The sequence below is a fragment of the Ictidomys tridecemlineatus genome, chromosome 1 (genome assembly GCF_052094955.1).
Source record: "Ictidomys tridecemlineatus isolate mIctTri1 chromosome 1, mIctTri1.hap1, whole genome shotgun sequence".
In the NCBI taxonomy this organism is placed as follows: Eukaryota; Metazoa; Chordata; class Mammalia; order Rodentia; family Sciuridae; genus Ictidomys; species Ictidomys tridecemlineatus.
This window is the reverse complement of record NC_135477.1, coordinates 74113662-74402019: the sequence shown is the minus strand read 5'-3', so window position 1 is coordinate 74402019 and position 288358 is coordinate 74113662. Positions and strand designations below refer to the sequence as shown.

The window sequence follows — 288358 nt, the reverse complement described above, 5'->3', positions numbered from 1 at the left end:
AATAATAGCCATGATGAATTTTTCTCACCTTTTTCTCTGACATAGTGGGCTCTAGGCTCGGTGCCCAGAATACTTGTATAATTTAACATAAGTGAAAGCTTCAGTTGATGGCAGTTTTTACTTGCCTTATAAGGCAAGTACTACAGCTTTTGTAGGCTTTTTTTTTTTTTCTATTTTCAGTAGAGGACAGGGAACCTGAAGTGAAGGGAGTTAGAAAAAAGAAGATGGTACTACACATAATGTATATGAGAATTTGTGCAGTAAGTTTGTCAGTACAGACCTGGGGTATTTCATATGTGGGTTTGCAGTAGTTTTAATCCTGTGCTCATTACCCCTTAAATATATCTTATATGTAATTTCTTGGTTTTTCCCATTTAGCCAGGATGTACTTAAGGAATGCATATTAAATATTTAAAACAGAACGATATCAGAATAAACAAATGTCACATGAATTATGACTCTTTGATCCAAAATCTGATTCTCTGTGACCACAGAAGCAGCTATAATTAGTCATCTTTGACGATTATTTTAAGTACATATGGCCCACATAAAACTTAGAAAGTTTAAGGTAATGGTTTGCCTTTTCTATATACATTTTTAAACTGCACAAATTTTATGAGCTACTTTTGAGTTTACAGATTCTGATACTATTTATAACTCCATGTTGTCTTTATTCCCAAAGAACTATCTCTTAAGTTTGTTGCCAAATTGGCCATCTGCTTTTGTTTCTTAGTAGTCACTAGTTTTTCATTATGTACAAACCAAGGCATTTCTTTTGTTTATTCTTATTTTGAGGAGTTTCACGTCAGGTCACTGTACAGAAGCTGATTTAATATCTTGGTGGTAGTTACTCTCAGCATACATTTCTTATGTACTGTTTGCTTACCAAGATCTCGTTGATAAATTTGCTAGCTAGCCTCATGTGCTGAACAGTTAATCTTTTTTTTTTCTGAACAATTATCTTGATGAATTTAAATTCAATATATATTTTAAAGATATCTTCTGAATAAGACAGCATGTTAAATACTTTGGAAAACTTTAAAATATCAGAATTTTTCTACTTTCCATATGCCCATAGTCCATAGGGAGATGGCTTATATGTAAACATGCCAATATCATATAGTTATAATTACTGTGAGACAAGAAAAGTAAAATTGCTTATAAGTTCAGGGATTCTAAGATTTTGATGTGATTATGGATGTCTCTCATTCTGTGTTTCTCTCTGCCTTCTAAAATCAGGATGGTGTCAAAATAAAATCTAAAAATTGATACAGAAAATTTAAAAGTTTTTTCTTTAATTTGCAAATGCTTGAAAGAAGAAATGTTGTGAAATGAGATAGGAATCCAAGAATTATGTTATGAATAAGATGTGGAAAATTCAAGGTTCAAAACAGAACAAACAGAATTTTTTTAGTTGACATTGTGGGACACTTAACATACTTGTTTCTGAAAATAAAGTACACAAAGAATAAGCAAGAGCATAAGAAATATAAGAGACCTAGATAAACTTATTTGTAATTCTTAGTTTTATGGCTTGGTTCAATATTTTTGTGAACTGCAAACAGTTGACCCTTTCACTTAACTACTGGGTGCCTTCTCACTTTGGCTGTTCAGACAACTAGTATACAGTTCTTGGGTTATCTTTTTTTAATTAAAAAGTCAATCCTAAGTATTTTGTGAAATAAATAAAATTGCCAAGTACTTGTAGAGTCATAGGAGGCAAATGAATGAAATGAATTAGGAACATGTCTTTGAGTCCAAATCTGATTCTTTTAAAACACACACTTACACATGCACACAAACACCTCTCCCTACCAAACTTAACCATAAAGAAAATAAAAGTGAACTTAAAAGTGATGTAGTATAGATTTAATGTCCACTTTTTTTTTTTTTCCTGTTTGTGTTAAATACAACTAAAAACACTTGACATTGTGGGACACTTAACATACGTATCTCAAACAAACATGAGAAGACTGAAAGGAAAAAGAGAGAGAAAAAGGTGCATCAGCTCAGGACTTCTAGATCCAGATAATCTGACTCTAAAAATCCTGGATATTTTTATTGCTTTAGATATTCCAGAATGGATGTAGAGAGGATGGCAACCAGAAATGTTGGGCTTAGAGAAAAACAACAACAACCAAAAAACCCCAAATCGGAAAATCTGTTCCCCTTAGCCAAGGACCAGGAAAGGAGTAGCTTAGTAAGACAGAGTTTCTAGAAAATAACCACTCCACTCCAGGCAAACAATACACACAGAAATCATCAGGATTAGTAAAAGCCAAGTGGGGACTTACACTTTTAACTGTTTTCAGGTTGTAATGAGGCAACCTCTTCTTCCATTATATCAATGGACACAACATGGAGAGCATGGAGTACACATTGTCAGGGATTTCCCACTTTTGTGCATTATGAGTAGCTTTTTCCCTTTTCTCTCCCCCACTATGGTCACAAAAGCCCAGTGAGGAAACTGATTCTACCCTGCTAGGCAATTGTTCACCAGAATGTACACTAGAGCAGTGTTAGGGGAATCCTGCTGTTATACAACAGAACATTTAAATATGATCCAGAATTTCCTACATAATATTCCATATATCCATATTTCAATAAAACTCTGTCATACCAAGAACTAGAAAGCTTTAACTTGAATTTAAAAGGATAATGGATAGCCATAGGATTATAGGTGGCGCAAGCCTATAATCCTAGCTTCCTGGGAGGCTGAGGCAAGAGGATCACAAGTTTGAAGGCAACGTGGACAACTTAGCAAGACTGTCTTAAATGAAAATAAAATTGGACTAGGGCTATAGCTCAGTGGTAGAGGACTTGCCTAGCATAAGTGAGGCCTAGGATTCAATCCTCAGTACCATAAAAATGAAAAAACAATACATGCTGACACTGAGATAGCATGATGTTATATTTATCTAAAAGGAGCCATCAAGGCAGTGTTTCAACAGTTATGAATATACTTGAAATAAATTTTAAAAAGTGGAAAATTTCAACAAATTGTAAATCCTCATAAGAAAAAATTATCATAATTCACATTAAAAAAAAACTCAGTGGACAAAACTTTGACCAAACTGATAAAGGAAAGAAATTACCAGTACCAGGAGTGTAAAAAGATACAGACCCTACAAACATCAAAAGGATAACAAGGGAGTAAATATTATAAACAGCTCTACACAAATATGTTTGATGACTTTGATGAAATGAACTAATTTCTCAGCTGCAAGTACTGCAGCTCACCCAATATGATATAGATAATTTGAATAGTACTATAAACATTAGGTAAGTTTAATTTGTAATTTAAAATAAAATCAAGCCAAGATGGTTCATTGGAGAATTCTGCCAAATGCTTAAAGAAGATTTTGCAGTGTTTTGAGAGTCTGTACCAGGAAATACAAGATAAGGGAATAATTCCTAATTCATTTTATGAAACCAGCATTGTCTTGATACCAAAGTCAGACAAAGACAATACAAAAAGAGAAAACTGCAAACCAGTATTCTTCACAAGTATACATGTAAAAAAAAAAAAATCCTTAACAAAATATCAATAAATGTAATTCAATAATATGTAAATATAATTATACTCTATGAAAAATGGACTCATTCCAGTTATTCTGAGTTGGCTGAATATTTGTAAGTTCATCTTTGTAGTGTGTCAAAGTAACCACATTAACAGGATGATGAAGAAAAATTGCATGATTGTATCAGTTGCAGAAACATTTGACAATGTTCAGTACCATTTTTGATTAAAACTTGGAAGAAGCTAGCAATAAAAGGAAGCTTCCTTGACTGGATAAAGAAAATAAAGAGTTAGCATCCTACTTGATGAAGAATGATCAGAGAACATGTTACTTTTTCCCTATAATAGGAAAAAAAAGTGGCCTGGATGTCCACTCTCACCACTCTTTATCATAGTGTTAGCAGCACAAAAAAGACAGCTGGTGATAAGGACATGCAGATTAGAAAAGGAGAAATCAAACTCTTCTTTCTGTCTTATGATATATGATCATCTAGGTAGAAAATCCCATGTAATGTACAAAAGAACTTGTAGAACCAATAAGTGAATTTAGCAGGATCACAGGATACAAGATCAGTATACAAAAATCAGTTGTATTTTTCTAGCCTAGCAATGAACTTGTGTAAATAAAATTAAAAATAGAGCAGTACTTGAAATTGCTAAAAAATAAAAACAAAAAAGACTTGATATAAATCCAATAAAACATGAATAAGACTTGCATCCTGAAAACTATACCGTGTTGATGAAAGAAATCAAAGACCTAAATAAATTATCAAGACATAGTGTGTTCATAGATTGGAAAATTCAGTATAATGTGAATGTCTGTTTTCTCCAAATCGATATATTAAGTTTAACAAAACTCTTTTCAAAATCCTAGCAAGTTTTTGTTTGTTTGTTTGTTTGTTTTTGTAGGTTTAGACAGAATTATCCTGAAATTTATAGGGAAAGGCAAAGGAACTTGAGTAGCTAAAGCAGTCTGGGGTGGGAAAGAAAAGAAAGAAGTCTCACTATTTAATATCAAGACCTATATAGGCAGAATAGTCAAGGTAGTGTGGCATTGGTGGACAGGTGATAAACCACTAGGTCAATAAAAACGACCAGAAACCCAGGCATAGCTCCAAATAAGAAAGGTCAGTTTATTTTTGACAAAGGTACAAAAGAGGAGGTACACGATAGAGGTTGGATGGTTTTTTTAACAAATGGCGAGTTGGATATTTATAGAACACAAAATGAATATTTAACTTAAACTTTACACTTTATTAAAAAGTTATCTAAAATGGACCACATATCTAAATGTGTATCCTACAACCATAAGACTTCCTTTGCTTGCTTCCATAATCTATCCCTAGACCCTGGCAAGAACTAATTGATTATTTGTTCTCTATTTCTGTAACTTTGTCATTTCAAGAGTGTTATATAAATCCAGTCATACACTATATGGACTTTTTGAGATTTACTTCTTAATATTTTATTTAATATCTTTAAGATGCTGCATATATCACATTTCTCTTTATTGCTGAGTAGAATCCCATGGAATGGACACACAGTGGATGTCTCAGAGACATAACTGTTGGGGAAACCTCTCTTAACTTCCTTTGCACTTTTACTTATGTCAGAAAGCAAAACAAAACAACAACAAAAAGGTTTTGTAAAAATCCTAGCTAAAATTCTCAAAAAAGGAAACTAAATGAAGGCACAGGATCTCTGGGAAGTTAAATCTGCGAATGTAAGCTGTCTTATCCAGATTACATTTTTCTAAAGCCTGGAAAACTTGTTCTCTCCTCAGCTTCAGGGAACATTGAGGAATTAGAAGAAATAATAGAATCTTTCTGAAAGGTATTTCTGAGGTGATGAATCAGAGAAGTCTTCTATTCTACTTGAAGCTGAGTTTCAGAAGGCTGAATTGAAAACCACCATCAACAACGCCATCCTTCAAGACTGCAAGACAGTTTTGATTTTCTCCATGTTTCTCAGTTTTTATGTTTGCATCCAAGTCACTTGGATGGCTTGTTAAAACAAAAATGACTGGAGTTTAAGGTTCAAAGGTGTGAAATAAGGCCTAAAAATATGAATTTCTAATAAGTTTCCAGGTAATATTGATTTTGTTGTTTGGGGACCACATTTTGAAAACTTTTAGTCTAGATAAAACCTTCTTGGAGTGACTATGGAAGACAAGATCACTGCTACAAATTTTGAGCAACCTGACCCTCCTGTAGTTTGCAATTCACTTTTAACCTCATCTAAATGATCTTCCACCTCACCAAAAAAATAAAAAATTTGATTTGGATTTATCTCCATAAAAGTTATAATTGTAGATTGGCAATGAGTATCCTTAGACTTGTAAAAGCACATATAGTAGGTCTCTTTGGAGAAAATGATCTTCACCCTAGAGCTGAAAGTTTTCCCAGAAGTAAAATTCTAAGTAGAGTTAAAACAAAAACAGAAAAACTAAACACTCTGAGTAGAATGAATACAATTAAATAATAAATCTACCAGAGGTTTAAAATAATCAGAATATAAGTTACATGTTAAATATATTAATATGTTTAAGCAAAAGACCAGTTGAAAATATGTTGTAGGGTTCAGAAATTATAAAAGTGTCCAAAAACATTTTTTTAAAAAAAAAATAGCTAGAACTTGTACAGTTAAATTATACTAATTGAGCCTTTAAAAACATCTTTAATGAGTGACTTTATATACATTTGAAGAAGGAAACAGCTGAAATATTGTCTAGCTTATATTCAAAAGAAACGTGAAAACTATAAAAGAGAAGTCATTACATATGTTTATCTTTAAATTAACCTGAATGGCCTTTCATAAAATGGTGAAAAGTCAACATTATTGAAGATAATAAATAAGAATTTTCTTCAGCTCATGAACAACACTAACTTACACATTTAAGATAAGCACAGGAACCCAAACTGATTAAATAACAGGAAATCCTCATCTAGTCTTGTTACAGTTACAGGCCAGAACACCAAAGACAAAAGGTCTTTGTCATAACCAGAGGAGGAAGGTAGATTTACCTTCCATGATGTCATAAGCAGAAGGTATTTTATCTTAGAAGAAATGTTATTTTAATTAAAAGGGAACAATGTCTATAAATTATACACTAAAGGGAGGGGGAACTCATACAGATTAAAAACTAAGAATTTGCAATTTGAAAGTCTCACTAAAGGAAATTCTGAAGAATGTACTTTAGGCAGGAGGAAATTCTTAGGTAGAAGGCCTGGTATATAAAAAGGAATAAAAAGCACAAAAAGTAGAAAATATCTTAATATGTTTAAACAAACGGTGATTTTATAATATAGAAATCATGTTTCATAGGTTTTTTTTAAAGAGATAATTTTTAATATTTATTTTTTAGTTTTCAGTGGACACAACATCTTTGTTTTATTTTTATGTGGTGCTGAGGATCGAACCCAGAGCCTCATGCATGCCATACCGCTTGAGCCACATCACCAGCCTCAACCCTGTGCCTAATAGAAGAAGAAGTAGGACCATATCTCCACTATTGTCCGCTTAGGAACTGACTTCCTTATCCAGACTCCTAAAGAACAAGAAGTAAAATCAAGAATCAGTAAATGGGATAGATTCAAACTAAAATGCTGCTTCTCAGTGAAGGAAACAATCACAAGAAGAGAGAGCCTATAGAATGGGAGAAAATCTTTACCACATGCACCTCAGATAGAGCACTAATCTCCAAGATATAGAAAGAACTCAAAAAACATAACATCAAAAAAAAAAAAAAAACAAAAACCCCAAAAAACAATAAATGAGCTAAGGAACTGAACACTTTATAGAAGAAAAAATAAAATCAGTCAGTAAACATGAAAAAGTGTTCATCATCTCTAGCGATTAGAGAAATGCAAATCAAAAAAGATTTCATCTCACTCCAGTCAGAATGCCAGTCATCAAGAATACAAGGCAGTAATAAATGTTGGCAAGGATGTGGGGAAAAATACATTGCTGGTAGGACTGCAAATTGGTGCAAGCACTCTGGAAAGCACTATGGAGTTTCCTCAGAAAACTTGGGATGGAATCACCATTTGACTCAGTTATCCTATTCCTTGGTTTATACCCAAAGGACTTAAAATCAGCACGCTACAGTGATGCAACCACATCAGTATTGATACCAGCTCGATTTACAATAGCTAAACTATGGAACCAAACTAGATGCCCTTCAACAGATGAATGGATAAAGAAAATTTGGTGCATATACACAATAGAATATTACTCAGCCTTAAAGAAGAATGAAGCTTTGGCATTTGCAGGTAAATGGATGGAGCTAGAGAAAATCATGCGAAATGAAATAAGCCAAATCCCAGAAAACCAAAGGCTAAGCGTTGTTATCTCATAAGCAGATGTAATCCATGATGTGGAATGGGGGAGAGGAAGAATAAAGGAATTTTGGATTGTGCAGAGGGGAGTGAGGGGATGGAAGGAAGTGTGGGGATGGGAAGGATGGTGTAATGAGGAGGACATTATTATCCTATACACATGTATGATTGCACTACCAGTGTGACTCTGTTCAGCCAGAGGAAGGAGAATTTGTGCTCCTTTTGTGTACAGTGTACCTAAATGCATATTAATAAGAACAAATTTAAAAATAAGAAGTGAAGGGTGGAAAAATGACATGTCATTCAAACACTAATATATATTTTTCTTTGGGGGTTGGTTTCTAGGGATTGAATCCAAGGCCTCACAATTGCTAAACATAGTCTCTACCATGGAGTTACACTACCCACCCCCAATATAGATAGGGTTAAGGCAAAAGTCTTTACTAGAGGTAAATTGGGTTGTTTCTGACTGATAAAAGCTACACTTCAACAGAGAAATAAAATAATTCTAAATTTTACAGACTTAAAACTCTGATTCCCATATATATAAAGCAATAAAAAGTAAAATACAAGAAGGAAAAGACATTTATAATCATAGTTAGTTTTCATACTTACTCGCTGATAGAATAAGTCAACAAAACAGTGACATAAAACTTGTTACAGTATTTTATCAGTTTCACATCTGCAGCATCTGAGGTCATGTTCTCTTTCTCTCCACTCTGTGTGTGTGCCATCTTTTACTTTGCAGTCATAAAACCTGAGTCCTCCATCCTTAACCTTTTTAAAACCCAACTTTTAGTTTTGTTGATCCTCTCATTTTTGTTTCATTAATTTATTCTTTCATGTCATCTTCATCATTTCTTTTATTATACTTCTTAGGTTTATTTATTACTCTTTTTCTAACTTCTTCACATTGACATTTAACCTATTAATAACTTTTACCACCCTGCCCGCCCCCAATAGATGTACATGATGGTGAGATTCACTGTGGTATATTCATATATGTACATAGAATTCAGTCCAGTGTCTTTGCCTATCCCAGCACTCCTCACTTCATTTCATTCCCCTTTGTCTACTCCCCTGATTTTCTTTTCCTTTTTTTGCCCCCCCCCCTTTATTTTGAATTATTGTCCACATAGCAGAAAAGACATTTGACCTTTGACTTTTGGGAATTGGCTTATTTCACTTAGCATGATAGTTTCCTTAACATCCATTTTCTAGCAAATTCCATAAAGTCATTCTCCATTGTGTGTATATACAATATAATAATATAATAGTCTTCAGATTCATGCTTTTTCTAGCAAATGTCATAAAGTCATTCTTTTATGGCTGAGTAATATTCCATTGTGTATATTATACCCCCCCCCCTTTTTTTAACCCATTTATCTGTTGGGGAAACCTAGGTTGGCTTCATAGCCTACCTATTGTGAATTGTGCTGCTATAAACATTGATGTGACAGCATCACTGTAGTATGTTGATTTTAAATCCTTTGGATTTATATTGAGGAGTGGGGTACCTGGATAATATGTTGATTCCATTCCACATTTTTTTAGGACTCTCCATACTACTTTCCAGAATGGTTACACTAATTTACCGTCCCACCAAAAATGTTTTATGAGTGTACCCTTTTCCTCCATCCTCACCAGCATTCAGTGTTACTTATGTTCTTGATACTTGTCTTTCAGACTTGAGAGAGATGAAATCTCAGTGTAGTTTTAATTTGAATTTTTCTTATTCCTAGGGATGTTGAACAGTTTTTCATATATCTCTTGATAATATTTCTTCTTTTGAGAAGTGTTTGTTTAGTGCCAATTTATTGATTGGGTCTTTTTGTTGTTGTTGTTAATTTTTTTTAAACATTTTCAATTGCATTCTTCCTTCCAGGGTTACTAAATTCATCCAAACCATCCACCTGCAAACCTTTCTTTTTCTTTTTTTGAGGGCCTACCCAACTATTTATGGACACTGAAATTTGAATTTCATATATGATTTTCACATATCATATAACATTGTATTTTTAAATTTTTTCCCAACTTTTTAAAAAATTCTTAGTTATATATAATAGTAGAATATAATGTGACTTATTTATACAAGCATGGGGTACATCTTATTCTAATTAGGGTCTTAGTCTTGTGATTTTTAGAGGATGTGGAGATTCACTGTGGTGTATTCATAAATGTACATAAGAGAATTATGTGAGAATCATTCTACTGTCTTTCTTATCCTCACTCCCTTCCTTCCATTCCCTTTTGTCTAATTTACTGAACTTCTCCTCATACCCCACCCTTGTTGTATGTTAACATGCACCTATCAGAACATTCAACTTTTGGTTTTGGGGGATTGGCATATTTCACTTAGTATAATAATGTCCAGATTCATTCTTTTTCTGGTAAATGTCATAAAGTCATTCTTTTTTCGGCTGAGTAATATTCCATTGTGTATATATACCATATTTTCTTTATCCATTCATCTGTTGAAGGGCACTGAGGTTGGTTGCATAGCTTTGCTTTTGTGAACTGAGCTGCTATAAACATTTCTGTGGCTGGGTCACTGTTGTATGCTGATGTTAACTCCTTTGGATATAACGGAGGAATTGGATAACTGGATCAAATGGTGTTCCATTCCAGCTATTTTGAGGACTCTCCATACTGCTTTCTAGAGTGGCTGTACCAGTTGCAGCCCATTAGCAATGTATGAATGTAAATTTTCCCCCACATCCTCACCAACGTGTATTGTTATTGGTATTCTTGATTGTTGCCATTCTTGACTGGAGTGAGATGAACTCTCTGAGTGTAATTTTAATATGAACTTTTTTAATTGCCAGAGATGTTGAACATTTTTTCATACATTTGCTGACCAATGCTATTTATTGTGTGAAGTGTTTTTTAGTTCCTCTGCTCATTTATTAATTGGGTTTTTTTTTGGGGGGGGGTGTTATGTGTTACATTTTTGAGCTCTTTGTATGTCCTGGATATTAATGCCCTATTTGCAGAGCAGGTAGCAAAGAGTTTCTCCCATTCTGTAGGTTTTCTCTTCACGCTTTCAATTGTTTCCTTTGCTGTGAGGGAGCTTTTTAATTTTATGGCATTTCATTTATTGATTTTTAGTTTTACTTCTTGTGCTTTAGGAGTCTTATTAAGGAAGTCAGTTGCTGAGCCAACATGTTTGAGTGTTGGGCCTGCATTTTCTTCTAGCAGGTGAAGGGTTTCTGGTCTAATGCCTAGGTTTTTGATCCACTTTGAGTTGAGTTTTGTGCAATTTTATTATACTACATAGGGATTTCCAGTTTTCCCAGCATGATTTATTAAAGAGGCTATCTTTTTTATAACATGTGTTTTTGGAACCTTTGTTTAGTATGAGATAACTGTATTTATGTGGGCTTATATCTCTGTGTCTTCTGTTTCCTTGGTCTTCCTGCCCATTTTATTGCTAGTACCAGGCTGTTTTTGTTACTATATCTCTGTAGTATAATTTAAGTCTGGTTTCGTGATTCCTCCTGCTTTGCTTTGCACTCCAGCAATTTCTTTGACTATTCTGTTTCTTATTTTTCTAAATGAATTCAATGACTGCTTTTTATATTTCTGTGAAGAACACCATTGGAATTTTGATGGGAATTGCATTGGATCTATATAGCACTTTTGGTAGTATGGCCATTTTTATGTTAATATTTTGATAATATTAATCCTGTTTATCCAAGAACATGGGAGGTCATTATATCTTCTGAGGTCTTCTTCTGTTTCTTTTTTAGTGTTCTTATTTTTCATTGTAGAGGTCCTTTGCTGCTTTATTAGATTGATTCCCAAGTGTGGTTTTTTTCGTTGTTGTTGTTATGGCCATTGTGAATGGGATTGTTTTCTTAATTTTTCTTTCAGCTGATTAATCATTGGAGTATAGGAACATGATTGATTTATGGGTATTGATTTTGTATCCTGCTACTTTGCTGAATTCATTTATGAGCTCTAGAAGTCTTCTAATGGAGTTTTTTTGGGTCTTCTAATTATAGGGTCATGCCATCAGCAAATACATGTAATTTGAGTTCTTCTTATTTGTATCCCTTTAATTAATTTCCTTCTCTTGTCTAAATGCTCTGGCAGAGTTTTAAGAACTGTATTGAATAGGAGCGGTGAAAGTGGGCATCCTTGTCCTGTTCCTGTTTTTAGAGGAAGTACTTTGTTTTTCTCAATTCAGAATAATGTTGGCCTTCACTTTCCACATATGACCTTTACAATGTTGAAGTAAGTTCCTTCTATCCCTAGTTTTTCTAGTGTTTTAAACATGAATGGGTATTCTACTTCATCAAATGTTTATGTGATTCTTATCTTGAAGTCTAGTCATGTGGTGATTACATTTATTGATCTCCTTATGTTGAACCAACCTTGCATTCCTGGGATGAATCCCAATTGATCGTGGTGCACTTTTTTAAAAAATGTGTTTTTGTATGCAGTTTGCCAGTATTTTATGAAGAATTTTTGCATCTACACTCATCAAGAATATTGATCTGAAGTTTTTTCTCCTCGATGTGTCTTTGTCTGATTTTGGTATCAGGGTGATACTGCCTTTGTATAATGTGTTGACAGAGTTCCCTCATTTTCTATTTCATGGAATAACTTGAAGAAAATTAATATTAGTTCCTTGAAGATCCGGTAGAACTCAGCTAAGAAACCATTTAGTCGTGGGCTTTTTGTTGTTGGAAGGTTTTTGATAGCTGCTTCAATTTCATTAATAGAAATTGATCTGTTTAAATTTTCTATGTCCTCCTGGTTCTACTTGGGTAGGTTCTATGTTTAGGAGAATTTGTCTATATCATTAAGCTTTTCTAGCTCATTGGAATATAGATTTTCAAAATAATTTCATGTTGCCCTTTTGATTTCAGTAGTGTGTTCGATGATATTTCCTTTTGCATCTTGGATTTTGATAATTTGAGTTTTTCTCTCTTATAGTTAGTTTGGCTAAGGGCTTATCAATTTTGTTTATCCTTTCAAAAAAAACAACAACTCCGTTTCATTAATCTTTTGTGTTGCTTTTTTAAATCTCAGTTTCGTTGATTTTGGCTCTTATTTTAATAAGTTCCTCTCTTCTTCCTGATTTTGGTGTTGGTTTGTTCTTTTTCTAAGCCCTTGAAATGTAATGTTAGTTTATTTATTTGGTATCTTTCCATTCTTTTAATGTATGAGTTCAGTGCTGTGAACTTTCCTCTTAGAACTGTTTTCATAATGTCCCACAGATTTTGATACATTGTATTATTATAGTTCTCATTTACCTCAGTATTTTTTAAAATTTCTTCCCTGATTTTTTCTGCTCTCCATTCATCATTCAAAAATATACTCTTTAACTCCAGGTGTTAAAGTGGTTTCTATTTTTTATCTTATTGTTGATTTCTAATTTCATTCCATTATGATCTGATAGAATGCAAGGTATTCTCTCTCTCTCTCTCTCTCTCTCTCTCTCTTTTCTCTTTGTATTTGCTTAGATTTGCTTTGTGTCTAAAATATAGTCTATTTTGGAAAATGCTGCATGTGCTGCTGAGAAGAAAGTGAATTCAGTTGTTGTGATGGATGAAATACTCTAAATGTCTGTTGATGTCTATTAGGTCAGAATTATTTATTTTATTTTTTAGTTCTAAAGAATCTTTACTTTGTTTTTGTTTAGATCATCTATTCAGTGATGAGAGAGGGGTGTTAAAGTCACCCACTATTATTGTACTGTAGTCTGTTTGATTCTTAATTTTGAGAATGGTTTGATGTATGTAGATACTCCATTGTTTGGGGCATAAGTATTTATGACATTTATATCTTGTTGTTGTATGGTTCCCTTAATCAGCATGAAATGATCTTTTCTCTTCTGATTAATTTTAGCTTGAAGTCTACTTTATCTGATATGAGAATGGTAACCTCTACTTGTTTTCGAGATCCAGGTGAGTGGTATGTTTTTTCCCATCCTTTCACCTTCAATCTGTATATGTCTTTGCCTAGAGATGAGTGTCTTGCAGAGAGCATATTTTGGGGGCTTATTTTTAAATCCAGTCTTTCAGCCTATGCCTTTTGATTGAAAGTTTAGACCATTTACATTCAGTGTTATTATTGAGAGATGATTTTTAATTCCTGCCAATTTGATTTATTTCTAGTATTTAAATTGGATTTGATTCTCCTTTGGCTACTATTCTAGTATAATGCCTTTATGCATGTTTTCATTTTTATTTTTCATTTTTTATTCATGAAATATTATTGAGTGTTTTATAGTGTAGGCTTTCTAGTTATGAAATCTTTTAGCTTTTGTTTATCATGGAAGGTTCTTATTTCACCTTTTAAGCTTAATTTTCTTAGTATTCTTGGTTGGCATCCACTGTCTTCCAGAGTTTGGTATATATTATTCCAAGCCCACTTCACTATTAGTGTCTGGATTGAGAAAGCAGTTGAAATCCAGATTGGTTTACTTGTAAAATATGCCCAGTTTCAGATCTTAAAATTCTTACCTTATGAGTTAGGCGTTTGCATAACAATGTCTTGGAGTGGATCTGATTTTTGCGTAATTGAAGTCCTATATTTAAATTTCCATTTCATTATTAAGGTTTGGGAAATTTTATAATATTATTTCATTGAAAAGATTATGCTTTCCTTTAGAATGTGTTTTCAGAGCCTTTATCTATCCCAATGAATCTTAAATTTGGCCTTTTAATATTATCCCAGATTTCTTGAATATTCTGTTTATGGTCTCTTAACATCTTTTCTCTATGTTCAACTATATTTTCAAGATTATATACTGTGTCTTCAAGGCCAGAAAAGTCTGTCTTCAAAGTGGTCTAATCTATTAGTGATGCTTGCCATTGAATTTTTAATTTGATATATTGATTCCTTCATTTCAAGGATTTTGTTTGATTCTTTTTTAGAATCTCTCTTTACTGAAGTGATCTTGCACTTCCTATATTTTCTTTCTGGTTTCACTTATATCATCTTTTAGCTCATAGAACAATTTATGAGTTTTCTAAATTCCTTTTCTGATACTCCCTTCACTGTGGTGTCAGTGGAATCTGTTGTTGAGGTATTCTTTGTTGTTTGGGATGGTTTGTTCCTTTGCTTTTTCATATTGTTTGTATGTCTGCCCACCTACCAGTATAGTTCTGACTTTTTAAGTGATAGACTACTAAGTGAATTTCTTTTTCTTAAGAGCCTTGGGGTGGGTGGATCTAGATAATGGTATTTTAATTCAATTTGTGACCTCTTCTCATCCCAGTATCAGCTCCACTATAAGAAATACCATTGGAGCCCTATTTACTATAATCACTTCTGAGCCAGACCTTGTACTATTCAATATTGTAAGAACAAAAACTTGTTTTGGTTGTTTTCTTTGGGTCCTCAAATTCAGGTATAATCCTACAATAAGAGTTCTGGGACAAGACAAACAATCTAGTAGTTAAATTTAGTAAACTTACTAAACCTTAAGTGAGTATTAAAGGTGGGGAGGAAAAATGTTTTGGCAAATGGGGAAGGGAAAAAGAAGGAAAGAAAGAGAGCGTGCGTGAAAGAGAAAGGAGAGAGAAGAAATAGATGAATGGGTGGTATTTGAGGCCCTAGTGGATAGTGTAAGAGGATGAGTAGGGGTTAAGAAAAGCAGGTATAAACTAGAGCTAGGAAAACAAAAATAGGGAGATTGTTTCCAGTTAATGCTTTAAACCACTAGATGAAATACTTTCAGGTGGATTGGAGGTACAACGTTGGCTATTGAGTTACAATTACCATTCAAGTTAAGGAGTTATTTATATGATCTAAGTTGACGTTAGAGTTGTTTATAATCTTGGAGGATGCAATGTTATGAGTTAGCTGATTCTATTGTAGCCTATTACAGAATTCAAGATTCAAGATGCCCCTTGTCACTGGTGTACCTGTTCCCCTCTGCTAGATTCTTTTCATGGTAGGGAAGATCCTGGCAGCTGTCTGTGTGTGCGGGAACACTGGTTGTTGGTTTTCCACAGGTGTTCTGTAGTTCAGTAGTATTTCCCTGGCTGCCTCCACTCTAAGGTGCTGTAGTGCAGGGTCTCTGATGATTCAACTGGATTCTATAGTTTCCACTGTCCCAGGTTGTGAATGGTGGGTGTTAATTCCCTTTGCTTAATAAGTCTGGTGCATTGTCCTACAAAAATCCAAATAATGCCATGTCACTTGCCAGTTGCACTGTTTAGGCTGTACACTTACTAAGGCTGGCGTCCAGCCCTTTCTGCTGAGAAGCTTCTAGCAATTTCCTGTTGTCTGTATGTCACTGGATATTCAGGCAGTTTGCCTCCTGGTATGGTGCTGCAGTCCTGAGTACTGTCTCTAGGCTTCCTGCAGTGTCTTCGCCCAGTGCCAGTGCCTGGCCTGGTGAATCAGCTTTCCTTTGGGGCCAAAGTTGCTTCTATTGTAACCTGTTTGAGTCAAGCAAGCCTGTGTAGAGCTTTTCACCCTTGCCTGGGTGGCAGAGGCTAAGCAGAGCTAGATGTGCTCTTTCCAGGCCAAGGTCCCCATCAGCCCACTCTGTCCCTATGTTCACAGTGAGAGAGACAGGGAGGTCTTTCTAGCCATATTCTTAAGAGGGCCCACTGCAGGGGGCTTCCCTTGGGTTTAATTTGCAGCTCTGGGTGTGGGAAGAGCCCCTGCCAATTTAAGAGGGTGACTGGTTACCTGTGGGTTCCACAAGATTGTTGCTTCCCCTCCCCTTTGTTTTTGTGGTTCATGCTGTTTTAAGTCACCTTCTTGTAATTTAAATTTTGTCTGTCTTTTCAACAGTTTTCCAATAGTTTTTAAATGGGTGTTGAAGGACCAGATGAGGTCAGACACCAAAGAATTAGCAAGAAGCAGATTTATTTGGCTGCAGCCGTATTCAGAGGGGAAAATTTTCACTGTATCAATCAATGCCCCTGAACCCAGAATTCAGGCAGTTTCAGAACTTTATATCCAGTGTGTAGGGGGAGGGACTCAGAAGTTCACAGTCTGCAAAGTTCACACAAAAACAAGCTTTTTCTTTTACTGTTCTGGGCAAGTTAACTCTTCAAGGACAGCTCTGAGAAGGGGAGAGTCGTCCCCCTCCCCCTGCCAGTTATCATGGAGCCTAATTAGTAACATCTTCTCTTTGAAATGTAAACATTTCTGTGAAGCTCCAGCCCAAGGTCAGAGGCTTCCTTAAAGATTAATCTCTCTTTCTTCTCACACTTTGCATTGGCAAACACACTTCCCACTTGAAAACTTCTACAAACTATTCTATATTGTTACAACACCAGTAGTCTATAAATGTGAAAAACTAGTAAAAGAGTGTTCAGCACCTGGAGTGCTGATCTCTTCTAGGCAGGTGGCCAAGTAAGATAGAGCAATGGGAAATAGGAAGCTTAACTTCCTTAAACTCTTTTGTAGAGATTCTTTTGCTGATGGTCCTAAGATAATTGTGTGGATTTCTGGAAAGGCTTAATTAAGATTTTTTGTGGAGGAGGGGATGCTACTATATGAGCTTGAGAAAATGTCCCCTTTCCCTTCTATCTGATGTCCCCTGTCCCCAAGTTTGAGTTAGAGCACTTTTAAGTTTTATTTTCTCCTCTGGTAACCTATCTTCTAGTCTCTCCAGGTGTCAGACTATGTAGTGTTAAGTCTTAGAGCATTTATTTTGTCTCCCCGTTCTCAATTCTGCTTTTATTCACTGCCTCTTTTCCATGTTATGAAGAGATCGGACGTGTTATCTGTTTCACATCCACGTCTTCCCTGTTTCTCTTCTGTGTACCCCACAAATTTTAATGTGTGTGTGGTTTTTTTCCCCCATTAATTTAATCCCAGCTGTCACCTTTAGTCATTTTCTGTTCATAATTTATGGTTCCAGTTCAGATATATTTAGTTTTGTCACTTTTAAAAGCTTGTAACACATAGCTTCTTTAACCTTTAATTTTTATTTTCTGTATCTTTTGGTGCTGGTGATCAAATGTTTTATAAACTTTGGTTGTTCTGGTGGTTTAAGTTCTTTGCGTTATTTATTTTTCTTGTCTGTATCCACAGTTTTCTTATCAGATATCAAGACATAAAATGCAAATAATTAAAACACTTTGACATTGAAATTGGGTTGAAAATAGACAATGGGAAGAATAAAATGCCTGGAACCATCCATCCTCTACATATATAAATACTCACGAATGATACAATACCACTGCAGACCACTAAGGGTAGGACTGAGCTTCAGTTAATTGTACCCAGGTAATCAGATTTACATATGAAAAAAATTATATTAGGCCTTCTTCAAACTGAACAAAAATCAATTCCAGGATAAATAAAGTCCTTTGTGTAAAAGGTAACACTTACAAAGTATGAAATAAGAGCATATTTTCCATGATTTGGAAAAGAGAAAGATTAAGACATAGTACTGAGCATGAAGAAAGGGACCAATCAGTTCTGCTACATTGTTTGAGAAATTGACACAAGAAGCCTGGAACTAGGTGAAGTTATTTCAAGCATATAACTGAGAAAGGCCTTTTATCAAGAATGTGTAAAGAACAAATCAACTAGAAAAAAAAACTTTAAAAAAAAAACGGAAAACTGGCTGGTCATGGTGGCCCTCGCCTTTAATCCCAGTGGCTGCTGAGGCTGTGCAGGAGGATCACAAGTTTAGAGCTAGCCTCTACAAAGAAGGATGGGGCGATGATTGAGAGGTGGAGAAGTAAACAGGAAAGAGGCCCAAGAAGCTCATTACTATTTAGAGGAAGTACTAATTAAAACAGGGATATTATTGTACTACTTCTTAAAGTCTCTCAGTTCCAAGAGTTGGTGTTACCATTGGAAACTAATTTTGTATCACCTAATAAAATGAAATGTGTGCTTATCTTGGAACCAGAAGTCAACTCTTCAGTTTTCTAGAAAATTGTTAAAAACCCTAAAGTGTAAGCAAGTGTCTATAGGATATGTCTGCCAGGATGTTCAGAGGCACTTTTCATCAGAGCCCCAAATTGGAAACAGCCTAAATCCTGCAACAGTATATTATATTTATAAAAAACTGTGGTATAGAGGCTGAGGTTGTGGCTCAGCAGTTGAGTGCTCACCTAGTATGTTCGAGGACCTGGGTTCTATCCTTAGCAACACATAAAAATAAATAAAATAAAGGTATTGTGTCCAACTGCAAGTAAATATTAAAAAGAAACTGGTATAATCATTTACAGGAATACTATTCCACAAGAATAATTCATGAACTACAGTCACAGACAAATGCACATGCAATCATAAAAATCAAATGAAAGAAGCAAACCATTGGAAGGATATGTGTGCTGTGTTTTTGTTGTTGTTGTTGTTTTGTTTTGTTTTGTATGAAGTTCATTAAGAGGCAAGACCAAAAACTATCACTGGAATCATTACCTAGATTGTGAAGCTATAAAGAAAAGAAAGGCAGTGGTTTTCAAAAATGTTAGGCTAACGAAGCTACCTTGCATGTGTGATATGAGATGATGTTTGGGGATGTTATGTTATGTTTGGAAATGTGTTATCCCCCAAAAGCTCATGTGTGAGGCAATGTGAGAATGTTCAGAGGTAAAATGATTAAATTATGAGAGCTGTACCCTAATCAGTGAATTAATCCACTTGAATGGATTAACTGGGTGGTGACTATAAGTAGGTAGGATGTAGCTGGAGGAATAGATCACTGGGAGCATGCCTTTGTGGTTTATATTTTGTCCCTGGTGCATAGAGCTCTTCCTGCTTCCTGGATGTCATGTCCTGAGATGCTTTCCTCTGCCCTGTACTTATACTATTATGTTCTGCCTCATTTGGGGCCCAAACCTATGGAGTTGACCAACCATGGACTGAACCTCTGAAACTGTGAGCCAAAACAGACTTTTCCCCTCTAATTTGTACTTGTTGAGTATATTGTTCACAGCAACACAAAGCTCACTAAAACAGGGAGGAATTTTAAGGCACTCTCAATTAGTAATGATTGCACTGATGTTCATTCTTTTTCAAAGTGTATGTATATACTTAATATTGCATGATAAATTCCACAAAATGAATTCTTTTTACATTTCTACACCAGATAATCTATAATTTTGATAAAGTGATTGCTTAAAAAAAAGATAAAATAACCAAAATGAGATCAAAAGGAAAGGCCTGAATTGATCACTATGGAAATGATGTCAGCTAACTCCTTTTATAGGTGATTTCTATCAAGGAATCTGGACTTTTTTTTTCTTCTTCAGTATTTGCAAAACTGTTGGAAGCCACCATCTGATCATTGCTAGAATCTCAAAATTAGCATGTTGGAAACCACTATTTTAATCTTTCTATTTTTCCTGTGTTGCTGGGTAGTTGACTTATGATCACCATTGAACTTTATTTTATCATGTTTTCATTTCCCTCAGGTTCCCAGGCTCTTCATTCCCGACTCCCCAGTCTCTTATCCATAGGACCTTCTGCCCTTTTCCAGTGTAAAACAGAAGCTGCTGAACACGAATTCTTAAATGCTTTTTCCATTGCATATAGAATATTGCTTCTACTTTTAAAAAAGAAAATGTGTTATAAATATCAACACTTTTATCACCCTTTCGGCTTTCAAGCCAATATGGTTTTTATCACTGTGCACTACAAACTTCATACTCTTATAATATACTTTTCCAAATTTTCCTTCTTTCCCTAATGGCTGTTGCTATGCATTTCTTTCGCCCTCCCTCATTTGTTTATTCCTTCTTTTCCCTTTGAGAATAAAAGCAAGCTTAAATGTAGGTCATCCCTAAGGTACCTTCTCCTTAGCCTGCATCTTTCATCTTACCAATTCATATGTAAAATGATAATGTACATGACATGGTAAGTATGTTTTCTCCTTGAGTTAATAACTAGTCTTCCTGGCATATACATAATTTCTTTAATTTTAGCTTCTTTTTTATTGCTAGTATTCAGTTGGTTTAACAACTCCTATTGATTGTTTTCAATACTTCTCAAGTCTTTCTTCATTTCCATTGACCTGGCCAGTTTCACTTGCCTTTTGTATTCCTCAGATGGTTCTCCACAACAGAAAATAAATTTATCCTACCATTTTAACCTTATTTCCAGCAGAATTTTTTGTGAAACCTTGTTTGCCCAGCAAAATAGACTGGTAACTTTTTTTTATAATTGCTGGTTTTGCCTCTATACCTTCTACTTTTTATACCTTCATTCCCTTCTCCTCTTCCCTCTTACTCTTCTACATAATGAATCTCACAAAGAATGATAATAAGCTAAAGTTATGTTTTTCAGACTAAATTCTTAGCCTCATAGAATTTTGAGAATTGCATATTTTGAGCATTTTACTAAACTTTGTTTTTTCCATGCCTTAAAATAAACTGCCTACTTTTTGTGTTCTTTGGGGTTAGGATCTTACTTCCTCTTTAGAGCTGCAACACTATATATATGAATTAATGGAAAACATCGAACACAACACATGTTTTCTTTTTATTGACTCCTCTGGCTTTGTGGGGGGCGTCTAAAACCTATAAGTTTTAGAGATTTCACTCATAACTTTACATTCCAAGACCATAGTTTTATGCATGAGAAAAATGTGCTCCAGAATTTGAGTGAATTTTATCACACTATTCAAGTAATTTGTGGCTTGTAAAATTTTCAAACTTCACTTTCTGACTTTTAAAAGCAACAAGGTTGATTTGAGTACTTTGTAGAATTTTAATCCTCTTTAGAGGATTTAAGAGTTGAATTTAAGTCTTCTGTATTTCCTCAGGACCTCTAGCTTCTTCAGTTTGCCATCATCCCTACAGGGAGCAAGGTTCTAGGTAATCTGGGGTTTCCACAACCCTTACTGTACTGGCTGTGAGTCCCCACTCTGTAAACTCACTCTGCTAGTCCCATTTCCCTTTTCTCCCACTAGCAACTGACTTCTTGTTTTGTTTTACATTCTGCAGCCTTCTTCAGACCTTTTTGTTGGTGGGGAATCTTATTTCCTATAATGTCTTTTACAAACTTAAATGTAGTCTAATGGTTGCATTGTTTTAAGAGAAATATAAGTTGGAATCAGTTATCCATAATATCTGAATTCTTCTCAAATTTGTCATCATTTTATCCTCATCTCTCACCAACACCCTCTTAGTTCTTTACTGTCTTTTATGGATTATAATTCATATTCCCAAAAACATATTTCTTATTATTGTTTTCACAGAGGAAATTGGGACAATAAGGATATTTTTCTTAAAGAATTTAAACTCATTCACTTCTCTTACCCACTAGATGGCTCAAGTGCACCACTTTAGCAACTCAGATTGACATTTGCCTGTTATACCTGTGGTTTCTGCTGAGTGCTGCTTCCTTTTAAATTGTCCAATAAGCTCTTCTGTGAACCATTATTCCAGTGCTTTACATATATGCAGTGGAAAATTTTCTCACATTTCTGACCATTTATAACTTCTGAAAAGCAAGTGAAATGTTCTTCATATCAAAAGTTAAGACAGTAATTAGCATACTGTGAAGTAGTTTTTTTTTGGGGGGGGGTACTAGGGATTGAACTCAGGGCTTGGCACTGCTAGGTAAGCACTCTGGTAAGCACTCTAGGTAAGCCACTGAGCTACATCCCCAACCCAGAATTCTTAAAAGATTTTCTTTCAAAGACTGTTTTGGACTTAAATTCAGCTGCCAGTAATAGAGTCCCTCATAGTAAGCATACAATTAATAACTCATGCTTTTCTTACTGACTCAGTCATTTTGAGCCATGTTCTAGGATATGGTATTATTCTAGGAGTTTTGAGGCACCGTGGACTGTTTCCTTTTGTTCAGCAATAGTATTTATTGTGTTTATATACTTGGCACTGAACTAGTCAGTGGGAGGAAATACCTGAATGAGTAAACAAGACATGTTTAGAGTAGAAACCCCACTGCATTAATTTTTTCCTTGTGTTTGAGGCCATAGTATTGAGTAGGATGAAGTGACTAATGCAGGTTGTGCTTGTAACCATCCTTGAGGAGTGTTGACATTGTCCCTGTTGATTTTGTCTGTAAATAAAAACTTTTAAACTATATTCTTTGTTTGGGGAAATAATGGGGATTAAACTTAGGGGCAGTCAACCACTGAGCCACATCCCCAGCCCTGTTTTTATTTAGAGACAGGGTCTCACTGGGTTGCTTAGCACCTCACTTTTGCTGAGGCTGGCTTTGAACTTGTGATCCTCCTGTCTCAGCCTCCCAAGCTGCTGGGATTACAGGCATGCACCACTGCACCCAGCCTTAAATTGTATTCCTCAGAAATATTTTATACTTATGGCTGGTTGTTTCGAGGTACAAAGTAAAAAGGAAGGGAAGCTAGGATTGGTTAAGTGCTTATCATTTGCCAGTTTCTTGCTTAATATACATTGTTTGATTTGATTCTCCCATTAACCAGGGAGACAAGTGAAATATTGCCATTTCGTGTATGAAGAAACTTGAGCAATCAAATGGGTTAAATAAGTTGCTGAGGATCAATTGACTAATAAATGGGAAGGCAATGTGTTTGCATTCATCCATATCAGAACTACTTTAAAATCCTAATCCTTTCCAGGTGTCTTTGTAGTCTCTTGGGAAAATGATGCTTGTGTATCCAGAAAGGGAACCTGGACCACTTTGGGTTATAAAGGGTTGGTTTTTGTTGTTGTTGTTTTGATCAAGAGAAGACAGTTATTTCCACAAAAGGCAGAATCATTTTTAATTTTTATGTCAACTGGTTGAATATTTCCATTTCCTAAAGGCAGAAAATTCCAAATGACTTATTCCCTTTGACAATTTTTTTTAAAGGTATAAGATAAAGAAGTATTCTTGCCAAATTAGAGCAACTATACATACTATCTCTTTGACAGCCTGAGAATAATAGCAAACTCTGTAAAAATTGATTTACCCAGAAAAACTGTAACCTAATGTTATTTTTAGGTAATAATAGATATGTTAATATATGTTTAGGTATATTAACCTATGTTTTAGTAACTGTGGTAATAATTATGAATTATTTCAATCACTTTGAAAATATAGATGATTTAAAGGAAGATGGCAAGTAATTTAAAAGTTACACAAGTTATTAATTGTATTATAACTAGATAGCATTGTATTTTTCTTCATTAAACTCCCTTGATTTCTCTTTGTTGTATAAGGGTCTGTTTATTGCTAAGCTATAAAACAAGAAATATGGTTGTCTTCCAGTTTTCTTAAGGAATCAAGTTAAACAATTTATAAAATGGTATTTAAAAGGTAAGTAATTTTTCTATGTCTGTGCTATTATTTTTTTGGCTGTGCAGTCTTTGTCCCTTTTCAATGTATCAGAAAATAGTTATTAGGTACATGTTTTTCATCATCTTCAAAGTTGAGGTTGTACTGTCACAATTAAAACAGAAATCATCAGAACTTCTGACTAAACCTTGATGTCATTTTGTGTCATCAAATTTAAAATAATGTCATCTTCTCATGATTCTGAGTAAATTTGTACCAGTTAAGCCACTTTACAAATTATCCTATACATTGACTAGATAATACTGACATTTTTATTCCTTTTTATGTATCATCATGTGTTGACAATTTTATTACCATATTTATACAGTGTTACTTGTGGGAATTCCAAAGCCTTGGCAATTCTTAATAACCAAGGAGATTCTAATTCTACCTTTTGAGGGAAATGCAAGATTATTCATGTCTATAAAGAATCTGTGAAAAGGGTGTTTTTAAAAAGTAATAGAATTCCTTGTCATTTTTTATTATAACCTGAGTGATATATTAACTACAAGGAGGTGACTTTCATTTGTAAAGGAATGAGCATATGTAATGAGTTAAAATTGTGGCATGACAATTAGAGTACAATTATCTTTGCTGAGTCAACTTCATTTAAACCTTAACTGCATACTGTGTTGTTCAGTCACTTCCTGATTTAATCATGAGAAGTAACAATACGTAATCATTTAATAGGTAGCATGTTATACTTTGTAGACTTCAGAATGTCTTTGCTGAATTAAAGTCCACAAAGGAAGATGAAAGGAAATTCTTTTAGAATTCAACTTATATAGATTTTTTTTTCTTTTTGGATTTGAAGTGACATGAATGTCCTTTGTAATAAGAAGAGAACTCTAGATGAATTTAAATATTTAATCTGCAAATTTTTTTGTTAGTTGGAAATGAGGCACATTTTTAGAAAATAAGTTATTTACATACGTATGCACACGTATTGTGTAAATATCATTGGTTTGCTATTTTGACGTTTTTGACTATGCTTCATGGGGAAAAAACTTTCATTGTGATCCAGAACACATTCTTGTGTATAGAAGCATAAATTTCACAATATTTATCATTACCACGTGATCTGCATCTGATAATTCCTTTTCTATTTTATTTAAAAAAATCTAATTCACCAAATAGATTTCATGAACCATCAATGGATTGGGACTTATAGTTTGGAAAAAAACTATCGTTTAGAATTGGAAAGTAAATTTTTACTCTGAATATTATCTATAGACTATTGTGAAGCTGTTTGGATATTTGAAGTGCTTTATTGCAGTTTAGTAGCAGGCTTAAAAACAAACGTCACCACAAAAATTCATGCTTTCTTGAATTCTCTCTGTTACATTATCACCAAATATTATATATATTATACACACACACACACACACACACACACACACACACACACTGAAAATTTAACTGAAGAATTAGAAGATGTTGGACCAAGAACCAAACTGACAAAGGAAAATTTAATATTGATTGCAATACTAAAATTAGACCATTTTAGTTAAATGAAAATAAATTTCAAGTCAGTTGTTTTTAAAGAACATCATTAACCAGAATACAGCATCAATTCTTGGTAGTCTAAGCATTCTAATATGAAGTCTACATGATAGAATTTTATTAAAGTACCCACAATTATTACAAAAATATATTTGTGATCATTAATTTATTTGCTTCACTTATGTTGAATTACTTTACATGTCTTATCTTTTATAAATTGGAAACTTAACATTTCTTGGCTGGCTGACAAAAAAAATTTACCTAGATATATAGGTTACTTTTAGTATAATATGAAAGATACTAAGTGTCATGAGAAGCATAGAAAAGTTCAATGAAAAGTACTATTTTCTGGCCTTAGGTAATCATCATCATGGAGATGATGGAGGATGGCATTTCAAAGAAGGGCAACAGAAGTGTAAAGGCAGAAAAGTTTGATATGTTCAAGAAATATACTGAGCAGAGGAGAACACATCTCTTGCAGTTAGTACATACTTGCTGCAGCAAATATAATGAGGTTCAATTTGATGGGGGTAAACTAAGCAGGAAGAGTAGTGGAAAAAGATCTTTGAAATGGTTTAGAGAACAAATGAGCTTGAAGCAGGCAGTATTAGGAAAGGCATTTTGCCAAGACATTAAGACTAAAACCAAAATGATTTGACAGTTGATTAATTTGTGAAAAATTAACACAAATGTGAAGAACACAAATGTGAAGAAAACACTTACGCTTTGTCCTTGCAGAGGTTTTACTCTAATGGGGAACTTGGGCATTTTCATTTCTGGGTAGTGCATATGCTTCAATGGAGGAAAGCCAAGAGTGCCCTGACCAGGGAAAGTGAGTGGGGAGAAGTATGTTGCAGATAAAAGAAAATGAGATAAAACTAAAACAAGCTATATCGGCTTGGAGGTGAGAGATAGTGACATGTATCAGTCCTTTGTGGTTTACATTCTAGAATTGGAGAGGGAGGAGGTTCTAGTAAGAGAAGAAGCCAGGGCCAAATCAATCAGGCCTTTGGAATCCCTAATGAGGGCTTGAGCAGAAGGAACCATGGTATGATTTAAGCAAAAGAAACTTAGAAATTAATTTGCATATTAGAAGGATTACTTTAGTTAAGATGGTGTTGGTTATAAATAAAAGCAGAAGACAGAACATGATCCAGAAAAGTTCTCAGAAAGAATGAACTGTGGAAGATTATTCTGACTGGAAAATAAATTGAAATCAGAGGGATTAGAGGGGGCCCCGGCCCCTTTTGTAGAATATAGTAATCAAGGTGATAATGTTGGCCTCAGAGTGGAGAATAAAAAGATAACAGATTTGTGATAGAGAAGGGTTGAATCTCTAGAATGGCATGGCAGGTTGAATGTGAAAGAATGTCAGTGTTGGGGCTGGGGATGTGGCTCAAGCGGTAGCGCGCTCGCCTGGCACGCGTGCGGCCTGGGTTCGATTCTCAGCACCACATACAAACAAAAGATGTTGTGTCTGCCGAAAACTAAAAAATAAATATTAAAGAAAAAAAAAGAATGTCAGTGTTTCTGACTTGAATAACTAATTGGATGATGATTGCAATTCCTGAGATGGAAGAATACAGAAGAAGATTTGGTGGGACTTGAGAGAGAAGAAGGAATTACTTTTGTATATGTAGTTTGAGGTTAGCTTTTAGATATCTAAATGGAGATGTATAGTAAACCTTGATTATATATATCTAGGGTAGACATAAAAGCTCAGTAGAAGACAAATGTTTAAAGTTCTTTAGTGATAACTGAAGCCATGCAGAATGCATTTCCCTGGGAATATATAATAAGAAGAGGGCCAAGATAGCTCTGAAGAGAATCATATTTTAGGGCTGATGAGAAAGGAGCCTGCCTACAAAGGGCAGTCACCAAAGGGATGAGAAAAACAGTAGTATGCACCATTTTTAAGGATACAAAGAAAGAGTGTTTCAGGTAGGAGAATGTGATGAACAGTATCAGTTGTTGCTGAACATCATAAGACAAAGTAAAGTTCTTGATGACTGTGGTGAATGAGATTCATGAAAATAGGATTGAGGATTCTGGAAGGTGAAGAGATTCAAGTTAGCAGATATTAACAGTGTTTAAGCATTCTTGTTTCAGGGGAAGTAGAAAAGAGCCAGGGGCTAGAGATTGTGATGATAGCCAAGTAAGATTTTTTAAGTGTGTACTTTTTAAATAGCAGAAGAAAGAGTGATAATAAGTTTAGCCAGCCCTGTTATATTGTAATGGTGAAAAATAAAGCAAAAATTAGTTTGTAGAAACTGGATTACTGAATGGAAGCTCAGTATAATGATTTGGATGTGAGGTGTTCCCCCAGAGCACACATGTGAGACAATGCAAGAAGGTTCTGAGGAGAAATGATTGGGTTTTAAGAGTCTTAACCCAATCCGTGATTTAATCCCCTGATTGGGATTGACTGAGTGGTAACTAAAGTGATAGGGTGTGGCTGGGGGAGGTGGGAATCAGGTCATGGCTTTGGGTATATATTTGTTTCTGGCTAATGGAGTCTCTCTCTGCTTCCTGATGACCATAATGTGAGCTGCTTCCCTAAGCCACACTTTGCCGCCATGATGTTCAGCCTCACCTCCAGTCCTGAGGAATTGAGCTGGCCTTCTGTGGACTAAGACCTCTGAAATCTTGAGCCCTCAAATAAACGTTTCTTCCTCAGTAGTTGTTCTGGTCAGATCCTTTAGTCCCAGCAGCAAAAAGCTGACTAAAACATGAGGTATTTCCTGACTTATCTTCTCCAGAATTCTCAGTAAGGTAGGGTTGAAGATAAGAACCAGGGGGTCAATTGGAAATAGATATTGTAGAAATTAGAGAAGATAGCTGAGTAGGAAATTTAAGATGCTTTGCCTGGCTTTGATTGGAAGCCATAATTTTTTTTTTTAAGAGAGAGAATTTTTTTAATATTTATTTCTTTTTTAGTTTTCGGCGGGCACAACATCTTTGTTTGTATGTGGTGCTGAGGACCGAACCTGGGCTGCACGCATGCTAGGTGAGCGCACTACCACTTGAGCCACATCCCCAACCCCTGGAAGCCATAAATTTAAAAAGCAGCACCAGTATTTGTTTCATTCAACAGCCTTGTTATAGTCTCAAAAGGAAGAGACATCTTGTTTAGTCCATTCTGTGCAATTCAGGTTGGTGTTTCAGGGAAGAGCAAGGATATTGACATAGTGATGGCAGTCTAACTAATAGACGATGAAATAGAAACTGAGGAAGTGAGAATTTAGAAAAGGGGAGATGACTAATAGGAAAATGAGTCATTAAAGGCCTGTGGTCTTTATGAGCATATTGAGAATTACTCAGTTGTGGCTCGTTCTAAAGTGGGTGTAATACTAAAGGAGAATAAACCAATAGCTTTTTTGGGGATTTCTGACCTGCATTACTAGAATAATGATGTTGTGGCCATTAAAAGATATAGAAGGGAGGAGAGCAAGTTAGTTTTGGAAGGAGGAAAACTTGGATTTTCATTATTTCAAGTTTTATTACCCATGGAACATTTATACTGAGATGAGCAAGAAACAGTTGAGGTTTGAAAGATGGCAGAATAGAAGAGGTCACTTTTCCAGGCTGTTCCATGGCATGGAACCAAGAAAGAGGGTAGGCAGCTTCTCAGTGAGGTGGGTTAAAACGGGGGGAGGTGTGGGGACTTTATTGGGAATTAATTCTCAGACATTCAAAGCAGATCGAGTACACAGGAGATTATATAATGAAATAAGAAGCAATCCCTTCACTGGCAAAGTGGAGGGATATCAGAATAAAGGAAACCTGCATTTTTAGGAGGCCTGTGCCATGTCTTCATATGGAAAGATGAGAGATAAAAGACACTGCCAGACCTAGAAGGTGTGCTCTTTTGTGGGAAAGAAACCAATTCTCTCTACGGTGTCTGCTGGGCAGGGGCCAGTGGCTGTGGATGCCCAGTCCTGGCAAACCTGAGCTGCATCCCACGTCCCACATTATTGAACATGCCTAAGAGGCCAGGAGAAAATAAGACAAGGAGAGGGTTTTACAGACCCAGCTCCTCCCTCACCCTGTGTCCGGAGGCTCACAGGTTTGCCTGGGAGGGCCAGGCCTGGCCAGAAATTCGAAAGGGAAGGGGTGAAAGTGACTGAGTTTGGGGACTGAACCCCCAGAGTCCAGAAAAGATGGGGTCTGTGGGTGACAACGGTAGAAAAGGACTCCTCTTCTGCACAAGTGTAATCTTCCCGGGGTGTAGTCTCCCAGCATGGACTGGCAGCTGCTGGGCCTTGGAGGTGCACTAATTTAAAATCTTCAGACTAATACCCATTTAAGGAAGAACCTGGAGTCTACCTCAGACTAACCCCTCCCCCTTCATAAGCTCTTCCTATGAGAGCTGCTCTCAAAGAACACTACAGCAACCCTACTGTGAGGGTTGGAGCAGACATCACACTCTAGCCCACTCCAAGAAGGGAAGCTGAGAATTTCTGAATGCCACCTGGCAATTTGACAAGCAACTCAAAAAAAGGAAAGATTTGATAGCTAGCAGCCAATATTCCTCTTCTCAAGAAGAAACAAAGACATTTGGAATAGACAATGAACATTTATTCTCACTGACAACTTTTGACCACTGCAACAGAAAAAAATTCCTTAACTTTTCACTGAGAACTTTATTTTTGTTTAATTGTGAGCTGAATGGTTCATGGACACTTCATATATATTTGTGTCTTTTTTCTCATTTCTAACATTGTTCTAAAGGCAGTTATTTTTCATGACTCAGTCTTTTGAGGGCTAGGATATTTGATAAGCATATTTTAATTTTGTTCTGTTTTTTCTCTTACCTAGCTGTTTCTCTTGATTCTATTTATCTCATTTCTTCTTCTAACAAACTTTATTATTCTCCCTTTCACTCTTCCTTTAACTTTTTACTCCTATTTTTTTCTCTTCTTCCCTCATAATCATCATATCCTACATCTCTTCTGTGTTCTCTCTTTTCATCTTTTCAAATTTTAAACCCTTCTGTAAAGTTACTGTTTATTCCTGTTGGCAGTTACTTATTATACCATTGTTAATTGTGCCAGTTAACATTGTAGATGTCATAGTAGGAAGTAAGTTTTTAGTTTAATGCTATATATTGTTTGCATTTGTTGTTATTATTTGTCTCCCTCCAAACTGTGAGTACTAGAAACCTTAGGGACACTGTAAGTTAATAGGGTAGAAACTGATGCCTCAGATTCATGCTGATAGATGGCCAAACACACAAACAAAACAAAAAAGCAAGGAAACAAACCAGAATACCTCAACAACAGATTTGCTGACACCAAAGTGGAAGAAATATTAGAGAGGAAATTTAGAAAGTACTGCTTTTTACTGCTCTGCAAGGTAAAAGACCTTATCTCTGCAAGGTAAAAGACCTTATTTCTGCAAGATAAGGAGTGAAATCAGAGAGAAAATACAGGAGGTAGAAGTTACTTCAATAAAGAGATTTGGAAATATAGTCAAATGAAATCCTCTAAATGAAGGAATCAATAAGCCAAATTAAAAATTCAGTGGAGCCAGACACCGTGGCACATGCATGTAATCCCAGCAGCTTGGGAGGCTGGGGTAGAGGATCCTGAGTTCACAGCCAGCCTCAGCAAAAGTGAGGCACTAAGCAACTCAGATCTTAAGCAACTCAGACCCTGTCTCTAAATAAAATTCAAAATAGGGCTGGGGATGGTTAAGAGATGATGAACAGAACTTTCAAGAAATATGGGATAACATGAAAAGACCAAATTTAAGATTTATTGGGTTAGATGATGGCTTGGAACTATAAACCAAAGGAATGAACAATATTTTCAATGAAATAATATCAGATAATTTACCAAATCTTAAGAATGAAATGGAAAATCAAATACAGGAAGCTTACAGGACTTTAAATATATAAAACTACAACAGACCCACACCAAGGCACATTATAGAATTATAGGCTGCTAGAGAAAAATGACAAGCCACATTTAGAGTTAAACCAATATGGATTTCATTGAGTTTTAACCCAAACCTAAAAGCTAGGAGGTCTTGGAATAACATACCAAGCTTTAAAAGAAAATGGATGCCAACCAAAAATATTATACCCAGCAAAATTAAGCTTCAGATTTGATGATGAAATAAAAACCTTCATGATAACAGTTAAAAGAATTCACAACTGGAAAGCCTATACTACAAAACATATTCAGTAAAATATTTCATAAAGCAATGAAAGATAAGTTTGAAAACCAGCAAAGAGAAGAACTATACTAGAAGAACAGTCAATCAAAGGAGACACTATTACAAATTAAAACCAGAAATAAAATGATAGGGAATTAAAATCATTTTTCAATAGTAACATTGAATGTAAATGGCCTAAACTCATCAATCGAAAGACATAGACTGGCAGATTAGATTAAAAATACAACCCAACAATATGCTGTCTCTAAGACTCACCTTATAGGCAAAGCCATCCACAGACTGTAGGATAGAAAAAAAATGTCATTCACATAGATCTTGTAAACAAACAGAGGTTTTTATCCTCCTGTCAGATAAAGTGAACTCAAGCCAAAGATAATCAGAATGGTTAAAGAAGGACATTTTATGCTGCCTTAGGGAATTATGCATGAACAAGACATAACACTCATTTATGCCCCAAACAATGGAGCACCTACATACATCAAACAAACCCTTCTCAATTTCAAGAATCAAGTAGACCACAACACCATAATACTGGGTGACTTAAACAAGCATCTTTCATTACTTGATATATCTTTCATACAAAAATTAAACAAATCAGTATGATTGATAATGCCATCAAATGTCTACCAACAAAGAATACCCAGGACTGGAGGGATTCTTAGCCTAGTTGTACCACATCTTCAAATGAGAAATAATACCAATCCTTCTCAAATTATTACATGAAACAAAAAAAAAAGAAGAAACCCTTCCAGATTCATTGAGGCTAGTATTACCCTGATATCAAAACAAGACAAAGTCACATCAAGGGAAAAAAACTCAAAACTAATATCCCTGGTGAACATAGATACAAAAATTCTTAATAAAATACTGGCAAGTTGCATATTTAAAAGATTGTACCAAGATTGCACCATGCTAATGAGTTAACTGATGGCTAGGAGCTCCTACCTACCCTCTAGATGAGTGATTGACAGAAGAACCAACCCATGATTGGTTGGGACTTCTGGTTCTGCCACATCCAGTTTCTTCTCAGCAAAAGAAACAATCCATGAGGTGAATAGACAACCTACGTCTTGGGAGCAAATTTTTACCCCTCACACATCAGATAGAGCACCAATATCTAGCATATATAAAGAACTCAAAAAGCTAAGCACCAAAAATAAAACAAATAATCCAATCAATAAATGGACCTGAACAGACAGTTCTCAGAAGAGGATATAGGATCAATTAACAAATATATGAAAAAAAATGTTCATTTTTGCAATTAGAGAAATGTAAATCAAAACTACTGTAAGATATCATCTTACTCCAGTTAGAATGGCAGGTATTATGAAGACAACAATAAGTGTTGGCAAGGATGTGGGGACTCATACATTGCTGGTACACTCATACATTGCTAGTGGACTACAAATTGGTGCACCCAATATGGAAAGCAGTCTGGAGATTCCTTGGAAATCTGGAAATTGAACCACCATTTGACCCAGCTATCCCTCTCCTCGGTCTGTACCCAAAAGACTTAAAATCAGCATACTACAGGGACACAGCCACATCAATGTTTATAGCAGCTTAATTCACAATAGCTAAACTGTGGAATCAACCTAGATGCCCTTCAGTAGATGAATGGATAAAAACAATATGGCATATATACACAATGGAATTTTACTCAGCAATAATAGAGAATAAAATCATGGCATTGGCAGGTAAATGGATGGCATTGGAGAAGATAAGGCTAAGTTAAGTTAGCCAATCTTCCCCCAAATGCCAAATGTTTTCTCTGATATAAGGAGGCTGATTCATAATGGAGTAGGGAGGGGGAGCATGGGAGGAATAGACAAACTCTAGATAGGGCAGAAGGGTGGGAGGGTAAGAGAGGGGGCAAGGGATTAGCAATGTTGGTGGAATGTGATGGATATCATTATCCAAAGTACATGTATGAAGACACTAATTGGTGTGAACATACTTTATATACAACTAGAGATATGAAAAATTGTGCTGTAGTTGTCTAATAAGAATTGTAATGAAAATTTTTTTTCTTATGAGCCTTGAGAATCCTATTAGCAAAAGATATTATTGGAAAATGTTAGGCATAAGAATCTATTGCCAGAAATGAGGTATTTTGTGTGACCAATTTTTTGGATATGTGAAGGTTTAACCCCAGTTGTTCCATTGTACAAAAGTGCCTTTAAAGCTAGGCATTCTGTCCCATGTAAAAACTCATACAGTTTTAATGAAATTATAAGTGTGAATTTTTTGTGAATTTAAAATTAAAATTCTTTTTGAGTACATTGTGAAATAAAGTGTTCTTAGATATTAGTTTACATATTTTTATTCAATTGAATGTTATTGAGAAAATTAGCACTGCTTTTTAAACATATAACAGTAATCTAGTTTGAGTTGAGCAGCCTGGATCCAATTGTCTAATATTTTGAGATTTTTGCATTTTGAGTACAAAGCAGTTTTAGAATCTTAAATACCAGCTAACTTAAGTGTTGTGGTAATATCACTCCCACATTGTGTTCTATTCTTACCAACAATTTGGTTTCCTCATTAAATAGGGAGAGATTCCCTCAAAGTAGGATCTTTTCCCACTATGAAACCAAAACTGAGTGCAAATCAACTTTTCAACCTGTAAGGCATTGGGAGTCATAGACAAAGGATAAAATAAATAAAGATGAGAGATAGGCCAACCAAAGGGAAGAATATTCATGTGTTTTCTGGGGATAGGCAAAGATTTTCTAATAATTCAGCAACTCCTCTTTTTGCTCTTTTTATGGTTCTTACAGTTCCATGTCATGGCAGTTGTCAGCTGTCATGGTGCTGGTATGAGGGTTGTCATTTAACATACAGATAAAATCAAAATGGGGTTTGGGATCTACTAGAAGTTGTTCAGGTTGGTCATCTTGGATGTCATCATTCCAGCTGGTCTGGTGACAGGATTCTTAAGCCAGTAAATATTCTGTCCTTAGGAGAGTTCAGCCAGGCTATATAATTATTATACTGGTAAAAGTTCATTATTGTTGTTTAAAAAGTAGCCAGAAACATGTCCATACTTATCCACTGAGAACACAGCTACAGAGTCCTGAGATCTTTAGTAAATAACATGAATGTCTGAATAAAGTCTTAAAAATTAGTTCTGAGGCTTAGTGATTTCATGTGGCTTCCACCATATAGTTAAAGGCATTCTCCTCAAAGGAGTTGTGAAGGGACACCTATCTAAACTTAATTTGTGGGTGTAATGTAATCAACCTACTCCAGTAAATGTAATTAGAATTTTATCTATTTAAAATATATATATATATAAGTTTGTAGGTGGACACAATACTTTTATTTTAATTTATTTTATTTTATTTTTATGGGATGCTGAGGATCAAACCCAGTGCTTTATGGCATTCTAGGCAAGCACTCTACCACTGAGCCATAACCCCAGCCCCAGAATTTCATCTGTTTTATGAACAGATTTTACAAAACCCAACTTAATTTGTCTGCAAGATATGTATAGCCAGGCAGACTAGATATGATCAATGTGCCTGGTAGAAAGAACCTGTGATGGCCAGAGCACCAAGATTGTCTCTTGGCTGTGGTAATTTCTTCTGCACTTGAAAACAACACAAGAAACATTCATTCTTGAAAGATTTGCCCTTGTTCTCTTAAAGGATTTATGGGAGTAGATAAGTAGAGAAAGTAGAGAGTAGTGTGGAAAAAGGAAAATGAGAAGGCAGAATCTCAAATAGAAGGCATTGTTTGAAAAGAGCTCATTCTAAAAATTCTAACCTCTTCCTGAAATTATATTATTTTAATGTTTATGGTAATAACACCTTGTCTTACATGAATTTAACTTTTTGAGTATTCAGCTATATGTATCTTGCAGACAAATAAAAGGACAGCTTGATAATTCAGATAATTCTCTCTATCCCAGGTAGCTTTAAGCCCTTGCAGATGGGAATCTGTTACTCTCTCTTAGTCCTACATGATCATCTCCTATTTAGATTGCTTCTAGTTCATTGTTTCTGTATTTGTGATTTGAGGAATTTTCAGGGGTAATTTGGCTATTCGAGTTTTTGTAGATTATTTGGAAAGCTGGAATCTTGTGTACACTGGGGTTAAAATCTAGAGATAGTGTGTAAGGCCACAGTCAGAATCACTCTTGAAAATTGTGTGTAAAATCATGAAAATCAATGTAAAATCTTTTGTGTATATGCACACTCCTGAGCATTAATTTTCATGCATATTTAGAGAATCATCAAGGTAGACTAAAAGGCAAAAGGAAAATGTACAGGTACATTGTACATTGATTCAGCTTTTAAACATGATAGATAAGTAGAGAATTCTAAAATGTTTCTTTTTGCCTTAGTTTAACATCATTTTGTTTTAATAATAAGCTTCAGAAATCTTAATACAAGAGTTCACTGAGCCTCACCTTTCTGTAAGATAGGTGAAGTGAGATGATTAAACTTTAAGGTTAACTGAGAAATAGATTTGTGATGCAACTTTCTTTATTGTAATTTTCATTATGTTTCTTTTGTTTTGCTTGGATATTTTTATCACTTTTAAGGAGGAGATTTGGCATTGACTTCTTTGAACTAGAGTGAGAAGAAAGGAAGTAGTCTTCCCCTTTAGGTTTGTGGTTGCAGTTGGCAATGTGAAGACCCCATTAGAGAGTAAAAATGGGAGGAAAATAACTGGGAACCTACCAGTTCTATTTCTAGAGCTCTTTGCTATTCTCACATATTCCCCTTTCTAGAGCTCTTTCTAGAGCTCTTTGCTGTTCTCACACATTCTCCCTGGTTTTAAGAAAATAACTCACACTCTTATGATTGTCTTAGGTTGCTTGGATAACTAATCTATGAGATAATAAAATCACTTTCTTGTAATAATATGCCTGTGGCAAAAATAGGAATAAAATTCTGATTTTCTTATTTTGGGATTTTGGTTTCTTAGTTCTTAGAGGATGGAAGTAAGATTCTACTATCTCAGTGACAGAAATAACTGAAGCATTCTGAAGTAGAATCACTCTGAGCCCTCCCTCCAGTATGTTTAGAACCTGGGCTGGCTGTTTTATGGTTGTCCACCTTGCTATAGAGAATGAGCCATAAAGCCCAAGATTGGGCACTATTTTTACACTATCTAGTAGTCAGCCTTCTAGGGAAAGAAGAAAAACATATCTTGTAAGAGACAAAAATGGCTACTCAACCATACCTTGCATTTTGGAAAGGAGGAAGAAGAAAATTCCCTAGAATAAATATATCCCATATTTTAAATATAATTGAAAAAAAAGAGAACTGAAAAAAGATGCATTTATCAAGTAGTAGCTGAGATCTGATCTGGAGGCCTTATTGAGGTAAGCATAGGAATAATGTTGAATATAAGCTTATTACACTTTCACTGAAACCATGTCTTGGTTTAGGTATGAGGCCAAGAAACTTAGTATGTTTTAAGACTAGTTAAACTACATCAGTTAGACCTAATTTCATAGTGTCTCCTTCTTTAGTCAACTTTTTATTGCTGTCGCCAAAATGCCTGACAAGAACAATTTAGAGGAGGAAAAGTTTATTTTTGCTCACTTTTAGAGGTTCAGTCCGTTGTCAGCTGACTCCATAGTTCTGGCCCAAGGTGAGGCAGAACATCATGATGGAAGGGTATGACAGGAAAGCAGATCAATACATGGAGACCAGGAAGCAGAGAGAGTTCCTCTCACCAGGGACAAAATATAACCCCCAAAGGTACACTTCCCCCAACTACAGCCTATCTATTGCCCAGTTAATCCATATTAGGGTACCAATCCACTGATTAGGTTATAGCTCTTGTAATCCAATCATTTTACCTCTGAAAATTTTTGCATTTTCTCATATATGAGCTCTTGGGGGATAACTCATATCTAAACCGTAGCACCACTATATGCAGGGCTATGCTTTTAAAGATTGTTATCCACCTGCTGAGGAAACAGTCGTAGCCGTTTCTTAGCACATATGTGTTTGGTAGCATGTAGTTCTTGCCATAATTTGTTAGACTAGGGCAGGCCTCTGGCCCAAAGCCACAACATATGAAATACCTGGTATGGAAACTGCATCAACAGCAGTAGTAGAGATTAAGCATAAGAATCCGTCCTGTAAAATACTCTGAGAGGAGAATGACAGACTCTTCACAGGGGAAACTTCAAGCTACAATTTGTTCATTTGTTCTTTCATTCAGACACCTATTTGAATGGTCACTGTTTGCCAGGTACTGTTTAACTCTGGTGATTTATTCTTGAATAGAATGAAGTTCATTTTTCATGGAACTTAATGTTTCAGTGTGGCAAACAAGTATATAATTAAATGTAAGTAGTGATAAATGCCATGAAATAAAATAGGAGTAGGGTAAGAAGAAAGAGTGTAATTAAAGGGTACCATTTTAGATAAGCTAGTCTGTTGGGGACCGCAAATCAAGTCAAGATGGCGCCTGGCAGTTTGCCAGGAGGAGTGGTCTGTGAAGCAACACCAGGGAGCCATTAAGATGGTGAGGATTCCTTATTGGCTGACTGCTGTATCTAGATGATGTTAATTGAGTCAAGCTGTGTGTAGTCAGTTAGGTATATATACCTCTGCTGTCCTGCAATAAAGTGGCTCCTGCTACCTTGGGTTCCTGCTACCTTGAGTTCCCGCTCAGTTCCCTCGCAATAAAGCAGTTCCCGCTTCAACCTTCAAGTTGCTTGTCACCTCCGGGTTATTTTGCCCAGCCAGACGGCGGCACTAGTCATGTAGCTCTAGAAGTGAGGAGCCCTGAAAAGACTTAAAATAATTGGCCCACACCACTATAGAGGCTGACAAGTTCCCATATCTGCACTTGGCAACCTGGAGATCCAGGAGAACCTGATGATATAGTTTCAGTCTGAGTCCAAAGGTCTGAGATCCCGAAGACTTTAATGGTGTAGTTATAGTCCAAAGACCAGTAGGCTTGAGACCCAGAAAAAGCCAGTGATTCAGTCCGAGTCTAAAAGGAAGGAAAACCAGTTTCCAAGCTCTGGTCTGGCAGGAGGAGTTTCCTCTTTCTTCCTGGAGGATTAGCATTTTTGTTTTTTTCAGACCTTCAACCAATTGGGTGAAGCCTCTAACCACATATAGATAACTTGCTGCTTGACTTCAGTCCATCAACTTAAATGTTTAAGTCATCCAAAAACACATTTATAGAAACACTGAGAATAATATCTAACCAAATATCCAGATATCTGTGTTTGAGGTAAATTGATGTTTAAGTTTAACATTCATAAATAGGGTTAGTTGGTCACCACAGAAGCATGATAACTGAAGATAAATAAACTCAAAGTCACCTCAGTGACTTCCTGTCAGGGTTATCTGATGATTGGAGCTGTCTTGAATTTTGAATCTCATCATGTTGACTAAGTTATTTTTTAGTGTCTGTTGGACTGAGCTATATGGCTGCATTGAACCATGTTCTTTTGATCCTAAATGTGCTTTAAATGAAACTGTTGAGTTTCACTTGCTTTTGCCTACATTGAGTCCTGCCAGACTGACCATTTTAATGGGTGGACTAGCTTGATAGCAGTAGAGTCTTGTTCTTTACATATGTGCTTTTTTTGTTTTAAGTCTAAGAAGAAGCCTTTCTGAGTAGGAAAATGAGTCATCAGAATCTGTAAAATTTCTTCACACATGTACTCTCGATATTCTGACTTAATGATGAAGAGAATAGCATATCAAAGACATCCTCCATAAATCTCACCAGTATCCTGAATGCCTTAACTTGGAAATTGTTCCTCCTTTTTTTTCCCCTTATGTTATTTTCTGATGGCATTGCCACACCAGTAAACCATTTATATGCTCTGGGTCCCATTTCTTTCTATCTTTTTAGAAATACTAAGGCTATCTGCAAAAATTCAATTTTCTTCCTCCTCTGTTCTCCCATTTCCCCTTTATTGAATCATTTCCACATGAAAATATGTTCAGTTTATATCTTTATTGTATATTATATGCTCTGAATACTATTATGTATCATATGTAAACTCATCATTCTCTATTTACCTTTACATTGTCCTCTTTCATCTTTTTTGCCAAACTTTTCTAAATAACCAGCCATACCAACTTTCCCTGTTTCTAAAATCATTTCTCACTTACACTTTAGTTTATTTCAGTCTAACTTTTGTTCCTATCACTCTACCCAAAGGGATTATTTGACATTTCTGTAACATTCAGTTTTATCGACTACTGTTCCTTAAATCATTTTTTCCTTTGGCTTCTCCAGCATATTCTCCTTTTTTTTTTTTTTCTATCTGGGTTTCTGGCTTCTTTGTTATCTTGATCTTTCCCTGATTGTTCATTAAATATAGATGTTCATAAATGTTATTTGCACTTCAGTAGGTCTTTTTTTTTTTCATTACCACTGCATTTCTCTTGATTTAGTTCTCTCTCACTAAACAGTGACAACTCTCAAATTTTCTTTCTCTCAAACCTTTCCTCTAAGGTCTAATTCTGTATCTAGTTACCAACTTGATATTTCCAATTTAATGTTTTGGACAGATCCCAGATACATGTTTAAGACTTATAACTTCTCTTCCTCCATATCCTCTTTACCACTAAGCTCTATTAGATTTTGGACTCAATATAGTGTAATTATGAAGGACTCAAATCCTCATTCCACCCCTACAAACTGTGTAACCATAGACAATTTACGTAATATTTAATTTCATCATCTGTAAGATGGAAAAACTGTATGTCTGTCTTAATATAAGAAAACATCAGACAAAAGGAGAATGTGGGACCTATTCTTCCAGTAAAGATGGAATAACAGGGACTAGATTTACCCTCTAGCCATAAAGAACTAGAAACTATTATGAGCTGTTGTAAGGATTAAAAAGTTAGTATTTATAAAGCACTTGAAAAGGGACCCTTCATAAAGGAAATTCTCTATAAATACTTGCTTTTATTCTTAGAAATACAGATATGATTTTTAAATAACTTATGGATGATCTTGTAAGATGAAGCTATAGAGGTGGTGAAAGGTAAATTATAGTATTAAATGCTTATATTATAAAATATGGCTCTCAAATCAGTACTCTGAAACTTAACATTTAAGAAATTAGAATCCCAAAACAAGCAAAAAGAAGGAAATAAAGATTAGAAACCAATGAAATAAAGTAGTGCAATACAATAAAAGAAAATCGGATGCAGCAAGATCAATAATAATGATAAAATTCTAGCCCAATTGATTAGAAAAATAAGATGTAATTACGTTTTATAGTAATAGTAATGAAATAGGAATATGACCACAGATTCTTTAGACAACTTATGTAAGATAATTTCTTTGAAAATTCTCAAAGTTCATTTAGGAAGAAATAGGTAACCTGAATAACACTATTACTATAAAAGAATTTAAATATGTAATTAAAACCCTCCCTCCAAAAAAAACCTATCCTAAATCAGGCGTGGTGGCAGACAGCTATAATTCTAGCTGTTCTGGAGGCCAAAGCAGGAAGATCACAAGTCTGAGCCAGCCTGGGCAATTTTGCAAGACCTTGACTCAAAATAAAAAATAAAAAGGCTCCTGGGTTTAATACCCATACTGGAGGTCATGGAGACACATCCTAGAAGACTTTACTGAAGTATTTTGTGAAACATTTAAGGATGAACTAATATCAATTCAGTACAGTTTGAGGGGGAAAAAACAGGAAAATTCTGACTTAGTTTTTTTTACCCTGCTATAAAGAAAAACTAGTATCTAACATCTCCCATAAAAATAGATGGAAAATCCTTCATTGGAATTTTAGCCAGCTGAATCAGTATATAAAAAGGAAAATACTTAATGACCAAGTGGAATGCAAGATTGATTTAATGTTTGAAAATCAGTCAGTGATGATCATCAGTCACATGATCCAACTAAGAAAAACTATATATAAGAAAAATTTTTCGACAGAGTTCAACACCCATTAGTGATAAAAATTTTTAGTAAACTAGAACTTGAAGGGAACTTGCTCAAACTGTTAAAGTACAATTAGTATACTCCTATAGCACATATCTTGCTTAGCAGTGAAAGACTATATGTTTTCTCCCTAAGATCAGGAACAATGGAACCATGGCTTGCTTTCACCTCTTAAATATTTGTCATTGTATTGAAATGATATCTAATTTAGTGGGATAAGAAAAATATATTATGTTATAAAATATGGCTCTCAAATCAGTGGTTCAGTGGCAGAACAACCCCTGGGCTCAATCTCCAGTACCAAAAATAAATGAATAAATCAAATTTTTTAAAATGACACTTAAAAAATATGAAACTTAACATTTTAAGAAACTAGTTATGAATGTAGAAACTACTTATGAATGTAGAAAAATTTCAAAAGAATCCATAGAGGCTGGGGCAACTAAGATGAATAACCGAGCTTGGTACAAAGTAGTGATAGAAAAGTATTTCTGTATACTCACATTATAAATATAAATAAAGTAAACATGTTTATATTAACATACAATATTCAAATACTTTGAGAGAAATTGAACAAAATTTTGCAAAGCCTCTGTGTCTTGGAAATTATAGAATGTTGCTGAGAAAACTTAAAGAACCAAGTAAGCAGAAACAAGCACCATGTTCATGAATCAGAAAACTCAAAATTGTTGTTATACAGGTTGAGCATACCTAATCCAGATGCCTCAAAATTCATAACTTTTAAGAAAATTTTGGATTTTAGATTTTCAGATCTGGGATGATCAACCTGTAAAGAATGTCAAATACTGGGTACTCCTGTGAACGGTACTCAGGAACTCTACTATTTTTACAACTTATGTGTGGATCTAAAATTCTTTCAAGATAAAGTTTAAAAATGTGCCAGGTGTGGTGGCACACACCTGTAATCTCAGCAACTCAGTAGGCTAAGGCAAGAGGATTGCAAATTCAAGGCCAACCTCAGCAATTGAGTGAGGCCCTAAGCAACTTAGTGAGATAGTGTCTGAAACCAAAAAACTTGAGTTGGGGATGTGGTTCAGTGGCAGAACACCCCTGGGCTCAATCTCCAGTACCAAAAATAAATAAATAAATCAAATTTTTTAAAATGACACTTAAAAACTATAAGGTAAGTAACAGACTGGGGGAAAATATTTATAACATCTGATAAAAGATTATATCCAGAACATAAGAATAAATATTACAACTCAAACAAGAAAACAATAGTAAATTTATAATGGGAAAAAGAACTGTGAAGAACTACTAAAACAGCAAAGATATATGAATGCCTATGAACATATGCTCAGCATTATTACTTCTTAGCAAATGTGAATGTAGGCTGGGCATAGTGGCAAACACCTGCGAACCCAGTGATCTGAGAGTCTGAGGCAGTAGAATCACAAATTTAAAGGCAGCCTCAGCAACTTAGCAAGGGTCTGAGCAACTTAGTGCAAGACCGTGTCTCAAAAAAATAAGATGAACTATTGATGTGGATCAGTGATAAGTATCCCTGGGTTCAGAAAGAAAAGAAAATGTGAATGTAAATCATAATGAAATACCACTATACACTAATACAGATAAAATTATATGATAATTACAATGTAGAACAGCTAGAACTCTCATACATTGCTGGTGAAAATGAAAAACTGGTATCACCACTTTGGAAGACAGTTTGGCAGTTTATAAGTTAAACATAGAACTCAACAGTCCCACTCCATATTCTCCCAAGATAAATTTTTTTAAAAACTGCAGGTGTTAGTATTAGTATCATTTATCATAACCCCCAAACTAGAAGCAGTATAATCGGCCCCATAGTGCACCCACACAATAGAATACTACTTAGTAGTAAAAAGGATGAAGCATGGATGAATCTCAAAAACATGGCAAGTGGAAAAAGCAAAACACCAGTTGCATGTCATATAATTTCATTTATGTGAAAATCTAGAAAAAGCACAACTAAGGAGTTAAGTGGTGACAGGGGGGCAAGGACAGTGGGGTGGGGCAGAAATTGACCATATAGAGAATATTTAAGATGATGGGAATGTTCTATATCATGATTTTGGTGGTTACAATGTTGTATACAGTTATCACAACTTATTAAATTGTACAGTTAGAGTTGGTGAATTTTTTAGAGCCTTTTTATGTGTTATTTCTTCTGCCTAGAAAGCTCCCTTTTCTCATAGTCATTGTTCAGATCTCACTTAAATATCATTACATATCAGAGGGATTCATTTGTCCAGAGCCTATACTAGCACAGGTTTCTGTGGAATCCTGCCCTTAGGTTGCCATTATCACAACTTTAGTTATGATTAAGTAATAATCAGCTTAAGTTCTCTTTTATTGTTATATCTGCAAATCCTAGGAGGAGCTAGATGCTGATTACTAGTGTTGTTAGTGCTTGAGTTAGGTACTCTAGTAAGGACTGAGTATAAAATGAATAAAGAGTTCTCTGTCTGTTTTTCTTAGGAGGAGCATTCTTAGCTTCTGCCAAGGGCACTGCTGGCTGAGGCTTTCTACTTAGCTTTGCTGCATTATTCTGGAAGTTGATGACTATAAATGTTCAGCTGTGATTTTGTTCAGACTTCATGTGGGCACTGCCGCAGATAAATGGGGAGCTGGCACCATGGATCGACATCCTGTTGTTGTGTCATCCCATTCTGGGAATAAAGAGAAACCCTTCCTTGCTGTTATTCTTTAGCAGAAAGGGAAAACTGCTCTGGGGTGGGCTCCTTGATTTCCAGCCAGTTGAGAAACTCCAAAATACAGCCTTTTATTGTCTGCTTTATAACAGTAAGTCAGCTCCCATGAAGCATCACAGAATACCCCTTCCTCTCCTGATCCTAATGTTCAAGAGAGGAATAACACTCTACTCCATCCAGCAACTAGGCTTAAGAAATCTAAGCTGCAGCCAATTTGAGTGCTCGGGTAGAGGCCTATTTAACCTTCTTCTGGGATGTGAAAACAGTATTGATGCTGTGTCATTTAATCATGTTTTTGTGTTAGCATTGTCTTATAACCATACACATACACGGAAATAATTGTTTAGACCTAACTGGTTTCATGATTTATCGGGATGGTGGATAGTAGGTAAAAATTGTCTTACCTGCATTTTGCTTCCCCCCTCCCCTTCCTGGATGGCCAACCCTCACCCTAGCCTTCTCAGTTCTATGACTGCAGGTGTGTGCCACCATATCCAGCATGCACATTTTGGAATAAACTAATGTTATCTAGTAGTGAAGAGATGCTAGTTTGTCAATCTCCAGTTTATACAATCGAGTAGAAAAAGATACCCTGACTTAATTTGATAGATGGTAAAGAACTGTTGTCAGAACTTATATAGTACTTTTGATCCTCCAAACAAGTTAGAACAGAATTGTTTTGTCTTGTATACTAATGCATCCCTCTTCTCTACCCTGCTTTTCATCTTTTCAACATTATAGCCTCAGCATATGAATTATACCAGGATGTAGCTCTTGGGAGTCAGAAGATCTGACATAGTGAAAGCAACTTGTTTGTTAGGCAGGTACCACATGTGCTAAACAACTTTAGCTTGGATTTCCACTTTGCACTAAAAATGATATGGTTAATTATTTTTTTTAATGAAAGTTTAGTGATTTCTCAAAAAAATGATTTCAGTACTCTAATATGTAAACACATTAAATTTTTAGTTATGAAGGTGTTATTTGTTTGTTTGTTTGTTTATACATACCAGGGATTGAGCCAAGGGGTACTTAACCAGTGAGCCACATCTCCAGCCCTTTTATTTTTTTATTTTGAGCACAGGGCCTTGCTAAGTTACTTATGGCCTCATTGTATTATTAAGGCTACCTTTGAACTTGAGATCCTTCTTCCTCAGCCTACCAGGTCGCTAGAATTACAGGCATGGATCACCTTGCCCAGCTTGAAAATGACTTTTAGAGCAAGTTTAATTATAACCATTTACTTTGTTTAGTCTTCTGTAACTTAAGTATGTATTTATACCAGTGACTTCTAGAGAAATCGTTTATGCTCATAAAAGTTTTTTTTAAAAAAAAGCTATAAGTCGTTTTTCAGTATGGCATATGCTAACCAAGACCCTGTGGTATTTTTTCTTAGTTTTTTAATGAAGCAGTTCTTCAAACAAGACATAGCAGTCTGTGTTAATACCAGTCAATATAAAGAAAAGTTGGAATTTTAAGATTAAACAGGTTCATTTTGTTAAGATCATGTTTTGTTTCATTTTGTAGCCTCTTGGTGAATTTTTGGATGAAGCCATTAAATTAATTTCTTGCCATCATGAGCAGAAGCAAGCGGGACAACAATTTTTATAGTGTAGAAATTGGAGATTCTACATTCACAGTCCTGAAACGGTATCAGAATTTAAAACCTATAGGCTCCGGAGCTCAAGGAATAGTTTGGTAAGTCTTACTTCCAAAAATGAATCAAAGAATCAACTTGCCTCATATGAGTTGCTATCTTTAAATATAAACTCTGGTTAAATACTTGTTTATAAGCCATGCAGAAACAGCTAGCTATATCAGAAAAGGATAAGTGGCATGTTTGTTAATTCCATGTGTACATCTATTTCCATAGCTAATTATTTAATTATGAAACCTCACTTAATCATCACTCACACACCAAAATGAAACTCCGGAATTTCAGAAATCTTATTTTAAAACTGGGGAATGGAAGTCATCTGATACCCAGTGTACACATTTCAAAACTCATATATCTTTAAAACTGATTTACAAGCTAATTTCTACAAAATACCCAGGCTTTACAGATCAGCATAATTTCTTATAATCTGAAACGCAAAACATTCTTTGGGGTAGTTTTGCTGATGATTCAAAATCACTGTTAGCATAATAAGCTCGTGTTATTGGGAATTCTAACACACACTCCAGTATATCTTTATTATCTCTTCATGAACCAAATTTGTTTTGAAATCCATTTTAAAAATCAGGAGTTTTTAAGATTCGGCACTTCTGTCAGGTTCTTAGAAAAACTCTTGCACATGTATATAGAGACATACATAGATCTGTTGTTTGCAGCATCATTTATAATAGCAGAAATTGAAAACAGCATCAAGTCTGTCAAAAGGAGAATTAAAAATTGTGATATAATCATAGAATGTAATACTATACAACATTTAAAGTGAACCGGAGCTCTATGTATAAACAAAGATAATATAAGAAATATAGAGTTGATTTTAAAAGCAAGATGTAGAATATACATAGTTTTGCACCATTTACCTATACTTTAAAATATTCAAAACAATGCCATGTATTTTGGGTGCATGCTATATGTAGAAAAGGTAAAATCATGCATAAACATCAAGGATTTTATTTACCTCTCAGAAGAGGAAGGTTGGTTTACCTATAAATCATTTCTTTAAAACAAAAAAAATCCAGGGTAATTCTGGTAAAAACTTAAATCTAACTAATTTGTGTAATGAAAGACATTCTCTTTATTGAAGTAATTTATGATATCAAAAATTATAGAAATTGGGGTCATTTTATAAACTATTAACTGGCTAACATTTTTTAATTTTTTGTACTTGTAGATGGACATTATAGTGCCTTTATTTATTCTTTTTAAATATATATATATATTTTTAGTTGTAGATGGACACAATATCTTCATTTTTATGTGGTGCTGAGGATCGAACCCAGTGCCTCACGCATGCTAGGCAAGCGCTGTGCCACTGAGCTACAGCCCCAGTCCTAGCTGGCTGACATTTTAATCAACTGACATTGACCTATTTAACCAGCCACAAATTAAATTTAAAAAAATGTTTACAGTCAGTATTTAGAATTTAGAAAGTCAGCTGTTGGTTCAGATTCAAGGTCTTTGATTTACTTTGGTTTTGTGTCTCTTGGCAAATTAACAGTTTTAAGCCTTTTTTCTCAATTAATTTATAGAGCTATTTTTGAGCATTATCCTATATAATTTAGAAAAATTATTAAATAATGTTTAGTGTTATGTTCCTTCACTTATCCTCAGGTAAGTGCACTTTGAAATTTGTGTATCAGAATTAAAAATGCTTTGGAAAGGACCTTAAGTCCCTTTAGCCACTTTATCCTAAGGAATGAATGTCTTAAAATTGTCACTTAAAGTAATTATTTTATAAAATATTATTATGAAATAGATTAAATACAAAAATTTCAAAACTCATTGTGTTACTGTCAGGATCAACTGAAGAACCTAATTTGATAAAACATTAATAGTAAGGTTTATGGGTATGGATTGGGGCCAGGTGTTTTCTGATTTGTGCACACTGAAGAATCAACAATTAAAAATCTAATTTCCTTGGTTATAAAATAGTGGAATTAATTAAGATACTTTCAAACTTTAATAGTTTGAAATATTCCTTTGCTTTAGCAGATAGTAAATTAATAGGAATGAATTTAAAATAAAATCTTTATTAGGAAGGATAGTAGAATGAAACAGACATTATTACTGTGTGTATATATGTAACTGCATGACCAATGTGATTCTGCAATCTGTATACTCAGAAAAATGAGAAATTATATCCCATCTGATTCAAATGTATGATATGTCAACATCACTGTACTGACATGTGTAACTAAGTAAAACAAATAAAAAAAAATAAGTTCTTTAAAATAAATAAATAATAAAATCTTTATTATCTAAAGATACATTTCTAACAATTTTTCATGACCCTTGATATTTTTTTTTTAATTTGGGCAGCTCATATCTATAAATATAGTACTTGTAAAGTAAGGGTTATATTTATGTTTATTTTGATATGTATATGATATGCAATCATTATGTGCAATATATATTCATTATAATCATTATATGCAATTGTTATAGTATATACAGAATGTAGAGATATAAATGTAGTACAATATCATAATCTATATAGTTCTATAACAAATACCAAATAGATATGAAGAGAGAGTTACAAAGTGTTTAATCAGGTGAAAACCATCAGTAATGAACTGGCTTTCCAAATACATTTAAATAGAAGTAGACTTTTATAATATGTTAAGTCAGTATGAAATGCACAGCCTCATGTCTTTTTTTTAAATTTTTTTTAGTTGTAGATGGACACAATACCTTTTATTTTATATATTTATTTTTATGTAGTGCTGAGTATTGAACCCAGTGCTTCACATATATCAGACAAGTGCTTTTTCACTGAGCCACAACCCAGACCTTCATGTCTTTATCTTCTAGCCTCAGCTTTATTTTTAACTTTTTGACTAACCTTGAACCAGTTACTTAACTGCTGATCCTCCTTAGGTAGAGATGAATCCACATTTTTAAAGAACTTAAATTCATAAAATTCAATAACATAGACAGATTACCTTATTTGTGTTTCCTATTCTCAAACCTTTCATAAACCAATAGATGTCATAAGGACAGCATCAAGGGGTAAAGGAAGAAATGAAGAGTAATGTATATGTTGCGATGTGTATGTCCCAGTTATGAAGCAGCTTCTGATGTTTTCAAATTTAGCATTCATATTTATAAACACCTTGATTTTTTAGATTCTCTAAAATAAATTGTTAAGTCTTTTTCAAAACAAATTTTGATATTTTATATACACACTTCTATATTTATTAATTGTCCTGTGACTGAAAGGATGGAAGTAATGGGTTTATGTAGAATTCTTCAGCAAACATTTTGAGTAGAATTCATGTTTATCCTGACTTTCTTTGATCTGGTTGGAGAGTGAATGATTCCTTTAGGCTTTAAGCTATCTTAGCAGACTTAAATATCTATAAAGCATTTATGTATTCATAGTGCCAACCCTGGGCTAAGTGTATCAGCAGACAACGAACCAGCAGGGTGTCTGTCTTTTCAATCCATTGCCTCCTTGGATACATTATTATTTTAAAAATTGATTGTTATTTGCTGTGGAATATATTGTCATAAGTATAGAAGACACATGTTGAGCATTACAGACTGAAGAGTGATCCAGTTCCACCTATTTTTGGAGGAATTGAGGAATCTGCATGAGTGTTTCATAAATTCAGTTTTACAGATTTTTACTTTTTTGTTTTTGAATTTCTTGTTACAGTGCAGCTTATGATGCCATTCTTGAAAGAAATGTTGCAATCAAGAAGCTAAGCCGGCCATTTCAGAATCAAACTCATGCTAAGCGGGCCTACAGAGAACTAGTTCTTATGAAATGTGTTAATCATAAAAATGTAAGTGAATAATTTAGATTTCTTAAATATAGATGAAATCAAGATTTATTTATGAATACACGAATATGAAAGACTTTATAGAGACTTTAAATTATTCTGAATTGAAACATTGTTTAAAGGGAATATATATTCACAGGATGATTTTTTTTTAATATTTAAGTTGTAGATGGACATGCTACCTCTAATTAATTAATTAATTATTTTAATATGGTGCTGAAGATCAAACCCAGTGCTTCACACATGCAAGGCGAGTGCTCTACCACTGAGCCGAAACCCCAGCCCCACAGGGTGAATTTTTTACCCAACTTTATTAAGTGATATCAAAAGAAAATGACTTCTGAAATTTAGAATATTATTATTTAAGTTTTATTTCTTATTTTGCTGCTTATTCTCTATAAAGCTGACATTTCAAAAATAGTAGCCTTAGTACAGAGATGAAATTATTCAAATTTTATTTTGATACTGGATCTTCCCTTAATTGTACAGGATAGAAGTGCAAATCATTTCTCACCACATCACTCACACCTCTTTAGTGATGTAGTATTTACTGATCATTTTATGTTGAGGGTAGCCAGTGGTTACAAAGCACTGTAGCAGAAATTTTTTGAAAATATTTAAAGGGAATTAGAAAATGATTTCTAATTATACTTCCTAATGATGTAACTTTTACTCATTTTGAGGACAGTTGTACTTTTTTGAATTACTTTACACACTCTGATATTTTTATAGTTCTTTTGTGGAATGAACACTCGAAACTGAGAGGAAATAACTAAGAGGAAATTGTGCAAGGGACAGTTTTATGAAGCACTAAACTGAGAGCACTTCACTGGAGACATTTTGTGGTGATTGTCCAAAGGAGCTGATGTGATATAATAAGTATGATACTTTCTAATGGCAAATAATACAATTCACCACATTATATTGGAGTTAAAAGTTTATCTCCAAGTTGGGGAATGCGTGGACATTAAGCCTTCTTATTTGAGAAACGTGTTTGAAGGCAAAACAAATAATGTAAAGTTAAATATCAAATATCACAAAGCATGAGTATTTTAACTGTCATTTGATATAGATGGTCAATAAGTTCTAAAATCTCAATAAAGAAATATGTGAGCCTTAATTAATGGGAAGGCTTTCAGAAAGAGTAAACTTAGGTAAAAGATGGAATGAAAATTGGATTGTTGTAGGAAAGGGTCCCCCCAAGAAAGGAGAAGTGGCATAAAAAGGGCTGGATAGTTAAAGTTAGTCATGGACAGGAAGGTAATTGTGGTAGCCATTCTATTTCCAGGTATGAGCCAGACGTGTTGGTCATCAGAGTTTTGCTAGTGGCCTCCTAACCTTGGATAATGCTTCTTGTACCTCTTGTAGCCTGTGGACTCAGTTTCACAATGAGGGCTGTGGGAGCATCTTAGTTTTTCCTATGGAGAGGAGTCCAGTTTCTCCTTTCTCCCAAGCCTGGGTGACTGCAAGGAAAGATATTTCCTTCTACTAAATAGCACATGTGTCTCAAAATTAGCCCTCTAGCAGGAGAGGCACACAGTGTTCAACACTTATTTTGTTCAGTGAAGGAATTTAAAACTAAATATAGTCAGCCAGGAATGCTGACTGTTCTTTTCTACTCCCTGATAGATGGATGTTTTGGGAATGTCATGTCTCAAACACTTTTATGTTCTACACAGATGTTCTCTTCATTATTCTCTAAGTATCTCTGGGTTTTTCTGCCCTTTTCAAGAGGGTTTTGAGTTTCTTTTTTAACTTGATTACTTACCTAAAAACACACTTTGATAAGTCGTCTAGCACACACAGTCTAGATTTTTGATAGAATCCTCTGATAGGAGCTGAGGCAAGTTATCTCCCCTTTACTACAGACATTATATCCTGTTTGAAAAGCATGTCACCATTGGCTAATAAGTCAAAGGCCCGTTAGTGGGTCTCATCCATCCCCTTTTATTTTTATTTTTCTCTTTTTGATTTTGGCAAATTTAAATAGAGTTTGCTTTTTTTCTTTGTTTTGGCTTTATCATTTATTGGCTTTACTTCCCAGTTTTGCTCAGGATATCTTCATAGGTACCTTGGGGTATATTGCAAAAATTACGTTTTCCAGAAACAGCCAACTCTAATTCTTCATCTTATTTACATAGATATTGTTCTTAGAGACATTTTCATGTATACCTTTTTGAAGTCTTCACATACTGTATTTAGTTGCACTTCTCTCATTTATTGCTATTGTTCTTTGTTCTCTCTCCCATCTCCCCCCCAGAAGGAAACAGTGCTTCTAGATGAATTGTTATTTGTTCCTTGTAATTACTACTTCTTTCAGTTAGTCCTTTATAACCCATTAATCAATCCTAGACTTTTGTTTGGCCAGTCTATGATTGATATAATTTCCTTTATTTCCCCATCTCGAAAAATAGGACAGTTGTTTTATAAAATCTCATTTATGATAGCTTAATTGAGATATAATTTACATACCATATAATTAGCCCATTTCAAGTATACAGTTTAATATATATACCCACTGATATGAGTGATATCACCACAGTTAGTTCCAGACTAGTTCCCCTGTAGGGCTGGGGTTGTGGCTCAGCGGTAGAGCACTTGCCTAATATATGCAAAGCCCTGGTTTCGATCCTCAGCACCACATAAAATAAAGATATTGTGTCCAATTACAACTAAAAAATGAATATTAAAAAAAATTTAAAAAGAAACACTGTATCCTTTAGCTGTTGATCCCCTATCTTCCATGTCCCCCAGCTCTAAGCAACCACTGATTTCATTTATGCCTCTGTATGCCTTAAATCTTTTAACATCTCTCTTTTACCCTCAGATTTCCCAAATATTAGTGAGAACAGTTTAACTAAAGTCCAGATGCAATTCAGCTGGTTGTGAGACTTGAATTTATTTAGAGTATCTGATATTTTATTATTATGGCTTCCCTCATCTTAAAAAAAAAAAAACTGTACTTTGTTTGGATTTTGTTTTTCTGAATTGATCCACTGAACAGATGCTTTCTATAGGCAGAGCTTAATGCAGAGATGAATAACAGATTCTGCCCTCATATCTAAAGAAACTTTCCTGTCCCTAAATTGTTACAAACATTTTTAAATGTGTCAGGTACATTGCTATGTACAAGGCAATAAAAGTAAATAAGCCACAAATCTTTCTAACAAGGATCCTGTGTGGTCTGGATGAAGCTGTTGTAAAAATGAAATTACAGTACTGTATGTTGGATGCCATGACAGCATAGAGGATAACTAGAGACAGAGTAGAGAGAACAGTCAACTCTGATAGGGATTAGCGGTTGCCAGACTCTATCAAAGAAATACATCTTGAAGACAATTAAGTTCAGTTGGTAAATGACAAGTGTAGTTTAGAATAGTATGCTTAAAAATATTAAAGGCTTTTTAAAATGACATTCTTGAAATGAATTTAGTTTGGGTAAATTATCAAGTTTAATACTACTGAATGAGATGATACTCTAGCATGGGTTTTGGGAATTTATTTGTTGGCTTAAAGTTTTTGAGGAGGTAAGTAATATGATCAGATCTTTCTTTTACCATATTACAGGAAATAAAGTGAATAAAGTGGTAGCTGGGTTTGCAGAAAACCATTGTTAACTCAGGCTTCCATAACAAAGTACCATAGACGAGAGGGCTCAAACAACAGATTTAGTTCTCACAATTCCAGAGGCTGGGAAGTCCAAGATCAAGGTGCTGGCTTACTTGGTTCCTTGTGAAGGTGCTCTTCCTGGCTTGCAATTGGCCAATTTCTCACTGTATCTTCATATGACCTTTCCTTAATGCATGGGTGTGGAGAAAGACAAATTTTATTCTGTTCATCTTTTTTTTTCTTTTTTAAATTTTTTCTTTTTTTAATAGAGAACTCAGGGGTGCTCTATCACCAAGCTACATCCCTAGCCTTTTGTAAAAATGTATTTTGAGACAGGGTCTCACTAAGTTGCTCAGGCAGGACTTAAACTTGTGATTCTCTTTTCTCTACCTCCCAAGTAGCTGGGATTACAGGTACGCACCACCATGCCAGATTTTGTTCTTCTTACGTGACCTATTCTCATTATGAGTGCCACACCTTTGTGACCTAATATAAACCTAATTAACTCAAATTCCCTATCTTCATGTAACATCATATTGGGAGTGAGGGCTCTATCTATGAATTTCAGGGGGACACACACAGATTCAGCCTGTAATACTAGTATTAGACATAAGATTTTAAACTCTTTAACCTGTATAATAGTACAGGGAATGTAGAAAAAGAGATTGAGGGTATAGAATGATGTACAACAGACAACATTCTTTCAGATATGTGCTATGGTACAGATAAAGAATCAGAATCACTCTGAATTTTCTCTTGTAAAAGGGAGGGCATCCTGGAAAATTAAGGAGTTTGGTAGGAATAAAATGAATTCAATTTTATATTATTTGTGAGAAATCCACATAAAGGACTATGTGTATATGAAACTCATGATGCTAAGCAAAGACTTTTCATGCTTATTTGGGAATTATCCACATAGAAGTTTGGAAAAGTTACATAGATAATAATATCATTTAGGGAAAGGGTAGACAGAAACAAGAGGGCTTGAAGACAGTAGTGGAAAGGAGAGTATACCTTTGAATGAACCATTGGATTTGACTGGAAATGAAGAAAACTGGGAAAATATGATACTGTTAAAATCAGGCTGGGGCAGTGATGCATGCCTGTAATCTTAAACAACTTGAAAGACTAAGGCAGAAACATCTCAAGTTCAAGGCCAGCATGGGCAACTTGGCTAGACTCTGTCTCAAAATATAAAAGGAGTTCAGTTGTGGAGCACTCTAGCTTCAACCCTCAGTATTGAAAAGAAAAAAATAAGAAATGGTCTAAGGAAACCCTTCTGAGATTATACAGATATATTGAGTTGAATAAAAAGCTAGAAGGTGTTTAAGATTTGGTAACAAATTATGTAGAAGCTTGTATAACATAAGAACTTGTTACGAGTGTTCATAAATGGAATGAGTGATGTGAAACTCTTCTATTTGTAAAGTTTTTGTTTTTTTTAAAGACTGTTTTAGAACACTTTTAAGTGTACAATAAAATTGAGAGGAAAATACAGAGAGGTCTCATTTATAACCTGCCCCTCCACATGATAGCATTCCCCTAAATCAGCATCCCCCACTGAACTGGTACTTTTGTTTAATTGATGAACCTACATTAATACATTATTTATTACCCAGGTCTGTAGTTTACATTAGGGTTTTCACTTTGGTTTTTTGTTTGTTTTTTGTGGTCCTGGGAATAAACCCAAGGCCTCATGCTAGCTAGGAAAGCACATACCACTGAGCTACATCCCTAACCCCTAGGGTTCACTCTTGGTGTAGTATAGTTATGGGTTTGAATAAATGTATAATATATATATATATATATACTTTTTTAGTATCATACAGATATTTTCAGTGTCCTAAATATCTTCTGTGCTGTCTGTTAATCATTGCCTCCTGGCCATAAAAACTTTAATATATAAATGAGATTTCTTGAACTTAAAACACAAAACTTGAAAGATTTTAAACTGATGTTGTATTTTTTTTAACCCAGGTATTTGTAGTTCCCAAATGAAATAGAAAGTAGTTTCTAATTTTTTCTCTCTTTGTTTTTACCACAGATAATTGGACTTTTGAATGTTTTCACACCACAGAAATCCCTAGAAGAATTTCAAGATGTGTAAGTGTGACAATTAAAACTTTAGTTAGTTCAAAACTTTATTAGTACATTATTCTTAGATTGTTGCTATACACTTTAGCTGTCATCTTTTTCCACCCATGAAGTTACATAGTCATGGAGCTCATGGATGCAAATCTTTGCCAAGTGATTCAGATGGAACTAGATCATGAAAGAATGTCCTACCTTCTCTATCAGATGCTGTGTGGAATCAAGCACCTTCATTCTGCTGGAATTATTCATCGGGTTAGTAGAAAAAATTATCACCATATTTCTTTTTTAAATCATTGAGCTGAAATTTACATAACCAAAATGAACCATTTTAAAGTGTACAGTTCAGTGATATTTAAGCCATTTACAATATTGTGCAAACACCACCTATATCAAAACTAAAATATTTTTATCACTCCAAAAGAAAAATCCCTGTGTCCCGTAAGTAGTCATTTGACATTACTGTCTCTCTAGCACCCACAATCATTCTGATTCACTTTCTGTGTCTGTAGATTTACTTGTTCTATTTCATATGAATGGAATCATATGATATATGATCTTCTGTGTGTGGCTTCTTTCATTTAGCATAATATTTTCAAGATTTGTCCATGTTGTAACATGTATCAGTACTTCAATCCTTTTTATGACTGAATAATATTTTATATATACTACATTTCACTTATCTATTCATCAATTGGTGGAGATTTGGGTTATTTCTACCATTGAGCTATTACAGGTAGTTCTGCTGTGACTGTTGATGTGTAAGTATTTGTTTGAATATCTGACTACAGTTCTTCTGGGTATATATGCTTTAGAAAATGGAATTGCTGGGTCATATGGAATTCTGTGGTTGATTTTTTTTTTTTTTTTTTTTGAGGAACCATCAAACTGTTTTCCAAAACAGTTATACTGTTTTACATTTCCAGCAGCAGTATACAAAGATTCCAACTTTTTTACAACCTTGCCAATACTTGTTATCTAACTTTTTGCATCTAGTCTCCATAGTGGATACGAAGTAATTTTTTTTTGTGATTTTGGTTTGCATTTCCTTAGTGATTAATGATGTTGTAGTTAGTCAGCTTTTTGTAATTGTGAATGAAATACTGCGCAAGAACGACTTAGAGAAGGAAAGGTTTATTTTTGGCTTCACAGTTTCAGAAGATTCAGTCTATGGTTTGTCGTCCTCATTGCTCTGGATCTGAGATGAGGTAGAACATTATGGCAGAAGGGTATGACAGAGAAAATCTGTTCAGTTCATGGCAGCAGGAAGCAGAGAGGGCAAGGAAGGTACTGGGGAGAAAATAAACCCTTCCAGGATATGCCTCCAGTGACCTAGTTCCTCTGACTAGACTCCATCTCCCGGTAATCCATTCAGCTCTCAGTTGATTAGTCAAAGTTAATGAGGTCTAAGCCTCATGACCTAATCATTACCTCAAAGCCCCACCTCTGAACCTCACTGCATTGGGGACCATGCTTTCAACAGATGAGCCTTTGGGGGGACATTCTGGATTCAAGCCATAACAGATTTCAAGCATCTTTTCATATGTTTGTTGGCAGTTTTTATATCTTCTTTAGAGAAATGTGTGTTTAAGCCCTTTTGCTTGTATTTTAATTGAGATATTTGTCTTTTTGTTATTGTTTTAGAAGTTCTTTATGTACTTGATATAGTAAGCCTTTATGAGACATACAATTTGTAAATATTTTCTCCCATTCCATGGCTGGCTTTTCATTTTGATGGTATTCATTACTGTGTTAAAGTTTTTCATTTCCAACAGTTTTTGTTGTTGTTTTGTATGTATTTTTGGTGCAATATATAAGACTCCATTTATAAAGATTCAGCCTTATGTCTATAAAACTTTTCTACTTAGCTCTTTCATAGGCCTTTGATCATTTTGAGTTCATTGTTATATGTGGTATAAGATAAAGGACCAACATCATTTTTCCACATGTGAGAGTCCAGTTGTCCCAGCTCCATTTGTTAAAGAAACTTTTCTTTCCCCCAATGAATGGTCTTGGCACCCTTGGTAAAAACCAGTTGACCACAAGATACATAGTTTGATTTCTGGACTTAACAGTTCCATTTCATTGGTCTTTGTGTCTGACCATAACACCAGCACATTATTTGGATCACTATAACTTTGTAGTTTTGAATTGGGAAAATATGAATCCTCCAACTTTGTTCTGATATTTTCATATGTTTGTTGGCAATAATGTTTTGAATGTTTAGGGCTCCTTATGATTGAATATGAATTTGAGGATCAACTTTTCCATTTCTGCAGAAAAGGTCATTGGAATTTAAGTAAGGATTTTTTTTAATATGCAGATTGTTTCAGAAGTTTTGTCATCATCATACTAATTTGTCATCATAATAATACTTAGTATTCTAATAGATGAACATGGGATGTCCTTTCATTTTCTTATGTTGTTTCAAAGCCTGCTTGTGTTGTCATAATAAAATACTATAGATTGAATATCTTTAACAGTGGAAATTTGTTTTTTCACATTTATGAAGTTCATAATCAGATTGACAAAATATTTGGTTTTTGATAAGGTCTCTTTTTTGCTTTCAGATAGCCATTTCTCTTTCTTTGTCCTCATATGGCTTTTTCTCTGAGCATATGTGGCTAAAAAATGCTTTGGTATCTCTCTTGTAAAGACACCAGTTCATTTGGATTGAGGCTTTACACCTATGACTTATTTTAAAATACCTTAAGTACATATAATATCCTATCTCCAAATAGAGTAAGCATTGGAGCTTAGGACTTCATAAGAATTTGGAAGGGAACAAGGTTTAGTCTATGACATAAATTTCCTTTAGTTTCATTTAGTATTGTCTTGTAGTTTTCAGTGTGTATAAGTCTTTCTCCTTAGTTTATTCCTTGGCATTTTATTCTTTAGGATGCTATTACAAATGGAATTATGTTCTTATTTTCCTTTTCAGGTTATCAATTGCTAGTATATAAAAACACAACTGATTTTTGTGTGCTGTTTTTTTTTTTATTTTGTCCAGACGTTGCTGTTTGCAACTTTGCAGAATTTGTTTATTAGCTTTAATTGTTTTAATGGATTTTTTAAATGATTTTCTATATATAAGATCATATATCATCTGCATCCTAGTTTTACTTCATCCCAATTTGAATGTTTTTTTAACTGCTCTGGCTAGAACAGATATAGTGAAAGTGGACAACCTTGTCTTCTGATCTTAAGAGAAAAGTTTTCAGTGTTTTTGACCATTGTATTCATCTATTTTCCATTGCTATGTCAGAATACCTGAATCTTATTAATAGAAAAGTGTAACTCACTCTTTTGGAGACTGGAAATCCAAGATTGGGTGGCTTCATCTATTCGGCTTCTGCATAGGCCCCCCTTGACTGGATCACAGCATGGCAGAGAAATAAAAAGGGAACCAACTGTGTGCACTCAGGGATCTCCAGGACCATCCTCACTTCAGACCAACTGGCTACAAATTCACTGTTTCCCTACAACCTACCCAAGCCTGGAGAATTTACTGGAATGACCCATAGGACTTCCAAAAGCGCTAAACTTAAGTTAATTTTATTATAGGAAAAGGGTACAAATTAGTGATGTTTTAGACTAGCTTTGGTATCAAAATGATGTTGGCCTCAAAATGAGTTAGGAAGTATTTCCTCCTGTTCTTTGGAAGACATTTAGGAAAACAAAAGTATAGAAAAAAAATTTTTTTTTCTTTTGTTTTGGTACTAGGGATTGAACTCAGGGGCACTTGACCACTGAGCCACATCCCAAGTCCTATTTTGTATTTTATTTAGAGACAGGGTCTCCTTGGCTTGGCACCTCGCCGTTGCGGAGGCTGGCTTTCTTAATGTAATAAAGTTGAGCTAAGAAGAGACACATTAGGATCTGTTACCTATGATGACCATATTTATCTTAGATTAGGTAGTGTGGGAAACTCTAGGATAGAGATATTCATGAAGAAGTTTATTGGGGAGTTTCTTTAGAATCAAAATCCCAGGGGGGAATAAAGCAGTAAAAATGGATAGAGGGAGAAATTGAATTGAATGCAACCACTTCAAAGACCTCAGCTGGTAACCCAACCAGCCCATTACGCTGGGAACAGCATGATCTCTGTGGTTGAGAACAGTGCCTGGAGAGATTTTCTTGAAGTCTGTCAACAGCTGTCATGCCTAGAAATTGAGAGAATAAGTACTTCAAACTGGTACCAAGAATCTGAGCAGGCATCACAGAATCTACTGCAGACTACCCCTTGAGCTGCTATTTTCCTTTAAAATAATAAATAAATAAATAAACAAACGAACGAACAAACAAACAAACAAACAAACAAGCAAGCAAGCAAGCAAGCAAGCAAGCAAGCAAGCAAGCTAGCTGTGGAAACTGCTATTTTCCTTTAAAATAATAAATAAATGAACGAACGAACAAACAAACAAACAAACAAGCAAGCAAGCAAGCAAGCAAGCAAGCAAGCAAGCAAGCAAGCTGTGGAAACTGCTTGTACCAGATTTTTGTTTGGCCCCTTTTCCTGGAGCAACTTCCAAGAAGTTTAATGTAATTAAACTAATTGCAGCTAATCTTGAAGGCAGAACTGGTACTTATCTCTCGATTGTACTGCTCATTCTAGATTCACCTGTTCTCTGCTGTTCTGTGATTAGTTGCTTGATAAAATAAACTGATCTTCCATCCTTTAAGAGTTCAGTGCAAATCAGGGTTGGGAGTGGATTTTCACATAGCCACTCAAAGACCCAAGCTGAGTAATAATACTTCACCATCTAGACAGCAGAAGAGAAAGCTGGGTTATATGCATTAGCTTTTCTATGTTGGGACCTGAAATGGTACATATACTTCTGCGCAGAGCCTATTGGAGGAACTGCCCATAATTGTAAGGGGCAATTATGAGGGGAACAGACTTTAGAACAGCAGTGGGCACCAGTCTCTGCCACAGTCTACTCTATTGGTTATTAGACATTCCTTTGTTCTCTTTTTTTCCATACCTCTCTAATGGAGATAACCCAAAGTCCTATTCTATCAAAATGTTTAGTATCTACATCAGTCCAGACATTGCTTCCTTTGGTTCAGGAATACAGGAACTGGAATGGCCAAATTATCTATCCATCTCCCATGTCCTCCCTGCAAATACCTCAAAATGGTCAAACCACAATAAGCAACCTCATTTGGAAACTAAAAAAATTAGTCAGTTGCATTTGAAATTCTGGGCATTGTGAGGGTTTCTTGCTCTGGGGTGGTGAATAGTCTGTGGTTAAGCCCTAAATCTGATATCTGTGAGGAACAACCTATCTGCTGTTCTCTGTGATACCTGACTGTACCTGGTAGGAGAGTTTTCCTTTTGTTATCCTCCTTGAATGTATCTGAAGTGAGTAATGAAGGATTGTTCTCCTTGGGGGCTGCTCAGCTTTCTCAGCCTATTTCACGCTAGTAACTCTTCCCACTTCTGCCAATCAAAAATGTTTCCTGACATTGCCACATGTTCCTTGGGGCAAAATTGCTTTGAATCCAGAGCCACTGTCACAGTCAAAATGGTCACAGACTTAGGGAGTTTTTGACCTACAGTGAACTCTCTCAGAAATATAAAAGGAATCATATGTTTTTGATAGATGTTTTCAAAGCATATTTGTCAGCTCATAGGTCCTATATTGGACTTATAGGTTAGCCTGAGTCTTCCTTTAAATTTTCAGACTTCTGTTGGCAGAATGAAGCAATTTCTTCAGTTAAAAGATTTTTACATGGACTGGCAATGTGGTAGAACACTTGCCTAGCATGCACAGGCCTTGGGTTCAGTTTTTAGTGCTGTGAGAAAAAGAAAAAGATTTTGCAGTCTTTTTCCTTTGACAGCTTTCAGAATTATGTGAAAATGATACATAGAAACAAACCCAAGATACCACTGTTTAAAACAACATTTATTGTTTGCTCAGGCATTTGCAGGGTTGACTGTGTGTCACTGCCCAAACCATGGGTCAGCGTTAGGTTTGTTCTACTTTCAGGTCTCAGCATCTAGGTGAAGGATTGTTTTCAAGGGACATCCTTTTCCCATGATGGTAGATGAGTAAGAGCCACACTAAATCACATTTAAACTTGTCTTCAGATCTCATGAACATCACATTCTCTCTACATTCCATTGAATAAAATAAGTCTCGTGGTTGAACTCATCAAAAGCATGAGGAAACCAACTCAGGCAGGCAGGAATATTTGCTTAACTATCTGCCGTCTAGTAGTTTATAGTTTTTTCCAAAGTGGTGAAACCCTAAAAGTCTAAACCCAGTTCCCTTTCATTTCTATTTTCAAAATGGCCAGTTCTTTCAAAAGTAACCAAGAGTCACCAACACAAACAATTGAAGTATTATGTTCCAGTCTCAAACAGGTCAGCAAACTTTTGCTATAAAGTCCAGGTAGTATTTCAGACTCGGTAGATAATAGTGTCTTTCACAGCTAAAGGATTCCACCATTGTATCATAAAAGCATCCACAAACGATATGGAATTGAGTAAGTGTGGTTGTGTTCCAATAAAACTTTCTTTATATAAGCAGGCAAGCCTCAATTTGCCACCTGTCCTAAATCTTCAGGTATGTTATGCAAGTGTTGTGCAGGTGACAGTTTCATAAATTGTTTTGCTATTGGATGTTTTGGATCATTTTTCTACCTTTGATATTAGTTTCTCTGGTGTTTAATGACTAAACCACAATTGTATATTTTTATACAGTTTGCATAGAATACAATTCATAGAATTTACCAGTTGAGCATTCTTTTTTTTTTTAAATTATTTTGAGCATTCTTAATCTATAATCTGAAATACTTCAGAATCCAAAACTTCTTGGGCATCATGACAGCATTCAAAAAATTTTAGATTATGGGGCATTTCAGATTTCCGATTTTCAGATTAGGAATGCTTTACAGGCAAAGTAACACCCCATTTCTGACATCACTTTCGGTGTCAGTCAGAATAGACTAAATTTTGATGAAAGATAACAAATTTTGAACTCTCAGTGACTTAAAACAACTAAAGTTTATATTTTCTTACTATGTGTCCAATGCAGATTATAGTAGGGGAGGGACTCTGCTTTACAAAGATGCTCATCAACACATGCTGCCAGCAAGTCCACTATCTGGAATGTTCCTAATTGCCAAAGCAAAGGAAATCACCATAAGTATTGTGCACTGACCCTTCTTTTTGCTTCCATTAAATCCCACTGACCAGACCTACTCATATGGTCTTGTCTAACTAAGGAGGTTGAAAAAACGTGGGCAAAAGATGGAATATTGGGTTAGTTCAACTGCTTCTTCCACAAATTCACGTAAATTCCAAATTACTCTTCTCATACATAGTTAAGAATGTTACATCTATAGAAAAATACTGATATACAAGGATGAATTTCAGTTAATGCTCTTTGAACTGTTTTTGACCAATTATTTTTTCTTAATAAAAATCTATTTTAAAAGAGCATATTTGCTCTGGAATCTTATTTCTAGACTAGAATGCACTAGTGAAAAGAGCCAGTAATCTCCAACCATCATAAATAGATATCAAAATAGTATGAAAGCTTATGTTTATTCTTGAATATGCAATATTACTTTCCTGAGATATTATATTTTAGAAATATTAGCAGTCTTACAATTGTAGAAGAGAAATAATGAAATTTTTATACTCTGTTTTACCAGGCCTTGTTGAAATCTTTGTATATTTAATTTCATAAAGTGATTAGTTTATATATCTTCTAAACCCACCTATAATTACCCTTCAAAATATGTTAAGGACATCAGACATGTTTTTCTGGATGTATACATTACAAAATTAATCTTTCAAACTAATTTTTTTTCCCTTTGGTGTTAATAATTGGTATTTAATATACATATTGTTCATTAATACAGGTAATGCAGTGTATTTGTGTTATAGATACATGCTTTTGTTTTATTTTCATAGTAGAATTCATCAGCGTTAACAGGCACAGTGTATTGAATGTGAAATGATGGGTGTTTATGCCACTGCCTTCTTTTAATGGGCATAGCACAGATTTTCTCCAGTTGAGGTCATGTGGGTAATTCTTTATAGACATTATTTAGTAGTATCAACAACAAATAATTTTGTGGACTAGAGGCATCAAGACAATGTGTCCTGTCTCTCCAGGCAGATAAAAATTTTATGAGCAAATTTTTGTGATTTCATGTGGAAAGTCAGATGGGAAGTCTGATAAGTGGCTATTGGGTCCTTTAAGACTGAATATCATGCCAGTTCAAAAGGTCAAATTATATATGCCAGCATTGGCAGAATGGCCCATTGTTGATCTGTATACGTATATAAAGCTTATTGTGAGATTTTTTAGCCCATTAAATTCCACGTTTTCAATTCTATTAATATTTCAGCAACACAGGTCATTATAATAGGTTAGAAATTATAATCATAATCTGCATCTTATATATCTTTTATTATTAAGAGTGAGAACAGAAATATAGTCATTTGAATAGAATACTGGGACAATATACTATCTCCCCTCTTCTCTTTTGCAGTATTAATATTAAACCCAGGGGCCCTGTACCACTGAGCTACCTAACCCTCTTTATTTTTATTCATTCATTCATTCATTTTGAGGCAGGGTCTCACTGCTGGAATTACAGGCCTGCACCACCATTCCCATCTAGTATCTCATATAATACATTTATGTGTGTGTGTGTGTGTGTGTGTGTGTGTGTGTGTGTGCGTGCGCGCGCGTGCGCGCCATCATGCAAATAGGACATTGGACACTTGTTATGTAATATAAAAGAAATGATTTTTTAATTTGTTCTAATTAGTTATACAGACAATAGAATGTATTTTGAAACATCATACATAAATGGAGTGAGTATTAACTTCTCATTCTTCTGATTGTGTATGTTATAGAGGTACACCAATTGTATAATCATATATGCACATTGGTTAATAATGACATTCATTCTACTATTCTTCCTACCCCCTTACCTCCTCCCCTCCTTTCACTCCCTTCTGTCTAATTCAGAGTTCCTCTATTCTTCACTAGCCCTCCCCTTTATTGTGAATTATCATCTACATATCAGAGAAAATGTTCAGCCTTTAGTTCTTAGGGATTAGCTTATTTCACTTGGCATAAAATTCTGCAGCTTCATCCATTTACTGACAAATGCCATAATTTCATTCTTCTCTATGGCTGAGTAATATTCCAGTGTGTGTGTGTGTGTGTGTGTGTGTGTACACACACACCACATTTTCTTTACCCATTTATTTATGCCATTCATTAAAGGGCACTGAGGTTGGTTTATAGTTTAGCTATCGTGAATTGAGCTGCTATAAACATGGATGTGGCTGTGTCAATGCAGTATGCTGATTTTAAATCCTTTGGATATATAATGAGTAGGATAATTGGGTCAAATGGTGGTTGTATTTCACGTTTTCTAAGGAGTCGCCATACTGCTTTCCATAGTGGTTATACCAATTTACAGTCCCACAGCAATGTTTGTGTGTACGTTTTTCCCCCCACATCCTTGCCAGTACTTACTGTTGCTTTTATTCTTGATAATTGCCCTTTTGACTGGAGTGAGATGAAATCTTGGAATAGTTTTGATTTGAATTTCTCTAATCTCTAGGGATGATGAACATTTTTTCTTATTTTTGTTGATAGATTTTATTTCTTCTGTGAAGTCTGTTCAGTTCCTTAGTCCATTTATTGATTAGTTTTTTTTTCTTTTTGGTGTTAAGTTTTCGAGTTTTTTAAATATATCTTGGAGATTAGTGCTCTATCTGAAGTGTGTGTTTTAAAGATTTTCTCCCATTCTGTAGGCTGTCTCTTCACATTATTGATTCTTTCCTTCGCTGAGAAGAAGCTTTTTAGTTTGAATCCCATCCTATTTATTGATTCTTTATTTTACTTTTTGTGCTTTAGGGGCCTTGTTAAGAAAATCAGTTCCTAAGCTGACATTATGAATATCTGGGCCTAGTATTTTTTCTTTTAAATGCAGGGTCTGTGTTCTAGTGTCTTAAGTCCTTAATCCACTTTGAGTTTTGTGCAAGATGAGAGACAGGGATCTAATTTTATTTTGCTAATATGAATTTCTAGTTTTCACAGCACTATTTGTTGAAGAAGCTATCCAATGTATGTTTTTGGTACCCTTGTCTAGGATGAGACAACTGTACTTATGTGGATCTGTCTCTGTGTCCTCTATTCTGTACTATTGATCTACATGTCTGATTTTGGTGCCAATACCATCCCATTTTTGTTACTATTCTTCTGTAGTATAATTTAAAGTCTGGTATTGTGATTCTTGCTTCACTTTTTTTGCTAAGGATTGCTTTGGCTATTCTGGGTCTCAGTTTTCCAAATAAATTTTATGATTGCTTTTACTGTTTCTATGAAGAATGTCATTGGGATTTGAATAGGGATTTTATTAAGTTTGTGTAACACTTTTGGTATTATGTCCATTTTGACAATCTTAATTCTGCCAATCCAAGAGCATGGGAGAGTTTTCCACCTTCTAAGGTTAATTCAATTTCTTTTTTTAGTGTTCTGTAGTTTTCATTATATAGGTCTTTTACCTCTTTTGTTAGATTGATTTCCAAATATTTTAGTTTTTTGAGACTATTATGAATGAGATGGTTTTCCTGTGTTCTCTTTCAGTGGATTCACCACTGATGTATTTCATTTATGGGTTTTAATTTTATATCCTGCTACTTTGCTGAATTCATTTATTAGTTCTAAAATTTTCTGGTGGAAAATTTTGGATCTTCTAAATATAGAATTATGTCCTCAGCCAATAGTGATAATTTGAGCTCCTGTTTTCCTATTTATATCCCTTTAATTTCTTTGTTCTGTTTAATTGCTCTGGATGGAGTTTTCAAGGATGATGTTGAATAGAAGTGGTAAAAGAGGGCATCCTTGTCTTGTTCAAGTTCTTAGAGGGAGTGCTTTCTATTTTTCTTCATTTAGAATGATATTGGCCTTAGGTTTAGCATATATAGCTTTTACAATATTGAAGTTTGTTTCTACTATTCCTAGTTTTTCTAGTGTTTTGAGCATGAATGGATGCTGTATTTTGTCAAATTCTTTTTCTCTAGACTACATCCCCAGACTCCCCCCCCCCCCACCTTTTAAATGTTTTATTTTGAGATAGAGCCTCACTGCCCAGGCTGGCCTCAAACTTGTGATCCTCTGGCCTCAGCCTCTCAAGTCTCTGGAATAATAGGGTGTGTCCCTGCAGTTTTCATTTTTGTCAAGTTGCCAATTTCCTCCAACATGGCTCCCCACCCCTTGCTGTTTGGAAATGGTATGGCTTCTCACAAAATCTGATATCTTGGACAATAATTCTGGGAACATCAGGCTTTTTTCTTCCTGGTGGGTTCTCATTCATTAAGGTATGCTAAGCAGATGTCTTGTTTGAAATCCAACAAATTGATGAGATCTTTTCCTGTCTTTAATTTGTGAATAATTTGTGCATTTACAATACGTATTATTCAAGTCAACAAATACCCATTTTTGTTTAACCTCAAGTATATTATTGGAAACTAGACGATCATGTTTATCCACGCCATCACTGAAATTGTTAAAGGTACCAGCTACTGTTCACGTAAGGCACATTGGCTGTACTCTTTTTTCCATCCAACTTTGCCAAGTGGTTTAGTTCATTCCAACAAAGACACATTTATTATCTAACCATTTTATGGTGAGAATTTATATCAAATCTGTAATAATGTGACCCTTTAACTTGTGTTCATATCAACATTGTTGATTTCCAAGGACACTTGTGTAGTCTGTTTTCCTTCATGATACCTGTAGCTTAGAATCCAATATTTCAAAGGTGTACCAACAAGTTATAACAACAAAGAGATTGTGGGAAAAATAGCATAATTGTGGATTCTCTACCACTTCAAGCATTTGTAGAACTATCTGACTGCCAAGGAACAAAGGATTTTGAGTAAATAACTAAAAATATCCAACTATATATTATTTGTACTCTGCATTAGGTGTAAAATATTGTTTACATGTATATAAAATATTATATGTATGTACATACATGTGTGTGTTTGTAGTCCGTGTGTGTGTATGTGTGTATATGTATATAAATGCACACCTATATATATGGCTTGCTATGAGACTATTTCTCAATGGCAATATATTAGACAGGGCCTCAGCAGAAAAAAACGTGGCATATTAAAGATGTATTTGAAGGGAGTGTAAAGAAGGATCTTTTTAAGATGAAGGGATAGACGAAATTATGGGAACTAACCAAATAAGGTAAAACACCCAAGAATGGCCAACAGAAGGTTAGTTACTGACCCCCTCATTATTTTCAGCTGCTAGCAAAACCAGCAAGTCATGAAGCAGCAGAAGTATGGCTCTGGGTGGGTATTTTGTCTTAGCCAGTTTGTAGCTTATGCCATAAGGATCACAGAGAATAAATACCTTGACCTCTCTTCTCATTTCTTTTCTTTTTTTTTTTAATATTTTTTAGTTGCCAGTGGATTTTTAACTTTGTTTATTTATATGTGGTGCTGAGGATCAAACCCAGGATCTCACACATGTTAGGCAAGTGCTCTACCACTGAGCCACAACCCCTGCCCCCTCTCTTCACATTTCTGACGATGCATTGGACAGATCCAGCAGAAAACAAGGAAGGAAAACATAACCCTATTGATATGGTCCTTAGGGGTCTGCCTGCTAGAGCTTAAGGCAGGGTAGCAAGGGGAAAAGATGAGTTTTCATGTTCAGAGAGCACGTATTACCTTTTCTGTGGCCAGGCTGCACATTACTATGCAATATACATTGTCCCAGTACCCTATTTATTAGACAGTTATTTTCCAACATTGATAATTTGAAATATAGTGCATCCCTCAAAATAAAGTGACAACCTAGTTCTAGAAAATACTTTCATGAATGCATTTCTTATAACACACATCAGTTATATGTGTAATATTTTGTTCAGTTGAACATTGAGAAGTAACTTTCCAACAAAGTTTATGCCGTTTTCACAGTGAATTTAAAAGTAGTTTCAGACTGTCTAATCACTCACTTGTTGCTTTTGTCAAAAGAATTGGCTTCAAAAAATGTAAAAATTATTTCAAAGTTACCATGAGTGGTATATTTGTTACTCATTTCAAAATGGGTCAAAAACCTGGTAACTTAGTATGCAAAATGAATGTAAGTACTGATATGACTTTGTTTTACCATAGTAGTTCTTGTTTGAGCTTTAAGATGCCTTTCCAGATTTCTTAATCTTATTTGATTAAAAATTTCTAGCTAATAATAATTAAAAATAATTTCTAGAAATTATAAAATTATAAACTAGCTTCTTCTAATGACTAATAATTATTAATTTTTCTAAAAACTATAAATTTTTAAATTTACAAGTAAATTTTAAAATGCAATAAAGTTGACTTCTCAGGTTTGCTTTTTTATGATGAAACTGTGCAGTAATATTATAATTAAGAAGAATGAACCGTTAACATGAATTGAAAGCTTAGTTGTGAACTGCAGAATCTTTGTATTTATCTTAGCAATCATTTCTTATTTTTATATTTTGAAGGATTTAAAGCCCAGTAATATAGTAGTAAAATCAGATTGCACTTTGAAGATTCTTGACTTTGGACTGGCTAGAACTGCAGGAACAAGTTTTATGATGACTCCTTATGTAGTGACTCGATACTACAGAGCACCTGAGGTCATCCTAGGCATGGGCTACAAGGAAAACGGTCAGCACACACTTTTTATTTGAAATACTCTTCAAATTTGTTTTGTTGTTATTGATGTTTATTAGGTTTTTTAGGTAAATATTTAAGTTAAATTGCATAGAATTAAATGTGTATCACTGTTTGAAATGTGTATCAAGTTTGAAAGTAACTATAAGTTTTATCATAAATGGGAAAACATGGGGGCCTTGTTTGTCTAAAATGCTAATACTTAAATCATCAGCACTCCCACTGGATAAAGAATTGTCTAAGCCTCTGAAAAAAGAACTATGTGTATGCTTTTTGCTTATCCATAGCTTGAAAATGAGCAAATACTTCTATATACAAGGAAGTATATAGTGTACCTCAGAATTCAATCTTACTAGTAATTTCAGTGCCCATTAGTAAGGTTTGTTCTTATTTCCAACTCCAGGAAATCAAAATTAATAGCAGAGCATTTAGTGTAAACTTTGAGAACTACAATAATGCCATTGTGCAAAACTGATGAATAATTAAGAATCTCTTGGAGGACACAATAATGTTTCATCAAAGCCTTGTGTCTAATCTTAAGGAAAAGGCATATAGTATTTTGTGTATGTATAGTGAATTAAACTATAACTTTCTAAGTGTGGTAATTTCATCCAAAAAACTCCTGTGAAAAAACTGGAACAGTAGTTCACTTTGATTCAGGCAGCTATTAATCAACTTTCAAGATTATTATTATTATTTATTTATAAAAGATACCTACGAAATTAGAATTTTAAGCCAGGTTTGGTGGCACTTGCCTATAATTGCAGTAATTCGGGAGGCTGAGGCAGGAGGATTGCAAGTTTGAGGCAAGCCTCAACAATTTGACAAGAACTGGTCTCAAAAAATGAAAAGGACTGGGAAAGCAGGCCAGTTGTAAAGCACCCCTGGGTTCAATCCCAGTACCAAAAAAAAAATTTTTTTAAAGACAGAAATTAGGATTTTAGCTTAATTTCCTATTTGATGTATGTGTGCTCAGAGTAAATATTTTAAACAGTGAATGTTAATCTTTTATTCTGAAGTAAGCATGCTATGTTGTTTTCTTACTGTCTACCTAAAAGTTGAAGTTTTGTTTGGATATTGATAACTTCAGTACCAGCATGACCAGCATGAAGATTGCTTCTGCATTTGCAGTGAAATTATTGGTTATCATAGATATTGTGTAATATGTCAGTAAGGGTCCTGGGGCAGCTCCCAACCAGAAATTATCATGAAGAGAAAAGAGTTGAAATAGTCTTCTCTCATAAGAATTATGTAGATCATCTTATTGCATCCCCACCCTTCCCCAGAAAACTGAGTCAAGTGTAATACTTCCTTATGGTAACTACAATAGCCTGCAAAGATTAACATAAATATTTCTTTCTTTTAATGACTACCCCTCCCCAGTTTAACAACTTTGTTTTATCTGTATTTTATTGCAGGCTACTTCAGACTATTTTGGAAAAAACTGTAGGATAATCAAGTATATTTTAAACTGCCTAATAGTAAGCAGTTAGACACTTACAGCTCAGTTTTATGTAAACTTAAGTCTTAGTTTCTTCACTGACTCAATATCTTCTCTGATACTAGTAGCTTTTAAGATCTTTGTGTTTAAAACTGTGTTTCTGAAGGTTTTCCACATCAGTTTCATCCTGGTTATTTAGCTACTTTCTTCTTTTCTATAAAGTCTATGGAGAAGATTTATTCTTACAGATTTGGGGCAAAAATGAAAACCCTTGAAAAAAATTGTTCTCTGATCAATTGATTTATCAATGTTAACTTTTCCTGTAAAAAAAATTTTTTTTGGTACTGGGGATTAAACTCAGGGATACTTGGCCACCGAGTCACATCCCCAGCCCTACTTTGCATTTTATTTAAAGACAGGATCTTACTGAGTTGCTTAGAGCCTCACTTTTGCTGAGGCTGGCTTTGAACTCGAGATCTTCCTTGCTCAGCCTCCTGAGCTGCTGGGATTACAGGTGTTCCTCTAAAATTTTATCCTCAAAAGTTGAGTCATACTAGAAATCTAAAAGGGGTTGCATACATTAATGTGAAATTTTAGAGAAACTTTAGTACCAAAAATTATTCCCTGTTTATTTCCTAACATACTTTCGTGAATTGATGGTCTCCTTATAAGAATGTACTTGAAAGTATAGACTTAAATTTCCTAAATCCTGCAACATGGATGAAGAACACATCTCTCTAAATCTAGTCCTGCCTGTTTCTTCTTCTGCTCTTAAAGAATGTGGGCCTTCAAACTTCAAGACCCAAATCTAAATTTCTAAGTCTTTTCCTTTTAAATTGCGTATTCTTTCCCTCTTCTATTAAACTTCCAAGTACCTACTCTTTCTCCTTTTATCTGATATTCAGACCCAAAGGTATAAAATGTTAGGGTATGCGGTTAGTTTTAATAAACGGGTGGAAATCCCAAAATTGCCTCTTTCTGTCTAGCAGATTGTTTGCAGCATCTTGATTAGGGCTCCCTTTTCAAGTTGGCAAGGGTAAGTGCTAGGAAACTCTGCAATAAGAACTTTCATACTATATTCTACCAAAACTAATTTCTTAAACCCAAGCAGTTTGGTTTTATGAATTTGAAAAACCTTATGTAGAAAACATAAGAAGTACGCTTTTCTTTACTCTGTTTTCTTCATTCTCTATGTACTTGTTCTTTTAGGGGTAATAGAGTAAATGTAGAATGATGTTGCCAAGAAAATAATTGACTTTTAATTCAGAGTAAACATACCGACCACTTATTAAATAAATAAATTTATGAACTCTGGTTTGAAATTTTCTGTAGAGCTTTACATTAATTTTTTATAATTATTCAGAGACATTTTTCTATTAAATATTTTAATAAGATAAATTACGCTGCTCATGCTTTTTCTTTTAACTTTTAAAGAAAGAGTGTAATGCACAGTTGAGCTTCAAAATAATGTATAATATCATAATTTTGCTATTTTATGTACATTTTTAGCCTTATTTATAGTTTGTGTTTGATTCTCTTATATTTTATAAACAAATTTGCAGTTATGAAATATACAGGTTTTATACTATTTCTGTGCATAGCTCTCACTTTAAAATTAGATATGTAGTTAAAATGCCACAATTTGTTTTCTTTTGTGAACCAAGCTTTTCACAAAGTATTTTGTTTTTTAAATTATTTCATTAGCTGAAATTAAAATCACTTTTTCTTTTTTGTAATATTTTGCAGTTTTTATATAATGCAATCATATTCTGCTTCTTTGATTTTAATGACCTTTTGCTTTGCTTTTCCTTCTTTTGTGCTGCAAACATAGTGGATTTATGGTCTGTGGGGTGCATTATGGGAGAAATGGTTTGCCACAAAATCCTCTTTCCAGGAAGGGACTGTATCCTTGTGCTGCTGCAGCAAATTATTAGTTAGGTGATGAACTTCCTTATGTTCTTTAATGAAAATGAATATGCTGCATTCATACATACAGGTTTTTTTTAAAACAGACATAAACTTTGTGACTGTTATAGTTCAAAAAATTGTTCAGATAAGAAGCTGAAATATTTGTAGGCTGCATTTGGCAGTAGGACATACAGTCTCTGCTGGTAGTCAGAGCACATTCATTGTCACTCATTTTTATTTTATATGCTTTTTATGATTTTAAAGTATACATGGTGTGCGTGATTTTTTTTTTTTTACTGTTTATATATTTCTTTTTATTTTAACCAAAATCTTTATGTTAATGTCATTGCATTTTGTTTTCAGTTGACATTTGGTCAGTTGGGTGCATCATGGGAGAAATGATCAAAGGTGGTGTTTTGTTCCCAGGTACAGATCGTATCCTTATCTTTGGCCTAAAATATAGTTTCTAAAGGTCAAAATGTATGACAGTACTTCAGCTCCTTCAGGTATAATGTATTTTGTCTCTCCCTAATATCAAGTATTGCTAAATTACTCTTTCAAAATACCACCTGCTATTGACATAGACTTTCTTTTCCCTCATTTATTGTTTTCATATGTTAATTCTGAAAAGTACTCAAGTGTAATTATCCATAGTTACTTGCTGGCTTTGAGTTGATTTATTTAACCTACATTTAAAAAATCATGGCTTGCATTAAAATTTATAATAATTTATACACTTGAGTAAGTCTAGAAATACTTAAGAATTACTTTGAGCTTTGAAATTTTCTGTTGCTGCTGGCCATCCTTTTGTTTTGTCCCCTCACTGCCTTTTTGTTAATGTTTTGTGTGTTTTGTGTCTTGATTGTTCTCATTACTCAACATAACATACTGATTCTTTCATGTGAGAATTTGAGCAATAGTAGTTTTATGTGGTGATTATAAGGTTTGCATTCATGCTTTTTTTTTCCCATCTGACTACTTTTAGGATTTACATCAATAGGGATGTATTTATCAACAAGTAATTGTTTCAAGAAAAGGAATGGAAATATTCACCAGGTTACAGTAAAGAGTTTTAGGCTTAGAGTATAAACACTAGGAGGAATAAGATCAGGGAATTCTAATCTTAAAACTTACTGAAATACTGAATCTTTTTTATACACTTCAGAGCATTAAAAAAATATTAATGTAAGCTAAACAAAAAATAGCAAAATAAAATGCACTTTTATAAAAAGTCATTTTTATTTCTGTTTATTTTCTGTTAATTTAGAAAACTCAAAAAAAAAAAAAAAACCAGAACAGATTATCCTTCAGGAAATACATTCACATTTTCTGATAAGCTGGAAGAAAAGGCAGATTTTGTATATTAGTATTATGTACAGTTTGCATTTAGAGAGTCTATGAGTAGTAATGATAATACTGTACATTTATATTTATTTGTAACTTAGAATTTGTGAGTTTAAACTTTCATTTTTGGGGTAAAATTAGTATTCATATAGACATACATGTGCGCACACACACAATAAATAAGGTTAACAACTTATTTATTGCTCATTTCTGTCCACCTATAATCATTGCCCTTTGCAAGGTGGCTGTGAGATATATGAAATTTATAACTGCCACATTCTTTTTATGATTTTTTAAATTTCCATTTTGTATTTTAATATGAATATTGACTAATGTGTTGAATATTAGAAGCAGTATTTTTCTTAGCTACTTGATATTAGATATTGATCAGTGGAATAAAGTTATTGAACAGCTTGGAACACCGTGTCCTGAATTTATGAAGAAACTACAACCAACAGTAAGGACTTATGTTGAAAACAGACCTAAATATGCTGGATATAGCTTTGAGAAACTCTTCCCTGATGTACTTTTCCCAGCTGACTCAGAACACAACAAACTTAAAGGTAATTTTTATAAACATATACATCAAATTCCATTTGTGTGTGCATTTGTGTATTCATATTCTTATGGGATACAATCAAAGATTATCTCTGAGTGGAGAAACAAAATGAAATTTTAGTTATTTTTACCTTTAATCTTGTTTATTATATGTATGATCTGGTTTTAAAGTTAAAAATTATACTTTTAAAAACTTGCTTCTTAAATGATACTCTCAAGTTTGTGGAATCAGTGATAATTTAGCAATCTTTACAAATAGGTACACATTAACATCATTATTTTTACAGCCAGTCAGGCAAGGGATTTGTTATCCAAAATGCTGGTCATAGATGCATCTAAAAGGATCTCTGTAGATGAAGCTCTTCAGCATCCATACATCAATGTCTGGTATGATCCTTCTGAAGCAGAAGCTGTAAGTTTTTTTTCTCCATGTATGAAGAACAGAGTGCATTCTTAGAGTCAGAATTAGTTAGGTTTGGAGGAAACTTTTGAAAATGAATTGAAAATATAGACAGATAATGATAGTGCTTTTTTGTGTTTGCATGAAGATTACCTTAAGCTAATGGGCATTCCCCAGGCATCTCCTACACAAAAGTAAAGTTGCCTCCCTCTGTGTGTCTCACTTTCTGGCCTTGCCACCTGATCAGAGGAGCTAGGATGGGGAGTGCTCTGTGGAACATCCTAACTTAGTATCATATCCCAGTTCTATGATATAAATAAAATGTGAAAATTTCAGAAGCTAGAAGAGAAAGATAAATATTTCTTCCTGCATTGCAGGAGTCTTCCAGAACTAGTTTACATGAGAAGTTTGTTGATGATCAATCAGTCTTATATTTTTCAAGTCTTCTGTTTGACTAATGTTTCAAGTAATTATAAAGAAGCATATACTTCCAATAAACTGACTCAGTTATTAATTATCACTTTTTATTTTTCAGCCACCACCAAAGATCCCTGATAAGCAGTTAGATGAAAGAGAACACACAATAGAAGAGTGGAAAGGTAAAGTTCATTAGATTCTTAGAAAAATAAGAAAGTATCTGGCATTTTGTAGTGATTTATTTTTTATCCTAAAGAAATTAATGATATTTTTCATTTTCATAACTTATATTTGATAATTTGATTATTCTTTTTACAAAAGTGTAAAGTAAATCTCCTTCCCACCCCAAACACATTAGTGTTTTCTTCTGTAGTCTGTTTATACAAATGTGTTCAGTGTCTCCACCCTGATAAGCTTTTTTGTTTGTTAGTTTGTTTGTTATTTTTGGTACCAGGATTGAACACAGGTACATTTTACCACTAAGTTACATCCCCCAGCCCTTTTTATTTTTATTTTTTTATTTTGAGACAGAGTCTTGCTAATTTGCTGAGGCTGGCTTTGAATTTGCTATCCTCCTGCCTAAGCCTTCTGAGCCAATGGGATTATAGGTGTTTAAAATCATTTGTACATTAGTACATATTTGTATCATTTTTTAATCACAAATGATTTTAAACTGCACATTTGCTTTGCTGATATGATTATACCTCTTAAAGATGACTCTTGGTCCACATAACTGTTTCATTTGGTTTAATAGCTGGTAAATGTTGTTCAGTAATCATGTGTCACAATCTCTGTGTCCAACTTCCTCTTGAAGAGCATTTAAAGTAGTTCTTGTCTGTTACTCTTACAAACAGCTCGCTCTGTTGTATTCATATGCACAGTATTCATGAAAACATGCCTGTAAGAACAGTTCTAAATGTGCTGAGCCAAAGGCTGTTTTCAATTACTTGCAAATTCCTTTCCAAAGAAATTAAAGGTAGTGTCTTTGCACATCTAATGTAGTAGTTTTAGTCTACCTTATTAATGCAATTGAACATTAATGCTTCAATAGTTGTGGAAATGTTAAAATATGTTTTTTAAAGCTCTCTTGGGACATTTGGGCTAGGTAACTTTTAGATCGTGTTTACCTCTATCTGTGTTGTTGTCATTTAGTGTTTGACCATTTTTGTAGCTGTGTGACTTTGGGGCAAATCTCTTGACACCCCCTTTTTTATTTACCTTAAAATGGAGGCAGAAGATCTGTTACAAAGAGCTAACTAAGTATCTTGGGCAAAAGAAAATAGGGAGGTATGACCCTATCTGTAAATTTATTTTGGAAAGATTGGATTTGATACTTATTTTCTCTGAGTTGAGCTTGGGAGGCTCATGGTTAACAGAGCACAACAGAATGATAGACTTAGTACAGCCTAGTGCATCTGAATATGTACTAAGTAATATACAAGTATATAACTCTGGACCCAAATAGTTAAAATATTCACCTGATATTTTTATATCCCATTAATTTATAATAGACATTTATGGTATTTCATAGAATTATGTCAGGAAACACTTCCAGTTGTACTATACCACTGATTTTAAGATGTAACCAATTTCAGAGATGTTAAATTGGAAAAGAAACACATCTTAAAGGCATGGAATAAAGAATTTTCATTTACAGTGTAATTGATATATTGTGATCTTTCCATTATGCTAAAATGTTTAACTTTATTCTGAGTCTTTTTCTCTAGCCCCACATACACTTCTGTAGTTATGTACAAACTGCCCTTTTCAATGTCTGCATTAGAGTTTAAGCTGTCAAAGCAGATAGAAAATTTCCACTGCCAAAGACATTTATTATAGATAGCTTTGCCTTATTATTACTTCTTATTGGCTTTGGTTCTTCTGTCTGAATCCCTTTTCACAAACAAGTGCTTTTTCTCTTTAAAGAAAGAAAGAGAGATGTTTATTATTCCTTTTGTTTCTTAAAACAAACAAACAACAACAAAAAAAGTCTATCAAGACTTTGTATTTTTCTTCTTCAAAGTCCAAGGTTACCATAGCAAGCAAACATAGATGTCTCTAGCTTCATTCCACTTACTTTATCTTTTGCCAACATAAATATTGTCATATCCTGTAGTCAGAGATTCTTTATAAGAAATTTAAACTTCAGTATATAGACTTGTTGAATTTCCGTGCATCATTTTGTCTTGTACATTTTTCTCAGAAGAAGTTTCATTGCTTTTAAATAATTCTCAAGATTCTATGAATCAAGGATAATGACTAATGGTGGTATAGCATTTACCAGAGGTTAGTCTTAAGTAGATGTTCAGACTCAAACCACACTCAGCATCACATAGAAGAAAATGGGGTGCAAGGAACATACACTATCAGATAGCACCTTGTGTCTCTTCAGCTAGAGCCATTCTCACAGTGGTCTACATCTTATCCCCATGCCTAGAAAAAGAACAAGATTCCTATGGAGGAATGTTCTTGGCAGTGATAGCATGTCATGCTGGCACTACACATAAGAAGTTGAAGTGTACCTGCTTTTTGTTTTTAAATAAAATTTTGTTTATATATAAAGAAATGTCTATAGATTCTTTATAGTGAGTATATGGTTGAGTACCTCCATTGTACCACACACTATTCCAGAGCTCATGAAGTAGAATTTAACAAGAGAAACACTTAATTCAAGCACTCACTGAGACAGAAGTAAATAAGTATCTTTAGTGCAGAATGCTGGGTGATGTGGTAACAGTGTAGTATTAGGTGTTGGCAGAGTAAAAAGATAAAACTTCTGACCTCAGCTCTGTCCTTAAACCAACTTGCAAAACATTAATTACAGGTTACTGCAGAGGTTTTTACTTTCTTTGAATATAATTTGTGGTTGAAAATCAAGAACCCGTTATTAACACCCATGAATCTCAGGCTGACATGGACGGTCACTTTAAAGATAATATTTGAAATATTGTTAAATATATTTTTACACTTAATGTGTGTAAAAATTTTGAATTAAAACATACTGTATATTATGAGATTGGCTCTCGGACTTTGAAGTTTATTTTTTCCATCTCTTTTTCAGAATTGATATACAAAGAAGTGATGGACTTGGAGGAGAGAACCAAGAATGGAGTTATACGAGGGCAGCCCTCTCCTTTAGGTTGGTTACAATATAAACATGGTTGAGGGTCATTTTACTTCTTGCATTGTAATCTTCAGTGGCCTGAAACCTGCAGTTCTTTCCATACTTACTGCCTTATTCAAATTACAATTGGGTGCTTAAATTTGAAATATTGATATACTGTTGTCCTGATACAATGTACTGATATAATCAGTAACTGACTTCATAAAGTGCTTATCTTTTTCTCTGATACTGACATTCTATTGAAGAACTTAAGGCCTTTTTTGTTGGCATTGTTGCCTTGTATTTAAAGGAGAAATTTTTCAAAATTCAATATGCTTACCTTTATATAGTTTTAACAGTCTTTACTTTGGATAAATTGATTTGTTGAACTAAAGCAATACCATTAAGACCACCACTAGAAAGCATTCACTCTATGAAGAAAACTAGTTTATATTAAAATTAAAACATTTTCTTTTATTGTAAGTTAGTCTTAATTTAATTTTGGTTTATGTAAAAGTATAAAGAAATGAAGGAAAAGGTTAAATGTCAGGAAACGTACATGTTAAGCACACAACATAATAACTAGACACTGGTGGTTCATGTTCTTTATTTCATTCATCCCTCAGACTCTGAGAGATTATTATGCACATTCTATAGATGAGGAAGCTAATATTTTAGGGGAAAAAAGATTCAAAATCTATTAGGTAGAAGATAGTGAAATAATTTCTGAATGTATTGCCCCTCACAGCAGAGGTTAGGACAGTTATATGGAAGAGGTAAAATTTGATCTGAGCTTCAAAGGCTGAGTAGTATTTCTTTAGATAGGTTTGATTTTGAGTAAAACTATGCCATTTTAATTCTTCTAAGGATTAAATAAATGGTCTAAGGATTTAATGTTCTAAGGAAAAAGTGTATATCATATCTAGCACTTTATTTATAGGTAAGATTTTATCTGTATTTTCAGAAGCCTGTTTTGTTGTACTATAAACAAAATTGTTTAAATAATTTTGGTAGCCTCCTTTGACATTTTTGGTTATATTTTATTAGAACTGTATTTTAGGTCCTTTATCAGGAATTCAGTCTTCCTATAGATCCTGTTGAAAGTATAAATTGGAAAAAAAAAGTATAAATTGGTTCTGACAGCTTTTATCTGTTTGGGTAAAATTTACTCATAACAAATTAAAAGCTTGGATGGTATGGTTTTTATTTAGTTTTGTATTGCTAACATAGTGGTAGTGAAGTGAATTATTTGTGATGGAGGCTTTGTGGAATTTGGAAAGTCTTTTACTTGGCTCAGTTTTATACTTTGGAATACCATCATGGTAAGTGGCACATCTTAAATGTCATGTATTCTATCTCATGAGATAGAAAAATTTTTTTCTTCTTAATTAATAAGTGAATAGTTTGAATCTTAGATATCATTTGCTTATGGTCACAAAATAAGTAGAAAAGATAGAACTTGAGGCTTCTAGACATTTTCTGGATTCTCATCTCATGGCTTGCAATGAAGAATTTCAGTAAATTAGGCTATAATAAAAATATTCAGGTCTTGATTATGTACAAAAACAGAAAGTGTCAGATAATTACAAAACCATTTCCACTTGTTCTTTAAAATGAATAATATTATTTTTCCTAGTGTATTGCCTACCTATAAATGTTTCAATTTGGTTGATAATGAAAATGAGTTTGCCTGTCTTGAGTGTATAGAGACTCATCTGAGAAGGAAGTCACTCAATTATCTGAGATTGAAGAGTTTCCATAATATTGCCACACAGATATTTGAGAATTTGTTGTATGGCTTTAAATTTCAGAGAAAACAAGTCTTTTTTCTTAGGTACTTGATTTTCAGATTAACAAGTTAGTTAAGTGATACACTTAAAAGTTTATGTTTATCGGGTTCAGAAATTTGGTTAAAATGAAGGGGATCCTGAACTCTAGAGGCCTATATAAAAAGTATATATGCTGAGATTCTTTTTTATGATTTGAACGTTTTAATAAAAGTCTTAGAATTAGCTGTGTAAGACATAAGAGTATATACTATATTGTTCTGTCAGAAGAGGCACATTTTGTAATGTTGTAATTGATTGAACTATAAAGAGTATACAATCTCAGTTCTGCTTTGGCTGGGAACCCTGTGGGCCTTTCTGGAACCCAGGAGGTTATCATCCTGTTCTTTCCTCTCATCTGTCAAGCCTCACATCCTCACATCTTGCTTGCCATTCACATTTCAGCTCAGACCACCTGTGCTGCCCCTGTGGTTCCATTCCTTCCATCTCTCACTTCCTTCTCCACTGCCATAAAGACTTGTCTTTTTCTATTACCTGCCTGTTTCCTTGTTAAATTTGAAGACAAACTTTCAGAAGAACTTCTGTATTTAAGTGTTTGTTGCTCATCATTAGACATAATCAAACCCTGAAATATGCTGGGCCAAAGAGTAGAGGTTTTTAATCTGCTTGGTTTCTGCACTTTTGGTACCTGATCCTCACCCTCATAAATTCTGCTCAGTGTTTGGTCTGATACCATTGTTTTGTGATACTTCAGATTGAACCCAGAGTGCTTTACGACTGGGCTTGATTGCCAGCCCGTTTTGTTTTTATTTTGAGACAGTCTTCCTAAGTTTCCCGGACTGGCCTCAAACTTGTGATCCTCCTGCTTTAGCCTCCTGAGCAGCTGGGATTACAGGCATGCACCACTGTATTCAACTGGTAGCATTACTTTTATACAAATGTGTTCTTAATAATATTTCTGTAACTTAATTTATTCCGATTTGGAATGACCCTTATTTAGTTGATCCTTTGGTTCAAAATTATTTACCTAGTGTATGAGTTGCCATTAACACATCCCCCACCCCTGGTGTCAGACCTGCCACCTTTCCAGCCCAAACATCTTCAGAAGATTTCTCTCTCTAGGTCAAGTATTCCTATTACTTTTTAAAATCCAGGAAATACTTGTTAGGTACTATTTGGGAGTAATGAAACAGTTTGCACCAATCTTTATCTGGTTTGTAAATGCATATTTTATTTATCAAGTATTTATTAGAATTGAAATAAGACTGAATTTACTAACTAGACCACTTGAGTTACCCTGTCAAGTCACATAATCTCATGCAAACTGGATCAGTTGAACTAAGGTCCTTCCCAATTAAAATTATTTTATTCTTTTTGTTGGGTTTTGCTTTACCACAAAATGTATCAAAAGTATTATTTGGACTGTCTTTTTAGTGACAAGATATCATAAATAATTTTCTATAGGACAGTAGTTTTTTAACTTTTTTTAGTCACTCAGGTCTTTGAGATTCTCTCTCCATCGAAATGTAATATAGAGAGTTTTACCTATATTTTCAGTATTATTTACACACAACCCTGAAGCCCTCCTTGATGGATCTTGCTACAGAACTGTTTCTAAATGTGACCTGGTCTCTAAGTTCTTGTATTAAACTGAGAAACAAGTTAGTAAAAAGGGCAGGACTCCAGGTTTCTAGACATTTTCAGAATTTCCACCTCATAGTTTGCATGTAACAACATTTGTAAGTTAGTGTTATATTTAATATCATTTGTGATTGTCTTTATTGAGCCTTCTAATCCTAAGAGAAAAATTATATCAACCACTGGAGGTAGTACAATGCAAGTAGCTCGGTCTGCAACTCTGTCTGCAACTGATTTGCTGTTTTGTTTCTCATAGCACAGGTGCAGCAATGATCAATGGCTCTCAGCATCCATCGTCATCGTCGTCTGTCAATGATGTGTCTTCAATGTCAACAGATCCGACTTTGGCCTCAGATACAGACAGCAGTCTAGAAGCATCAGCTGGACCTCTGGGCTGCTGTAGATGACTACTTGGGCCTTGGGGGGGTGGGAGGGATGGGGAGTCGGTTAGTCATTGATAGAACTACTTTGAAAACAATTCAGTGGTCTTATTTTTGAGTGATTTTTCAAAAAATGTAGAATTCATTTTGTAGTAAAGTAGTTTATTTTTTTTATTTTCAAGTGATGTAATTTAAAATCTAAGTTGTGTTTTAAAACAGCAACAAAACTGTATTGTATTTTTTGCTGTAATTAACTGTATAATGTAAACCTAATTATTTTATCATGTTTTAAATTTTTTGCATATTTGCTTTATCTATGCTGCTGATTTTTTTTTACTGAATTTGTAAGATTTTGTTTATCAAAGCAACTATTATGTGGTGACTTGCCTATATCATGAATTATTTAAGATTTTTATAGTTTTTTTATTAGAATTTATTTCAGATGTTTTGTTCATGATACTATCCTTCAGGGTTATATGCTTATCAATGAAATAACCCCAGAGGAGTGAGGGAAAATCACCTGTAGCCAGTTATATTCAGGAATAACTACTGTAAATGATGAACGTGGCAAGAGACCTCCATTGTTTGCTACCAGCCAATCCTAATTTAGATACAGCAATGGGTAGGCAATCCTACCTGAATTTTGGCAAAAGCCCCATCATCTAAATGGCAGAATAACAGAGCGTGTCTTTCAAGTGCCAGGAATGTACCACCACCTTCTTTTCTCCCCACCTAACCAACAAAAAGTCAAGGAATATAGTGTATTCTGCAAATTTGTGGCATGCTCAAAGCTATGATCACATAAAGTCAAGAGGATACTTCATGAATAATACATTTCAATGCAAATAAACAGATGGTTCACTTATACTAGCTATGAGCCTGTTTTTGTACATACTGAGTTAGTCTTAGGCTGTAGGTCCTAGCAGTGGTCTAAAGTCTGGCTCCACATTTTCTGCAGCCTTGTCCCTTAGACCTTTCTGGTTTCAAAACTATTGGAGGGTTAGTCAGTTGAGCACCAGTTCTCATGGTGTTTCTGGCCATTTGATTCTGCCTGTAGTATAATCATTTATATCAGCTGTCAGGAGGTTTCAAAGCCTACTTAGATTTGTGTAGGTGACGTATCAAATGAGCAATATACCGTTCATCTGAAAATAGTAGCACACAGCCATATATAGGATATCATTTTCTAAGGACTGTTTCTTCACATCGAGCAGAGCAGGCATAAATGGTGGTTACTTAGTCTGAGTCTTTCATTTTTTATACCTTATTTCCAATATAACACGCAATGTGGACGTCGAGTAGTGTAAGAATGGTGCTGCTCCTGACAGGTGTGTGTTAACTGTTTACATTTTATATCTGCAGAATTATTTCTCTATAACTGAATTTTTTCTAGGTAAAATGTCATTGAGGTCTCATTATTTCTGAACTACATTATCTGTAATGACCCCACGCACCTTATGTTATGCCTAAAACAAGAGGGATTTCATGTAATGAACTGGGAAATGCTTACTTACATAAATGGCAAGGTTCTGGGCGGAAAGCCTATCGGGATTCATGACCAACAGGAGCAAGAATAGGTGCAGCTCAGCAAATGTCTGAAAGTTCGCTTGGCATTTTATTCATATATTTAGTGCAAAATTCCTTTTGAGTTAGATATTTTAGGTCATTGTTAATGTGCAATATTTAAGATTAAAATACATTAGCCTTTTTATATACTTTGAAATAGCAAGCTTGTTTTTGATGGGTTCAAGTCATGATTTCTTGCCTCCCACACTTGGTAATGATCCCTTTTCTAGTCATACAACATGGTGCATTAATTTTATTAGGAAAATTAGAGTTTTGAGACTGTAACCCTCTTGAGTTATATAGGATTGGATTCACAATTCTAGAAATTTGAGCATGAGTGTATTCTCAGTTCATATTAGTTTTATAGTTAATTAGATTTATTTTCTCTAGGGTAGATTATATCACTATTGCACTTTAACAGCTGACATGCCTTTAAAAGGCTCCCATATTTTATATTTCATTGCTGATATGCCATCTCTATTGATTCGGATGTTGGTTAAGCAAGGAATACCAGGTGTTCTGACTATATCATTTGTTGTAAATGCCAGCTCCCACTTGCCAACCATCATATTTCAGTTGAATTGAAAGAAAAAAAAAAAGCCTATTGCTTAATGTAAACCAAACTGCTAACCAGTTATAGCCTAAAACCAAGGTCTGGTTGTTAAATCTTGAGTGCCCTAGGTCTGAAAAATATATTGTCTAAATACAGCTTCCCCTTTTTGCTTAAATTTATTAAACTAACTATGTACTGGTACTTTTTCTTTTAGAGTCTTAACGTGTCTTACATCTTTTTTTGAAGAAATTACAAATATCTGTCAAGCAGTACTTGTATTAAGCCACTTTCTTATAATTTTGTTTTTCAATTTTATACACTTAATATACCCATCATCTTACTGTCAGAAAATTATTTTAGCTGAGACTTATGACTTGACTTTGTAAGTTTGAAAAGATACTGATTCTTTATTCACGTCTTCCTAGTTACAGTTCTCTTACTCTCTAATATATAGTAATCATTTGTAAACTGATCATGTCATTGAGATTGCTAAATTATGATATACATAGAGCATCTAAGCTCTTTCATACTATTTGCTGAACAATTTTCATTGTGTCATGCACCTTCGGCTGCTGATTGCTCCTGGTGTGCGCTCTTCCAAGTTGGTAAAGACGCAGTGTGCTTACACCAGACTTTCTAGGAAAGACCAGCCTCTCAGAGGAGAAAGCAGCAGACTTTCCTATAAGCTTTTTTGTTATTCTGTTCTGGGCTAGTCTTGCCGGGTTGTCCAAAAAGATAAGATGAAGAGTATATCAATGTCTGGTAGTGAAATCAGCAGCAGGCAAGTGAAGCTGTTTCCTGGGTTACAAATACTATTGGCCAGTATCTGCTACATGTATGAAGACTATTCAGTGTTGCCTAGGCACTAGCCTGCACAACATTTTGAGGTTAAAACATAGTATATTTTCAAGAATACTGTTGTAGTTTGTGAGTGTTGTTCATTAGTCACACATTAGCTGTAGAGTGGATGCATGACACCCTGTGACCCCAGTAAACCTCTCTTACCAGTGAAGTAGAAAACCAAGCACCACCTTCTGTCATTAGCAGCCCTCTTAAATGTTGCCTCTCCATATAGCCTGTTGCATTTTAGCGTGCATCGTGTTTCTACTGATCTCTTTTAGGATTTTCCTGACTCACAGGAAACTAATTTGTCCTTAATAAAATAGCAAGAAAGATGAAGAGGTAAAGGGCATTGAAGCAGAAATGTATAGTTTGGGGTAAGATTGGAAAACTCATAAGGAAAACAAAAGTCCTAGTCAATTTCAAAGTAACTGCTCTTAGTAAAGTGCTCTTAAGGAGAGTATAGTAAGAGTAACACTTTCTGGCCATTTCTGATTTAGATTCTCTTCATTACTGAAACTTCTGAGAAATATTACCTGTGGATTAGTTTTGCACAATATTCTATTCTCACAATGACTTAAAATGAAACTAGGTTTTTATTGAACTACCTCACACTAATTTTCTATGCTTTCCCAAGTAAGCTGTTGCCCTGTTAGACCTTTACTGAGTGTGAATTATAAATGTGCTTTGAATACTTTATAGCCAATGTTGAAAAAATACCAGTAAGTATGTAAAATATATACCTTGCATCAGTAAGAGACACTCACGTGTAAAATCTTTCACTGTATATCTTGAAAATTGTGTTAGATGTGCTTGTTGACATTATTACTGTCTGTTTTTGTAAGTAGAAACCTGCTCGTGGTATCAGTCCATTCTTTACATTTTACAAAAGGAGTAAATCTTAGTAAATTTTACGAAGAAATAAATTACTTTTGTAGGCCCAATATTTGGTATATTTTTGAGAAGCTGTTAATCTTTTAGCCGAATGATGAAGTTAAACTGAAGTAGCTGTCTACCTGGACTGTGACATCTATTTTCTCATTACAGTTTATCCTGTTCAACAGGTTTTTGAACCTGGAAACCTAAGTATAGTTACTGACTTTTTTTTTTTTCCTCCCTATACATGTCATTTTCTTCTTCACCACCCCTCCCTCATGTCCAATTCCCTCTCCTCTCCTCACCTCGCCTCTCCTCTCCTTTCCTTGCCTCTTTAGATGAAACAAAATGGGGCACTTTGTAGGGAATGCTGAGATCATTATTGTGGTTTTTAATCATTCATGCCCTAGTCATTAAACATGCACCACTGGAATGTAAACATTGTTATCTAGTATGTCAATTGGTTATAATATTTTAAATAAAAAACAAAAAAGTGGTATGAAAATTATGAACTTAAGAGTTTTTTCATTGAAAACAAAACAAATCTGTAGTAAGTTTTTCTTGATTACTCTAGGAATTCCAGTGGCTTGGGATAAAAGGGTTTTTACCAGGGCAGGTTTCTTAGATTTGAATTTTATACACATTATAAAGAGTGAATTTTCACTCCAGTTTTCTGCTTCATTTATACTTGCTTTCTTGTTTTTCTGGTGCTTGAAATCACCAGAGAAACTCTATCTAAAAAAGATACTTCCTTGACCTCAACTTAATTCTTCATAGCTGTACAAGAGGGCAGCCATCATGGCCCCTTGGCCAAAGTAAGTATATAGAACAGGTATGTTTCAAAACAGATTTCAGCTTGGAACATGTTCTATGCGCCTTTCTTGGGTGGGCTGTATGAGGGTATGCAGGATGTGTCTCTGTGTGCCTGCTCAGCTTCTGTGTGATGGCATTTTTATACCTTGCTGGGCTCTGTTGGGCTCTGGCTCCAGATAACCCTTGCATCCACACTGTCCCTCCCTTCACCTGCATTCCTGTGTCCCTTTCCCAAGAGAGTGAACCAGGCACACCTGACTGCTGCCACTTCATCAACCATGTGGTGGCAGGCCTGATGCATTGTCATCACCATCATTTGAGAGGCCTCTGGTGACATGTTGAGTGGCAAAGGCAGACATGAGAGTGTTGTTTAAACTTGGTTTTGAGTGATAAATTTTAAGATTCCCTACCTAGTCTTAAAGGAGTAATTCTTACTTGTCAATTTAGGTGCTACATTTTTTAAAAAGTATTGTTCCTAAAAAGACCCATTAACTTTATGTAGTGAAGATTGATTTGTACTGATTTTGTGGTTTTAAAAAAGATTTTTTTTTTTTTTAGCTGTTGCCAGTTAAATACTTCAACTAAGCTTTTTAAAGGTTAGGTTTTGTCTAGCAGGCATTTCACTTGATTTTACCAATTAATAAAAGCATATATAACAAAGACTCTTTGCTGGAAGCTAAGAATGAAAAAAGACAAAAATGACCTTCAGGGTAGTCCTGATAGCAGTAGTGCTATGTGGAGGAACAGTACCATGCTGAAGGGACAAGAGCAACAGAGTGATGAGAGAAAATGAAGAGGGCTTGGAAAGGAATGGTAGTGCAGACTAAAGGGAAGGCAAGGAGATTTGAAAGCTTGTGAGCAATGATTCAGGGACAGCTTGACCTGGGCATGGATATACAAAGAAATAATGGAAACTACCTCATTCACAGTAGTCTCAAAAACAATAAAATACTTGGGAATCAATCTAACAAAAGAGGCGGAAGACCTATACAATGAAAACTACAGAACACTAAAGAAAGAAATTGAAGAAGACCTTAGAAGATGAAAAGATCTCTCATGCTCTTAAGATTAGAAGAATTGGAGCTAGGATTGTGGCTCAGCAGTAGAGTGCTTGTCTAGCATGTGCAAGGCCCTGGGTTTGATCCTCAGCACCACATAAAAATAAATAAATAAATAAAGATAGTGTTCAACTACAACTAAAAAAAATTTTTAAAAAAAAGAAGATTGGAAGAATTAACATTGTCAAAATGGCCATACTACAGAAAGCCTTATACAGATTTAATGAAATTCCAGTTGAAATCCTAAGAACATTCCTTGTACAAGTAGAAAAAGCAATCATGAAATTCGTTTGGAAAAATAAGAGACCCACAATAGCCAAAACAATACTTAGCAAGAAGAGTGAAGTAGGTAGCATCACAATACCAGACCTTAAACTATACTGCAGAGCAATAGTAACAAAAACGGCATGGTATTAACACCAAAATAGACATGTAGACTAATGGTACAGAATAGAAGATAGAGATAAACACATAAATAGTTCTCTCTTACTAGACAAAGATGCCGAAAACATATATTGGAGAAAAGATATTCTATTCAACAAATGGTGCTGGGAAAACTGGAACTCCATATGCAGCAAAAAGAAATTAAATCACTATCTCTCACCATGCACAAACTCAAAAGTAGATCAGGGACCTAGGAATTCGGCCAGAGTCCCTGCACCTCATAGAAGAAAAAGTAGTCCCAGATCTTCATCATGCCGAATTAGGTCCTGACTTCCTTAACCAGACTCCTTAAGTGCCAGAAATAAAATCAAGACTCAATAAACGGGATGGATTCAAACTAAAAAGCTTCTCATCAGAGGATATGACCAATAACATGAAGAGAGAGCCCACAAAGTAGAACATCTTTACTACAGGCACATCAGATACAGCACTAATTTCCAGGATATGTGTAAAACTTAACACCAAAAAAACAACCCAATCAATAAATGGGCTAAAGAACTGAACAGACACTTCACAGAAGAAGAAATACAATCAGTCAACAAGAATATGAAAAAGTGTTCAACATCTCTAGCAATTTAGAGAAATGCAAATCAAAACTAAGACTAAGGGTCTGGGGATATAGCTCAGTTGGTATTGAGTGCTTGCCTTGCACAAGGCCCTGGGATTAAGCCCCCAACACCACACACAAACACAAAAACTAAGGTTTCATCTCACTCTAGTCAGAATGGCAATTATCAAGAATACAAGCAACAATAAGTGTTGGTGAGGATGCAAGGGGGGGTGAGGAGGGAGATAACATGTTGCTGGTGGGACTGCAAATTGGTGCAACCACTTTGGAAAGCAGTATGGAGATTCCTTAGAAAACTTAGAATGAAACCATCATTTGACCCAGCTATCCCACTCCTCAGTCCATATCCAAAGGACTTAAAATCAGCATATTATAGTGACACAGCCACATCAATGTTTATAGCAGCTCAATTCCCAATAGCTAAACTGGGGAACCAACATAGATGCCCTTCAATAGATGAATGAGTAAAGAAATTGTGGCACAATGGAATATTACTCAGCATTAAAAGAGAATAAAATTATGACATTTGCAGGTAAATGAATGGAGTTGGAGATTATCATGCTAAGCGAAGTAAGCCAATCCCCAAAAACCAAAGGTCAAATGTCTCTGATAAGTGGATGCTTATGGGGGGTGGGGCCTGGGAAGGAATGGAGGAACTTTGGATTGGGCAAGGGGTAGGGGGCACAGGGGTAAGATGGTGGAATGAGATGGACGTCATTACCCTAGGTACTTGTATGATTGCACAAATGGCACGACTCTACATCGTGTACACCAAAGAAATGAAAAATTGCACATTTGCATACAAGGAAATAAAATGCATTCTGCTATCATGTATAACTAATTAGAAAATATTTAAAATGTTAATATCAAAAAGGAAATAATGAGAGATAAGGCTGAAAAGTTGAGGTTCAGAATTGAATCAAGCCAAGGGGGCCAGAACTGAAAATATTAGGAATTCCTTTTTATTTTCTAGGCAGAACCCATTGTAGAATGTGAGGAAGAGGAGTGGTGGGACCAGACCCAGGTTTTAGGATGGTCAGTAACAGTGGGAGCAAGTCCAGTTGGGCTAGAGGTGTGGAGCTTGGTGCCTGGAAGCCAAAGACACCCAGTTGAGGGAGCAGTGAGGACTCAAATGCATTGTCATTACATAGGTGATGTTACCAAAATCAGTATTTGGAACTGGAGGAAGTTTTGAACCCTAATGGTGAGACAGCATGCAAGAGGTCTGCAGGGAAAGCATGGCTGCAGTAGGGTACGATTTGTACATACCTGTTTAGGAACTGTAACGGAACGCCTGGCATCAACCCACAATTTCCTGTTTCAGACAGGGGAGGAAGGGGAGAAGTGTTTTGCTCCCCCAACTGTGGACCTCTCCAGTCTTGTTGTCTCTTCCCTCCTGAGGTTTGTCATCTGCTCCTCCAGCCCTTATGCCCATTTTTGTTAGAACCACTTTATGGACAGAGGAGAAAGAAGAGAGGTGCCTATTAGGTCTAACACATGAGATTTTTGGATCTACCTGGACAACTAGGGGCATGGTTCTGATTGCTAAGGACTGAGTGAATTATGAGTTGGGTAGCACTCCTAAAAACTGGGCAGGCCAGGTGCGTGGAACACACCTGTGGTCCCCAGGGCTCAGAAGGCTGGATCATGAATTCACAGCCAGCCTCTGCAACTTAGTGAGGCCCTCAACAACTTAGTGAGACCCTGTCTTTAAATAAAATACACACCAAAAAAAGTGCTGGAAATGTGCATCGGTGGTTAAGCACCCCTGGGCTCATCCCCAGTCGGGAGGAGTTTGGGGAGGAGATTGGGCAGGAAACGTGAAGGAAGTTAAGACTACCTTGAGAGAAGGATCAAAAGAGTGATCAAATTAAATGAGAGGGAGAAAACCAAAGCACATGCACCCTGATGAGATGAGATCTTGGTTTGGGATCTACTGGCTCCATGAGTCCAGGTGAGCCTAAACAGGGAGTGTTGAGGTCACCTTGGGCAAATCTCAGTGGCACCGAGCTGTGCTTTCCTTCTCCATCTGTCACAAGAGGGTGGAGATAACTGGGCTGACAGACTTTGAACGCTTCAACAAAAATCAGCGTAAAACCAATGTAACTGCTGGTTGGGGCCTTGGAACAGAAGAGGGATGATGAAATGGAGAAATGCTAAGAGAAAGGAAAGCATTTTGTGTGGCCCCCACCTGGGAGCCAATGTACATGGCTCTGCTCCGGCTGTCTCCATCCCCAGCAGCCCAAACGCCATGCTGTTGGTAAGGAAAATTCTTCATAAAATCAGTATGGGATTTCTATGGAGAGAATAGCTAAGCCTTTTACTTTGGCTCTGTTTCATGTATCATTCCAGCTGACCCTCCTCCAGGAACATCCTCTACGTCATTGTGAACATGTTTCTGTTCATGTCCACGTTTGCCCATTTTAGACCCTCACTGCTTAGGGCCTAGATCTAATCATTCCTCCTCTGATAAAACCCTCCCGTCAATTTTTCTCTCACATCACCCGTTTTGCATACATGTTTGCTCGCTTTATTCATACACTCCCTCCTCCCATTGACAGACGACAAGGTCACCACACATCTCTGCAGTTATGTGATAGTAGCCTGTGTGCTAATCTTCTGCGGAGGCCTCACCCGGGAATGCTTTGGATGGAAGAGCCTCCCTTACAGATAACAATGCGTGGAGGTAAGATTCAGCATGTTGGGCTGGGTAAACCAAAGACCAGGACCTGTCTTCTACACCATTTCTGTCCTCTGAAAATGCAGTGTTCATGGCCCTCAAAATGTGGATATAAGAATGCTGCATGCAACACTGAAATTCCCGCAGTTGTATGAGCATGGGCTCTGAAGCCACATACCCAAAGCAGAATCCTGTCTGCTAATCACAGCAAGTGGCTTCAGCTCTCTGTGGCTCTGTTTCCTCATCTGTAAATGAAGAAGCCTAAGATGTAAGATGACAGGGTTGCTGGGAGGATTCAGGGCTCGCACGTAGAGAACAGGATATGGTGTGTGCTTGGTAAACCGTGGCTGCCGTGACCATGACTCAACCACTCTCCACGGAGTTCTTACTCCAACTACCATCACTCTCTCTCTCTCTCTCTAAATGGAAGCTTTGTCTTTAGGTAAACTTTAGAAGAGTTTGATATGAACTAAATACTAATTTTCCCTTTGACCTGATGTGCTGGAATGAAGAGACATTTTGGAACCCACCCACCTCAAAGTGCAGAAGCGCCAAAGAATTTGCATGTTATGTCCCCAGCCCCATGTGACCCAGACACTGCCCCTTGTTTCCTTTTGATGCTGTGAATGAACAGAAACCAAAATCCTGCTGAAAGAAAGGAAAAGGAAGTGATTACAGAAAATGCGTCTCTACCAGGCACCCCTGCCAGCTGCCACTGCCCTCATGGCGGCCAGGCCTGGCAGCTCTGCCCGCTGTGGGTGACATGTACGTCTGTGGGTGGAGGGATACTTAGGACTTATGATTTCAGAGGATGGAAGGGCTGGGCTGTGCTCTCTCAAACCTGAATCCCAAATGGAATTCCTGGGTTGTTTTAAGACATGGATCCCCAGATGACGTGGTGGAGATTGATCTGTCCTGGAGCACCAGCACCCATCCTTCAGCCTATGGGACATATGGATCCAGGATCCGCACCTGGATAGGTAGGCTGGCCCCAGAACCTTCACTCTGTAACTGTTGTACTCACTGCCCAACAAGTCGATGCAAATAAAGGGTTTCCTGTTCAAGCATGTTGGGAGGAGTGCTACTTAAGGTAAACACATTAAAATATTTTCAGGATTTCAAAGACAAATGTGCATCTCTGTACGCCTGTCTGCAGCTATCTTCTCTGTCTTCTCCCAAAGACCAACCTTTCCACTGTCTTGCTTTTTTGCTGACTTCCCTCTTTAGGAACTAACTCTCTCCTTCATCATTAATTTTGCCCCTTTCACTGGGTCATTTTAGCAGCATAGTTCACACTTTGAAGACCCTTTCCTTGGCCCCCATCCCTTGTTTCTCTGCTCCATTCCTACCAGGACTTGTTGAAAGATGTGCCTGTGCACTTCTTACCTTCCTCACCCTCATTCCGTCTCATGTTTTTTCAGCTTCTGAGCTCCCTGCATCTACTTCTGGCCCCATTCATCCACTCTCCCTTCAATGGCCAAAGGCATCTTGTTAAAATGAAAGCCAATTCATGTCAGTTGATTCTTGTTCTATCTCCCTTAGAACAAGAATAACTTCTTACATGTGTAATGGGCTCATGCGGTGTGGCCCCTGCTTGGTTCTATCCACACCGCCTCTTTCTATCTGTATCAGTCAGTTTTGCCTCACTGTAACAAAATACCTGAGATAATAAACTTTATAAAGTTTTATTTTGGCTCACAATTTTGGAGGCTTCAGTCCATGATCTATCTATTGTTCTTGTTGTTTGGGGCCTGTGGTGAGGCAGCCTATGGCCAGGAAGGGGGGAAAAAGGAAAAGTATGGGTCTGAGTCCCACAGTTCCCTTCAGGGGCACACCCCTAGTAATAATTCCCATGAACAAAGCTCCATTTCCTAAAGACTCCACCATCTTCCAATAGGACCAAGCTGGGGACCAAATCTTTAGCACATGGGCCTTTGGGGGCCTCCCAAGATCCATCCTAAGCTCTTCTTGCACCGTCACCTAAACTTCCATAGCTCCTCTTATGATGGCAGCACTTTTGCATGGCTGGGCTCATCCTTGAGTTCTCAGTTCACATGTCACCTTAGAGAGGACTTCCTGACCAACCTGTCCAACATAGCATCCTGGGATCGTCTTATTCCAGAGCATGTGTTACAATCCACATGTATCTTCTTTGTGTTTTGCTTACTTCCCTGTGGTCTTATTCCACTAGAATGTGAGTTCTGTAAAAGCCATGAACTCATGGTCTTGTTCCCTCAACCTGCACACAGAGGAAGAGCCTTGAGGCGGTCTAGTGGACATCATATGTCAGGGAGGAAAACTTTCTTGAAGCATGAGGCTAACATCAGCATATCTCACCGCCACCCCCCATGACCAGATCCCTGCTTCCTTCTCTAGCCCTCCATCCCCCACTTTCTCACCCTGTGTGTGCTCACACTTTCCATTACACCTTTGCCTAGGTGATTCCCATTTTTGTTACAAACCTGAGTTCAGGTGTCAACATCCATCTGTTAGAGCTCTCATCTGGCCTCCTGTGCACAGCCTCCACTGAAGCATACTCTATCAAACTAGCATCTTTTCGACCTGGACTAATGGTTAAGAATGCAGGCCCTGACATCAGCCTGTCTGGGTTTGGACACCTCCACTGCCTTGTGCAGGGTTGTGGGCCAGGTCTTTAACTTTTCTGTTATTCCGTGTCCTCAGTAATAAAGCACAGAGAATAATGTCCCCTAAAAAGCAAATGAGATGCCTGCCAGAGGCTTGGAACGGCTGGCATGACAGCCTCTCTGTGAGATATCTTCCTTTAGACCTGAGGGAACTGAGACCCCAGTCTCACAGCTCCAAGAGGACAAGCCCAGGCTCTTTGCTGTCAGACAAACAGCTTTCCCTGGCTTTACTTCCCGACTTTGTCCCAGACCACAGCACATCCTGAGATCTCATGGGTTCAACTGTCACAGGGCTTGGTGGGACTTGCAAAGAGCAGTGACATGCCTGGTAGGAAAAGCTGTGACTCTGATGCAGGTAGTTGTCCTTGGTGGATACAAGGGAAAGAGGCAGCAGCAGTGGGATAGAGACAGTGTCATGGCTGTTCACCTGGGAGGTCACAGGAGCCATGTCCCTGTCCCTTCAATAGAACTACTGTGGACATTGGGAGGGTTCTGCAGAGTCTGAGACCCTCAAGCCAAAGAAGATGGGGAGAGTTCATGAAGCATGTGGCTACTGTTACTGACTCCATTTATTATCACCCCCGGGCAGGAGAAACACATGGATTCCATTCCAAAGTTCTTTTCCCCTTCTATGTGGAATGAATATGATTCTTTCCCAGTTCCCCCATCCTTCAAAAAGACAGTTAAAACAAGGGATTCCCCCTTTCTGTCTATATCATTAAAATTGTATTCTAACTTTAAGTCAGATTTTTAACCTAAGCCTGTTTCTTTTCCATGTAAGACTTCTTCTACAATTTCCAGGACTTTTTTTTTCTTTAAAGTCAAACACAAATTTTAAAATACCTTTGAGGCAATCAACGAGCAGCAGACTCTTAAGGTTTTTCTTCTTTTCTTTTTTAATCAATTACCCAATATTGTATGGTTGATTCATTTATACTCAATGTGACAATATTTATTTTAGCAACTTGTCTTTGCTGTGTCTTCCTAGAACATTCTGTTAGATTTCCCTATTTTATTTCACAACTCATTGGTTTACTTAATCTTAAATTCTGTCATGACTGGTGGAACAACAGGAACTACAGGTTTGGGAACAGGTTGAATAAATGTAACTCATTTGGGGAGAGCAGAAGGGGATAGGTGTAGAGGTCCCAGGCCAGAGCCCTCATCTTGGGTCAGCCCCGGAAACTCAATGTGCTTTATACTCAGAAATCTGTTATTTTCTAGACAGAGATTGGCAGGCAGAACTGAAGAGTGCCAATTAATTTTCAAACAAAAGTTGTACCTGCAGATCCCAGTTAGGCCAGCAGGTGGCAGACATGGCTCACAAGCTGCCATCCCCTATAAGGGATTTGGCAGGAGGCTGAGCCTTTTCTGGGATTAGTGGATGAGATCAGACAGTCCTTCATCTTGCAAAACTCACATGAGCTTTCATCTCCTCTACAACTTTGACAGCTTACGATATTCTCCTTTGCAGGTTAAAGCAATTCCTGGATCATGGTTAGAGAACTCAATACCATCACAAAAACACACTGGTGTTCCCACTACCTTCTCCAAGCCTCAGTTTTCCCTCTGAATAGGATGAAAGGGGACAATCCCCATCTTACTGAGTTGTGGGGAATAAGTTGCCCCAATCTTTTCTCATTTTCCTAAATAGAAGGGGAAGGCAGTATTTTACCTTTGGGGGAATCATTAGTTCCCTGGCATGTGGCTGGCCACAGCAGTGCTTCCAAACTTAGAACGTCTCCACTGACCCTTCCAGAGTGCCCAGCAATGCTCTGACCTTGCCCGCTGATCTGCTTTGGCAGGTGACCTGGTTGTTGAGGCCTCTAGTAAGTTGCAGGGATGGTCAGCTGGCCTGCCTCACCACCAGGGAGTGACCCAGCTCTGGACTCATCCTATAAGCTTGCACTTCACAGTGGTCAACCGATGATGCTTCCTGGGAGCATCGTGATCCTGGCATTTGTCACATGGCTCATTCTAACTGGCCAGGCTAGGCCTGACTCCAGGTAGATGGGTGTTTGGGTGTGAATGAGTTCTCCAGTGGTCAGAAACTGGGGCACTTTGGTGACTACCACTCTCCCCCCAAACCATGGCAGTTTACTGCTTGGAAGTAGAGAGGCCACATGTGCGGACACTTTGTGAGGGGGAGCAGGTACACTATGAGCAAACATGGCAGCACTGACTCTGCTCCGCTTGAGGCTTGTCCCTAGGCCGGGCTGGCTGTGTTCAGATGGGAGAAGGGGCTCTCTTGAGGGATGAAGTCTTGAGATCTCAGAATAAACTAGAGGAGGGTTTGTGGGCATGGAAGGCACAGGGTCGGCACTCGCTTGCAGGGACTCTGGAAGGAAGATGGCACCTGGGCCCCATCTGAGGAGGGGCAAATACATGCTCTGCGGCCCTGTACCAAAATCAGCCACCTGGGGTACCACTCCTGTTCTCCAGCTCATAGGCTCTAGCCCTGGTACAAAACTGGAGACCTGGAAAGAAAATCAGGTTATAGTGGGGGACTCAGGGACCTCCCCAGGCAGAAACCAGCTGCAGAGCCCAAGGCAGGGATGGAGGAAAGGGGGCTGGTCTTGAGCACTGGATGCAACTAAAACCCAGATCTGCATAAACCCAGTTCCCCTAACAACAAGTTCCCCTGCTAGAGAGAGAGCTTGGTCAACCCCTGTGGCACGGACATGAAGAATGGATCAGGTAAGACATCAGGCTTTCAGAGCAAGTTTAATAAAGAATGTGAAGTGTTCCTGGTGGCTGCTCGCTCCTGAGGGCCATCTGTTTGGGTAGCCATGGGGGACTCTTCCTGGGTGAAAGGCTAAATGCTGCTCTTGTGGCAGGCACCGTCCCCTTTGACACCCATCAGGACCCAGATCCCACCTGGGGTGGATGGGGTCCCAACAGTCCCCATCGGGGTGTCAGGGTCTTTCTCTCCAGCTGGTTCCAGAGCACCTGGCCCTGCCAACAGCCTGGTCTGAGCGAGAGGCTTCTGGCTCCTCCTGTGGCCTGTGCCAGCTCTGCTGAGGGTAGAGTGGAGCAGGTGCCAAGTGAGCTCTTCCGTTCTCTCACTTTGGGGATCTGGCACCTTTGACTCCAACAGTCAAGCTTCCCAGGGTAGAAAAAAACTCCTCCATCTCCTTCTGCAGCAGCTGGTTCCTCCTCTCTGCATCCTCGCGTGCCCGCTCGGAGTTCCTCAGCTTGATTTCCAGCATGGTGTACTTCTTCTTCTCCTGGTCCAGCTCTTCTTCTAACCGTGACAGCTGTTTCCTCAGGTCAGCACTGTTGGCTTCCACGCTTAAAAAGAATCAAGAAAAGATCTCTCAGACTCTGGCTTGCTGGGTTTTACCCAACAGCACCATCCAGAAAGGGGCAGCCATGGCCAAATCGGGCAGGGTCCTTGGGGGGGGGGGAGAACGGACATCACAAGACCTGGCACTCTGCCAGAGAGCCAACCAGGTCGGTATGAGGATTCATGCCTTCAGCACTGGGGGCTGGAGGCCACCATGAGTCCCCACTAGAATAAAAGGACTCTTGCCCATGTAGCCCCGTCACTTGTCGCACTGAGGGCTGCCTGCCCTGGCTGAGAGCAGCTCTGGACCCTGTAAGAAGGGAGGGGAGAGCCCCAACTGTCCCTTGGTCTTTGTTCCTGTGTCCCTCTCCTTCCTGCTGCTCCGACACTACCTAGCACTCCAGCCGTTGACACTCACAGGAAGTTCCTACGTGCCCTTCATGTCCCAGCTCAAGTGTCCCCCTGGGTGCTGCTTCCTTAGTGACCCTCCCCGTAGGTCCTGGCAGTGCTTCTTGGTGCGCCACAGATCCTCCAAGGTGGTCTACACCACATTCTGCAAAAGTTGGCACCTCCATCTTTTTGGCCAGCTCCTGTCCACCCTGAGATACTCCTGGGACTTGCATACTGGGGCCTGGGGGATATAAGCCCCATGGTGGTGGGTGAGCTAAGAGTGCACTGAGCCCCCACATGTTCCTCTGAAATACAGCGGGTGAGCCCGTCCCAAGACACTACAGTCACCAGACAGGGGGGACAGTGCATGCCCAGCACAGCACCTGGAAGATGGCAGATGTGGAGGAAACATCCGTTCCCCACCCTCCAAGACAGGGCCCAGGCCTCCATGTGAATCACTGAGCCGAAGTTTGGAAAAAGGAAACCACCCTTCACTGGAGCAAGGACACGCGGTCAGAAAGCAGGTCTCACTTGCTTCTCCTTGGTCCCAGCCCCTTCTTTGCGGGCATTTCCACATTCCCTGCTGCCCCAGGGCCAGGGGTCTCCCCTCTTCCTCTCTGCCTGAATGGCCCTGTCCAGTCTCTTGATCCTAAGCCCCCTGTCCAGGCTCTTTATTGAGCACATCCAACTTTCTGAGCCCCAAACTGAGCTGGTAACCCTGCTTCCCACACCACTCCCAGCTCAGCACCCCTCCAGGGAGCACCTTCCTCCAGCTGCTCCACTCAGGCTGTCATGTCCTCCTGAAGTTGGTTCTTTTTCTCACTCCCACACTCTATCAACCAGCAAAACTCACTGGCTCTACTTTCAAAATACACTGGCCATCTGGCTGCTTCTCCCCACCGCAGCTGCTGGCCCCTTTGGCCTGTGCCAGCCTCCTGGCCTTTTAAATGGCCTCTGTTCTTCCCTGGGCCCCTGATGACCACTCCTCTGCAGGGTGGTGGCTAGGTAGACATGGGAGAGGGAGCAAAGTGTCCTAGACCCTCCATTGCTCCTCATTCATTCTCACTTCTGCTGAACAAGACCAGAGCTTCACCCAGGCTCAAGGGCCCTCACACTATCCCCTCCGCCCAGGGCTGAGGACCTGCCCCAGCCTCCCCCCAGGACCCCTCTCCCCTCCAAGCTGATTTATTGTGCGCATTCTACCACACCAGACATGGATGAAAATGGATCATGCATGATTTTTCTGCCCTTATCCCCCCTGCAAAAGAATGAGGGCAGAGGTTTTGGTCCGTTTGGGTCACAGCTGTGTTCCCAGGGTCTAGACCCGAATCTGGTACTTCACAGACAACAGTCTCTTCAGGGAATGCTTGAAGGAAGACCTGCATCGGGACGTGCGGAGGGGCTCCAGGTTCCGAGAGAGGCAGGGTGTACAGCAGATCTCAGAGGTGCCCTCCCCACCACACCAGCCGGATGACTTCGCAGCCACTCCATGAGGGGGTACATTCCCCAAAGGCCTGCTGGATGGGCAAGGTGCTGACTGCCCCCTCCTTCCTGTGCTCTCAGACCCTCCTCTCCGTAGATCCTCCCTCTGACGAGGGCAACATCCGGGCCACTCTGCCAAGGAGGATACCACAAGGGTCTCTGCTGAGCTCCCTCTTCCTCTGGGAACCTCATCTTCCTCCAGCCACAGAGCTGCAGAGAACATGGCCGTGGAGGCTCCTGAGCCCCTGGGAGATGCAGCACTGGTCTGAGCTGGCCCACCCAAGTGAGGCACTTCATCCTCAGGACAACTGGGTGGGCCAACATCAGCCAACGCCAGGTGGAGCTAGGACTTGACCCCGGGCAGCCTGAGCCACAGCCCACTACCCAACCACATCGAACTCGCCCCCAGGAACCAAGTCACACTGTGCAGTGACAGGGAAAGGGTCAAGGTGGCTCCATAAGCAAGCAGGCAGGGAGAGGCTGGTTCTGACCTCTGGGCCATGTGGGAAGGTCATCCTTCAGCAGTCCCCAGCTTCCACTGTATCACCTGGGAACCAGGGCTTACCTATGTGGTCTCCCTGTTTTACACCCTGGGTTTTTCTCCTCTGCTCAGCTCCATCCTATTGGCCCTTCAAGTCCTGGCTCAGGCACCACTTCCATGACCTCCCCCGCTCCCATGTCCTTTCCCGTCCCTTCCTGCTATGAACATGGTGTCTGTGGACACCTGGCCCTGTGCAGCAGAGCAAAAGGGCCAGTCGCTGGCCTCCCCGGTCCCTGGTCCCTCCCAGATCCCAGACTAATGGAAAATGGAGTCCTCAAATGTCACTGAAGGCCGGCAGGGGTGTGAGACCCAGGCTTAGAGGAGGCCTGGGCTGAGCAGCAAGGGCCTGAGATGCTGATGGGAGCCCTGTGGGCTGGCTGTGAGTGAGAACTGCCTTGACCTTAGTGGAGCACTCAGCTTTGAGAGGATGGACCTCGGACCCATCTGTGAGTGAACTTGGAAACCACCTGGAGCGGGTGGCGCAACAGCTCCGTGACCACGGTGGATGGGAGGGAGGGCTTGGCTCAGTGCAGCAACTGAACTCCAGCCCCTAAAGCTCTCCCTCCCCACCAGGCTGGCCTGCCCTGCACATGGGCCATGGTGCAGTGCCAGTGGTCAGCCAGGGCTGACATGCTCACTTGCACTGTCAGGGTCATTGGTGGAGCACTCACGACATGCCAGACCAGTGAGCTCTGGAGTTTACATAGAAAATCCAGCCCAGCCCACCCAGGGGTCCCAGGGGCATCCTCCTGGAGAGGCAGGAAGAGCTCCCAGCTCCCAGCCCCGCCTCTCAGCACCCTCTTCCAGAGTGGGCAGCCACAGAGGCTGTGGCCTGGTACAGCCAGGGCCCTTTACCTTTTCAGACTCGTCTCATACTCAGTCCTCTGCCGGCTCAGCTCTGCCCTGAGCTCAGCCACCAGGCCCTGGAGAGCCTGGCAATGGCGGGAGTGGTCCTGGGTAGGGCTGCTTGGGTCCTGGGGTTCACCGCTGCTGCCACCGCCACCTACACCCGCCTCATCCAGACTGTGGCCCAGGTCCAGGGACCTGTGGTCCTCACTGCTGCTGGGGAGCGGCGAGGGCTCAAGGGCCCACTCGGTGTGCAGGGAGCTGCAGGTGGATGAGTCACTAGCCCGGCAGGCCGTGCAGCTGCTGAGGGAGGCTTCCCGGGAGGACAACGTGCTGCTGGTCACGCTGGCGGTGCTGGGAAAGAGGCTGGGTGGGGGCACATTGTCATAGGTGGAGAGTCTTTGTGTGGAACCTGAGTTCTTGAGCCGGTCTCCCGATGAGGCCCGGCGGTGACCTCGCAGAGAAGACAACCCATTCATGAGCCAGTTCCCGCCAGAGGAGATGATGGGCACTTCTAGAGACGAGCTGCCCGCCTTTGGGCTCCCTGACCGGGACCCTGGCTGCCGGAAGGAAGACTTCCAGTTGGGCAGAGTCTGTACCCTCTTCCCAGGGCTGGTGGCTGCAGGGCCACCTTGGCTGCCAAGGCCTGGAGGGGAGGTTCTAGAAAGCACTGCTGCAGCTGGCCCGTCCAAAGATGAGGTCCTGTGGGTGGGCAGGCTGGAGCCACCAGGCTCCCCTGGGCTGTCGCGGGGGATCTCCTCAGAGCCCCACCCCACTGTGCACTGTGGGACCCTGCCAGGGGAGGCAGGTCCTTCTGGGGCAGGCGTGGTGAAGAGCTGGCTGTGTTTGCGGATGAGGACAGTCATCAGGTGCTGGACTAGAGAAGTACCTGCCAGGGAGAGAGAAGGAAAAGGCTTTGCTGTGAGCGTCCCCAGCCAAGCAGGGTACCTGTCCCCTAAGAGGCCTTCACCTGAGGCTGGTGTCAAGGACCCTCCCATGCCCTCGGATCCAGGCATGGGCAGAAGAACTGTGCCTGAGAATCTCCTTCCCTGGACGCAGAGCTTGAGCAGGGAGGAAACAGGGACGATTCCCATCAGGGCTGTGGCAGGACAGGAGGCAGGCTGAAACGGAAAACCTGAACCTGGCACAGCAGAGCCCTGTTGGCTGTCCTGTGTCTCTTTCCTACGCTGCTGATGCTGGCTGTGCCTGACTGTCCACCCTCTGGGGGCAGAGGACCCTGGCACAGGAATGGAGCTGTCTTACACGCGTGTGGGCATGCACTCAGTGTCTTCCACACAATCCCATGGGCACACAACAATCTGACCAAGTGCCCTGTGACACAATTCTGGGGACACAGTTCCTAGGGTGGTGAGGCTGGTGTCAAAAGTAGGCTTTTGGGAAGGACCATGACAGCTATCCAGCAGTCTAGCTCACTCTTATTACCTACAACCCCACGGAGACCACCCTGGGGAAGTCAGCCAGGAGATAAGGAAGGTCAAAGGCTTAGATGGACCCTTTGACTGAGGTGACTAAAAATCCAGGAAAGAACTACATCAGGAACTCTTTGGTCAGAACACAGAGACTAATCCACAAAGCTACAACTATCTTATATTTGATAAAGGGGCTAAAAGCATGCAATGGAGGAAGGATAGCATCTTCAACAAATGGTGCTGGGAAAGCTGGAAATCCATATGCAACAAAATGAAACTGAATCCCTTTCTCTCGCCATGCACAAAAGTTAACTCTAAATGGATCAAGGAGCTTGATATCAAATCAGAGACTCTGCGTCTGATAGAAGGAAAAAGTTGGCTACGATCTACATATTGTGGGGTCGGGCTCCAAATTCCTCAATAGGACACCCATAGCACAAGAGTTAATAACAAGAATCAACAAATGGGACTTACTTAAACTAAAAAGTTTTTTCTCAGCAAGAGAAACAATAAGAGAGGTAAATAGGGAGCCTACATTCTGGGAACAAATCTTTACTCCTCACACTTCAGATAGAGCCCTAATATCCAGAGTATACAAAGAACTCAAAAAATTAGACAATAAGATAACAAATAACCCAATCAACAAATGGGCCAAGGACCTGAACAGACACTTCTCAGAGGAGGACATACAATCAATCAACAAGTACATGAAAAAATGCTCACCATCTCTAGCAGTCAGAGAAATGCAAATCAAAACCACCCTAAGATACCATCTCACTCCAGTAAGATTGGCAGCCATTATGAAGTCAAACAACAAGTGATGGCGAGGGTGTGGGGAAAAGGGTACACTTGTACATTGCTGGTGGGACTGCAAATTGGTGCGGCCAATTTGGAAAGCAGTATGGAGATTCCTGGGAAAGCTGGGAATGGAATCACCATTTGACCCAGCTATTGCCCATCTCGGACTATTCCCTAAAGACCTTAAAAGAGCGTACTATAGGGATACTGCTACAACGATGTTCATAGCAGCACAATTCACCATAGCTAGACTGTGGAACCAACCTAGATGCCCTTCAATAGATGAATGGATAAAAAAAATGTGGCATTTATACACAATGGAGTATTACTCTGCACTAAAAAATGACAAAATCATGGAATTTGCAGGGAAATGGATGGCACTAGAGCAGATTATGCTAAGTGAAGCTAGCCAATCCCTAAAAAACAAATGCCAAATGTCATATTTGATATAAGGAGAGCAATTAAGAACAGAATAGGGAGGAAGAGCATGAGAAGATCACCATTAAACAGGGACGAGAGGGGGAAGGGAAAGAGAGAGAGAAGGGAAATTGCATGGTAAAGGAAGGAGACCCTCATTGTTATACGAAATTACATATAAGAGGAAGTGAGGGGAAAGGGGAAAAAAACAAGGGAGAGAAATGAATTACAGTAGATGGGGTAGAGAGAGAAGAGGGGAGGGGAGGGGAGGGGAGGGGGGATAGTAGAGGACAGGAAAGGCAGCAGAATACAACAGACACTAGTATGGCAGTATGTAAAAAAGTGGATGTGTAACCCATGTGAATCTGCAATATGTATACGGGGTAAAAATGGGAGTTCATAATCTGCTTGAATCAAATGTATGAAATATGATATGTCAAGAGCTTTGTAATGTTTTGAACAACTAATAATAAAAAAAATTAAAAAAAAAAAAGAAAACTAGATGAAGCAGGAATTCAGTAAGGTAGGTGGGTAGGTATTCACCCCGGGGCATCTGTGCAGCCAGGCAGGTGGGAGCGTGGGATTTCCCTGGAGCAGGAGAATCAGGCCAACACAGAGGCCTGAGCAAAGGGCCAAAGTAGAGGCTACACCCTAGGCAGAGGGAGAACCAAGGAGCTTCACTCACCCCAATACTACTACATCTCCCCCAGTCTTGCTCAGCAAGGAACTTGGCCTTCTGCTCACCCAGGGCCAGGACGGTAGGGCCCCCACTGGTGTTTGTCACTGTGTGAGTCCTGGCCAGCCTCTGCTGTCAGCTAGAACCTCAGGAGAAACCTGTCTGCTTGGTGAGGGAACAGGAGGACTCGGGACTCCAGCACTAACTCTATCAGTCTTCCCAGGGGCCCGTGAGCACAGGCTGTCATTTCCAGGCCAGCCTAGACCTGTGCCCTTTAAATGTGGCTGGCTGACCTCACCTGTTAGCCTCAGTTTCCTCATCTAGACAATCAGGGGGATCACCACAGCACAGGCTGCTTAGAGGACTGAAAGCAAGGGATGGAGTGCGAAGGAGAGGAAAGCGAGGCACACTGAAACCAGAGCCACACTGCTCTTTTCCTTCTCTCTACTTCCCCCCCCTCATCTTTCTCTCTAGACCAGGTCTTACTATGTTGCCTGGGCTGGCCTCAAACCCCTGGGCTCAGATGACCTTACAGCCTTAGTCTCTCTATGTTGCTTTTCTTTAAAAAAAAAAAAATCATATTATTTGTTATCATGGAAGAAAAATTCCCCGGGGGTTTTCAAAGCTCTGACACCCAGGAATCTAGGACAATGACTTCATCATCAAAGTAAAAAAAAAAAAAAATGTCTGTATTCAAAGGCAAGGGCACTGACTTCTCCCTCTCCACCACAGTAACTGGGGACCATTCTAATGACATCCAGTGAAAACTGCTAACAGTCACGGGGTGAAGTTCCTTTTACAGCCAGACCCCAAGGGGGTGGGGTCTAAAGAGGCTTCCAGCTAAGTCCCCAGAGACAGAGGCACAGCCATCTAAGGTACCTTCCCCTTGGCCTGGCTCTGTGCTGTTTCTAAAGACGAACCCTGGACACAGATGAGCACAGACCCAGAAGTACCTGGCACCCCAAGAAGCTTCCCTGTTACCTTCCATGATGGTCACCGGATCCTCTATCTGTGGCCGTAGTATGTTAGGTCCAAAAACAGTTGCCAGGTTCTGGACACTCATCTTGTTGATGTTTGAATGGGACTGAACTTCATCCAGAAACCTGCAAAGCAAGGAAGAAGCAACTGGTGAAGAAGTGAAATCTGAAGTCCAGCCTGCATTGAGACTCTTGGTCCTTTATGCTCTGCTCACCAGCCACACCCGCCCCACGTCCAGGCACACCCCCACACCCAGCCAGGCCTCCCGCGGGCTTCCATGGTTGCTGGGCACAGCTAGCTGCACCTCTAGGCGTGGAGCTGGGTGAGAACTACCCACGCATGTCCCCTGCCAGGGCCTAGGATGACACATGAAGGGTGGTGATCAAGGGGCACATGCTTGAGAGATGGGATGGTGAGAGGTGCCCAGGGCAGAGGTTATGTCTTCCAGAATGATCCACTTGGGACTGATTAAGCTGCCGACTTTCAAGAACTGTCAGCTCTCTGAGCTCCGGTTCTGGGTTCCTTTGTGCTCCCTGCCATACCAACGCTTGCCAAAGCTGTGCTGAATGGGTGAGTGACCCAGGCCTCCTCTGCAAAGCACAGCGTGTCTATGGGGGAGCCAGGGATAAACACAGGGCCAGAAGGGGTGGCCTCCCACCCCAATGCCACTTACTTGCAGATATATCTGAGCAGGTTGTAATTGGCCTGGGGAAGGTTGCTCACTTGTTTAGCCAATTCCAGAGTCCCCTTGGGAAAGAAGAAGAAGAACACAGAATTTCAAAGACTAGCAGTGAGGGACTTGTCTGACTGAGGGAAGGGCTGGACAAGGGTCAGAGAGGTGGGGGCCCAGCCTCAGATGACCACCTCCATGCCCCCCCCATGGAGGGGTGGAGCCAGGCTGTGACTTCTTGGGAAGGCCGATTGCCTTTCTGGGAGCTGGTGTGAGGGGTGAGCCTCTTGCCAGGCCACAGAGGAATGTCTCAGCTCACTTATCAAGACACAAATATTTGCCAGATAACAGCCCTCATCTCCAGCGCAGCCACAGGGAAGGCAAACAGTGCTTCCCCTGCCCCAGCTGCCCAGGGTTGCACCTGCAGGGCAGTGAGGGAGGAGGGACCCTCTGTCCTGAGAACTATCTCAAATTCTTTCCAAATGAGACAGGATATAAATAGGTAAAAGGTCTCTTTTTTACTGAGCCCCAGGGCAGGTCTGGGTGGCCTGAGGCAGGCATGGGAGAAGGCCATAGCATAGAAACACCCACTGCAAGTGGCCAGAGCTGGGCACCCTTCCAGACACTTATGTCGACACACGGGGAGGGCCCTACAAAGACAGCAGGATGCTCCAGCGACCCACTCACACAAACAGCAGTCTTCAGCCCAGGAGCCGTGTGCCATTGAAAGCCATGTGTCCAGGACTTTATGTCCTGACCCACCACCCACCAGTCCACCTCCCAGGATGGGTCCCCAGGAGGCACTAACCTCCCCCTCGTCCTTGGTGAGCAGCTGGGCGCAGCTGAGGAAGTCCTCGTACCTGGCGAAGGGGATCACGGGCTCAGGGAGCTCCCGCAGGTAGAGCTTCAGCAGGGAGGCCACCGTGTGCACATCTGTCGTGCTGGGGATGGAAGAGGAAACAGGGGTGAGGCCCGGACCCCAGGGAGCTGCAGGAGTGACACTCCCTCCATGCCCCACTCCCCAAGAACAGCCTCTGGTCTTCGATGGTCCACGTGTGTGCACGTAGCGGGGCTCGAGGAAATGTCCAGGTGCGGACAGGTGTCCAGTGGGGTGAGCACCGAGGCTGGAACTCCAGCCGGGAGACACTCATTATGCCCAGACACCTACTCAGAACTGAGTCACCTGTCTGTGCAGGCAAGCTGGAAGGCGGCCTCCCCTGCACAGGCTGCATCCTGTTGGGTTCCATGGCCTAGCACCTAGATTTCAGCTGGCCTCGACTCCATGCTTGCATTTCAAGCAGTATCTGGGACCCCTGGGGCTTATCCAATTTTCTGGCCTAGACTGAAGTCCTAGACCTGCTTGGCCCTCATGAGAGGCTCTCAGGAAAGATGGCTTGAGGCATAAAGGCCACACCTGGCACTGGCCAAGTCCCATGTGGCCTCACTGAGACAGGCTCTGGTGTCCCTTTCAGCTCTTACATTTGGGATTCTAGGGTTTCATATGCCCACCTCCCCCAAATCCATACACATGAGGCCCTCTCTCTGCCTCAGGCCTGGCGACTCCTGGTCTGGTCAGGGTCAAACAGCCTCCCAATCCTGCCTGAGCTCCCTCTCCAGCCAAGCAAGCTGCTACCCACCCTCTACTGCCTTTTCCAGCGCCAGCTTTGCTACTGATGCCCCAGCGTGATTACAGCCCTAGTAGGTGCTGGGTCCAACACAGTGGGCCCTTTCTCTCTGGGCCCTTATGAGTTCAGTGGCAGGAGCGGGAGCCTGGGGAGGATGGGGGAGGGCAGGGAGGACCATCCGGGCGTCCTGCAGAGAGACCTGTGTCTAGAGAGAAAAATGGAGGCGAGTCAGCCGTCACTCTTCCCAGACTTCCTCGGGTGCTAGTGGGTCACTGGATGCAGTGCAGCCCCTGTACTCTGCCAGCCTTGCCTAAGGCCCCTTCCCCTGGTCCCAGTGACTTTCGCAGGTCCTCCCTGGTCTTCCTCAGCCCTCTTTTCCACACACGCGGCAGAGGTCCTTCCTTCAATGGCAGCCCCGAGGCTTTTTTGACACTTGCTCCTGAATTCCCCTCCCACACCCACTGTGAATTCAGTCCCCTGCTGACCAGCACCCAGGGACATTCCACAGCCCAGGGCACAGCGGGCACCCACCAGCCTGTCAGTCTACAGCGGCATACACACAAGCCGCTGGTGGAGGGAGCTGGGTGCAGGGCGGCGCAGACACAGTCGCACAGCAGACCTGACCTGGGTCAGATCAGATGCCGAGGTGCAGAGAGGCAGACCAGCCTGGGCCAGTTCCTTATCTGCAGGTTCTGGGTCATCCCTTCCTTCCCAAGAAGCCCTCTCACCCACGCCAACACCAGCATCCATCAGAACACGGCTGAAGCCTCTCAACTGTTCCCCACATGCCACATTCCCCTAGAATCCATTCACATGCACACTCACTCCCCAACATGGTGGGGCTCACGTTTCCCACCCTATAACTTCTGATGGCTTCTGATGGCACTGCCCCACCTCTTCTGCCTGGCCCTGTCCTCCAGCTGCCTCCTGCAAAGGAAAACAATCCATTCTGCAGCCTGGGCAGGGTTCCTGTCTGAGAACTCTCCCACCCCTGAAGCCCAGGACCTGTGGGCTTGCCTGTCCCGGGGACTCCGTCATATACCCCATTGGTTCCCTCTTGGTTCTCAGGGTCAGGGCAGGGGTTCCTGAACATATTCGCTTGTTTTGTTTGCCAGACCCCTTAGGAGGTCAGCTGCAGGTGGGCACAGACCTCCTGTGTCTGGTTCACTGACCCCTTCCAAGGTGCTTCTCACACCAGGGAGAGATGCTGAACCAGCAGAAAGGGATGCTGCCAGGTTCCACAGGTTCTGGTACCGAGGAGACCCTCCTCAGCGCCCAGCCACAAAGTGGACAGCACCAGGACAGCTGCCACCGACGAAGGCCCAGGAGAGGTACTGTGGGAGGGACAGGCGTGAGGCAGCTTGGGTCACCATGGCTTCTATGCTGGTGAAGGTACTGATGGGGGAAGGGCCCAGGACCAGGAGCTCAGTGGATCTTCTTATGCAGATGAGCAGGAAGATGAACAGGGGTTTTCCGGGTGGAGGGGACAAGGGCAGAAGCCAACACCCCAGCTGGCAGGGAGGCTATGCAGAGAGCACAGGGAGCTGTAGCCTGGAGAGGGAGCGCTGCCTTGGACCCTCTGTAGGCATGTGGGCAAGAGGAGGAGCCGGGACCCTCCTGAGCAGGCAGACACAGCTACAGGGCCAGGGCTGCTCAGGGGATACTAGAAAGAAGAGAATGGTTTCAGGTACCCCAGGAAGAGTTTCTAAAGGGGGAGGGAATTTATAAATGGCAGCCAGGGTTGCATGGAGGGACACTGCTAAAACAGAAGGGCAGCTGGGAAGCCTGAGAAATCCAGCTGGGACGATGGGCCTCCGGTTACAATCCCAAGAGGAGGAATAGAAGTGGTCAGAAAGGGAGAAGACAGACAGGGGAGGTCCACTCGGCATACAGGGATGGTCTGCCTGGCCCTGCTGAGAGGCTGGGGTCCTGGGTCTGCAAGCCAGGGCTGTGGAGACGGTAGTCTCTGTGGGCATCTGGTAGTCTCTCCAGCAGGGCTTCAAAAGACAGGCCAGGAAGGGAGAAAAGCCCAGCCCAGCCCACCTGGAACTACACCACAGGACAGCACTGTGCCAAGATGGAGGCATGCAGGGTGGGTGACGTGTGGAAGGCCTGGGGCCACACCAGTAAGCCCATCCCAGTGACGTTTGAGTAGGGGAGTGGGGAGGTCTGATTCGCATTCACAGAGAATCTTTTGGTAAAATCAGGCTCTAGCACAGTGCATCTGATCCTCGGGGAGCTTCTAAAACCTGATTCCCAGGCCCCTAACTATGCAGCATTTACTTGAAGCAATCTCTAACCCTGATATCAGCCTGCATAGGACAAAAGAGGCCTGGTTGGTGGAGGTCTAAGATGGACCACAAGCTCATTAAGAGTCAGCATTAGTCCAGACCTCTAATCCCAGGAGCTTGGGAGGCTGAAGCAGGAGGGTCATGAGTTCAAGGTCGGACTCAGCAACTTAGTGAGTCCCTAAGCAACTCAGTGACACTCTGTCTCTCTATAAAATATAAAAAGGGCTAGAGATGGGGGCTGGGTTGTGGCTCTGCAGTAGAGTGCTCGCCTCGCATGTGTGAAGCACTGGGTTTGATCCTTAGCATCACACAAAAATACATAAATAAACAGATAAAAGTATTGTGTCCATCTACAACTAAAATATATATACATACATATGTATATATAAATATGTGAATATATTTATATAAGTCTATTTTAAAATACTTTATAAATATATAAATATATATATTTATGTATATATATGAGTACATATATATGTGTGTGTGTGTGTGTGTGTGTGTGTACATTTATATAGGCTAGAGATATAGCTCAGTGGCTAAGTGGCCCTGGATTAAGTGCCCCAGTACCAAAAAAAAAAAAAAAAAAATAGCCAGCATTGGGATAGAACTTCACAAGGCTGTAGGAGAGGGGACCCCTGGCCTTCCCTGGATAGACCACAGACCATCTGTAGGGAACAGTGGTTGGTCCTGGACTCTACATCTAAAGAAAGGAACTGACAAACTTCTGCAGGCGGTGAGGGGCCCAGGCAGAAGCTGGAGGACTGAGGGTGTTCTACCCAGAGAGAAGAAGACCTGGGAAGGTCAGGGCTGCCCATGAGTATCCCCAGACCTTTCCTGAAGCAGATGGGCCAAGTCTTAGGCACAGACCTAAGACGGGGCGGAAGCTCCAGGGAGACCTGGGTTGGCCTGAGGTAAGAACTTTGTTATGAAAAACTGCCCGGGATCCTATCAGGGAGAAGGGAGCCCCCAACATCCCTGGGGTAGGCAAGCCACACCGCTCTCATTCTCAGTTTCTGGGCTACAGATGTAGTTGTCTCCACCTAGGAAGTGCACCTCGGATGTGGGTAAGCCCCAGTGATGGGTTGGGATGGGCACAGACGGAGCCGGGTAGTGGAGACTGGCTCCCCTATGCCTGAGACTTGAGTGAGCCTGGGGTGGAGCGGCTGTACCACTTGCCACTGACGGAGCCTGGGGTGAATCACACAGAGGAGGCACAGCCGGCAGCAAGCCTGGAGTCCTGCATGAATCCGTGCCTACACTAGTCTAGCCTGGCAGCCAGCGGAGGCCCTGCTTTGCTTCTGCCTGGGTTTATGACCCGGAAAAGCAGCCGATGGATATGAGCTGCCCTTGTTTGTGGGGCCCTTGTCTGCATCCATCCCAAAGAGGAGACTCAAGGCTGCTGGAGGAATTTTGTGGCCTACGCTCTGCCCCCTGGAGGGCTGGCTGAGCGTACAAATGCCAACAAGGGCAACGAGCGCATCGACCACCCTGTGGCCAGGCTTCCTGGCTCACCCCTGCACAATGGAGCTGATGCCTGAGGAGCAGCCCCTGCAGGACGGCTGGACAGGTGCCTCCAGCTGCACCTCCCGGACCCCCAGTGCTCACCTGTCAAACAGAGGCTTCTCTCCACAGTCGAAGGAATCCTGCAGGTCCCTCACCAGGTTGGCCTGGCCTGGCATGCGGAACAGCCCTTCCTCAGTGAGCCCACGTTCCCGGATGAAGTCCACACACTGCTCCACCAGGAGTGGGGCCAGGCGAGGGCCATACTTCCGCTCATGGTGGACCGTGTCCTCCAGTCGCTGCCCAAAGATCCCTAGACACAGAGAAGTACTGGTCACACCCGCTGCCCACCACTAAGCAGAGGCAGACGGGGTGCTCTGGACAGTGGAGGACAGGTGTGATGCTTTTAGGGCCAAAGGAGGATCCTCCTGACTACACAAATTAGACACTGGGAAGACACACAAGGAGACTGGGCCCGGGGTTGCTGGGACAGAGAGCAGGACGCAGCAGTGGGAATGTGGCCTAGTCCACGCAGTTCATCCACGCCAGGAGCAAATGGCCCCGAGGAGCTGGTGTGATCCATTTTATTGACTGGTTTTGCAGTCAATCCCAATGGGAAGCCATCCAGTACCCATCAACAGAACAAGATGAGGGCTCACAGGGCATGGTGAAGGAGGACAGCTCAGTGGACCAGACAGACGGCACACTATGTGAAAATCAGAATCACGACTCAACATCACTAATCATTAGGGAAATGCACATCAAAGCCACAAGCCACCACCCCACCCACAGCAGGATGGCGTTGGTTAAGATGTGAGAAACTGGAGCCTTTGTGCACTGTTGGTGGGAGCGTGAAATGGTGCAGCCACTCTGAAAAGCAGCGTGGTGTTCCTTAAAAAATTAAAAATAGCCAAGGCACCGTGGTGCAGGCCTGTAATCCCAGCTAATTAGGAGGCTGAGGCAGGAGGATCACATGTTTGAGGCCAGCATGGGCCACTTAAGGAGACCCTGTTTCAAAATTTTTTTAAAAAATGTGTTTTAAAGGTCTGGGGATACAGCTCAGTGGTAGGGTGCCCTGGGTTCAATCCCCAGCACCCACACACAAACAAAACTATAAACAGAATTACTGTGCCATATATGCCAGCAATTCTTCTGGGTATATACTAGGAAGAACTGAAAGCAGGATCTGAGACTTGCACACCCATGTGAACAGCAGCACACTTCAGCAAACTGAAATGTGGAAGGAACTCAGGGTTCCCTCAGAGAATGAATGGGTTTTTTAAAAAGGACATATACATACCATGGATCATGGCTTAAAAAGGAAGGAAATTCTGATACATGCTACAACACAGATGAACCTTGAGAATATTATGCAAAATAAGCCAGTCACAGGACAGACACCATATGACCCCCCCTTAGTAGGGTGCTAGAGTAGTCACACTCACAGAGACGGAGGTGGAAGGGGATGCCAGAGGCCGGGGGTCGGGTATGGGGAGTCCGTGTCTGGTGAGTAGGGTGCTTCAATTGGCAGGATGAAAGCCCTGGAGATGGATGGTGGTGATGGCCGCACGACCCTATGCATGTACCTAATGCCACTATCACCTACTTTTAAAAGGGTTAAGAAGATGCTCAGTTATATGTTAGCTTTAAAGTTCAGCACAATAAAAACAAAAGAAGCCAGCCCAGAGTACACACTGCATGATTTGATTCATAAGAAGTTTGAAAACTGATTGGTGCCGTCAGGCAGCACATGGCTCTGGGTGGGTCAATGGCCAGAGCCTTCTGAGGACTTTTGGGTTGCAATAATGCTATTTCTGGACCTGGCACTGCTAACCCAGTTGTGTTCACTTTGAGAAAAGTTGTTGTGCTGCACACTACCATGACTTGTATACTTTTCTGTATGCTATAGTTCAATAATATTTGTTTAAACACACACACACACACACACACACACACACACACAGAAAAGATACCTCCATCCCTAATACAGTGTCTGGAACACAGTAGGACTCAACTGTTGATCCTCAACCTTCTCAATCCAAAGACAAAGCACAAAGACCTGAGGGGAAAAGACTCCTCCTTTCTAGAAAAATGTCCACGTGGGCTGCACCTGGTGGATGCCATCAACGCTTAGAGTGAAGTGTGTGTGTGTGTGTGTGTGTGTGTGTGTGTGTGAACATTTGTGCTTGTGTTCATATATGTGAGCATGCGTGTGCACAGTGTGCATGCAGGCTTGTGTGTGCAAGTGAGTGCACACATGGGAGGACATGGGTGAGTGAGGGGGTGCTTTGAAGTCGCTAGCACACAGTGCTGTGGTGCCAGGAGCTGTTCTGAGCACTGTACACATGTCAACATCTAAGCTACTGAGCTTGGTGACTTTGGGATTATCACTGTCATCAACATCACCTTGACCAATAGCAAACTGAGAGGCAAAGGGATTTAAGAATGTACCCAAGTTCACTTTGCATATGGCAGGTCAAAGTTTGATTGCAGGGAGTCTGGCTGCAGGTGCGGAGAATGTCACCCACACTGTGCATCTACACCCACCATCCTCCCCGCAGCCCAGTCTTCCTGCCCTCTTTCCTCCTGTGTTTCCTCAGAGCAGGTCCCAAGAACATGAGTCATCTGGGCCCCTGGCAGAAGTAGCAGAGGTGGCAATGCTGGCAAGGAGGCAAAGCTGCCACTTCCTGGGACTTGGTGGGTAAGTCCAGCTGCCCCACCCATCTGCCAGTGTGGGGACAAGGACCAGTCCACAGCCTTGGCACAGGGGTGGTCAGTGATGGCTGCCTGGGAACAGCCAGTTCCAAGAGATCCAGGGCCCACCTTTAATAGCATCCTGGCCTGTCCACCAGCCCTAGAGTGGCCTGGGCTAGTCCTGAGGCCCAGAGCCCCTCCTCCCATTCACCCCACCCAGGGCCCGGTCCTCAGATACACTTGTTTATTTCCTATGATGCTGAAGCATTTTAAAATTATATATTTACAAGAGATTTCACATTCACATTTGAATTCCTAGCTTCTCTCTCAATTTTTTTTTTTTTTTAATCTGTGGAGCTGGGAATGGAATGCAGGGCCTCACACATCCTAGGCAATTGATCTACCCATGAGCTGCACCCCAACCCCTGCAGTTTCTCTCAAAAAATCCACACATAGGGTGGCACCAGGTGTGTGTTCCTAGCAGGCAACACAGGCAGAGCTCAGTGGCACCTTTTGATGGACACACACTTGCCATTTCACTGTTCCTTAGTGCTTCCTACTCAGCCTATGCCACACTCTTATTCTGCACAGATTCATTTCACCTCTGCTACCCTGAGCCCCAGTGCACAGACTTCCCCTAAGGACCCTGGGGTCAGGATAAGTGGAGCAAGGCTGCTGACCCACAGAAGGTAGAAGTTTCTGTCATGATCAGAGACATCTGGTAGGTCTCAAATGAACAGGCAAAGAACAGACAGAGGAAATGCCCACAGAGGGCCAAGAGGAGTGGGGCTAGCCTGGCAATGTACCTTGGCACCTGCCTCCTGCCTCCCTCCCCACTCACACCCACGTACCCTTCAGTTCAGTTCTGCCCACTACCTGAGTGTCTTCAATGTCTGTTGTCATAAAGCCAGGCATACGCAGCATAACCCCCATTAGCACACCTGGTATGAGAACATTTCTTTCTACCTGGTCCCCCACCCAGGGCTACTTCCCTCTCCCCACTACACAAGTTGAGGAGAGCTGGACACAGAAGGGGGACCATCCTCATCCTAACTCCTGGGCTCAGATTACACCAGTGACTGAAGGCCACAGTTGAGCAAGATACACACGGAGGAAAAGAATTCCCACATTCTCTCTATAGACTCATAAAGCTTGGGTAATTCCATCTAGCCTTTTGGCTTCAGCTAGCCCTTCCTGCTCTTTGTCCTGATGCAGGATACTTGTTGTCCATCTGTCCATCCATTTTTCTAACACTCCTGCACTGGTTCTTGGTCCTGTTCTTGGTGCAATTATCCTTACTTATCTACTTATCTCTGCAAAACCAAGACCCCCATGGAAGACTGAAACTGTAGACAATGGAAACTCTATGCAGACTGACTATGATAGAGTTTAATTTATAAATTGGGCACATGAAGACATTAACAATAACTAATAAAATAGAACAATTATGACAACATACTAGAATACAAGTTAAGTGAATGTGGTCTCCTTTCCCCTGGCTGGCACATGGGTGTGCGCGGGCTGGCTTTCAGATTATCTATTCTCTCTCTCTCTTTCTCTCTCTCTCTCTCTGTCTCTCTATCTATTGCACAAGGGCGTGCGCGGGCGCTCTATCTATTCTTTCTCTATCTATATCTACATCTATCTATATCTATCTCTCTCTATCTATCTATCTATATATATATATATAAAATCTTATTGTACTTTAACCTTTTCACTTGAAGGAAGTGAATATCCAAATTAACAGCATCACTACCCTTGCACTTTGGGGTCATTATTAAATAAGGGTCACTTGTAATTCCAATACCAAGACAGTTGATCTGATAACCAAAATGGTTACTAACTAACAGGTAAGCTGTGTATACAGTGTGGATACTCTGGACAAAGGGATAATTCAGGACAGACAGGACTGGTATTGAGGTTTCATCATGATACTCAGAACGGTGCCTTATGTAAAAATCATGAATTTGTTTATTTCTGGAATTTTCCACTTAGTATTTTCAGACTGCAGTTGACTATAGGTAACTGAGCCTGTGGAAAGTGAAACTGTGGACAAGGAGGGACTATTGTACTAAAGGGATTCGGACCTATCCCAAGGGTTGAAAACAAACCCCACCATGGCCTCCTCTGCTAAAAACACTTTGCTGTCTGCTCCTGTGCTTAGGATAAAGCCTAACTGGGCAGGCAGGAAGGCCCTGCCCCTGCTTGCCTCCACTAACCTCTGGAGTGCAGAACACGGGCCAGCCTAACTTCATACAGCACCCAGTCCTGGCAGTTCTGCACCAGAGACAGCCCCTTCAAACCCTAGCACAATCTCTCCTCCCCCATGAAGCCTTCCAGAGTACTCTCTGGACCCCAAAACAGGTCAGAGAGAGCCAAAAAAGGGAAGGTCACAGGGTCCTGGGCACTTCTAAACAGAGATTTCAAAGAAGAGAACCAAAGTCTAAGACTGGGTGGCGAGGATGGGAGGCAGCACATGATAGAAGACCCTGGGGTCAGAAGGTTGGGGATGAGAGAGCGAGGTTGCAGAAAAGGCTAGGAGCATGGCAGCCCCCAGCCCTGGCAAGGACCCAGGACCATGGTGAGCTCTAGCCCATGTATCCCTCAGGTGAGGCCCTCCAACTGCTGAGCTTCTGCCTGACGTTGGGAGTGGGGACACAGACGGGCAGGAGGCCCTAGAGACAAAGATTCTGCGTCTGCACCAGCACTGGTTCGGGTGTATATTCTGGCTAAACCACTATGGGGTATGACAGCCCCTCTTCCTGGGACTCAGTACCCCATCTACAAAATGGGATGATGACACATGTCTTCAGAAGCTGCTATGAAGTCCAGGCTGCCCTGAGGCCCCGGGACTGACTCCACATTCCCTGGGTGCCCACGGGAGCTTGTGTAGGCTTCAAGTGTGTGTCACACCTCCCCTAGCACCCTTGGAAGGCAGCCATCTGGGGAGCCTAGGAGGGAGAGCTCATTTCACCTCCGCCTTCCAAGACACTTCCTTCCCAGCTGCCCCCCTGCTGGACGCATCTTGCACTCAGGCTTCTGGCCAGCACTCCCGCCCCCACAGCCCTGCCCACTTCTCCCCTTGCCATGGTCTCTTTGGCAAAGCCTGGCAGGACACAGCCCTGTGACGCTGAACTCCCTCAGCCCTCCTGGCACATCTTGGAAGTGGAGCCTTGCCAAGAACCCATTCCAGTAGGTTTGTAGGCTCCCTGGAAACCCAGCCAGCATGCAGGTTCCTCGAGATCCCAGCCCACACTGTTCACAGACTGCTGGCTCTGCTACTGGGGAGGAAGCTGGCAGAGGCTGCTTCTCCTCCTGATGAACCTGCTGCAGGCTCAGAGCCGGGCAGGCCTCCTCCTCTGACAGCTGCTCCTGGCAGAGCCTAGCCACATGTCCCTCAAGTCCTCCTCTCTTCCAGAATCTGAAGTAGGAACAGGAAGCCACAGACCTGGCTGTTTGCTGGCTCACATCTCCATCCTGGGCAACCTTGGATGGAGCCATCAACCAATCTCTCTGAGCTCTGGTCTCTACCACTTTATGGGGTCAAGCAGCCACAGGTGAGCATACCAAACCGGCAGACAGAAACTTGGTGGCATCCTCCCTTCCCTCAAAGGCCCACCCCAGGAGGCAGGCACTGGCCAGAGTCCCGCCCCCAGGCCCCAGCAGGAAAGGGAGGCTGCTGGGATTCCCTACTGGAGCTGATCCTAGCTGAGTCAGCACGTTGGCGTGGCTATTCTGCCTGCTTTTGGCTCTTTCTAGCAGAAGAGAAGGCTACAGTCAGGGACAAGGAACAGAGGCAATTTCAGAATTCTCTTCAGAGATTCACAAACTTAAGGAATTCAGTTTCTTTCATGGTTCCAGTGCTTCCTGCTGTTTGGTTCCCTGACACCTGCCTTACTCTTCGCATCCGCCCCACCCCCACCCCCAGTCCATCCAGGCAGGGCCTGATGGTTCAGTTGACTATCCCTGGTCACTCCCACTAGCCCTGCTCTCCAGAACAGCCTCTGACCTGCCAGCCCTGGGGGTTGTAAACATGAATTCCACCTAGGCCTTGAGGCTGAAAACCCTTCCCTGCGTACCCGAAACCCATCCAAGCCTGGAAAAACAGCTGAAGGCTAACCGATTTTGAAAGTGGGGTGGGGGGAAGCGGGGAAGTGGGCTGTACTGAGCTGATCAGGGTGAGCCCCGGGGCAAAAGGATTCTCTTCTGGGGTGATGGCCTTCCTGAGGCCCAGAAGGGCAGATGGGTGTGCAATACACTTGGAGTTATAGCCTGGAACTCACCTCCTGCTTGGTCCCCTTGGAAGTGGGGGATGGGAAGGGATCTTTTGCAAGCCCCTCCCAGCCTCGGCTTCCCCATCTCTGCATGCAGGTCGCCCACCCCAGAAAGGAGGCTTGAGGGGGAATCCCGAGCTCTGCCTCCACCCTCGGACACGCACTTCCCCCGACCTCCGAGAACGGTCCACTGCCACCAGGCAGTACTCCCACCGCTCCCCGCCGAACCCCACAAGACGCATGCGCGATGCAATCCGGCCCCCTAGACGCCGCTGCCCCCAGGAATCCCGCACCCCGTCCCGCCCCTACCTGGGGCCGCTGGCGAGCAACAGGCGGGCAGACGGCAAGGCGGCCGCGGGCAGGCGCGGCACCGGGAGAAGGCCCGCGCGGCCGGCATCAGGCCCATGGCGCGCCCGGGCGCGGCGGCGCGGCGGCGGCTGGAATGCCCGGCACGCGCGCAGGTAGCGTCTTGCCCGCTGCCCGCCCGCCCCGGCCAGCGCCACCCCGGGCTTCGACCCTGCGGCGAGGGAGGGCGCCCGGTCTGCGAGTGCCTGGTGTGCCACGCCTGGAGTCAGCCCGGCAAGATCTGCAGTTTCTAAACGCTGACCCCTTCTTCCTTGCGCACCGAGTTATTAAGCATCCAGGGAACGCAGTGACTCCCAGTGATCGGTCACTTCCTCTTTGCTCAGGACCTGCTTTGGGAGCACCCACTCAGGCTTCAGCCTGGGAGGCAGGTGTTACAGGTGGAGCAATCGAGGTCCAGAAAGGTTAGGCAACTGGTCTCAGACATACAGCCAGGAGGGTGATGCCGGCTTCAGTGGGCGGAAGCCCTGGGCACCAGGCTCCTGTCCAGAGGTCAGCACTGTGCCAGAGACAGTGATTTGGATTTAACCTACTTTTCTTCCTGAGTACCTCTGAGATGTATCAACATCCGCATTTTACAGAAGCAGCAGCTGAGGCTCAGGGAGGCTTTGTGATTTGCCTGAGGTCACATAGCTGATAGGTGACATATGTTCATTCACACCTCAGTTGTCTTTCTGCAAAGTCTACGTTCCTCTCAAGATAGGATTCTTAGAAGAACCCCACAATTTCCAACTTCCTATTTCCAAAGTGTGAGGACCTAGGAGAGTTTGGAGAGGGTAAAGACCAACGTGGGCACACAGCATCAGACCTAAACCAGGAGGGAAAGTGGACAGAGAAGCAAGGTTAGGGCTGTGTGACAACAGCCAGAAGAGACGGAGGTACCAGGGGGCTGTGGGCAGAATTCTCAAGGGAGGAACTCAGGGGAGCCCTGAGCCTGGAATAGGCTGGGGGCCCATCTTCAAGCTGGGTCATGCTTCTTGCTCTTACTTGGCAAAGCTTGAAGATGGGTCTAGGATGTCACTGCAGGCAAAATGTAAGGAGTGCTCCAAACCCCAGTCACCAAGGTAAATGTTTTTCTAGTTGTAGATGGACAATATCTTTCCTTATTTATTTATTTTTTCAGTAGTGCTGAGGATAGAACCCAGTGCCTCACATGTGCAAGGCAAGTGCTCTACCACTGAGCCAAAGCTCCAGCTCCCAAATAAATATTTGTAGGAATAAGAATTAATGCAGCTGGGTGAGGGGGCACATGCCTCTAACCCTAGCAACTCAGAAGGCTGAGGCAGAAGAATGGCAAGTTCCAGGCAAAAGTTCCTCAGCAAACCTGATGAGACTGTCTCAAAATAAAGTAAAAACGGCTGAGGGCAGGAGAGGAAGCTCAGCTGTAGAGCACCACAACCTAAAAAAGAAAGAAAGGAAGAAGGAGAGAGAGAAAAAAAGAAAGAAGATGGAAAAAATGTGAACAAATGATCAAATGCTAAATGAAGGCAGAATCAACCTCTTCATGTGAACCTTGAAATTGGCTCCCTCACCTGACCCTTATCCCACTCATATAGCCTTTTGTTTCAAATTTGGATATTTTGTTTATCATGATGTGGTCAGATGAGTAAAGGGCCCCCCAAGGTGTCCATGTCCTAATTCCTGAAAGTGGCTATGTTATCTTCCACAGGAAGAGATTGGCGGATGTGATGAGGTTAACGATGGAGAGGTCTTACTGCATTGTCTAGGTGCACTGTAGGGCCTTTCTAAAAAGGAAGAAGGAAATTGAACTACAGAACAAGAGAAGGTGACGACAGAAGCAGAGACCTGAGCTGTGAGGTCACAGGAGCAGTAAGGCCACAGACAAGCAACACTGAAAGTTACAGAAGGTACAAAGGGCAAGGGACAGATTGTCCCCTGCAGCCCTCAGAACCCGGATTTTAGCCTCAGAGGCCTCTGTTCTGACTTCTTTCTTCCGCCAAATTTATCAGAAAATAACTTTACGTTGTTTTAAGCTGATAAATTGGTGGCAAAGAGCGGCAACAAGAATCTAATACAATGTGGTTTTTTTTTTGCATTACTTTTCATTTATAAAAAATCACAATAAAATATTTATCATGATTATAGGGTTTGTTGAAGCCCCTTTAAATTCTGTGCCCAAAGACAAGGAGGCTCCTAGTCCCAGTCCTGATGCTAAGTGTGGGGGTGGAGGCTAAAGTCCTCCTAAGCCATGGAGGTGGGGGTGGGGCGATGCTCAATTTTTCTCTCTTCAGGTAAACAGGAAGGTGGGAAAGGCAGTTCATAGTGCCAGGGGACCCAAGTCAACGAATGTCCTGTCCTGAAAACCCTGGGGGTTCCTCCAGCCCAGAGACCCACTGGATCTAAGGGCCCTGTCCACACTGAAAAGAACTGTCCAAGGGCTCTATAGAGGTACTTACCTACTCCGGGGACAGGTAGGACCCTCTCATGTGTGTCGAGGGGCTCTAATTTGCTTTCTCCTCTCTGAGCCTCAGTTTCCCCTGCAACCCAGCCCAGGCTCCCCAGTGGATGGAAGTCTGCAGCTGCCGCCCATCCAGAAGGCGTACATGGGCACTGCCCTGAGGAGCCCCAGGTGAAGCCCTGGCCCTGCCACACCTGGCGCACATGGGGGTTGGTTCTAGGCTGTGGTAGCTGTTCTGGTGGATGCTCAGAGGGTGTCCTGGAATCAATCCCTTAGAGCATGGCTGGGGAGCTCAGGGCCTGAGGGTCTGTCCCCTCGCATGAACAACCTGATGACCAGTGACAACTTCAGCTTGGATGGTCCTCATCTCTGAAGCCTGGTTTGGGGCCCAGGACATCAGGAAAAGTCTCTGCCCTCAGTCTTAATTCCCCCTCCCCCATGAACACGGCGCGGTGGAGATTGCTGCGCTCTGAGGTCTGCCTGGAAGCAGCGTCCTAGGACAGGCTGCAACCAGAGGAGGTCGCTCCTGCTCCCTGCCCTCCAGTGTGCTGTCATGCAGTCACTGAACCCCAGTGTGAGCCTCTCTGCCCTCTCCAGTGTACATCAAACCCCGGACAAGAGCACCCAGCTCTGGGGCCACGGCTTCCTCCCTCTCCTGGATGTTTCTCTCCTCGGGGATCCAAGCTCACAGGCTCCTGGGGTCCTTGCGGGGAGAGCCTTGAGGAACACAGGGAAGGATGTCAGGGGTGCTGTGAACCAATCCCTACACCCAGAAGAGAATAAATCAGCTCTCTCTAAGCCTAGACAAGGTCCAAGACCTGGGAGGGCATCTCCTCACCTGGCACGTGAAACCCAAGGGCCTACGAGAATGGACAGTGAACCAGAACCAGGCTCAAGTACTGCTTCTGCTGGTTTAGTGAGGTGATGTCCAGGCTCCGGCCTGCTGGCCTGGCTGGTTGACATTCACAGAAACTGGACACCAGACTATCTTCTTGAGCCTCCAGCAGAGCTAGAATATGAAACAAACAGCACTGGGTAGAAGTGGTCCACTAGGAACTCCACCACAGCCATCCTGGCCTGGGGCCACTGACCTCTCACTCTGAATTTGATCGTACCTCCAGGGTTTCCACTTGGAGACGTCATTCCAAACATGATGACCACTATAACAGGGTTGCTTTGTGTCCCTCCAGGCTGACCAAGGCTGGAATTTTCCCCGTGTCAACTGTCCTGCCATATGGCCTCAGGGAGCTGCATTTGGCCCCCTTTCCCGCCTCTGTTGATGTCTGAGGAATCTGAGAGCAACAAAGTTGGCTCCTGGAAGAAAGTGCCCAGGGGCTCTGTGTGGGAGGACTCTGCACAGCCTGGCTTGGGCAGCATCCCTCTCAGGATCTCCCAAGACCTGCTCTCTGGGCTCTCCTCCTCCTCCCCAGCACAGAGCAGCCACTTTGAGCAGAGACACCCTTCCTCATCAAGGCCCCTGACCCCAGGATGGCCCTTTACCCCTGGACTGCCCCATTTACCCAGCTCTGTGCTGCTGTCTGCAAAGGTTGTGACAGCGGCTCCTGGGCTTTGATAGGCAAGGCCAGGGGGCCTATCAGTGGGACAGTTGCCACATCACTAGTTATCAAACGCTCCCCCTGACCCCACAAATTCCTGCGTCCAGCTGCCCACTGAGCGTCTCCATTGGTTTAATGACTCACAGACACCTCAAACTCAAACGTGTCCAAACAAAGCCAGGGTCTTGCTCTTCAACCCTCTCCACGCTGAGTTTCCTTCTTGCTGTCTCCGGGTACTGTCCGTCAGACGCCGTGAGTCAGTGCTCGCCTGCCCCCATCTCACACCCACATCCAGGGGATCTTATCAGTCCTACTCTCAAAAAGAGATTTGAAATCTGATCACTTTCACCGCTCACAACCACAGTGAGAACACACACCTCTTTTGCCTGGATTACTGCAAATATGCGTCCGGCTTCCTCTGGTACCTCTCTGGTCAGTAGCAGACACAATCTTAAACAGCATATCAGATCCCAACATTCCAAAGCTCTCCAGTACCCCTCTCCTCATGTTCCTCAAGAGTAGAAACCAAAGTCCTGACAGGGGCCCAGGAGGCCTCTGCCATTTAGTTCCCATCTGGTCCCTCCCTCCCTTCCTCCAGCCTAGCCACCTCTGTGATCGTTCCAGACCACATCAGATGTTCTGCCTCTGCCAGGGCTCTGGCCTCTGTCTGGCAGGCTTCCACCAGACGTCCTCCTGAGTCACTCTCTCACTTCTTGCAACACTTTGCTTGAACAATGAGACACCACCTCTTACCCACGAGGATGGCTACTATCAAAACACAAAAACTGGAAGAAACTAGAAGCCTCGTGCACAGCTGGTGGGGACATAAAACAATGCAGCCACTGTGGACAGTGGTAGGGCGGTCCCTCAAAAAACTATCCAGAGCAAAATGAACCCTAATATCATGTGTAATTAAAAAGAAGTAATAAACATTTATTTTAAAAATTCAACAGAAGTAGCAACCCCTCTTCTAGGTATACACTCAAAAGAATTAAAAGCAGGGACTAGAAGACATATCTGTACACTCATGTTCATGGCAGCATCAAGCCAAGTAGTCAAATGGTAGAAGCAACCCAGGAGACCAACAGACAAATGCATAAACAAACTAGTAGATAACATTTAATGCAATGTTATTCAGCCTTAAAAAGGAAGGAAATTCTGACATATGCTACAACATGGATGAACCTTAAGGGCATCAGACTAAAAGAAATAAGCCAGTCACAAAAGGAAAAATACTACATGATTCCACTTAAATGTGTAGTCACAGTCACAAGAGACAGAAAGCATAATGACAGTTGTCAAGAGTTGGTAGGAGGAACGAAGCAACTGGGAGTTACTGTGTTTTGTTTTTGGTACTAGGGATTGAGCCCAGGGGTGCTAAACCACATGCCCAGCACTCTCCCAGTCCTGCTAAGTTGCTAAGGCTGGCTTCGATCTTGCAATCTGCCTGCCTCATCCTCCTAATCTGCTGGGATTACAGGCATGCACCCCACACCCAGCAGGAGTTTTTGTTTAACAGGTACAGAGTTTCAGTTTGGGACGGTGAACTGTTCCGGGTTTGGATGGTAGTGATGGCTGCACAGCACTGTAAATGCACTTAACGGCATTGAACTGTACATTTAAACGTTGTTAAAATGGTATGTTTTATGTTGTGAATAATTTACCCCAATAAAAAAAATAAAATAGAAGATGCACAACAAGCTAAAAATTTAAAAAGGCCTGAACATCATTCTCTCATTAGGGCCCATCCTTGCCATTGTTTATTTAGATTTTCCCACAGCACTCACCATCTCCTAACAACAGAGCAGTCCTCAAAATGTGGTTCCCAGACCAGCATCCTCAGTGACACCAGAGAACATTAGCCACACAGACTCTAGGGTGGCACCCAGGTGAGTCAGCCAGTCAGGGAGTGGGGCCAGCAGTTGACTTTTATAAAAGCCTTTCTCTGGACGATTCTGATGCTAGTTAACCCTGGAGAACCACTGCTCCAACTTGCCATGGGATCTCCCTTCCTTGTTATTATCTCTCTGGGGGCAAAACTGGAACCTTGGTTTTCTTCCCTGGTGTGTGGCCTGCCTCTGTGTGGCAGATGCTCACCAAATGTTTGAGTGAATGAGGACTCTTTAGTCCTGAGAGAGGGCTGAGCACCGGGCACCACTTTTGCTCTTAATACTCGTGACACTCCTATAAAGATTAGATTCCCATTTTGTAAACAAGGACACCGTGCAATCTGGATGCATTTCGTTTTCTTGTCTAATTGCCCAGCTAGAATTCCCAGTACGATACTGACTGGATGTAGTGAAGGCAAGAGTCTTTGCCTTGTTTCTGATCTTAGAAGAAAAGCAATTCGTCTTCCTCTATGAAGTATGCGCTATCTGTGGGGATTTTGTAGATGCCCTTTATCAGGTTAAACTCCCTTTTATTCTGAGTGTACTGGCTTTTATCAAATGCTTTTTCTTTAAAAAAATTTTTTTTTGTAGTTGTAGATGGACAGCATGCCTTTATTTTATTTGTTTATTTTTATGTGGTGCTAGGGATTGAACCCCATGCCTCACATGTGCTAGGCAAGCGCTCTGTCTCTGAGCTATAACCCCAGCCCTCAAATGCTTTTTCTGAATCTACTGAGATTTTCATGTGATTTTTCTTTTTTTTTTTTTTGGTACCAGAGATTGAACGAGGTTTTTCCTTTTATTTTGAGGCACAGTCTCCCTAAGTTGCTCAGGGGCTCACTAAGTTGCTGGGGCTGTCTTTGAACTTGTGCTCCTCTTGCCTCAGCCTCCCAAGCCACTGGGGTGTTCATGTGATTTTTGTCCTTTATTCTACTGAGGTATTACGCTAATTGATTTTCAGATGCTTTAAGTCACTCTTCCATTCCTGGGGTAAATCTCACTTGGTCATGGTGTATAATTGTTTTACAGATTGCTGGATTCCATGTGTACAAGGTCCTTGCTTAGCATCTGGATGCCCATCTTAAGTGATAACCACCATTTTAAGGAAAAAGTTTTGCTTTCCCACCCAAGGTCCTTTCTGAGAAAGGTTCACCACTCCCTCAAACCAACCCAACCCTTAACAGCCCACATCAGGATCCACCCGGCTCTGATTCCTGAGCCTCTTCCATAAAAGTCCCAGAACTCAAGCCTGTTTTGCCTCTCTCTCCTATAGAGAGATGGCCTTTATTTGCCACCTCTGACAAATAAACTCGTGTGTATCTCTGCCAGTCTCCGTCTTTCATTTCTCACTTACCCACCTCTCGTTCCTCACTTTCCCTTCAGTGTGTTAGTGTTTGGTAGAGGACTTTCCCTCTGCCTCCTTGAGACAGATTGGCCCTCCAGCAATGCTTCTCTGTTCTGCTGCACTATCCACCTTTGGCAATGCTGTTTTGTATTCCAGATTATAACATACACAAAACCACTCTGTACTGGACTTCCCCTCCAGGTACTATTCCATTCCTCTTTCCCTTTATAGTAAATGGCTTGAAAAAGTTGGTGATGCTCACAATCCCATTCCCTGTACTGCCAGCACTCCAGCAAAGCCACCTTGTGTGACCAAGTCACCAGTGAGCATGCTCAGTGTGGGCCCTCCTCCAGGTGATCTATCAGCAGCGCCCATGCAGCCCCAGGGCTTCAGATTCTATCTGTGTGCCAGCAGGCCCCCCAGTTCTCCCTCCCACCTAGTCCTCTCTCCTGACCCCTACCCTTAAACGTAACTGCTTATTTGACTTTCAAACTTAACCATCTACTAAGGAGCCCAAACTAAGCCCCAATCTTCCTTCCAAACAACGGTCCTTCCTGTAATCCTGTTCATGGCCAATCCATCTTTCCCGTTGCTTAGATCAAAAGACTCTAGAATTACCAATGATTTCTCTCATTCAGTCTCTACAGACCATACTAGCCTGGCAAAGCTACCAGTTCTACCTTCAAAATAAACCACAATAGACTACGAATTCATTTATAGTTATCCTGCGGTTTCAAGAATTTGTTCCAGGAGCCCCCACAGAGAGCAAAGTCCACAGAAGCTCAAGTCCCTTATATAAAAATGGCATAGTGTTTGCAGAGAACCACACCATCTTCCCACATACTTTAGATCATTTCTAGATTACTTGTAATGCCTAATAAAATGCAAACGCTAAATAAATAGTTGTTATACTATATATTTTAGGAAGTAATGACAATAAAAAAGACTGTGTGTGTTCGAGACAGACACATTTTTTTTTTTCTCTCTCTCTCAAATGTGTGCAATCCCCGGTTGAACCTGCAGATCCAGATTCAGCTGTACTTCCTATCACCACCACAGTCCAGGGCACGCTGCCTTCACCTCTCACCTGCATCGTTGGGTGTGGAATTCCTAACTGGTCTCCAGGTTCTTCTCTGGCCCTCCCTTCACTTATTCTCAACACAGCAGCCAAAGGGATCTTGTCAGGCTCTGACACTTCTCTGTCCAAAATGCTGGGGTGCAATCGCTGTGCCATGATGACAAGTCCCCTTTCCCTCCCTGGCCACCCTCCTCTTCTCACCCCTTCATCCACTCTGCTCCAGTGACCTGGTCCCCTTGCTGCTCTTCAGTACGGACCCCTCTGCCCGTGCTGTTATCTCCTTTACTCGGACGGAGGTCATTAAACTCCAACCCTCACCCTCCACTACACTCAGCCCATCTGGTCTACAGACAGATTTGCTTAGTTTTCTTATCACCCATCTCCTCAACTAGAATCTGAGCGCCCAAGAGGACCCGTCTTGCTGCTCACAATATTGCCCCAACACTTAGAACATGTTTGAGAAAATAAAAGACTGGCTAATTGAGTGAGTGGATGAATGAATGAATGCACCTGAGACCTTCCAAGTAGGCCACCCCAGGGTGAGCCATCAGCAGTGACAGCTGCCTGCCTTGTGGGGACGGCCAGGCTTTCCAATCCGCAGCTCACGTGCTGCCTACTGGAGTCCGTCAGTGGTGGCTGCGGGGCCCCAGAGCAAACATGTCTGAAAGGGCTTGCTGATTCCCTTATGAAACAGCAGAGATGGACTGACCCTCTAAGCCTCCTTTCCAGGAGACCCAGGTTAACAACGGCTCTGCCAGGAAACCTTCCCAGGCTGACTGAGCCCACCTGCGAGCATCATGCTTGCCCAGACATGTCTGGCATTTGCAGGCTCCTGGCACTTCTTTGTTTCCTCTGTATTTCTGGTAGAAGGGAGATACAGTGCTTTTGATGACAGTCCCTGTTTAATGCCACAAATCAGTCCTTCAGCACAAAGCCTGGAGACAAATGGCGGGCCCCAAGGGAGTGGTGAGGCTGGGTTCTACCTGGGATTCTGCCAATGGTCCCCATCCCGAGCAAGAAGAGAGATGGATGTGTGGGTGGGGAACCAGGCCCACTGAGCTGAGCCACCAAGCACAGGCAGAAGTGTGTGAGGGTGTCCCTCTGGTTGCTGCTCGTGGACATGCTGCTGGGGATAACAAGCATGGTCTTTAAGGTCAGAACTGCCACCTGCCGGCTCCCTTACTGGCCATGTCATCTTTAACAAATTACTTAGACTCTTTGTTATTTCTTCTCTATTTTTCTTTTTATCTTTTAACATAGTGAAATATATGCACATCCAGAAAAGTACTTAAAGAATAAATATACAGATTAATATCATTATTGCAAAATGAACACCTGCATAACTCTACCCAAGTCAAGCAAAGAACATCCCAGAAACCATATTCCCCTCCCCCACTCTTAACCTCCTCCCTCCTCCCTACCATCCTGGGTTTTAAGGCTTTAAGGCATTTCTTTCTTTGCTTTGTATTTTTGTGATGAATTTTTGCTATGAATTCGATATAACTGGAATAATAAAGCATATTATTTTTTCGGTTTATCTGGCTTCCTGAGTTCCACATCGTTTTAAAAGATCGTGCATGTTGTTAGGTGGAGCAATTCTTTCACGTTGTAGAATTTCCCAAGTAGTTATTTATTTCCCATTGGAGTTACTTATTCATGGTACTGTTTCTGGGCATTTGGGTTAGTGTCAGGCTATTAAAGTATGATTGCCGGGAACATCTTATGTGTTCTGAGCACACCAGCTATTCCTGAAGCTGTACATACATTTCTACATAGGACATGCCTCCTAGTGGAACTTCTGGGTCCCCCTGCAGGCAACAGCATCAACTTTACCAGGTATGCCAAACAATTTCCCCAGTAATATAATGCAAGACTCTGTAGCCCTCTAACTTCATCACCACTTGGAACTTTCTTTTTCATTTAGTCATTCTGGTGGTGAGCAGATGAACTACGCTGGAGTTTAATTTGCATTTCTCTGATAATCAGTGTGGTTGCACACCACTGACCATGACCATGGTCATGACTGCTTTTTTTACAAAGTGCCCATTCAAGCCTCTTTCCGTGTTGCTTGTCTGTCTTTGCCTTATCGATTTATAAGAGGCTGGAAAGTGAGTCATTTGATGGGTCTACGTGTTGTAAACACCTTCTCTCAGACTATCTCTCTTTTTAGTCTCCTAATCTACCTTTTAAAGAATAAATGCTCTTGTTTTATGTAGAATAACTTATCAATCTTTTCCAAACATATTAGTGTTTGGGGTAATTTTTTTTTTTTTAACAATCTTTCTCCACCCAAGGTCTTGATGATGTCTTGCCTCCTGGTACTCTAAGGTGCCACCTATCATCAATCGAAGTCACACGGGATTCTGCTTCTAGGCTCTACCTGTTCCACAGGCTCACTTTCAACAACGCTGCACCAAAGGAAGCCGTTGGGAGGTTGTGGCAGTGTCTGGGTGGCTCCTGCCTTCCAGATATTGAACTGGAATTATAGGTCAAATCTGCTGCAACCATCAGGGTCAAGGAGGCCACAGCTGACAGTGTGATGCTATTTATGAAGTCCAGGAGAATAACTTAGCTTTCAACACCACACTAAGCCTTCTATGTGGGGGGTTTGTGGTTTAATGAAGGTGGTCAGGCAGGGCGTAACCAGGGGAGAGAGAGGAGGGCTGGGGTGACGGCTTAGCTTATGGAGCTTGCCAGATTTGGAGATGGGCTCTCAGCCCCCAGGGTGAGAGTCTGTTTCCGCCTGGAGTATGCACCTATGACACTGCAGGGAGAGGGGGGGGGGTGCTCCCAGCTTGTGTGTCAGGACCCAACCCAGTCCTGAGACTCCCCACATCCAGCAGGGAGTTGGTGCCCTCTTCCACCAGATCCCAGGGGATGGAGGCCCTATCCTGAAAGCTCTTTCCTGACTTTGCACGAATACCAACCTACACAGGCAACAGCCAGATAGCTTTCCTTCTCTTGTATAATATCCAGACCATAGGCATAACTCCGTCTCCATCTTCAGAACTTATTTGCAGATGGCCACTATGCACCAACCACCTCCTCCACTCCACCCCAGCATGTCCCCCTTACTTCTTGTCTCATGACTACCTTGACCTACTGTGGTCACTGTCATCTATCTGGTCCAGGGCCCAGACACCTCCCTCACCTCAGGCCCTCCCACTCTCCCTGTCTTCAGCCCCTGAGACACTTGGGCCTGCCCAGCTTAAACTCCCACCTGGGCCTTTGCATTTGCCATCCTTCTCCTGGTTCTCTCCTCCCTCCCCATGCTTCTTGTTCTCCCGGTCACTTTAGTAAGCCTTCCGGGCCACCCTAGCGACATTCCCTCTGCCCTCTCACTGAGCTTTTTTACTTTACTTCCTTGCACCTCTTGTTCCTGGACATCACCAGACACATACATTTGTTTACATCTGTCTTTCAAGGAGAATGGAGGGTGGGGAGGGAGGAGGTATGATCTGCTTTATTTACCACTGAATTCCTAGTGCCTGGAATAGAAGTAGTACTTTTAGGCACCCAAGAAATGCTTCTGAACAAAGGAAGAAGCAAGTTAGTGGCAATAGGTGCTTTCAGAGCAGGGATAGGGAGTGGGTTTGGGGGAGGACAGGGTCCCTGTATGGCTTCAGTAAGGCCCAGCGGAGCAGAAGGAAGCAGGACCAATGCATGGGGTATGACCCTGAGCAAGCACGCAGCCCGCCTCTGGCCTGTGCACAGACCACTTCGCACCCACCCAGCATTCAGGAGAAAACAGAGAGGTCAGTACACAAGGCCCGGGACTCTAGTTGGAGAATAGCCTATCTTTTGAAAAGTGGACCTGCTTTGCACACAGGTGAGAGGTGTGACTCAAAGGCCAGCAATACAGGGGCCGGGGTGCAGTCAGATGTGCAGCCAGCAAGTCCCAAGTGAGAGGGAACTTGGGGCTCGGGTGGGAGAGGGCAAGATTACCTGCAGGCAAGGGTTCTAGAGGGTGGGCATGCGAGCTACGGGCAGTACCTCCGCCAAGCGGGGCCAAGATGACCCGGCGGATGGCCTGCACCCAGTCCTCCATGTCACGCTGGGAGCTGGCCATGAGCAGGAGCGCCTCAGGGTTGGCTGGCACCTTCTCCCGCTCCCCGGCACCACCTGCAAGACAGGGAGACAAGGCTTATGCAGGGTCCGCATGTGGGACGACAGGGTGCCCACCCACTGCATGCTCTCCAGTCCTGACACCAACCTACACAGCCCTCCTTCATTTCCCAAGGAGAGCTTTCCAGAGCCTTCTGACTCCAGCCCTGCTTTTGGTTCATTTTCCAACCTATCTCCTTCACACCTCACCCATCTTTCCTTCTGGTTTTCTCTTTTCTCACTTTGTTTTTCTTATCAAAATAGAAATCATAAAAAGCATCTCAGATTGAGGTACAGTGGTACATGTCTGAATCCCCGTTACTCAGGAGACTGAGCCAGGAGGATTTAAAAAAAAAAAAAAAAGTTCAATCCCCAATATAGGAGGGAAAAAACAACAACAATGTACACAGGGCACTGTTAGGGGGGGAAATGCAGATTTTCAGCTGGTATTGGAGAAATTCAGTCCCCACAGTAGCCTCATCACGTGTTTTGTGAACATCACCTTTCCTTGCTTTAAATCCACATCACCGCATGGTTTTAACTTCAGCTCTGACCTGACAGCCTCCCCTCCCCATCCTGAAGATGAGACCAGATTCCCTGATTCTACCACTGTTACAGAGGATGGTTATTAAACCGGGAGGGAGCACAGACTTCTCTGTGTCCATCGCAGCTGGACACTGGACCCATATCTAAAGGCAAGAGGGCAGGAAACCTCGACCTCTTACGAACTGATCCTCCTGCCCCAGTGGCTCTCCTGGTTCTCAAATTTTCATGTGTAAATTACTTAATCTTTGAGATTATTCTGAACTTTATGGGCAATTTAAGGGACTCTGGGGGAGGCGGGTATGAATTGAACCCAGGGCCTCATACACGCCAGGTAAAAATCCTCTACCACTAATCATACCTCAGCCCCATCTAAAAAGTTTTAAGAACAAGTCTGCCTTTATACACCCCACTCTTCATATCCCTTAATATGTAATTCAGAATTACTTTCTTAAAGCCCCAATGCGTCAGACGCTAACCAGGACCATCTGCTAGTGAGTGTTAAGTCCCTGACACCCATATTCCCAAGGGAGTATAAAGGCAGTTGGGGAGCATCCTGAGACCCCGGCTGCTCCTCACTGGAGTTTGTGGCCCAGGGTGGGAACCCAGATGGGGAGAAGTGCTTCCTGAGCACAGAACATGTGCGTGTGTGCATGTGCCAACAGCAGAAGTTTTTCATTTTACAAGGTTCAATTTATCTTTTTTTTTTTTTTTTGGATTGGGTGTGCTTGAATGTATTGTGTTGTATCTGAGAAAAGTTTTACTTAACCCAAGGACATAAAAATTTTCTCCTAGTTTTTCGTTTAGAAGTTTCATAGTTTTAAGATTTCCATTTAGGCCGAAGAGTTAATTTTTCTACGTGCTATAAATTCATTCTGCTGTGTGCAGATGTTCCTGCACATGTTGGAAAGCCTATCTTCTGCTTGCTTGCCAGGTACCTACGTAGGTAACCCTGCTGCCTGCAAATAAAGACAGGTTGGATTTTACAAAGGACTTCTTCCTTTCCAGTTTGGGCACTTTGTATTTCATTCTAATTTCACAGATTGGAGCCTCAGATATCATGTTGAATAGAAGTGGCAAAAGCAAGAACCTTCTGATTCCTGATCTTTAGGCATTCAGACGTTCATCATTAAGTATATCCATGATAGGTTTTTCCAAGGATATATTTTATTAGGTTAAGGAAATTCCTTCCATCTAATTTGCAGAGAATTTTTATCAGGGACAGATCCTGGGGTTTGTCAAATGTCTTTTTTGCATCTATTGAAATGATCCTACTATGGATGAATTACTTAGTACAATCATTTCAATGGGTTTGCAGATGTTAAACCAACCCTGAATACCTGGGATAAATCCCACCACCCTGTTCACATATAGTTGGGTTTGATCTTTTTGAGACTTTTCTTCTCTTTCATGAGGGAAATGGGCCTGCGATTATCTTCTCCTGTAATGTCTTTGTCTGATTTTGTCATTGGGGTGATCCTGGCCTCACAGAATAACCTATTAAGGATTTCCCACTTTTCAATTGTTTTCAGAGAGTTTGTATAGAACTTCCATTATTTCTTCTTAAAGTATTTTGTAGAATTCACCAGTGCAGTCAGCTAGATCTGGAGCTTTCATTGTGGGGAGGTTTTTTGTTTTGTTTTTTTGTTTTTGATCTAGTTAGTGATACAGGACAGTAGAATGCATTTTGACACATCATACATAAATTTCTCGTTCTTCTGGTTGTACATGATATAGAATCACACAGGCTGTGTAATCACACATACACAGTGTAATAATGTCAGATTCGTTCTACTATACTTCCTACTCCCACACCTCTCCCCTCCCTTCACTCCCCTCTACCTAGTCCAAAATAACTCTATTCTTTCCTAGCCCCCACCTCTTATTGTGAATTAGCATCTGCATATTAGAGAAAACTTTCGGCCTTTGGTTTTTTGGGAGTGGCTTATTTCACTTAGCATGATGTTCTCCAGCTCCATCCATTTACTGGCAAATGCCATAATTTTATTCTTCTTTAAGGCTGAGTCATATTCCATTGTGTGTGTGCAGGGGGGGTTCACAATAAATTTCTATTTTTTTCAATATGTACAAAGTTCTTTATAATATTCCTTTAATACCCTCTTAACATTTGAAGAATCTTTAGTTACTAGACCTCTCACTGATATTGAGGATTGATCATTTATGTCTTCTCTCCTTTTCCCCTGATTAGTCTTACTGACTTTTATCAATCTTAAAAGCTAGCTTTTTTAAAATTTTGTCTATTGTTTTTCTGAGCTACTAAATGTTGTTGAAGGTTGGATGGTAGATATCTTAGGTTTATAGGCCAGATAGACTTTGTCACAACTTCTCCACTCTGGGGGGGGAGTAGCTAGTAGCTATTAGCCATATGTAAATACAAGGGCTTTGCTGCATTTGGGTAAAACTTAACTTACAAACACAGGCAGTACCTGCAGTTTGCCAGTCTGTATTCTATTTCACTGATTTCCACTCTGATCTGTAGTATTTTCCTCTGCTTGCCTTGGGTGTAACTTGTCCTTTTTCTAAATCTTTATGCATTTCCTGTTACAATTGTCTCCCCTAATTACTGCGTGGTGGGCATCCCCTAAGTATGCCGTGCTTTTATTTTAATTCAGCTCAAATACCTTCTAACTTTCCTTTGGATTTCTTATTTGTTCAATGGGTTATTTGGAAGTGCATTAGTTTCCAAATTTGGGGGGAATTTTCCAGAAATCTCTGTTTCTTTTTTTCTAATTTGGTTCCTTATGATGTTTGGCTTGAATCCTTTTATATCTATTAAAACCCGGTTTTGGCCCAGAGTACAGCCTATCTTTGTAGCCGCTCTGTGTGTACTGAGAAGAATTATTCTGCGGGGGCTGGAGAGAGTGATCTATAAATGTCACTTTGGTCTGGTTGGAGAGTTTTGTTCAAGTCTTCAATATTCTTACAATTTTTCTACTTGCTCTATCAATTATGAAAACAGGGTAATTGAAAGCTCCATTTTCTATTTGTCTATTTTTCCTTTTGCCTTTGTCAGTTTTTCTTTATATAGTTTGAAGCTCTGCTATTAGGAGCATAAATATTTAAGACTGTCATGTCCTCTTGGCAAATCCCCTTTACCGTTATGAAATGACCTTCTTATCCCTAGTAACAATCTTTGTCTCATATAAAGTCACTCCAGCTTTCTTTTGATTAGCGTCAGTATGATATCTTTTCCCATCTTTTTACTTTTAACTTATTTATGTCTTTATATTGTAAGTGCATTTCTTGTCAGGCTTATGGTTGGCTTTTGCTTTTCTGTACAATCTGACAAGCTCTATTTATAATGTGATTGTTGCTATGCTGAGGTTTAAGTCTGTCTTCTGTTTTCCATTGGTCCCATTTGTCCTTCTCTTCTTTACTTTTTTTTTCTTTTTTTTTTATGATTTCATTATATCTCCTTTGTTGGCTCATCAGTAAAAAAAAAAAAAAAAAAAATCTCTTTGTCCTGTTCAGAAGTGAAATTAATACTACCATATCTAAGGGTGTACTCTATGTGTAATACTGGACAATGTACTTAACATATACTGTCACACACAATCCTCATAAACACTTTAGCTTAGGAGTATTACTGAGAAGTTGAACATTTAGCTCACGAGCAAACAAGTGGAGGGGACAGGATGCAAACCCAGGTATGTTCACCCATAAACTTGTTCTCTATCATCAATGTAAATTTATGGCAATGGAGAGAAGTGCAAAGAAAATGAAATAAGTTATTAAAACAAACTTTGGTGGGACTGGGAATGTCATTCAGTGCTACAGTGTTTGTCTAGCATGCAAAATTTTCCACTGCATTCCACCCCTAGCACCATGAAAATAAACAAAATAAAACAAGCTTTGGGACTTTCTACAGCATTTGGTTATTTACACCTCCTTTTCTCTGTTACTTAGGAAGGGCTCATGTTAGCTTTAAAGAAAAAGGTTGTAACAGCAAGTATTTCAGAAAGAAAGATGAAGGTCTCTAGTTGCTGTTCCTGGACTTTCCTTTCACCAGTCCATGTGGTCACTAAGTCACCACCCCACCCACCCCACTACACACAGCTCAGGCCTCAGTACCCTATTAGACAGTGCTTAGAGCCCACCCTGGGTCGACCTCAGCTCCGCCACATGGAGCGCAGGGACTCAACCTCCCTAAGCATCAGAGTCACACTGCTGTAGGGAGAAGAAACGGGCTATTTCGTTAACTTAGCACCTGGGAGCTAGCAAGCACTCCTAAACATTCATTGTTATTATCATCTCAATTTAGTACCATTTGGAACAGGATCTCTCAGCCTTAACACTACTGACATTTGGGGCCAGATGGTTCTTTGTGGGGGCTGGGGACTGTCTTGTGCAATGGAGGATGTTTAGCAGCATCCCTAACCTCTACCCATTAGATGCCAGTAGCAGCCTCTCCTACTTCCCAGGTGTGACAATCACAATTTCCTCCACATAGTGCCAAATGTCTCCTAGAGGGCAAAACTGCCCCACTTAAGAACCACTGAAATGGAGCAATCAGATCTACACTGCCTGTGAGTCTAAATGACCGTCATAATCCTATAGTAGGCACACGTCATGTCCAAAAATGATCCCTACCTCTTCTGACCACCTAGTTCCTTCTTGTGCTCCCATCTCAGTACCAGGCCACGAGGTGCTGGAGGCAGAGAGCTGGACCCTGGACTCCTCCCTCCTCATGCACCCTGATTCACCGCGTCCTCTGGTGGGCTCATCCAATCTCAGGCTTTAAAGGCTGCCCCTGAGCTGATGACTTCCAGATTCACTGCTCCCCTTCCCTCCAGACCAATGTGGAGCCCATCTCCAGACCTGCCAGCACCCTCCTTCCTGGCTGAGGTAACACCATCTTCTAGTTACCCGAGTTGAGACCAGTCATGTCCTCAGCTCCCCTGTCTCTCACATCGTATCCATTTTCATCAGCAAATTCTATCAAAATCAAGTCACTTTTCATCTTTCTGCCAGTTTCCAGCCACCATGATGCCTCATCTGGAGGACTGGCACAGACTTGGGCTCCTTCCCTTGCCTCTTATGGTCTTTTTAATTTTTATTTATTTTTTTGCTACCAGGGATTGAACCCAGGGGCACCTAACCACTGAGTCACATCCCCAGTCTTCTTTTTATTTTACTTAGAGACAGGGTCTTGCTGAATTACTTAGGGCCTTGCTAAGTTGCTGAAGCTTAGCTTTGAACTCATGATCCTCCTGCCTTGGCCTCCTGAGCCACTGGGATTACAGGCGTGTGCCACTGCACCTGACACAGTCTATTCCCCCCCCAACTAGTGATACATAACAGTAGAATGCATTTTGACACATCATATATAAATGGAGTATAATTTCTCATTCTTCTGGTTGTAGAATGTAGAATGATATAGAATCACACAGTCGTGTAGTCACATATACACATAGGGTAATAATGTCAGATGCATTCTATTGTCCTTCCTACTCCCCCCACAGTCTATTCTTTTTTTTATTTTTAATATTTATTTTTTTTAGTTTTTGGAGGACACAACATCTTTGTTGGTATGTGGTGCTGAGGATCGAACCTGGGCCAAATGCATGCCAGGCGAGCGCGCTACCGCTTGAGCCACATCCCCAGCCCGCACAGTCTATTCTTGATAGGGCAGTTACAGTGCCCCCATTAAGACTCAAAACAGCTCCCACACCCCTGCCCAATATTCCCCAGGAGCCCCCATCTCAGCCAAATCCTTGCAATAATCTTCAAGCCTGCTCATCCCCTTGTCCGAGACTCAGCCTCCAGCTGCGTCTCTCTTGGTTTCTTGCCATTCCTCAAACACACCAGCTCGCCCTTGCTTCACGGGTCTTTCCACTGGGTCTCACCCTTGCTGTTCTCCCAGACCTAGAACAGTTTTCTCCCTCATCTCCTTCAGCTCTTTCCTAAAATATCCCCTTCTTGGGGACCCATTCCTGACCATCCTATCAAACTTCACCACACGTCACCCATCACACCCACACTCCTTTCCAGCTTTCGTTTTTTCCGCTGTATTTACTATAATTTATTAAACTATGTACGTTTACCACAACACGCTTACTTACACTGTTGGTGGCCTACCCTTACTTGTCTGTTCTACATGCAGCTCCAGCACAGTAGCAGAGCCTGGCATGGAAAGGCAAGACTGACAACAGCAGCAGCAAAAGAACCCAGGTGACTGTCACATAGGAAGCTGTCGGGAGCCATGTATGGGCGGCATGTGTGAGCTGTGTGCCTCTTAGCCCTACGAGGGGACAGGTCTGCCACTGCACACTGATTGGGCTGCCTGGTCTAAGTGCATCTCTCCCCTGGCTCTGCCTGTGATCCCATACAGCACCTGAGGTGGGTGTGACTGGCCAAGATGTCACTGTGCTGACTACAAGACTTGACCAAGCAAGACTCCACCTTTGAAACCTTATCCCCTGCCTTATTTGGTGAAGAACATTCTATCGAAACTCCTTTGTTGGTTGCTCTATAAAAACTAAGAGATTCTGGTGCTCGCTCTCTTTACCAGCTGACCCTCAAGGTCACAGAGCCGTCCTACCCTCCATATGGAAATTAATGCTGTGTCTTGTGCTTTTTCACCAGTTTCTTAGTTTAATGTTGCAGCCAGCTCTCTTGAACCCCGGTCACCCCGTCAGTGAGAGTCCCTGGTGAGAGGAAGCCCTCAGTGCCAAGCAGGCAGGATACTAGCAAACTGATGAGTGTGAGAAGTTTGAACACTCACAGTGTCTTAAAGGACGCGATGTTATTAGCTCCATTTCAAAGGAAAGGAAACTGAAGCCTAGTGACATTTAGAAACATGTCCAGGCTATAATTTGAACTGTTGATGTATATTACAGTGAACTAGGAACCCCAGACAGTCTGGCTCCCTCAGTCCACACCATGCTCTCCACTTCTACTTCTGGTTTATTCCAAGCACCCAATCCAGGTGGGAACTCTTTTTCCCAGCTGGGCTTGCTCCCCTCTGAGCTCCTAAACTTAAGAACTCCCTTTTATACAGAGTTCTGCTTTCTATCCAAGCAAGGTATTTTGCAAGGGAGCAAGCGGCTTCAAGATAGAGCAGATCTGCACAGTGGTCCCAGGACAGGAACTTTTTCATATGAAAATTTCTTAATAAGAAAAAGAAAGTAAATAATATGTGTGAAAGCATTCCGTAAACCACTGGAATATGGGCCACATGTTCCATGATGTTCAGATGAACTAATCAGTCTATACCTGACTTAGCTGTCCTCTACCAGGGTTTATGGAAAATGTTAAAAAACAAAACAAGAACACTTAAAAGTGGCAGTAGCAACAATGTATGATTTGTTCCAGTGCCTGCTGTCATTCTACTTACTGCCCAAGAGGGCAGGGAACCCCACAGCAGGATTCCCAGGGGTGAAGGCCAACTCTCAGGGATACACAGTGTACAGACCACTGTGGTCAAATGGAAATATAACATGCACTACATGAGCAATTTAAAATGTTTTAGTAGTTACATGGAAAAACTAAGAAGAAACAGATATAATTATTTGTTTGTTTATTAGTACTGGGGATTGAACCCAGGACTTCCCACAGGCTAAACATGTCCTCTCCCCATTACACCTCCAGGCCCAGGTATAACTATTTTTAATAATAAATTCCATTTATCCCAATATTTTCATAATACTATAATTAGCATAAGCATGCAATTAAAATTATTGAGTTTTAAAAATATATCTACACTAAGTCTTAAAAATCGGGTGTATATTTATCATTATAGCACCTCTGCATTTGGACTAGATAAATTTCATGTATAGCCCCACGTGAGACTGGAGGCTACAGTCCTGGACAGTTTTTGAGCAGGGTAGACTGGGGTGGTACAGAAAGGTATGCTAGCCTTTGAGGCCATTATTCTTCCTACCATATTCCCAGAGAAGTGTTGGGACTGGGGGAGAGGGACCCTCAAGCATCCTGGGACCTGTGTGGATGACCAGCTCTGGATAAGAACCAGTTGGAGGTGCCCACAGAGAATCCCCAGGATCGGCTTCCCCAGTCCATCCCTGAGAATGCGCGCCAGGCTGACCCCACCTGCAGGGCCTCCCTCCTTTGATTTCTCTTTATGGCTTGGAGCCAGCAGACACCTCTTGCCTTCAAGGGTTTCTCACTCTCCCCACCCCCATCCTGGTATTCCCATAGCATGTCTGTGAATCTGGCTGCCCACTTACCACGGGGCAGACGCCTAATCTTCTTCAGATGCTTGGCAGGGCTGAAGGGCATGATGCGAGAAGATGTGAGGCGTGGTGAGAGGAGAGAGGCTGGTGTGGCTGGGTCAGGAGGGCAGCCAGACCCAAGGGCAGGGGCAGGAGAGGTTCCGATGGGCGAGCTGCAGTCTCCAGTGCACTCTCCTGTGTGTGTGTGTGTGGGGGGGGGGGGTCAGGGCCTTTTGACTCTCCTGGGGACTTCTGCATTGCTCAGTGCCCAAAGGTGGGGAATGTCCAGGGCGGAGTGAGAAAGATCTGTCAGAATCCCCATGGGGCCCTCCTGTGGGTGCATGAACTGCTGGAGGGAAGCAGGAAGAAGGCACCATGGAAATCACACAGCAGGTCACTCTTCAGCCACCGGTGCACTCCCTACCCTGCACTTCCTCCCCTAGAAAGTGGTAAGTGTCCTGGGCTGAGTGGAGAATGTAAAACCAGGCTTCCGTCCATCCCATTTCCCCAGCACAAGGAAGGGGGTTGAGAAATGGGCTGAACCACTAGGGCTGCTGTCCCTCATAAGGTTGGCGGAGATGAAAGAATATCTCTGGAAGAAGCCAGATAAATGCATGTGCTGACTGGAACGAGGTCTTTAGCTCATAACGTAACCTTTCTGTTTCCATTTCCTCACCAATAAAAGGAGACCGACCCAGGATCTGTCTCGTGGGGTTATGGTGAAGACTGGATGAAGTCCGGGGCTGGGCATGGCACTTGCTCATGGTACACAGGTATACTCACACCCTCTCAGGGAGGCACTGTCTGCCTGGTATTGCAGACAGGAGGTCACCCACTGGGAAGTGGTACCTCCAGGATTTGAACTTAACTGTTTTGGATTCATCCCAAGAAATCAGCTGCCACCCTGATGGTGTTTGCCCCACTTCAGGACGAAGGGAACAGGAGCCAGCTCCCTTGCCCAGGCTGGCCTCCGACGTCATTGTCTCCACCTGGGCAGGGCGTCAGGAGCCTGCACCATGGAACAGCTCTGAAGATGCTTCCTGAAGGGCTGGGGCAGGGACAGGCACCAAGCTTTGGTCAGCAAGGACACGGCAGGAAGCCAGGCTTGTCTGATACACTCCTGTGCCCTCAGAAATCCCAGCTCCCTTGTTCTCTCTCTCAGGCTGACCCTCTTCCGGCTAGAATCTGTTCCCTCTCAGGTGCTCCAAAGCAACTCCTCCCCACCTTCCGGCTTCAACTCGAATGTCACTCAGAGAAACCTCCCTGAGAACCTTTGTCCCAGAACTGCCCCCTCCTGCCCGATTCCTTTAAGGCTGCTTGCCCTCTACAGAGATCACCCTGGTTGAAGAACAGCTTGTGTGTTTATATCCGTGGCTGTAGCACATCTCTGTTATAGGGATGTCCTTTTCCTGAAAGCAGACCTTCCCCCTCTTCTCCTAGTATCCTCAGGGACTAGTGGAATCCTGAAAAAGGGAGGGGGCTCCATGAATGGCAGCAGTCGTGTGGGGGCACCTGGAGGGCTCTGTGGTTGGACAGGCAATTTTTGTGATTAAAATACCCAACTTTTATGGAGTCCTTACTACCACAAGCTGGGCACCATTCTAAGAATTTGCAGGTTTTAGCTCTCGCTCCTCACAGCAACCCTTACATTGTGATACAATTACAACACTCATGTCCCAGATGAGAAAAAAGACACTCAAGAAGAGGTTGAAGTCCAAGGACCCATGACTAGTAACTGGCCCTGGTCAGTAAGGGGAAATTCCCGGCTGACTGGTCTCCTAAAGCACTGGCAACTCACACCCATTTTTGGGAGCTTGAGGATCTAACCCCCCAACCCCCAGGCAGTTGGTGGCCCTGGCTCCATCCTATGGTGCCTTCTGGTATTCGCATCCTTGTGGGATGAACCCAGCAACTTGCTTTTAGTGAATGGAAAATAGCAGAAAATGACAATGTCACTTTGTGGTGTGGTTACAAATAGTCTGTGACTTCTGTCTGGTATGTCCTCTCACTCTCTCGCTCACTGGCTCTGTGGAAGCCACTGCCATGCGGTGGGCTGTCCTGTATGGAGAACCATGTGGCAAGGAACCGAGAGCAGCTAGCAAGGGACCGCAGCACTCAGTTCCACGGCCCTCAAGGAACTGTCTCTTAACAAAGGCCACAGGATGGAGCCTCCAGCTCAGCGGGGCCTTCGGATGAGACCACAGCCACAGCTAACACCTGCATCAGCTTGGTGAGGACCATGCCCAGATTCCTGACCATGGGAACTCGAGATGGTAAACATTTGTGTTTTAAGATGGATTCCCTTGAAGCTAAGAAGGTATCCATCAAGAGAGCCTTCTTCATCAAGAGGAGTGTCCCGCACGGGGTGGTCATCTTGGGATCACATTGGGCCAGCAAGCAGAGCCTACAAGCCAAGGAGGGTAGACGAGGCAGAGGGGAAGCTAAAACCCTTGCTGGTAGTTCACTAACCCAGGATCTGCCACCTCTGGGTCCTAGGGTTATGAGAATATCTCCTTCGTTTTCATCCAATGAGTGGGGGTTTGTGTCCTGCAGCAGACAGCAGGTTGGTACAGAGACCCTGAGAGCCACAAGGCAGCCCTTTGCTGCTGCTAGAGCTTTTCCATAGTTGCCAGGGAGAGACAGTCTTGGTGGCTTGTTGGTCACAGTGGCAGACTTGCTGCTGGGTCTTCAGAGGAAACTTGAAAGGCACTTGACAAAATATAACACCCATTGGGATAAAAACTCTACATTAAATGAAACAGGTAGATCCTTCTTCTACAAAGATATGCCAAAGTCAAAAATGTGTTTTAGTGGAGAGACACTGGCAACGTTCCCAGGGAGGCCAAGGACAATCCACGCAGGTCCACTAATGGCCCCTGCTACTTAACATTTTCCCAGAAGTGTTCCCAAGTGTAAACTGGACAAGAGAAGGAATGTAAGATACACCATCAGGCTAGGAGGATGTGGTGGTGCTATTATTATTTTTCAGATTATCTGTTTACATGTGTGGAAAAGCTCAGTCAATTAACTAAAAAACCAATACAAGCAATAAAAGAATCCAGTGTTAGGCAGTTGCAAAATCAATACACGGAAATCACAAGCTTTTTGTAAATCAGAGGCAACAGAAATGCATGCTTTGTATGTAATTTGTAAAGTGAGAGAGATGTCAATTCCTAAGCTAGTCTATAAATTTAACATAATAAAATACTGGTAGCATTTCTTTTTTAACCATGTAAGTTGAACTATTTTAAAGTTCACGGGCAAATTGGATTTTTGAAAAAAGGGTACAATTATGAAGTTGAACCAGTTCTACCAATTATGGATTCAGAGAACAGAGCCACACTAATTAAAACAACCTGGTTTTGATGATATGACCTAAGAGAGACTCAAATATATATGGAAGTCTGGGGTATGATTCAGGAGTTATTTCAAAAGCAATGAGTACAACGTGAGATACTTAATAAATGGGAAGGGGATGGCTGAACCAGAGGAAAATCAGGTTGAATCCTTACGTCGAACCTTACCCAAATAAATAAACAGATAATATGAATTCACAACAGATCAAAGATTTAAAAAACTGGAACCCTGCAGCTGGTTTACAGCTCCCCAGTGGTGGGAGGTGCTGGCAACTGGAGGTGAGAACTTGGGTAGAGGGGGTGAGGAAAGCAGGCAGATTTCTACCCTGTTGGTGTAGGTAGATTATGGTACAATCTCTTTGGGGGATAATTTTATAACTATCAAATTTTAAGATGACCCAGCAATCTAATCCTAGGAGTTTGTGATTTAGATGAACTTTCACATGTGCCTAAGGAGATAGCAAGAATAGACTGGAAACCACTTAACCACCCATAGCTATAGTTTGGGTCTAGAATGTCCCCTAATGGCCTCTGTGTTAAAGGACTGGTCCTCAGCTTGGTGCTACCTCTTAAAGGTAGTAGAACCTTTAACAGGTGGAGTTCAACGGAAGGTCCTAGTTCACTTAGGACATGCCTTGAAGAGGACTCTGGGAAATCTAGCCCCTTCCTATCTCTCCTTGATTCCATGTAGTAAGCAGATTCCTCTGCACATACTCCTGGCCATAATGTGCTACCACCCTGCCATAGGCTCAAAAGCAACCGGGCCAACCAACGAAGAAAAATTATGAAGTTTCTCTAAAACTAAGAAAAAGAAACCTTTCCTCTTTTTGAGTTGATTATCTCAAGTATTTTGTTACAGTAATACAAAGTTGACTAACATATCTGTCCAGGACTAACACAGTCCCTAAGTGTCTGCTAGGGATTGATTCCAAAACCACCTCAGATACAAAATCCTCAGATGCTCAGGTCTCTTACATAAAATGACATATACAGTATTTGCATAGAACCTTTGCACATCTTTCCATGTACTTTAAATAATTTCTAAATTACCTGTAATACCTAAAACAATGTAAATGTTATTCAAATAGTCGTTACACTGTATTGTTTAGGGAATAGTGACAAGAAAAATATCTGCCTATGTTCTAACAGGCATAATTTATTTTTCTGAATATTTTTAGTCTCCAGCTGGTTGAATCCACAGATGCAGAATCCAATGAAGAGCCGACTGTGCCAGTTAAAGAAATTTTATATGAACCTCCTCTAAATAGAAAGCAGGGAAACTGTATGAAGTGGTATGGAATGATATATTATTATATGGAAGAAGTAAACTATTGTGAAGGACAGGCTGCCATTTGCATGAGAGTAACCTATATACACAGGTGCCTAGGTATGCATGCCTGATGCCTGTAATAACAAGCAGGACATGGGACCTGGGCTTACCCCAGGAGGAGGGGGTTAGGGCAGAAGCAGATGAAGAGAGACTGACTTCTCACTTAGAGACTCTCTCAAGGGTCCCTACATGGCTTTATGAGGACACATGACTTTCTGGAATAAAGATTGTGTTTCTCTTCATCATTTAGAGAGGCAGATGCTGATGTGTCTGGCCCTGGAGAAGTCAGTCCTGCCAGGCCTGGTGGTGCACACCTGTAATTCCAAAAACTCAGGAGGCTGAGGTAGGAGGATCACAAGGTCGAGGCCAGCCTGGGTGGGCAACTTGGCAAAATCCTGTCTCAAATTTTAAAAAGAATAAAAAGGACTGGGGATATAGCTCCATGGTAAAATGCCCCTGGGTGCAATCCCTAGTATCACCAAAAAAAGAGAAGAAAAGTTCAGGTCTGCCCTTTGAGAACTTTTATTAAAAAAAAAAAAAAAAAAAAAATCCAAAGTCCTCCACATGGTTTTCACTCCAAGTTCCCCTTCAGCCAGCCCATCATCGTAGTTGGGTTTCATTTCTTCAAATTGGTGTCTCCCTGGGAATCTTCTTTTTGGGTCCTGGGGATGTTGGGGTTTTCAGGGAATTCATGTGACCGTGCCCCAGGCAGTACCCCCTGGGAGAACTGGGACTGGGCTCCTCTCCCAGGGTAAATTGCAGAAGTGATGAGGAGTGTGGGGCAGGCTGGGGAATGCCTGGGTGGGCCAAAGACTTTCTTCTCAAGTGCATCTTCCTCTTCCCTGGAGAGAACCCCACGCCATGACGTCTCCTGTCTTCAGGACATACGCCTGGGATAGCACCTTTGCAGCCCGGTCAGCAACTCCCCCACCTCAAGGGACCCCCCAAGCCCGGGCCTTCTGGTCCCCAGTTTACACCACGGACCTCCTCCCTGTCTGTGCACATGCCTATGACTTCCACCTGACCACCTGGACTCCTACTCCATCTTCAAAACCCAGCTCCAATATCCCCTTCTCCTTTAACGTCCTCAAAATCCTCCTCTCGTCCACTTCCTGCTTTCTTTACCTGGTTCTCTTTTCCACAGTTACCCACGGAAGGTCGACTGTGTGCCAGGCATTGTGCCACGTGCTGGGAACACAATTTAGATGTACCTTTCAGAAAGATCAACAAGGTCCTGTAGCTGCTGCTGTCCATGACAACCAGGCCACCACACCACCACCCTGCTACGGCCATGTGCTCTGCTAGGCGACTAGATGAAGCACACACTCTGACCGTCCCTCTGGGCTCATGAGAAGCCCAGGTTGCTTGTGAATGTTGAAGGTGCAATTTGCATCTAAATAACTCCCTTGCTCTGTGCCCAGCTGCTGCGGGCTCTCTTGGGTCCCCCCTTCCAGACTTCTTGGGCTCTAATAGCACCCCTGCATCTCTCCTAACACTTCTTAGAGAGCTGCGCTCCAGGTGGGGGTTCCATCACATTTGTTAAATGAACACCAACACTGCACCTGATAAAGAGTGGCCGTGAACCCCAGGGAAGCCAGGCCTTTCTCCACTTCGGGTTGCTAATGAAGAAGCTTTATGCCCGCTAACATGGCACATCTTAATGGGTTTCCCCAAATCAGAGCCTGAGACAAAGTTGGTGTATGGGAAGCTACTCAGCAGGACTGCAAGAAGGAGGGCACCACAGACCTGCGGGATCAAGCCCAGTGCCCCTAGCCTGTCCTCAGGCCCGGATGCTGGAGACTCCTTCCTGCCTGAACTGTGCATCAGAAAGGTCATCTTTCAGACAAAGGGGGAGTTAGTAGACACTGGTGCCAGTCATCCACTGGCCAAGGGTTGTTCTTGGAGCTTTACAGTCCCTCTCTGGAGAGCTGGTAGGAGATGACAGACAAATGCCATATCAGACCAGCTGCACGGGCTGGTGTGGGGAGGTTGAGTCTTTCAATGAGGCCACAGATATTTCTTGAAACCCTACTGTGTGGTCAGCACTGAGCCTGGCTTACAGGCGTGGGCTGTAGGAAGCACGTGGGTAACCAAAACAGGCAAGGTTCCTCTCCTAGAGCTCCTCCTAGGGGGAAAGGGACAGAGGACAGTGAGCAAAGCAAGTGAGCTCACTTAGGGCAACTGCCGTGATAGGGTGGGGGTGCTCCTTAAGCAGCAGGTCAGGAAAGGCCAGGCTAGGAGGGGTCTCTGAACTGAGCACTAAGGGACAAGACGGGTGGGCTTCATGGCACAGAGGGACAAGACAGGTAGCCAGGGCAGGTAGCCAGGGCAGGACGGGATGATTGCAAATCCCTGAGCCAGGAAGAGTCCTGAGGTCCTTCATGTGGAACAGTGACAGAGGAGGGTGTGAGGGGTAGACAGGAGCTTCCACAGGTGTCCAAGGGACGGAGGGCTCAGTACCCATCTTAGACTCATCAGAATTTCCTTATAAACTGAAGGTAGGAAGGACCCAGGTGGTCACTGACAGGAAGTCTAAGAACAATAATCAACCTTGGGCTCTCCAAGTTCTGGGCACACATGAGGCCAAGGTAGGCAGAAGGTCCCAAGCCCCTACCCTTGTCTATAGGAACTATATCTTTTGGACTGGGGCGGGGGGGGGGACCCTACTCAGCAATTATAAGCATCAAACTTAAAAAAAATGATGGTGATGTTCTTCCACCCACCCCTTTAAATGATCTCCAACCCTGGAAATTGACAAGATTGAAAAACACAGATCTGACCCTAACCCTAACTCCTCACCCCTGACCCTAACTCCTAACCCCTATTCCCTGACCTTGACCTTAACTTCTGACCCTAACCCTAGCCTCTAACCTGTAACCCTAACCTAACCCCATGCCCTGACTTCTCCTGGCTATGGCTCTTTTAGCCCAGTGCCCCCAGCCTGTCCTCAGGCCCGGATGCTGGGCATGAGGCAGGGGCTACCCATAACCCCCCAGGAACACAGGCTAGATTCTCATGCCAGGGACACCCGGAGGCAGTGTCCAGCCTCCAGCCAGCATCTGTTTCTCCAGGTACTTAAAAGGAGTTTTGGTTTGTCTCCAGGTGGCAGATACAGCCTCTAAGGACAGTGTTTGAAAACAGTCCTAAAGGACATTCTCTGAACTACAATCACACTATCCCTGGTCCTGCCAGGCACTATCCCAGGAAATGGGGACACAAAAATGACACGGATACCAGCTGGGTTCTTAGTGATCTAGGGGCAGGCAGGTTGGCTGCAGACCAAGAAGCTGCCCACGAAGACAAATTAACAACCACAATGCCGCCCGCTCCTACCCCAGAGTGCAGGAGATGTGGATGAGGAGGCCCCAGAGTGCAGGAGATGTGGATGGGGAGGCCCCAAGCTCCACCTTTGCCTCTCTTCCCTGTACTATGAAGACAGCAGGAAACTCTTATCCCAAACCCATTGGTTCAGTCCCCACCCCAATTCTGCATCACAAAACCTTCAGGAACTGCTTTTGGTGGTGGTGGGGGGAACCTGGCTGGCCATTCCCACTTCCTTCCCAAAAAACCAGAAGTGGGCAGCGGGAGTATACCGGGGTTTCTGCCTCTCTGAGAATTGAGTTTGGTTCCCTTCCCCAGCCCAAGGGAGAGAGAGTGTGGGCCGGGAGTGCTGCACAGAGGAGGAGCTTGGCCATGGTCAAAGTCTGCAAGAAGTTGCTGGCTGGAAAGCAACTGAGCGCAGAGAGTGATGTGCCGCACAGCAGAGAAGAGCCCGTGCGACTCCGTGGACAGTCCACACTCTTCCTGTCACCCTAGTTCTGCACCCTCTCCAGGTGGGCACATAGACATTTACTGAACTACATTGGGCACAGGAGAAATCCGCTTAATTTGATATGACCACCACGCATCTCTCTGTTGAAACGCATGCAAAGTGAAAAGTCCCTTCTATCCCAGGTCCTGGTGAACCAGATCCTTTGCCACAAAGCAGCAACTGGGAACAGCCTCTCTCATGTTCTTACAGATCAGTCATCCATAGGTGTGAGGTGCTGGGGACGCTGGGATGACCCCTGAAGTTGGAAAGTTCACAGCCTTGGGTGGGGATAAACACAAGCTAAAGAAATCACCCAGAGGCTGGGGATGTGGCTCAAGCGGGAACGTGCTGGCCTGGCATGCGTGGGGCACCAAGTTCGATTCTCAGCACTACATAAAAATAAAATAAAGATGTTGTGTCCACCGAAAACTAAAAAATAAATATATTTTTTTAAAAAAGAAATTACCCAACTTCCCATTACTTTGCACTGCCAGGGACAGAGGCCCAACTTAGCCAAGCGTGGTCATCATGCAAGGTCCTCTCCTCACAGCAACTCCAAGTCGGCCTAAGGATCCCTGGTACTCATGGGGAAACAGGCAAGGAAACAGGCCTTGCCTGAAGTCTGGAGCTGGTGAGTGGCACAGACCTGCCTATCTGGAGGGTGCCTACTTCCCAGGGCCAGTCTGACCCCCACTGCAAGGCTCAAGTGTTGGGGTGGCCACTTGGTGATGCTCTGAGAATCCTAAAACTACCCCTGGGCTGTCTGCCTTTTACCTGGCCTTCAACCGGACAGATGGCACTGCCAGGCAGGGCCCTCCTGTCAAGGACCACTTATTTCTGCTGTACTTCTATGCAAGCACCCCATTGCTGGGCAGAGAGTAGCCCCATGTCCTGGATAACCAGCTGCTACTGGGGACATGTCAGGGGACTGCCAAGGACAAACAGCCAAACTTTCAAACACACTCAGAACTCACACAAGTCCTAGCTGGCACCGCTGCTGGATGAAGGCTGCTGGGCCCTGACTGCCATTCCTTTCCTGTCACGGAGGGGCCTACCAGCTAGCCCAGACACGCAGCCAGTCCCATTATAGGCTCTTGTCTGCAGGGGACCAGCTAAGCCACCTTTTTTTTGGGGGGGGGAGGGGTGTTTGTTCTTCTTTGGAACTCATGGACAGGTACCAATGCAAGGGTGAGACCAGAAATGGGAAGTTATCCAACCCTTTGCACAGATGGGCCAGTACCTGGGGATCTAGCCACCTAGTATCCTGCTGGGGCACGGAAGGCCCATCCAAGCTGCTGGCAAGGAAGGGCCTCGAGGGCAAACTCTTTGGACATTGCTGTCCGGTGCATGGCTCATTAGCATCTAAAAGTTCTGAGAGGTCAAACCACAGAGAAAAGCCTTAACTCTGCTCAGCTCAGCTCATCCCAAGTACCACAAGCCATTCTGCTCATGGTGACACCTATTAACATCCCAAGAGGAAGCAAGTGTTCCTGGGAAAGCTCTACTGTACACTGAGGCAGGCGTGAGGGGGCCCTGGCAATCTGTCTAATGATGAACTGGGTGTCTGCAATCAGAGGGACTCAGATCAGGCTAAGCCGCTGACAGACTCAGGGGCTGTCTTCTGTTCCTGGTCCCTGACAACCTGTTACTATAACTAAGCAAGCCCCACGTGGGGCCTGATGTCAGGATTGAGGATGGGGATGAAGGAGAGGCAGGCCAGGTGGGGACGGCCAGGAGAAGAGCCTAACTGTCACTCAGAGAGCTTCAGGTCACCCTGCAGGCACTCAGCTGCCAGTCGGGCTCAGGGCATGCTCCAGGCCAGCATGGGGGCCAAAGTCCAGGCTGAAACCCATGGGCCCTTGGTCACTTGGGAGCACCCAGGGCAGAGAGGGCGCCAGCACCCCTTGTCTGTGAGGCAGAGGGGTGCCCTGCGGCAGAGGCCAGAATGGGACGCAGGCACAGGGGAGCTTTGTTCCACCCCTGCCGTCGATGGCTGTGCGGACGCTCTGTGAATGGCACTGTTGTGGTATTTTAAGAAGAGTCTACAAATAGCGCTCACTCAGAATGGGCCTCAGAGCCAGGCTCATGAATGCTGCTGCATCGCGAGGGCGGCCAGCCTGGGAGCTCTGGCCAGGACAATGGGGCCTCACAGGGGACGCAGGGCAGGATGTTGGGTGACCCTGGCCTTTTCCGGGGCTCTGTGGCCTTATTTCCCCTGGACTCGTCGGGCCCTCCCTGCACAGCCTCATTCTCCACCAGTGGCTTCCCAGGAGTTTACAGGGAGGAGAGGCTCCCCAGTCCCTCTGAATAAAGGGACAGGGCCTGTGACATCCTTTCAGGGCCTGCCACACCGGATTTCCAGGCTCTGAAGATGTCCTGTAGGTCACAGGGGGGGGGGCCACACAGGAAGGAAGGATGTCCTTAGATTCCTGTCAGAAATCACTTCACGAGGTGGCCAGAGAAATTTCAAAGCCCCATTGTCCTGGCCGTCAAGGACTATTAACTGGAATCTTTCCAGAAGAGTCCATCCTGGAAGACAGTTGATGAAAGAAAAAAGAACATGGATTTGGGAGTCAGTCAGAGCTAGGTGCAAAGGTAGCTTCTCCTGGGGTATCTGGAGGGCAGGGGGTTATCTGCCTCTCCGGGCCTCTGGTCTGGTCTCTTTACAGTCACGTGGGGAGGGTTGAGCAAGGAGAGGCATGGATTTTGCTGAGTGCAGCACAGTAAGCACCAGCAATTGCTGGCTCTTTCCTCTCAAACAAGAGACCGTTTATTTAAGACACGAGAGCACAGCACACACAAAATGTGTCCAAGCGATGGCTGAGAAACACAGCAGACATAAAGGGAACCCCTTTTGGACCCCTGAATCCACAGACATCAAAGCTGTGGAGTCCCCATGCCAATGAGCAAGGCACAGAGAGCCCCTGATGCATCCCAGTGGTGGAGGATGACCAGGCCTGCTTGTCCATCACAGGCCGAACTGAGTCCAGGTTAAGGGGTACCTGCTTCTACATGGCCCGGGTGTGTCATGGAATTGTTAACGTTCCCTCCCAGTGTTATCCTGGGGGTCCACATGGGGAGCTGACCATGAGCAGCAGAAGTATAGCAGAACCCCCCATTCCTCAACCAGCCCTCAGTCCAAGCAACAGTCTGAGCAGACTTGGGGAGAGAGAAAAGGAGCTTCTCCAGGCCCAGGTTGCACCCCAGGCCCCAGGAGGAACTCAGATGGAGGGCAGCCCTATGCGTGATGAATTCTCAGAGAGGAACCTGGTGGAACTAAGCCACAAAGGAGAAGTAGCTGGTCTGTGCCTGACCTTTGACTCCTTCCAAACTGGATGTGACTCAGGGAGGCCCAATCCTTTCGTTTCAAGTTTCATTAGTAAAAGACCTATGCTGCTTTTCTTTCTTTTTACATTTTTTTTTTTTTTTGCTGCTAAGGATTGAACTCAGGGGCACTTAACCACTGAGCAACATCCCCAGCCCTTTTTTGTATTTGATTTAGAGACAGGGTCTTATTGAGTTGCTTAGTGCCTCGCTAAATTGCTGAAGCTGACTTTGAACTTGTGATCTCCTGCCTCAGTGTTCCAAGCTGCTGGGATTACAGGAGTGCACCACCGTGCCCCGCCATACACTGCTTTTCTTGTCACACTTCAGTGTTCTCTACTGCTATCTGTCAGGGGGGATGCCTGCTTTTAAGTAGCGCTGACATGGAATAATCACAAGGGTAGACAGCCTGGGCAGGCATTCTAGTGCTGAGTGGCCGTGAGTGGGAAACTATAGCCCTCTGTTTCCTGGCCTCCAAAGCAAGACTAATAATAGAATGTATTTGGGGGTTTCTGTGAGGATTGAATGAATGCCCATATATAAAGTACTCAAGTCTGGGCTTGGCCCATAGTGTTATATGTATTATAAATGCCATCATGTCAAAAAAGCAACAATGACCTCATCAGTTTTTAGAGTCTCACCCTAAGCTCAAGCTAAACAATAATCATTTCATTACGAAGCATTTTCTGTGTGTCAACACCTTGGTGTACAAATGCCACATTAACAGAACTTGGTGAGATCGTTGGTATCCCAGTTTCAGACAAAGAGATCCCCCTTTGGCTCAAAGAAGTAACCTGTCCCCAAGGATGGATAAATAGTAGTAGCAGAACCAGAATTCAGAACCAGGTCCAACTCCAAGCTCCATGATTTCAACATTCACACAGCTTCCCTGAGAACAAGCCATGGGGAACCTGCAACTCACCACTTAGCATCCAGGTAAAGTTTAGGTAAAAGGGCTAGACCTCTCTAGAGAAGACCTCAGTGCAGGTTCGTATGCTGGAGATACAGCTGGGTGACACAGTGCTTACCTCGCATGCACAGAGCCCTAGGTTCAGTCCCAAGCATTGGAAAAAATCACACACCTTGGGAAGAATTAGCTTCTTAAAAAGTCCCATCCATAGAGTATTGTCACAATTTGACTTGTGCTGCCACTCAAAAACAAAGACAAAAACAAAACAAAAAAACCTTACAGAGCCTTTTCACTATTTGATCTGACTCCTAACTCCTAGCTTACTCTTTAGGAAATCCCTATGGCATTTGTCCAAAAGAATCAGCAGCACTTCTTTAATACAGAACTATGATACCACCTGGGGCAAACAAGAGCCAGCTAAAACTTAAAAGGAAGATAACATACATGGGGAACTTTGAAAAGTTCCTATACCTGAAACATATACCTGGAAGGCCATGTGCATATCCATGTGCAGGAAAGACCTGAGAGGACCCCAGTGACTTATCTCTGGTACAAGCAGGAAATGAAGACTAAGGCAGAGTCTTAACCTACCTAAACACTGAAGGTGTGCCCAAACACACACACACACACACACACACACACACACACACACACACACACTCACACGCATGCACATACACACGCATGCACATATACTCAGCAAAGAGTAGGAAACTTACTGTTTCAAGTCATTTAAAAATGTCTATGGCTAAGTGCAGTAGCATATGCCAGTAATCCCAGAACCTCAGGAGATTGAGGCAGAAAAATTGAGGCCACCTTGGCAACTTAGCAAGACCCTATCTGAAAATAAAAATAAAAGGTCTAGGGATGTAGCTCAGTGGTAAAGCACCCCTGGGTCAAGCCCAGTACTGCAAAACAAAAGAAGGGAGGGAGAAATGGAGGAAGGAAAAAAGGAAGGAAGGACAGATACACTAGCAACCCCAGCTACTGAGGAGGCTGATGCAGGAGGATTGCAAGTTTGAGGCCAGCCTGGGAAATATACCAGGACCTCATCTAAAAAAAAAATAAAATAAAATAATCTAGGGAAAATCATTAGCTGACCACTAAACTAAGGAGAGATTTCAGACAATAGATTGTACAGACTTACACAATGAAAGTCACTAAATACCTACAACCACTACCACCTGGGGAAGGAAGGTAAAGCTGATTTGCAGAGTTGTCATTCTATTATCTATAATGTTCAGTTTTCAATAAAAGACAGGGATTAACAGGAAGGCAGGGCCCATACACAGAAAAGAAAATTAGTAAATAGAAACTGTCCTTGGCTTAGCTGTTAGACAAAGAATTCAAATCAGCCATTGTAAATATACTCAAAGAACTAAAGGAAACCATGTGTAAAGAATTAAAGGTAAGCATGACAATGATATCTCACCAATTAGAGAATATCAATAGAGAGACAGAAATTATAAAGAGAACCAAATAGAAATGCTGGAGTTTAAAAGCGCAACTGAAATTAATTATTCACTTAGGGGCCCAATTAGATTTTAGCTGGGAGAAGGAAAAAAAAATCAGTAAACTTGAACATAGGAAATATCCAGCCTGAAGAAAAGAAAAAGAAACATGGAAATGAGGAACAGAACCTCAAAAATTGATGGCACACCATCAAGTCTACCAATATGCACATGATGTAAGTCCCAGAAGGAAAGAGGAAAGAAAAAGGATATTCAAAGAAACAATGGAGCTGGGCTCTGTGGTGCATGCTTCTCAGGAGGCCGAGGCAGAAGGATTGCAAATTAGAGGCCGGCCTGGGCGACTCAATGAGACCCTGTTTTAAAATGTAAAAAGGGCTGCAGATGAAGTTCAGTGGTAGAAAGTCACTAGGTTCAACCTCCGGTACCACAAAAATAAAAAATAAATGATGACTGAAAACTTCCTAAATTTATTGTAAAATATTATACAACGAAGAAGCTCAATGGACTCCAAGAATGATTAAATTCAAAGAGATTTACACCTGGACATAGCATAGTCAAGCTGTCCAAAGAATCTTGAAAAAAGCCAAAGAAAATGATCTGTCACATCCAAGGGATTCTCAATAAAACTGATAGATTCCTTACTGGAAACCATGGAAGCCAAAAGGCAGTAGGATGATATTTCAAAATACAGAGTAGGCGGAGCAGAGGTAGGGGGGTGTTGGTGAGAAGGGAGAAAAGCAAGCAACCAAAAATTCTTGTGTGTGTCCTTATGCTTCTGGGACTGAACCAGGGCCTCACACAGGCTAGGCACTTTACCACGGAACCACAGTCCCAGCCCGTTTTATTTTGAGACAGATTCTCACTAAATTGCCCAGGTTGAGTTTGTGATCCACCTGCTTCAGCCTCCTGAGTAACTGGCATACAGGTAATGCAACACCAAACCTAGCTAAATCAAGAATTCTATATCCAGCAAAACTATCTCTCAAAGATGAAAGGAAATGAAGATCTTCCCAGGTTGACAAAGACGAAGGGCATTCAAGCTTTCTATCCTAGCAGATCTATATGACAAATCCTAAAGGGAGTCAGTCCCTCAGGTGAAATCAAACATGAGATGGTCACTCGGATCCACATGAAGAAATGAAAAGCATTTGTATAGTCAGATATAAAAGACGGAATAAATTTATTTTTGTAGCTCTTGCCTTCTATTTATGCAGATAACTACATAAAGCAATACTTATAAAACTGTGGTAATGCATGCAAATGTAATTATTATGACAAATAATTACATTTATAATTATTTATATAATGGCACAAAGGGGGGGGGAGGGAATAGCTATATTGGAACAAAATTGCTATATACTACTGTGTTAAGGTAGTATTCATATATATATTAATTTTTTTGTGTCAGGGACTGAACCCAGGAGTGCCCTTTAATTTTTTATTTTTGGGGCAGAGTCTCACTAAGTTGCTGAAGCTGGCCTCAAACTTGGGATCTCCTGCCTCAGCCTCCTGAGTCACTGGGATTACAGGTGTATATTAATCTATTACTAATCTATATATTATGTGTTATTTTAAATTAAAGGAAGGAGTAATCCCCAGAACAATCACAAAGAAAATACAACTAAACACTGTATAGAAACAGTAACAATTAAAGTGGCACATTAAAAAATTTATATTTAATACAAAAAAAGGCAGTAATAGAGGAATGGAACAAAAAGAACAGAAGACATAGGAAACAAATAGCAAAACATCTTAAGGTAATGTAATTACCTTATCAGTAATTACATTAAATACAAATGGATCAAATACTCCAAACAAAAGGCAAAGATTGAGAATTCATTTTGAAAATGAGCAAACAATACAGTGTCTACAAAAGAAACATTTAAATTAAAAAGCACAAGTAAGCAGAAATGAAATGATGGAAAAAAGATGTACTATGTAAACATTACCCCCCCAAAATTAAAAATACCAGAAAAAAACAGACTGTAAGAAAAAAATGTTTCTAGTGACAAAGAGGAACATTTTATAAGGACAAAAATATTGATGCAGCAACAAGATATAATAATTACAAGTATATATGCCCCTAAGAACAGAGCCCTATAACTCATGAACTAAAAATGAACAGAATTGAAGAAAAATTCAACTATAATTGTTAAAGACATTAATATTCCTCTTTCAATAACACAACTAGGCAGAAAGTCAACAAGGAAACAGAAGACTGAGCAATAAGAGGAACCAATTAGATCTAACATACATATATAGCATGTTCCACCCAATAATAGTGGAATACACATACTTCTCAAGTAAACGTGGAATATATTCCAGAATAGACAATTCACTAAATCATAAGCCTTAAAAAAATTGAAGGACCAACTAAAACAAAAGTATGAAAGTATGTTAGTGACAACTGAGGAATGAAATTAAAAATCTATTTTTTATGGAAGCTAAAGAACTCACTCTTAAATCCCCAAAGAATAAATCACAACAGACATTTAAGAAACATGTCTTAAATGATGAGTGAAGAGGAAAACACATGAAAACTTATGGGATGCAGTGAAGGATGATTAGAAAAGACAGCTGTAAATGTCTACAGTATAATATAAATATCATATAAAAGAAGAAACATCTCAACTCAAATAGCCTAGTCTTATACCTTACAAATGGTAGACAAGGAACAAATCAAATCAAATCAAACAAATGAAATGAAAGAGGAAAAAAAGAGAGACAAGACCAGGAAAACCGTCGGGAAAATCATCATCAACAACAAAAAGTTGGCTCTCTAAAAAGATCACCAAATTAGACAAACTTTAGCTCGACAGACCAAGAAAAAGAAGACGACTCAAATTACTAACACCAGGAATGGGAACACTACTACCAACCTTATAGAATAAATAATATGAACAACTGATCATCAACAAATTAGATGATTTAGATGAGATGGACATATTCCTAGAAAGACACAAACTACTGAAACCAACTCAAAAGAAATATAAAATCTAAATAAACCCTCAACAAGTACACAGATTAAATCAATCAATAACACATTTCCCAAAAGAAAAGCTGGCAAATTCTACCAAGCATTTAATAACAAATACCAATTGCTCACAAAGTCTTCTAAAATATGAAAAAGGAGGTAATAGTTCCCAATTCCTTCTACGTAGCCAGTTTTCCTCTGATAGCAAACACAAAGCTACCCCAAGAAATCAACATACCAATACCTCTTATAAATACACACATAAAAATCTGCCCCCTGCAAAGAAAGGAAGGTCTGGCAAAATATAATGCAAATCAGCTGATAAACAGATAAACAAAATGTAGCATAGTCATACTATAGAATATTATTTTGCCTTTTTAAAAGTGAATGAAGCAGCAATACATACATGAACCTCGAAAATATTAGGCTAAATGAAAGAAGTCAGTCACCAAGGGCATATGTCATACTTTCATATGAAAAGCAGTCAGTGGTTGCCTGGGGCTGCAGAGCTGGGGAGATGGGGTAAGGGGGAGTTGTCTCAAGAAGGAGAAGTGACTTCTAAGGGGCATGAATTTCTTTTGTGGTAATGAAAATGTTTAAAGTGAGAGTGTGGTGATGGATGCCTGATTCTGTGAATATACTAAAACCCACTGAGTTCTCTACTCTGAATAGATGAATTCTATGGCATGTGAAATATATCTCAATGGCACTATTTCAAAGAGCCCAGTGATAGGTATTTGGGGGAAGAGTCCAGTAAAAATTATAAATTCAGGTAGGATGTGCATTAGCCACATAGCTACACAGCCAGGTGGAGTTAGGGGAGATAGGGAGCGCTGCTTCAGGAGTTCAGTTCATCTGAATATACCCTATAATGGTCCCCTGGAGGTGCAAGGACTCACAGAAATGAGAAAGCACACCTCTAGACCTATTATGTCCTCCTTCCTTCTCTGTTAAGGGTTTTGAAGCTTTCTGGAAGGTTTTTCAGCTCCAGTAGGCAAGGTAAGGGATGCCAGGCCTTCCAAGGACTGGTTCTTTTGGGGATCATAAGAGCCTACTCTCTCCCCTATGCTAAAAGCCAACCGTATTGGCCTTGGCGATGTGCAGATTAAACAAACCTGCTACAAACATGGTCAAAAGAGAGCTGCTGACCCATTCCTTGCTGGAACCACCCTCTCCCACCACTTGGATCACTGCTGGGCACATTGCCAAGCAGGTGGGAGAAAGAACTGGGCCTGCTGACACGCTACTGCTAGGAGCACAGAGCAGTTCTGCGTTTCCTCAAAGAATCGTCTGCAGTTCAATCTGCTTGAGACCTTATGGATCAATTAGTCTTGCCTGATTCTCTTTCCAAATGAAGAAACTGCAGGGCACAGTGGCATACACCTATAATTCCAGCAACTCAGGAGGCTGAGACAGAAAGATTGCAAGTTCAAGGCCAGTCTCAGAAATTTATCAGGGCCCTAAGCAACTAAGCAAGAACCTGTCTCAAAATAAAAAATAAAAAGGGCTGGGGATGTGGCTCTGTAGTTAAGGGCCTTTGAGTTCAATCCCCAGTACCAAAACACACACACACACACCAAAAAGAAGGAGGAGGAGGGGAAACTGAGGTTCTGAGTGGTAATACAGCTAGTAAAGGGCAGAAATAGGACTCTCACGGGCTTTCTAAAATCTTTGAGATGGGTGTGCCTGCTCCTACTTACAGTGGAAATGCACAGACTCAGAGAGGTGAGAAGGGTGGCCTGTCTAGGAAATGGAACCAAGCCTTCTGTCTGAGGCGGATTCCTGTTTTGAAAAGCCCTCAGGGCTTCTGCCCAGGATGCTTAAATGGGGAAAAAGCAATTTAAAAAAGGGTTACTTCTTAGCAATAGAGCGGGATGAGTGCAAACCCTGAGTCATAGACAGGAGGCCTTCCTTAGTCTCCATGCCCTGAACACGCACCCTAGAACCACGAGGCTCTAACACTCCCAAGTCTTGTCCTCAGCCTCACCTCATTCCACGTCAGCTCTCGAAATCATCAGACACAAGGCGGCCACACCCCCTGGCTTCTGCCAGCCTCGGCAGCAGCCCTGCCTTAAGAGAGCTTCTGGCTCACTAGGCCAGGGGACCGATGTCATAGGACAATGACCTGTGTGCAGTTACGCACTGTGGTAAGTATCTCTAAGGAAAATTACACAATGGCAACTAAGCAAATAACAGGGGGTCAAGGAAGCTTCTGCTGTGACCTGAATGTTGTCCTCCCCAGCAGTTCACAGGCTGAAACTTATCCCCACGGGACAGTATGAGGTGGGGGTTTCTGGGGAGCCGTTAAATCATGAGGACTGTACCCTCAGGAATGAGGATAATGTCCTTATAAATGAAGCCAAAGGGATGGTGCTTGTCTCTTCCAACACACAAGGACATGTACAAACTGCCATCCCTGAGGACAGGCCCTCATCAGACACCAAATCTGCCAGCGTCTTGACCTTGGACTTCCCAGCTGCCAACTCTGGGGAAAACAAAGGTCTGTTGTTTATCAATGATCCAGTGCAAGATATTTCGCTACCCCAAGCAGACAAAGATTGGCCTCCCCAGAAATACTGAGGCCCAGGCCCAGACAAATGTTGGGGTGCCCAAGTCGCCAAGATGACGTGGGCAGAGAAAACCTGTGGGCACTTAGAGGAGTAAAAACAGGCCTGGTAGGAGTAGAGGCTGGGAGTCCTGAGAAGCTGGAGACAGCCTGGGCCACCTGTGAACGGTGTTGAGAGTTGACTGTCAATGTCACTGGAGCCAGTGAACATTTCTCAGCAGGGAGCAGTGAACTCCAGAAGGCAACCTAAATGGGTCACTCTGGCTGCAGCTGCAGAACCCACCCTGAGGGTCCACAGGGGAAGACCTGTCAGGAGGCCACTGCAGCAGTCAGTCAGGGGCAGGATGGTGGTGGCCAAGACCAGCATGCTGACGTGTGTTGGGGGAGATGGGAGGTTTGGGAAGTAGAACTGGCAAGACTTAGGATGGCATTAGAAGAGAAGGAGGAAATGGATGCTCTCATCCAGAGGACAGCCAGGAGGGTCACGGAGTAGATCAAAGAGGCTGGGCTGGGGAAGGGCCTGGATGTTGATGTTTCTACTAGCCAAAGGGCTGAGCTGTGGAGGCCAGCTGAGGAGCATCACTGAGTGCAGGTCTCTGGGGGCAGAAGCAGAAGAACCGCTGGGGAAAGAGCAGACAGTACACTTAGCCTGCCGGCTGCAGCGACCTGCACGGCCTCAGCCCTGGCACACCTCTGCATGCCTGGAAAGCCCTTCCCTGTTGTCTCTGCTGGACTGTGCCTCATCTTATTAGACTCTGCTTGTGAACAATCTGCTCAGGGCATTCTCTGACCCTCAAGCTGGGTGGGATCCTTGTCCCCCAATCCACCCAGAACACTCCAGTTTGCTCTCACTCTCAACTTCCTCCCGGTCCAAATGCCACATCTGCCACCTGGGTCGTTACTTGGCCAGGTTCTGAGCCCATTGGGAATAGACCCTGTACCCTTCCCAGCTTTTTATCCCCAGCACCTGGTGCAAGGCCTGGTGTGGAGTGGGTGCCCAAAGAATGGCTGCTAAGTGGACGGGCAGAAGATGGACAGCAGCTGCTTAGTGGCAATCTTGGAAGACTGCATAAAAAATGGAATCCTCTCAAGAGAGGGGCTCAGAGGTAGTATAGGGGTTTATTTAATAGACCAGTCCTATCAGCTTTCTGTCTACCCATCCTGCTCTGGCTCAGCAGCCGTGTTCCCACCTGGCTCTGCGTCTGGCTGTCAGATGCTCCAACAAGCCCATGCCTGCCAGAGCCTACACTTTGTCCATCAGCAAAGGCGCCAGAGGAGCTTATCCCCAGAGCTCACTCTGTTTCAGCAGCCTGAGCTGGACCCAGTGGGCTGGTCTCTTCCAAACAAGCTGCCACTGGGATCAACAGGCTGGACCCTGCCATCAGGTAGGCCCTGTGGCCACCCATGTCTCTGCTCACCCTCTGTTCTCTCTCCAGTGTGTTCACAAAGCACCCATCAGGTGTGGTGTCAGATCCCAGAGGTAACAAGATGATCACCACCCACGGGAGGCGGCCAAGACATACAGCACTGCTGAGAATGAATGAGCTGTCCTGTGGGCCAGGGGCTTGGAGATGGCAGCAGGCCCAGGCGCCCCCTGCCTGGGGCTGGGTCCTTCTCAGCCTAGCTGAAGGTATGGTGAAGGGGATGGTGTGGAGAGGGAAAGAGAGGTCCAGGCTGTGTGATGGGACGGGCTGGGGGGGAACGAGGGAGACATAATACCCGGCAGACCAAGAAGACAGCCTTTCCTACAGGTAGTGTGGGGCCAAGGCAGGCTGAAGGAAGGGCATGAGGTGACTAGAGCCATGGGTGGACACTGGCTTTCAGGAATGGACTAGAACAGGCAAGAAAGAACCTAGGCTGGCCGTCAGGAGTGGAGATGACCAGACGAGGGCATACCCAGTGGCGTGGTGCCCTTGGGGGAAGGATCACAGGAGCCGTCAGCCTTCAGACATGGAAAGTGAAGAATGTGGAGGTGAGAACCAGAAAACCTGAAGAAGGGCAGGTGGGGGCTGGCGAGGGGTTCCAGATCTGCAGGCTGAGAGGGACACTACAGAAGAGGACTGAGGGGCTGCTGCTCAAGGGAAGTCACAATTGTCAGGGCCCTGATGGAGACAGAGCTCAGAAGAGAAAAGAATCCCACAGCCCAGAGAAGCGGGGCAGGAAGAAGATCTGACCAAGGAGAGGGAGGAGAAGGACTGGTCAGGGCACAGGAGGGGACTGGGGGGCTCTCAGGTGCTCAGAGCACCAGGACTGTTTGTGTGGTCCAGCAAGGCAGAGGGTGTCAGGGGTGAGTGGGGAAGATACAGGGCAGCAGGGCCAGGCAGGCTGCTTTTGGGGTGCTCCTGATAGGGGAAGGGACAATGGGCAAGGTGTGTGAAGTGCAAGAGTCGGGGGACAGACTGGTGTCGTTGTAGTTTTTAATTTTCCAAATAACAACTCAGGCAGGTTTCTGAGCTGACAGGAGAAGCCATAGGGAGCAGAAGGGAGTCTAAGGGTTTCCAGGAAAGAAGGGGACATGACAGTGGACAAGACTCTGGAGGACAGAGGAAGGCTTCTGACACTAAGACAAACAGGGAGGGTGAGGGGCCCAAAGTGCCGAAGTCACCTGGGATGATCAGCAGCATGGTAGAATGTGCACAGAGACCCACCAGTCTGCTCTCTTGCTTGCCCCAAGTCTTGACCAAAACCTGACTTAATATTATGCTCTAGTGCCACCTTCTTCTCTCAAGCTTCAACCTTGGGCAACAATGCCAAGTTGAAGAAAATGAAATGTGCCATTGAATGAACCCACTACAGAGCCCTAAATATAGAAGCATCTGGGAACATCCCCAAAGATGATAAAATCAGACTGATGCCTCAGAGTTCAGAGAAAATGTATCAGCCCCCTGCTTTTAGGGGCATGTAATCCTCTGCAAATTAGATCTTGCTCATTGACCTTCCAGCTTCTCTAGGAGCACCAGGAACCCCAGGCTGCTCCACTTGTAACAATCCATCTTGCATAGCATAGTTGGTGTGATTAATATTGCAGCATATCACTGTGCCCTGAAAAAGGCCTATAGCAGTTTCTCCCACTGTGCTGGGCTGCACTTGCAAGTGGCTCCTGGATAAACTCCCAGGCTCGATTGTAGCTGTTGTACTGGGGATGGAACCCCAGGGCTCTCTACCACCAAGCTATATTCCCAGCCCTTTTTACTTTGTATTTTGAGATAGGGCTTCACTAAGTTGCTCACGCTAAGCTTGAACTTGGTATCCTCCTGCCTCAGCATCCCTAGTAGTTGGGATTGTCGATGTGCCACCACATCCAGCAGGTCCATTGAAAGGTTTTAAGGTGTTTTTGCTGCTCTCCTCATGTGATTACAGATTATTTAAGTTCTTCTACTGTACCAAGTACACGTTTACACAGAAACTGTATGCTAGAATATTCTGTTGTAAAAGTTTCCATTCAGAAACATCCAGGTATAAAATCAGTAAGAACAGTAGTTGTCTTATCTGTGACTAATGGGCTCTTTTTGACCTTTCCTAAAACACACACACACACACACACACACACACTCACTTTAGTCTGGAGAGTCAAAATTCTCCTTAGTAAGGTGGCTTGTAATAGCTAAACATACAATGCATATATACACTGATACACAGATCTCAGGAAGGGACATACTGTGTTACTGCTATGACAACAGAGCTTAATGTTTAAAGCAGCAATTCTTTAATTCTTTTATTTTCCTTGTGTGTGTGTATATGTGTGTGTGTGTGTGTGTGTGTGTGTGTGTGTGTGTGTGTGTGTGTAGTACTGGGAATTGACAAAAGGGTTACTTCATTACTGAGTTACATCCCCAGGTTTTGTTTTGTTTTGTTTTGTTTTGTATTTGAAACAGGGTATTGTTGACAAAATGCCCAGACTAGCCTCAAACTTGAAATCCTCCTGCCTCAGCCTCCCAAATCACTGGGATTACAGGCATGCACCACCACAATGGGCTTATATCAGCAATTCTGAAAGTGCATCTAAAGATATGTGCGCCATGAGACTCTGTAAAAAGCAGTTTCTTTGGGCAAAATTCTGGAAACCGAACCTACAATCTATCTGATGCACAATTGCACCAACAGAGGCCTGAAGTAAAAGACCTTTCAAACTTTGACAACTCATGATGCCTTTCACTTGAGCAAATAACCCCATCCCCATTTATTGCAGAACTCATTTTGAACAATGAACCAAACTGTACCTGCTTAATCAGACTGCCCACATTTGTTCACAGCACTTGAACATTTGGAGATTTTCACATTAAAAACCTAAACATCAGCCTTGCTTGTACCATGGACGTCCAGCCCCATGGGTTTTCTCCTGCCTGCCAGGGAGTGGCTGACTGTCCACTCTAGCACCATTGGGCTTCTGTCTCACCCCAAACTTGGCAAGCTTTGCTCTTTTCCATGGGCTGCAGAACCATGTAGGCACTTCAAACTGAGTCCCAACTCCTAGGCCGCTGCGGCTAGCTTTCCTCTTGGGGTGAGTGGGAGGCCAGCTGGGGAACACTCCCAGACCAGGCCTGTTCCTCACCTGTTCCTCACCTCCATGGGTCCTGAAGCTCCATAGCCCCAGCAGACAAACTTAGTAGGAGGACATGCCTTTGGTTCCCTTCTGGAGCTTAAGGTACATGCCCTCCCTAACCAAGGCTTTGCAAATCCAACCTTGCTCCTGGGACACAGGCTAGCCCTTGCCTTGTTTACAAAGAGGGGTGAGAAAAGACCAAAGGGCTTACTCAGACTTTGCTCCCCCAGTGAAATCCTTGCTGCTCTAGGCTCTAACTTGTTCTCTGAAGGCATCTTTAGCAAGCCCCTGACCCCCCAGTATTACTGTGGCCCTGGCTGCTCTCACAATGAAGACCATACAATGGATTTTGGCTCCACCCTCCAAGCTCGAAGCCCCACAAGCAAATTATTACTGTTATTATTATTATTATTTATTATTCTTTTAATCAAATGCTAAGAAAATGGTTGCAGTGGAGTTGTAAGAACCATGCGACTATTCACACTTCCCATTTGGTTTTGGATGCAAAGAGGTTTGACCACAGATGAACTGTCCTATGTTTTCCCTTGGCCTTAAAAAGTCCTGTCTAAAGTGGGTACTGAGCCGGATATGGTGGTGCAACCTCTAAACCCAGCAGCTTGGGAGGCTGAAACAGGAGGATTGCAAATTCAAAACCAGACTCAGCAAAAGTGAGGCACTAAACTACTCAGTGACACCCTATCTCTAAATAAAATGCAAAATAGGGCTGGGGGTGTAGCTCAGTGGTCAAGTGTCTCTAAGTCAAATCCTAGTACAACAACAACAACAACAACAACAAAATTAAAGTGGTTCTATTATGTTTGTTATAATCATTATACATGTTGTAAGCCACCTCAAACCCTTGGTGGTTTGAACACTTGTGACAACATTATCACCTGTACAACAGCCCTTCAATTGCTTGATACATTCACGTCCCATGCACACTTTGGTAATTTTACCCAGGGATGTGCACATACTAAACAAGTGCTATGTCACTGTGCCCTTTTATTTTATTTTTTTATTTTTAGACAGGGTCTGGCTAAGTTGTCCAGGCTGGCCTTGAACTTGCAATCCTCCTGCCTCTGTCTCCCAAGTAGTTGAAATTACAGGTGTGCCACTGTGCCCAGTTCATATCTTTTGTTTATCTGGATCCAGAATACACTATCAAAGGAACAGGATCTGGTCTTCCTTTAGGATTTACAGGCAAGGATTCCTAGTGGGTCATAGAAGTAAGCTTGGGGAACTCCTGAAACACAGCTTCACAGGTCCCCAGAGGCTATCCAGCAGGTCAGAGCAACCAATCGGAAATCTGCATGTTTAACTGGGGTGGGGGTGGGGGGTTGGTGAGTGTTATGGTAAAGCGAGTTTGAGGAGTTACCAAGGGACGCACCACTAAGTTCCCCATGATCCACAGGGCTCGTTCCAGGAAAGCAAGGGTTAAGTCGGACGTGCTTCTGACAGAGGTCCGGCCTCCCTCAGGCAGCCGCCAACTTCCTAAGGGTGTTTTAGGCTTTGGGTCCTCTCCAAGCCTGCTGCATTCCACAAGCAGTTCTGCTAGCAGGTTCCGCCGCGACTTTTGGAACACTCTTGAGTCAGGGCCCCTCAGTCCAAGTTTTTTGACAGAGGCGTACGAGGAGAATGAATGGTCCCTCTCCAGGCGGTTAAGCCGCAGAGGCGGTGCCGTTGCTGCCTCCGGGCGCTGGCCGGGCTCTTTCTGCAGCGGATCTGCAGGCGAGCGCTGGAGGCTCCTCCGCCCCAGCCCCAGCCCCAACCCCAAACCTACCGTGGACTTGGCTGACTAGCAGCCTACGCCCTCCTCTCGCTCCTGTCCCTAGGGGGCAGGCGCTTTCCTCCCCTCCTGCCAGGGTCCGACTCTAGTCCCCAGCCAGGAATCGTCCCTGGACGCGCCGCCGCGTCGGGAGTTACGAGGAGACCCCCTCTCCAAAGTTAGGAGTTCCAGAGAGCCACAGGCACACCTGAGCCCTTAACAATGCTGAGGCAGGTGCGGGCTGCCCAGGAGAAGCAATGGACAAGTCCCCGAAACGGGCCGGGCCACCCCCAGCGGCTGCTGGAGGGAGCCGGGAGCAGCGCTCCAAGACCCGGCGCACGTGCGCGCTGGTTACCTTTGGGCGCTCGCAGGTGTCCCCTCCAGTCCTTGCAACAGCAAAGTCCCATGGCAGCCTCCTGTGGCCCCACCGCTTGGCTCCGCTTCCAGCCGCACGCCGGCCCCCCCAGGGCGGCGCGGCCAAGGTCCCGCCCGCGGCAGTGCCCAGTGGGGCGCCCGGGTGCGCGCGGGGCAGTCGCTCCGTAGCTCCTGGCCCTCACGCTTCGTCGCGGCCCCGCGCCGCGGGCATCCCAGCCTCGGGGCAGACCCTGCTAATCAATAGGAGAACGCGCAGATCGCGCCGCCAGCCCGCTTTTATCTTCGCGCGCCGGGGCGGCCCCGAGCCGGCTCCCTGCCCTCGCGGGCGCCCTCCCCACGGCCCGTTACTCTCCCGGGACGCCGAGCCGCGCTCTCACCCAGTGCCGCCAGGGGCCGCTGCAGGAGACCTGGCTCCCAGCTACCGGGAGCCAACCGATGGCTGGAGGCCACACTGGCCTGACCTATCTGCATAGACCTGCTGGGGGCCACAGTGGCCTGAACTGCCCTTGCTGTTAAAGGGCAGCGCCTCGCCCTCCTCCAGCATCCTCTGAGCAGTCTGTTTTTGGGTGACTTGGGGACGGCGTTCCAGGGTTACCTGGTTTTCATTTTTCCACATCACCTGAACTGTGTGCAAGTAGCAGGAAGAGTGTTTGCACAGGCTACCTAAGAGGTTTGCTGGGCTACCTCTGGACCTAGTGATTGAGTAAACCAATTCCCTTTTGAGACTTTTCCTCACCTAAAAAGTCATTGAGCACAAATTAAAGGTTTTATGGTGTTGATTAAACTCTCTGGGTTCATTTCCCCCATCTATAAGATGGAGAGCAAAGTAGAAATTGTTTTATTTGGGTCATTGTGAGGATTAAATAAGTTGGTATATATAAAGGAACTGATAGCACAACTGGCATGTTGCTAAATGCTTTGAAACTATGAACTATAGTCATCATCAAATGACAGTGAGGATTTGGGTAAAGGGTGTTTTTATCACGAGGGTGTGTTTGGTGTAATCACTTTGGATGCTGCTTTTTAAAACTAAAAATGCTGAAACCCTGGGACGCTGCAACTCCATTTCTCAGTATGCATCCCACAGAAATGCTTACCCACATGCCCAGGAAAACCCACATAGGACTATTCATTGCAGCTTCACTTGTAATTGTAAAAAAACCCAAACAAACAAACAAAAAAACCTGGAGCCACCAAAATGTTCATCAGTAAAGGAATGATCAAATACATGGACATTTTCATAAAGTGTTATATGAAAGGAAGAGGCTAAGACTAAACATTTGAGATTTATGGATTTGTAACATTCATGTAAAATACATACAGAGTATTACTGTAGTGTTCATTCTATACCTGACTCTGTTGTAGGCACTTAGGCCTAAAGAAATATGTGGAGAGAAATCAGGAAACCAGGAGTAGTTCCTTCTGGGGAGAAGGTGGGAGACAAGAATGGAATAAAGTGGGTGCCAAAAGACTCTGGCTTTCTTATAATGGTCTCTTTTCATAAAAGAAAGGCATATCCATGCATTATTGTACAAATGGTCCAAAAAGAGGAATTATATTTCCTCGTACCTTTATTCTAAATTTTCCCCCCAGTGCTGGGTATTGAACCCAGGACCTTGTACATACTAAGTGATTACTCTGTCACTGAGTCACACATCCTGCATTCCCTGGCAAGGTCCTTAACGTGAGTTTCTTTCTCACCCCTCCAGTCCCTAAGATCTGTTCCTGACCTGGAAGCAAGACTGAGGTGTTGGGGTTGATTGAGACTTTCTCCATTTCTCCCCACCCCCATCCTGTCTTTAGAGACCAGAGAGACCAGTCTGGAAGGCAGAGGCTCCCAGGCTGAGAACAGAAGAGTTAAATGAGAAAGGGGTGGAGGGACTCTAATGACTTTAGAGCCAGGCAGAGGTTTTCCCAGGAGTTAAGTCTTCATTCAAAAAGAGATTAACAACAGTGGGGCAGATTTCTGCCTCTCTCTCCTTTAACTCCCCCAGAAAGACGAGGGTGGGTCTTTGGGGAGAGACAGAGTTGTCCCACAGCAGATCCGGAAAGAAAGATGTTTTCACTTCATGACATGTAGGCGGTGGTTACAAAGTGAGAGTAACCGAGAAAAAACTGGGAGACCTGACTTCTGGTTGCTGCCAAGTCATTTGAAACAGTTTTAGCACCAGGCAAGATCCTTAGTCACAGCGGGCTTAATGAGGCCCCAGGAATTCCAGGCTGGAGCTCCCTGCATTCAGGGAGCGCATCTGCAGGGAGCGAGCCCCCGGGTGATTGTCCAACGGCCAAGTCCTACATTTGGAAAGCAAGATTTAAAAGAAAACATCACAGCAGCCATTGTGGGCCGCCTGTTTATCTTTCTAAGAGGAAGTAGCAAAGCAGGATTGTTCAAATGAGCCTATTATAGAGGGTCAACGTCCTCATTGAACCGTTCAAATATATTTTGGGATACGCGACTTTTCAAAGTGGCTTTAAATATCAACTCCCAGGGCAATTCAACAGACAAATAGGAAAACACGAGTTTCTAGTATTTTTTTGCCTTTGGTTTCACAAACTGTAATTCTTATTACACATTGTCATTTTTAAATATAGTTTCTAGCTATGTCTCTTTCTCAGAGGGAAAGGAAAATAATATTCACTATGTGCTTCCCACCATGTGTCAGACAATTCTCAAATGTTATTATCTCAATTAACCACAGAACAGCCCCATGAGGCAGATGCCATTAGATTCAATTTACAGAGGAAGAACCCAAAGTTCATTGACGTGGGAAGTGGAAGAGCCAAGAAAGATAGTCAGACAGATGGTGGATAGGTGGATGGATGAATGGATGAATGGATAGATAGGTAAATAGCTATATGGATGGTAGATGGGTGAATAGTTGGATAGATGATTTAGAGACATTTCTTAAGTTTGGCCCAAAGTCTTGAGATGTACAGTCTTGAGCTGTGCACATACTGGAAAAGTACATAAACATGGAATTTGCTTGAAAAATCAAATTTCCTGAACATAGCTCCACCTCCCCCCCAAATTGATCATGACCCCAGACTATCTTGAACTGAGTTAAAATATTAGGATAATTCAAAGTTAAACCAAGCTGCCCCACTCCAAAAGGGGAAGTGGGAGCCCCTAGGGTAGGCAACCTCTTCCACATCACAGAGCACAGGGCAGCTAAGCTAGAACAGGGGTGGTGGGTGCCCAGTGAGCACAGTGGGCTTTGGAAGAAGAGAACTAGATGACAGTTTTGGAGGACAATGTTCTGTGAGGTAAGATCTGCCCCTATCTGCCCAGAGCTCCACCTTCTGCTGCTTTATTCTATTTCTTTGGGAGACCTAAAGATGGACAGTGAGCATGTGGGGCTGTTTCTAGGGAGCTTGCTTCTGCTAGGCCCCTGGAGCCTGTGAATCTCGAACCCCTGGTTCCAGATATGTCCCAGATCCTTCAGGGATTTTCTTGGACCCTCAAGACTTGATGTTAATAGCCCTTCTCCAGGAACCTGGACTGCTTGCTTCTCCCAAGAACACCAGATGCAACTTCAGGGGACCATCTAAAGGTGTGAGCTCAGCCCTGGCCATCATGGTGAAAGGGTAGAAACGGGCACCTGTGGGTCGGGGTGGGGGCTCTGGTGATTCTTCCTTCCTTCCTTCCTTCATTTATCCATGCACAAATAGGGACTTGACACAACTGAACACCTGATAAAAACAACCCAGGGGATGAGCTCGGGGTGCTGTGAGGGTATCCTTGGAGCCATGGGTCGGCAACAGAGACGCAATCTGAAGGGGAGTCCAGCACCTTAGAGGATGGTGTAGGAACGGTCCTCCATGGGGCAGCAGTTACCCCATGAAGGAGCGTGGTCTTTATCCAGAGGGTAGGTAGGCCACCACAGGCCACCACAGGTCTCTCAGAATGTTTTGTGTACTTTTACCACAGTGTGCAGAAGCCAAGTGGTTTGCATTTAGCTTTCTGGCTGGATATTTAGTTAAACATGATAACTAGAACCCTTCTCCCCACATCATCCCTTATCAACAGAAAAGCAGTCATTATTCAACTTCACAAACTCATTGTTCTGGTTTCTTTGTCTTTCTCTTTTTAACTAAGTATGATTCTAGGGAAGATAACCTTCTTTTTCTGTTTGAAGTAAGGCCCGTAAAGCTTTGTGCTAGAAAAAGTTGTGGATCCCTTAAGAACTAATATGCCCTTTTGTTTCTTTTAATGCTTTTTTTTTTTTAGTTGTAGATAGACACAATACCTTTATTTTATTTATTTATTTGTGGTGCTAAGGATCGAACCCAGGGCCCCACACATACTAGGTGAGTGCTCTACCACTGAGCCACAACCCCAGCCACCCTTTTAATGATTTAATTCTCTTTTATCTTTTTGCTTTGGTTTCCAGGAAGCTCAGGGAAAAGTTAAAGTTTGTCTTTGGTAAGTATAAAGCTCCTAACAGTCTTCACATTTATGTTTGGGTTCCTGATTTTGCCTTTCAACTTTGATTTGCCTTTTCTTGGATTCTTGATTTTTTTTTAACACTTACTATTATATTCTAAGCATTCTTATAAGAAGACATTTCAAATCCTTTGAGGAAAAATATGGGTAAAAGTATTTTTAAGTCTTTTTTGACTTCTAAAAATTTATTTTTAATTGATACATAAAAATTATACATATTAATGGGATGCCATATAATGTCTCAATCCATAATATACATTGTACAATGTTTAAATATATCTTCAAAACTATATCATTTCTTCATAGGAAAAAATAAATTTACACTGTACAGTAAATCAGTGTTATCTATAGTCACCCCACTGTGCACTATCTTCTTTCTCTTTTTATAATGCTGGAGATCAAACTCGGGGCCTCCTGCATGCTAGGCAAGTGCTATACCACTTAGCTTCATTCCCAGACCTTTTCTTAGATTTTACTTTGGAGACACACTAGATTGCCCAAGCTGGACTTGAACTTGCAATCCTCCTGCCTCAGTTTCCCACGTAGCTGGAGTTACAGGTGTGTGCCACCATGCCAGGCTCAGAACAACTTTGGAGATGAAACCCAGGGTCTTACTCATCCTAGGCAAGTACTGGGCCATCAAACCCACACCAGAACTTCTTTGCTCCTGTCAGAAGTTAGTAAATTTCTCTTAAGGGGCATATACTTAACATATGTAAGATTTTCAGGGCATACAGTTTCCGTAGCAACATGAGTCTGCCCACACAGTGTGAAATCAGCCCTAGCCAATGCATAAATAAATGGGTGTGGCTGTGTTCCAATAAAACTTTATGTACAAAAAACAGGTGGCCGGCCAGATTTGGTCTCCAAATTATAGTTTACAATCTTGTAAAAGAATTTTAGAGCATTGGGGGAATTGTTTCCTCTTAAGTTAAGAAGTACATGGCTTTGAAAAACAAGTGAGTTCCCAACTCCAAGATGATGGGAACTCTGTCCAAGATGTCTAGTCTCCATTTCTGGGTGACAGATCCGGGAAAAGCAGCTGTGAAAGCTGTCTGGGTGGTTTGGCTTTTGAGAGGGGCAGGCATGCCAGGATGGGGTCGGCCCCTGACAGGGCAGGCTCTGAGGTCTGCCCAGGAGAGTTCATTCCCTCACACATTTGCAACGCCTACTCCTGGGGAGGGAGCACGGGGCAGGGACCGGAGGTGACAGGCCAGCCAGGTTCTCCAGCTCTGGCCCAAGGGCCTACAGCCGGGCAGTGGATGCTGTTCGAGGAAGGAATGTGTCTGCAGCTCCAAATTCCCACAGAGAAAGACAAGGGGAATAGTTGGAGAGAAATTCCTGGGCTACATTTTTCTTGCTGTTCATGTGGCCTGAAGCCATTGAACTTGGTCAGACTGCCCAGAGAGGGATTTTACAAAGCCCATTGTCCTGTTCTGAAGTCTCACCCCCACCCCCACCCCTGCCCCCACCTGCTCTTGCTGCCTTTCTTTCTCCCCCACTCCCAGGAAAAATGCATCTTGGGAAAGAGCCGGAGCATGGCCATGGCAGAGAGGGCTTTTGCTGCCTGCTGTGGACAGATGCAGCAGCGGCTCCAGAGGCAGGCAGGGCATGCCCTGGTGGCTCCAGCAGCTTCAGGCCTTTCCACGCACTAGAGGGGTGGTCTTAATTGTCTGTGAGGGAGTCACCTATTGGCATGCATGCTTAGTAATAAAAGAACACATATTGAGCACTAACTGTATGCCAAGCACTATTCTGAGCATGTCATATACATGAACTCATTAATCCCCACAAGAGCCCTATTATAATCCCCATTCCACAGATGAGGAAACTAAAGCATGAAATGGTTAAGTGGCTTACCCATGATCCTACAGCTAGTAAGTGGAAGAGACAGGATTTAAGATGAAGTGTCTGGCTCCAGGGTGACGGTCAACTCTCGTTTTTAGTACACGTTCAGCATTCTGCTTACACACATCTCTGATAGTGTGTTTCAGCAGTTATGACAAAAATTCTTTCTGCAGAAAGTTTGCGATAGATAGGGCCTGTGCACCTGACAAGACTCCCAGTAACTCCTCACCACAGGAGATGAGACCCCTTACCATGAACTAGGCCCATCTGGTATCTGGTCCATGGGGCTGGTCCCAGTACTGTGATCTGGGGGATAACTCGTGCTCCTAACTGTTGCTGTAGTATCCAGTGTTGCCATAGGAGGGCCCTCAGTTCCTCAGTAAGTCTCTGCAATGTTCCAGCCCCACGTTTGGTGTTCTACCTATACTCCATGTCATCGACACCATAACTCTAAGACTAGTGTTAATCACCTCACTTCACAAATAAGAAAACTGGCACATTAATGAAGTAATTGATGTGTGCTCCTTTAACAAACAACTCCAAATTTCAGTGATTTAATCCTCTAAAGATTATTTCTTGCTCAGGTCACCATCGCTTACAGGTCAGCATGAAGCCAGGAGGGAGAAGGATGCTCTGTGGGGTTGCTAAGGGACTGGGTTCCTTCTAGGACTTCCTCCTCTAGATCCTCTGTGTTTGCTGTCAGGCGGGGGGACCTCAAGGAGATTTAGGGACTGGTGCTGATGGTGACCAATGGCAGCCTCTATGGTCACTGGTCACTCCTACCCACACTGCATCAACCTGACACCTTAGTCACGGGAGTCAGTCTTACTGCAGGGGAGTAAGGAAATGGAAGCCACCTGCATAAGAAAAAAGAAAGGGGACTTGGGTGTTCAGAGGGTGGGGTACTAAAAATGGCAGTCAGGCCATTTGGTGCCTAAACACGTGCTTCGAAGCCGTACTGCCTGAAACGGATGCTAAAACTTTCAGAATTGAATTCCAGCTTTCACCATCTTGAAACATCACTTCTTCACCTGAACAGTGAAGAAGTGGCTGAAGGTACTGAGGGCTGTGAGCATTGCTTGTGACTCTGCGAAAGAGTTTGGCATGTAGGAAGTGCCCAGTGCCCCTTTTTTCGGTAGCCAGGCAGGCCTAGTGGGTAGCAGGGAGAGGACAGGGAGACTCAGCTCTGAGGAGGGAGGTGGGGAGCAGCATAGTTTGCCAAAGGGTCAGAGCACTGCCCTCGCTGCTGCCACCTAGCTGTGGAAGAACAGAGGCACAGAACAGCCTTCCCAGGTGTGGTCCCAAGGAGCATGTGTCTAGGCCAATTCCATCTCTGCCTGATGCCCAGAAAGCTGCCGAGCAGAAGCTGTCCTGGACTGTGTGTCCAAAGCACAGAGGGTAAGTAGAGCCCCCTGTTCCCTGGGGTTTTGCTGTGGAAGCCCCAGCTCCTCCAGGGTATTTCCTGCCTCTTGAGAACATGGGAGCGTTCTGCTCTGTCTAGAAAGGTCTGTGTTAGATATGGGTGTCAGGATGGCATCAAGCAAGTCCCTCTCAAGCTGGCCTTGGTGCTGGTGAGATGCTAGTGGTATGGAGATGGGCTTCCCTCATGGGGAGGGATGGGGCTGTCGAATCTCTCCGGTCCTGACCTCCATGCTGGGGGAAGGTCTACAAAACCCCTGGTACTCCCTCCTTTACTATTTCCAGGGGTGAGTTGGCCCCAGATGGCTTGGCACTGGACAGCTCCTGAAGACCACTGGCCACTTGGCCCCTGGTACTCAGTACCTGATGGGCTCACAACTCCCAAGAACGATTTCCGTGGCCTCCGCATCCTTTCCACAGCTTCTGCCCATCCAAAAGACTTCCTGAACACCAAACCCAAGAAACAGTTTCTAGACTGTGGACTCCAACCTAAGGGGAGTTGTGAAACCAATTCTGTGTTTTTTTGATCAGAATTCTTTAAAATCAAGCAGGGGCTGGTGTATATACTGGGCCTGGAAGGAGAGTAAAGTTTATTTCTTGTCCAAAAAGCATGAAAACACTGTGTTGGTCTATGTCATTCCTTCCAGAAAACTTGAGGGCTCTTTCCACAAATCAATCCAAATCTCTCCTCCTTCCCCAGCTGTCCCAGATGATCACACCACTTCTTTGGACTAAAGAAGGGCACAATCCTTGCCAAAGCACTCAAAACTAAAAAAAAATTAAAAATAAAACTCACCACCTGTAACAAAAAAAAAAAAATTCTTGTTATACACTAATCCCAGGACACTGGCTGTTTACCAGTCTTGCATTTGCATATCCAAGAGGGCCACTTAAGTGACCCTTCTCAAGACAAAGAAGATCAGCTTCTCTCAGTTAAAAAAAAAAGAATCCTCTGGTCTCCACATTCCTTCAATGCAAACCCTTGCACAGCAGGCTAGTTCTTACAGCGCTCTGACACTTCTGCAGGACTGCTCTTTGCTTCTCCAACATTCTTCCTTCCACCGTTTTTTTGTGAAGTACCACTTCACGCCAGACATGGGAAACTAGAGAGCCCTGTCCTGGAGGCCCCCCCCCCCACCTCCCTTCTCAGTCTGGGCTGTGTACATGTGATGAAGACCCTGGTTCCCACCTCCCTCTCCAGCCTCACTCCCCCTTACCTCCCCCACCTGCCCTCACCCCACGGTTTCCAGCTCTCCAGTTTGGCCCCAAGCCCATCAGGAAAAGCTGGTTCTTCAGGATGCTGGAATTCTCCATCCTTCCTATAATTGGGTAAAGGGGGCACTATGGTCTGAAAGTCTCCCCCACAAAGTTCAGGAGTTGGAAACTTATTCCACAAATGCATGACAAGGTTTTTTGGAGATGAGGGAGGTAGTTACAATTAGATGGGGTCATGAAGGCAAGGCCCCGGGGTTGGCATCAGTGGCTTTATAAGAAGAGAAACAGAAACCTGAGCTAGCATGCTGGCCCTGTTTTACCATGTGATATCCTGTGCTATGTTAAGGTGCCACAGGAAGGTCCCTACCAGATGCTGAGCAGATGTAGTCCCATGCTTTTGGATTCCCAGCCTCCAGAATTATGTGTTAAATAAACTTCTCTTTATGAATTATCCAGTCCATGGCATTTAGTTATAGCAACAGAAAATAGACTAAGACAGGGAGGTTCTCAAGTTTATTGGGCAGCTGCTATGTGTCAGGCACCACACCAAGGACCCTGCCAAGGACCTTCAAATGTCATTATTGTCATCATCTGAAGAGGCTCAGGGAGGTGAAATGGTGAAATGGCCTTCTGAGGTGGTGCACACAACCAAGAAAGCAGCAGGTACTCCTGGGCTTCTTGGACGTCTGCATTTCTGTTCTTCCCAACCTGCCACAGGCCCTTGGAGCAGCACCAGGAAGTCCCAGGGCTGTGCTTCAGGCTGAGCAAATGATACAGCATAGTAGGAGGTGCTGGAAGAGGGCAGGTGGAGGAAGACGGATGGCCCACTAGGGCTTCTGGGTTTCAGGCCCTGAAAGTGTGGATGGGATTCCAGGTCTACACCTGTGGGCCCTGCTCCTGGCAGGGTTTTCCCCAGCTCCACAAGGGTACCTGGGGCTGCTGTAGCAAATTCCCACAAACTAGGCATCTTAAATCAACAGAAACTGACACTCTCAGAGTTCTAGAGGCCAGAAGCCTGGAATCAAGGTGTCAGCAGAGCTATGCTCCCGTTGAAGGCTCTAGGGAAGAATCCTTCCTTCACTCTTCCTAGCTTCTGGTGTTTTCTGACATTCCCTGGCTTTTACACATCTCTCCAATCTCTGCCTCCACCTTCAAATAGGCTTCTTCCCTCTGTGTGTCTCTGTGGGCCCTTTCCTCCTCTTATGAGGACATCAAGCATTGGATTTAGGACCTGCCCTAATCCAGTGCGACTTCCCCTTAGCTAATTGTCCTGGCAACTGGCAAACACTTTACTTCCAAATAAGGCCCCATTCTGGGGTTCCAATGGATGTGAATTTGGGGGGAACACCATTTAACCCAGAACAACCACCTCCCTCCATTTCCAGCAGTGGCCCCCCAAACTCTGTCGTCTTGTTCTCGAGTCAACAAGAAAGCATCAAGGAGGGCTGCAGAATATTCTGATCTGGTGTTTTCTGGGATTGTAGCCTCAATTTCTGACATTCCAGTATTCCAGAAAAATGTGCTTTTATTTATTTTTATTTTTTATTTTGTTTCAGTGCTGAGGATTGAACCCAGAGCCTCATGCATGCTAGGCAAACACTCTATACTTACCACTGCGTTACCACTCTTACTCTAGCCCTTTCTAAATTTAATTTTGTGATGGGGTCTTACTAAGTTGCGTTGCCCAGGCTGGCCTGGAACTTGTGATCCTCCTGCCTCATCCTCTCAACAAGCTGGCATTACAGATGGGTGCCACTGTGCCCGATGATAATGTGCTTTGAAAAATGCTGAATTATTAGTATTATTTTTGGAGGGGGGGGTACCAGGGACTAAACTCAGGGGCACTCAATCACTGTGCCACATCCCCAGTCCTATTTTGTATTTTATTTAGAGACAGGGTCTCACTGAATTGCCTATTAGTGCCTCACTTTTGCTGAGGCTGGCTTTGAACTCACAATCCTTCTACCTCAGCCTCCTGAGCCATGAAGATTACAGTTGTGCCCAGTGAATTATTAGTATTTTTTGATAAATTCTTTAAATATCAGAATCATTTATATCCAGGGCTACCCTACAGTGGAAGTTGGATCTAGTAAAGGAAAGCTTATTTACAAAGTGTTTTTCTGTCCTCCGCGGTCTTGAAGGAGAGTGCTATGGTTTTGAGGTGGTTTGAACAGGTCCGCCAAGGGTTCATGTGCTGGAAGGTTGGTCCTCAGTGTGCCAATATTGAAAGGTGGTAGGACCTTTAAGGGGTGGGGCTTAGTACTAGGTCATGGGTCATGGGTCTCAGAAGGAATCAGTGTAGTTCTCTTGGGACTCGTGGAAGTTGTTATAAAAGAGTAAGCCTGGGAGCCCGTTGTGGCGGTGAATGCCCATGATCCCTGTGGGAGGCTGAAGTGAGAGAATCACAAGTTATGGGCCAGCCTCAACAACTTTGTGACATCCAGTCTCAAAATAAAAAATAAACAGGACTAGAAATGTGGCTCAGTGGTAAGCTGAATTACTAGTATTATTTGGGGTCAATCCCCAGTACTAATAAGTGAATAAATAAATGAAAGGACAAATGGTAATCTTGGACCCTGAATCTCTCTGGTGTCTTGTCTTACCATGTAATTTCTCCCTCTCACAATGACATCATCCTACAACGACATCATCCACTCTGTCATGTGATGCAGCCAAGGGGGCCCTCACCAGAATCCAAGCAGATAGGGCCATCCAATCTTGGACTTAAAACCCCCCCAAACTATGAGCTAAATAAAGCTCTTTTCTTCATGAAGGATCCACCTTTCAGGTATTTTGTTATAGTAACAGAAAATAGACAATGCAGCAAGGAAGAGAACAAAGGGGCTTCTCTCATCACATAAATCCTTATTCTGGTTCAAAGATTCTTCAGAGCTGTGACATTTGAACCACAGCTCAGAAATTGCTTGGGCAATTCTTTGGGTTTTCCACTTCTGTATAAAAACACTGGAAATGATTAATACAAATCAAAACACTTTGAAATGAAATAAGTAAGAAATTGTAGCTCACGATCAATAAATATTGGAGACCCTGTCAACAACAAGAAAATAGTTGAAAGAATAGTTTCCACAGTAGCAAAAAAGAAATGGGATTATTTGATTATTTCATTTCATCTGCTATTATTTTTTATTGGGAGAGTAATATTTTTAATGTTTTTATTTCATGGGTCTATGTTTCAACTTCCCTGGATTTAAAAATTTTATGTATTCAGATGGTTTTTAATGGAAAATATTGATATCTCACATCGATATTTTGGAAGTGTATGGAAATAAATATTGGCTTTCTTACATGTTATCTTGCTCTGACACTTCAATATTAATGCCTTACCAATTAACTGTCTACAAGTGACTATAAAGTAGTAATTTATAAATATTTAGCAATAATTAATGACGTGCCAGGTACTCTGCTTATTGCTCTATGCGGAGCTACTTTTGTTGCAGTCAATTTACAGATGAGGATCTAAAGATCAGGAGTTATGTGACTTACTCTGGATCCCAGACCTGGGCAGAGGCGGATTGACTGAGCATCTTGCCCTAACCATGACCTTACACGATAAATGATTGGAGATGTCAAATGATTCAGCCAGTATTCAACAACCATCACTTTCTAGCTATCTTTTTTTAAAATTTATTTTCCCACATTTTTATTGGTGCATTATACTTGTGCATACATGGGGATTGTTGTTACATATTCACACATGTACACAATATAATTTGGCCAATATTACTCCACAGCACTTCCCCAACTCTCTCCCCTACTCCCAGCCCTTTGGTCCCTTTCCTCTACTGATCTCCCTTTGACTTTCATGCAATCTACACCCACCTTTATTTTCCTTTTTTCCTTTCTAGATTCTGTATATGAGAGAACACATATGCCCCTTGATCTTCTGAGTTTGACTTATTTTGCTTAACACGATGATTATCCATTTCCCTGCAAATGACAAATTTCATTTTTTTTGTGGCTGAATTAAATTTCATTGTGTATATAAACCACATTTTCTTTATCCATTCAACCATTGATGGATACGTAGGCTGATTATACAACTTGGCTTTTGTGAAATGTGCCACAATAAACATGAGTATGTATATACCTCTACATTGTGATGACTTAAATTCTTCAGGATAAATATGGAGGAGTGTTATAGCTGGGTCATATGGTGGTTCCATGTCTAACCTCCATACTGATTGGCATAGTGGTTGGACTAATTTACAATTCCAGTTACAGTGTAAAAGTGTTCTTTTTCTGCCACATCCTTTCTAGCATTTATTATTATCTGTATTCTTGATGACTGCCATTCTAACTATTGTAAAATAAAAACTCAATGTAGTTTTGATTTGCATATCCCTAATGGCTAATGACGTCGAACATCTTTTCTTTTGTTTTAATTTTTTTATTAGTTGCTCAAAACATTATAATGATCTTGACATATCATACATTTGATTCAAATGCGGTACGTAAACTTAATCTTATTTTTCCATGTGTACAGATTGCAGGATCCCATTGGTTATACAGCCACATTTATACATAGGGCCATACTAGTGTCTATTGTATTGTGCTGCCCTTCCTATCCGCCCCCTCCTTCCCTCTTTCTACTCAATCTACTGTGACACGTTTTTCTCTTTTTTCTTCCCCCTCACACCATCTCATATGTAATTTTGCATAACAATGCAAAAACAACAAAATCATGGCATTTGCAGGGAAATGGATGGCATTAGATGGCATTAGAGCAGATTATGCTAAGTGAAGCTAGCCAATCCCTAAAAAACAAATGCAGAATGTCTTCTTTGATTTAAGGGGGGGCGACTCAAAACAGAGTAGGGAGGAAGAGCATGAGAAGAAGATTACCACTAAATAGGGACGAGAGGGGGGAGGGAATGGGAGGGAGAAGGGGAATTGCATGGAAGATGGTAGGAGACCCTCTAGCTATATTTACTTCTGAGTTTTTAACTGATCATACTGGGGTGCACAGATTCAAACCCCCACAGAGATCAGGCAGGTAAAAGGAACTGTCAAAGCATGTTGGCAGGGAGAAGGCAATAGGGAACAGTGGCGATTCTGGCCAATTGGAGAATTCTCTTATTCTATCTAAAGGGGGCAGCTGTTAATTAACTCTTTTTTAAAATTTATTTTGTAATTGTAGTTAGACACATTATCTTTATTTTATTTATTTTTATGTGGTGCTGAGGATCGAACCCAGGGCCTCACACGTGCTAGGTGAGTGCTCTACTGCTGAGCCACAACACTAGCTCCTTAATTAACTATTGATAGTTGTTTATATGGAGAAAATAGATCCAAGCTTACCCTACAGAAATTTTTATTTTTATGAGTAAAATCCTTTGTTTTTAAAAATATTTCATGAGCCAAACAAAATATGTCTGTAGGCCAAAATCAGCCCTTAGACAATGAGTCCTGGTTTGCAGCTCAGTTTGCAGCCTGACAACTAGACTCAGTTTCTTGTCATTGTTTACCTTTCTCTACTATTACCCGTGGCACTCTTCAGGCTTTTGAATTATTTCTTCTTCATTGGTCTCAGTTATCAGGCACCTTTTAAAAGCCAGGCAGTAGGTTCCAAGTGTACTAATGCAATTCCCTCCTTCCAGAGCCTACAGACCAGGATCATTTTGCTGCAAACATTGCTTTTCAATCTTTTATATGCACACAAATCACCTGGGACATATTGCCATACAGATTCTGTTTCAGTTGGTCCTATAGTCTTTCTGACAAGCCCTCCGGTGGGGCTGCTGCAGTTCACTCATGGACTACATTTAAGTAGGAAGGACCTGGACTGAAAAATGTCCTTGTGTCTCAGAATTCCTGAGCTGAAGATTCCCGGTTGGGGACTTTTGTATTTGAGCTTGGTTCCCCAAGGTGGCCTGGGTCACTCAACCCCCACCTGCTAATCCCCTGCCACATTCCTCCCCACATCCTAATTTATCCAGGGATTTAGTCTAGCTGGAATCACTCGTAAAGAATTTTATCTACATCTTTGTTCTGTGTTGGCATCAAACATTCCTCCTCCTGCACATCACCCCTTCCTGTCCAGCACACTACCACTATCTGGGGAGAGACTTTCCTGCACTTCTCTGTGTCTCAAAGTCGAGGTGCTTGGCACTGGCTGGGGGTTTTGTTGGTGGCCTGCTAAGACTGAGACCCCAGGGGTGGAGTCTGCCTGGAATGAAATCTGGATTCTTACCTGTACTAGTCATGTGACTTCAGGCAAATGATTGCTCTGTGCCTCAGTGTCCACACTACAGAACACAAGTGTAATGTCTACGCATTACAGTGTCAGGAAATCATTGTAGGCACACTAGCACAGGGTAGGGACTCCCTTCCTTTTCCCTTTCTAAAGAAAAACCCAACCAATCATTCAAAGAATCTCATGTCCTGCAGAAAATATGCCTTTAGGGAACTCATCTTCATTACTGCCCTGATAACATGACCAATGGCACTTGAAGGAATTCACAGGTGGCCTCTCATTCACTTAGTCAACAGACATGTACCCAGACCTGGTGTGTGTCTGGTTGTGCAGGGCCAGCCACATAGAAGGTAGGTAAACTTGTCAACAGCCACCATTGGCTGGTGAGGGACTCACTCAGGTGTCTGCAAAGTCAAGATATTTAGGTAAATTGTCACATAGCATGTTTGCAGATTTTCAAATAATGGGTCAATGTGTTTTCAGGTAAGTCCCTCTAAGAAACAATGGACCTAGCTGTCAATTAACAGAATGTACCAAAATGTCACAAGATTCAGAAGTATATCTATTATACTTTTAAAGAGATAAGCAACTGGATCCATTGCTTTAAATTTAGAGGCATTTTATCTGAAAAGGCATCTGGAGATTGAAGAAAAGCACATTGCGCATATTAGGTGCAATGGTTTACTAACCTACTCTGCAAAATAAAGTTTATCTCTTCTCAATTTTGCAGATATTCTGCTATAATAATTGCTAAACTTTATCGACTTCTTTATACAGGCTGGATATTATCCTAAAATATGGGGGCATAGTGTTACAAAAGCACTAGAGAAAAAGTACTTAAAACATTGATTTTGAAATAATTGTAATTTCACAAGAAATTGCAAAGAAATTTGCAGTGAGGTTCTGTGTACCATTTACTTGAACTCCCAGAAGGGTAACATGTTTGGTGACTAAAGCACAATATTGAAGCCAGGACTCTGATCTTGATTCCATCTTCAGAGCCAATGCAATGTCACCAATTCTTTATGGACTTGTGCACACGTGTAGCTGCACACAACTTTAGCACATGTGTAGCCTCATGCAACCATCACACTGTCAAGATACTTAAACCCCTGCAAGGCTCCCTTGCAGGCCCAACCTCTTCATACCCATTCTAATCTAAAGTTTAGACACTGTCATTATTCTCATTGTGCATGTGAGAAAATGGGCACAGAGACATTAGCAACTAACTCAAGGCCTCAGAGCTAGTAACTCCTGGGTCTGGCTTTCAAACCCTTTTATCAGTGAGAGATTTATTGGAGACTTACTAGAGGAAGTGGGGATGGAATCTGGAAAGGCTTCCTCGAGCCACCAATCATTAAACTTGGCCTTGAAGGGAAAAACAGAACACTTCGTGGGGAGGGCTGACTATAGAACCCACTGGAGAAGAGCAGAGAGCTGGGAAAGCTGTGCTCCTGCAGGACCAAATCCAGGGACCACAGCTGCTAGCCTGGGTTTCAGGGAACTCACAGCAATCTTGCCATCTTATCTCCTTGAGCTTCTCTCCTGGAGGTCCCCGTACATTGCCCAGCAGCCTGGCAGTCATCCTGGACTCCACCTCTAGCCTCAGGTCCCCCATGGCGTCTGACAAATGATCACTCTGTGCCTCAGTTTCCACACACAGAATCCCCATGTAATGGCTATTCATTACAGCGTCAGGAAATTATTGTAGACACAATACAGAGTCCTGTCAATATTCAGCATCTGCTGCTCATTAGAAGTCCCCTCCAAATGGCTCCCTGCCCCCATTGCCCTACACCCAATCTGGCCTTCTTATTGTCAAGAAGTGTAATCACACAGACATTTCTCTGAAGAAGAAATAGGAATGGCCAACAAATACATGAACAGATGTTTAACATCTCTAAGCAATCAGGGAAATGCAAATCAAAACTACACTGAGAGTTTAGCTCCAGTTAGAAGGGCAATCATTGAGAATACAATAATGATAAATGCTAGTGAGGATGTGAGGAAAAAGGTACATGTACACATTGTTGGTGGGATTGCAAATTAGTGCACCCACTCTGGAAAGCAGGATGGAGATTCCTTAAAAGATTAGGAATGGAACTGCCACATAATCCAGCCATTCCACTCCTTGGTATTTATCCAAAAGAACTAAAACCAGCATATCATAGTGATACACACACATCAATGGTTACAGCAGCATAATTCACAATAACCAAGTTATGGAACCAGTCCAGGTGCCTGTCAACAGGTGAATGTGTAAAGAAAATGTGGTATATATACACAATGGACTTTCACTCAGTCATGAAGAAGAATGAAATCATGTCATTTGCTGGAACATCATGCTAAGTGAAATAAACCAGACTCAGAAAATCAAGGGTTGAATGTTTCTCTCATATGTGGAAGCTAGAGCAAAATAAAGAATAAAAGCAGTGTGGGAGACCATGAAAAGAGAAAGGAGATCAGTGAAGTAGAGGCAGGAGATTGAGAGGGAGGGAGGAAGGATGGAAAAAGGAAGGAACTTGGGAATGAAATTCACTAAATTTTTCTATGTACATATATAAATACAACACAGTGAATTTCACTTTTTTTGTATGTTTACAAAGCATATTTTAAAAATATTTATTGAGTTGTAGATGAACACACAGTATCTTTATTTATTTTTAGGTGGTGCTGAGGATTGAACCCAGTGCCTTGCGTAAAACGAGGCAAGCATTTTACCACTGAGCTACAGTCTGAGCCCATAAAGCATAAATTTTATAAACAATGAATAAATAGAAGAAAGAACAGTAGATTAGAGGAAGGGGAACTTCGGGGTGGAGGGGAAAAGAAAGTACTGGGGATTGAAGTCGAGCAAATTATATTCCATACATGAATGATGATATCAAAGTGAACCCTGCTGTTATGCATAACTCTGATGCACTAATAAAAAAAATTAAAAAAATAAGTGTGATTACACCTTTCTCTCATTTAGAAAGGTAGCTCCTCATTGCCTAAGCCTGACAACCATGCCCTGGGTGATCTGAGCCCTGCTGACCCTTCCCCCTAACCCTGCCAGTCCTCTCTGATGCTTCATGTACAGAGCCCCACCCTAGGGCTCAGGGTTAGCCAGGTTAGCTCTTCAGAGCTCTTTTTCAGGCCAGGCAAAAGGCTGAAGTTGCAGGTATGCAAGCCTGGAGTCCAGATCCATGTACCTATCCCACTGCAGGGGAAGACTTGTCCTAGAGTTCCCAAATACCATGGCAGTGCCCCCCACCTCCAGCAGATCAGGCTGTGAGGTTAGGAATAAGGCAGACGGTCACACAGTGTTGTACTTTCAGGAAGCCAGGTTGGCTCAGGCAGCAGCCTTTGGTGGAAATTAAAAGTGTTTTCTTTCTTCTTTTATTTTTCGAATGATTTAATCTTATTTTTAAAATAATAATAATAATATTAATTATTATTATTATTATTTGAGACAGGGTTTCACTAAATTGCTTAGGGCCTCACTATGTTACTGAGGCTGGCCTCAAATTTGCAATCCTCCTGTATCAGCCTCCTGAATTACTGGAATTATAGGTGTGCACTAGCATGCTTGGCTAAAATTATTATTTTAAGCTATGTTTTTAATAGGCCCAGTAATTGTACATACTTATGGGATGCAGAGTGACCTTTTAATTCTTGTATATAATGTAAAATGGCCAGATCCAAGTAATTGACATTACCAACCCTTTGAACATATATTACTTCTTCATGTTGGGAATATTCAAAACCTCTCCTAGTTATTTTGAAATACACAATTAATTGTTGTCAACCATGGTTACCCTACTGTACTAAAGAATGTCAGAAGTTACTCCTCTTATCCAATTTCGCCCTTGTGGCCATTCTCTCTCCACCCCTACTCTCCACCCCTCCAAGCCTCTGGTAAACAATATTCCATTCTCTACTTCTTGGAGATCAACTTTTGAGCTTCCACATGTAAGTGAGAACATGCAATACTCGTCTTTCTGTGCCTGGCTATTTCACTTAACATTATGATCTCTTGTTCCATCCATGTTGTCACAAATGACCAGATTTCATTCTTTCGCTGATTGGCCTTGATCAGGAGAAATAGCTACAGTTGAATCACCTGGTAGGGACCATGACCTTGACACTTGCAAATGTAATATTTATGTTTCTTTCTATCAAAGTTAAACCTGTAAAGCAACACAGGCATGTTTACTGTAACTAAGTTTCACGTGTATAATGAAACCAACTTAATTTAGGAAACCAGGTACTCAGAATGGAGCCACTTTAAAAAAATTCCCTAACAGATATCCAGGTACAACTGTAGCTCTTTTCCATGCCCTCCAAATTTTAAATTAGCTAATTGTGTAGATTGTATCCCTGAACTCTTCCTTAATAGGGCGAGGAACAATGCTTCTTTAGGGCTAAATGTTGGCAGACTGCCTGCCCAGGTGTGCTTGCTGCTGGATTCCTTTGGGGGCACACCCTTCTGCAGAAGTACAATTTTGCCTTGCTGATCCACTTCCAAGCCCAGGACTCTGGGGAGCCATCTCTGCAGCCCATGCAGGAGCTTTGCTCTCAGTAGGAAATACAGAGAATTGAAAGTCACTGGTCCAGATCCTCTCAATTAGTGAATGAATCTAGGTCTGTCTGACTCCAAAAAACCTAGGCTGATGCCTGGAACTGTTTCTTCTTCCCTCCCTTCCCACCTCTCATTCTGAGGGCTCTGATTGAGTACCACCTGGTCTATGCCGGGTAGCATCCTGTGTGCGTTCCTCCCAGTTGGCCCTGAGCTGCTCAATATGGCATCACTAGACACACAGGGCTGCTAAGCACCTGAATGTGGCTAGAAGCGTTATTTTAATTTAACTTCATTTATATTTATATTCAAAAGCTGACTTCAATTCAGTTATTGAAAGAGCTTTAAGTATATGCAGAGTAACTTGGATGTGAGCCTACTTTTTCAACCTCATATGAAATCTCAACACAGAGCAGATGCTTCCAATGAAAATTTGGTGCCTGAATTGAAAAATGCTCTAAGTGCAAAATACTCTTTGGATTTAGAATAAAAACACAAAAAAGTAAAATATTTCACTGGGGTCTGGGGGTGGGACTCAGTGATAGAGCACATGTTAAGCAGGCATGAGTCCCTGGGTTTAATATTTAATTACACACTCACATGATAATATTTGGGATCTAGTGCATTAAATAAATATGTTGTTGAAACTAACACCACTTGTTTTCTTTTATTTTCTTTCTGTTAGGGTGGCTATTTACTGGAAAATCTAGTATGACAAGTGTGGCTTGTATTCTATTTCTATTGCTGTATATATATATATCTGCATGACCAATGTGATTCTGCAACCTGTACACTCAGAAAAATGAAAAAGTATACCCCATCTTATTCAAATATATATGTCAAGATTATTGTACTGTCATGTGTAACTAATTAAAACAAATTTAAAAAAATAAAATAGATAATAAAAAAAAGAACACTGCTCATGAACATGATTGGGACCAAGGAATCAGGCTTAGGTTCCTCCTGGAGGGCACCTCTCTCCAGGGACCCCAGTGGGAGTTTTTCACGTCGGGTCTTGTGTTTAGCTGGGAGAAGTGAGCTTAAGACAAGAGGAGTCCAGATTGCTAGGCTGGAAAGTTAAGCAGACACTCTCGAATCTGCTGATTCTCCTATTCTCAGTGGTGGGAGTCGCTAGAGAACTTCTCAGCTAATTTCATTTCTGGTCATTACCCATGGTCTGGCAGGCCAGCTCAGCCAGGGGCAGCCTAGGGTAAGGCTGAGACGCAGGCTGACTGGTACCAGGTGCTGAGATAGGCCCCTATCAACATCCCTCCCATTCAGGCAGCAGCTAATGCAATCAGAGATGCTCTGGACACGTCAGGCGCATGTTATCAGTCTGCTTCTATAAAGTAATCTGTGCATGCTGACTCCCTTTCAAGGTCAGGCTTTAGTGATAGCAGGCAGCAGCCTTCTTATCTGTTTTAATACAGGTTGGATAAGGACAGGCAGCTGCAAACTCAATGCTGGATGCCAGAGGGTGAGACTGAGAACTCGGCGGGATTCAACCTTCCAGCACACAACACTGACCCAATGTCACTTCTGGATCCTGGACCCCTAAGCAGTCCTGCTGCCTGGCCTTTCCACACGCAGCTCTCCAGTTTCCTGTAATTTCCCTTGTGGCCCTCTAGCCTTCTGGTCAATTTCCCCTTGTCTGGAATTAGTCATAATTGGCTTCTGCTTCCTGCCCTGGGGGACCCTTAGGAGATATGTCTAGTGATGGAAAAGATGTGACAGCGTAGTCAATTGCTTTTGAGAAAAACTTAGGGCTTCCATCCGAATCCTGCAGTCAACCCATCTGCCTCCCTTTGGCAGCACTGTACTAATTACAGAAGAGGATATTTAGAAATAAGTTGAGATGCTTTATTGATTACTTAATCCAGATTACTTAATCCATGATCATATCATGGGGACTGTCCTGTCCCAAGGTCTTAGTAACTCTTTTCATCCAGAATACTAATAGCAGGCCTCTCCACCTCTTGGCCCCCTCTTCCCCTTGCAGGTTTAGAGGAAGGCATAAACTTGGCCTTGGGCCAGATGCCAGTATTGCCAAGAAACCCAAGAGCCTGGGAGGCCCACAGGATCAAGTCTACAAACCTCAGACAGCTTTTGAAGGACAGGGAGGGGCAGGGTTTGCCAGGCAACTGCCCTGGTAGAGAAGAATCCCAGGCGGGTAGAACATGCAGAGCCCTTGAGCCCCAGCCCCTTTGTGGGGCCTGGCTCCTTCAAGCGTGACCTGGGAGCCAGCACTGAAGAGGGGCAGGCTCTAGGATTAGAGCTGTTCAAGTTGCAGCTCCGCAGCCAACTGGCTGTGGGATCCTAGCAAGTTAGTTGGTCTGTCAGAGTCACAGGAGCCTCACCTGGTAAATGGGTTAGTAAAGGTTCGTCCTAGAAGTACAGTAAGTATCAATGTGGTGGTGCTCAGTCTTCATCTTTAGAAAGAACTCGATAAGTTCTGTGGCTACTCTGCATATCTTGATTTACAACCTCAGGAACTCAGCAACTATCACATTGATTATGAAATCCTGTGAATTCCACCCCTGAGCCCCACTCTCCCAGGTCCCTATTGGGAAAGTGTGAGGGCTCCCTTTTCTTGTGACCAGGCTTAGGTGAGTCCTATAAAAGGATCAGGGGCCATTCTTGGTCCTGGTAGTCATCTGGTACCTTTGTTTGCAGGCACTTGAGACTCTCATTTCTCTGCCTTGTTTGGGTATCTGCCTGGGTCAGGACTTTGGTGCTTGGGGCCAGCTTCCTGGGATTTGTCACCTTCCTGAGGCATTGCCGGAGGTGGGGGTGACTGCTGGGGGGGGATGCCTCTCTCCCTTTCCTCTGCAACCATAATTATCTGGGAGAAGGGGGGAGGTGTACGTAGGGAATCACCTATCATGGAGGCAAATGGATCTGAGGCCTGGCTGGAATGAAGGAGAAAGGTGGAGAGATCAAAGCACAAAGCAACATCTCCACACTTTATCCTGCTCTCTTCCACCCCATGTTAATAATTATGTTCTTAAAATACTGGTTATAGCTTTCCTGGTCCCCCCTACAGACCTCCTCTCACTCACTCCCTCTTTGAGTTTCTCCTCATTCCCCGTCTGAAGATTTTAAGTTCCCTGGTTTCTATGCCAGGGCCACCTCTCTACCTCTGCCCCACCTCCAGCTCAGCAACCAGTATTTCAAAAACCTTCTGGGTGATTCTGAGGCTTGTGAAGGTTTGGGAACTGTAGCCCTATTTCAGTATCCCCTCCCCCCACAGAAGACCACTTTCCATTCTGGCAATGAGTTTAGCCCCCCTCTTGCTTCCAAAACTTACTTTAAATTCAATTAACCATTTACTGAGCTCCTTGGATGCATGCAGTGCCTGTCTTCACCACACTCACACACTGGTGCTTCTGCCTAACTAGCTCATTGAGCACTATGGTGGGACTACTGACTGCTCATTAAACCAAACTTGTTGGCCTCCTGGGCACAGCTGTATTACATTTCCCAGCATCCCTTGGGCTTAAGTAAGGCCAGGTGACTTAGTTCTGTAAAGTGGGCTTGAAGGAGATGATTAGCAAGCTTTGGATGTCTGGACCAGTATACCTCCCTGGCATGCTGGCTGCTTAGCTTGGAGATAACCAAGATGCTCTTGTAAGCCACAGTTTTCAAAAGGCAAAGACACAAGATAGGAAGATGCTTGGAGACCAGCTGCCTGCCAAACAGGAACATTCATTATGACTATATGTAAAAGACAAATACATATACTGGTCAAGATCCTGTGATTTGAGGGCTGTCAAGAGCAGTTACCCTACCTAATATGAAGAAGCTAAACTCATTGGAGAATACATATGAAACGATTTTCTTTTTCCAATATTCTCCCTGACATTTTTCCACCTTTGAGTAGCAGCTCACTTGGAACTTTTACCCAAAGTCCAGAGTGTGTCTGTCACTCTTAGTTTATTCAAACAGTTTCATTCAGATTTTTGACACTTGATTCTGTTCACTCAGGTCCATTCAAATCTTTCAGGAATATAAGTGGTGGTGGAGGTTGAGAGGGATTGCTTCTCCAGTCTTTCCCTGGACTAGGAAGGAGGCAGACGGGAAAGGCAAACACCTCTTTGCTGACCTGGGCAAGGGTGCAGCATCTTCCCTGGTTGATGACGTGGGGAGAGGGGTGGGTAAACTAGGCGGCCTACCTGCACGAGGTTCCCACCCAAAGCACTTCTCTAGGCACTGATAGTCTTCACTGTGTTCCAGCCCAAATCCCAACTGACTCCTTGGTGGTATCATCTTCCTCTTTACCCCAAACCTGGAGAATTCTTGCAAGTTTGTAGCTCCATCTTATCCTCTCTTCTCCAGGCCAATGGTTCCACTCAAGAACCAAATGCTGAGGGACACCCATGTGCCTGGCCTCCCCTCTGCTTGGGCAATCTGCCAATTTGCTATCGTAGTCCAACTTGATTTTCACAAATCCTGTGTATAACTAACTATATAGGCAAGACACAAAAAGCCAGTCATCCCTTATGTCAGGCTCCTTTAAACTTTATAAGTGATACCCCTGCATGTTCTCATGGTTTCAGGGAGTGGACCCTTACCTCTGCCCAAAGCAATTGTTTCCATCTTTCTGCACTCTTTGTGTATTGACTAAGTGGAGGGTAGAGCCGTGGCCATCCGGACAAGAGAGGCAGCCTCACTGGAACTAAAGCCATTTGTAACACTGTTCTTCAGTGCCTTGCTCCATGGCTGGCCATGTGGGTTCTTAGATGATTTGAAATCAGTCGCAGACCCGCTGAAAAGTTGGAGATGGGAAGGAGGGCCTTCACTGTGCTGGTAGTGGAATTGGCAGATCCCTCCACTAGATGGCACTAACAGTATAATTTTTCCTCTTTTTTTTTTTTTTTTTGTCTCTTTAAAAGCCTATTTAAGGGCTGGGGTTATAGGTCAGTGGTAGAGTTCTTTCCTAGCATGCATGAGGCACTGGGTTCAATCCTCAGCACAGTATAAAAATAAAGATATTGTATCCACCTAAAACTAAAAACTAAATATTAAAAAAACCTATTTAAATTTTTATTATACATATTAATGGAGTTTGTTGGTACATAGTCATACACACCCACACACACACACACACACACACACACACACAACATAATTTGGTCAATTTCATTCCAAAATATTGCCTCATGTTTTAAATGATATCTTGGAAAACCATCACTTTATACAGTTGAAGAGTGCAAACAGAACTACGACTTGAAATGTATGTAGTTGGTTTGATGCATATACTTGGAGTTCTTCCATATTTCCAAGAATTATCAAGATCTTTCTTCTCTTAAAGGGATGGGGCATGCTTGGTGAGGAGTGAGGGACTTTCATGTGCCCCTGCCAGGCCTCTAGTTTCCAGAACTCTGAGTCTAATGGGTGTGATCAAATCCTTTCTCCCTTTTCCTTTTCTGCCACTGATCCCCCAGCCCTGGACCTGGGCCTGGACTCTGAGCTTTGGCTCTCAGGTTTCTTTCTGTTCCTTTTAGTTCTCCATGCCCAGTGCCCACCACTCAGGCACCCCCAGAATTATCAGAGAGTCCCATGGGTCCCCTAGCTACACGGACTACCCCTTGCCCACGCATCCCATGGTCAATCTCTGTGCACATTTCCTAAGGAGCTGTTCTCAATGCAGGGAGACCCAGGGACATGACCCCCTCAGCAATACTTCCTGCCCCTACGCCAAAGTAATTCTCTTAGCAACTAAGCTGTCTATCTCACTGTGAGCTGAGAAGAAAATGTCTCCTGATTTCTTTAGGGCAGAGACAGTGCCCTGCCCACCCCAGGCCCCCTCCAGGTTGTTGGGGACACTCTCAGTCAGGGATAACTGAGTTGGGTCAGTGAGTGGGCTTCTTGAGATTCCTGAGATTGTGGTTGAAGATGGGGTTACTCCAACATCATCATCATCATCATCAACATCATCACTATCATCATCATCGTCATCATTAATTTTCAGTACCAACAGAGCCCACAGCTGGAGCCACTTTGACTGTGGCAAAAGGAAGCTCGCCATCCTAAGGTCAGGCTGACCAGAGAAGGTCCAGTCCCCCTTATCTGCAAGCTAGCTGTTTGATTTTAGGAGGTTCACTTAACATCCCTGGGTTGCCACACCCTCATCACCATGAAGGGAGGGGAGCTTCTCCAGCTGCAGTCAGAACCAGGAATTAGCCCTGGGTGCAGCCTCATTGGTCCCCATTGGACCAAGCTAACAGGAAGCTCCAGAATCCAGAGCCCCTAAAGGTGGGGAGGAGAGTCACTCTAAGGTCCTGGGAAGCACTGCTATTGTGTTTGCTCTAGCTGGATGGGCAGTACTCCACACAGGCAAACTTCCCTCCCTGCCCACCCCTGTCCTGCTGTCCCTAAGCAGCCACAGCAAACACCTACATCCACCCTAAGGCCTTCAGGAGTGGCTATGTGTCCAAAGACAGGAGAGTAGAAATAGGCAACTCTGGGCACCTGCGTGAATCTGGTGTTTGTCAAGCTACCATTGTTGTGCTCAGACAAAAGGGGCTCGGGGCATTCCTTCCTCTAACCAGGTCCCCAGACTGCCCAGCTCAGATAGGGAAGATGACAGATCCTGCAGGAGGCCTCAGGGGGTCAGCTGCCTATGTTGGACTCAAACTCCAGTGTGTGGCTTAAGAAGCCAAATGGCCTGAGTTCAAGGTTGCTATGGCGTCAATGTCCCCACCAAAACTCATGCTGAAACTTAATCCCCATTATGGGGGTTTAGAGATGATTAGGTCCTGAAGGCTTTGCTTTCATGAATGGATGGAGCCATCTTTGGTTGACTGGGTTATCTGAGAGTGGTCTGCTATAAACGTCAGTTTGGCTCTGTTCTCTTGTGTGCACCCCTTTCACTATGTGATGCCCTAAGTTGCAGAGAGTCCCCAGAGCAAGAAGGACCTCACCATACGTGGCCCTTTGATCTTGAACTTCTCAGTCTCTTAAACTATGAACTGAATAAACGTTTAGTCTTTGTTAATCACCCAGCCTGTAGAATTCAGTTATAGCAACAGAAAACTAAGTCAAAGCCCCAACTCTGCTACGATCCAGTTACATGTCATTGGGAAAGTGGCTTATCCTTTCTAATCCCCACTGTCTGTTTTTATAAAAGTTACCTTAGAGGGGTGTTTTGAGTATTGTGGTAGGCAGGAATAATGGCCCACAAAGATATTCCTGTCCTGATCCCTGGAAACTTGTGAATAAGTTACCTTATATGAGCTTGGGTTGCTTACTCCTGCTCCTGATGGGCTGCAGCTTGCTGTCCTGAGTCTAGGCTGATCCATTCCCTCAGTAGACAGACAATAGCCAGATCATTCCATCAGAGTGGTTGCGGGGGGGCTGTGCTGCTCTGTGACTGTAAACTTTCTGGCTCAGAGAGCCCCAGGAAGGCCACTGCTTACCTGCTACTTCCCAGTCCTCTGCCCAGACTCCTTCACACTCACTCTTCCCATCATGCTAGTGACCTCTTTCCTCAAGCATCTGCAACTGTTGCTGAAGGCCATCTCTGTTTGCAGGTAGTTTGGTCCATGCATGGGGCAGGAGAAGGGTGCAACCGATAGGATGCAGCTCTCAATGGTTGGCTGGTATGTCCCTAGTCTCCCATTCCTTGGATAAGACACTTCTGAGGCCTGCCTTGCACCATCTCAGGAGTCACTGGACTGGTGAGGTGCCCAAGTAGCAATCTGCTCCTTAACATACCCCAACTGGCTCCCTCCCTTCCCTGTCCCTTTCCCCATGCTTTCTGGGGCTACCTTCAGAATAAACTGCTCAGATCTTTGTCTTAGGCTCTGCTTCTGATGGAGGTCAAGCTAAATAAAACCCTGTGCAACTGCAAAAACCAGAGAGCCTCATCTGCCAGATACTTTGACTTAATTCAGTAACAACCACATTGTAAAACTTGGAGCTTCAAAGAATGGTTTTATAACTCCTAATGGGATAACAGTTCTTTGACCTAAACTATTTACCTTCCTTCCCATACATCCTAGTTCTGTTTTGGGATTCATGATAAGTCTGATTTCAACCTTCTAAATCTATGCTAACTTTTGACTCTGGATTTCCTTACCCTTGGACCTTCACCCTAGGATGGCTAGTTTCTTTCTCTGCATTTATCATGAATTTAAAAATACACATTTTCCTCTCACCCAAAAGCTAATTATCCAGACACCTTAGTGGATGGTCTAATTCCTTCCCAATGTGCACTGTTCTTTAGACCCACATCTCTGAGTTGTGCTTGGAGAGAGTGCTGAAACTCCTTCAAAGAGCCACAACATGGGGATCTGCGCTTCCCAAGCAGGGGACATGGGGACACCCCCATCAGGGCCAGCCCAGTGCCACCAGCACAGGGTACTCAATCCTACCTGGGCTGATCTCAAAGAGGTGTTTTCCCGGGTCCTCAGGGCCAGGAAGAAGTTCAGTCACCTGGGTCCCTTGCAGAGAAATAAATCCCTAAAAGGGAGACAAACACAAACACAGGAAGCATGAAATGGCTGGAAATTGTCATCTTGATCCCTGGAGAGAGGAGGGTAGAAGTCAAGTCCTTTAGGGTCTAGCAGGGAAATGGGGTGCCAAAGAGAAGCAAGTGCCTCCTCTCCATAACAGGGCACCAGGCAGAGAGGGGGCCCCTGCACAGGGCTCTCAGGTGGAGCAGGGTGGGCACTATTGCCTGTATCTATAGGTGGAGGAGCTCTGCCTAGAGGACGGCCTGACAGAAGGCAAGGAAAGGCAAGTGTGAGCTCTCACCATTGCCCCCGCCAGGGGCCCATCTGTAGTCTGTCTAGGCCTGCAGTGGTGTAGGCGTGAGAACATCAGGGAGAGGAAGGCCAGCATCTGAGGCTTGGCTCTGAGGTGACAGGGGGCAGCATCATAGATCTGGGTGTATCCAGTTCCTCCATGTCCTGGCAGGGTGAAATTTCATTTCTTATCTTGGTTTTATTTATTCACTTAAAATAATTTTAATGTTTTATTTTTTGATTCTGAGAATAGAAACTAGAGCCTTGTGTAGGCTAGGCAATGCTCTACCACTGAGCCACATCCACAACCCAAGGTCTCATTTCTTTAATTGTAAAATGAGAGTTAGCTACCATGCACAAAGTCCCCAACCTAGATAGTGCCATCTGCCTGGCACACATGAATATAGTTGTCCCTCTGTATCCAGGACTCCCCACGGATCCCTACAACCACAGATGCTCAAGTCCCTTATATAAGATGGTGTAGAATTTGCATATCACATATGCACATCCTCTGGTAGACTTTAAATCATCTTGATTACTTAACATACACAATACAATGTAAATGCTATGTAAATAGTTGTTAGACTATATTGTTTAGATAATGATGACAAGGGAAAAAAAATGTCTGTACATGTTTACTTCAGACACAATTAGATCCTGAATTTCTCAATCTGTGCTTGGTTCAGTTCGTGGAAATGCAATCTGAGATTGTGGAGGGCCAACTGTGTATGTTTGAGGAGGCGGGTTCCACCTGGCTTTCTAATGCTGAAATCTGATAGCCAAATTGAAAGATGCCAGGGGTGTAGGGACAGGTTTGAGTTCCTACCCTGTACTGCTGTGCTGTGTGGCCTCAGGTAAACTACCTAATTTCTCTGATGCTAACTTCCTATGTTCTGCACCATGGGACAGTAACTCTCACTTCTCAGGAATGTTCATATGCCAGATTCATGTCTGGTGAGTCCTACCCAGGAGATGAGGGATTCTCAAGACCACCCCTTCCTTGCCCCACCACCCGGCTAGGCTAGGCAGGGCCTCCTTCACCCTCCTGGTGAGGACTTTCATCTCTGCTGAGGACTTCCTTCATTTCATTCACATTCACTTTTACTCAACTGTGTAGGGCTGGGCTATGCAGTTTTGGGGTCTCTTCATAGGAAATTCATTTCAAACTCAATCCCTGCAGCCAGCTCCTGAGTTCAAATCCTGGCTCAGCTACCTATAAATTTCTTAGCTTCTCTGTGTCTCAGTTTTCTTACTTATGAAACAAACAGGAGTAAAAACAGTTCATGTGGGGCTGTTGTGTGCATTAAATGAATACTCAGAACACTTTAGAGCAGAGCCTGGCATGTAGTGAGAACCGTGTGTTTGCTAAATGTATCTCTGCTCTTATCGTGTTTGGGCTGCATGCCAGGTGGGGGAGCAGCATCCCTGTATATGTACGTGTCCAGGTGAGGGGCACAGTTGTCTGATTTGAGCCAGTCACCCCCAGGCCCCACCCCATGTGTAGCTGACAGAGAGCTCCTTTCCTGGGAAAGTACTAATTCATTTAATATGCACAACAGCCGCACAAAGTACTATTACAACTCCTGTCTCACATTTAAGGAAACTGGGACACAGACTGGTTAACCAATTTACCTATAGCTAAGCCAGGCCTTTTCTAGGCAAATCTGTAACAGGGTGACGGGAGCCCCCACAAGTCTGCTGGCATCTTGCGCTGCAAGCCCAAGTAGAAATGCTTTTTCTTATTTAAGCAATGTAAAGTCAGAATGATGTCTCTACCCACAGATGCTCGCTTTAGAGAAATTACAGCAATAAACCAGAGAACCAGCTGGTAATGATTGTAACTGAATTAACAGTTCCTTTCTTGCTAGGAACCTGGAGCTACTGGGAATAAATTAGGACTGCAGCCTCGGGATACGGGAACATGCTCATTAGAGGGCGTGGGTGAGATCCATCACTGCCTAATGGGATGCGTCTTGGGTATTTTCTGTTTCAGTAACTGAGTCTCTGTAATTCTGGGCATGTTTCTTCTTTCCTATGCCTCAATATCTGTCATCTGTAAAATGGGAGAAACAATATTGACATTGACATTACTTGCTATTCCAGCTAAATGTAAAAAGCAGAAATAACTTCTGTTTATGGAGCTGTTTCTGTGTTTCTGGTTCTTGGCCTTAACTATTGAATTTAACCAAGATGCCCCACCCAGGGGAACTACTATTGCCATCTTCCAGTAGATGGAGATGGGAGACGCAAAGCAATTGCCCCTGTGCTCCACAGTTGGCCAGAGAGAGCTGGGGTGTGATCTGGTGACGGGGCGGGGGGGGGAGGGGAGGGGGCTGATACTGGAACCCTATTTCCCCCACTGTGCTTCCCTCATTTCCAACAGCAGGCTGAATTTTCTTGCAAGAAGCCAGGCTGTGACTCTGAGATCTGCCGTTCACCTTGCTCACAGGTGACTCTAAATGTGTCTCCACCATTGCAAGGGTCTCTTGGGACAGGCCTTCAGCTGCACTGATCCCCCACCTTCCTCACATTGAGAGCCAGGCTTTGATTCCAGGGTTTTAGGCACTGAGGTGGGGCCAGAGGGCAGGGTAGCAGAGGGAGTGATAAGTGATAAGTCTAAGTGATTTGACGTATTAAGACTGGGATAACAGGACAATAAGGAGTCAATATAAAGCATCCAACTGAAATACTCAGCCTTGCTTGAGCTTACTTCCCAAATCACCCTAGGGCTTGTTCAATCTGAAAGAACTAGCTGGTGTTGCAGTGGTGTTTAGTAACAAAGAAAAAAGCACCATGATTTGTAGTGTTTGCCAGCCTCTGGGATATTCACATCCCTCCCCCTCCATGTGTTTTCATGATGTCTTTGAAGGTGGAGCTGGGAAAAGATGGGCTACAGTGTTTGCATTAGAGGTGAGTAAGCTGAGAGCACTGGACACAGTAAACGTAGTCAAACAATTAGGAAGCAAAGTATTCTAGGTACTTCTACCTTTATTTTTAGTATAATTTATCTAATTGTAGGTTTGTGCATGATTTAATTGCTAATTGTGGAAGTGTTTGACCAGTTAGCGCCTGACCCCACCCTGGGGTTTCTGACTCTATAGGTCTGGAGAAAATAGGAGAATTTGCATTTTTAACCAGTTTTCTGGTTCTGCTACCTCCAGGGAATACACTTTGAAGAACCACTGTTCTAGGGGCCCTGAGAGAAGGCAATGAAAGGTTGGTGCCTCTTTTATGAACTTATTCCACACCTCAGTTTCCCTCACCTGTAAGACTGGGATGATAATAGTATCCCCCTCCTGAGGTAGTTGGGAGGATGAAATGATTTGTTATCTGCCACAGTGTCCTGGAGAGCAAGGTCTTGGCTTAAGTTTTGTGCCTTGACACAGGGGTCACAAGGGTCAGGAACTGCTACCATCTTCTCATACAATGCCCTTCCCCACAGGGATCTTGGCATTTCTTGGGGAAGTCCAAAGTGAGTGTTAGCAATTTGTAAGGGCCAGCTGGCCTTCTTACTACAGTGCCAGGTCAGGACTTAAATATCTGCACTCTGAGAAGGGACCAAGCATATGGTTTGTGCTAGATCTGCACAATTTGCTGATGGGACCCTGGATACAGAATGCAAGTGTGTAAACTCCAAGCACCTGATAGGTTCCCATGGAGTCTGGGCCCTTCCCCCTCCCCTTTTGTCTGAGCTGATGCACATCTGCTCTGCTTGGGAATTTGCTCAGCCTGCATATCTAAATTCATCCCTAGAGACTGTAGCTGACTTAATTCATCTTTAGTCCTATACTGATGCAGTCCATTGGTATAAATGACTAATGGACAAAGAACATGCCATTCTGTCTGTATCTAGCAGAGCTCTACTCCCAGGCCGACTGCTGTCTCCACCATAGATCCCTCCGTGACTTTCGTGAATGTACCAATCTGAACTCCCCAAGGAGACTTGTGGGCTTCAGATAGTGCCCCTGACCACAAACTTCACTGGAAGTTTCTTCCAGAAACTTCTCTCAAAGAACTGACCTCTGGCAAATGGATAGGACATGCCCAGCAGAGGGCTTTTGGGAGAGAGTATATTTCATATATAGCAGCAAATTAGAATCTTCACTCAAAATTCATATTAAATGCAAACTCCAGAAATACTGCAGACCAGAGGAAAGCAGCCTAGAGATTGGCTTCATTCTATCTCATTTGTCTAAACCTCATAATGGGGAACCCAAGGAGTGGCCCAACCCTTAGGGGCTGGTGAAGATGTTCAGAATTGAGAAAGACTACCTGTCAGGTTCTATACGTGTTGTCTGTTGCTACATAACGCATTGCTGCAGAATGTAGAGCGGTAAACATTTATTCTTTAATAGTATTTATGTAGTTCAGGAAGGTTAAAATTGATAGGTCAGCAAATGAGATAAAATGAAATACAAAAATGTTCAATTCCAAAGAAGGAAAAGCTGGACACAGTGTGCATGCTTGTAATCCCAGCAACTCTGGAGGATGAGGCAGGAGGATTGAAGGTTTGAGAACAGCCTCACCACTTAGTGAGACCCTGCCTCAAAATAAAAAAAATAAAAAGGGCTGGGGAAGTAGCTCAGTGGTAAAGTGCCCCCTGGGTTAAGTCCCCAGTAACCCCCACCCCAGAATAAGTAAAAAATACATTCTTTTCAAATGCACTTGGAATTTTTACTAAGATGTCTATAAAACTCCCAATAAATATAAAAGAATTCAAATACAACATATATTCTCTGACCACGATGGAATTAAATGAGAACTCAATAATGGAAATATTTCTGGAAAATCACCAAATATTTGGAAACTAATTAATGTACCTCTAAATAGTCCATGGATCAAAGAAGAAATAACAAAGAAACAAAGTACTTTGAAATGAATAAAAATGAAAACACATATAAAACATATGTAAGATACCTTTAAAGGAGTAATTATGGCACCAAATGCTTGCAGTAGAAAAAAGGCCTCAAATCAAGATCCAGCATCCTTATAGAAATTCAGCAAAGAAAATTAAACCCAAAGTAAGTAAAGAAAAGAAAAATAAAAACCAGAGTGGTTATAAGTAAAAAAAAAATAGAAAAATAATAGAGAAAAATGAATGAAAACAATCAATCTAAAACTGGTTCTTTGAGATCAATAAAATTGAAAAGCCTCAAGTCAAATCAGGGAAAAAAAGAGATATCAGAACTGAGAGATGATGTCACTACAGAGTCTTCAGCTGTTGAAATAATAATAAGGTAACAATAAGAACAACATTACAGGGCTGGGGCCAGAGCTCAGTGAGACAGTGTGTGCTTAGCATGCCCAAGCTCTTGGGTCAATCCCCAGGACCACACACACACACACACACACACACACACACACACACACACAGGACCATTACACTAATAAATATGTCAACTTAGAGGAAGTAGAAAAACTCCTTGAAAGAAATAAATTATCAAGTTCATTTAAGAAGAATTACCTAAAGAGCCCTATTTCTAGTAAAGAAATTTGTCCCTAAAAACCTTCCTACAAAGCTACTAGAAAGAATTCTAGGCTTAGGTGGCTTAACCAAATATCTAAGAATAACAACAGTACTATACAAACTCTGAGAAAACTGAAGAAAAAGACATTTTCAATTTTATTAGGACAGCACTAACTTGATATAAAATCAGCTGAAGACATTACAAGAAAAGGATACTATAGACCAATGTTCCCATGAACATAGATGCAAAAGTTCTCAACAGAGGTTAGTAAATCTAATTCAATAATATATAAAAAGGAAACTACCCAGGAACCAACTGGGACTTATCCCAGGAATTCAAGTTTGATTTAACATTCAAAATCAATCAATGTAATTCATCATATTGATAAACTGAAAAATAGAAAGGCCACAATCATCTCATAAATACAAAAAAGCATCTGACAAAATTCAACATCCATTCCTGACAAAAGTTCTCAAAAAACTAGGGATCTTTATAAATAAGATAAAAGTCATCTTAAAAAAAAACTATAATCTGATATATTTGACTGTGAAAGACTAAAAGCTTTCCCCTAAGACCAGGATCAAGACGACAGCGTTCTCATCATGAGTATTAAAGTACTGGCACACTAACTGGTATAGAAAAAAAATCAGATTCCTATAATTCCAATAATTTGGAGGCTATGGCTGGAGAACTACAAGATTGAGGCCAGCCCAGGCAAATTAGTGAGACTCTGTCTTAATAAAATATAAAAATTGCTGATGATCTAGCTCAATGGTACAGTGCCCCTGGGTTTAATACCCAGTTATAGGCATAGAGGTATAGATAAAACAAGAAAAAGAAATAAAAGTGACCCAGATTGGAAAAGAAAAAATAAAACTATATCTTCAGAGAACATAATTGTCTATGTATAAATCTAATGAAAGCTACTAGAACTAATAGATGAGTTGATCAAGGCTGCAAAGTACAAGAAAATGCAGAAAATTAAATCACATTTCTATATATTAGCAATAAACAACTGGAAATTAAAAATTAAAATCATTAATTGCATTAAAATATAAAATATTTAAGGATAAATATGACAAAAGATGTTAAAGATCTGTGCACTAAAATATAAATAACTGGAGAAATGAAAGAAAATTTAAACAAATGGGGAGTTATACTATTGGTCAGAAGACTTACTATTGCTAAGCTGTTAATACTTTACAAATTGATCTATACATTCAGTACAATTTCAATCCAAACACCAGAGGCATTTTTGTAGAAACTGACGGGCTAGTTCTAAAATTCACATAGAAATGTAAAGGACCTAGAATAGCTAGACAACTTTGAAACAGAATAACAAAGTTGGAGATGTAACACTACTTGATTTTAAGGCATTATAAAGCTACAGTAAATAAAACAAGACACTGCCATCAAGATAAACAAATAGATAATCAGAAGAGAATAGAGGATTGAGAAATACACCCATGCATATATGAACATCTGCTTTTTGACAAATGTGTAAAGGCAATTCCATGAAGAAAGAACAGTGTTTTCAACAGTGGTGGAACAAGTACATATTCATGCTCAAATAAATGAAGTCTGACCCATACTTCACATCATACAAAAATATACTAAAAATAATGGTACTCCTGAACATACAATCTAAGACTATGAAAATTCTGGTAGAAAACTTTTATGATTTTGAATTGCACAAAGCTTTCTTGGGAACATCAAAGGCACAACCCAAAAGAGAACTAATTATTGCATTTGATTTATTTAAATTAAATCTGATCTTTCATGGAAAGTGTTAAGAGAATTAAAAGACAAGTTTTATACTGGAAAAATATTTGAAATATATATATATATATATATATATATATACACACACACACACACACACACACACACACACACACACACACATACACATACATACACACATATATGTTTTATATATATAATATACATATTATATTATATATATATTATAAAGGACTTATATCCAAAATTCAAATTTGTACTCTCAAAACTCATTAATAAGGAAATAATTCAATTGAAAAATAGGTTACATATTTGAGCAGTTATTTATTATATAAGATAGATGAATAGAAATAAGCTCATGAAAACGTCTTTAACATCATTAGTCAATAAGTAAATGCAAATTAAAACCACAATGTGATACCATCACATGGCTATTAAAATTGATAAAATCAAAAAGAGCGAGCATATCAGTCATGCCTAGCAGTACTGGGGGGGCGGGGAGAACAATTTTTGTTGGTTGTGGAGGACCTAGAATTCTCATACACTGCTGATAGGAATGTAAAATGGCATAGTCACTTTGGAAGACAGTTCATCAGTTTCTTAAAAAGTTAAACATAAACCTACTGTATGATCCATCCATTCCTCTCTTAGATATTTACCCAAGAGACATAGCTTTCCTAAGTCTATACAGAAATCTGTAAATGAATGTTCATAGCACTTTATTTTTAATATCCCCAAGCTGGATACAACCCAAATGCCACTAACACATAAATGGATCAACAAACTATGATATATTCATACAATGGAATGACTATAGTTAGCAATTAGAATAAATGAAACAAAAGTTGTTCTCCCCCCTCCCAGTACTGGAGATTAAGCCCAGGGGTGCTTTACCATTAAGATACATCACCATCCCTTTTTATTTTTTATTTTGGGGCAGGGTGTCACTAAATTGCCCAGGTTGCTCTCAAACCTGTGGTCCTCAGTTTCATCCTCCCAAGTAGATGGGATCACAGATATGCCTCACTACTGCACAGGATGAATTAACTATTAATGTATGCTCTAAAATAAATGCATCTCTAAATGGGTATAGTGAGTGAAAGAAGTTAGACAACAAGCCAGAATTTATACTATATGATTCCATTAGTCTAAATTCTAGAAAAGGCAAACTAATCAGATCAGTAGATACTGGGATTAGAGGTCAGGAAGGGCAAAATCAGTGCAGGGGAGAGAGAAACTACAAAAAGATACAAGGAAACTTTTGGGAGAGTGGATATATTTGTTATCTTGATTGTGGTGATGGTTTTACAGATGTATATATATGTCAAAATTTATCAAACTATGCATGTTAAATATCTACGATTTACTCTATGTCAGTTATACCTCAATACAGCTTTAAAGGAAGGTTGATATTTGATTCAGTTACCAGAAAAATTTTAGGCATATGTGCTAGTTTCCTAAAACCACAAATTTAGTTGCTTGAGACAATCCAAATTCATTTTCTTGCAGTCCTGAAGGTCAGAAGTCTGAAACAAGACTTTCCTGGCTAGGATCAAGAGTTGTTAGGGCGGTGTCCCTTCAGGAGGCTCAGTTTCCCCACTTTTTCCGCCTCTAAGGGACATTTCAAGGCCAGCAGCCATTACATCTTCAAATCGCTCTCTGCCTCTAACTTCTTCTGCCTCCTTTTCCACTATACAAAATTTGGGTCTACCTTGGGTCCTCCAGGATGATCCAGGATAATTTCTTTATGTGTGGCCACTGGTTAGCAACCTTGACTCCATCTGCAGCCTGAATTCTTCCTTGCTGTGGAACATAACATAGTACTTGTTCCAGTGATGAGGACAGGAACATCTTTCAGGAGGCCATGATTCTGACAACCATAGTGTATGTGGAAAAATATGGGTATGTGAATCTACTTCAAATGTCAATTGTTTTTTAACACAGGGCTTGGGGGCTTGGGAGGCAAGCACTCCACCACTGAGCTATGTCAGACCAAGTAGTTTTGATATAAACTTAAGATCAAGATACATTGTAAGGAGAAGAGATTAATAGCACAATCATCATGTTCTATGGTCTGGACATTGGTTCTTCACAGGATTCATTTGTTGGAATCTAATACTCAATGTGATCGTATTAACAGGTGGGGATTCTGGGAAGTGAAGAAGTTACGAGGGCTCCACCCTCAGCAATGGGATTTGGTGCCCTATAAAAGAGGCCTCTTAGGGAGCTCTCTGCCTCTTCTGACTCAGGAAGTCATAGGAAGAAACCATCTATGAAGCAGAAATGGAGACTACACCAGCCAATGAATCTGCGGGAAACTTGATCTTCAACTTTCCAACCTCCAGATCAATATACTTCAGTTATTTATAAATGACCCCAGCTCTGGTATTTCCGTAGCAGCTTGAATGGACTGAGATAACATCATAATATTCTCAATTTAAAAGATTTGCTAATATCTAATACTGAAGAAAGAATGCAGGAATCAGCATTCTCATACACTTCTTTAAAAAATATTTTTTAGACATGGATGGACCTTTATTTTATTCATTTATTTATATGTGGTGCTGAGAATTGAACTCAGTGCCTCATACATGCTAGGTAAGCGATTTACCACTGAGCCACAACCCTAGTCCCTCTCATACACTTTTGATGAAATAGTTATTTTATAAAGCCTTTTTAAAAGACACTTTGTAGTTTCAAAGTGAAATATCCTTTAATTTAAGGTTGGGTTTTAATAATTGGTTCCAAGGCAAGAAAGACAAACAAACAAAAATGCATGTGAATTATTGCATTTTTTTCTAGTAGAAAAAAAATTGACTCATTTGACTGTCAATGAGAGAGTGTTAAGTAATTTGTGATATAACCATACCAAAATGAGATAAATACAAAAGGTTTTTAAGATGAATTGTTATGTAAAAAATAAAAGTGGCAGAAAAATAATTTTAGTGCAATCCTATTTCAATTTCTGTTATTTTCCTCCCTCAAGAACCCACAAGTTACACACACACACACACACACACACACACACACACACACACACACACATATGTCAAAATTTATCAAACTATATATGTATTTATTTTAGTCAGCTTTTTCGCTGCTGTGAATAAAAGGATCCAAACTAACAACTGTAGAGGAGGAAAAGTTTATTTGAGGGCTCATGGTTTCAGAGGTCTTAGTCTATAGAAGGAAGGCTGGATCCATTCCTTGGGGCTTAAGGTGAGGCCGAGCACCATGGCAGAAGAATGTGGCAAAGGGAAGCAGCTCACATGGTGATCAGAAAGCAGAGACAGAAACTACACTTTCCAGATACAAAGTATATACCCATAACCACAACTCCAATGCACCACTTCCTCCAGCCATACCCTACCTGCCTCCAGGAACCACCCAGGAAATCCCATCAAAGAAATTTTTTCTGATTGGATTATGGCTATAGCCCAATCATTTGTCCTCCAAACTTTGCATTGTTTCACATGTGAGCTTTTAGGGGACACCACATCTAAACCATAACAATGTAAATATAACCCTCTCTCTGTATCCTTAGGATATTGATTCCAGAACCCACTCTCCCTCCATGGATACCAAAATCTAAGGATGTTTACCAACCTTATATAAAGTGGCATAGTATTTGCATATAACATGTGTACATCTTCCTGTAGACTCTGGGACTCATTTTAAATTTTATGTATGCCGAGGATCTGAGCCCAGGGCCTCGTGCCAGCTATGCAAACATTCTATCACTGATCTGCATCCCCACCCTACCTTCCTATAGACTTTAAATCATCTCTAGATTGCTTCTAATACCTAATACAATGTATAGGCTATATAAATTGTTGTTATATAATATTTTAGAAAATAATAACAAGAAAAAGTCTATATATATTGAGTTCAGAAGCAGATTTTGTGTTTTGTTTTTCCTTATATAGTTTTGACCTGTGATGATTGAATCTGCAGATACAGAATCCTCAATTATGGAGGGTCAACTGTATTCAGAAACAGCACACAAAGCTTACACTTTTGGAGGAAGGGAATGGTGAGGCATATGTTTTGCCCTGTAATGTTTGCATCCAAATAAGAAAACTTAAATAATGTGAAAATTAAAAAAAAAAGAAAGGGCAGTCAGATCATTTGTGGAGTGCTGATGAAGCCTGAATAATGGGCTGTTGGCATCTGTCTACCATCACCCTCTTACTGAATGCTTCACCTTAATGTGTCAGTGGTCATGCAGGTCTGCTCAGCATTCCTGCACCCAGAATGCACATCTATCATTTCCAAGCAAAGGAGTGTGATTCCTGCCCCCTGAAAACATTTAGGGTGGCAGGCCTCTCAAACTTTCCTTGGACTAGAATCAAGTGACAATTACTCTTCAAGTCCTCCGACCAGAGTGGGCACAAGCTCCTACCTGCAGGGCACCCTTATCCATGTGGAAAGGCTGCCATGGCCTGTTTTGTGAAGAATTTTCAACATGGGACAGCCCTTAGAGTACAGATAGCTCAGAAGTCTCATCCCTTTCCATGGGAAAAGGAGTGAGATTAACAATTGCAACAGCATTGAGGATTTCTACTCAGAAGTCTGTAGTCAGATGTCAGACCCAGAACCTAACTCATTGCGAAGATACAAACAATGATTCCATTTGAAATCTGAGATGAGATGGGACTAGCACGGAAACCTCAGAGGTTTGAGCCTCATGCACATCTGGTTTCAATCCTGCCCCCACTGCTTATTGATAGCAAGCATGGAGACAAGTTTGCTTGCCTGGCCTCAGTGTCCTTCTTTGTTGAATAGGGGTAAGACATTTTCCCAGGGCTCTGAGAATTAAACGGGATTAATTAAGTGAACAGAAGGGTTGGAAGGAAGTTGGGCTATAGCAAGTACCCAGGACATCTCAAGAAAGGGTGACACCACGGAGGCCATGTTAGTGCAAGTTTATAACTGGGGCAGAGGTTTACATGGGTCTCCCCAGCAAAACCCTGTGCAACCAGGAAAGAGAGCCTCAGCTGCTTCTTCTGTAATGTGGGAGTATATTGAGGACTTCATGGGCTAAAGCCTTAACAACCACAGGTTCTGTGCCTGGCAAGAGTAAGTACTGATTTGTGAATTATATGATCAAGTTCTTCATTCCTCACTGCTGAGTTTGTGCCTTGTAAATGCTCGGTGCCTGTATGAATGAATACTTATCATAATTATTTCACAACCTATTTTGGTCATTCCATTGTTGATTTAGTCTGTTTTTAGGAATATCCCCAACTTCCATGCAGATTTCAGGACCAGGATGGCCTCAGAATTTGTGATGACAATCATTGAGGTCCTCCTGCAAGGCCTGGGGTATTTGCAGTTGGCCTGCTGGCCTGAGTTTGAGGATTTGCAATAGTTCTGAGGTCTCTGCAATCTGAAATTCAGCTTTCCCTCTAATCCTATCAAGGGGCGGTTCTCTGGGATATCTTCATTTTTCACCTTGTTGAGAAGGAGACTGTCTGAAGAAACAACTTCTGAAAAGCTTCTTATGAAGCCACATGATAAGATCTTCCACAGGCAGCATCTTGGAAAATTGCAGACATATTTTAAAAAGCAATCACTCAGGTTCCTTATCTTTTAATAATTCTATTCAGGGACTCAAATTCATCTTTAAAAGCTTTCACTGTCTGACACCCAACCAGGAACTGGACCTCTCTGTATTTTATATAAATAATACAAATCAGAACGAAGTTCAGTGCCAAGTGGGGAAGCATCCTCCCCTGGTTCCTTATCACACAAGTCTGTAACCATGAGCCGTTACCTTCCAAAAGGCAGATGTTAAGAAATGCACTGTAAAGGTTAGAGACAAATGAGATCTTGGGTGAGGCACTGTCCCTCCCTAAGGGGTGAAGATGAAACACTTGTCCAGTCTCTTCTTTGCTGAGGACTTTGTCCTGAAGATTGTTTCAACAGATTGCCCACGTGCCACGTGGACTCTAAATGCCCTCAGCGTGCATGGACTGTGCCCATGGTTTGCAGTTAGCAAAATGGTCCTAGGAACACTCTGCTTCACCACTGTGTCTTGGGGTTACATCTGTTCCCTAGGAAATTTTAGACTATGTGAGCTGTGCCCCAAGATCCATGTGTTAAGAATAACATGGCATTCTTTAGAAAACAGTAAATTTTTTAGTGGGGGTACCAGGGATTGAAGTCAGGGGCACTCAACTACTGAGCCACATCCCCAGCCATATCTTGCGTTTTATTCAGAGACAGGGTCTCACTGAGTTGCTTAGCACCTTGCTTTTGCTGAGACTGGCTTTGAACTTGTGATCCTCCTGCCTCAGTCTCCTGAGCCGCTGGTATTACAGGCATGTGCCACCATGCCTGGCCATTAGAAAGCAGGAATTTTAGGGCTGCAGCCCCAGCAACCTTCACCTTCCTGTACTTCCCCAGCCACTTGGACCATCTCCTGGGACATCCAGCCTAGCCCCTTAGTCCATGAATTTCTACCAGGGAACCATGGGTGGGCTGGGGTTCTGGGGCCCGGGGCAGGCTTGCAGCTAAGCCCAGCTACATCTGGGGCCATGACAAAGCCCTTAAGAACTCTCAGGTCTTAGAGCTAATGGCGTCTTCCAATCCCCCAGGAAGTGCTCTTTCCAGGGTGTGAGGGTCCAGGTTTGCTCTGCAATTAGTTGCATGGCAAGCCAGAATCCTGAGGTATCCCAAACCATGCCTCTTGACTTGTCCTGAGCCATTCCTGGGGTCCTTTCTTCATCCCACGGGCAGTGTGGTTGAGGCTGTACTGGTGGTCCCAGTCCCTCTTCCCTTCAGCCTGTCATTAATGTTGGCACTGTAATGTCTGTGACCATGTTCACAAGAATAAGATGCCATGTCGTGTTGGGAAGAGTCTACACACAGCCAGTGCTCACTGGTTCTAGTGTTCTGGCCTCAGGTTGGGGGAGCTGAAGAGCGTCCCAGAGAAGCAGGTAACTAAGGCTCACATGACCAGTGGAGCAGGACGCTAATCTGGGATTTCTTAAACCCTCCAATGTTTATTTTGCCCCAGGAGAAGGGAGGAGACATAAAGGTGCATGTTATTTTATAACAGATTTGGGGCGAGTTGTTAGAGTCACTGAATCTCCATGGACTGCTGTTTCTGAGTGTCCTGTGGTTAGGGCATATGATGCAGTTCCAGACAGGACTGACAGGATCACTTTGAGGCCTGCTTCTCTAAAATCTGCCCAAATCTAGCTTCTCTTCCTATTACCACACTGGGTCAACCTGGGAGGCCTCAGAGACAGATGAGGCCCACACTTGACCCACAGCTGATATTGCTCCAAGGACGGATAAACTTTAATTATGTTTAGCAGTAGAATTTTGGAGGACATTTAACATGGTGTATTTTAATTAACCAGATGTTATTTTAAGAAAATAAATATTAATATCTTGAACTGGTCATTGAACTGGTCATCTGACCATAGGCACACACACCCACTCCTCCCCCCAACTTAAACCTGTAGCATTCTTAAACACTGTATTTCTATGCTGGTAAAGCTGTTTAATAATGTGATAGTCCTCTTGCATTCTCTGTTTCACTTTATGTGGTTCTAGTTACTTTGTGCCAACTACAGTCTGATTAAATGGAAAATTCCAGAAATAAACAATTTATTAGTTTTAAATGCCTGCCATCCTGTGTAGCTTGATGAAATTTCAAGCCAACATGTTGTTTTTCATGTGAGATGTGAATCATCCTTTTGTCTAGAGTATACATACTGTGTGCCCTAGTTACTTGGTAGCTGTCTTTTTAGATTGACTGTTATGATATGTCAGTGCTATGTTCATGTACCTTTATTTTACTTAATAATGTCCCCAAAGTGCAAACTTGTATTATAGCATGTTATTTTAATTATTCTATATTTTAGTTATTGTTGTTAATCTCCTACTGTGTTTAATTTATAAATTAAACTTTTATGTTTAGGAAAATACCTGGTGTATATAGGGTTTGGTACTATCTGCAGTTTCAGGGCTTCACTGCAGATTTTGGAATGTATGTCTATGGATAAAAGGGAGCTACTCTAATGATTTTTCCTTTGCTTCAGACTGGATGTTGGAAAGTAAGAAGTAATAAAAAGCCAGTTCATCTACTTGTGATATGGCATTGAGGATATGGGCCTATGGGGAAATATCTGGCTCTGATGGTCCAAAGTGCTGAGCAGAGCATGGCAGATGGTCTGGATTCTGGCCTCCAGCTACAACGGTCTATAGTAATCTCACCTGCTTGGCCTTTTGGACTGGACTATTGAAAGAAGTCCAGTAAGGTCATTTAGGTCATTTCTAAGAGGGGTGTGACCACCATGCCTGTCCTATCCAAATGCCCAGCCTGTGAAGGATCTCCCATTGGCAGCCCCAGGAGTCTGAAAATGACCCCCACTTCCTCCTTGGCTCACTAGACCAGATCGTAGGCCTCTGCCTCCCCCAAACGCTTGCTGTTTCATATGGAGGTGTTTGGAAACTGGGATAAACCTAATCCCTCTGGCCACCGATGGCATTTGGGGCTTTATCTGACATCATGGTTGAGGCAGGAACTAGCTAGCCATCAGCAGGCATCTGCTCTGGGCTTCTCTGGAAGGGACTGGCTCTTTACTGGCTACCATGTCTTTCCAGGATTTTCTTTGATTCAGGAGGCAGGTGGATGTTGGTGCTAATTTCTGCCCCTCATTAATGCTTACCCTGCCCTCTGCTCCTCAGAGCCTGCCTGGAGGATTTGGAACAGGCTCTGCTGTTCCTCCGAAATTGGTAGATTTTGATGGTGCTACCTGGTCTTTGTCCACAAGGTTGCTGGTCCTCATGAGGACACTAGGTCTCTCCACTGCCTAGATCTGTAGCACTGCACCACAGGTCTGTTCTCCCAGGCCATGGTCCCTGCCATGTTTGCTGGGCTTCTCAGTGTCTCCAGCCTTCTCACCCTAAAATGAATAGACTGTCCTGGGGGACAAGCTGCTGGCTCAGGCTGGGAACACCATCGTCAACCAAAGTCAGTCCAAGTCTTGGAACACACTCCCCCAGATGTTTGTTTCTGCTCAGAATATACCTTTGGGATTTGATGCTGAGTCCAACAGCCTTCCTGGAAGTGGGAGGAGCCCTTCCTTGGCTGGGAATGGTTTCATTCTGTTATTTCTTGGAGGCTATGCAGCTAGTGCCAGTTTTCTGGCTATATGGTACCTCTGAGAGGGAGGCCACTATGCTGTTTAGTTGAGAACAAGCATAAATCCTTTTGCATTGACCTGCCCCGGCTATGCCAGGCTGATCTGCTGAGCTGATTGCTGTCAAAGGGCACATGCTGCATTTTTCTGAAAAAGGCACACTTCACCTCCATTTTTACAAAGACCACAGTCCATCCCAGAAACACTCCCATCATCCTCAATCCTGGGAAGCCCAGAAAAGGCAGCAAGCCAGCACCAGCTCACCCAAATTACCAAATTACTTCTGTCATACCCCAACTGTAGCTCAGTATTAAACCAATGCATTAAGGAGTGAGAATGCCCAAACTGTAATGAAAAGTAACTTATATTCGTCCAAACAATGAATAAAATATGTTTCCAATGCTGCCTAAAATGTCATTTGATTCATTTTTCTGCCTAGTAATTGACAAAACTCATAATTTACCAATCACTCTTCTAGCTATTACTGTAAATTACTAGGTTGAATTGAAAGCTAAAGGATTGATCTACTATAAGTGGGAGATATTTAAGTACTGTAAGCTAATATCCATGCTAAGTTAAATTAGCAGCCCCTAGAGGTGTTCATTATATTTATGCCAGCAACCAGAGACACTGAAAAAAAAAAGAAAAAAAAAACAACACTGAAGTCAATTTTAGAAGGTGAGGATCTATTTTTTTAGGTAGTGTCGCTCTGGGTACAAATGAATTCTAGGGCAGCCACAATGCTTGTGATTTTGTGATTTATTTACTCATAAGGTGTCATCAGGCTTCTTAGTAACTTGTTTCCTCTCCCTAGAAGAGTGGCAGAATACTGCCAAATAATTATTAATCAGAGTTGTCCCGGGACACTGCTGATGTAGCTTTCTGAGCCACAAGAGGATGGTATAAGATAAACATCCCTTTTTTGGATGATTATTTCAATCATATTTTTTTATTGACATGTCACATGCATTAAAAAAGTGGTTTTAATTAAATAGCGTTTGAAAATTGTTTTAAAATGAATTGGCTGCTGCTGTCTGTTTACAATTATTAAATAAATTTCTATTTGATTTAAAATAATTTGTTGGAGGAATTTGCATTTTGATCTGTTTAATAATAGGGAGTTATGGTTCTTGAACATCTGCAAAAAATAAAAGGCCACCCTTTTAAAAAAAAGCTACTAATTCTCATATTTGACCCTAAATAATTGATACCTCTCTCTCTTTTTTATGATTCCACTGAGTAACTCTGCACAAAAGAAATATTTGAAGCTGTCCCTAAGGGCATTTTAAATAAGAAAATATCTATTGCTTAATTTTTCTTCTGTGGTGCTTATGCAAGCATGAAAACCAGCCCCCAATTAACTCAAGGTGATGTCTAACGTGCTGTGAGGACACTTGCTCAGCAGCCTGAGTGATCCTGAGTCTGCAAGAGGGCTATGTGATGGATGCTTTGGCCCCTTTCCTTTATGCTCATGCTTGCTCCTTCTGAGTACAGCTAGATTGGCTGGAATTTGCTGTGCCAAGATCTGTGGTGGCAGTTAGGGAGGTAATGACTTGCTTGCTCATCCATGGTGTGGACAGAGATGTGCAGATGAAAAGTAGGAAGGGGGAAGTGAAGTGAGGCTCTTCATGCTTCTCTGGAGGTCAGAGCCAAGTTTATTAAGTCAAATGAGACCCGTGGGAGCCATTGGCTACAGGGGCCCTATGACATCAAGGTCTGTATCCACCAGCTCTCTTGCTACCAACTGTCATCTCCACAAAGAGCTTTGCCAAGTCCAACATAGAACCAGGGTTCCAGATGCATCTCCACAAAACAGCCACGGAAGACCCTGCTGGGTACCAAGAACAGAAATTCTGGACAGCTGCCCAGTGTGGTCAGAGCTCCAGAGTTCACCTGCTTCTTTGGCCTTGGTTTTTCCTCATCCAGGATAGAACATCTGAAAACTACCATGGTTTGGCTAAATCCAGTTCTTCTCCTTCCATTCTGGTCTGCCTTTTGAAGTTTCTCTTGTTCTCTCGGCTATGCAACTGAAAGGGCACTTACAGGTCATCTCTAGCCGACTTCCTACTCAATGATCAACTCTTCTCCAAGCCACTGTGCCAAGCAGCCGACTGCCCCTTGTCCAGCACCAGGGACTGGAGTTCACCTCATCCTGCAGAATACTCCATGAGGACCGAGTGTTCTTCACATGTGGGGGAGCTGGCTCATGTTCCTTCAAGTCTTGTTCACATGAGGACGTAATGTCCTTGCCAAGTTTTCACTTCTCCAGTTGATGTGTGCAGTTGTTCTTCCTATGCACAGGAGTTCAGGCCCCTCACCATTCCGGCTGCCCTGTTCCTGTCATGCTGAAAATGTGATCCTTTGGGGCTTACAGATGGTCTCCAAATAGGACCTGGTCTGACCATGGCAGAGGTCAGTGGGCTTTCCCTTTCCTTGTTCAAATTTCTCTCCTCTCTTAATATAACTTGAGGTCCTCAGTAGCTTATCTGGCCATCAAATTTCACTGTTTACTTCCTGTTGAGCTTTAAACTAATTAAAACTGCTAACTCTGCTTTATTTGACCTGTTTAGATCTTACCATTCTGTGAAATAATGTGATTTTTGGAACCATTTTTTCTTAATAAATTTTCCATGATACTAGCTTGTCAAGGTTATTTGGAATCTCAATGATGATTTCCACCTTCGCTGTCCCTCCCAGCTCTGTAAATCCACTATGTGTGCCTTTGATTTTCAGCGTCATCCAAAACCACACAGAGTAGAATACTGAATAAACGTCAATTCTGGACTTACATTGTTTAGTTTTGGATCCTGACTTGAGTACATACTAGCTTTATGTGATCTCAGCAAGTCATTTAACCTCTCTTTGCCTCAGTTTCCTTATCTGGAAAAATGAGCATAAAAATAATTCCTAAATTGTTCTAGTCATCTACTGCTATAATTAACTACCCCAAAATTTAGCAGCTTGAAAAACAATGATCTGGGCTGGGGATGTGGCTCAAGCGGTAGCGCGCTCGCCTGGCATGCGTGCGGCCCGGGTTCGATCCTCAGCACCACATACAAACAAAGATGTTGTGTCCGCCGAGAACTAAAAAATAAATATTAAAAAATTCTCTCTCTCTCTCTCTCTCCTCTCTCACTCTCTCTTTAAAAAAAAAAAAAACAATGATCTCTTTTTTCTCATGTGGCAGGGCTCAGGGGACAGTTCTGCTCCACATAATATGGCCCATAGTCACTCACAAAGCTGAGTTCAGCTGGAGTTGAAGGGACTAGAAGGTCCAAGAAGGCCTCAGTTCTCTGTCTGGACAATGTGGGCTCTCTGTTTGCCCCACTTTTGTCCTATCATTCTGGGATCACGGCAGATGCGTCCCACGGCCAAAGCAGAGACAGCCTGACTTCTCAGGAGCTGAACCTGATATGTGCACAGCAACACTTCTGTCTCATCCTGTTGGTCAACTAGTCACAAAGATAACTTGTCATCAACAAGAGGGGACATACATTTCACCAACCTGTTGGCAGAAGGGGCATGGGCACAGGGAAGACAGGAATGGGTGGTGGTCATCCTTGGAGACTATATACCACATAGCTTGTAAGGTTGGTGTGAGAAATGAAACAAGTTAATCCAGCTGAGCAGTTAGAGCCTGGTGTATAACATGTGGAAAAGCTGGTTTTCATTTAGAGTCAAATTGACTAAGCAAGGCAGAGGCAAGACCAGAGGCATGCTGCCTGCCACTGGACTTCCTTATTTAATGGAGTTGGATGACTTGCTAAAGCTTTATTGGATACAGTCACAGTGGGGTGAAGGCCACCACTAGGGTATTTCCTACATGTTTAATCTTATTCTCATGGCAGTTCTATAAGTTAGTGTGGTTATTCTCATCTTATAATGAAGAAACAGGCTCAGAAAGTAGAATCTTTTCTAGTTACTACTGTTAAGCAGTGAAGCCAAAGTCCAGAAATCTGCTATTTTTCCTACCATGTGGGCCTCAGTAAAATGACTGGCTGAGGTTCAGATACCAGGGTGTCCATGGCAGGCCTGCCACCTGCTGATCTGGTCTCCTAATCAAAAAACAATCAGGGCCCCTGCAGTGCTGGTCTCAAGGGAGCCTCTATGTTTGGGTTAATCCTTGCTTTCTGGTCAATAACCTGCTTTTAGTATTTCATTTTAGAATCCTCATGCTACTTGAAGGGCTTCTGTTTCAGAGACTATGCTAAAGATTATACGAATCTGTCTCGGACAGTTTGGGCAACATTGACCACATCACAAATCACAATGACTTCCATTTGTTTAATGCTTTGTACAGCTGGAGCTCCAGAGCACCACACCAAAAGCAGGAACAAGAGGGGCTTCAGTGAGCTGCCCAAGTCTACAGCTAGTTGGTGGTATAAATGATAAATTAGCCCTGAACCCAGGAATGCCGATTCCCAATATTATGTTCATTCCATTATACTATGCAAGCTTCCATTCCACCTTTCTGCACATCACTTTCTCTACCTGTACAATGGGAATTAATCGTGTCTACTCTCGTAGGGTTATTGAGATAAAAAAAAAAAAAAAGAAAAGAAAAGAAATAGTGAATGTTCAGCAATTGAGTTGAGCAAACTGAACAAACTGAACAGTGGTCAAACACTGAGACATAGAGGCAAACAAAAAGGGCAAAATCCTGACCTTGAGGAGCTTACAGTCTACTAGGGGAAGGTGGCAACCTCAGGCGTACATAAAGGCAATAAAATATTTTTCCATTGTCAGTTTAATTATTTCATTCATTCATTCATTCAATTAGCCATGTAAGTATTTGTTTATTTTTTTAATGTGGTGCTGAGGATCAAACCCAGGGCTTCACATGTGCAAACAAGCACCCTACCATGGAGCTACAACCCCAGCCCCTTAATACCTTTATTTTTATTTATTTTTTTATGTGAGCCATGTAAGTACTAAAAATTACTGGGGTCAATTATGTGCCAGACACTGTGCTAAGGGATGGGAAAAGAGAAATGCTAAGACAGTCTAGAACCCTGTCTGGATGAGGTTTACAGTCTAGAAAGGAGAACAGACAGTAAAGTTACCGAATAACCATGGCAATATCAAAACAGCAATAATAGGAATGACTTCTGGATGGGTCGAGTAACAACTTACAACTTTTGAAGGATGGACAGGAGGGTTTGTTAATCGACTTGAGCCAAATGGAGTTTATAGCGTCTAGAAGTGAAGGGCATCTGATGGTGGCCTATTCTCTGAGCTGTGAGCAGGACACGGGCTCTGACACCTGAGACTGTCTTAATGAAAATCCCAGGTAGTGCTGAAATCATGTCCATGTTGGTTCGCATCTCCTAGTCAGTTTCAAGGTTTTGTGGGCAGACATTCAGTGGTACAGCACAGAGCCACTTCCTAGGAATCTCTCTGAAGATGTGCGTAGCCTTCAGGAGTTGTCATACCTAGGCTTCGGGCCACTCCTCCATTCCCCTCAGCCAAAAAAAAAATGAAACAAGCAAGCACCCAAGGAACCAGATCACAGCAGCACTTTTTAAAATGTTCTGATAAATGGCACAAGGTAAGCGGAGGATTGGCTGCATGCTGGAAGGTGGTTCCCCGTGACCTTTAAACTATGGGATCCGACAGCCCCTTCTTCTTCTGAGGTTTCCTCTTAAAGATTTCTGATTGTTCAATATTAATGTTTGCTCTCAACAGTACATCTGTTTTGCCATCCATCTTGTCTTCCTTCTCCCAATTCCAAGCTTTTACTCTAAATTAAATCAAACTTTAATCAATCTTCTGTTTCTTCCTGCTGAACCTCCTATCACTCACTCTCCAGTGTGTGGGGGTGAGGTGGGGGGAGGTGGAGGTGGGAAGCAGCAACAAAAAGCCAGCCTGCTCTCAAAGTGATTTTTAAATCGCCTCTCCTGGAACCTACAGCTGCACAGGTCTCACTGGGTGCAGACCCAAGACTTCAAAGCTCCACCTTATAGGCTCTTGCCCTGGCTTCTTCCAAGGCCCCCATCACCTTGCTCCAACACTGCGGGGGATTTTCATGGTCTCACAGGATGTTAGGACAACAGCCCTGTCTGAATGACAAGGGCCCCCTATCAGCCCTGCCTATGCTTTTGCAGGATAACTTTCCTCTTGGAGCTCTGATGGCTGAGTCTTAGCCCCACAGCTTCCACAGAGGCCCCCAGCAGGGTCCTTTGTAAAGACCCAGTTGCTGCGTGTGGCCCCTAGATCCCTGCACACTGGGATTCCCACTTCCTGTTTCCAGCTTCCAGTCCACACTGCAGCTACTTCACAGTCTCCGCCAGAGACACCTGTCCATAGACCTGGCACCGTATCCCTAGGTTCATTTGAAGCAGAGCTTCTGAGCATCTTCATGTGATCCAGGGCTCTGTGGGCCTGGCTAGAAGGGAGAGCCCTTTGCCTGGTCCCTCTCCATCACTTTTTTATTTATCTGAAGAAAAATTTTCCTGGGCTGTGACTCTGTTGCCTTTCTTCTTTGGTTTCCGTTTTTTCTTTTTTTTCCTTCCAGTTCAAATTTTTAAAATATTTTAAAATACGGACTTAACTAAATATGGTCTCACTGTGACAAATCTTTATCACCACTTCACCACCCAGGCCCTCCCCACAACCCTACCCTGTGGCTCTGATTTGTCTTTTTTTTTTTTTTTTTGTATCTTCAAAATCCTCAAAATAAATTATTTAGGTTTTATTTTACTTATTTTTTTAAAAATTAAAGTTATAATGAGACATAATTTAAGGAATCAAATCGTTCCCCATTGTTTGTCTTCAGACAGCCATTTCTTTCTCTTCCACCATTGCTTGAATATGCAACCACTTTCAACTTTCAGGGATTTAAAAAAATTTTTTTTTTCTTTTTCTTTCTTTTTTTTTTTTGAGATTTATTTCTAGGTAATAGCATTGTTAGTTCTTGATTCAAAGTTTTAGGTATTATCTTTGGAATTGCCAGCATGGAAGCAGGAAAGCATGCTTTCTATCCCTCCTCTCCTCCCCACACCCCACCCACCTGCCTTCCTGAACCTCCTCCGTAATTTTGGTTTTATCAGTTGGCACTCAGTGTTTCTACTCCCACGCTGGGAAATTTATTTGCAGCATTTCTCTTTCCCTTCATTTCTCTCCTCTCCCTTTCTAAAACTCCCTTCTATTCAGGCACTGGGTTGTCTGTCCTACTTTTCCTACTTTTCTCTTCTTCTGGAAGAGTGTCACATTTTTTTCCAATATTTTATTTTTTCATGGCTGAAATCTCATTCCTCATTTCTAGGGGGATTGTTTGTTGTCTGGCACCATTTTTATTATCTCTGATGATGTTAAACACAACTTTATATAAATATTTTATCCCCCTGCATAGTTTCTGTTGGCTCCAACTTGCTTTTGTTCTTCTTCTTCCTGTTTTTACCTCTTTCATATGAGATTCTTTCCTTAAATATCTGGTGGCCCAGAACTTGAACTCCCCAAGAAGCTGACTGTAGGGTGTATGAGGAGGAGGAAGGGAACTATTTTCATGGTGGGAATATGGAGGGGGGTCTTCCTGGGTTATTTCATTGAGCCACCCTTAAAAATTCTAATTTCCTTCCTGCGGGCTAATTCCCGTCTGCTGGAGTCTGGGAGTCAAATGCGGGGTGACTACTGGGGGCTTAGCAACTGGTCTGCACTTCCAACTTTTACCCAATCCTCCTGTTTTTTTGGTATGAGACTCGCATTAGGAATTGGCCCAGTGTCCTTAGTCTGAAAAACTTTTCTTATCCCTCTCAGAACTGAAACTCCATTCTTAGCCTCTGTGGGGGATGGCAGTCGCCTCTTGGCACTAGGTGTTCAGAATATCTGAGCTCTAATTGCTTTTTAAACTTCACTTTCTTTTCTTTGCTCCTCTTTGGCTCTTATTTCCAGAGATTTTGGTCCTGCCAATTCCTGGGTCTTTGGGCAGTTCCCCTCTGCAGAGCAAACAGCTGCTGTGCTCTCTCCTCCGGTGCTGGCCTGCAGCTCAGCTCTCTTAGGTTGCTAACCAGCTGCCTCTTGCCCATCTGCTTCCCAGCAATCAGAGGACCCCCCCTCCTCCTGTCTTTCTGTCTAGGTGTGTCACACCTCCAAAAACCTCTCTTTCATGCTGTTCCGTGGAGCTTGGGCATGTGGAAGAGGCCCATGTGATATTGATTGATTGATTGGTGTTCTTGTTGTCACAGTTGTTCCATGGATGTACAGACATACACATATTCATTTATTCTCCCTCATTTTTAGCATTTTAAAAAGGTAGTTATTTTTCCTTGTCTTCTCTTTGGAGAATTAGGATTTTTGATTTGCTTATTTTTTGTTTCTCTTTCTCTCCTTTTTTTTTCCCCCATTAACAGCCAAATGCTCTTATTCACTCTTTCTCTCTCTCCTTACATTGTTTTTCCTATTTTTCCTCACCCTTCTTTATAACCATCACTATAAAATCTGTTATACTTAACTGGAAGTTTGAATTTGAGGTTTGATTTTCTCATTAACTAGGAAAGAATTATGCAGTGTGTGTGTTTGGTTTCCATGTGTTTAGATCTTGCCGTCTTTCTCATGCACACACTCCCTGGGCATCATTTGTTAATAATTTCTGTTTCTTTTTGTGCAATTGTCACTGTGTCTCTATAATTTCATTTTTTGAAAGAAGGCATTTGCTTTGGAAAGGGAGACACACACAGAGAGAGAGAAAGAGAGAGAGAGAGAGAGAGAGAGAGAGAGAGAGAGAGAGAGAGAGAGAGAGAAGTGTACACACAAGAGAGAGAGCTGGGGATGCACGCATATATGGAACCCTGGCACCACAAAGAACAGAAACAAATAAGCAAAAACAAACAAACAAACAAAAAAACCTGAACAACACTCCTCTCCACAAAAGAGAGAAATTAATGAGCATTCTTTGTTTCTTTGAACATTGTTCAAAGATATGTCATTAAGAGCATAAAAAGTTCTTGGCTGCTCTATTTCTCAGCACGTTGCAACCTCTATTATGAGCTGTATTTCTTTGTCCCCTTTGGTTATCATCGTCTTGACTTCTGTTTTGATCTCACTCAATCTTTTTGCTCACATTTATTGACATTGTTTTTCATCATTTCTCCTTTTAGCCTGTGTGTTCCTCTTTCTTTATTAGACCCAATCTCCCACTTTCTGTTTTTAAATAAACAGATCAATCATATTTCACATTTATTATGACAGCTGAAATGTTTGTATCTAGTCTTGCCGTCTTATTTATTTTTTGTTTTCTATTTACCTTTCTCTCTCTCTCTCTCTCTCTCTCTCTCTTTCCTTTTCTCTCACATTTGTTGGGTTTGATCAGAAACACACCAATGTGCGTGGTGGGAACATGAAGTGGAGGGAATAATTCTATAAAATGGGCCCACTGTGCTGACCCCCACATGCTTTCACATTTTTAAAAATATTTTTAATTGTAGACGGACACAATACATTTATTTATTTATTTATTATTTTATGTGGTACAGAGGATCAAGCCCAGTGCCTCACACATGCTAGGCAAGCTCTCTACCACTGAGCCACAACCCAGCCCTATGTGCTTCCACTTTTTTCCCCACTTTTCTATTTTCTTGATATCTGCTCTTCATTATTGTATTAGCTTTGCTTTCTAAGGATTAATTATCTACCTGCATCCCTGCCTGGCTTAAGTCCATGGGATGTGACATTTCTCAGCAAACTACCTGTTATCTGCATGAGAAATGCAGCCCTGAAATACCCATAAGAAGAACACAAGTTACTCTGCATGAGCGGAATTTTGTGATCCTTACATAGACCACATCCCAGAACTTTGGGAGATAAGGATAATTTCCCCTATCATAAAATCTGAAAGAACAGGTTCCAATTAGAACCAGGCAGTGTGGGCCAAAGTGACTTAGAGTTGTCATGGCAGCAGGAACTTGAAAGTCTGATGTCATCCTGCTGTCCATCGAAAGTCAAGAGGTGGACATAGGTAGGACTCTTTGGAAACTTCCCTGGGACCTCCAATAAAACTGGAGGGCAGGAGAAGCATGCCAATTCTTTCCTCTCTGAGATGACTCACTGTCTCCCTTGATTATGTCCCCTTTCCTCTCTTTCCATACTTTCCAATAAACTTAAGCCGGTTACTCTGAGTGACATGTCTGAAATTTTTCTGGCATGCTTGCAAAAATTGGGGTTTGAAGTGGGGGCATTTATTATTCCTCAGTTTCATGAAAAGCCCAGCTCTGCGAACCTTGATCACATTTAATTCATTTTTTTCTTTTTTAAAAATATTTTTTATTTTTCAATTTTCGATGGACACAACATATTTATTTTATTCTATGTGGTGCTGAGGATCGAACCCAGCAGCCCCGCACATGCCAGGCGAGCGCGTTACCACTTGAGCCACATCCCCAGCCTTTTTTTTTTCCTGTCTTATGTTTTGGAATTTTTACTTTCTATTTCTATTCCAATTCATTTCTACTCAAAGCCAAGAAACCCACAAGTGAAGATTGACAAAACTAAAGTGAGTCCTCAGACAGTAAAAATGAACCAGGTCAATCAACCAGATATATGGTGGGAATTTCCATGGCTTAAGAAAACATTTTGAGCAGAATCCACTAAGGTGAAAAATCCTGGAATACTTCATTTATGAAACTGCAGGGTCTATCTGCTGGGAACACTTAGGGACATGTTCCAGAAAAAGCTAAGGGATGAGAGTATGCTTTCAGACTCTGCTGCAAAGCCCCTATGCCTAATCTTTCCATCTGAGTTCATGTAATCTACTTTTCCATCTCTATGCTCTCTGACCCTTGGCTCCTGAGAAAAGGGAAGAGATAAATGTTTGAAGACAGATCTTGGGATGTGGGCTGAGAGTGATGCTTATCATGATTTTTGAGCTCTGGGTAGCATCAAAGGTGGCTGGACATCCCTCTTCCTGGCAGTTACATCAGCTGGTACAGGCTGTCTGACAGTAGGTGCTGACTGCTAAGGCTCGCTGTCAGTGGGAACAGTGAACAGGACATATTTTTCCAGGAACCAGATATTGAGAATTAGTCTATTACATGTAAGTTCATGCAATTAAATAGAAATTTGTGGGCTTATTGTGCCAGCAGTTTGAGATCATACTGTATAAGCTAAATGAGTCAAAAGTGACCCATAGTTGCCTCGAGACTGGGAATCTGTGCAGTGGGGCTGTTGTAGGAATCAGGCTTTGATGGGGAGGGGAAGTTAGGGAGTTATAAGGTCCCATGAAGCTTTGGGGGTGCCAGCCAGACCCAGAGAGGCCACAAGAGCCCTGGGATGACACTGGTATCTGTTAGGAGATGCTGACTCCTTTCACAGATATAACACGTTCCCTGGAGGTGAATGCCCTGATTCATCCTGGGTTGGGCTCATGGGCTGGCTGATTTTACATCCAGGCCAGTGACTGGGGACATCGGTGCCTCCATTTTATTAACGGCTTTCAACAGAAGCCATTAAGGTTTGGAAAAGGTGGAAAGCGAGGAAGAAGAATGTCCAGGTGGAGAATTCTGGAAGATGGTGGTGCCTGATGGAGCCAGCTGATGGGGAAGGCATGCTGGGCCACCTGAGGCTCAGGCCATGAAGAATGTGTTGGGAAGCCTGTGGCAATGGAGTCTCCTTCCATGTGTGGCCTGGATGACCTCAGGGTCATCAGCACCTTGATGAACTCAGCATCACCATGCAGCGCTCCCAGGAAACAGTGCTGCGGATGACAGTGGGAGGGGATGACCCTGGGAGTCCCACACATGCTCTGAAAAACTGAGATCTTGGCAATTTTGATCAGTTATGAGGAGTGACCAGTCATCACCAGGTCAGCCAGGAAAGCCAAGGCACCATTGAAGGGCTAACGCAGCTAGAAGGACATGGCGGTGTATAATCAGAGGCACTGTGCCCTGCCTGGGAAGTGGGGTACCGGAGGGTACGTGAGCTCAGATTTCATTACCCATGGTGCTGGAATTTTCCCTTGGTTAAGTACATGTTATGCAATTTAATTCCTAGCACATCTCTGTTGTCTTATTTACAAATAGTGTCTGTATATAATGTTGTCTTATTTACAAGTAAAACCAAAAGTTAAAAAAAGAAAAAAGCCACTTTCCAAGCTAGCATGCTGTATCTACTTCAGAACTAATTAATTTAGATTGATCCGACTTCAGAGTTCCTATCTGCCCCACTAAACTTCTCTGGGTGTTGTTTTTCCTTTCTTTTAAAATCAAGGAGGCTGGCAAGACCAGGGTTTCTTAATCTTGTTTAGATCCCCTTAACTTTATTCCTAATTTTAGTTTATGCTTACTTTCATGAATTTTGTCTTACTCATTTTTCATTTGTGGTGTTATTTACATGAAGGCTTTCCTTATGAAGTTTCATTTTTAATTTATTCTTATTGTGGTAAAATCTGCATAACGTAAAGTTTACCATGCTAAACTCTCCCCACCCCTTGGTTGTGCTGGGATAACCCAGGGCCTTGAGTATGCAAGGCAAGTGCTATTCTCTTGAGCTACACCCTCAGACCCTAAACTAACCATTTTTAAGCTTAGTTTGGTGGTATTAAGTTCATTCACTTTGCTATGCAGCACTTTCTGTTTTTAATGTAGATGTGTTTTGGAAAGGCAAACTTGAGATCACTATAAATAGAAACTAGAATTTCTTCCCATAATCAAAGGTAACCATTATAATAAATACAGTGAAGGAAGAAAGTCATTAACTTGCAGCTGATTCCTGCTGACACTGAAGATTGTGAGATGAGGCCTGCTCCCTCTCAACCCAGCCCCCATATTCCTTTTAAAAGAAGGGCATCAAGCCTTGGGGAAGTGGTAAAAATATGCTCACACCTAATTGACACTTCATCTATGACATACCCCAAATTGAAAGAAGTGTGAAAAATGTGAAAGAGTCATTTCTCACTGTGAACTTGACATTATCTCACGCTGTGCCCAGGTATCTCCTCACACCTTGCCTATCACAGAAAACCCTCTTGGCCCACACCCATAGACCATGGGAACTGCTGAGATGTACACAGGGCTCCTGTCCACCAAGGCTCCATGACGTCTGATTTTAAACAAGGGGATCTGATGGCCTTTTCTGATTTGGATCCCTGATGAGGAGCATCATTTGGATAAAGTCCTTTAATATCTCTTCCCCATTTTTTTCCAAGAGTTACAGAAACCATCCCTTGATATCTATAGGGAATTGGATCCAGGATGTCCACACTCCCTTACCACTGAATACTAAAGTCACAGATGATAAAATATCTTATATAAAATGATAATAATATCATGTAACCTAAGCACATCATCCCATATAGTTTAAATCATTCTCTGATTACTTTTAGTATGGTACAGAGTGATGCTATGTACATAGTTATATAGTCTTGTTTTTAGAATGATGGCAAAAACATTGTATATGCAATTTTTTTCTGAATATTTTTGACCCACAGTGGTTGAATCCATGGATGCAGATCCCATGGATACAAAGAACTGGCCATGCCTACTACAAAGATTAGATGCTGCATCCTGCAAGCCAATGCTTTGGTGACAGAGCATTTCATCACAATGTTTGCAAGGTCCACCTGTGATAAGGCCATGTGTGGTTCTGAAGCTACTAATTGCTCTGAATGGGTGAATTTATCACAATTTGGGTGGAAAAGCCAACACTTTAAGCACCTGAGGTGGGTCTTACAGGGCTGGTGAGAAAAAAGATGGCTGACATAAGACAGAGACAGCAGACACATGGCTTCACATGAGCCAAGTTCTAGTTTGGAGCTAGGTTGACTGTACCCATTCCCTGGACGGTAGGAGTAACAAAATATGTGCATGTGCATCCTTGGAAGCACTAAGGGGATGAACACAGGAAGAGTTATTTTCTTAGGCTGGACAGGGATGCTCTCTGTCAACATCATGTGGAAGCATTTTCATTTTCAAAGCTGTGGGTGCATTTCATTAAGCCAGGAGCACGGAGGGTAAGAATAAAACTTGGGTGCTGAGAGCTGGAAGCCTGAAAAGTTCCCTGCCTTTTCCCTCTCCTGGGCAGAGCTGACTGTCCCTCGGAGCCCCAGCGTGCTACCCACAGAAGATAGGACATGACTTCTCACCTGGGGCTTGGTCTCATCTTTGTCTTTGTAATAGAAAAGCTGATTCCCACGCAACACAAACCAGCGCTGTTGCCAGTTTTTCATGATGCTCCTCTGCTTCCTCAGCCAGCCTGCTTTCAGCACAGGGCCCAACCTGCAGGGTCCTGGCGGCCGCCCTGGGCTGCGGCTCTGCTCCCCCATCACCAGGCTCTTGGAGCGGGCTGGAAGTCAAGAACACACACAGTGAGCACAGAGCCTGGTGTGCCTCTGGTCAGCACTCAGCACATCCTGGTATCCCAGCTGATCTTGGACCAAGGCTTGCAAGCCCAGGACAGTAGGACATGAGCATTGCAGGCCCAATTCCCTGTTGGGTTCCAAGGGCATACATAGGCTGGAAGACTTTAGCAGCAGCCGCAGCAGCAGCCGTCCAAGGTTATCCACTTGGGATAGGTGGCACAGTCTGCCTGCCTGATTCATTTTTGCTCTGTTCCTGGAAACCTAGATTCTCCATTTCTCCAGGTTTCTTCATCCAAACCTCCATCCATGTATCCACACATCCATCCATCAATGTCTACATGTAACTGTCCACTCATCTATTCATTCCATGACTCATTTCTTTTCATTCAGTCACTATTTATTAAGTGCAGACTCTGTGCCAAGATCTGTTCTAGTTATGAGGATAAAGTAGTGAAATTTTAAAAAGAGATAAAAATCTGGTTTCTCCTGGAAGTTACATTTTAGCCAGGTTTCTGTTACTCAGGGGCAGTGGGAGCTAGCTCCATCCAGACCCTACCCCAGTGTCTGTTTGAAGCCCCCTCTTCTGGAGACATCAGGCTTGAGCACCACTGCCCAGATTCCCCAAAGCCACTCTGCTGCTTCCCTGGAACCATTGTGCAGGGCCTGGATGGTGGGACCTCTCTTTCAGCAATTTGTTGTAATTTGATGGTGGCTCCTTGACAGAACAAGGGGGGCAATGACTACTATGTCGCAGCTTTCTGGGTGCCTGCAAACCCTCTTTTCCCCAGCTGACCTCACTGACCAGCACTCTGCAGGGCTGGTACTGCCCATGGCAGTGATGAATTCAGATTCTCGTCTCCTCCATCCGCATCTCTCTGTTTGTATACTTCCCCTCCTCTCTCCTTGGCCAGAATCAAGCATATTATTGCAGTATTTACTAGGAGAGGACATTCTGGACTTTGGAGGAACAATTCTGAGTCCAAATGTAATCATAACTGCAATTCATAGTTCATGGATCCTAACTTCTGATAGGAACACATGGTCCCTGCAATCCACAGTTTTTGCACTGTGCCTACGATTTTTTTTGTGTATGTGTGTGTATACACATGTGCACGTGTGTATGTGTGTGTGTATACACATGTGCATGTGTATATAAGTTCCTCCTGTTATACTAGTGACCACAGTTCCCTAAGCCTGGTCTATCTTCCGCCCACCCTGTCTCACTAGCCTAGATTTTTCTGTCATCCTCCCCCATTAAATCCCTAGGTTTGGCTGCATGGTGAGCTCATACTCAGCCTTCAAAATCCAACTCAGATGACACCTCTGCTGTGGAATCTTCCTCATGAATCTTTTCCAGGCAGACATTCCCTCCTTTACAGGACATATCTAGCCTGTGGCTGGAACTCATCTATATGGTTGCCTTTCTGTCCCTTCAGCCTTGAGGGGTGGGCAAACAGGAAATAGGATCTTATCCAATTCTGTATGTGTGGTCCTCATCACTGTGGGGCCAAGGGATGGACATAAGTCATGGTAGTTAAACACAGTATACTTAGAGTTAGCCTTAATGATCTGAATCTCAACATGGTATTAAACATAACATGACAGCCAGCTCTTGTCTTACAGCATATAGCCTGGTGGTTCCCAGTTTCGTCTGAAATCTTATAGCGGGGAATACTATCTTGAAACTAGCACATTTGCATGAACAACAACAACAAAATGATGAGACCATCCCATAAACCTTGGCTCTGGAAGGGTTCAGCATCAGGATCACCTCTTGTTTCTGGTATCCAAGTAGGTATGCCAGCTCCATGGGTATCCTTGCACACTGAATGGGACTGGCAGTCCTTCAGGGGAGTGGGGTTTTTCCAGAGACTAAAGGGAGGGACTCCAGAGGAGTCCAGTGGAGGTTGCTCCTTCCAGGAACTCAGTCTCACCTCTGAAGCCCAGCAGCACCCTAACCAGGGTTGAGCTTCACACCTTCTTGCATTTCAGACTGATCTGCATTTTTGTTCCCAACCTTGCTGCTGGGTCTGTTCCCCATGTTCTGGAGGCAGAATTATCACGCACACCCTCCTGAGTCCTAATAGCTGTTTACGCTCCCTATATGCAATCTGATGCCCCACCATATGTTACCAAAAGTTTCCAGCATTGCTGAGCATTCACATTCTTTCTGTTAATTATTTAATTAAAGAAACAAAGGGGCCCAGTTGAAGAAATACAGGCTTTGGACAAAGGCTTATGTTGGGATCACTGCCAGCTCTGTGAACTCTGTGTTTTGGTCTGCAGATAGGCAAATTGGGCCCATTTATGATGACAGTCCCTCACCCAGCAGGGCAAGTTGGAGGAGGGGAGACAGCCCACCTGGCAGAGTGCTTGGCACGTCTGAGGGACCCAGTGACTAGTTACTGTAGTGATGATAGTTATGATAATGGAAATCATGGACATCTCCATGAAGAATCTGTTTCCTGAAGCTGGGCGAAAAGATGAATCTTCTTACAGTCCTGGATAGGCTGCCCTTTCATTTCCAAGTATCACAGCATCTTGCTCAGCATCTCTGCCCTGCAAGCTCAGCGTCCTTGCCAAGGAGGACCCAGAATTGGAAGAAACACTCAGCCTAGGTGAGGCTGGGCTGCAGCACAGATGAGGCAGGTAGGGATTGTGAGACCCAATAACATCAGGCCTCAGGAGGGGCCTCTGCTCCCAGGGCTGCCCCCTCATCTGATCTTATATCCTGTCTCCCTCTGGCAAGGAGTAGAAGCAGGCTGTACCCAACAGACACTTGCTGATCCCCTTCCAGAGCTGGGGACTCTTAAGCCCGGGGGCCATGGAGATGATGCCCATGAGGAGAAGAGGGTTATCATGACCCCAGTATTCTGGTGCAGCCTGGCAGAACATTGAGGAGGAAAGACAGATATGTCCCTAGAGTAACTGACTTTGCTTGTCTGGGTCTCAATTTTCTCAGGTCTCAAATTCTTTTAGTGGGTTAAGAATTGATAGTCACCAGCGCTTGGGCCTTTATCTTTTTAATTGCTTGAGATTTCTAAATTGAGACCTGGTAGGCAGCAGTGCCTCTGTGAGTGAGGGTTTTCTGGTTAAAGGTGAGTGGAGCTGGCTCAGGCTTCCACTGTCTATTCTTGAATTCTTTTTCCTTTTCTTGGGGAATTGGTAGGGTCTACTTAGACCCTTCTGTTCCTCCACAGATGTTTGTACAGCCCCTCTGGAGTCTTTAATGAACCATGGAACATCTAGGGCCACTTTCCTGGTTCTATTTTTTTTTAAAAAAACAGGGCCCAAAGCTGGCACATTCCACCAGAAATGCACCTGCTCTTCCTCCTGTATCACCAGAGCATCCTGCACAGGACAGGTGCACAGCAGAAACTCAGCAAACTCTCCAGGACTCATTGGTGCAGCAGGACTATCCTGAGTGCCACTGAGACTTCCACCAGAGAGGTCTACAGAAATACTCTCTGTTTGGCTGTCCCAGGAAGGCTGAACTTTCTGGACATAGAACCATGGACACCGAGCCTGGCAGAGAGCAGGAGCCCAGCAACTTATGCAGGAATGACTGCATGGTAGATGACATGACTGGCCTGCAGGAGACTTCATATGACAAGACAAAGAACAGAAGGAGGTGTTTCTATGCCCTCATTCCCAAACCCTGGGCACCAGCCCTCCTGAGAATTACAGGAAGGAGAGAGAAGGCATCAGGGAGCCTGTTAACTGGGGCAAGGGAACAAGGTGAGGTTACGTAGCTGGGCTCCATGTCAGCAGCTGTGCACTCTCTATTTCAGCACATGTGGGCAGCCCTGGGGGTCCTGCCGGTGGCAGCCAAACCCCATGCTCTACTCTTCCCTGGCCTTCCAGGAGGAGAAGAGAAGCCAGCTCCTGTGCCTCACAGCTTGCCAAGGAGGCTCTTGTTTCCACATGGGAGGCCAGACCAGTGCAGGGTTCTCCCCAAGTGATCAATCACATGAATATTACTTATCAGGCTGACTGAACTTCTCAAAAGGAAAATAATCATGGTTATGATTTATTAATAACCATTGTTCCTGTCCTCAGCACTTCCTTTAATCAATTTATTTGGTTCTGTAAATATTTAAACCAGGCTTAAGTCAAAAGGCTTTGACATGCTAAGTAAGTCTCCAGTACTAATTAGAGTGGAGGAGAAATCTGGGGAGAAAGCCCAGGGCAAGCTTTTGTCCCAGGGAGGAGAGGGGTGCCCTTGGCCTTCCTCCAAGTCGAGGCTCATAAGCACAACATTCATGCATTCATTCCACACTGGTAGATGTCTGCCAGATGCAGTGTAGAATTTTAAGTTGATGTTTCCTTGAGGATCTCCTGGTCTGGCAGGGGAAATAAGTCACAACCATGCAGGAATGAAAGGTCCAAGGTCATGTGAGACAGGCAAAGGGTTCAGACACTGAAAAGAAGGCACGGATCTCTGCAGAGTCATCCGGAGATGGGGAACCCATGGAATTCAGGAGGGTTGACCAGAACGTGGGCCGGCCTCAGGGCAGATCGGACTCTGGTTTTCAAGGAGGAAGGAAGGAGCATGGCATTTGCTATCCCTTGGCACAGTTTGTGTGTTAGGTGGACACTGTCACCTCCTCTTGCTGACAAGCATGTATGGATGGGGGGGAGACACGCAACTACCTCTCCTTCCTCAACCCAAATAGTCTGGACCACGCAGAGTTTGTTCCTGCAAATCCCTCCCCTTTGACTCCTGACTTCATTAGTTTCCAAATCTGAAGACTCTTTCTCACTCTCCTTTCTTTTCACTTCCTTTTACTGAATCAATTCAAATATAACCATCTCTGGCCTGGACTACTTCCTGACTCTTACCTCTTAGCTTCCACAGAAGTCTCCTAAGAAGTCTCCTAAAGAGCTATGGAGCTGCCAAGGAAATGCTCTGCATGAATCACTTCATTTAATCTGACAACAAGTGGTAATTCTTCTGTTCACAAATATGTGAGCCAATGTTTGCAGAGGCTGAGATGGTTTGTCAAGGGCCCAGGTGACAGGAGGCAGGCTGTTTAGGAATCTCAGTTTGCCTAACTTCAGGCTTACACACTTAACCCCTTCATGAAAGTGCCACAGTTTCTAAAAATGGGTCTAATAATCTGACTGCTTCCTCTAAAACTAGTTGTATTTATTTGTTATGCATAGAGAAACTCCACCCCTGGCCCAGCCTGGCAGTCACTGTAAGTTCACAGCTCATCATCTAATGTACCCACACACCTCCACCTGGACCACCTGTCCAAGTTAGTAGCTTCCAAGGTGTCTGTGTATTATATGCACATCTTCATGCCTGAATTTTGAAGCAACCTGGGTATATAATCATGTGCTGGGCTTGGGTCACATCAGACAACCTCTATTGGAAAGGCCTTTGGTTCCACTACTCTTCAATGTCAGAATCCTACCCTCTGTTCAGGATATGGAGCATATCATCCGGTCCTCCCAGAGGTACTCCACAAAAATTCACCTCTTTCTTTTCACTTCTCCTTTAAGATTGCATGAATAATAGCCTAGTGTATAATAATATTGTGGTTCCTGCATATGTCTGCTTCTCCCTAAGACTATAGCCCCTGGGACAGAAGATTGTTGTGTTCACTTCCGAAAGCCTGAGAGGCATCTGCTTGAAGCAGGGAGGGAGGTGAGTTGGAGGAGGATGGACCAGCAGGGAGCTCCTAGGGGACCCAACTCCCTACTGGGGAGCACTGGGGAGCTCTGGATGTCTGTGTGTGTGTGTGTGTGTGTGTGTGTGTGTGTGTGTGTGTGTGTGACAGAGAGAGAGAGAGAGAGAGAGAGAGAGAGAGAGAGAGAGTCAGAGAGAGACAGAGAGACAGAGAGAATGTGCAAGAGTATATGTGTGTGTGTGTGTGTGTGAGAGAGAAAGAGAGTCAGAGAGAGAGACAGAGAGAGAATGTGCAAGAGTGTGTGTGTGTGTGTGTGTGTGTGTGTGTGTGTAAGAAAACAAGAGGAAGGGAGAGAGAGAATGTATACACTAAATTATGTGAGTGTATCACAGAATTTGTTTTGCATGTGTGTGTCTCTGTGTGTACACATCCATCAGTGTACCAGTATGGTGCAATCCCAAATTCAGAACCCAGGGTCTTGGTTTGGGTGGTCAATTCCAGAAGGGAGAAGGGAAGGTGGGGCCTGAAGACCCAGCAGGAGCCCTGGAAGCCTGAGATCCTCTCAGGAATCAGGCTGTTGGGAAACTGAGGAAGCAGATGGGAACAACCCAGGGAGGAACGTCAGGGGTGGAGGGCAGAGGATGTAGGTCTTTGGGATGTGTAGAGAGCAGGGTGCCACCCATAGAGACATTCAGGAGGAGGGGTTGTTGGGGTTGCTGACCAATGGTTTGTAGGAGAGAGAGAGAGAGAGAGAGAGAGAGAGAGAGAGAGAGAGAGAGAGAGAGAGAGAGAGAGTTTTGTGTCAAGGAGGAGGAGTAGAGCAAGTGCAACTGGAGTACATTGTGCTTTCCTCATCTTTTCAACATCCAGGAGGACATTCCTGGAGGAAGTCAGATGTGACCCATGGGAGGGGAGCATGCTGGACAGAGGCAGCTTCAGACCAGGGCCCACATGTGGGAGGGAGGTGCTCCGTAAGTGTTGGATGAGAATTATTATGATAGTATTATAGTGATTGTTCATTGTGAGCTTAGATACTCCATGTCATGCACAAGCCTAAATGAAGTAATTTTATTTATTCCTGACAGCAAATGCTATGACTTCCGGTCTGTGAGAGCTGGGACAGTTGCCTGAGGCACTGGCAAGGGGTCTGTTTAGGAATCAGAGCCTACCTAACTTCAGGGTGAGCTACTTAACCCTTCCGAGCCTGCATAACATCTCCCAGGAAGCCTGTGGAGGGAGTAAGAAACAGGGGCCTGAGGGGAGAATTCTGAGAACTAGGAGGAGTGAAGATAGGAAGGGGCAGAGAAGCTTTTGAGAGACACTGGCAGAAGCAGCCAGAGAGACAGGAGAGCCACCAGGGAAAGAATGGAGTGGAAAACCCAGAGAGGGCTGGAAGACAAGGCTACAGCTTATGAGAGGAAGAGAGAGAATCCCGGCCTGGCTTCTCAGGCAGAGAAGTGCAGCAAGAGCTGTCTTACAGACCGTCCAGGAGAGTGCTCTGGGAGAGTGAGGGCAGCAAAAGAGCATGGAAAATTCTTTCTAGAATGTTCCTTGCAAGGAGGGGAGAGGGAGGCATCTGAAGGGAAACATATTTTGTGTTTAAACATATTTGACTGGTGAAGGTTGAGGCTCTGTGTATGTGAGGTGGGTGGGGAGAGAAGTCAGAGAGGAAGCACTTCCCACAGAGAGCATTCTGGCAAGTGCCAGGAGGCGGAGCCTGAGGTCAGGCACTGTGTACACGTGTGTTGGTGGTGGGGGGTGGGGGGCTTGCCTGGAGCAGCAAAAAGCCATCCTGTGTGTGACAGGAAGCAGGGAGGCACAGATGGCTGTGGTGAGGTACTGTACTATACTAGGGCACCTGGCCAGCTGCGACCCTCTCTGCCGGAGATAGGAGAGATCACCTGTGCACCAAGGTTCTCCTTGTACTCAGTTCTGACTATACCTGTACCAGGCTGCTGTCTTAACCAGGATCTGGGCCAGGGTGTCCTGGCCCAGATGATGCTGGTGACTCCAGACACTGCCATGGGCCAGATGAGAAAGGACATGGGGCTGTGAGTATCGGTAGAGTTGTTCCCATTGTGTTAGCTCTGGCCTGGCCTTCCTGGGACAGCTGGAGGTAGAGGGAGGGGTATGGTTGAGATGGGAAGGACTGGGGTCGGGGGAGTGAGTAACCGAAAGGATGGATGTGCACAAGTGGCTGTGACGACCAGAGCTGGGGACAGGCAGAAGTCATGAGTCATTTCTTTATCCCCCAGGATAACTCTGATTTCGCAGATTTTAGAATTGAGACTTGAAGAGAAAAGCATCTTTCTCAGCGTCCCCCAACATTGCTCTGATGTGGCCAAACTTGGACTGCTCCTGGTCACTAGGAACACTATAATTCTTCCAAAGCAGAAGGGATCCTGGGCCACCCCTCAGGGCTCTGAGCAGACTCCAGCAAGATGAGCATCTTTCCTTAGCCAGGGATGCCCAGAATGAAAACACAGGTCAACTCAAACTCAAGAGGTCAAGACCCTGGTTCAGACAAACAATTCCAGTACTGAAGTTTTGTGTCTCCTCAGAGGAGTACACAGAGCTGTGCATATCCAGGTATTGGTAATGCAGCAGGGGGTGCATGGCCAGCAGATGAATCACAGATACAGGCCTTCTCCCCAGCAAGGAGATAGGGATCTTGCATTTCTCAGAGTTGAAGAAATTAAAGAATTGAATAGGTGCTGAACAGAAGAGAACCTACAAATGACCAACAGATGTACGGGGATGCTGAGCTCCAACAATCAGCAGGGAAATGCAAATTGCAGGCATTGTAAGATGCAACACTGGGTATCCTTTACAGGTAAAGTTTGGAAAGTTTGACAATGTCATGTATTGGTGAGGCTGTGAGACATTGCAAGTCACTAGATAGAGGACACTGGAGCTGTATTTAGGATTAAAATCACACATCTTTGTTTCCCCCCCCCCCCCCACCCCCCATTGGGAATTGAACCCAGGGGTGCTCTACCACCGAGCTACATCCTCAGCCCTTTTTATTTTTTATTTTGAGACAGGGTCTCGCTAAGTTGCTTAGAGCCTTGCTGGGGCTGGCCTGGAACTTTCGATCCTCCTGCCACAGCCTCCTGAGTGGCTGGGATCACAGGTGTGTGCCACCACCCCCAGCTAAAAATCACATATCCTTTACAACTCAGTAGTTCTGCTTCTCTCCTGTCCCTACCCTCCCACCCCAGAGAGAACCCCAAGTGCAGGGCTAGTGGCATATAAGGATGCCCATGGATAGCTAAAAATGCAGAAGATTCAAATGCCCATCAGAAGGAAAATGGCCAGATAACGGTATATTCAACCATACAGACATTGGAAACAATCAGAAAATACATGAGCTAATCGGGAGAGCTCCCCCTTTATCTGACTCCTCAAAATAAGAGCTTTCACTCCCCGATTCTGATTCCTGCCCTATTCTCTTTTTAACACCCTCCAATCAGGTTTCCCTTACCTCTGCCCACCCAAACTACTGTAATCATGGTCCCCAATGACCCTCACATTGCTCAATTCAAGGGACAGGTCAGTCCTTTGGTTCCTCCACTGCCCTGCAGCACTTGACAAGTTGACTCCTCCCTGTCCTGGGACCATTTTCTACCCTGAGTTCCAACATGGCCCTTCCTCTCCCAGCACCCCCACCTTTTCCAGTTTCCCAGCTCTGTTGCATCTTTCCAACCTCTTAATTGCCCAGGGCTGGTCCCACATCTATCTACGCTGTGTCATCGATTTAATCATCAGTGATGTGTGCAAGGCCCTATGTAGCTCAACCTTGAACTGGAGACCATGTGTCACACTGTCCACCTGCCACTTCTGATGTCACAAGTTCAAAGCTGAACTCTTGGTCTCCTCCTGCCCCAGAACCTGCTCCTAGCATGGCCTCCCCCATCCTGGTCAGTGGATACCCCATCCTCAGGCCCTGTTCCCAGCTGCCGTCTTTTCTCCCCTGATGTTGCTGCTTCTGCCTCCCTACTCTGCCATCCTCAGCTGCAGTCCCTTTTCAATAGGGCAGCCAGTGAGTTTTTAAAGATGGGAATTAGATCAAGTTGTTCCTTATGAATACCCTGCAGGATTTCCAGTAAGCTGGCTCAGAGTGAAAGTAGAGCCACCATTGTGGGCAGGAGTGGACAGGAGTCCTGGACATCCAGCCTTGTGACCTCTCAGCCCTCCTCTGGCCTCTCCTCCTCTGGCCTTTGCAGTTCCTGGGCTTGTGTGGCCAGTGTGGACTCTCTGCTGTGTCCTCGCCTGAGATGCTGTTTTCCACTCAAATGCCATTTTCCCAATGACTCGTTTCCTTGGTGGTCAGATCTCAAAAAAAGTAACCCTCCTATCTCCCCTTTTACGCTCTACATTAACATTTACAGTCATACCTGGATGGGTTCCAGGATCCCCTGCAGGTACACAAATACCTGAATGCTCAAGTCTTTTATATAAAATATCAAGTCCCTTGTAAATTTCATAAATTTCAATCATCTCTAGTTTACTTGTAATACCTAATAGAATGTAAATGCTACATAAACAGTTGTTATACTGCTTCATTTAGGAAATAATAACATGAGCAAAAGTCTGTACCTGTTGAATATAGATGTAATTATTTTTAAATGCTTTTAATCTGCAGTTAGTTGAATCTGAGGACGTAGAACCTACAAATAGGGAAGGTTGGGTTATTTAGATTCTATTATAGAAGAAAACAAGTTGTAGAATGACACACAGAATATAAAATTATGTAAAGTAGAAGAGAAACACCTACCCTAAACAAAAGGCATTGCAATGGATTTTCTGCAGATGCAGGTATTTGTATGAGAGTAAGGTCTGCCAAATAATGTACCCCATCTCTAACAGAAGTTATGGTCATGAAGGGAAGAATGGAGCTGTAATAATGTGCATTTCATAAAGGGATGGAATTTGTGTTGATTATGTAAATTATGATGAAAGATTTTAAGTGAAAGTGTTTTTTTTTTTTTTGAGGTGGATCCCCTAAGGAAATCTAAAATAACCATGAAAAAGATTGCTAAAGTGATAAGTGATTATGAGTCCTTATTGATGATAAGCACTAGAGGGACCCTGGACCACAACATGGAGCAAGAAAGATAGTCTCTGAGTCTCTGCCTGCGGGAAGCTCCTGGGTTAGGAGGAGAGACTACTTTCAATCACAGCACACGGTGAACAGACAGGTTCTGGTGAAAAACTCGGGCCTGGCCTTTTTGTGGTCCTTCCAGGACCATGATCGGGGGCTGTGAGTGAGCATGATGGGCCTCTCAGTAGGTGAGCCTCTCTGGGCCAGTCTGGGGAGGTGCATGCATGTTGATCCTTCACACTGCAGTTACAGGAACATCCAACTGCTACTGATATTAGAAATGGCTCCAAAGACACATCTGATAGTGGATCCTGCCAGAGTGCAGATGGAATTCTCCAGGTTCCTTTTCAGGTTATATGCCCCACACCTCTCACTGTGATTTACGTTAGCCTCCTCCCAGCGGGTATCTCAGGATGGTTGACCTATTTAGGAAAACTGTCCATGGACTACTGGAGTCTGTCCACACTGGAAGAGTGGGAATGCCTAGGAATTTATGTCATCTCTGCTGGCAGCCCTTGGTCAAAGCAGAGTTGGGAGCGGAAGGACCAGGATGGTTTAGGCTGACATCTCCTTTGATTGGCCTTTACATTGGACTTGAGCTTGGGTCTCTTGTCCCTGTCCCACTCCATAACCCCTCTACTGGGGAACCCTTCAGACACTTCTTGAATACATTACTGCAAGTGAATCCTCAATTCACGGTCTACTTTGGAGGCCCCACCAAACACATTTGATTGTGTCCAGGATTTTTTAAATAGACTTTAGGTGGCCTTGGCCTTTTGGCACCTGCTGAGCATATCCCTTCTGGACCACGCCTGCTGGGTCTGGGTGCCCTGAAGCAGGTCTGCAGGGGTGTTTGTCCATCTGCAGCTTTGGCAAGTGCAGCCCTGAGAGCATGGAGAAGTAGCTGCAGGAGAGCTGAAACACAATTGATTTATAAAAGTCAATGGGATTTTAAAGCGGGCTGGGGAAATAGCAAGATGGATCTCAGAGTTGAATTGATTTAAAGGGTAAGTATTGAGGCTGAAAGATTGATTGAGAAGAGAGGGGTGAGGTAATGAAAGGGGCACTCTGGAGGGGCCCGACAGGATGGTTTCATAAAGTTAATGCGATTTGCAGCCAAGGTCGAGGGGGCTCTGACGGGGTCCCATGCTGTCCTGGGAATACTGCTTGAGCATTAGATGATTTATTACACGATGGCTCCTGAGTGCCCCTACTGAGTGTTTTGTTTTTTTTTTTTAACTTGTTACTTAGCATTCTTCCTCGGCTCCCTTTGGCCATCTGTTCTTCCCTAGGTCCCTCAACTAAAGGGTCTAGAAAACCAACCAGGCCCTCCTAAGAGGTCTCTCTTCAATGCCTGGAGAACTTGAGGTACCTGGTCTATCATTACCCGCAACAATGAAAATATTAAATTTTAAAAGAGTGGTAAGGTAGCCTAGAAAGTTCGGAAGTTTTCCATAATGATTATTGTAATGACTTAAAAATCATTATAAAAGATCCCATTCTTTAAAGTTATGATCTATCTATCTATTTATTTATTTGGCTTTCTTGGGTCTGCCTCTTGGCTCAGCCAGACTGATTTTTGGCAAGGGGTTGGGGGAGGCTGGGCAACACCCAGACTGCTTATTCTTCATTTCTGTGCAGAATGAACTTTCAGCTTCAACGGTATCTGGCATTCATTTATCCAGTGCTTGAGTTTACGGGATCTCCTATGTGTTCACCTACAGGAGCCACTAGGAGATGGTGCCGCTGGAGCAGAGCTGAAGAAGGAGCACACAACCACACACCAGGTCCTGCTGTCACCCTGCCACATATACAGGAAGAGGGAAGCATGGAAGCAGCAGCAAGGAGATCAGACTAGGATAATAGAGCTACTGAAGGAGGCAGGGAGGCCAGAGCTAAGGCTGAGGCTGAGGCTAAAATAAAGTAAGCCATGCCCTGCACCCTAGGGGGTAAGAAAATGTGTCTAGCAGGGCAACAGGAAGATGTGGAGGATGAGAGGGTGAGGGTCTACCTCTGTCCCCAGGCTTAACCTTAACTTTGAAACAACTATTCCCTGAGTCACTGCCAGACTCCTGACAATCCTTCCTCTGAAGAAGAGCATCTTGTGAGGGCTCCTCTGACTTCTGACACAGGCTGAAATCCTGGCCATCATCCCACGCTGGGGTTCCTTTTGCTAGGACTTCTTAGAAGAGGCCATGTCCCTTTGCCAGGGTAGAAACAAGTTTCACCACATCCTTATCTGTTAGCAACATGAGCCTGAGATTAATACATTGTGGAAGGTGTCTGGGAGCTGATGCTCAGCTTCACCTCCCTGTCACCCACGCACTGCAGTCTCTCCAGGCCAACCAGCAGTCCTGTGGGCCATTCACGCTCTACTTCTGCCCCCGTCTGCCTTTCTCCTTCCTTGGACCCCCTCACCCAGCATGCCGGCCCGCTTTACTCTTGAAGCATCAGCACAGTGGCTTCCTATGGTAGGAAGACCCCTCTGGAAAGACCTCAGAGCAGTGACTGACTTCCATTCCTTATGCTGTCTGGGGTCCTTGCCTCTCTCTCTCTGATTGGACATGGGCTTCTCTGGGCCAAACTGATATTTATGAGCTTCCTAGGGGCAGAGAGGGTACCTTCCTCAGATTTGAATTCCTAAAATGTAGCAAAGAGAGTCCCAGATAATGCTTGTGAATGAGTGAATGAATGGGAGAAGAAATAGAACCCTCAAGCTCAAAGATGGAAAGATCCAATCCAAGAGACCCCCAAGCCTTGTAATGGGTCTTCTTGGTGTGGGAGAAATCTGCCACTGGGATTTCTCCTGCCCATTGCCCATTTCCACACCATGTTAAAATGAAGGGCATGAGATCCACCGATTCTGTGCCTAAAATCAGAGGCACACCAACAGGAAGACTATAAACATGGAACTATAGTTTTGTAACATTTCCTAGCTTGGCAGAGGGGGAGAGGGCATGTACGACAGGAAGGGAGCACAGAATTGGGAGCCCTGAGATCCATGTGCTTCTTGAAGTCCTATCTTTCCACTTCAAAAAGGGAGCAAAATATGAATCCTGCTGACTTCCTATACTGTGGTAAGGATAAAATGAATGGACAGCTTGAAAGTGCTTTGTAAATGGAGGAGCGCAGCATGAATGGGTGATGGCACTGTTTCTTACTACTGCAGGCCAAGCCCCACGGAAGCCTCTATATCCTCTTCTGGACCTTGTCTGGGAGCCACTGGCCCAGGACCCTGCAATGCTTGCTGCTTGCACTCCTGTTCAGAGTAGCAGCCCATTCACCAGAAGCCTGGAATTGGTAAATTTAATTCAATATCAATTATAAATCTCATTTTCTGCCTGCCTACAAGCCATTAGCTGAGATCAATACCTTCTCCACCCTTGGCTAAGTCATCACTGAGACTGTGGATGATTTCAGCAGTCGGAGCAGGGGCCTAAGCAGGCTCACTTGGAGAGTCCAAAGCAGCCTCCTGGTCCAGGCCTAATCCAGTTTGGGTCTTTCCACCTTCAAATATTAAGGTCACGGGCAATGCTACTGTTGTCTGGGGCCTCAAGGCTGGCCTGGAGAGCCTTCATTCCCATATCTGGCAGTGCCCATGCCCTGATTGTCTACTAAAGTTATAGACATTGGGTATCTTTCATGAGGAGCTAGTTGTGCCTGTCAGCTGGTTCAAGGCATCTGGGAAGAAAGCAGGAGGCAGGAGGGAAGGGTCTTGAGCTTGCAGTGTCCCTCTCCTGGACACAATGGCCTTCTTCTAGCACTTGGGCCTCAGGGAGCAGCAGATAGACTGGGGATGGATAAGAGTATATGTTCTCAATCTATGTTTTTAAAACACTCTGAGAATTACCAACTATGCAGGGCTAAAGGGAGGTGGTCAGCTGATGCCCACAGTGCTGAGCCCAGACACAGAGGAACCTAGCTGGCCATGGTCCCTGACTCTTAGCAGATCTATTTTGTCTCCCTCATGCTCTCTGCAGAAAGCAGATGGGAAGTGCCACTGATGCCATTGATCCTATAAGCATTTACCTAGGTCCTGTCTCCCTGCCCTCGGGGCCACTCCCTGCAGACTGCTGACCACACCACAGCCTGCATCATTGCCTAATGCTCCAGTCAGTCATATTACTCTCTTGTTTAAAACCCTGCCTGAGGTGGGCATGGTAATGGTGCATGCCTGTAATCCTCTCTACTCAGGAAGCTGCGATGGGATGATTGCAAGTTCAAGGCCAACCTGGGTAACTTGGTGAGAATTTGTCTCAAAATAAAATAAAAAGGACTAGGGATATATAGAGTCCTTGCCTAGCATAGGCAAGATCTTAGGTTCAACCTCCAGTACTAAAAAAAAAAAAAAAGAAAGAAAGAAAGAAATCCTGCCAATCTGTGGGACAGGTCCACTCCCCCAACCCCCTCCCCCACCACCACGGCCTCCTTCTGACTTCCTGCATTGCAGTCAGTCCGGGTGCTCACAGATTGCCCTAGATTGTGCTGCTGGGCCTTGCCACATAAGGCTTTCTCTGCCTTGGGTGCCTCTCCTCCTTTCTACATCAAGGCTGGGCTCCTAAATCTGTAAAGTGCGCAGGAGGTGTCAAGAGCCTTTGGAGTCTGAATCTCAGCACTTTCACTTCCTGGCTGGGTATTGTTCCCAGCTGGCAAGTTCTCTAACCTCTCTGCAACTCAGTTTCCTCATCTGAAACATGAGGCAGCAGTGGTCTCTTTGTCAATGGGAGTCTTCTGAGGATGAAAGATGACGCATGTGCCCCTCCATGGAAGATGTAATAGGACCTCGGCACGTAAATTCCACCACCAAAACACAGACCCGTGACATGCGGATGCGGGAGCCAGACTAACAAGCACACTTTCAAAGAAGTAGGTGAAAGCTAGTCATGCAGTCCCGGGATGGATGTGGAAATACCAGCCTAATCTTGTTTACTGAGCTATTTACCAGTCTTGTTTATTGAGAACTGAATCAACTCTAGGACATCTCATTATCCAGAAGAGCCCAGAGTGGACATAGGGCCTGCTAGGCAGAGATAGCGTGGTGACATAAGTTCAACAAGCATTAGCAACGGGTGCTGCTGTTATTAAATGTGCCTGACACCTAGTGCCAGCCAGGAAGTGAGGGCACATGGGTCTGCACATTCGAGCTAAGTCACCCCCCCCACCATGAAATAGGGAAGCAAAATAAAATAGCAGCCAAATTTGAGATTCCTCAGCATCATGGGTCAATGGGGTCTGGCCCTTCTGTGTTGCCACACACCTTCACACCATGGCCAACACTGCTGCCAGTTCCGAGAAAGGGCCACTTCCACAGGATGCCCACCTCCAACCCATGTCACATCTAATCCTGACCTCCCTTCCCTTGCCACCAGCTGGGCTGCCTTTCAGCTGGACGTATCTGATATGACTAGGACAGAGTCGGTGGTCTGACCCCACTCTTCCTTTGGCCCCCGTGCCTGTATTCATGATGGTGGTATCATGAATACTGCCCTTAGAAGGTGCTGGTGGAGGTTACACATAGGGTTGAATTAAAATGAGTTGTTTGCATGTAAACAGAAAACCCAGCACACGTCTGGTACATTCTAAGCACTGAACAGAAATTTTCTCACTTTCTTTCCTTCCTTAAAGAGGAAAGTAGACAAGACTGTTTGCAAACTTAATATATAATTAATAGTGAAAGAGTCATACTGAGATAGGTGGGCTCTCAGGGAAAGAGAAAAAGAGGGCCTTATGAAGAGACCTGGGTCTATGAACATGAACAGTCAGGTTTGTCTCTTCAGTTAGATGAACAAAACCTCCAGTGTATGTTGGCCCTGATCAATTAGAACAAAAACATAATCAATTTTAGTGTCACCAGATTGAAAAACCTATACAATGTGCCCACAACTGATTTATGGCTAGACTGCTTAACGAAGAAGAAACATTCAGAACCCTAATATCAAATGATTGACTTGGGATTTGATTTTCACAAAAGCTTATTTGGGAACCTGCACTTTTCTTCCCAGGACAATCCTATATGTAGTCAGATATCTCTCTCTCAGGTGCGTCATTACTAAGTACAGTTAAGGTTACTTAAACCCAAGCACTACCACAGCATGTCCACCTGGCTGATAACTGAGAAGGCTACTAAAGGACCAAGAGGTAGGCAGCATATACAGTAGGAATATGCTGGACAAAGGGATGATTCACATCCTGGGTAGGACGGAGTGAGATGTCATGAGATTATATCATGATACACAATTTAAAACTTACAGATTCATTATTTCTGGAATTTAATATTTTTGAACCATGATTGTGGGTAACTGAAACCATAGATAAAGATGGACTGCATATGTAAATTATGCCTCAAGTAAAACCAGAAGAACAAATTTAAAAAATAAACAATGAAAACAGTATTTTAAAAAATCAATTTTCAAGCTGGGCGTAGTGGCGCACACCTGTAATGCCAGTGGCTCAGGAGGCTGAGGCAAGAGAGTCCAAGGCCAACCTCAGCAACTTAGTGAGACCCTAAGCAACTTAGTAAGGTCCTGTCTCTAAATAAAAATACAAAAATGGGCTTGGGACGTGGCTCATCAGTTAATCCCCAGTAGATTCAATCTTCAGTATAAAAAAAAATCAATATTCAATGTATTTGAGGCCACTGTCATTCAAAGGTCACCAAACTGGGAATTTCTATCTTCTTCCATCAGGTTCCACCAGACTTGTTTTGGACCCTTTGCTCCTCTTAAGGCCTCTGCAATTTCATTGCATTTCTGAGAAAACTTCCATAAGAGACTGTCAGCAGAGAATGTGTTCTCCATGTGGGGAAGAGGGCCTGGCTGGCGGTGAAGGATGTCCAGACTTGGGTACCTCTACTCTCAGGGTAGGTAGCAGTCATATGCTGTGGTGCTAGGGCCTGGCCTAGATGTAAGAAGACCACTGGGTGAGTGTCCTGTGAACCTCCTTCTTCACAGGCTTCTATTCACGAAGCCTCCAGTGCCTATCTGAGGTCTTGTCCAGACCCTGATTCTACTCCTGCATCAATGGCTCTTATAGACTCCATCCTGGGCATAACTCCCTGACCCCTCTTCTGCCCTTGATCCCCTCTCTGAATCTCAGGCAAAGCCAGATGTTGTATCAACTAATTACATGATTATCTCTCTGTGGTTCCACCTCGGGGCCGTGAACATGATCTCCCCTAGGGAGGACCTGCCTGGGCAGGGGCACAATGGCATCATGGGCATATCCTGGGAAACCACATCATTCATGACTGAGCAGCCAGCGGGGTCTTGTGAATTCTGTGGTTGCCCCTAAAGAACAGAAACCTTCAGGGTGCAGAGCTGTCACCTGGTACAGTCAGGGACCTTCAGGCTAGCATTCCCTATGATCCTTGGGGGCAAACCCAGTAGCCTCCAGTCCTTTATTTCTATTCTCCATCCCCAGAGGCAGCCAGTTTCAACCGTTGTAAGCCATTCCAGCAACAGTGATGTTTTCTTCTGTATGTATAGATAAGTGGCTCCATAATGGAGCTTAAAAATTCCTATCACCTAGTGATGTCCTAAGCATCATGAGATTGTAGCACAACACACTGCTCTTTTTTTTTTTTTTGATGGCCATGTAGACATCACAACACATAGCATTATATAAAAGTCATGATACTAGAAAACGATAATAAGTGACTAAGTTTCTGGTTTACAGATTTAATATACTAATGTATATTAAATTAAGTTAAAAATTCTTTTAACTTGATTCTTTTATAATGACACTTAGCTTAAAACAGTACACTTCACATCTGTATGAAATATTTTCTTTCTTCTTTTTTTTTCAGGGCTGAGCTCACAGGCTTCTGTTCATGAAGCTTCTGTTCATGAAGCCTCCAGTGCCTATCTGATGTCTTGGCTTGCTTTTACATTTTTTTTTTTAAATCGTTGGAGTGAATATCTTTTTTAAAATTTTAATTAGTTATATATGGCAGCAGAATGCATTACAATTCATATTACACATATACAGCACAATTTTTTGTATCTCCGGTTGTACTATTTGTGTCTTCATACATGTACTTAGGGTAATGATGTCCTTCTCATTCCACCGTATTTCCTACTCCCATGCCCCCTCCCTTCCTCTCCCACCCCTTTGCCCTATCTAGAGTTCATCCCCAATCCCCATCCCCACCTTGCCAACCACATTATGAATTGGCATCCTTAAATCAGAAAAAAAACACTTAGCATTTGATTTTTCGGGATTGGTTAACTTCACTTAGCATTATATTCTCCAACTCCATCCATTTACCTGCAAATGCCATGATTTTATTCTCTTTTATTGCTGCATAAATATTCCATTGTGTATATATGCCACATTTTTTTTGTATCCATTCATCTATTGAAGGTCACCTAGGCTAGGAAACCTGGAAATCCATACGAAACAAAATGAAATTCAACCCCTATCTCTCACCATGCTCAACATTCAAGTCGAAGTGGATCAAGATCTAAGAATTACACCAGAGACACTGTTTCCATTAGAAGAAAAAGTAGGCCCAACTCTCCATCATGTCAGATTAGGCCCCAACTTCCTTAATAAGACTCTCTATGGTGCAAGAATTAAAATCAAGAATCAATAAATGGGATGGATTCAAACTAAAAAGCTTCTTCTCAGCAAAAGAAACAATCAGTGAGGTGAATAGAGAGCCTACAATTTGGGAACAAATGTTTACCACACACACATCAGATAGAGCACTAATCTCTAGGATATATAAAAAACTCAAAATCTTAACACCCCCCCCAAAAAATAACCCAATCAATAAGTAGGCCAAGGAATTGAACAGACACTTCTCAGAAGATGATATACAATCAATCAACAAATATATGAAAAAATGTTTGACATCTCTAGCAATTAGAGAAATGCAAATCAAAACTACTCTAAGATATCATCTCATTCCAGTCAGAATGGCAGCTATTATGAAAACAAACAGCAATAAGTGTTGGTGAGGATGTGGGGAAACGGTACACTCATACATTGCTGTGGGACTGCAAATTGGTGCAGCAAATATGGAAAGCAGTATGGAGATTCCTTGGAAATCTGGGAATGGAACCACCATTTGACCCAGCTATCCCTCTCCCCTGATCTATACCCAAAGGACTTAAAAACAGCACACTGCAGGGACACAGCCACATCAATGTTTATAACAGCACAATTCACAATAGCTAAAATGTGGAGCCAACCTAGATTGCTTTTACATTTGCTTAGATTTTTGCTAGGTATGAGTTTCTCAATATTAAAAATTCCATCAGTAGTCTATAACTAATGTGTTCAGAGGCCATAGGTACCTTCTTAAAAATATCATTGCATTTTCTCATTCCAAACTCTATAGTTTCTCCGAACTGCAGGGCTGCTTAAAGTGGGTCTTTAGATAGCACTGAGTTCCTGAGTGCCTTGAATATTGAGGATACACAAAAACTGTTGGATCGCTTCTTTAGGAAAAATCACAAGAACAAGGCCATGGTTAGTACTTCATCCCACCCATGAGCTCTCTTTCCTCAGCTCACAGTATTGACCAGGCTCTGCAGACCCATCCAGGCCCCTGAGTGTTGAATCCTCCTATAGGAGATGGCCAAAGCTGCAGTAGCTTTGCTCTTTGCTCATTGCTCATAAGTCTAACAATTTCCTTCAAAAGGAGCCTCCTAAACAGCAACAGCAATTTTGTCTTGCAACATTTCAAACAGTGGCAAAAACTCCAAAGGAATATTTTACAGATTGATTTCATAAAATTCAAAAACTTGACCTCCCCCCAAAATGCCCTAATATTAAAGTAAAGAGCAAACAACAAAAGTCAGTTGAGGGAGGGGGATGGATTTTCCTAATGACCTGGACCAGTTTAAAGCTTTCCCCATGATTCAACTATTCACTAATTTATTTGATCAATAATATGTGTTGAGTGTCCACTGAGTGCCTGGCATGGGGGGTATAATGATGTTCAAACCCAGAAATGGTCACTGCTCTCATGGAACTCACAGTCCAGTGCTGGTGACAGATATCACCCCTCCACACCCCCACACCCCCCCAAAAAAAATCACTCTTGGGAGTGAACAGCTACAATCAGAAGGAAATACCATAGAGGAAAGGAGAGCATGGGCAGAGGACCAGAGTAGGTGTGTGGAGGCTGCCCTGGTGGGTGACACTTGAGCTGACAGCTGAGGATGAATAGGGGTTAAAGAGTGTGTATGAGTGTTCCAGGAACTCCAGAGGGAAAGGGGGTGAGCAAATCCCCCAAGGCAGCCATGTGGCTAGGGCTTAGGGAGTGAGAGGATGCTGGAGGTTTGGTAGGAGGGCATCCCTGAGGGCCACAGGAAGTTCTGAATTTTGACCCTGAGAGCAATGGGGAAGCCATTGAAGGATTCCAAGATGGAGCTGGGGGAGGAGGCTGGAGGTGAGTGCATGACTGGATTTATGTTTGACTAGGTGACTGGGCTTCTGCTTGGAGAATGGATGTGGTGGTGGAATGGGGCATGGTCCAGGTTAGAGAGATGATGGTTAGGGAGGATTCCACAGAAGAATGAGTGAAATTGGCAGAATCAGGAGGTCTTTGGAGCCTCCCTCACACCTGTGCAATAGGACAGAGCCACAACAATGAACCTTGATGCTGGGCAGTGCTAAGAGGTACCCAGAAAGCTTCAATTAAGATTGGAGGAATAAACAAAACTATGTCTGTGGAACTTTAGAGAGGGACCAATAACAGCATGCTAGGGTGGCATCGGGGTCAATTATTTTGGGGATCTGAGTAAGCCTAGGGAGACAGGGATGTACCAGACCCACTTCTTGCCTTTAGAAGAATCTGGTCTAAGGGTCACCAAAACCAGGTTCCCTGCAGGTTATGGGAGCAGAAGAGGGAGCATGGAAGGTCCAGGGTAGCAAGTTGAGAATGCAGTAATGGCAGTAGGTCAGGATTGGGCACCAAGTTCCCTCCTTACCCTGAAAAATTGTCCATGTCACTCCCAGGAGAGAGGGTCCTTATATTTTTATTTTCTATCTTGAGAAATAAGTAGCTATTCTGACTATATCCCAAAGAGTTGTGATTTGCTCCATTGTATATCTAATAATTTTTATTGAAATTTAATAACTTTATCCTTCTTTCCTGGGAAAATTGGTGGGACAGGGTGAGCGACCTATTCTTACTCTGGGAATACAGCAATGGGTAGCAATATGGGTCGGTGGAGGACAAACCTGCTGGTGACAGGACATCAGGAAAGGTTCCCAATGACATGTAGAACCGGTGGGAGCTAAGCAGGGCAGGGCCAGTGCCACCAGGTGCCACTCAGCCTCGTTCAACCAGGCCATATCTATGTGGATCTAAGGCAAATCTGAACCACTTACAGTATAATATTCAGTTTGAGCCAGGTTGAATTAATATGTGCTGATTTGACACTGTCTGATTTGAATTGTGTGATGCGCATAAAACTAAGGCATACTATTTTGATTATAGGTTTGTTTTGAGCCATTTCAAACTTGTTTGGGAACTTTCCTGTTTTTGTTTGTTTGTTTGTTTTTTAAATGATGTGTGTGTGTGTGTGTGTGTGTGTGTGTGTGTGTTGACATCTGCCTCTAAGTTCTTGGAAGGTGAACTCAGCCAGGGCAGGATAGTTGACCAGACTTAGTTCATACTATGGTTTGAACAGTGTTCATCCCCACCAAACCCCATGCTGAGGCCCAATTCTTCAAGGGGAGGGTGTTGAGAGTCAGTGGGACCTTGAAGAGGTAATTAGCTCATGGTGTCTCCTCCTTGTGAAGGGATGAATGTAGTTTCCAAGCAAGTGGGTTAGTGATTGAGAGAGTAGGTTAATTAGGGCAAGAGCAGGTTGTGAAGTGATACTGGCCTCCGCTGAGTTTCTCTTACACACATGCTCCTTCCACACGGTCCTGCTACCGTCTTCTGCTTTCTGCCACAAGGCCCTTTACCAGAAGCTGAACAGATGCTGGTACCATGCTTTTATACTTTGAGAACCGTGAGATAAATAAACCTCTTTTCTTTATAAATTATACAGTCTCAGATGTTCTGGTGCAGCAACAAAAAACAGAGTCAGATAGTTTTATATGCAGATAACCAACGGTAAGGCTTTTCCTGAGAGGTTCTCAGTCCTCATATCTTTCCCTCTGCTGGGAGGAGACAAAGATGACTTTTAGGGTGATGGTAGCTTTCATCCACTCAAAGAAGGTCTGGATGGGGATCTACCAGGAAGTTAAGAGTCAATGTGACTAGGGAAGGGTCTCTGGGAACCCTGGTATCAACATGCCACGCAGAGCAACCTTTCAGTCAGACCCCAGAGCTCCTGAGCCCACTGACTGCATCTGATCTTATTAGGTCTCCTAAAAACCCTGGTCTTTTTCATACAACTTAGCAAATCTGTGTAACAATAAGGTGTAGAAGTGGGTCTATACTTAGGTATGTTTGAGAATAATTTAGACAAAACAGTGACTGGATACCAGGGCTGGGGTTTGCATAACTATGACTTGCTGTGTCAATAACACATCCCTAAAAAAGTTCCTAAAAAGTTTGGATAGGGATGAATTTTGATGGAATTTCTTAGTTCTGTCAGAGCCAATTTCTTTAAGGCACATGTACATATAATTTTTGGTCCTTATTTCTCCAGAAATGACCTCAGGGAAAGTTATTCCATAACAAGCCATAAGTCTAATCTGGTTCCTGACAGGCTCTGGCCTTATGCTGTGCATGATGCCTCTTCCTGCCTCTACTCCAGCCTCCCTGGTCTTGTGCACCCATATCCCCAAACCATGGGTGTCTGCACCTCCTACTCCCCACCTGGAATTGGCCTCCTCCCACTATTTCTGCTACCCTTCACCTGCCTAGTCGGTCCCTGACATCCACAGTTCAAAAACCACTTTTGAAGTCTTTTAAATACATGATCTTAGAATGCCTCTGGTCATAGTTTATGACCATACATCTTTGTGGGCAAGGGATTATTTTATTAAGGCCTGAAAATAGCACTATAAACAATCTTGTCTCATATCTAGCCAGATAACATCATGCAGAGATGATACTGTTTCTCAAACTTGGTACTATTGGCATGTGGGTTCAGAAAATTCTTTGTTGTGGGGTTTGTTCTATACATTGTAGGATATTTAGTAGAACCCTTGGTTTCTACCCATTGGATGCCAGTAGCACTCCTCAAAATAGCCAAAAATGTCTCTAGACATGGCCAAATGTTCCTTGGGAAGGGTGGCAAAGCTGCTTCAGGTTGAGGACCACTGACTTAAATGTTTATAAGAAGTTTGGGATTTCACATGTAGATCCCTTTGCTGAAGTCTCTTTGCAGACCAGCACCAACCAATGGAAAAATAAAAGGTATAATGTGGGAGCCATGTACATACTTATAAATGTTCTAGTAGCTGCATTAAAAGAGTAAAAAAGAAAGGTGAAATTAATTTTAATAATATATTTTATTTAACCCAATACATTAAAAATATTGCCGTTTCAGCATGTAATCAATACAAAATAACTATCAATAAGATATTTTACTTTCAGTTTTCTTGTACTAAATCACAAAAATCTGTTGTTTATTTCCTCAATTTTGATTAATCACATGTCAAGGTGGTTTCTGCTTAGGAGTTGTGGGACAGAACTAGGCTTGTTCAGAGGGGTCTGGCCTGCTTCACCCCTTGGGTCATTAGCAGACTGTGCCACCACCCCTTAGCAAAGCCAGGCAAGGTCCTCCTTTGCTCATTTGGCTCACAGGTTACAGTTCATTCCAATGCAACCCATGGAGAGACCCACTCTCTGGAAGAATGGGTCCACCCAGTAAAGTCACCTAAGTACTTGTGGTGTGCTAATGAGATGTGGTGTTCCCTGTGAGTGCACAAGAGGTGAAAGGGTCTCTGCTGCACACACCTAGTGAGATGAACACTGCTTCCAAGCCCAGCCCCTCCCCAGATGTCCCACCCACCCATCTCCAAAGACCATTTTTATCTTTACTGCTTATAAGGGAAGCTTCCACAGATAATGGTTACCCGCAAAAGATATATTTTCTCAAAAGACAGATGTTCTCATCTAAATGATACTTGATCTGGCCAAGAAGTTGATGTCCAGGGAGATACTCTCTGTACCCCACCCAGTGGCTGAGTCCCCAGGCCACTCTGCTAGGACATATGCTGGCTAGCCCCAGTCCTGGACTTTCCAGACTCCCATCTCTTGCTTATCTCAATATGCTTCTGTTCATTCCCTTTCTTATCTAAGGACCCTGCAGCTTCCTGAGCATTATTCTGGCCAAAAGATCTGCCTGTACCTTGCTTGCCTGAAGAACTGCTTTTTATAGGCTCCACAGAGCATCCTCTCAGGCGGCTGGAGAAAGATCCTTGCTTGAACCCAACTTTCTGTAGAAGCAAGGACATTGCCCTCCCTGGTAAGAACCATTTCTGTCTTTGCTACAAGGCAAATCATGGGCATTTCCCTTTTAGAAAAGAAGCAAAGTTCTCCCAAAGTTGCGGCCACCTGTTCACCTGGAGCAAAAGAGGGATTTTGTAAAACACGGAATGTGGGGTGAAATTTGCTCACCCACTCTGGCACTAAGATAGCCCCCGCCCTTGCAATCTCAGGTCCGAGCCCCACACAGCCCGGAATCCGGCTAGAAACTGCACAGCAGTGAACAAGGATGCTCAACGTGCAGCGGCAGTCGCCGAAGAACGCGGGTCCCAACGGATACCCAGCAGTGTCTGCACACTTTTGCCAAGAGGCACATGTGGTGCACGGAGAAGCTCAGAAGGCTGGACTTACCCCTTCTACTCTGCCTGATCTTTGGGCTCAGCATGTTCCTGCAGTCGCTTGGCTAGACTCTCTGGGTTGATCATTCTGTCGTCCACTTCCCCGTTCTCTTCTTGCCGTCCTTCATGCCTCTCTGGCTTGGGCAGCGTGGCCCCTGGCGTCGCCCGCGAGGCTCCCTCGGCTCCCTCTCCTGGCTCCGGAAGGTCGGCTTGCCTTGTACTACAGAAACCTCGATGCATTATTTATCCATCCCAGAATTAATTCCCATCCAAGCGGACCATTAAGGACACGGTAATCTTTGGTGATCAATCACTGGGCCAGGGCGGGGCCGGCCTCTCAGTCCCTCTGCTCCGCTGGGCGCACCAGGCGCTGTCCATTCCGAGCTGAGCTGTGTGCGGAGGGGGCGGCGCCTTGGAGAAGGTGGCGGGGGTCTGGGGACGGGGAGGCGGGGCCAGTGGAGCCGAGTGGAGAAGTCTCAGCCCGCCGCTGAGTGGTTCCAAGACTGAGACACTAGTGCCGCCCGCTAGAGGCCACCCAGAGGCCAGAGGAAACATGGGAATGTGGCTACCCCAGCCCACATGCCCTGTTGAGGCCTGGGTTAAGACCATGCTATTGGTGAAGGAGTGGCCCAGATCCTTCCTGGCCCTGTCTAATGGGACGAGTTTATGAGCTCACTGTACTAAATGTTGAAAGACAGGTGTGTTTTAGAAACAGCCAGCAGCCTGGCAATGTTCAGATCCTCTAGGGGACCTGAACAGCAGGAAAACGCCAGTTAGGAATGTTAACTATTTATGACTCTTTAGTAAGATGACAGGAGTAAGACTGCTGTGAGTAAGACTGCTGTGAAGCACTGAGTTCAGGATCTCTCAAATGGTAGGCTCTGCAAAGCTATTCACTGAGTTTAATAGTGATTTTCTGCTCATTAGCCACGTTTTTATTTAATATTTGCATAATTCTAAAGGACATATATTGGACTTTTGGGATGTCCAGCATCAAAATCCTAAAAATCCCTCCACAAACACAATCATAATAAGAGCTGTCACTTATTAGACACCTACCGTGTGTCAGGCATGGGGTTGGTGCTTTATGTTCAGCTTATCATTTAATTCTCTAACTCCCCAGACAGGTGTTATGATCAAGTTTTTTCAGATAAGAAAAACAAAGCATAACAATGTAAATTTCTTGGCCAAGGTCACGTATTTCCTAGTGACAGGGCTGGCATCGGAACCCAAAACTGTCTCTACAGCTCCTACTTTTCTATAATGCCAATCTTTCTGAACACCCCCATTTTCACTATTGCGAGTTAACAGTTTGTGGCTTGAGACTGTTCAGTGAATTTGTTGGACAGTAACCCCCTACCCCGACAGTTATCCCTGTGTCCTCTTAAGCATGTGAATTTGTGGCTGGGTTATAATCTCCCTTGAATGTTCTCCCTCCAGCTTTCTCCCTTTGTGTACCCCATGTCCACTGATCCACAAATGCCCCATAGACGCTTAATTAACTCCAGTAGCTGGAAGGAAAGAGGGACCCACTGGGAGATCATCACAGCAGTCCACACTAGGAATGAGAGAGTATGAAGTAGGGGACAAACCTCCTTACTCTCCCCTCCTCCCCTCCTCTCCTTATTCCAGACTCACCAGGATGTGGTAAGCCACATGGCCAGGGAGAAAGCAGAGTCCACAGAGACAAAGCTGTCTCACTCAGCATCGAGTCACTTTTCCTGGCCCTCATCTACTCATCAGAGGGGAGAATAGGTATTTTCACGACTTTTCATGGTAGTACCCATGCGTCGACTCCTCCCTGACCCATCTCTTGCCACTCAACCATGTTCCTGAGCAACTTCTGTTCCCTGTGCTTCATTAGTTTTGCACATGCAGCTCTACTCCCGTGTGCCTCAGTGTCATTACACACATAGCCCCTGCTTCTATGCATCCCTGTGCCTTTGCAGGTAGAGTAAGTGCCCTGTCTCAGGAATGCCCTCCCCCACATTGATTCACCTACTTATTTGTCATGCTTTGGACATTTACCCTATGAAACTCTCCTGATTACACTAGCTGAAGGATCCACTAAGCACTTCCCCTGGACCGTTTTTTGTATCCCTTAGACTGCCCTTCTTGCTCTCCAAGGCCTGAGCCCCAGGCTGCCTCAGGCCAGAAGCCCTGTAAGAAATATTGTCTTGAGCTGGGGATGATGACAAACACCTGTAATCTCAGCAGTTCCTGAGTCTGAGGCAGGGGGATAGCAAATTAGAGGCCAGCTTCAGCAACTTAGTGAAATCCTTAGGAACTTAGAACCTGTATCATTAAAAAAAAAAAAGGACTGGGGTAGAACACCCCTAGATTTAATCACCAATACAAAAAAAAGAAAATGGCTTGATGAGTAAATCCAAGAAACATCATTGAATGAGACTCCTTTTCCTTTAGTATAAGGTACAAGCCAGGTCAGGCTAGGACAGAGGCCACCCAAGAGAAGTGGGGAGGATTTCATAGAACTGGAGAAGTCTCATGTTGACACTAAGGTCACAGGACAAGTCCCGTGGCCTATGTCTTGAGCAATCAGGAAGCCATCTGTGAGTAATGCAGCCTGGCCTGTATTCTCCAAGTTAGAGACAAGAAAATGCCCTGGGACATAGATGGGGTCCACTCACATTTGTTTTGGTTAAGAAACCACCTCCGGGCACTTTTCCTGCACAGCTGTTTTCCTCTGATGACATGAAGTCACTGCTCTTACTCGCCTGCTTTCCTGGGGATCAGAGCTGGAGCAGGACAAAAACCACAGACTCTGGGCTCAAACCCAGAACTTGAGCTGGGAAATGAGCAGGAGCCAATCCCAATTCTGCACCAGAGAAAGGTGGGCCTGGGGGTGGTGGGAAAATGGATCTGCCCTCGACCATGCTCCCCGTAGGTCCAGATGAAGGACTCATAAGGTGGAGCCAAAAGGGTCCTTAGAGCCCTCTCCAGGCTAAAGTTTACCAATACAGCTCAGGAGGCCCCTGGGAGCCTCCACATCCCTCTGAGGTTGCTGGAGAGAGAGTGAGGGTGAGCACAAGAACAGGGCAAAGGGATCTGTGGAACACGAGGACTCCATGCGTGTACTTTTCTTTGAAAACAGAGCCCCATTCCCCTCACTTAAAAGGAGGGAGATATATTGGTCTATTTAACAACAGAAGGGAGAGTCTCCCTGCATTCTGGTCCTGCCCCTCTCCAGCTGTGGTCCTGGGTCTAACTTCACTGATTTCCTCCCTTCAATCATTCAGCATTTTCTGAGGGCTGCTCTGGGGCAGGTGCAGAAGGGTGAGCAGAGGGTGCTGTGAGGGCAGAACTCTCCAGAATGCATCCACTGAAACACATGCCTGTTGGTAGAATGGGCACCCACCAACACTGACTGGCTCAGAGCCAGTATGCTTTCAGAACAGCGGCTCCTGCCTTGGCTGCACACTGGGGAGCATGGACAACTAACGCCTGCAGCTCTGATTTAACTACTGTGGCATGTACAGTGGTCACTGGGATTTATCAAATCTCCCCGACCATCCAATGTGCAGCTAGGGTGGAGCTGAGAAACACTGTTTTAGAAAACAGCTGCATGTCTCTGGGCCTGGGGCCACCAGAGGTAGCCTTTGCCTGCTTTTTTTCTGAAGGAAACTTCTCATGAAGAGGCACATCTGCCAATCAGTCACTCAATCAGAAAGAAGAGGGCCATTATCCCCAAACCCCAATGGGCAACAGCTCTGTTCCATGCACAGACACAGGTGCTATAGTGTAGTCTGTGCATTGCACAAAGCTGTACAGCAGAGGAAGGTGACAGGCTTGGGTTATACAAGCAAAGCTAAGTGTTCTAGCATGGGGGTTGGGGCACAACCAGGAAGGGAGTTTTTCTTTAATTTGCACAAAGATGCCATATAGATAGCAGAGTCCTGCTTTCCTGTTCCAGAAGCTGAGGGTTAAGCACCTCCGGAGGCTGAGGGGGAAACAGTGCTACCTTGGCTCTGCAATGCCTGTTTAGTGGTCACCAGCTCCAGTGGCCCCTGCCTGCCTACCTAGAGTGCTCTCTGTGCCCTCTTCTAGGAGGTTGCTGTTCCAGTTCCCTAGCACGTCACTCGAGGTCTTTACCCGCAGCTCCCACCCTCATTCTCTGGTTTCTCTTGTTGCTGCCCATCTCGGTGGTGTGCTGGAGCAGCCAGCCAGTATCAGTTGGCAAAAGAGTTGATGGTTAATTTTTCAGGAATTTTGCAAGCCAGTGCATTAAAGAGGGCAGCCTTAGAAATTAAATGATATGAGCTTACAATTAAATAAACTATTTCAAATAAATACTCATCACTTCCTAGTCATTTTATTATATCCTATTATGCTTAAGGTCATTTACATCTATCCTATACAGTATGGAGAAAACTACATATTGAGTGGCTACCATGCCTTTCTTCCCAATTCCATGTTCAATGACATCATACTGGTAGTTTGAAATCAATTGTGGTGGGAGTTATGTGCACCAAGGAAGTCAAACAGTGCTATAAATCAGAGCTGAAGAATTTGTTTCTTTCAGAGAGCCTGTTGTTAGGCACTTGTCAGCACACCTCTGGCCTCTGCCTACCACATTTATTCTGGTACCTGAGTCACTGAGAAGTGCCACTCTGGGCAGAGATCACCAGCGCTCCACTTGAATCTGTTCTGCCCTTCTTCCTGGGAACACTCAGATGCTCTACATTTCCAGCTTCCTTGCAGTTAAGTGTGACTGTATTCTGGCCATTGTTCAAGATTAGAAATGATGAGGCCACTTTGAGTCCTGGCCCAGGGCATTCGGATCCCTGATGCCTCTGCAAGTTAATTTCCCCTTTTTCTGGTTTACTGAGATGGGGCCACCTAGGCAGTCCCATGTAGATGGGTAGATATCACACAGTTGGCTCTGAATGAGTGGAGTCAAGTTCTCACTGTCAACCTGGAAGCAACTAGGATGGTTATAAGAGGAAGAAATTTAATTCCACTGTATCAATCTTCCCACCAAAAATACATGCCACCTGCCCTTCCTTGCCTAATGAGTCTTGTATGTGTGGCACTGGAGACTGAACTCAGGAGTGCTCTTGCTCTGTCACTGAACTAAATCCCTGGTTGTTGTTGTTATTATTATTATTTTGAGGCAGGGTATTGCTAAATTGCCCAAATGGAACTCAAACTTGGAATCCTCTTGTCTCAACAACCCAGTAGCTGGGATAACAGGCATGCACCACTGAGCCCAGTTTACCTACAAAGCTTTGAAACATCCCTGCAGACCTTGTTCCAGTGTCACTTCCCTGCCCAGTGTTTCAACGTTAAAACTGGTCATCTTTCTACCTTCCTTTTCATGCTGGCCCAAGTCCCCTGGGACCTTCTCTAAGTCTGGACACCAGATTTAGGGAATTATGAGCTCCTACTGTCCCTGCACTCAAAATTGCAAATAACAACTATTCATAACAATTGCATTATGTTGGATTTAAAATATGCTTTCTAGATTTAAAAAAAAATTAATTACTTTTTTTTTTTTTTTTTTTTTTTTAGTACTAGGGGTTGAACCCAGGGGTGCTCCACACTGAACTACATTCCCAGCCCTTTTAAAAATTTTACTTTGATACAGGGTCTTACTAAATTGCTGAGGCTGGCTTTGAACTTGTGACTTCCAGTTGCTAAGATTACAGGTGTGCATCACCCTTCCTGTTTCTTTCTAGACTTTTAAATTGCAAAATTTTATACAATTCATCAAATATGAACTTTTGGGCCACTTTGGTGGCCTTGCTTTCTCATATTACTAGCATGCCCTTGGTCTATCTCACCACTGGACATGGGGACTTCAGGCTGTCCTCCTGCAGTGCAGGTCTCTCTCTCTCTCTCTCTCTCTCTCTCTCTCTCTCTCTCTCTCTCTCTCACTCTCTCTCTCTCTCTCTCAGCATACTGCCTGGCTGCAGTCCTGTTGCCTTGTGTGGAACATCTATCTCCACCTTGGGTCAGATGTTCAGCTTGGATTTATTTATTTATTTGTATTTTTGGTACTAGGGATTGAACCTAGGGTTTGACCACTGAGCTACATTGTCACCCTTTTTTATTTTATTATTTTTTAAAAATTTTGAGATAGGATTTTGCAAAGTTGCTTAGGGCTGGCCTCAAACTTGGTATTCTCCTTCCTCAGCCTCCTGAGTCACTGGGATTATAGGTACGTGCTACCATGTCCAGCTTCAACTTAGCTTTTCATTGCAGTTTTGTCCATTCCCTACAGTCCGTGCCTTTCATAGGCCAGATCCCCAGAAGGGGTCTAGAGCCCTGGACTCCCATTTTTCTGGGGTCTTTAGCATCCTGGGACCCTGAGCAGAAGGATTAAGATGCAGAATTCAAAATCGAGCATTGGAAAACCACCAGATACACCAGACCAGGGCAAGAAGAATCAGCCCAGGTCACAGAAGCTTTGCATGGAAAGCCCCTTAGTGGCCTATATCCATGGGCATATTTCTATAGTCTTGCAGCTCTGGACTTGAGGAGAGTTGGATTAGGGCCACCAAGTTGGCTTAGCTTTTGTTCCAGCCTTCACTGTAGTGCTCGTCACACACGAAATTTAACTGGGGTTGTGGCTCAGTGATAGAGTGCTTGCCTTGCATGTGTGAGACACTGGGTTCAATTCTTAGCACCACATAAAAATAAAGAAATAAAATAAAGGTATTGTATTCCTTTAAAATTAAAAAAAATTAAAAAATTTAACTTGGCAGCAGTTAAGGGTCATCATGATGTCTGGGGCAAAGTACACAGAATGAATGAATAAGTGGTGTCCCAGCTGGGCTTCCATAACAAATGCTGAGATGAGTTTTATTTGGGATTAACACCTTCTAGGAAAGAGGAGAGATAGTGGAACCTAGATGTGGGTGTCAGAACCCCCTGAAAATCTGACAGCATGTCTACAAGCCCATGTGGGGGTTCTGAGCAGTAGATTCCCTGAAAAAGCCTGGTAGAGTTGGTCAGGCCCTGTACCCTGAGCTCGTGAAGTTGTGGATTGGACCTCTGTGAGGAGAGCCTGACTTTGGCTATCACTGCCTTGTGCAGTTACTGGCTGGGGGAACCCAAGAAGAACACAAAGTCAAAGTTGGCTGGGAGGGCTTGAGGCTCACTCCAAAAAAGGCAGCAGCTAGCAGCTGGCAGTTGACGCCACTTGCAGCTGGGCAATGAATTCTTGAAGGGGGCTCTGTGTCTACCACCCTTGGTTTCTATAGAGTTCATGGGCTTCATTTTTAAGTCTCTGAGTTCAGAACAAATACTATTCACTTAGAAATCTTTGCTGGACTTGGATCACTTTCTGAGCTCCTCGTTGCATTGGGCAGCTTTCAGACTAAATTTTGTTCAGCTGCAGAGTCTTCCTGTGGATTTCTCAGAAAGAGGATCTTCTATCCGTGTGTGTGGAACTGACAGTAGCACAGCCTCTGCCCCTGAGTGAGTGTGGGCGTCCTGCAGGGCAACTATTGACCAGACTATACCTTGGTCCAAGGCGGATCCTGGCAGCCTATGACTAAGAAGAAAGAAGGAACCATGACCACCCACAATAGGGCAGTTGTGTTTCTGGGTCCTGGAAACACCATGCCCTGAGATTCTAAGACATCACACTTCTTGGCAGCAGGGCAGGGCAGGGCAAGTGTAGGGTTACTGCTAGTATGGACTGAGGGATCACCAACGACAGCACCTGCCCTCAGCAGGGTCTAACAAGGAGATGGTCCTGAAATTTAGACAAAGAGTCAGATTTTAGAAAAAGATGAGTCACCATTTTGGTCAGTTTTGCACTATTGAAAAACAAGCCTTCTCCCTTGTGAAAACACCTGCTTGCAGGGGGAAGGCAGGAATGGAAACAGATGGGAAGAACAGAACTTTCCCAGGCGCCTTCCCTCTCCATTCATACTTCTCCGCACAGTCGAATCCCTCCCTGCCCGTCTCATCCACTGCTCTGCGCACCTCTACCTGCTTTTCTATTCGTTTCCTTACCTTTTGCACCTTTAGTCTTCCTTTAATGGCCCCTTTCTCCAAGGTGGCAAAGTCGGTCAAGTTTCCGATTTCACCTACCCTCCTCCTCATTTGGTTTGGTGGGATGGAGTCTGGCTTTTGGCCAGACTAGCTCCTCCCTGATCTGGAGGAATTCCCCATCTCCCTCTTTGGAAGCCATAAGGAGAAGATCTGCTCTGTTCCCAGCAGGCAGTCAGACCGGGCCATGTGATTGAGAGTGAGCTGACCAGACGCCCCTGCCTAGGTTTTGAATCTCCTGGACAGAGCCAACTTCACCGCTAGCAACAGGAACGATGATGAAGATGGTGCCCTCCAGTGCAGGGAGGTGTCCTGCCCATTCTGCCTGCTAAAAGATGACCTTTGTGCTTCTCACTTTTCGGTCCTCTGTAGTCACTGCCATTTCTCTTCATTTTGCAAGCCTGGTTCTCCAGATCCCAAAAGATATTGTAAACTTCCAATAAATTCCCTTTTCTGACTTTAGTTGGTTTGGTTTGCCTTTCTGTGATTTACAGTGTTAAGAATTCAAACTGAGCCTTAAACCATGGCTCTCCGTGTTTTTACAGTCCTCTCCTCTCTCTTTCCTGTCTTCAGAATTGGCACAGATGGTACAGTCTCCCACTTGTCCTTTTTCACACTGATATCATTTCCTTCCCTATTTCCCCAATTATGCCATCAACCTAATTGTTGCATGTCTCAGAGTGGAAGCCAAAGTCCATCCTTCCAGACCTCATTCCCATCTCTCTGGCCTGACACCCTGTTTTCTTTGGTCAGGGCTGTTCATAATCTCAGCTCACCCAGAGGTTGCTGCTGGTCAAGGTCCTCCTACCTCTAACCCATGCTTTTTTTCCTTTTATTTGATCCTTACCTGTTTCAAAATCCACCTCCTGCATGGCTGTGTATTCTTGTGTTTATTTCTCCTGTACCCATATTGCCCTACTTCAGCATGTCCTCAGTGATTTGCTTTCAGAGGTCCCCTGTCCATCACATATGGGTTCTCAATGGACATTATCATGATGGGGTCTCTGGGACCACGGCCACAACTGACTAAAACTGTTTTCTTGTAGGTCACCAATGAGCATCTCCTTGACTAATCCCATGACCCTCAATATTCATCTATCCCATTGGCAAAATGGACAATGGGCTGTAAAGTCTAGTAGGAAGATGGTAAGTTCATCAACTTGGTTCTGAACTCCTCAAAGTCAGCAGAATCCTGCATGGATTGTACCCACTCATTGCCTCAATTGTTTCTGTTTTCTGGATTATTAGTTAAGCCAAATGGGAGGCAATTTAAGCCAAACCAAGTGACCATTTCTTGCTAGTCTTTAGATATACACCAGCCTCATGGTAACATGACCTTATGGTCTTGTCTTGCCCACTGAGGGACAGGTAAGTGGAGATATTGAGAAAAGAGTTGAAATTAAGATTATTTTATTCAAAGGAGTGTCTTGGCTGGAGATCTAACTTTGGTAGATTACTAAGATTGTAAAAAAAAAAAAAAGAAGAAGAAGAAGAGGAGGAGGAGGAGGAGGAGGAGGAGGAGGAAAAAAGAAAGAAAGAAAGAAAGAAAGGAAGGAAGAAAGAAAGAAAGAAAGAAAGAAAGAAAGAAAGAAAGAAAGAAAGAAAGAAAGAAAGAAAGAAAAAGAGAGAAGCCAAGACCAAGCTCTAAGAAACTTCAACTCTAGGGATTGTTAGGAGGAAGAAGAGGGTTTACTGAAGAGCACTAACTAAATACACATAGAGGTGAGAGAAACTCCTGGAGAGTGTGGTGTCAGGGGAATCTATATTTAGAAAATCCAGTTAAGCCTGAGTAAGAACAGCAAGCTTTGTGACCCAGTTCTATTCCAACTCTCCAATCCAACCTAAGCCTTGTAAAACCAGCCCTGGGGCCAGTATCATTACCGCAGGGAGTGAAAGATCTAGTCAAAGGCTATTCTAAGATGGAGCTCTCCAAAGCCAAGCAGGGAGTAGGGAATGTTCTTCAAAAACATTCAAAGGAAAATATTTTGGTCACTGCTACCTTGGGCAATGGATAACAGTAGGGACAAAAATTAGACTAACAAAGTTTTGGAGAAAAGTCTGGGGAATGAGATGCTTTGGAGAGTAAGAATTTAGAAAAGCTCCAACATACCCATGCACATGTCAGGGCTGTGTGCACGCTCAGTAAAGATCTGAGGAGGCCCTGAGCTGTCACCTCTGGCTGATATTCAGGTTCTTCTCAAGAAGGAAGTAAAGAGTAAGGCAGAGTTGCAGACTGCAGGGCTGAGTCTTAAAGGCATGCTCCAACGCACCCAGCAGAAAATAGGAAATTCTTGCCTCTAAGTGTTTAAAGAAATCTCTGTTCATTTACTATCTGACCTTTAAGCTAATGGAACGGAGATGTCAGTGGCCACAAATGACAAACAATATTTGCTTTACAAAATTATTTAAGAAAAGCCATCAAACAAACAATAGAAACTAAACAAACATCAATGACAAATCCTAGAAAGAAGAGAAAATCTGGTTTCCAGATGGACACAGTATGGTGGTGTTTTGGTCAAAGTTCAGAGTAATGTCTTATTATGGATGTTGACCTCAACATTGAACTTCCTCAGAAATGCCTTTGTCCATGGGCAGAAGGCTCCCTCCTTTGTACTTCATATATTTTGTTCATGATTTCTATAAGAGAACTAATATCCCCTCTTTTTCCCACTTACAGCCACTGGGCTCATTCATCTTCCCATCTCAGGCTCCAGCTCACACTCCAGCATGGCTCCCAGGCTGGGCAAGGTGACTCTCTGGGGCACTGTTTGGAGGCTGGAAATCCAGGAGGAGGAATGGGATGGTTTAGGCAGGAGGAGATTAAAGTCCCAACTAAAGCAAGATGGAAATTATTTCCATGGCCAGGCAAGCAGTCACGTGGCATTCTGTGGGCAGTGGTGATCATAAACGTGCCAGATCTGAGAGTGACTCCTGGCTCCACTTTCCCTGATCTGAGTGCCCTTGAGCAAGCCCCTTAACATCTGAGCCTGCTTCCCCATCCATTCAATGCAGATGATCATTTCTGCTTTGCCGATCCTGATGCTAAGACAGGAAGGCTGCACATAGGAAAACTATGAACCGCCATACACACCGTATGAGGACCTGCATAAGAGTATATATCAACAATTCTGAAGCTCCTGATGATGAAGAACCAACTGTATTCTATCCATTGACAACCCAATAAACTCTGGGAGGACCCATACTGATTCATTCTTTCCCAAGACTTTGACCAAAAAAAAAAAGCTGTATTTTCATAGCTTAAGTAAAATCTATGTTCTTACTGATCAAGGGTAATACAGATAGGTAATACAAAACACACTGACTATCTGTGTTTTGTTTTGACTTGTGAATTTTTGCCTTTACATTGATGTAAAAGTGGTACATACGCAATAGAAACCATATTTTGAATTTTTATATGTTCCCAGCTAGTGGTATGCTGCAGGATACTCTGGCAATGCTGAGCAGAAGCAGTGAACTGCACCTCTCAGTTAACCCTGTGGTCACAAGTGGAAGCAACAGATACTCTACAGCGTGCTCTTTGATAAGCCAGGGTGTTGGTATGTTAGGGACCCCAGTTCAGACAGTGAAATCACACTGTCTGGGAGAGATGCCAGAACATCCGTATTTTTTTTTTTAATATTTGCTTTTTTAGTTTTCGGCGGACACAACATCTTTGTTTGTATGTGGTGCTGAGGATCGAACCCGGGCCGCATGCATGCCAGGTGAGTGTGCTACCGCTTGAACCACATCCCCAGCCCTCTAAGTATATTTTTGATCTATGGTATTTTTGACTTATCATGGGTTTATTGGGGTGTGACTCCATTGTAAGTCAAGGAGCTGTATGTACAATTGGAACACATTAGTTTGCTCATTAGCTTTTCAGTTTGTTTTGATCTCTTTGGCATATGCATCTTGTGTTCTGGTTGATAATTTCATGCCTTTCCAAACATCACTTCTCTGTTTATAGATTTGCATAACTCATCAGGCAGTGTCTAAGCATGAATGCAATAGGGGGAGGGTGCAAAAAGAAGGAGGTGACTTCAGAGGAGGTGAGACCAGGGACACACTCATGTGCCCCCTCACCCCTTAATGGGCAGCATCCCAGTTGAGAATATGCTAAGTCCCAGTGCCTGGGGCTCCAACTCCCATCAACTCTCTGCAGACTCTAACCTTCTTCTTAGCTTCTACTCCGACTTTTCTTTCTTGGTTTCTAGCCATTGTATGATGGGAGGAGTGTGGCATCATGGACAGAGCGTGGGCTTTGGAATCAGTCCTGGAATCAAAATCTGGCACCATCATATACTGGTTAAGTGGAGTGGACACATCATCCCATCTCTTGGTGCCATCCCATTTATCTCAACTGAAAATAGGGTCAGTAATAATCCCCTCCCAGGGTTGTGTTCTGGTTGATAATTTCATGCCTTTCCAAACATCACTTCTCTGTTTATAGATTTGCATAACTCATCAGGGTCAGTAATAATCCCCTCCCAGGGTTGTGTTCTGGTTGATAATTTCATGCCTTTCCAAACATCACTTCTCTGTTTATAGATTTGCATAACTCATCAGGCAGTGTCTAAGCATGAATGCAATAGGGGGAGGGTGCAAAAAGAAGGAGGTGACTTCAGAGGAGGTGAGACCAGGGACACACTCATGTGCCCCCTCACCCCTTAATGGGCAGCATCCCATTAAGGGGTGAGGGGGCACATGATCTCATTTAATTTCCATTTGGAAATTAAATGAGATCAACAAGTTAAGGCATGAAGCATGATGCTCGATGCATATTTAGTCCTCCATAAAATATAGGAATGTGCTCCCTTTAAATTGACTGTTGAAGAGATTCCTGGAGAAGCAGTAAACCTGCTCTTGAGAGACTCTGATGTAGTGAGAGAAGGGAGGCAGACATGGGGGTGGGAACTCTGCCAATGGGGCTCCTCATGACCCACTGGACTGATGCAGCTCCTGCTCCTTCCCATACTCAATGCTTATTCTCCAGATAACATACACTGGTTAATAATAAAGTCTAGCCAATATGTCATCCCCTTCTTTAAAAGGATGAAAACCTCTGTCCCTGGTGGCTAGTAGCAAAGAGTGCCCCAGCAGCCCATGTCAGTGATCTCCAGCTGGCTGACCTTGTCTGCTCACTGCTCGGGATTGTCTGGTCCTGACTTGTTCTCTGGCCATGAACTTGGTATTTCCCTGCAGCCTTCAACAAGCCTTCTGTGGACAGCCCTGATGGTCTCGGGATGGGGCTTATAAGAAGTGTCTACTGTTCTCAGCTGACCTCAGCTAGTCAACCAGCATTGCTCAGAGCCACCTGGGATCTTGAGTGGTAGCATCTTTGCTTTTAGCTGTGTGTCTTAACTCTCCCACTGGGCTCCTCAAGAAAACATGTCATCCCTTGTATAGTTTTGGGTCTCTAGGGACCTCAATCACTATGTGTCAAGAGGTCAACTGCACCAGATCAAGGAAACTTGCCATGGTGCCTTGGTTGAAGGTTGGGATTGGGAGTAGCTGTGGAAAGGGTTTACCACTTCTCTACAGACAGAACACGTGCACAGAATGACAGAGAGTCCACCAGGCCCCTGGGCGGTCCAGGTCAGGATACCGCCCTCCCTCAGAAACCTTGGGAATAAGGAGTCACCCGTGTTCTAAAGAAACCTGGGCCCATTACCAAGTGCCTGTTAGGAGGAGTCCATGTCCTATGTCCAGGTCAGACTTGGAGTTGACACAGAAAGTGCCACAGTGAGAGTGTTCGCAGGAGCATATCCCCAAAGAGGAACTCAGCACAGAGTGTCCCTGTGACTCATTTGCTATCACATTTCTCAAGGGGAAGTCAAATTGATCACAAAATACCACTTCCTGAAATTACTAGTGGTTAGAGTGGGTTTCCCCCCTCCATGTGAATCAGAATTCCTCACTCTTGGTGTGTGGATGTAAATTTTTCAGTTATTTGTCTTGAATCTGCCCTTGTGGTCACACTTTTCTTCCAGCACCAGCTCAGCCTCTGATGAGCACAGACAGACCCCGTCCTCGCCTCTGTTTCCTCTTCTTTAAAATGAGGATATGAATGTCATCTGGCAAGAACTGCTCAAATGAGAGAATTTAGGAGCATTATTTTCCAGAGAAATGAAGGTATTCAACACCTGGTCTCCAAATTTTGAGGCCTCGTTTTAACATGTAAGCTCCATCCAGCCTGAATTATTTCCCCTCAGTGGATCTGTTTTCTCTTTCAAGGAAAGGCAGGGTTTGCCCTGGATAACTCCCATAGCACCTTCCACATCCGAGAGGACACGACTGGGCCAATAGAAAGACAGCTATTTTCAGCCAATTCTTAGACCTTGTTACTGAGAAAGAAGCACAGGTCAAAGGGCAGGTTGGTGAGGGTGAAGTGGCTCTAAGGCATTCTAACCCTAACAGGAGGTTCTGCTCCTTATAATGGTGAGTCTCTAGAGGGTGACACCTAAGCTACCGAGTGAAGAGTAGGTGGCACACCTATAAAAGGGACATGGTCATGTTCTGTGACTATTATACACCTCTGGCATTTAGAAAGAGTCACTGCAGGCAGGCCTGGGGCATCATGGAGGGGACTTAGATGTTGGAGCCCAGGGGACCTGAGTTCCTATGGTAGTTTTGGGAACTTGGCCCAGTCACTTGTCCTCTCTAAGCCTCAGCTTCCTCATATGCAAAATAGGGGCAAGACCTACCTCACAGGACGGTGAGGTCATAGAGGAAGTCCTTGATACAGAGCTACTTTCCCTGAGACATCAAGGAGGAAGTCATTATTATATCATATTCATGGAACAGACTCTGTGTGCCAGGGAACTCTTCTAGGTACTTTGCTCAAACAAAACTCAGAGTTAAATATGATCAGGACCCCTGGTTTAGCTGAGAGACTTGGTGCAGCTGAAGGAACCGGGAGGGCCAGGACTTGAATTTGGGTCTGTCTCCAAGATTTCATCCTAATCATAACACATGATGCCAAATTGCAATTCATGAACTGGCTTCAAAAATGCCCTTGATATTCCCAATGTGCTCAAGTTAAGGACCATGCCTTCCTGTGCTGTTATTTTGTGTTTCTCTGTGTTAACTTTCTCTCAGTTTAAGGATGGCTGGTTTTAGCAGGAATTAGACCAGATGGTGCTCAGGTTACTCCCTGTGCCAAGGATAGGCCTCCCTGCAGTGCTCATGCTCACATCTGCTCTGCCAGGCATTCCTTTTGGCCTGGGCCAGGTGTGGGGGAGGGAAGATCCCTTGATGCCTCAACTTCCAGGCTCCAAAGGGATGGTCTCTGCTTCACACTCATCCCCACCCACACACCCTGGACCCTAGCAAAGGAGAGATTTCATACTATGGCAACACTCATTGTCACCTAGAAAGTTCTTCCCCAAAGGCTTAGCTCACACCAGGAAATCAAGCCCAACAGATCTTGGCAAATGAGCCTCTAATTCTTTTTTATTTTTGAAATGTATTTTTAGTTGTTGATGGACTTTACTTTATTCATTTGTTTATATGCAGTGCTGGAAATCGAACCCAGTGCCTCTCACATGCTGTGCAAGTGCTTTACCACTGAGCCACAACCCCAGCCCTAATGAGCCTCTAATTCTTAAAAGCAGCCATGCCCCTTCTTTACTAGATTGATTGCAAAAAACCTTCCAAATTGCTGACCTCTCTCTGCATCTGTGAGCCCCATTTTCTCCCTAGCCAACAGCCAGCAACCACTGCAATTGTGAGAAAGGCCATCCTCACCACCAACTCCCAGCAGACATGCAGCTGTGTGCTCAGGGGGCGCTGACTCACAGGACCAGAAGCCAGGAAAACTGCTCGCTATTCAAGGCAATGAGTTTTTATGCTCGTTTTCAATACTGCAATTGCTAACTTTATCTCACTCTTAAATAGGAACTAGTTATAACAAAGACTCACAGAAAGAGACTTTTTTTTGGTTCTTTCTCGTGTCCTATTCCAGCTCTGGAACTTGGGATGGAGACTGCATAGGATGTTGGCAAAAAACAGGCTAGGTTTGAATTCTGATGCCCCAGAGTTCCCCCTGCTCCTTGCTGAAGGTGGTACCCATGGTCTTGGGCATGCTCAGCAAGCACTTGACCCCTGAGCTACATCCCCAGTCCTATACCCAGCATCTTAACCTTTTCTGAGTCTCAGTTGTCTCATTAAAGTTCATGATTATCTATCCTCCTGGGGTCACTGTGAAGACCTGTGTGCAAAATAGATGGAGCTTTTAGTTGGTCCTGAAATCTAGCAGGTTTTCATTCAAGGGTGGCTGCTAAGAAGTGTGGCATTGACATTTATTAAGTGTTTGCCTTCAGAGTTGAAGCTCTGGCTGCTATTCCAAACCCAAGGTAACATCATCAGGGGTTCCTGGAAGGTAGAAGAGTCAATCCCTTCTTCTCTATGTGTAATTGTTAATAACTAAGGCTACATAAAGCCTAGTGTGAAGAACTATGGCGGATACCACAAAGGAGAGACACAGTCCCCCTGTTTCTAGGCACCTGGAAGGTGGGAGGTAATAATGGGGGAAATCACTTTTTATCCTTTCTAACTGGTTCTCCACATCCAAGCTCCTAAAGCCCCTGGAACTTCCTGACGTGTGGGGTGAGGGGAGCATGTTTTGTTATTCACAGCAGCTCTTTTCAAAGGCACCTGAGTTGTTAATGAGATGCCTCTTGAGAAGATGGGGGCTGGTTGCCTAGGGAACCAACTAGGGGACTGGAGGGTTGGAACTTTCAGCCCAACCTCCTTTAGGAGGAGAGGGACTAGAGATGGAATTTAATTACCAATTACCAATGATTGGATCAACCATGCCTATATAACGAAGCCTCCAGAACAAACCCTACACACTTGGGTTCAGGAAGCTTTCAGGCGGATGGACCCATCATACATGATGGTGGTATGCCCAGGAGGACGTGGGAGCTCTGCAGCTCTTCCCCAGGATCTTGCTTTGTGCATTTCTTCCATCGGACTTCTCCTGATTTGTATCCTTTGTAATTAAATAGTAGATGTAGAGAGTTTTCTTGAGTTTTGTGAATCATTCTAGTGAATTATTAAAACTGAGGATGGATGGTGGGAACCCCTGAACACACATGTAGTCAAGGGTAGAAATGTGGATGGCCAGGGCACCCATTTGCCACAGACAGCAGAAGTTGGAGGAGTTTTGTGGGCTTAAGACCTTACTTACTTAACCAGCAAGGTCTATGCTAACTCTGGGCAGTTGGTATCTGAACTGAATTGAATTTTTTGGTTGTCAATTGTTATTGGAGAATCCAAGAGAGCAAGACAGGTGTCTAAGGGGTGGCTGTCCTCCCTCTGTGTACAACCTTTCGAGGACAAGGCCTGTCTCATTCCATTTTGGGCTGGTGCCCATGACAGGGTTTGGAGAGAGCAGGTGCTCAGAGGGGAGCAGGAATGCAGAGCCCAAGGGAGCAGCGGCAACTCCATCCACAGCATGCTCCCTGCTTTTCTTAGCACATTGAAAATTTTGAATTTAGTCTCTGCTGATATTTTGAAGGGTTTATGAGAGATCCTAATCCAATAAATTTGGACACAATTTGTCACCCTCATGGGTGTAGCTGGGCACTTTGGGCTGGCTGAGGAGGCCCACAAGGGCCTCATTCGGACCACCTGGAGCTCTGATTAACAAGTCATGGTCTGACTACAAGGCTGTCTCAGCCTGGAAGAAGGGGCACAATACGTCCTTTGCAAAAGGAACTGCCTGGACTTGGCGCCCTGGCCCTGCATATGAGTTGCCTGAAGAATCAGTCCCAGAGGAAGGAGTGAATGCACTGTTCTGGAGTGAGAGAAAGGTGGTCAGCAGCCAGAGCTGGCAACACTGGGACGAACATCTGGCCTTTCCCTGTTCCTTGCAGTGGTCAAGCAAATCAGTCTTGGGAGTCCCTGGGGTAGCTGATGGGCACCTCTCTGCTCAGAATAGCCTTGCCTTCTGTGCTGAACTCACAGAACCAGCCCTGACATACTTATGAGTGCATTGTGTTGTGGGGGCAGCATTTACTCTTAGTGAATGTCACCATCATCACATTAGCAGTTACATTTGCTGAATACCCACCATGAGCCAGATGCCACCATTCTGGGTCACACATGTAGCAGCCCAAAGAGGTTTTGTCAATTTCTGTTTGTAGAAAAAAGTAGGGTTCAGAGGGGGTGTGTAACATGTTCAAGGTCACTGGCTAAGAGCTGGCAACTCAACCCCAGCCTGTCAGGTTGAGTAAACACCAGGTGGTCCCCTTCTGTGTGGAAGGAGGATCAGCACAGGTGTCCACCATATGCACCTGGCGCTGACTGTGTGCTTTTTGGCTCCACCCCTCCACCCCAGAGACCCCAAACTAATCCACAGCCCCAGAAATACACTTTTGGAGCATTTGATTCTTCTCAGTGACCTCTGTTAGCAAATTTAGAGGATAAGGACTTTTTGAAAGCAGTAGAAACATGAACTTGGGAATTTAGGTTAAAGCATATTCATAACCAACAGGATTTTATCACAAAATGGGTCCTAACCCCCTTCCCATTCTCTGTGTGGTCCACTGGAATCATCTTCTTTGGTGCAGGTAGTAGCATGGGGGGGGGGCAATGGTGACATGTGTCCCAGTAAAGGAACATAGCCCACCTTTCCATCTATCAACCCTGGCACTCTGAGCTTAAAGAAGCCTGTTTTTTTAAGAGGCAGCTGTGGCCTGATGGTGGCAGGGTCCCTGACCCATGAGTCTGCTCCAGAAAGTATATTTTGCAGAGAAAGGTGCATTCACTGCATTGTTTGTAACAGTAAAAATCTAGAGATGACCTGAAGTGGGCTTTGCTTTTTCCACCCAGATGGCTCAGGACTGAGGGATCTAGCGCCCAGCTGCTGATGCATGGTCCTAAGCCACCTTCTCCACTGGGAATTTTCTCAATTAAGGTGTGCTCTCTTCCTGGAGGAGCCACAACCAATAGCTGGTCATTGGGGGGAATAGAAGCCTGGCTTTCTTGTTCTGACTAAGGACAATGTTAAAGCCCTCCCCAGCTTCAGAGCTAAGTGTGGAGTGGACTGAAGCTTCTAGAAACCTATATGGCAATGCAACTAACTCCTCCCTCTGCTGGGTCCTGCTTCCTGCCCTCTCCACGGGGCTAATGCTGATGATCTTCCTCTGGGCTCATCTCCATCTCAGCCTCTGCTTCTCAGGGTATCACCCTCCAACACACCCTGAGGCTGATCAGCAGGATGCTGCTGACCCATTGTGGGTAAAGTCACAGGGCAGATGCTACAGAGCTTGAGGAGCTGGTGGTTAAACTGTGCATGCTACCATTTCACTAATGTTCTTAACTGAAGGAAAGATGCACATGTGTGTTAGTTTTCTGGACATAACAATAGCTATTTCTGGAGAGTAGGAATAGGGCGTGGAGTCACTTGCTTTCTGCTTTCCAGTTTCCTATGCTGTCTGAATTCTTTTCATGAAAATGCAATGATAATCAGTAAGGCTGCATGCCAGGATCCTAGTGTTGTGTCCCTGTTTCTATGGTCCCCATCATTCTACTTTTTTAAAAAATATTTTTGATTATAGGTGGACACAATACCTTTAATTAATTTATTTATTTTATGTGGTGTTGAGGATCAAACCCAGTGCCTCACACGTATGAGGCAAGCACTCCACCACTGAGCCACAACCCCAGCAATTGACTTTGTTTTAAAAAATTCCCAAAGGCCACAGTTCAAAGGCCAGAGATTAACAGTAGGATTCTATTGTTTATATGAAAGGGAAGATCTATTTATTCAGTATTTACCCTGTGCCCTTCAGTTCACTGATTTTTTTTTTTTTCTTTTCAGTAGTGGGGTTTGAAACCAGGGCCTGACTCACACTAGGCAATGGCTCTGCTATGGGGAGCTACAGCCCCAGAACTTTTCATTTTATTTTGAGACAGAGCCTCACTAAATTTCTGAGGCTGGCCTTGAACTTGTGATCCTCCTGCCTCATTCTCCTGAGTAGCTGGGACTAAAAGCATGCCCCACCACACCTGGCCGGGACCTTGTCTTTACTAAACACTGGGCTGAGTTGGTCTTCAGGATGCGCTTGGAAGGCATCTAGGGCATATCTCTGAAAGTCCATTCAATGGGCATCCATGTTCCACGTTCATCCCTACCTTTCCACACCACCAGGATGCTGTCTCCTCTGCCCTGGTTTCTACAGTGACTGGCTAGTGATATCGCCTGCCAGCCAGCTGAGGAGAGAAGCCAGTTTGTACCACTAGCTCAGTCATACTATGGGTGGCCAGAGGGGTACATTCAGTTTCTGGGGTGGATCTGATGGCTATGACCAAGGAATGTGGTCAAGGTCCCTAAAGGCAGAGGAAGAGAGGGTTCAGCTCAGATATGGGCTGATTTCCTTCTTGTGGCTCGATGGCTGTGTGCCTTGGGAAGTCAATGAACTTCCTGATTCTCTGTCTCCTTATCCTGCCACCAGAGAGCCCCTCTCCGCCCCCACAGAGCTGGGCTGGTATTAAAGGAAGCCACACAGGAGGCAAGCTGCAGAGGTGGAGGGCCATGGACCTCACTGTGGTTTCCTATTTCACAGCTGTTCTCAGGGTGGTCATTTCTTCCAGATGGGCAGGATCAGAAATCATCCCAGGAAGCTGATCTCTAAGGAAAGCTGCTGACTCAGCCCTTATTTGATTCAGCTGCTGGTGGTGGGCATGTGTGGGCTTTGCTTGGCTTCCTGGCGGGCATCAGGACACACACAGAGGGAAGACCAGTGCATCTGGCAGACATCTGCTTAGACACTTGCCCACAGCTCTGCCCAGCTCTGGGCACAAACTCTTAACTCTCTCTCAGGACCAGCAGCCCAGAGCCCAGGAAAGCAAGAGGACTGAACTGTGTCCCCCCAAAACTCGTAAGATAAAATCCTAACCCCTAGTGCCTCAGAATGTGACTGTATAGGAGAGGGGCCCTCAAAGAGGTAATTAAATTAAATGACGTTATTAGGGTGGGCCATAATCTAATGCTGTCATCATGAGAAGAGGAGCTCAGGACAGACAGACAGACAGACACACACACACACACACACACACACACACACAGATGATTATGTGAAGACACAGGGAGAAGCCAAGGAGAGCGAGCCCAGGAAAAACCAAACCCACTGAGACCTTGATCTTGAACTTTGAGCCACTAGAATTATGAGGAAGTGAATTTCTGTTGTTTAAGCAACCCCCCCCACCCACCCCCGGGCTGGTGTGCTCTATTATGGCAGCCTGGGGACACAAGCAGCTGCTCTCCCTCCTGCTTACTATGAGCAAGGGACTTCTAGCACCTGTGGGGGCTCCTTCACCAAGCAGCAGGTGAAATGAGGCACTTCACCTTGTTTCTGGAACCTTCTGTCTCCTCTTCTCCATCCCCTCCTGTGCACTCGGGTGGGTGTTTTCCTGGACCCCCCATTCTGTATCACTCAGGTCTGTCTAGCTCACACACTCCCTTACCCTGCACAAGGGAAAACACCTGGGGGGTAGAGGCCACAGCTTGTGGCACAGCTTTGGGTATCTGTGTCATTTGCCTTGGACAGCTGACTTCAGCCCCAGCTCACTTCCTTCTCCAGTCTCTCAGCCTCAGGCTCTCTCTGAAACCAAAAGACCCAAAGGAATGCAGCCCAGAAGTGCCGGCTAGCTGTCCATAGCCCTGGGTCAGCCTTCGGCAGAGGGTGAAAGGGAACAGGGTGTTCTTTCTGGGATATCCTGGGAGGCAGGCCACTGCTTTCCAGAGCCCCTGTGGAGTGAGCCTGTTGATGTGGCAATAGCCTTGACACTGGCTTCCTTTCTTCCATGTGTCACTCTCCAGCCCCCTCAGTCCTGCTTCCTGGCATCACCGTCCAAACAAACCACTGTGTCCAAGCTCTTGTCCTAAGTCTGCTTTGGGGGAGCCCAAGCTTATACACAGTGTCACCACAACCTGGTTGGGGGTAGGAGGGAGCCACGCTCAGCAAGGTTGAGCTTCAGAGTCCTCCCCTGTAAGAGGGGACCATGACCGTCTCACAGGCTGGCTCCAGGGGTTCAGGGGCAGCGCTCTGCTGGAGTGAGTTGTTCACTGGAAAAAGTGACCTCAGTGCTATTATTTATTATTGCTTTTAGTCTGGTAGTGGCATCAGGTCCTGTCTCTCTTCCTTTTTTTGATTAGAAAGAAGAAGAAAGAACAGGGGCTTCCTGATAATGGCTGGGATGTTGGCTCCATTCTGAGAAGTCCTCTGCAGGAAGGCTGGAGTGGGTGGACAGGTCATTCAGAACAGCTGCCTCCATACACATTTTGCTGCTATCCCTGCCAGGGTAGCCTGCAAGAAGCTGATCCTCCAGAAGCCAACCATGCATTCGGACGAATGCTTCTAAAAGACCACTGCCCCAGGCACCCACAGTCCTGAGACTGTCGATGAGGACAGGTCCCAGCACAATGTGTAGGGATGGGGGTTAGTGGGTAAGAAGGAGCCAAGGATCGTTGCTGTGTGAAGCCAACCATCACTCTTCACCCACAGTGCTGTTGTTTAGAGCAGATCGACAGGGGCACAGGCTGAGAGGGGACCTGAGAGTGTGGATGCAGGTATGGATGCATGGATGGTGGCTGGGGGCTGGGTGGTAGATAAGCTGGAAGGATGGATGGGTGGATGGGTAGAGTGTGGATGGATGGGTGGTGCTGGGACCAATGTGATGGGATGATGAGGTGACAGAGTCTACTGGAAGGTGGCTGAGGAAGGGCCCATCTATCCCTTCCCTGTTCCCTCTCCCAACAACGGTTTCTCTCCCCTCTCGGCTGCCCAAGCCAGTAGGCCAGAACTTGACCTGCCTCCTTCCTTCATACCCTTCCACAGTGTCCAGTCACCAAGTCCTGTGTGTTCTACCTTCTTAGACTCTTTTCTGTCTCCACAACCACTATTTTGACCCAGCTTCTCAGGAGCTCTCTCCTGGACTATTTAAATGGACTTCTGCTCCTTGGGTCTCCCTGATCTGACCTTTTCTACTTTTGCCCACTTAATACCCCTTGTAGAGCTATTCCATGAGGAACTTGGAGTGACTGACAATCTACCCGCCTTTGGTTTCTCCAATAGAAACTAGAGGAAAGTTTGTGACATAGCTTTGTGGCACAACATGGTTAGGCTGAATGATACTTTCCAGGACTTCTTTTCTTGTATGTTTCCTGTTAGACTGGCCCACGGGAAGCTTCTTGGGAGATCTGAGAGACAGAAGGGAAGCATCGTACATACATGTTGTCACTGATCAGCGGATTCACTTCACCAGCACGAAGCAACAGCTGGTCCTGCCATTGCTCCACCTTCCTGTGGATCCCAGTGAAGCTTCTCTGACTCCTGGGCCAGGGATGTGTGTGTGAGTTTGTGTGTGTGTGTGTGTGTGTGTGTGTGTACATACTTGGCTTTAATTAATTAATTAATTTTGGTACTGGGGGTTGAACTCAGGGGCACTCAACCACTGAGCCACGTCCCCAGCCCTATTTGTATTTTTTAATTTAGAGACGGGGTCTCACTGAGTTGTTAAGTATCTCACTATTGCTGGGGCTGGTTTCGAACTCCTCCTGCCTCAGCCTCCCTAGCCGCTGGGATTACAGATGTGTGCCACTGCCCCTGGCTGTGTGCTTAATTAGCTTTATGATGACAGGCCCTGACTTCTATAGGATGACCCTGTGTCTCCTAAACCATCTTATTAGCTTACTGGAAACTGTCCTCAGTGACTCCCTTATCCAGCACAGTCAAGCATTGTCCATTCTTCCCTCGTTATCTCTTGAGCTTGCTCTATATTCTTACTGACTCAGGATCTCAGCAAGGTCACCTTGTCATTAGTCCACCCTCCATGCTATTTATTGTTTCATACATTCACTCAAGAGTTATTAAACGTAGACAACACATCAGGCATAACTCGATTGTGCAAACACTGTGAAAACAGCCCTAACTTTCCCCCTTTCCCTTATTCTGAGTGCTGCTTGTGTAGGGACCAATAGGGAGATAGCAATAACACTGCAGAGTGAGGCCTATATCCTAGCAGGAGAAGGGACACAGGGAAACTTAAAATAAAACAGTAAGAGGCAACTGCACACCTGTAATACCAGTGACTTGGGAGGCTGAGGCAGGAGGATCACATGTTCAAGGCCAGCCTCAGCCAATTAGCAAAGTTCTAAGCAACTGAGTAAGGCCCTATCTCTAAACAAAAAACAAAAAGGGCTAAAGATGTGGCTCAGTGGTTAAGACCCCTGAGTTCAATCCCCAGGACCAAAAAGAAAACAGCAACAAAAAACAAAAACATAGTAGGAAGAACTTCCTGATATGACTAAATGATGATGTCAGAAAATTCTCTCCTCAAAAACATAACTATGAAGCTGGACAAAACTGACAAACACCTCACATGGACTGCGGAAGCCAGCAGGAGTTTCCATCCTCATATCAAATAAAGTATGATGGACATTACATACTGCTCAAGGGAACCATACACCAACAAGACACAACAGTCATAAATATATATGCCCCAAACAATGGTGCAGTTATGTTCATCAAACAAACTCTTCTCAAGTTCAAGAGTCTAATAGATCACCATACAATAATCATGGGAGACTTTAACACACTTCTCTCACCACTGGACAGATCTTCCAAACAAAAGTTAAGTAAAGAAACTATAGAGCTCAATAACACAATCAATAACTTAGACTTAACTGACACATATAGAATATTTCAACCTGCATCAAGTGGATACACTTTCTTCTCAGCAGCACATGGATCCTTCTCTAAAATAGACCATATACTATGCCACAAAGCAACTCTCAGCAAATACAAAAAAGTAGAGATACTACCATGCATTTTATCAGATCATAATGGAATGAAATTGGAAATCAATGACAAAATAAAAAATAAAAATTTCTCCATCACCTGGAGATTAAACAACATGCTACTGAATGAACAATGGGTCACAGAAGACATCAAGGAGAAGATTAAAAAATTCCTAGAAGTAAATGAGAACATAGACACAACATATCAAAATCTCTGGGACATTATGAGAGCAGTACTAAGAGGAAAGTTCATTGCATGGAGTTCATTCCTTAAAAGAAGGAAAAGTCAACAAATAAATGACTTCACACTACATCTCAAAGCCCTATAAAAAGAATAAACCAGCAACAAAAACAGTAGAAGGCAAGAAATAATTAAAATTAGAGCTAAAATCAATGAGATCGAAACAAAAGAAACAATTGAAAAAAATTGACAAAACAAAAAGTTGTTTCTTTGAAAAAATAAATAAAATTGACAGACCCTTAGCTATGCTAACAAAGAGAAGGAGAGAGAGAACACAGATTACCAGCATACGTGATGAAAAAGGTAATATCACATCAGACACTGCATAAATACGGAGTATAATCAGAAATTATTTTGAAATCTTATACTCCAATAAAATAGAAGACATTGAAGGCATCAACAAATTTCTTAAGTCATTCAATTTTCCCATTTCGAGTCAGGAAGATATACACAATTTAAACAGACCAATATCAAGTGAGGAAATAGAAGAAGCCATCAGAAACCTACAAACCAAGAAAAGCCCAGGACCAGATGGATACACAGCCAAGTTCTACAAGACCTTCAAAGAAGAACTAATACCAATACTCTTCAATTTATTTCAGGAAATAGAAAAAGAGGCAGCACTTCCAAACTCATTCTATGAGGCCAATGTCACCCTGATCCCAAAACCAGGCAAAGACACATCAAAGAAAGAAAACTTCAGACCAAGATCTCTAATGAACATAGGTGCAAAAATTCTCACAATAAAATTCTGGCAAATTGAATTCAAAAACATATCAAAAAGATATTGCATCATGATCAAGTGGGATTCATCCCAGGGATGCAAGGTTGGTTCAGCATACGGAAATCAATAAATGTAATTCATCACATCAATAGACTTAAAAATAAGAATCATGATCATTTCAATAGACGTGGAAAAAGCATTTGACAAAATACAGCACCCCTTTATGTTCAAATCACTAGAAAATCTAGGGATAACAGGAACATATCTCAACATTGTAAAGGGTGTCTACGCTAAGCCTCAGGCCAACATCATTCTAAAAGGAAAAAATTGAAGGCATTCCCTCTTAAAACTGGAACAAGACAGGGATGCCCTCTTTCACCACTTCTATTCAACATGGTCCTTGAAAAACTGGCCAGAGCAATTAGACGAAAGAAATCAAAGGGATATGTATAGGAAAAGAAGAACTTAAATTAGCACTATTTGCTGACAATATGATTGTATACCTAGAAGACCCAAAAAATTTCACCAGAAAACTTCTAGAATTAGTAAATGAATCCAGAAAAGTAGCAGGATATAAAATCAACACCCATAAATCAAAGGCATTTCTGTGTATCAGTGACAAAGCCTCTGAGAAGGAAATGAGGAAAACTATCTCATTCACAATAACCTAAAAAAAAAAAAAAGATACTTGGGAATCAACTTAATGAAATAGGTGAAAGATCTACACAATGAAAACTATAGGACCCTAAAGAAAGAAATCAAAGAAGACCTCAGAAGATGGATGGAAAGATCTACCTTGCTCTTGGATAGCCAGAATCAATATTATCAAAATAACTATACTACCAAAAGCACAATACAGATTTTTTTAAGAGAGAGAGAGAGAAGAGAGAATTTTTTAATATTTATTTTTTTCAGTTGTCGGTGGACACAACATCTTTATTTTATTTTTATGTGGTGCGGAGGATCGAACTCAGCACCCCATGCATGCCAGGCAAGCGCATTACCGCTTGAGCCACATCCCCAGCCCCACTATACAAATTTAATGCAATTCCAATCAAAATCCCATTGGCATTCCTCATAGAAATAGAAAAAGCAATCATGAAATTCGTCTGGAAAAATAAGAGACCCAGAATAGTTAAAGCAATAGCAGGAAGAGTGAAGCAGGTGGCAGCACTATACCAGACCTTAAACTATACTACAGAGCAATAGTAACAAAAACAGCATGATATTGGCACCAAAACAGATTGGTAGACCAATGGTACAGAATAGAGGGCACTAACCCACAAAATTACAATTATCTTATATTAGACAAAGGTGCCAAAAACATGCACTGGAGAAAAGATAGCATTTTCTACAAATGGTGCTGGGAAAACTGGAAATCCATATACAACAAAATGAAATCAAACCTCTGTCTCTCACCATGCACAAAACTTAACTCAAAATGGATCAAGGACCTAAGAATTAAACCAGAGACTCTGCATCTAATAGAAGAAAATGTAGGCCCTAATCATTATCATGTGAGATTAGGTTCCAACTTCCTTAATAAGACTCCTATAGTTCAAGAATTAAAACCAAGAATCAATAAATGGGATGGACTCAAATAAAAAGTTTTTTTCTCAGCAAAAGAAATAATCTGTGAGTTGAACAGAAAGCCTACATCCTGGGAGCAAATCTTTACCCCTCATAGATCAGAAAGAGCACTAATCTCTAGGATATATAAAGAACTCAAAAAGCTAAGCATCGAAAAAAAACAAATAACCCAATCAACAATGGGCTAAGGACTTGAACAAACACTTCTCAGAAGAGGATATACAATCAATCAACAAGTATATTAAAAAGTGCTCATCATCTCTAGCAATCAGAGAAATGTGAATCAAAACTACTCTAAGATATCATCTCACTCCAGAATGGCAGCTATTATGAAGACAAACAATAAGTGTTGGAGAGGATGTGGGGAAAATGTACACTCATACACTGCTGGTGAGACTGCAAATTGGTGCAGCCATTATGGAAAGCATCTGGGAATGGAACCACCATTTGACCCAGCTATCCCTCTCCTTAGTCTATACCCAAAGGACTTAAAAACAGCATACTACAGGGACACAGCTATATCAATGTTTATAGCAGCACAATTCACAATAGCTAAACTGTGGAGCCAACCTAGATGCCCTTCAGTGGATGAATGGATAAAAAAATGTGTCATATACACAATGGAATTTTACTCAGCAATAAAAGAGAATAAAATCATGGCATTTGCAGGTAAATGGATGGTGTTGGAGAAGATAATGCTAAGTGAAGTTAGCCAATCCCCAAAAAACAAATGCTGAATGTTTTCTCTGATATAAGGGGGTGACTCATAGTGGGGTAGGGAAGGGGAACATGGGAGGAATACATGAATTCTAGATAGGGAAGAGGGGAGGGAGGGAAAGGGAGGAGGCAGGGGATTAGCAAGGGCAGTGGAATGTGATGGGCATCATTATCCACAGTTCATGTATGAAGACACAAATTGAGTGTCAACATACTTTCTATACAGAGATATGAAAAATTGTGGTTTATATGTGTAATAAGAATTGTAGTGCAAAAAAACAAGTACATATATAAAGACATGAATTGGTGTGAACATACTCTATATACAAAGATATGAAAAATTGTGCTCTATATGTGTAATAAGAATTATAACACATTCTGCTGTTGTGTATTTAAAAAAAAATTTAAACAACCTGACAAACACAACCATTTTTGTGTGCTGAAAATCGACCTACTGTGTGAGACAGAAACATGCTTCTGCTTGAAAAACTGCTAAACTTGGGTAAAGCCAGTACAAGTCTTGCTTGGGGCTACTCCCACCTCACTACCCTCCCTGTTCAGTCTTCCCAAGGATTCTGCCCGGGTGGGGCACATCAAGGGAATCGGCTGCCATTTGGAATGGCCCAGTTAGCTATGAGTGATGGGCAATGCCCATCGTCCGTATCACTGACCATCTTGGCAGTGGGCAGACGGGGAGGACCAGTGCTGCGTTAGTCTGGTTGCCATCGTGGTTGGGGCAGATGTAGTCCAGCTTAGTCTGTGTGCATGTGGAAACCAGAGGGGGCCTGGAGTGCCCACCAATTCTTGCCAACTCTTAAGTCTGTGGATATTTGCAGAGTAGAAAGAAAGAATGGAGCCAACCTTACACCAATCTGAATGTTGAGATAATTTCCCTGTCCACACACTGTCAGAGAATGGGAGCCTCATTGCCTCCAGGTTTGAACAAAATATCTGTCCATTCACTGGTGGCTACTAAATTGCACAGAGACAGGGGTGACCTTAGAAAGCCAAGTTTAAAAGCAAAAACAAGAATAAAAAGCAAATAAAACAGAGACACTGTGGCTGCATGCTATGAGGGAGCAAATTCAGCCCAAGTAAGTTACCAAATAAATAATGCAACATTACTCATGTGGAAAAATCATAATCCAGAGTTTCTACAATACACAACTGATTGAGAGGAAAAGAAGTGGAAAAAGATAAGTCATATGAAAATGATGATAGGATTGAGAATTGACCATATTAATATATAATGAAATAATGGACAAAAAATAAAATAGGCATTTACCAAGGAAGATATATAAATGACTAATAAACACAGAAAAAGATGTTCAACATGATTAATTGTTATACCAATGCAAATCAGATTCCCAGTAACATATCACTTTACATCTAGTAGGATGGCTACAATAAAAAAAGATAATAGCAAGTGTTGGCAATGATGTGGAGAAATTGGATCTTCATATAACGCTGATGGGAATAGAAAATACAGACTGTGGAAAATATTTTGACAGTTTCTTAAAAATTAAACAAATTAAATAAACTTACCATATAATCCAAGAAGAGAAATTAAAACATTTATTCACAGAAATACAACACACACACACACACACACACACACACACACACATATAAATGTCCATAGCAGCATCATTCAATATAACTCCAACTAAAAACAACTCAAAAGTCCATCAGCTAATAATAATGGATAATAATGTACATCTATATAGTGGCATGTTATTCAGCTCAAGAGGAACACACCACTCATATGCACAGGAACATGAACGAATATCAAAAACCTTATGCTGTTTTATAGACAGGGAATCACATGGTATATGATTCCATGTCTAAAATATCTAGAAAAGGCAAATTTACAGAAACAGAATGCGAATCGATGGATTTGGGAGTGGGGATTAACTGCAGATGGGCAGAAGAGAACTTTGTGGGCAACAGAAAGGTCCTAAAATTGGATTATGGTGATGGTTGTTACTACTCTGTATAGTCACTAAAAATCATTCATGTAGAATGGGTAGATTTTATCATATGTAATATATACCAATAAAGCTGTTAAAATACATAAACAGAATATAGTAATAACTCCTATGGCTTGTCTCTTGAATGTCCGCCAAAGATTCATGAGTTAAAGGCTTGGTCCACCAGGCAACTACTGGGAAGTGGTAGAGCCTCTAAGAGTCAAGAGGTTTTTAGGCCTTTGGGGATGTGACCTTGATCCTGTGGACTTTGGTCCTTTCCTCTTCTCCTTAGCGTTCTGGCTATGAGGTATCTTTGCTCTACCACATGCTCCAGCCATGACGGGCTGCCTTGTCTCAGGCCCAGTCATTTGATCACTGAAGCCTCCAAAACTGTGAGCCCAAATAAGCCTTTTCTCTTTGTAGACTAATTATCTCAAGTGCTTCATAATAGCAGTGGAAAACTAGTGAATATAATAACAAGTGCCATGTAGACAAATAAAGCAGAAAAGGAACACAGGAAAGTTGGGACCGAGATGCAATTAGTGTGATGACTGCTGTGGCCACTGGCGTGGTCATTAGTATTCCAGTTCTCCCCTTCTAGGCACGTGGTAGGACTACACTTCCTGAGCCCCTGAATACTTCAGGCAGTGGCTAGTGTGGACCACAGTTGATGTCATCTCCAGGATGAGGACTTATTTACAAATGTGAGACCTTCAAGAGCTTGCTCTCTTGACTCTCCGACCTGGAGACTGGCAACTCTGAGATCATTGTTGCTCTGTCAGCTTGGGTCTTTGAGACACTGAGATGGGCAGGATCCACCCTGTCACCGGATCCAGGTGACCTATGATGTGGTGACTGTGGAACCTCTCCCACTCTGACTCAAGCAGTAAGGGGAAGACTCAGCAGTAGGGGATGCTTGGGTGGATGTCTCAAGGAGGTGACTTTGTGAGCTAGGCAGCCATCTGGGGAAACGGTCCAGAGGGCAGGCACAGTGCATGTGAAGCCCTGGTACCTCTGAACAACAGCGAAGAGGATGATGAGATGGGAGAGGGTGGGCGGGACGGAGGAGAGGCTGGCAGACAAACTGTAAAAGATGTGGGAATCCATGGGGATGTGTGGAACAAGTGACGGAGCTGACCAGACTCAGGTTGGCAGAGCCTCCCTCCAGCTGCAGTATTAAGAGGAGAACGAAGGGCCAAGGGGGAAGCAGGGCGACCAAGGAAGAGGCCTTTGTAAGAATCCAGGTGAACACTGATCTCTCACCTTCTGCCCTGTCATTCTTCCTGGAAACCATTCTGATCAGATCAGTCCTATTCTTAGAACCTTTAATAGCTCCCCATTGCCCATGAGAAAGGCCCAAGTTTCTTAATATGACACCCACCTACCGTCCCTCTTTTATTCTCCACTTCAGTTCCCTTCTCTCCAATTCTCCTGTTCCTCCAGGGCACAGTCCAGCCTCCCTGCCTCCTTATATCACTGCCCATCTGTGGAAGGGTGGGGAGAGAGTATCCTCCAGGGAAATGTTGAGGGCAGCAAAGGCACAGAGGCAGGGGAGGACGCTGTGGAGCACCCCATTCCACACTCCCCTCTGGCTTTAGCCCTGACGTTGACTAGTGGGCCAGGGCGTTGGGGACCCCTAGGGATGACAGGATTCAGAGAGTCCACTGTGTTTCTTATTATGACGATAAGTGGGAGGGGTAAAGGATGTCTGGCAGCAGCAGCTACAGGAAGAAGCCACCAGTCCTGGGAGTGGACCAGACAGACCAGGGAGCAGAAATTGGCAAAGCTGGTGAGAAAAAGAGGCTGCAGTGGGTGTGACCTGGCAGAGCAATTCCACAGGGAAGCCAAGGGCCTCCCGGGGATGGGGCCCAGGGCAGTGCCTGTTGCTGGGTGAGGGTTTAGCACAGGGATCGCCAAGACTGGCTTCTGGCTTCCTGTTAGAGGGGAAGTTCTGGCAGATGCTTGACTTGGTGAAACTGTGGGCAAAATGTAAGGTACAACAGCACCACTCAACCCTTAAGAACTTCCCATTTGCCCCGAGTTTCTGGAAATGTCCGTTGAAAGCAAAGTCAAGTTCCTCAAGAATTACCCACAGCTGGGAGAGAGACGAGGCCTAGACAATCAGGCAGCCAACAACCGGGAGGAGAAGCCACCTCCTCCTGTGCTCCCGTGAAATGGCACGGCCCATTTTACAAAGCTGCCAAAGTGTTTGAGGTCGGACAATCCTTTAAAATTTAATCCCCAGTCAAAGGAATGAAATATTGATACGTGCAACTACATGGATGAATCTTGAGAACATTGTGGTAGGTGAGAAAAGCCGGAGGTAAAAGGAGGTGTATGACTGTTTATAAGACATCCAAAACAGGTAAATCCACACGGACAGAAGACAGACTGGTGGCTCCTGGGGGCTGGGGTGAGGAACCTGAGGCATGAAATGTTTTGCAATCTTGGTGGAGTCACAGTTGCACAAGGTGAATCTATGAATTGCTACTGAATTTTACACTCTGTCAATGGTTAATTTTATGTTATGAGAATTTCACTTCAGTAAAACACTAATTCAATCCAATTCATTAAATTCATGTATCTCATGCAATATCCCCTTTATTCCTTTCTCAAAGGATTGGTATCCGCACTGCAAGAAGCTGATCTCACCTTCTCCCCCAGCCCCTGATTTCACCCGTGGAAAGTAAGATCCAGGGATGTTCATGGGAGACAGGTTCTCAGCTCGAGTCCAGCCCAGAGTCAGAGCCAGGCTCCTGGCCTCCAGCCCACCTCGTTCTCATCTCTGTGATAGAGAGCCTTCTTCCCTAGCCCCATAAATATCCACTCCAACCACGGCAAAGGAGGCTGTGTGGAGTCGGAGCCCTCCCTGGCTCCATCTGCTGCTTCCTGACCCTGGCTACACATCACATCTATCGGGGACTTAAAAAACATGCTGATGTCTGGGATCCACCTAAGAGCCATTAAACGTGAATCTCCAGAGGAGGAGCCGGAAGATTTTTAGAAGCTCTTCCAGTGACTCTGGCGTGGAGCCAGGGTGGGGACCACTGACTGCCCTTCTCCTGCCAGCGTCTGGAGTTTCACTCTTCATCGTCCCAAGGGTGCAAGGGTGCTGAGGCCCATCACCTCATGCAAGACCTCCCCAACCCGCTCCTCCCTGCCTGTGACCCAGCCAGCACCTGCACAACTGACCGGAAGAAGATCTGAATGACCCAGCATCTGTGTGACACCAAGCCACCCCCTGCCTGTGACCAGACAGCAGTCCTGCCTCATCAGGTGCTGTACTGGGGGCTACTAAGCCATCCTCACCCTTTCTAAACTAGTTAACCAGCAGCCTGCATGTTCTCAAGCAGGGATCCGGCTGCACCATGTAGTCCTTACAGGTACTGAATGTCATCAGAGTCCGGAGCCACCGGAGCCCAACACCCCCGACAATCACAGTTGTGTGGAAACCTCTATTTTCAGGCACACACAGAGCAGCTGCCCTGGTTCAGGGGCAAATCCTGGGCCAGCAGCTGGTGCCCTGAGCTGAAAGAGGGCAGGACCCTGCCCATCAATGCTGTTTTGTCCTCTCAGCCCACAAGACCAACATGGCACCTTTGGGGGCCCCGGTGAGCCCATCCCCCAAGGAAGAAGTCAAGAGCAAAGGTAACCATCCCTCCCCGCAGAGGATAATAAAATTCTTACTGAAATATCTGGCTGCGAAGGTTCTTCTTTTGCTGGAAGCTGTCGGCAGCATAACGAAGCTGGCAATCTGTGCAAACTTCTTCTATATCCTTTTTATAAAGCGCCAACCACATCCTCAGGCAGACAAGCTAATTCCTGTTTTCCAGTAACAGATCTTCATCTATAGAAAAGAAATATATTTAGAATGCCCTTTATCTGGTGTTTTCTTGGATTTCAAACAAGACGTTCGCTGTTAGGAATTAGTCCCTTAGAAGAATATATACCCTGGGTTCTCAGCAGTCTTGGAGAAGTTACCGAGCCTCTGGGTATCAGTTCCTCCTCTCTGTAAAATGGGACCTACAATGACAACCACCTCTCAGAGTGAACTGATGTCCAAGGAGGAAATAGGGGCTTTGTAAACCGCAAAGTCCTCAGTGCACATCAGCCGGTACATTTGATTTGTTTTCAATGAGCTGACCTGGATTTAAGGGGAGCTGTGTTTCCAGAGAGCCTTGAAAATGAGTTCATCAACAACATTGCAATTTTGCATGTGATTTCAGTTTACATGTACGACCTTCCACTGGGGCAGGCATTTGTCCTGTTCTAGGGGAGAGCAAGGACTTGTACCCATGCTCGGATTCAGGGATAAAGCCCAGGAAGAGAGAGCCAGGGTCAGACCCTCACCCCAGCACATCCGCTGGTAAACGTGCATCTTCTCCATTCCATTCTGCAAATCTAATGTCCTTATACCATAAATCACTATTGCGGACAACTGGAAAGAAAAGTCTCGATTATGAAGTAGACAGATGAGATCCGGGCAGCCATCAACCTCACTAACACAGTGGTCCTGGCCGCCTGAGGCAGAGCAGGCTTTAAGGCGGTGGGTACAATGTTGCCCTTTTAAATACACACAGGCATGTTTCTATGGGTAGAAGAGCAATTCCAGGAAGGACTCCCACCAGAACATTCTTCCTGTCACCCACCCATCTCTGGGCTGCTGCCTCTGCTCCCTGAGCTTATATCACATCTGTGATCATAAAACCCATCGCTTTTATCAAAGACCACACAAGCCTAGCCAGTCCTCAGGGTGCTGGAGGTTCCCAGCCCTAGGCTGGGGGGAAGCAGAGATTTGTCTTTCACCACTCCTGGAAGGGTAAAGCCTGGGGCTGCCGGCCGCTGGGCCGAGTCCTCTGGGCCATGCCTTGGGGATCTCAGGGCAGCTCCTGCATCAGCATTCTCCAGGGAAACACTGGGACAGAACAGGGAAAGGGGCCAGCCTGTGCCTCTGGGGACTGATGTGGGGCAGCTGAGAGCAGAAGGAGCCCGTGGTCAGGTGCTAGATCTACAGGGCCCCAAACCTGAGATGCCAGCGTATCCTCGGGCCCAAGAGAGCAGTGGTTTGGCTTGCACAGGTCAGAGTGCCAGCTGAGAAAGGAGTCCCAAGGAAGAGAGGCAGAAACCAGAGGAAGGGAGCATCAGCCTGAGAATCCCAGAGCTAGGGCTGACCTTGGGGATCCTAATGAACCCAGAGAGACATATCTCTAAATGCTCTAAGCACCTGGGGCTGGGAGGACAGTAGGGAAGACCAGGGAGCGAGAAGAAGCCCAGCCCATGACCTGGTGTAGCAGGAGTTTTAAAATTAAAACTCTAGCTCCAACATCAGTGTTTTCCTTTTCGAAGTGTGTGAATTTGGACATGAGCCAGATTAAGCAAATAAAAATACAGGATGCCCAGTTGTTCTGTAGTATAAGCATGTTTTAAACAGGGCATGGACTATAACTGGTTCAGGAATTGTGTTGGTTAGTAGCCCAAACCAAGTCCATGAGGAAAGAGGAGATATTTGAAAGAATAGGGAGAGGCAGCTTCTTGGCTCTTCTGAGGAACCTACTGAAAGGTAGGCTCTTTTCTTCCTGTGCTAGACAGACTAGAAGAAATAGCAGCTAAAAAGATACTCACCATTGATCTGAAACACTACTCAGATTTAACTAGGTGCCTTGAGTTTTATCTGGTGACCTTTATGCTTTCTGAGTCAAAAGCGGATAGTATGACTATCAGGAAAGAATCTTTCAGTTGTGGTAAACAAAAAAAGCTGGTTAAAATTGATTTCAGTAATGAGAGGGATTTATCGACTCCTTTAGCAGGAAACGCCTAATAATTTGAGCTTCAGGCGTGGCTGGATCTAGCAGTTTGACAGTATCAACAATATCTGGGTTTCTGGGTTTCTTTGCAGTTCTCCTGTTCGTTTTTGGAGTGTCTGCTTCATTTTCAAACAAAGTCCCCTTATTTTTAAGAAATGCCGGAAACTGCTTCAGGAGCTGATATTTCTTCTGTCCTATTCAGCAGGAAAAAAAAGCCTATTTTTTAGTATCTCTCTCAGACATGCTGGGAAGCTGCCCCTCCCTTCTCTTCCAAATGTCTCCTTTTCCCTGATGGCTTAGGTTTGGGCTACAAACCGACCCATCTCTGAACCAATGCAAATCAGTGAGATGTGTTGATTGGCCAAAGCCAACCTGGCCTCATCCTTGGAGCTGAGTGGGGCTGACTTCCCATCAGGCTCTTGGGCTGGCATTAGAAAAGAGAGGGATGCCAGAATAGGTCAGAATAGGTGCCGGGAAGCTGTGACCAAGGGGAGAGGAGAAGGGCTTGAAAAACAGTCCACAGCAGGCTTGGTGACCTCAGAGGCAGAGGGGGACAAAAGAACTGTGCTCCCATTGCCCACTCCAGCCTTCCTCCACTCATTCTACAGCAGGTTCAAGAGCAGGTTGCACCCCAGTTAAGCCCAGCACCCAGCTCCCAGCCTGCTGAGCCTCACTAGGGAGGGCAGTCACTGGAGGCTGAGCTGGAGGGACATCTTGGGATGACTCAGCCGAGAACAGCCACGCTGGCACTGACCACACAGCAAACAGGATCACTGCAGGGGCAGGCAGTGGAGATGCCTGGTCCTCCTGAACTCAGGCCAGTACTCCTGTACCCTGTATCACCCCACCCACCACAGTGCTAATGAGAGCTAGCACTTACCACGCATTGACTGACTACTAAATACATTAACCTTGGGACTGACAGCTCCCTAAAGTGGGTATTACATTACAATGGAATTGTGGGGAACCCCAAGGCACAGTTTAACATTGCTGAGGCGGGGAATTGAAATCCCATCTTTCAAGAACAGATATGCACACAGCCCTGATGTCCCAGGCTGGCCTGGCCAAGTGCGTTCCCTTTGGTTCCTCATTCATCCCCTGCAGGGCTCTCTGATGCATGCATGTGAGAGAATAGGGTAATATACTCCTCACCCCAGTCCCCATAGCATCCGGGTCCTGACAGCAGGGATGACCAGGTGTCCAGGAAAGCGGCTGGGTGATGCTAGGCAATGCTGGACGGGGGTCTGCTCACCTGGAACTGGGAAGCCAGGCGTCTCTGCCTCTGCTTGGAACCTGTCTGGGATCCTTCCTTGCCTGGAGGGAGCTCTTGGTCTCCTGGTGCCCTCTTCTCATCCCACAGAGCTTGGGATTTGGCCCTGCCCCAGGCCACCATGTGATGAAGGAGCCGGCAGGAACAAGGGGGGTGCAGCCCAAACTGAACATCATCAAGCAGGAACCAGGTTCCCTGGCTCCTCGGTGCCTCTGGGGATGATGCGCTGATGACAGTCTTTGGCCTGTTAAGAGGCTGCAGCAGCCTGGGCGGCTCAGGAAATGTTCCCTGGCAAAGCTAACCTCTGCCGGTAAGGGCAGGGCCAGGCCAGCAGCCGAGACAAGGCTAGGTCTACCTGGTGCAGAGCGCCCCCTGGTGCCATAGGAAAGTCCTGCGCCCACGCTCCTGGACCGGGGCCTTGCTAACAGCGCGACCCCAGTACTCACCCCTCCCAGCCTCCCTTTCCCAAGGGCTGCGCACTACTGGCAGGATGAGTGGGATTCCTGGGCCTTTCTACACGGAGTCTTCTCACTAGCAGCGGAATTCTTACACCGAGCATGCTTCTGTGTCTCCCCG

General features: G+C 42.8%; 2 protein-coding genes across 17 annotated transcripts in view; one reads left to right on the top strand and one right to left on the bottom strand.

The window, feature by feature from the left end:
- Positions 1-86535, top strand: part of Mapk8 (mitogen-activated protein kinase 8) — a 127452-nt gene extending 40917 nt beyond the window's left edge. For 2 of the 9 annotated variants that reach the window (XM_078042635.1, XM_078042622.1), the window contains exons 2-13: positions 13714-13772; positions 45888-46058; positions 49691-49820; positions 55471-55529; positions 55634-55772; positions 69048-69213; positions 72932-73003; positions 74293-74475; positions 74758-74882; positions 75406-75469; positions 78349-78426; positions 82077-86535. In XM_078042635.1, coding sequence (XP_077898761.1) covers positions 45937-46058; positions 49691-49820; positions 55471-55529; positions 55634-55772; positions 69048-69213; positions 72932-73003; positions 74293-74475; positions 74758-74882; positions 75406-75469; positions 78349-78426; positions 82077-82222 — 1284 coding nt within the window. In that variant the 5' untranslated portion in view covers positions 13714-13772; positions 45888-45936 and the 3' untranslated portion in view covers positions 82223-86535. Of the gene's footprint in view, positions 1-13713; positions 13773-28497; positions 28568-45887; positions 46059-49690; positions 49821-55470; positions 55530-55633; positions 55773-69047; positions 69214-70637; positions 71750-72491; positions 72564-72931; positions 73004-74292; positions 74476-74757; positions 74883-75405; positions 75470-78348; positions 78427-82071 lie in introns of those variants that run through there. The other 7 variants (XM_078042623.1, XM_078042629.1, XM_005339075.5 and 4 more) reach the window with 7 other exon arrangements.
- Positions 86536-96943: 10408 nt separating this feature from the next.
- On the bottom strand, positions 96944-288073 carry Arhgap22 (Rho GTPase activating protein 22). Of its 8 annotated transcripts, none has more exons than XM_040272604.2 (11): positions 287765-288073; positions 284396-284555; positions 224943-225142; positions 194131-194218; positions 130735-130911; positions 111277-111484; positions 106561-106693; positions 105756-105829; positions 105086-105207; positions 100793-101672; positions 96944-97529 (listed from the first exon to the last, which is right to left on the bottom strand). In XM_040272604.2, the coding sequence occupies exons 2-11, from the start codon at positions 284445-284447 to the stop codon at positions 97301-97303; spliced, it is 2163 nt and encodes a 720-aa protein (XP_040128538.2). In that variant the 5' UTR covers positions 284448-284555; positions 287765-288073; the 3' UTR covers positions 96944-97300. The 8 variants fall into 8 exon arrangements, with proteins under 8 accessions (XP_040128538.2, XP_040128537.2, XP_077898727.1 ...); XM_040272603.2 differs by lacking the exon at positions 287765-288073 and adding an exon at positions 284659-284789; XM_078042601.1 differs by lacking the exon at positions 287765-288073 and adding an exon at positions 284659-284788 and having other exon boundaries at positions 130783-130911.
- Positions 288074-288358: the final 285 nt, after the last annotated feature.

What these genes read in the sequence shown, in the direction of transcription:
- Arhgap22 (XM_040272604.2), bottom strand. Translation starts at nt 284,447, where the DNA reads ATGCTGCCGACAGCTTCCAGCAAAAGAAGAACCTTCGCAGCCAGATAT. An exon ending in CTGCTCAGATATATCTGCAA is followed by an intron (nt 105,208 to 105,755) that starts GTAAGTGGCATT and finishes CTTGCTTTGCAG; the next exon opens with GTTTCTGGATGAAGTTCAGT. An exon ending in TCCGGTGACCATCATGGAAG is followed by an intron (nt 101,673 to 105,085) that starts GTAACAGGGAAG and finishes TCTCCCTGGCAG; the next exon opens with GTACTTCTCTAGTCCAGCAC.